This window comes from Haliotis asinina, chromosome 2, assembly GCF_037392515.1.
Source record: "Haliotis asinina isolate JCU_RB_2024 chromosome 2, JCU_Hal_asi_v2, whole genome shotgun sequence".
Classification (NCBI taxonomy): Eukaryota; Metazoa; Mollusca; class Gastropoda; order Lepetellida; family Haliotidae; genus Haliotis; species Haliotis asinina.
In genome coordinates, this window is record NC_090281.1 from 26835738 (window position 1) to 27124095 (window position 288358).

General features: G+C 39.6%; 15 protein-coding genes across 19 annotated transcripts in view; 5 read left to right on the forward strand and 10 right to left on the reverse strand.

Annotated features, from left to right (window-relative positions):
- Positions 1–1447: 1447 nt before the first annotated feature.
- Positions 1448–34263, reverse strand: LOC137273494 (uncharacterized). The gene is made up of 9 exons (XM_067806207.1): positions 34215–34263; positions 32981–33140; positions 11973–12155; positions 11040–11152; positions 10289–10492; positions 8945–9092; positions 8476–8557; positions 2126–7753; positions 1448–2076 (listed from the first exon to the last, which is right to left on the reverse strand). The coding sequence occupies exons 1-8, from the start codon at positions 34242–34244 to the stop codon at positions 6136–6138; spliced, it is 2538 nt and encodes an 845-aa protein (XP_067662308.1). The 5' UTR covers positions 34245–34263; the 3' UTR covers positions 1448–2076; positions 2126–6135.
- Positions 34264–37890: 3627 nt separating this feature from the next.
- On the forward strand, positions 37891–97635 carry LOC137273505 (neural proliferation differentiation and control protein 1-like). The gene is made up of 7 exons (XM_067806223.1): positions 37891–38110; positions 64151–64195; positions 65250–65468; positions 68367–68433; positions 91556–91720; positions 95024–95123; positions 96137–97635. Exons 1-7 carry the CDS (start codon positions 38023–38025, stop codon positions 96227–96229), a joined length of 777 nt encoding a protein of 258 aa, XP_067662324.1. The 5' UTR covers positions 37891–38022; the 3' UTR covers positions 96230–97635.
- Positions 97636–108154: 10519 nt separating this feature from the next.
- On the reverse strand, positions 108155–111786 carry LOC137273495 (SNARE-associated protein Snapin-like). Its single transcript, XM_067806209.1, has 4 exons — positions 111621–111786; positions 110855–110901; positions 109741–109859; positions 108155–109138 (listed from the first exon to the last, which is right to left on the reverse strand). The coding sequence occupies exons 1-4, from the start codon at positions 111761–111763 to the stop codon at positions 109046–109048; spliced, it is 402 nt and encodes a 133-aa protein (XP_067662310.1). The 5' UTR covers positions 111764–111786; the 3' UTR covers positions 108155–109045.
- Positions 111787–114150: 2364 nt separating this feature from the next.
- On the reverse strand, positions 114151–155328 carry LOC137273496 (large proline-rich protein BAG6-like). Of its 3 annotated transcripts, none has more exons than XM_067806212.1 (24): positions 155194–155328; positions 151466–151545; positions 142691–142732; positions 140258–140333; positions 139650–139834; positions 139135–139206; positions 138130–138267; positions 136468–136805; positions 136141–136267; positions 134190–134372; positions 131647–131802; positions 130740–131118; positions 129951–130271; positions 129256–129389; positions 128153–128222; positions 127547–127812; positions 126244–126502; positions 125762–125985; positions 124422–124524; positions 122418–122548; positions 121499–121726; positions 119892–120089; positions 119217–119324; positions 114151–118404 (listed from the first exon to the last, which is right to left on the reverse strand). In XM_067806212.1, the coding sequence occupies exons 2-24, from the start codon at positions 151526–151528 to the stop codon at positions 118135–118137; spliced, it is 4071 nt and encodes a 1356-aa protein (XP_067662313.1). In that variant the 5' UTR covers positions 151529–151545; positions 155194–155328; the 3' UTR covers positions 114151–118134. The 3 variants fall into 3 exon arrangements, with proteins under 3 accessions (XP_067662313.1, XP_067662311.1, XP_067662312.1); XM_067806210.1 differs by having other exon boundaries at positions 121484–121726; positions 155194–155254; XM_067806211.1 differs by lacking the exon at positions 155194–155328 and adding an exon at positions 154672–154677 and having other exon boundaries at positions 121484–121726.
- Positions 155329–155350: 22 nt separating this feature from the next.
- On the forward strand, positions 155351–162005 carry LOC137273498 (endothelial differentiation-related factor 1-like). The gene is made up of 5 exons (XM_067806215.1): positions 155351–155693; positions 157770–157821; positions 158706–158866; positions 159428–159521; positions 161589–162005. Exons 1-5 carry the CDS (start codon positions 155622–155624, stop codon positions 161645–161647), a joined length of 438 nt encoding a protein of 145 aa, XP_067662316.1. The 5' UTR covers positions 155351–155621; the 3' UTR covers positions 161648–162005.
- A 1998-nt stretch (positions 162006–164003) lies between these two features.
- On the reverse strand, positions 164004–173540 carry LOC137273497 (proteasome subunit beta type-1-like). Its single transcript, XM_067806214.1, has 7 exons — positions 173193–173540; positions 172688–172923; positions 169954–170055; positions 167583–167664; positions 166645–166774; positions 165114–165220; positions 164004–164818 (listed from the first exon to the last, which is right to left on the reverse strand). The coding sequence occupies exons 2-7, from the start codon at positions 172843–172845 to the stop codon at positions 164639–164641; spliced, it is 759 nt and encodes a 252-aa protein (XP_067662315.1). The 5' UTR covers positions 172846–172923; positions 173193–173540; the 3' UTR covers positions 164004–164638.
- Positions 173541–175125: 1585 nt separating this feature from the next.
- LOC137272413 (uncharacterized) lies at positions 175126–202559 on the reverse strand. Of its 2 annotated transcripts, none has more exons than XM_067804794.1 (3): positions 202430–202559; positions 176889–176986; positions 175126–175908 (listed from the first exon to the last, which is right to left on the reverse strand). In XM_067804794.1, exons 1-3 carry the CDS (start codon positions 202450–202452, stop codon positions 175160–175162), a joined length of 870 nt encoding a protein of 289 aa, XP_067660895.1. In that variant the 5' UTR covers positions 202453–202559; the 3' UTR covers positions 175126–175159. The 2 variants fall into 2 exon arrangements, with proteins under 2 accessions (XP_067660895.1, XP_067660896.1); XM_067804795.1 differs by lacking the exon at positions 202430–202559 and adding an exon at positions 194630–194701.
- Positions 202560–203040: 481 nt separating this feature from the next.
- Positions 203041–207316, reverse strand: LOC137272412 (uncharacterized). The gene is made up of 3 exons (XM_067804793.1): positions 207192–207316; positions 206184–206281; positions 203041–205092 (listed from the first exon to the last, which is right to left on the reverse strand). Exons 1-3 carry the CDS (start codon positions 207209–207211, stop codon positions 204332–204334), a joined length of 879 nt encoding a protein of 292 aa, XP_067660894.1. The 5' UTR covers positions 207212–207316; the 3' UTR covers positions 203041–204331.
- A 2468-nt stretch (positions 207317–209784) lies between these two features.
- On the reverse strand, positions 209785–215018 carry LOC137272411 (uncharacterized). 2 transcript variants are annotated; one of them, XM_067804791.1, is made up of 4 exons: positions 214890–215018; positions 213735–213832; positions 212366–212790; positions 209785–211711 (listed from the first exon to the last, which is right to left on the reverse strand). In XM_067804791.1, the coding sequence occupies exons 1-4, from the start codon at positions 214907–214909 to the stop codon at positions 211703–211705; spliced, it is 552 nt and encodes a 183-aa protein (XP_067660892.1). In that variant the 5' UTR covers positions 214910–215018; the 3' UTR covers positions 209785–211702. The 2 variants fall into 2 exon arrangements, with proteins under 2 accessions (XP_067660892.1, XP_067660891.1); XM_067804790.1 differs by lacking the exon at positions 209785–211711 and having other exon boundaries at positions 211728–212790.
- A 5355-nt stretch (positions 215019–220373) lies between these two features.
- On the reverse strand, positions 220374–224315 carry LOC137273506 (proteasome subunit beta type-1-like). The gene is made up of 6 exons (XM_067806224.1): positions 224145–224315; positions 223664–223771; positions 222679–222760; positions 222286–222415; positions 221636–221742; positions 220374–220695 (listed from the first exon to the last, which is right to left on the reverse strand). Exons 1-6 carry the CDS (start codon positions 224252–224254, stop codon positions 220510–220512), a joined length of 723 nt encoding a protein of 240 aa, XP_067662325.1. The 5' UTR covers positions 224255–224315; the 3' UTR covers positions 220374–220509.
- Positions 224194–229467, forward strand: LOC137273508 (U6 snRNA-associated Sm-like protein LSm2). Its single transcript, XM_067806226.1, has 4 exons — positions 224194–224528; positions 226004–226071; positions 226631–226721; positions 228741–229467. Exons 1-4 carry the CDS (start codon positions 224526–224528, stop codon positions 228867–228869), a joined length of 291 nt encoding a protein of 96 aa, XP_067662327.1. The 5' UTR covers positions 224194–224525; the 3' UTR covers positions 228870–229467.
- Positions 229468–235032: 5565 nt separating this feature from the next.
- On the forward strand, positions 235033–243905 carry LOC137272414 (myogenesis-regulating glycosidase-like). The gene is made up of 2 exons (XM_067804796.1): positions 235033–236878; positions 239265–243905. Exons 1-2 carry the CDS (start codon positions 235081–235083, stop codon positions 239531–239533), a joined length of 2067 nt encoding a protein of 688 aa, XP_067660897.1. The 5' UTR covers positions 235033–235080; the 3' UTR covers positions 239534–243905.
- A 1040-nt stretch (positions 243906–244945) lies between these two features.
- On the forward strand, positions 244946–251786 carry LOC137272415 (uncharacterized). Its single transcript, XM_067804797.1, has 5 exons — positions 244946–245033; positions 248228–248275; positions 250104–250186; positions 250626–250697; positions 251502–251786. Exons 1-5 carry the CDS (start codon positions 244964–244966, stop codon positions 251619–251621), a joined length of 393 nt encoding a protein of 130 aa, XP_067660898.1. The 5' UTR covers positions 244946–244963; the 3' UTR covers positions 251622–251786.
- An 8587-nt stretch (positions 251787–260373) lies between these two features.
- Positions 260374–273906, reverse strand: LOC137271687 (uncharacterized). Its single transcript, XM_067804110.1, has 12 exons — positions 273840–273906; positions 273111–273292; positions 272421–272573; positions 272110–272265; positions 271490–271590; positions 270283–270370; positions 264876–265094; positions 264728–264752; positions 264097–264314; positions 263169–263420; positions 260914–261005; positions 260374–260650 (listed from the first exon to the last, which is right to left on the reverse strand). Exons 1-12 carry the CDS (start codon positions 273904–273906, stop codon positions 260374–260376), a joined length of 1830 nt encoding a protein of 609 aa, XP_067660211.1.
- A 9309-nt stretch (positions 273907–283215) lies between these two features.
- Positions 283216–288358, reverse strand: part of LOC137271688 (probable glutamate receptor) — a 12302-nt gene continuing 7159 nt past the window's right edge. Inside the window, exons 8-10 of the mRNA XM_067804111.1 lie at positions 287022–287239; positions 285295–285557; positions 283216–283438 (exon numbers count right to left, since the gene is read on the reverse strand). Of these exons, the coding sequence (XP_067660212.1) occupies positions 283216–283438; positions 285295–285557; positions 287022–287239 (704 nt within the window). The remainder of the gene's footprint in view (positions 283439–285294; positions 285558–287021; positions 287240–288358) is intronic.

Consider the following 288358-nt stretch of genomic DNA (forward strand, 5'->3'; position numbering starts at 1 on the left):
AAACTGTTCCGTGACCATGCAACAATGCCGCAAGAAGATTATTCTCTCCAACTTGACCATGCCCGTGTGTAACAAGTTCTCTCCCTTTTGGGTTAGATGGATTCAGGGTGATATGTTCACCTTCAAGTTAGGCTATGGTGACACAATCGGGAAAGAAACTCTAGCAGAATTCAAGTTTCCAGAGACACCACCATTGAAATATTTTATAATTATGAACAGTGGCACGGCCGCGCTCAGGTTTTCATCTTCTAAAAGAGTCAAGCGATTCTAGTTCGGTAGGGTACTGGTTACTGTGTTCATTTGTAACATCGATGTCTGGTTTTATTCCCCCAGTCTGAGGGTTGGTGGGGTAGCCTAGTGGATAGAACGTTCGCCCGTCATGCCATACGCAAGTGTTCGATAACCCACATGGGTACAACGTTTCTGATGTCTCCCTGCCGGCGTAAAACCAACCTCACCCATCTTGTTATCTGTTTTTACATGAATGTTTAGTGATGTCTGTATATCACATAACTGATACACATATGAACCCTCATAGAAAACAAATTTCCTTCGGGACAATAAAATCTTATCTCGTCTTTCTTATGTTATGGTTGCACTGTGCTACTGTTGCACATGTACAATGCACTGTGGTATACACGGTTGAAGTGTATCACTGTTTATAGGGACTACACCATAGAAATCGCTGTTCTGCATTATATTTTAATGTTGCTACGATATACTGAGGTAATATGGTTGTACCGTTACAGTTTACATACAACATACTCTAATATATACTACGGTATCGGGGCTTGTGCTATATTAATGTTCCCGTTGAATATACCATGGTACTCGTATAAGGTTTAAAACTGCATTCGGCTCCTGACCAAAATCTCTTCACCTATCACTTTATACCTGACCCGTGATGGACTGATCGTCAGTAACACGCTGGGATGGCAACAGGTGAGAGTGATTTCAGCTGAAATTCAACTGGGGCTCTGGAGGCCGCAAAACCCCAGCAGGGTCCAGGATCGATTGATTTGCATTTAAATCTGCGGAAAATAGCAATCCCTGAAACGGCAACAAACTGGATAGGATGCTCAGCATCGCTGACTTGGGTGACACGTCATTGTAACCCAATTGCGTCGATGTATGCTCATGCTGTTGATCAGGGGATTATCTTCAATAACCCATGCTTGTCATAAAAAGCGACTTAATGGGTTCAGATGGTCAGGCTCGCTGACTTTTTTTACTCATGTCACTGTATCCCAAATGCATAGATCGATGCAAATGCTGTTGATCACTGGGCTGACTGGTCCAGACTCGATCATTAACAGATCGCCACCATATAATTGGGATTTTGTTAAGCAATGCCTTAAACAACACACAAACCCAACCCTTCATATCTAACACACTTATTCAGGACACTCCCTGAATATGAATTGTCCTACCACAATAACAAGTTGTCTTCAGAAAAAAAGAGAACTTTATTGATATCCCTCATAACAGCTGGTTGACAATGTTGCTCACAAGAAAGACAAAGTTCTTCTCGTGCTCAGCATTGCTACACAGAGAATCATGTCACCAGATGATTGGCGTTCATCACCAGATGGGTTGGGGCACAAGACAACAGCATGCAGGATAAACCCTTGGTGTAACTCATGTCAGTCATTCCATTACAAAATGGCAGTTGTCTATACCATACAAGCATCATATCTGTTCACATCATAATCAGACCCATGAAGGTTCGGGGTAGAATAGGCCTTCAGCAACCCATGTTTGCCATAAAAGGCGACTATGCTTGTCGTAAGAGGCGACTGACAGATCGGGTGGTCAGGCTTGCTGACTTGGTTGACACATTATTAGTTTATTACCCATTTGCACAGATCGATGTTCATGCTGTTGATCACTGGATTGGCTGGTCTAGCCTCGATTATTTACAGAACTCTGTCATATAGCTGGAATATTGCTAAACTACTGCTAAAACTAAGCCCACTCGCAGTTAATATTATTATTACTGACTAATGGTTAACTTCTTTGAGTGGCATTACTAAAGTCTGGAACTACAATGCAGTCTAAGGTAGACTTTCTGAATACCTTCTGTATTTCAAGCATTATTTCCATTACAGTTTCAGAAAAAGAAAACCTTCTGTATTTCAAGCATTATTTCCATTACAGTTTCAGAAAAAGAAACAAAATCTGTTTTCAAACATCTCACTCTTGAATTAAGGAAGTTGTTATCCATAGACTCTGTAAACATTAAATTGATGGTTGTCTTATACAAAACAAACTTCATATTTGTTGATATTCAAAATAAAAATGTAATGACACAATTGTTAAAACATAACATGATATTCATCCCCTGATAACTCACAGGCTTATAAACATCATGAAAATAGTAACAACAAACATTTAAATTACAGGTTTGACTCTCATGTGAGATATAGATTCCATTCACGTCCATGTCACGGAGCTTCACACAGACGCCTGTCCACACAGTCTAAATTACAGATGTTGGGGTTCTTGAGGTGATCAGATGCCAGCTTTTTAAAACAACATGGCTTAATCTGTTTAACCAGTTTGATTTGGAACACTGTGATGCTCAACAAAATGGGTCCTTAGCAGGTGTACCTCTTTGGGTGTAGATGAATTGGAGATCAGAAACTATGGGCAGTACAAATATATAGTGTATGAAATTGGTACTAGGTCTATTCATCTTTAAGACACACATACACTCTAGGCTGCTTTGAATTACAATGTCTCAAACTAGTGTGGCACCCTTGCTCTGAAACAGCCGCTGACATGTAGTTAGTGAGTGAGTGAGAGTGTTTAGTTTTACTCCACTTTAAGCAATATTCCAGCAATATCACGGCAGGGAACAGCAGAAATGGACTTCACACATTGTGCCAATGTGGGGAATAAAACCTGGGTTTTGGTGTGATGAGTGAATGCTTTCAATTACTAGGTTACACCAAGGTTCCTGCTGAAATGGAAGATTCACAGAATGGTTGTGAAGAAGGGAGTAAATGATAGTTTCTATATCAGTGTTAATACAACATACATATACAATACACAAAAATATAACCTATGTACAATTGTGGCAAGATTGTAACAGATATAGAACTATGGTACAAAATAAACACAATAAAATCAACAAATACAACTTTCCAACATATTCATCTCCTTTTATAAATTTAAATTCATAAAATACACATATTGCTATTCCCCTGATTACATGCACTCCCATCTGTAGTTACAACATAATGCTTGGCTCACTTCAAGTTTGCATGGCATGACATGATATGCCACTGAAAGGTAAAGATTTCAAGTCTTGTACACTAACTTCCTCCAACTGTGTATAATAGCTACTTCCTCATCTTAGGAATCACAACTTCTTCATGCCTACTAAACTTGGAATGCCATTTCTTAAACCTCGTATTTTCCTGCGGGATATAAAAGAATGCTGTTAAAATATTCCCCTACACATGAAACTGATGCCTTTTGTACTGGGAAATGACCATTGTGCTCAGGTTTTTCCCTACTTTTTCATTCGTTATGACTGGAGTTTGATGTGTGGAATTAGGATCTGGCTCTGATTTCTCAAAAAGCAAATTCAAGTTTGAATGTTCACTTAAATTAGATTTTTTCACAAATTTGAGAAATATTTCCCAATTTATATTGACCTTAAACTAAGAAGACAGTTGGAGTATGGTAGATAGCTTTGCAACTCAGTTAGCCACTCACTTGTTTCAAATAGTCAAACTCAGTTTGAAACTTGAGTAAAAATTTACATTTCTTTCGCAAAATCAGGTCCTGATGATCAGACTCAGAGATGTCCACATCCCTGGACTGACCTCCAGTCAGTCTGGTACCATGGTAGCTGAAGCCTCAAAAAAAAGGTATTCTGGATGCTATGAAAAGTTTACCTGGAATGGTTATGCCATGTTTTGAAATATATTCACATATTTGCATCAGGTCAAACCCTGTACTATCCACAAGTTTGTTGAAACATTTTAAATAATTCTTCCTGAACATGACTACATCCGTTTCATGGTGACTGACTTATAATACTGTTCCACTGCTTTGAGAAACTTCCATGAATGTATTATCATTCAATTCATCATCCTTGTATCAAATAATTAGTGTATCAATCCAAAACCAGATTGACCATGTATTATCCAACTGAGATCTAGAAAGCTACATTTTTCTGCATATTCTGAAGTCAAGGAACTTATGAAAATAATTCACTTGCAAAAAATAATCCTAAAGCTTTATTTTCTGTGATAAAATATTTTCTACTTAAAATTACCTGAGTAATCACTGCATGCACATAATTCATGCAGTTAAAGGGAAGTAACTCTGAAATGAAGAACCTGCTGTCCACCATGACATGAAATCCACTTCTTCTTATTTTCAAATGTTCTGTATTTTGATCTGTTTCATATAAATGGTTAAAAATATAATGGAATTTGTCTTAAATAGATTCTAAAGGCAACAACTGGGTTTTTTTTAAAAGGTTAATGTCATCAATGTTTCACTAAAAGTAATTGTTAAATTGGGATCATGGAATCTTGTGAAAGTATCATTTTCCATATGTGGTTATTAACAGAACGTCCAACTAAATAATCAAACCTATTCAAACAGCAGATGTTTCTGTGGTAAAATAATTGCACCAAAACACATTTTTTCAACACCTGGAACACAAGTAGTATAAAAGCAAGAAAGGTCTGTAACATTGACAATGCATAAGGTGTACCATTTTAAAGTTTTTTAAATGCAGAAATTAAAAGATGATGTACTCAATGTAAAGATTCATAAACAATTCTGTATTGATTGAAAATGGTTACATTTACAAAGTTTGTGAAAGTTATCCTTGATAAATATTCAGACTAGCATTACTTTTTCAACTTATGTATCTATGTTGTGACCGTATCAACACTGTCTGCAGATCGGCCAATCAGAAACTGGCAACAGAAGATCTGTTGAAAGGTCAGTATTGTCTTTGCCATACATCTGATTGGTTTAGGGACATTTACAAGTATGTAATTTGCATGCACGTTCAGATTTGTGAATAGACTTACAACAATTTCATTACCACACGTATCCTCTACTACAATCTGATATCTAGAGTTGAAAATCAACTCCTGTGTACTGTGGAAATGTCCTGTCAGAAAACTCTTTCTATTCTAGTCTAGATGTCTGAACACAAGCAACAACATCTCAACCACAACAACACAAGGCTGCCTTGAAGACTGGTCACCATGGAAGACATTTGATGCTGAGGGCACATCTCAAAAGAACCAACACCATTTTCAAAAATAAATGCACAAGAACTTTTGAGATGGTCCCTGAAGGCCTGAGCAGTATTCACACAACCATGATGAGGATCATAGAGTACACATGCACTCTAAACGTAGAAATAACAATCACATTTATATTATGCTGACCAAGCAATATTGGCAAGTAAGTGTTCAGGAGGCACCCAAACTCATACATACTTCTTTGCAAATTCTGTATAATGAACATTCAGACTCTGATAGAATAATAGGAAAATAATGTCATATTAAACATTCACACATGAAAAAGACCTCTAATGACATCATCTGCATTTAAATAACAAAAGTTTTGCGAAAATTATTCAACAACCGTGCCACATAAACAATTGCTGGCTGAAAGCATTGAACAATTGCTTCATTTATAATCATGACTCCTCTAACGTCTCAAAAGCCTCACTAGTGAGAACCACAAAATGTTACTGAATATTCTTAGACAAAAACTTAATATCTACTGACACAGTTAAATACAATGTTGGCGAAATTACATAGTTATTTAAAAACATCTCATGAATGTAGCATGTATAACATGCATTACACTTGAGATCCTAAATTAGAAAGCCTTTCAATAAAATAAATGTAAATACAGATTAGCCAGATTGATTAGAAAACCTTTCATTGTGATTATGAAAATATACAATAAAAAAGTTGCATAAAAAATATTGTGCCATATTGTGTACAAAATTGTCAGCAGATTTGTCCAATACTGAAATTGTCACAAAAATGTACAAACATAAAAATACAGAAATATAAACATTTAGCACAGATCATAATTATTACGTGGTTTGTATAGATCGGTCTGAATATGAAATCGTTGTCATGGTTATGCACTTGATTGACTGCCATGTCTGAAAACTGGGTTAAGTTGGTGAACTGGCACATATGCCATGTTTTGATTTCTCCTGGAAGAAGGTGACACAGTCTGCATGAAGGGACCATTGTCACTATGGCGATGCTGGGGATTCTGGGATGTTGGTCTCTCCGTCTGCTCTGAAGGAGGAACATAAGTTGGTTTTCTGCGACAAAACTCACGCTGGGGTAATTTCTCTGAAGTACTGTCTTTATTCGCTTCATTTTCAAAAGTTTTCACTTTCCTAAACGACCTTGTCCTGTCTGTCACCTTAATATTTTTTACCGAGGCTTCAAAAGACTTGGCACTCTCTTGACGATTTAGCACTGGTTTACCAGTATTTTCAAAACTATTTCCTCGAACATGTTTGGTGTTATTGCGTTCTGGAGTTGTACTCCGACTATGCACAGGTGTTGCGTTGCGTGAGCGATGAATGTTTTCATGACTAAAATGTCGTCTGATTGCACCTGGAAGAAGATCAACCAATGAACGACTTTTACTACGAGACTGTCTTTCAAGTTTGGGTGAATTATGACTAGATGATGGTTTATAACCATTTGACTTCATATAGTGGTACACCTCTTTGCTGGCCACGTTCAGAAAATTTGGATTGGACACAGACTTGCGAAGAGTCTCATGGTTGCCCTTTCCCATTAATCTTCGAATTCGACGAACACTTGGGCTTGGACTCCGGTCAACCAGAGCCCCTGGTCGAAGGACATTGTAATAGTCGACAGACTTGCTGCGGTCCCTCGCGTCCCAGTCTGCACTGTTGCGAAATGCCTGCAATCTGGTGAATGGCATTGGTGGTTTGTCATGATTCATGTTTTCATCGACCTCATTGCCTGTGTTTTCATTGTCCGACCCATCATTGTAATAGAGCTGCATCTTCATGTGATCACTGAGGTCTTCACAGCTAGCCGATGCTTGCTTCATGTCTTTTACCTCTTGGGTTGTCATTTTGGAGTCGACGTTATCATTGTCGTACTGTGACTGGTCGAACCCAGACACCGGAGATGAGTGATAACTATCGCCTGCCACTGCAGACAGATAGTATGAACGGCTGCTGGTATATGAGGAGTCTTTGAAACTGGAATCAGAATTCCGGTAACTGGTTTCAGATCCAGCTGTACTCAGTCCACTGACCCTGGGACTAATCTCGGATCTGAAACTGGTTTCCACATTCAGCGAGTCATTAGCCACCGGGCTCAAATAATCAGAACCCATTAACCTTGGGCTTGAGAAGTTCACCACATCATTGAATGAAGGTGGAGGATCCCATTCTTGGATTCCAGGGGACTTCGGGGAAAGGGGATTTGAGCTGAACGATTTTGAAGGACTGGGGGACGTCATACCCATATATCCGTCTGAATGTGTGTTGGAGTTGGTGACCCTCGGTCTGGGAACAGGTCGTCCCAGAGCTCCGTTTGTGTGAGGGATCTTCACGGGTCTGGGTGGAGGGGCCGGGGGGCGCCCTGTCAGTCGAGGTTCTCCAGAGACAGCAGATGTCAGAGCATCTTGTCTTATCTGTGAGCTCAACGGTGGAGACTGTTTCGATGTTGAGCCTGTTGACTGACGTGAAGCTAGGGACCTTCAACAAACAGAGGAAAGTATTGGAAATATGCTGTCAAATGTGCATTTTAAGCTAAACAAGACACAAATGTGATACAGCTTGGGAAAAATGTGAATTGTGACATGAGTTGAAATCACTTGGACATACTGATGACAGTCATGGTCTCTTCATAAGAGTGAGAATGGTTTTACCCAGCTTTTAGCATTATTCCAGTTATAGAAATAGGCTTCACACATTGTACCCATGTGGGATCCAATCCTGGATCTTCAGCATGACAGTTGAACACTTGAACCACTAGGCTACCCCACCATCCCACCAGTAGTAGGAACAAAACCAGATTAACATATTAGCTTCATCACGACTGGTTTATCAGCATACTACAACTAAACATTTTTGTTCTCTATCTGTTAGCAGGAAGCTGCTCCTTGTAAAAGATCCCAGTGGGTGTACTGTCTGTGCAGTTATCTCCCTTAGTCAACACTCACTATGATGGTCAGTGTGATACTATCATAAATGAGGGAAACAATTCCTGATGCAAAATTTTCATGTAGATTGAAAAAGTCATTTTATGTACTGTTTTCCAACACCTTGAATTCACCTGATTTTCATATCAGCTTGAATTTATGAGACGTTCCACCATTTATTATTTACCTTACCTTGAATTTACCTGACAATTTCTGTCACCTTTGACTACTGAATTTCTGACAAAAAACTGACAAGTGAAATGAGTAAGAACTTACGATAATGAAATACTGGAGTCTTGAGCACGGTGAGAGATGCCACCATTCATGATAGGGTTGTTGTTGGGCTCAATCCTCAGTCCTGGATTGAGAGAGGGAATATGTAATGAAACACTAACAATACATTTGCCCGGTAGTAATGGCAGCATTATTTTTTGTGTGTTTCTCTTTGTCCGACCAATCCTAATTTCATTGATGATCACACACCCCTTCAAACCCCCAACTCCCCTCCCCTAAACACAACAATTTTTTGTTTTTTTCATTCAAACAACACTGGCTTGAACTTTTTGGCAACTTTCAATCGCTTGGTATTGGTAATTATCCAAACCTTTTTGAAGAATGAATTTGGAGTTCCACTCAAGACTAACCATAAGTCTTTCATATGTAATGGTTAAAAGAGTACAAAAAATGTGAGTTTATTCGTTCTTTAACATAACCTGGAGGCAAGATAAAAAGTGATATTCCCTACCTGTCATGGTATAATTCCAGTTATCCTGCAGTATCAGTGGGATGCCTGGGGTGGTTAGCTTGCAGGACTTGATTGTCGTCAGTGTATGCATACGATCAAACTCCTGTAAGTAGTCCTCTATTTCCTGATCAGTGCCTCGCCTGGTTATCTGAATACGAACAAAATAGTTCTGTTAGTAAACACTGAACACTCTGAATGTTATTCAAATGTGATGTGACTAACATGAATGAGGTCTGCGTTATGGAACAGGAGTTGAGTTTTGGTCATTTTCATCGATGAAGAGTTCATGCAGTACTTTCTTGGCAAAATTGTATTCATACCCAGGACAATGATAAGTAAAGTAAGCAAGTAAATGGAGAGTGTTGTTTAATCCTGGTTTGGTACTATTCAAGTTATGGTGGCCTGTAGATAATCAAATCAGTTCAAATCAAACCAGTGGTGGATGTCATGAGCACCATTCCACACAGATTTGGAACCTAACCAGGTGGTCTAAACAAGTGCTCTGACAATATATCGTGTAGTTGTGGAGACCTATTACAGATCATGCCAGCTATTCTCAAAATGTTCGTAGCCCTACGAAATTGTTAAACCCATTCTCAACATATTGGCTACGATCAAAGTTAAGAATTCTTAGAGTTACGAACATTACGAACGTTTCGAGAATAAGGGCTCAGGTCTCTGTGGGTTTCCAAGTCAAAGAGTCAACAATAACTGCAGAAAAACTAAGGATAATTGAACAGGTCATCAAACATACATTGCAATGTGCATGTGTGGTTCATGTACTAACCCTGACTAATGTCTGCTTTATACTGCTAGAATCCTGAAATACCATGATTAAATATAATCATAATATCATATATAATTCTACAAACATCCCCACTCAGATATGGCATAACATTTTAACAACCACCCAGTCTGTGTTATAGCTCCTCAATACCATTCACCAGGCAGGGTAACTCCAAATCTTTTCATAGGGATCAGTTGGTACCAAAATCTACCTATTGGGTGGTCACAGCCAAGTATGACAGAATTCCCTCATTTCAGAACTTTCATGTAAAAACAAATCTCCCTCTTTTGAGGCGTTTCATGTAAAAAGCGGATCTAACTCATTTGAGGTGTTTCAAGTAAAATGGATCTCCCCTATTCAATGTGTTTCATGTAAAAAAATGGACCTCCCTCATTTGAGGTCTTTCATGTTAAAAATGGAACCCCATCATTTGAAGTGTTTCACACGAAAAAAGGATCTCCCTCATTTGAGGTGCCTGATGTAAAAAAACCCTCCTCATTTGAGACATTTCACGTAAAATGGTTAGAAGTTAGAGTGGCTACAAGACAGTTCCTGACCTTTGACCTATCAAGCGTCTCCATAATGTATCTGTCAAGGAGATCATACATGCTGCTGTCATCCCCTGGTTGAGTCTGGAACAGATAGATTCCCTCCCCCATGGGAGCAACACGCCCTGCCTCCAGGGTGAGGAGGCCCCGTCCAGACGACTCGTAACATCGGATGCTCTTGATTGGCCACTGTGCTATGATACATCGCGATTGCTGAAAGGACGAAAGCGATGATACAAATCCTGCTTCTATGATTTTGTGCTCTACCAATAAATTTGATGTAATTAGTGTCTAGTGTGAGGTATCAATTCACTTACACAATAGATGCGCTTGGCACAATAAATATATTTTCATCCTACACTCTATGCATATAAACCACATTATTTTGCATATTATGCAATTCCAGCACATAATAAATATGCATGAATAACACCTGGTATTATGTGTATTGCCAGAGTATATATATTGTATCCCACTAGACTAATACTTCGTGTCTGATCATATATAATTTTTATAGAAACAAACAATTCCTTTTAAACTGAACAGGAGCCCAAGTGGGATGGGAGATTCAGAAGCCAGACCTGAGTAAATCTACACATGCTTTATTTCGGCATTTACCTTTTTCAGAAAGGGCTGGGCAGAAGGGCACGTTTCAGGGACTGTGAGACAGACTAGTAGATATCATGCTTCGCTCCTGTACTGCCAGGGTATATATCATATATCCTTCCTGTACCATAAGTATATATATCTTGTATCTCACCTTTAATGCCAGTGTCATGCCCCAGGGCGAGGCATGTAAGATGCAGGTTGTGCTGACCGCTCCCATCCGGCGCATCGCCTCTGAGTTTTCTGGCTGGACCATGATCATATTGTCTGGAAAAAACATGGAGCAACTCATTAACTGCTCCCTAGCGAGTAGTACACAAGCAAAGCTTAACAACACATAGAATGCTTATTCAGATGAAGCTCAAATCATTTTCATGTTCGTTTTTACATTCTAAACTTTTTTCAATGACTTATCCATTCGTCCTTCATACAGGAAATGCTCTGATTCTTTAAGTATATTCATCATTATCAGTTTGCATCAATACTGCTATACTGTAAAAACTAAACTAGCAACTGTTTTGAGCCACAACAAAGATGGTCAAAGGTTTATTAAATGGTTTCCTGAACTATTGGGCATTGATTGAGCCTTGTGGATAAAACATTGGCTCATCATAATGAAGACCAGTCTTCTAATCCCCATAACATATGTAGTATATCTCTGGTGTCCCCCACAGTGATATTGCTGGAACATTGATAAAAACAACATAATGCTAAAACTGACTCACTCACTCACCCTTAACTACTGAATTTTTCGTTCCCACTGTGGGAATTTTTTAACAGGCCCACTCTCAAACTCAAGGAAAGAAAGACTTTTGACAACAAAACTCCACTATGTCCTCTTTGTTGACCAATAAATGTAGGAGTGGCCACACATTAACTCTTGTCTCTACAATATCCCCCACAAAAATCAATCAACTGAACAAAACATTCCCCACTGATAGTGTTCACCACCACAGGAAGAACTTGTGTATTTTCGCATACAAGTGGCTCTTCATGAGACTGTAATTTCTTGAACATTTCATTTCAATACCTCACTTTACTTTTTATGCCCCAACACTTTTCGAATTTCCCAATTTTCCACCCATACCTTTGATGTTTTCCAGCAGGCGAGCTTGTATCTGGAGAATGAAGACAAACATGTCCATGGCTTTCTGTTCCTCTGCCGACAAACACACTTGATTTTCTGGTGTTGTCAATTCAAACACAAAAGCTCGGTTTTTGGTATTCGGAAGTTTCTCTATCCTGAACGAAGGATGCAGCCATATCCGTCCTGAAATAGTGATGGAGACACACATGTTAAATAAATGCTGCAGTTTCAGATGCCTTGAATAATCTACATCTTATACCATGCTTTATTTCATTTCATGTCAGATGGATACAATGCATGAAGACCATTTCTTGCTGAAAGAGGTGTAAAATCAAAACTCACTCCCTCTATGAAATTAGTCTCTGAATATACATGTATATCAATTTGACTGTAACAAATATACCAGTTTATACCTTAAAGGAACCCTAGGGAGATGAGAGATTCACGAACCTCAGGAAATCTAGACTTGCTTTATTTAGGGCTTTAGCATTGCAGGGAAGGCTAGGCAGTAGGGAAAAATAATGTGGTTCAGAGTCTGTGAGATTTCTAAATGATACTCCATGAATCAGCTTGGGCTGCTTGAAAATAAAGCATTTTTGCCTGAATATTATTCTTGACTTTCATGTCAATTAATTTTAGAAGAATCATTTGTTCATGACATTATGTTTAAGCAAAACATCATTCATCACTTGAAGTTACATGAAATGGTACCGGTAGATAAGAATAACCTTGTCAAGCGAAGCATATTCAAGCTCAGAATTGGAAGAAAAGCATGAACATCAATGGGGCCTTGTTATAAACTGAATATTTATACTTTACACTTTATATATCAACACCACCACCATCATCGTTATCGTCATTATCATCAACACCACCACCGTCGTCATCATCGTCATCGTCATCAACATCCATATCCACCACTCTTCTACCACGATCCCCAGAACCATGCCATATGATCAATGTGACTACTGAGCAGTACCAACCTCCTCACACCCTGTCCTTACACCCTGTCCTCACACCCTGTCCACACACCCTGTCCACTCCACAATTTCCCCTTCCCCCTACACACTTCTAGTTCCCTCTAATGACCTTACTTGTAAACATTATAATCAATATCTAGACCCTCTACTGTTCTGACACTATATCCAAAACCATACCATATCTCACCTCAGACTCCCCACAAGTACCCCCTTCATAGTCTGTTATACAGACCCTGAAGATAAAAGACTGTATACAACTTACTGTACTAGTCAGCTCTAAAGCCACATTCTCAAAGGAATGTATGCTTTACAATAAGAACTGCCATGACCACATTCATTCATTCATTCATTCATTCCCTCCCTCTATGCATATGCCCTTACACCATTCTTCCTCACACCCCCAACACACTCACACCTCCACCCCCCAAAAACTCTTCACCCTCAATTGCTCCCTTCCCTCTCATCTCCCATGATTCATACCCTGCAGTGTAAACAAATTACTAGACATGAAAGTAATTGTTCAGCAAAAGAAAAAAACATAACACAAAACAGGTGCTTGTCTCCATCAGGCTGTTGATGAGCCCCTCCCTGCTGTTACCTGCCTCCCTCTGGCTGTGCATTCCTAGCATAGCCCCACGTACCTACCTACGCAGCCAGGAACACATATACCAGTATATACACTAAGTATGTGCACCAGTTTCACAGCAGTTCATGTACTCTTTATTAGTGGCTCAGAATACATTATACATTCTCCGAATTTGTTGGATCTACTACCCATGGTCAGCCATTACCAGGTGTTATGGAAATTACTTGCTCCTATGTAAAATGCATTCTCAGTCACGGCCGTAAAATATTGTTAAGCTCCCAGCAGGAAATTTGGATATCGTCATTTGTGATTTTTCTCCTTAAACCTGCCCTTTTTGTGACGCTGTCTCACTGGGGATCCTTTTTGATTCAATTTTAGTTTAGTTTCTATCACAGCTGCATTATAAACATGATTTTAACACTTTATGTATTAATGTATATCTAATGAATAACAGGTATTATAATTTTAAACATTAAAGCATTTCTGAAAGCAAAACTCATGCATATTTAGTGCCCATGATATTTCTATGCAAGATATATCTATTTACGTAGACTAAGCAATATAGTAAATCAGGATAACACGTTATTTCAAAATCATCACACAAATCTGTTCACCACAAGTATGATTCTCATTTTAAACAATTAAACTGCAGATCATTCTGTGGTATGTGATAAGCTACCCAGGCAACATTCTTGCTTGCTTAAAATAAAAACAAAAAATTGACCACACCCAGTGACACTGCTTTTGTTTCCTGATTAACTGGGCGAGGCTTGTGCTGCATTGTTTGGTCAACAGTGTCACTGATAATAAGGTAAACTGTCTGTGAAATTATTGTTCTTGACATATTTATTTTATCAACGTCATGTGTACTACACCTAATTTTACAGTCTTAAACAGCAAAATAATTACTCATGAACTTGAAGTTTTGTAGATGTAAATATCCTAACTTAAACAGTTCCAGAACTTTAAACTTTAAAAATAAACCATCAAAATACAATCTACAAAAGTCAACCACTTCATTATGTCATCATCATCATCATCATCATCGTCGTCATCATCATCGTCATCATCATCATCATCATCATCATCATCACCATCATCATCATCATCATCATAGCTACCACTACAGTCATATCACAATCACAGTCAAATCGTAATTTTGTCATGTCCATTGATGATTTATCTTTCTTTATATAGTAAGTGATAACAGAAATACTCCAAACTAAGTATGTCCTCTAAATGTAGATATCATGGATATCTCCGTTACTTGGAAACGATTGTTCTGTGTGGCCCACTAGAGTTTCCCACAACTGGAGAGGTATTGTCCTTCAAAGGGAATACCATTCAAGGTCGTTTGAGGCAGGAAAAAGAAACAAGCAGCAAAACCAGTTTAATTTGATCCTGTACAAACTCCATATGTCATACAACATTGTGTGCCTCAATACTGGGTCAGGATTATTCTTATTCACACAATTATGTTATTCTTTCATTGCATGGCTAAAACGTATTCATTTCAGTTGAGCAGTATCTCAAAACATTCAGGATTTCAAAACATTAAAATCTGTTGCCAGTGTCATGTGTCTTACACCTTGTTGCAACAAGTCAAGGCTTGTCAACTTTAGTTTACATTGTGCAATTCAATGTCAATAAACCCTCTATGTAACACCACTGTAAAATCAGACTGCCAGTCTTTTTTTCTCAATAACAGAGCTGGTATTGAGGACATCAAGCCACAAACCTCTTTCTTCTGTTTCATTTGTCTATGGTCCTGCAGAAAAGTTTTATGCTTCACTCCTCAGATCACATTCAAATCTAGTCTGTCGTACAGACCCTGAAGAATATATATCCAAGAAAGCCCACTTAAGTCTCGAAAATGTTGCAGTTCTAGATTTCCATAGCTTCAGGACGAAAATGAAGAAAGTCTCAGGGCTCCATTTCATTACATTAATTTTTTTTCACTATGAACGTTTTTTCAGTAAAATATGTTCATTTCAGAGACTAGCAGTTAGGCTAATTCAAATCCAGTATCTTGAGTTGTACATAGTAAAATTCATATCATACTGACGTGGAAAGACCAACTTAACAGATCCACAACAAACTTAACAGATCCACAACAGACCAACCAAACAGTACCACAGCAGACCAATTTACAGTTCCAAAGCAGGTGAACTTGAAAAGAATTTTGAAACATTTTCAACTGTCAACCTACTTGGAAAATACAGATGGGAGATTCCTAAGTGAGTATTTGAACATTCAGAATTTCCTCTGTCAACTGCAATAAACATACTAATACATGTTTAATTTAATTAACTGCAAACAGCACAAAATATTCCGTAATGGGAACAATAGCAGTAAATGTAAAAAGCACAAAATATTCCTTAATGGGAACAATAGCAGTAAATGTAAAAAGCACAAAATATTCCATAATAGGAACAATAACAGTAAATGTAAAAAGCACAAAATATTCCTTAATGGGAACAATAACAGTAAATGTAAATACCTGAGTGCATAACTATTAGCATTTTGTTGAATTTTATTTTGTATTCAGAACAATGACCTCTCATGAATCCCAATAACAGTGATCAATCTTCTAATGTCTGATGTGATGTTTGACACTTTACTTAGTTCTCCCCATATGATAACACCTGGCATATTGCTGAGATAGACAATTATCATATAATCACTCAATTCAAACAAGACATGTCACAACAAGGCACTCAAGAATGGACTTCATACATTGTAGCAAAGCAAGGATTGACCTCGACTCACAAACACAGCCGTTGCAGGGATTCCAATCCTTAGTTTTAAGGGTCCATGTAGACATTTTAACTGTCCTGTGAAGTAACAATTTAAAGAAATGTATGTTTGATAATATCTTTTGAGCCTGGAATGAATCATTGACCTTGTGGACTGATGGGTGAAATGATGGGTGTAACTGTTCTGAAAGAAACCAGCAAAAACTTAGTTACAGATGTATTGTGGGTACAGCAAGTAATACTCTGTCTGGGTACAGCGAGTAATACTGTCTGGGTACAGTGAGTAATACTCTGTCTGGGTACAGTGAGTAATTGTCTGGGTACAGCGAGTAATACTCTGTCTGGGTACAGCGAGTAATACTCTGTCTGGGTACAGTGAGTAATACTCTGTCTCCCTGGATATAGTGAATCCTCTTGCTGCATCCATTCTCTAACAGGGTCCATACAGAATTTCATCACCAAAATTTAAGGCTTTTTCAAGGCATTTCTAGGCAAAATTAAGGCCAATATGACAAGCAATCATAAAAGTAAACCTAACAAATGTAATAAAAAAATCACAAAATCTCAACACAGGTTTAATCTCAATCTCACAATTAAAACGGCATAATGCAAAACTTTACCTATACAGACACCAAGGCTTAAGACCAGTAGACCTCACTAAGTCTGTAGCCATCCAAACACCATGAACACCAATGAAAGAATATATCAGGAAAGTATTTCCATACCTTGAAACCAAACTTGTAAAACAATTGTAAGCAATTTATTTTACAAGCACCCACACCCACACTTTAGATGTTACTTTTCAGGCACAATCTTCATGTCATCAAACTTTAGCATAAAATTCTAGGCTTTTTCAAGGCTTTTAAGTATTTTTCCAGGATTTAAAGGCAAAAATAGATTTTCCAGGCTTTTTGAGACTTAGTGCCCAAATTCCAGGCTTTTTCAAGAATTATGAACCCAGTCTACATTTGTACTGGATAAAATGTATATAAAACAACATCAATGCAAGGGACTGAACCCAGGGATTCTGTGAGCGAGACAAGTAAACACTTTACAATGTAAACTAGCCTAATCTTTGATAACTGATAATAATGCTAATTTTTATCTCAGTCAAGCCCTACATTACATCATTAGCCTGAAATCTGTGTCCAATGACCAGCAACGAAAAGTTAACATGATATCCGTGATACAACATGTAGATGTTGCGATCATGATTTCTTGGCAACAATGTATACTATGTGCACCCCCTCACAAGGAAATGACAAATGCTCTTCACCCACTCCTCTCAAAAACATGCCAATAATATGTCACGAGAACTGGTCAGTTATGTGCTGGCTGCTGTAGATAACATGTTGTAGATAACATGCTAGCAGGCGACACAGAAGTTTTAAAGCCTCCATGTCAAATTTAATGTTAATGCCAGACTAACAGAATTCAAGTCTTACGAGTAATATTTGTTATTTCCAAGATGTGTTGAAAAATTATGTCAATACATGTTCATAATACCAAGTAAAAACATGGTTTATTTGCTGTAGAAAATTTATTTCTAAATTATTACACGGATAAACCATTATAATTCAAGAAATGTGTATTTCATGCTTGAAATATGTTGTTTAATATCATCCACTACGCAAAAAACACTCAGAGACAGACTGAGTATAAAATGTGAAAGACTGCAATAGTATATCGTTACTGCTAAGTAAGAAAATGTAGTCTGTTATGTACTTTCATTATGAAAATAAATTTTGTAGGATTAACATTGAACCCAGTCCTTTTAACTCCAATCAGACCCGTGAAAGTCCCGGGGTAGAATAGGCCTTCAGCAACCCATGATTGCCATAACAGGCAACTATGCTTGTCATAAGAGGCGACTAACGGGATCGGGTGGTCAGACTCGCTGACCTGGTTGACACATGTCATCGGTTCCCAATTGTGCAGATCAATGCTCATGTTGTTGATCACTGGATTGTCTGGTCAAGACTCGATTATTTACAGACCTCTGCCATATAGCTGGAATACTGCTGAGTGCGGTGTAAAACTAAACTCACTCACTAACTTTAACTCCAATCACAGTTGCCTGACCCAATCCATGATAGATTTCCTAATTCTGGACCACTGAGCATGACATCATTCAGTTAGTCATCTCAATCCATAAATAATAAATCATAACAGTTAAGTTCCTGCTGTCTGACCCTTGTTGCTGTCGAACAAGGTGAAAACCTGCTCTATGGATTTCCTGCTCAAACTCTCTAGTGTTGGAAGGTTAGGTTTCACATAACAACCCTGACCCAGAAATAACTGAACCTGAACAACACCAGTCTACAGTTCCTTGGCAAATCTACATTTCCACAGTTACAAAACTTCTTTCCAGTGTTCCATAATACATTTCCATATAACAATATTTCAGTTCTGAGAATTACCGGGAACGATCTTCACATAGCTCTCCGACCACCTCAGATTAAACAGGAAAAAATAAGTTCATTTTCAAATCAGTCAAGCAATGGGTTGCTGTTGATGGACTTCATATGCTAAAATTCCTATTGCTAGGAAAGAAATGCTTTCATTACACTAAATATTCACTAAGGAAAGCTGTTTTGTGACTTTGCTTTATTCAGTCTAAAATTCCACTCTGAAACTGATTTAAGTGGCTGGGAGAGTGCCCTCGGTCCCCAACTCTCGTGTCTAGAAACAGCACACATCTAGACATCTTGTCACAACAACCAACAGCAAACTCTCAAACTAACCCACCTCACATAAGTAAGTAAATCTGAAGGACCAACACACCCTCAATGCAACGCCAACCGGCTAATTGCAAGGAGTCAAGTCGGTTGTTTATGTACTTCAAGATAGTGAAAGGTCACTGCTGAGGGGTAGATACAGCTTTTATTCACCCATGAATGCATACATGATAAGACATGAACAATGATGAAGGGAAAACAATATTTATAGACCAAGGTATAAAAAGCTGTTTCTGCATGACTTGTTGTGGTCATTCTAGCGGAACCAGGCTGCAAGAAATATCATCAACACTACTCTGCTATCGACACTGGTCTACTGTTGACACCAAGTCCGCTGTCAACACTGCTTGTGGACTTGTTTCTAGTCATCGTAAGTGCGTGCTGACTGACTTGGTTGACTGCATTTCAATACCCCTGCACACTCTAAAGAATGTTGAAGAGATCTTGACAGTTCTAGCTGTCTAATGCAACAGTGTAAGGTATTTTGGGGTGAGAATGCTTGTTGAAAATCCTACTGGAGGAGAACACAGAAGATTAAAGCAGACAGGAGGGGAGAGGCAAGGGGAAGAAAAGGGAATGGTACCTGTAGCATGACCCCACCTTTTATGTTAATGGATTACATACATGTGTGTGTGTGTGTATAGTTATCATGAATATGGGTTAGAACTGGTCTTGAGGAACCCATGCTTGTCGTAAGAGGTGACTAATGGGTGTCCAGATTTGCGACATCATCAATGTATGCTATATATATAATGAGAGATATTTTTTTGTTGGCTGAACAGGTTTACTGGCAACTGAGTGCCTCACTCTAAGGGTGTGGGTTCAAATCCCTGGTGGTACTCAACCCAACAAAGTACTAGAATCTGTACTTGACTGAGATTGTGTGACCCCAAAACAACATGCTACATCTGACCAGATTCTCAGTGATGTATTCATACCCTCGGGTAACATTAGATTGGTGTGACATCACAGGGAATGTTCCAGCCACAACTGTTGCAGTTGACCCAGTGCAATGTAACACAATGCCCCAACAAAGGTAATTACCTGTTTTAGATCTGGTGAACACATCAACATGCTTCATAATCACCGACACAGACCACATTACCTCCGCTCAACGCGCATGCTGATCATTCACATTAAGTTATTATACCTTGCTCCAATTAAACTGCTCTACACAAATACCAGTGTACTCAAGCTGGCTCCGTCTGATGGACATCTTGAAGAAAAACCAGAAGCATGTCATGTATATTTGAGCCGTATCCTGAACCAGCATTGTTTACTCGCTGACACCCACCTTAAATCAAATCACTGGCAATCAATTCATCCACACTCACTAATTCAATCATCCCCACCATCCACATCCATAAACATCCACATGTTCACAGACTTTGTCTCTTACTCACGAAAAGACGCATCCAAGTACTCATCCAGACAAAGCCACTACTCCACTGACTCAATTACTCAGCCAAGCCCAGACATGTGTCTACATTCACCAAACTTTCAGACAGATCCACCTACAGGCATTTCCTAAAATCACGAACCCTCAAATACACCCACCTACACATATTCCCTCAACCCACCCTCAGACGAGACCACCTGCAGATAATCCCTAAACTCACCAACCCTCAAACACACCCACCTACAGACATTCCTTACTCATCAACCCTCAGGCGCACCCACCTACAGACGTTCCTTAAACTCACCAACCCTCAAACACACCCACCTACAGACATTGCCTAAACTCACAAACCTTCAGACACACCCACCTACAGACGTTCCTTAAACTCACCAACCCTCAAACACACCCACCTACAGACATTCCTTAGATTCACCAACCCTCAAACACCCACCTACAGACGTTCCTTAAACTCACCAACCCTCGAACACACCCACCTACAGACATTCCTTAGATTCACCAACCTTCAAACACACCCACCTACAGACATTCCTTAAACTCACCAACCCTCAAACACACCCACCTACCCAACAGACATTTCCTAAACTCACCCACCCTCAGACACTCACCTACAGACATTCCTTAAACTCACCCTCAGACACACCCACCAACAGGCATTCAATAAAAACCCAACAACAGACCTATACCTTCAGAAACACATCCTGGGACATGTCTCCACAGACTACCCAATGTTAACTTACCCACTCATCCACCCACAGATATGCCAAGTCGCCTCCACACCAATCCACTTCTCTCATCCCATGGTGTCATTCACACACGGACCTACTTCAACACCAGCATGGGATTTAAGCATGTCACACCATATACCTTTCAAATCATAAATCAGAGCTCAAAAGCCATGTAGCTTCCAGCAGCTTTTCCTCAATGGAGCAGTGGGGTAACCTTGTTGTTGAAGCGTTTGCTCAACACACCAGAGGCCCGGGTTTGATTCCCCATTTGGGTACAATGTGTGAAGCCCATTTCTGGTGTCACACACTCATGAACAAAAAGTAACTTAAAAAACATTTCCAGACCAAACTATCTATAGAGATCCGGGTTTAGAACTGGTCCTCAGCATAGAGGTGACCAGCAAGATCGGATGACATGGTTGGCTGTCAGCGTATTCTAGCTGAATAGATAGATAATCGTGCTGGGTTGTCTGGCCCAGAATCAATTATTTGCAGACTGCTACCATATAGTTGCAGCAGTGGCGAGTGTGGAGTTAACCAACAAAAACATAAAGAAGTACAGATAATGATTGCTAAGAAGGCCCCCCACCCCTTGAACAACCTACACGTTTAGCCAACACCTTTAGCATTCAACAAAACGACTTGGGCAATCACCCCTAACATTTACCCCTGGGTGGCTGTAATGAAGTAACTGCCTGTGACACATCAAGTGGATTCCACTGACAAGCCTGGGGAATGCTATTTCAAGATGAGACAGATAATAAACAGTTGTCTGACCACTAGCACACTGAGACAGATGCACTGTGTTTAATCTTTGCCTCAAGGACATTTTGTGAGGCCCTAGTTCATGTTTTCAACATTCAGGAACAATTTTTCGGTTTAATTGAGCAAAATGTTTACTTGTCTCTACCTGCCATAACAACCAGTCACTGTCGTTCAAAATTTGACTCTTAATACAAGTAAAACCATCAGATTTCATTTAACTCGCAGAGTGTAAAGAGTCAGCTTTATAACATGAAATCCATTGCCTACCAACAACCATTCTCATTTGATAACTCGCCTGCTGTTAACTAATCACATTTGCCTTATTTCAGCACTCGAAACTGCTCACTATGTGGAAATAACTTAATTAGATTGTAAAAGATCCAATATAAATAGTGATAAAGGTGATCAAAAATCTAAATTAAGGTGTCGAATTACATTTTCAATAAACCAAATCGAATATACTTGCAACCCTATACAAGACACATTGCAATGATTTTGTCATTCGGCTGATCAATTTCCAAAAATTATAGTTCTTTTACAAACACAACCATTTCATAATTCCAATTATCCTTACAAAACCTGTATTTTTTTGCAAATTTGAAACCTCTTGCAAACGCACTATCACAAGGATGAAATCTACATTTGAAACCACTAAGCTGAAAACAGGTAATGTATCTCTTAATCCTCCAGTCATTCTGCATCTCAAGCATCACAGCTCTACAGTCACTTGACAGATAATGACTGCTCCCTGTGCTGTAGCTGACAAAGTTTTACATAGCTGAGATGCTAAAAGGGAGGCCCATGTACGTCTTTGTCAATAAACTAGACAAACGTTAAATTGCCAACACACTTAGTCTGGAGTTCAACATCAGTCACGTTCCCTGCACTCACAATGTAGCAATTTGTCCCCGTATTTCTAAACCCTGTGTCAGGGAGTACATAGCTATTATGGCAGTGGAGTTTTCAATAACCTTTGATCACTAACCATGAAGTTAACTTGACGTTTCTGCATGTAGTTCATTGTTTAATTCTGACAGGACAATGATTAATCGTCCTGCTGTTTATAGGAGTTTGGATTGTGTGGTGTGCTAAGAGTCTAACACCGATTGTTCTATAGATATGGGTTAAGTGAGCCATTACTATGGAAACGATGGTCCAGTCACAAAAACACAAGGTTGTTCATTGGATGGTATTATGTTTATGAGGGCCAATGAAAAAACCACCCTGAAGCACTATGTATAAAGACAGTAAACACAGTAAGATAGGAATTATGGACATTCATCACATTTGCAAAATGATCCATGTGTTTCATCAGTTTCCAGGGGTGATGGAGTAACTTTGTGGTTAAAGCATGAGCTCATCTCACCATAGACCAGGGTTCGATTCCCCCAAATGGGCACAATGTGTGAAGCCCATTTCTGATGTCATATGGTGTCGACATACTGCTAAAAGCAGAGTAAACATCACTCACTCACTCACTCACTCACAAGTTCCCATACCATCAGAACTGATAAACAACCATTTGAACTTTGATCAAACATTTTTACACCTGATGACATTATATATCTATACATATTATCAGTTTACTTCACTGAAATCGAAACAACCTTGGAGTTGTTGTTTATTTGTTTTACACTGACAAACCCAAGTCATAATCACTGAATTTTCTAATTGACAAAATTATTAATAATATAATGCTACCAAGTTCCACCTACGTAATAAAGACAAAAGAGCTGTTTGACAAGTGTGTAATCGATCAAAGGTTACAAAGACAAATTACACTATTAACCATCTCCGGCACTTGACCCAGATACCCCCACACACAGTGACTGGGAACGATGTCACGCTTCACACAATGACGAGGCATGCTATACTCCACACCTTACATTATTTTTCAATAGGGACATCTCAATATCCTCCATGCTCACATAATCTTTCAAAAGGATGGGTGGCAGCAACACCTTCAGACTCCTTGCCACAGACCAACTCAATCCCTACCCCACAACTAACTCTCTCACCTGGCACCCTCCCCTAACTCTACCTGCAGTCTGGGGGTCTTTGTTCATGTGGTATTGTAAACACGCCTTTCATTCATTGAAAAGAAATTTCAAATATGCATTTATTCATGGCACGCCATGCAAACATCCATACAATGCTGACGAAGGAAACCTGTTGACTGACCAGCATTTTCCATCTCTCCTATAGATAACTACTTTGTAATTTTATCATTTGCATAACATACACAAACTATTAAAAAAGAATTATTACTTTTTCCCTTTAGCATGCCTATCACTATCAATGTGTGTCATATTGACATGTCCTACATATTACCCTGTTGTGTTAGATGGGCGCAAAGTATTTGTTATGATTCAAATCACCCTCCCACAGACTAAGCATGCATAAATTCCAGCATTCCTCGCCAAACATGCTTAACGTCCAGTCACAACCTACGCGGTCTGCTTTGAGAGCAGAAGGCCATTGTTAAAAAACATAATCAAGATCCCTTCATATCAAATGATGTTTGTTTGCATGTTGTTTAATGCCACATCCAGAAGTATTCCAGTCTCAGGCAAATTCCATTCGTCCACATGTCTGAACCAAAAGACATCTAAAGTCGGTGTAGGCCAATGCTAAGTCTTACCAACACTAAGTCTCAGAAGATATGCTATAAACTATGAACAAAAGGAGCCTCAGTTTGCTGAACATGAGGAAAATCAAGACATGCTTCCTTCAGGCCCTTTGCATTGAGAAAGTACTTGATAGCAGGGAAAATAATGAGTTGAAGGGCTTCTTGGAGTCAGAAGATTGTGCCTAATAGGCATCCAGACTATGGCATTTTATCTGAGGAAAGTAGCCCCATGAAACCAACATAAAGTCAGTCTAGCACATGCTTGTATGCAGGCACACATGTGTATGGTACACCTTGCTATTAAAGTACAATCATATTGAAGATGTCAGACCCAATTTCACCTCTCCTCACCTCACCTCAATGAGCCAAGAGCAATTTGTTTGCATTCGTAAGTGTGAGGCCTTGAATACCACATTGCTAAAGTTATTATGATATTATTCAAAACTGGATTTTTCTAAATTTTGTAAATCCTCTGGAGCTTGGAATGATGGAGTTCAAACTGGAAATTTTTACTGACATTTGCCACCAAGGCAACAGATCAGCACCAGGTCAGGTCAATCCTTCACTAAAGTTTCAACACTTCACTACAGCTCACAGATTCAAAGCATTTCAGATCAATACATTCTCATAATGGTTTCTCAAGCTCTCCCCTTTCATCATAAAAGAATTTCCTATTAGTTCACAACACCAAACAGTCCTCCAACATCACCCAAGTCCACCATGACAAAGCACAATGTCCACCCAGCCGTCCAATATTAAAGTCCTAAATCAAGCAAGTCTACATTTCACCAGCTTCATAATCTTCCATCTCAATGGGCTTCCTTTACAGTTTGACAGGAATTTTTTCTATCAAAATATCATACATTCAGAGATTAAGAGTTAGTCTACCACCTTACCTCCACCATATACAGGGCTCAAGGTCAAGTAACAGGAAGATCTGTTCAGAATTATATAATGGATGCTAAATCTGTGTGTCAGCACTTAAGAGCATTTACCATTCAAGCATACGAAACATGCACTTCCTGTGAATTATCAAATTGAGTTGCACCTGATCATCTCTGTATCCTACTTTGAGAGGAATTAGAAGTTAGAACAGTGAGGAAGGATGACAATAAAACAACTTCTTTATCACAGTGAGAGTGATGGTCTGATGTAGCTTTGAATGAGTGATTTTGGATTTACACTGCTTTTTTTCCAGCAACATCACGGCAGGGGACACAAGAAATGGGCTTCACATTGTACCCATGTGGGACATCAAACCCCAGTCTTCGGCCTAACGAGCGAACGCTTTAACCACTAAGCTACCCAACTGCTCACCCAACACTGAAACACCATTCTCACTGAAATAAAAAAGTTGTTTGTCCATATTTTAACATGGCATCCGTCGTCATCTCTGTACCTACCAACAGACTAAAGACTTTAATTATGAACTGTCACATTGGCATTATTAATGAATAAAAATGTTGTTGGCCGTAATAAATCATCCAAAACTATTGATAATTAATGACAAAATAAATCATGAGCAATTAAGTGATAAACATTCAAATCAAAAGTTTTGAAATATTGACATAAAACCTGTAAATTTTACTCATAATCAAAATCTTAATATACTTTATAACCAGATTTGAAAAACAATACTGTATATTTATGTCTATTCTACGAAGTCAGACATTAAGTAAATCTTCGATATAGGGATTACTCGTGAGGCGTCTGCTCACAATATTTTTAAAACAAACATTTGACAAAGAGTGAGTATCTTTGGGAGTGAGGAGGTCCAAGTGTTGCAGATTCTACAAATATTTACATGAATACAAATCTGCATACAATGCCAGCAGAGCAGAGGTTAGTATCTGGGGTTAAACACTCTCACGGGCCAATCACGATATCAGGGCTCTTTTTATCACCTCCCTAATTAACCCTTTATGGCCCGGTCTTCTGATTTAGGCACCTTTTTACATAATATTCAGTTGTTCATGTCACCAAATATTTGATGCTTCAAAGAACTCTCTTTTACCTTATAGTTCATGTGTACATAAAAAAAGATTTATTAAGAACATCAAAAGGATTTTTTACTCATGCTTTGTCACGTCTGCTTAACACAGAAGGAAATAGCCTGAGGGTATACAGGTTTTTTCATATTTGTCACTTGGCAAAATTCCTGAGAATATGAATAGTGCCAGTAAACCAAGAATCATAATTAAGGCAAAATGTGGGATCGAAACACAGGGCCAAAACGGAACTGGGGATTCATCTATATTTCAAAGTCATGCATTATACAATTGGTGTTCGGAAAGTTACAGAAAAAAGTCACAGATCAAAAGTCAAAATTCTGGCAAGGAAAAAATGGTCACAATAACTGTTTATTACATGTTTAATAAGTTGAATTATGATTATAAATTGCTGGATCAATCACAAATTCAATCATAAATCACAGTTCCTCATGGAGAATCAATCAAAATTCTTCGCTAAATGGAAGGTTCCACCCTTGGCTACAAACATGGCTACACATATACCACGTTTCTTCCTTCTTCTGCCAGTTTGGGAAGGAAACAAATTACATTCGCTTAATTTAATTACTGTTTCAGCAATAAGACATTTCACGATCCACTAGTACATGTATATATTATTAGTATATATATTATTTTACTGAGACTTTACATCTATTACCATTTTTCCTGTGACCTTCTTTCCTACATTCATATTATTTGGGGTCCCAAGTCCAGTGTGCAAAATAGCCACTGGTCCACTAGGCTGTGGCTAGTGAACACCCACTTGGGCCAGTCAATTAAAATCTCCGTAGTCACTGGCCCAACTGGTTAGTGACTTTCCATGGGGACATTTTGTAAATATATCACTTTCTCCGACTTGCTAAGTTATAATGCACTTTTAAATCATGCACAATTATGGCCTGATATAAATGTTCATCACAGTAGCAGCTCAGTGATGAAAAGCTTGTTATGCCAACAATATCTGTTCCATTTTTGTAATCTTTTGTTTAGTTCCTTCATACAAATGTCAGAATAGTGAATTCTTTGTGGGTTAGGAAGACTGATTGACCATCACAATTTGGAAACGCTTTGGCACATAACCCATCTCAAATAGTGACAGCTGTGCCGGGAAAAACACAAAAATGTCTATGATGCCAGGTGCCTCTTTTCAGACATATCAATACGCCAAATTCAGGGCAGTCATGAGCTCACTGAAATATACTATATGGTTGGTACATATTTTGCTAGTAAACATCTAAAACACTGAATTGTTTTTTTTTGTGAAAATGTTTTAACATAATTTGTGAATTACTCATTTTCTTTATTGATGATTTCTAATTTAATAAACGGTTTGTACAAACTGATTAAAGAGCTGGGAAATTAGGTAAACAAATGACAGCATAAGATGTTATATTCTAAAAACATGACCTGGTTTGAAAAATTCAGACAAGATCTAATAATCGACTATCCTACATCAGAATAAATAAGGTTAAAAACCACTGTCCACCAACTATGAAGGCATTTAACCCATGCTTTACACCTCATTCTAAAGGGCAGGCATTCTCATTCTGGAATCTATTGTTAATGTTTGATTGTCTTCATCCTCGTTCAGCACTGCTATACATTTAGGCAATCTGGAATCAGTGGCAATACTTTGAATCGTTGAACTGTTCATACATGGTCAAGTGCCATTGTGCTTAAATGCATGTAGGGACCGTATCATGATACATTTTAACATTTCTCTTCCTAACAATACAGGAATGTTCTCATATACTCACCAAAATCCTATTCTGAGAATTGTAGTGATATGAAACATAAGCTTTGACATTTTAAATATATACTCAAAAGTAGATAATGTTTTAAGATAAAAGTCCATTCCACTGAAAGTTATGACATGTCCCCCAACATGGTCACTTCCAGGAACAACTGATTTGTCAATGTCAGCAATCATGTGATCCTACTTCTGAGAAAAAGACAAAGCCCTGTTGACTCAACTTATTTCACATTCATATGACAGCATCTTATCACGAGTCATATCTCATACACAAACATTTCTAAATGACTTTTCCCTAGGAGCTTTCTGATAATGTATTCTAAACGTTTTTCAAGTCATATCATGTTAACATGCTTGTAGCGTGTGTCATTGTGTTAAGACACTGAGTAAACAAATATTTCAGCTAATGTCCAGTTCTTGTATACACAGACCAATAATATAGTTGGTATCTAAAACTATCGAATTTCACACATGAACCAACTCTTAACTCAAAGTATAAATCATAAATCACATTTCAATTTCTTAAATCATGCCTAACAAAGAACTTTCATTTTCTCTGCAACGATGTCATGAATGTTTTATAGATACCATTCCCAAAAAGTGGGGATATTGTATTTAAATGATTGATAAATTGCAAATGATGACGCCAAAGTGGAAACAGATGTTGAGGAGACATTATAGGAAAATGTGACAATTTATTCCATTACCTTAGCGCTGTTTCATCTGTACGGATATATATATTACATTTTCTCATATGTGCTGGCATTGGCTGTTGTTATGCTCGCAAAATGGAATATTCTCTAAATTTTTTTATGATATATTTCCAGTTCAAAGCAGTCACATGCAACCAAATAAACAAACATACCTAAAACACAGTAATCACTTATTCCTGATATATACAATGCATTGCTGATCAAAAAACAAGTAAACAACATTAAAAGAGTATAATTGCAAATCGAGAGTGCCATATTTTGATCTTGGGTTTACTTCCTACAAAATGAAGCAGCCCAGCCACATCACAGAGCCCAGTCAGAGTCAGTGGTTGTGCATTCAAGGGTGACGAATCCTTTTTATTGGCCACTGGTTCATTTGCCGAAAAGCTTAGTCGGCTCTTTGTTTATGGCTTATAAGCCTGACAGGTGTTAATTTCAAATTGCATGAGGTCAATGATTGAAGTTGTGCATTGCATATTGTCATTAGCAGGCAGGCAAGCAGATACATAGGTGTCAATAAACTAGATATTGATCACTTATCGCAATCAACATGTTTTTTCATGGAACGAGTAGAATATTTACTTGTTTGTGTACCCAACCAAGATTATACTACTGCTCACGACCTCATACTCTGGGCAGACATACTGTTTCAATCTCCGAGAACCTATTCCCTGTGCATGCATTATGCACACAGCGCAGCACAGCTGTTGAAACCACTTTTTCCCCCAGCGCTGGGGAAAATTAATGAATCATTACAACTCTGACTTCATTTGCTTTTTTTCATTGCGTTTTTTTTCTTCTCAACTTTATATGTTGAATTTTGATGTTCTGAGGATTATAGACATTTATAGGCATTTTTGATGATTTGTACCGAAAGGTACCAGAATCTGCAAAGCTGTGTTTTACGTTGCTTGTGACCGTTAACAATATTCAAGCTAATATCATAAGTTAGCCTGTAAACAATTGAATTTGGACCCAGAATCCTTTAACTGATATGACAAACAATGAACACAGGTTTCTCCAAAGGGGTCTCCTTTAACCTGGAATTGCCGAAAGTGATCATGATGAAAATGTCCATACATCATCCTGTTACTATCCAAGGACCTTTTTACATACTGCAATCGGAAATTTCATTAAATGTTTCATAGCAACAGGCTTCTTATTACTTTCTGAAAACAGTCCTGTTAATAAATCATAATAATCCTGTATAAATAAGACACAGAAATTTGATATCCCATTTCAGAGTTGATCCTATTGTTTATTTTATGGATTCCACTGGTCACTACTCATAATGTCATCCTTTTCTTTAAGGTATAAAATCTTTGAAAAATGTCCAAAAGAGATAACTTTCTTCTAAATTTAGATATGGTTTGTTCTTTTCTAATCAGAAAATACCAGGGTGACTGATCAGAAAACACCAGGGTGAATAACATCACGGAAGTTAAATCTTGCAAAAAACAACCAATTAGAGCTTGGTAACAAAATAAAAGAGACCTGTGAAGACGCACCCATGAAAATGACAAACGTCATGACAACCTCTGTGATGAGGTCAAATGGTAGTTAATACATTTAGTAAACAAACAACAATAAATCTCTTCATACTGTTGACAGGTGCACTCACTAAGACAGAGAGAGGATAGGAAGGGAGTACATGCTTCAAGGATACTGGTCTGTTTTCTGAATGAGTTGACTTATAGTCTGTTTCACACACGGTCCCTAATCTGGATTATTTTCCCTTCTGTCTAGACGTTTCTGCAACACTAAAGAACTAAATGACACAAGACAAGATTTTCATCATCTTCTGAACCTCTAACTCCATTGGGGCTCCTTTCCCATTTAAAAGGATTTTTTTTATTCTATAAAATGTCATACAATTCAGAGAACAAGCATTAGTCCAGCAATGCAGAAGTGACCAGAATTTCAGTAATCTTATTATTCCTATAGGATATTTATATAGCGCACATATCCTCGCAACTAGTTCATGTTTCCTCTTTAAGCACTGGTATTTGTATTGTACGTTTATATGCTTGTGTACAATTATATAATTCATATACATGGAACACAAAGCTACTCCTTTATACACAGTTGCCATAAAAGGCGACTATGCTTGTCGTAAGAGGCGACTAACGGGATCGGGTGGTCAGGCTCGCTGACTTGATTGACACATGTCATCGGTTCCCAATTGCGCAGATCGATGCTCATGTTGTTGATCACTGGATTGTCTGGTCCAGACTCGATTATTTACAGACCTCCGCCATATAGCTGTAATATTGCTGAGTGCGGCGTAAAACTAAACTCACTCACTTATACACAGATTATTTGCACAATGGGCTCATTCAAACATTTCTGGAGAAATAAATAAGAATTTCATCCAACTAAAATTCAGGTTAGCAAATCTGGCAGTCTTTACACATGCTGTGGTTGAATGCTTATTGTCATTCCTATCAGAGGAAGACAGCAGTTTCAAATGGTGACATGATTGGGGCATGTCTTGCCAGTCACAAATACACACGAAAGCTTCGCTGATCTGTCTTAACAACTGTTTTTACTTTTAGTATCCACAGCTATATAACCACCAGTCAGTTAAGTCTGGGGAGGTGGGGTGGCTCCATGGTTTAAATTTTGTTCGTCATGCCACGGACACCAGTTTGATTTCCTACATGGGAAACACTGCGTGAAGCCCATCTCTAGTCTTCCTCACTATGAAATTAGTGTAATATTGCTATAAGGAGAGTAAAACCACAGACTCTCAGCTAAGCAATTTAATCATAATCACAAAATCACTTTTCAGTTCTGTAACAATCCTTGTTAACAACTTTTTTGCTTCAGCATATAATGGCTCATCACTGCTTCATAAGAGGACATAGATGTGTGGCAACTTTGGTGAAAATGAAGAGTATAGGCACCAGATGCTAATTTGTCTCACAGTTCATGAACCATATCATTACCCCTTCTACCAGCCTTATTGTAATGTGATAGCCCTAGATGAAGTAAGTGTAGGTTCAACCAATGAAGGTCTGGGGTAGAAAACGTCTTCAGCAACCCAAGCTTGCCAACAACTGTGACTATGCTTGTAGTAAGAGACGAGTAACAGGATCCGGTGGTCGGGCTTGGTTGTCTTGGTTTGACACATGTCATCGGTTCCAAATTGCGCAGCTCAATGCTCATGCTGTTGATCACTGTATCGTCTGGTCCAGACTTGATTATTTACAGACTGCCGCCATATAGCTGGAATCCTGCTGAATGTGGCATAAAACTAACCTCCCTCACTCCACTGGTTCAGGTATGCAACTACCACCTCGCGAGGACTCCTTTTCAATTTCAATGGAGCTACTTGTTTCTATTGAAATGATGTATACTCAGGAACTATTGATTTGATTAACATGAAACTTCCAGGACAAGTCCATTCTCTTCCCACAGAGGTTACTTGTCATATCTTCCTATGAACCTCTGTTCTAATACGGCCATATTTTGCAGTCCTCATAAAATCCCCTAGCTGCAAAAAATGGCAGCAGATTTATCTCCCTTTTTTTCTGTCCAATCAGAACACGTATTACATTGACCTAGATTCAACTTGACAAATGCAAGCAATGTGGAGAAACAAATACGACATGACTCAGTTCTGTCTAGAAGAAACATTTGAGTATCGCTCTCTGGAAGAGGTTCTTGTTTTCCCGGTGCATCCGGAAATTACCGAGATCTTGTGAACGATCACTTTTGAAACAAGGTCGCTGATTGCACAACTAAATCTGATTGCCTCCAATCACGAGTCTTGAACACTCGCACCATGAAAGGGTCGTATTAGAACAGAGGTTAGGTAGGAAGATATGACAAGTAACCTCTATGGGACGAGAATGGGACAAGTCATGTCAATTTACAATTTGAATCTACTGTGTGGAGATGATCATGGTCACCATGGACAACTAAACCTTACCTTTGGGGGTTGTGCTGGATGTCTTTGGTTTCTTGTTAAAATAATCCAAAGCAGGTTTTTCTCCAACTCTCTTAACTTGGAAATATTTTTGTTTCCATTTTGATTTACCCAACAAATGTAACTTTCCATTTTTGGGTTCACTTAACTTGTACAGGTAATCCTGGAAGAAGAGAATTTAAAGTTGAATATATTTAGTTCCAGAATATTCAAGTTGTTTCAAGGAAATTTCTGAACACATGCTGAATCTTTAATATACCATCCCAGCCTGTTTTTTAATAAATATCATAAACTGACCGATCTGACCGATATGAAGAAACATAAGAAACATGAATGTTGAACAATCATTTGCAATGAGGACTCTTTAACTTGTGACCAAATACAAAGGAAACACTTAAATAGATCATACATTGGACATGATTCCATGGTGTTTGAATGTTTCACCAAACAATTTTTTATTGTGATCATTCAATTAACTGCCAAAAATACACAATATCTATTTCCACTACCTGAAAATTTCTTCTGAGTAAAGGGACAATAAACGCAATTTCTTTACTCACAGAACAATTAGATAAATTAATTGTTACTCCTATATTCACCTAACATACACAGAATATAACGTCTCAGTTATGAATTATTCTATAACAAATACAAGCCATGATAAATAAAATTTCAAACATGAGAACAAATAAGAGCAAAGAAAGTATTTAACAAAAACTGACATTGACGTTAGTAACTATATATAGGTATTCAGAGAAAGTGTATTAGAAACCTCAAAACATATGTATGTTGGTGGGTGAGAGGTGAGGGGTTACGGGTTGGGTGATTCAGTTGTGATGAAGTTGGCAGCAGATCAGAGGATGACCAATCGCTCGACGAGCTCTTGCGGTTAAGTCATCGCTACAAACATTCCTACTACGACTAAACCCGCTAGAGTGATTTTATTATCCCTTTCAAACCCCGAAAAATTCCATTCTTAATACTGATTTTAAACAGATACTGAAAGTGACATGTCATAAACTCGTATCACAGAAAGTAAACAACGTCGCTTCAGGCAACGGCTTGCCCCCCGTCCAGTGAAGACAGGCTGAATCAAAAGTCATCCTAACTTCTCCTTATTAAAAAATCACGCGATCCAAGATAATAAACATATTTGTCGTAATGTAACAAACTGACACGTCCAAGATAACTGGATTTAGACTACTGTCAAAGAAACTGTAAAGATAATCACACTGACCTCAAATATCACCTCTTCGTTAGAATCCATGCTCAGTTGTGTTGTTTCCGGATATGTGACGTCAACAGGTGCCTGATACTATATCCGTTATGGGTACTCTCAGTCCCGAACAGTTCTCTACCGAACAAAACAGAGGCAAAACCCACATGTTGTTTGCTCTTTAAAATTTCATTCCCACATCGTGATAATTACTTTTGATAATATGTATGCTTAATAAATCATACAAATAAAAAATATAAATACAAATTCATAAAGTCTTGTGAAGGAATTAAATGAAATTAATTAAACACATTAATATAAACACATTTTGAAATTAATATTACTAATATTTTTATCTAAAACAGCAGATGCAATTAACAAAATCACGCTTCCACGGGCTTTCTCGGGCTGTCCATAAACAAATTTATGACTTATGGAGCTCCTAAAGGTCAGCGTTAATTGTTGATTGATGACCAATGAAGTCAGTGAGGCGTGGATATACGTCATGGGGGAACAGTACATACCGCTAGGCGATGGTTTACTGGTGAATGTTTGACCTAGGTGTCACGATGTTACGTAAGGTAACCAGCATCATTCCCGGAGGTCCAACGCTCCATGATCAAAGCCAACAGGCCCTTCCGTTAGCCTGCAGCCTGCATATGGCATATGCTGTAATTATCCGATTTTCTTTGAGAAACTGACAGGTGCACTTGTGATACTGCTGTGCGAATTAGCGCTTCACTTCTCCCGTCATGCGAACGTTATGCCGTCCCTCAGTCCTTGAGCCGCATTTTCCTTTCCGGGCAAACCTTTCTGTTATACAAAAGTCTACCCATGAAGGTCCCAGTGTAGAATAGGCCTTCAGCAACTCATGCTTGCCATAGAAGGCGATTATGCTTGTCGTAAGAGGCGACTAACGGGATCGGGTGGCTCGCTGACTTGGTTGACACATGTCATCGGTTCCCAATTGCGCAGATCGATGCTCGTGTTGTTGATCACTGGATTGTCTGGTCAAGACTCGATTATTTACAGACCTCTACCAAATAGCTGGAATATTGCTGAGTACGGCGTAAAACCCAACTCACTCACTTATGCAAAAGTTCCTATGGAACATGCCTCGATCTTCCTCAGCTTCTGGGGTAGCCTAGTGGTTAAAAGTGTTCGCTCGTCCTTACATGAGTCCATTCGGGAAATCGATACAGACCTGGTAATTTCACGCCCCGTGTTTCAGTCTTAGAAAAAAATGGATGGAATCACTGAATAAGTTTCATTTCTATTATCCATCAAAACAGTATATCTCAACAGTACTAAATAGGCTATCGCAGCCAGCAACATGCTGGTCATATGTCAATAAAGATAGTTCAAGAGTAAAATTACAACTCTTCATGTTTCATATTTATTATGTCATCTCACTATAAAGTGGTGTGAATGGGCAGCTGTGAGAGGAGATACATGGTGGCCATGTTTAAGAAATCATAGATTTCCACAAACTAGGAGCCATGACAATGCGTGAATTCTATTTCTGGTGACCCGGCATGTGATATTGCTGGAATACTGTTAAAAGAGGCGTAAAACACACCTCACTCACTCACATCCTACCTTCTGGATCCCTTCGTCTTATTGGAGGTGAATTACTTTCAGTTTAGAGATATCATCATCGTCATCATCATCATCATCATCTGTTGCAGTGGTAGTAGTAGTAGTAGTAGTAGTAGTAGTAGTAGTAGTAGTAGTAGTAGTAGTAGTAGTAGTAGTAGTAGTAGTAGTAGTAGTATCCTAACATTGCTCACGCCTACAATGATAATATTATCTGAAACTGGTCCCAAATTTTGATTATCGCGTTTTAAACGTGAGGTTGTGTATACTTACCGTTCAACATGTACTGTACAATGACAACAATGAAGCACGTCGAGATGTTACTTATATACTAAATCTTCCCATTTCACCGGGTATCTTTTTCATTTGAGATGAAAATATTTGTTTCTTTCAAAATTATGTAGTTTCAAAGACTCTGCTGTTGTCTTGGGCATCAATACTTGGAAGTTTGTTCACCACAATACTGGGAAGTATTCGAGTCACACATCATTTTGCCTACGCTCTAGCATCTATGCGTGTTATGCTGGAATATACGTGGGAGGAAAATACAGGCTTCATCTGTATATAATCGATATTAGTAAAGAGACAAATCTCTATCGCCTGGCAACAGGTATATATCTACATGTACATGCATTGCCATATGTCTTCAGGGAGATAGCTTGTCCATGTATCATCACCTGTGTGAATAAAATTACCTTAAACAAGTTTCCTAGTCTGTGTTTTTCATATACAGTCAATAGGGATAAAGTATTCTAGTCGGAATCACCCAAGAGAATAGAAAGGATATTTTTCTATTCACTACTCAGTGAACATCCGGGTTAGAATCTTCAGGAAGCAATGGTTTTCACAACAACAGCTAACAGGATCCGGTTGACAGGCCCGTTGACATAGTTGATGCAATGGCGCAGATTGATGCCGACTGTGTCCGAGTAATAAATAATAAAGACATTTTTCAGTCAATTTAGACTAATGACGAAAATACGTCGATGTTTTATAGGCGTTTTACACATTCACTGTGACATGTGTAAGGGATCGGGTGGTCGGGGTAGCTGACTTTGTAGACCTCGGGGTGACACAGTCGCCTCCACGAACACTTTAGGCGGAATTAATTACTGTCCAGCCGATATAGATAGCACAATAGGTGGGGGAATTAGGCATGCGAAAATTCTTCACGTATTCAAAATAACATTCATGCGGTATTGTTTATTTTGAAAAATGTATTTTGTGCTCAAACTGTGTGTGTACGGGGCATTGCCGGGAAATGGCATGTGAAAACTGCACGTCTAACCGCTAGATAATCTCGATCAGTTTCCGGATATCCCACGTTGAAGAAAATAACTTCTTTCAGATCGTCCTATTCAATCAAAGTAATATTTCCAAGTTGCTCAAAAATTTAACACTTCGATGAAATATTTCTTAATCCTAATCCTTAAAGTTTGAGTGTTTCCTGCAATTTCTTTGTTTCTTTCTTTCTTTATTTATTTATTTATTTAGTTAGTTAGTTAGTTAGTTAGTTAGTTAGTTAGTTAGTTAGTTAGTTAGTTAGTTAGTTAGTTAGTTATTAAAAACAATGCATTGATAGTTACAAATTTGTTCATCGGGAGTTGTTTATTTGTATATACAGAAGTAGTTTATAGTGGCCTTTTTATATGCATATTTATCTGTAAATGGTCCCAATGGGTGCAGCTGGGTTTATCCAGCGGATAACATATTTATTTTTTACAAGTTTAATATCAGTATGACTATTCTTTGTCAGTTAATAACTTTCAAGGATAATAGTAATTTTAAAGATGTCCAATACGCAACGGATGCTGAGGTTTACCGTTCAGAACGCTATTACGTCAATTCGGTTTACTTATCAGTTTAACTTATTTTGTTCTAAAACAATAGTATTGAGTGGTTCAGAATACACTTGATCGTTAAATCAAACCTACTACAGAGAAACAGTAGCCACAATATCAATCTGACAATTTCTCAAACGTTGTATTCAATGATCAGCGCGCATAATGATCGTTGAGCAGAAATATACGAGCTATTTTGCTGAATTCGACTGAAGCTTCCTAAAATTGTTCGAAGCATTCAAATAGTCGTCACGAATATGTTATAGTATTATCCATGATGACGTCAAACCTCGATTGCTACGAGATCCCGCGAGGATGGTTTGTGTCAGTATGGCAGCCAAAATGATGTAGGTTGGAGTACTTTGGTCGAGGAAAGAGTGGAAGGCTTTACCATGTGGCGGCAGGTTTTTGTCATCTGTCTGCTGATCACCTTGTCTGATATCTCAAGAGGAGTTCAGGCAAGCTTAGAACGTGAGCCATGTAAGTATATGTTTATTAGACCTCGCCTTCTGTTGAACATAACATAAGGTAGCCTCTAGATTTGTTTTGACAGTTCTGACATCGCGAGAAGACCACTGTTAGTCGAGTGCTGCCGTAATATATGCACTAGTTTATGTTATCCCCCAGACTTACATCTTTTGTTTTTTATTAATACTAGTCATCAAAGAAGAAACTGATAAATGCAACTGGTCAAAGACTATCCCGAAATAGGTGCACCAAACGGCTCCTGTCTGCCTCAGTCCAATCACCTGCCAGAGCTGTTACTAAGAAAACCGACCGATAGTTGTTTTGTGTTTACGTTGTCTCTGCTAACATTCCAAGTTTCTAAAGGTTATATACATCCAACTAATTCCTGATCTATCCAAAGTCGCTTACTAAATATGCAGATGGGTCAAGATAAGACTGTGAGTTGATTATTGAATGATATAAAAGTTCCAAAAAAAATGGCTGCCAGGCGTAAACTTATTCAGATGTACACTTATCACATCATATTTTCAGAAACAATGTCAGAAATATTGTAATATATTTTTGTACATATGTTTATATACTTCAAGAATGTTGAGATACCATGGGCATATTTATTGTTTCCCAATTGACATGTTGGATATTAAATGACTAAACACATTGAAATTGTGAAATATTATTCCTTTGCAATATGAATTCATTGATATATGTGAAGAACTGTGTGATTTCCCCAATTTTGTGAAAAGATTTGACATAGTATTGTGAAATATTATTACTACTTAATTGATTTATGATGACAAATGAGATTCATATGCTTAGTTGTTTAACATAAGCCAAAGCCATTATGATTGTTATTTAACACATAGGGTTGTTTTGGAAGCCACAAACTCACCTGTTCACAGTACTGTGCATTTGCAGATATAACCTTTTATTTTTATGTGGTATAAACGTCAATGAAAATAAATACCAGAGCATTATTTTCTGCAATAACTTGTGTACAGTCAGGTTCTATAAGTGACTTTAGCCCAAAATAATTATGATGGTATTTTGTATTGGTAATGCCATATTGATGGCAAAGTATTAGTTACATAAATATGTATGCCCTCAACATGCATTATATGAACAATGATACATATATAATGATAATCATATCATCTATTTTCATGATGTTAGACGATTATGGAATTGCTTACTTACTTAGATAGCATACGGCAACGGTTTTGTCTTACTTCCACCATGACCATGTCAAATGTATTCCTCAGCATCTTGATATTATCCCCAGTATCTAGGAAGTATAACTAATATATTACAAAGTTGCAATGATAGTATGGTGAGATACCTTTCATGTAGTTTTGCACGAGTTTCTATGGTAGTATTAAAAACTCTAAATGAGAATTTCTGAACAAATACAAATAACAGACTTGAATTTTTGTAGTCTCTGCTTATCTAGACTTAATCCTTGAAGGATAGAATTACTATACATCCATGGGCTTAATCTTCAGCACAGCCTTGGAGCAAGGCTGCTCATGTTCGATTTTCATTTATCTGCTGAGCATCTAAAAGGTGCATTTGTGTCAGTGCACAATTATTTTGAGTTGTTTATTTTCAAACATGCAGTATAGATTTTGGAAACATAATAAAAAAGCAACAGTTTGTGCCATTACTCCTATCAACATACACATCCATATTCAGTATATGTATTAGTGTACCATTTCCTTGTGGATCTTATATACTCATCAAATGTGGACATTGCATATACATGAACCCAGCTGCTGTGAATGATTCATTAAACAACTTCATGAGTTGAAAAACGGGGCAAGAGCTACCGATATCAGAAACAGTAAGGAAGATGTTATCCATATAATATAATGTGTGTACTTCCACCTTCTTATGCATGCATACTTTCCAGTAGATAAATTAAGTAAACTACAGTATAACAAACATTCTTTTAACATTGTATAAGTGGCAGAGTGTTTTGGGGGTTCTGGGCACATGCTATACATGTTAGTTGAAAAGCGGTTATAACTAAATGAGATTGGTGTTCACTTTAAACTGATTATGACCATAATTTTTCCTGCATGTAGATTAGTGTTTAGTCTCTGAATATGTATTATTTTTATAGAAACAAACAATTCCTTTTAAAGTAAAAAAGGAGATTGGGGAGTCATCCATTCATAACTTAAGCAAAATGATATCAAAAGCATGGATCCTTGTTCTAACCTTCAGTGTTGTTAGTTGAATACAGTGAAATAATGAGCAAAAAGATTTTTCTTGGTTACATCTTCTTCTTTTATTCTGGACCACAACATTTCGAGGCTTGTTCTGGCCCCATCATCAGGTAAAATAAGAAGATATAACCCAGAAAAATCTCTGTGTTCATCATATGGCATCTTCTAAAATGCCAATCAAACATTTACAGTGAAATAGATCTAAAGAAGCAAATGTCAATGACGCTGGGATCCACAATTCCAGTGAACACTGATCGTAGTTTGATCTGCATTGTTATCATGGTTATGATGCACCGTGCCCTGTGGGCAGTCTGCAGCATGAACTATTGTTGATAACCACCTGGTAACCAGCAAACAGCCAGATGCAGGCTAATCCCGTGTGGACAAGACCTACTGGACAGCACTGTCACAGCAGTGGGGCATCAGAAGACCTGCTGACCAGGCTTAAGTCTTTTTGTGAAAGATGGAAGTGATTAGTATTGTTGAGACAGGGTACTGTTAGAGAAATAAGAGGTGCTTGTCATTTGATAGTATATTATGTTGGTTAACCCGGGGAACCCACAATCATTTGATAGAAGTGTTACGATCCCTTACCATTTGCTATTTCTTTCCAAAAGCTGATTTGATATTGATTATTCTTATGGTTATGTTAGAAGGACTTAGTATCTGTAATAAGTTAGCATCGTTAACTATAGGCCAGAATGTAACCAGTATTCCTTGAGGGATGATGCAGCTGAGTGTAGAGGTGGCCTAGCTTTTGGGTGAGTGAGTAAGTGAGTTTGTTATACGCCATACTCAGCAATATTCCAGCTGTATGGCATCCTAGCCGTTGAAGCATTTGCTTATCAAAATGGAAGACCTGAGTTATATCCTCAAACAGAAACAATTAGACTAACATTTAGGTTCTGAATGTATCTAATTTTGGTTGTGACTTATAAACCCATTTAAACTGAAAAGGAGCCCCAGTCAGACGGGAAATTCAAACCTCAGGGAATCTAAACTTGCCTACATTTGGGGCTTTAGCATTGTAGGGAGTGCTAGGCTGTAGGGAAAATAAAATCATTTAGGGACTGAGGCCGACTAAGATTAGTAAGAAGCAGTGTGTGGGCCTATTTCTTGTATCCCTGACGTGATATTAAGCTAAAAGTGGCATAAACATACTCCTTCCCTCACCCAGACTAATGTCATTCTAAAAATCATTCTGAAAAGCTAAAAATCATCCTTAATGTTAATGCATATAGATCTCTGAAAAATGTTGATTTAACTGTATGTTTTCTAGTTTGCCATGTTGTTTGAAAGGTCAACAACACATATATTTGTTCATGGCAAGTTTATATTTTGGTATGATCAGACTGTTTCTTGTGGTGCTTGGTTTGATGCTGTTATGATTATGTTGTTGGTTGTGTGAACAAGCACCTGTTGTTGAGATCTCAGATAAGTTGTGCGTCAGTCATTATCGAGGGCAAGCACCTGCTCTGCTGGTGATTGTCCTCCACCTGGGGCTTAGTATTGTCACTTGTAATAATAGATATTTTCTTTTGCTAATATTCTAATACTAATAATAACAATAGTCAGTCGAACCCTCTTTGTTGCATTTCTATCTCAGTCTGTAAATCATTATTAAAAAAAATTCAATGCTGTTTGAAAATTCAGAAAGTTTGTGGTTCATTGATGTGATCCAGATACTGTATTCAAATCTTGAGTTCGATTGAATATTGCCACACTAAGCATTAAGGGATCTTTTTCTAAAATAGCCCTCTCTTCAGCGAAACACAAGTCCTCTAACAAAGCCATCACTTATGTGTGTGGAGAGTCAAGTATTAGGAATTATTTCGATCCAAATTGGAACTTTTCATGGACATTTGCTACAACCTTAAGACAAAATGTCAGTCTCAAATTATTCCTGAATGAACCCCTCACCCTTGTGTTTTCTGCACTTAATGTTCATAACTATCTTAAAACATTTGTCTGCCTCTTGAAACTCACAGTTTGTTTACTTCTTTGAACTTTGAAAGTTTCTAAATAACAAAAGTGTGAACCTGTTCTTGTTGCCACTGGTAACAACATGTCACGACATGGTTGTCAAGTAGCTGGTGGTGACGTATAGTGTTAAGAGGATGGTTGTCACACACGTGTGGCAATTCAGACTACCAACAAATCACTGAGTGTGAGTGAGTGAGTGAATTTACTTTCAAGCCTCTTCAGCAATATTCCAGCACTATCGCAGTAGGGAAACGAGAAATGGACTTCACACATAGTACCCATGTGGGAAATCAAACCCATTTGTTCTGCTTGACAAGCTAACACTTTAACTGCTAGGCTAGCCCAGCGCCACAAAACACTGAAATGGAGTGAATTAGTGTTATCGGATATTAATGATGTAATGAGCTCTGTTCTTCAATTTGATGTTTCTCAGCAGGTGGAAAATCAGGCTGGTCAAGTGCAATTATATATTCAAATACCCTTGAGCAAGGGGAAAACTTTGATATTTCAACCCTGTGGTCTTGACATTTTGTTAATTACTCGGGTCACTGTTACCCTTGGTAATTGAAATGCATCTTGATTTGGGAAAATGTTTTTCAAACAACAAAAACACCTTTGATACATTTGGTGAGTGAAAGTGACATTTCGATAAATGTCAGCTAGACTGATCGGTACAAGGAGTTACAATTACATGCTGAGGTATCATTGTGTTGGTTTTGTTATCAACAGTCGTACTTGTCTCTCATACACACCCTGAAACAATTATATGCAGCTTGGCCTTATGGCACTTTTATTAATTCTCCATCTTTGTCATGGCAGCGACACCAGAAATGACCACGTCCCCATGTGGGGAATCAAACCCACGTCTTTGACATGATGAGTGAATGCTTTAACCACTAGGCTACCACACCACCTCTCAGGGATTGAGGCAGTGTTTGTAATTCTTTAATTTGCCAGTTGGCCATCACGGCCTGATGCCATCCTCAGACTTAAAAATCTACAAGCCCTGAATGAAATCTACAGACAAAGCAATAAAAACATAATAGACTTCACGATACACAGATTCACACTATTCTACAAAATCAATTAGTTAAGCTTATGGTGCAGAGCAGAGTTTTTATTTGTTAGAGACTGGTGTTCAGCAAGGCACTGAAATACCAGGAAGTGAAACTGTAGGTTACCATAACATGATAGATGGTTCATGAACATTAATAAAGAAAAAAATATGGGAAAGATTCTAGTTGAAAAATGTAATCACAGATAATTTACAGAAGGCCACAATGGCCCGCAAATATTTGAAAGTGCTGTCCTGATGGAATAACAACTGGCGCTGGATCTCGGGGCTGGTGATTATTTGGAATGCTGGTCTGAGAACAGTTTAGACCTGCTAAGCTGGGACTTGTATTGCATTAAGGGAAGGAAGGTATCACCAGGCTCAGGTGCTGAGAGATAGACGTTGGAAAGACAGGAATTATATTACTTAGGTCTTAAACAGGCCCACTGAGATGTTGCTGGAATGTTGCTAAAATTGGTGCAGAATTAAACTCACTCACTCAAACGGAGGCATATGGGCAGTTAATGGAATAATATCCCAATAAACAGCTTGTTAGGTCAACAGTAACTCGTCATGTCATCTCTAACAAAAAATGGTGCAAGCATGTAAATCACCACAAATCAAAATGCCTATTGATCATACAGACCCTGAAACAAATATATTTAAGGAAGCTAGTCGAGAATATCTGCACATCTAGATTTACCACAGTTTCAGGTCTACAAACTGACAGAAATTTGACAAAAATTATTTGTAACAGAATTGAGCAATATCCAAGCATTTGTCATTAAGGAAATACTGTGTGTTGTCTTTATAGTGTTTATCTCTTCCAGTTCCTGCAACACTGAAAACAAATCCTCTCTTGTGTTGTCTTCTCCCTCTCCCAACCCATCACTTTGACCTGAGTTTTACTTATATTTGATTGCTCTGTCCTCAAGTGTTTAAAAGAGTGCTTCAGTGTTCAAAGAAACAATGCTTCTTGTGGGATACGTGTTGGACAAAGAATCATTTACGGATGAAGAAAACTGTCTTGTTATTGTCTACATATAGTTCAACCAAACAGTGATTGATTACCATTAGAGCATGATGTAAATAAGTTGTGTGTTTTATCGATTTAATTGAGGACATGTTACACATTCATTATTATGTTTATTGAGGGTTTTATGGAATGAACTGGTTTTGGTGATTCATGAGGACATGAAGAAGTTGTTGGGAACAGTATCCAATAACATTACAGGAAAACTTGAAGCAGAAGGAAAAATGAAAACCAAGCATGATCTGTCATTAATCATGTTCGTTGATAATCACATGAGTGAGTCAGTTTGATGATTAATTAGTTTTTGTAGAGATTCCTGAAAGGACACATAGAAAGTTTATAAGGTTTGAAAATTGTGAAATCTTGAAGAGATTCCAGAAAATGTTGCCAGTTTTTTAAATACTTTTATGTTAAAATAGTTGCCAAAACTTATGTAAATGTTTTCAGGTTTTTTTTTTTTTTTTAAAAAAAATAGTTCCAACATGAAAACATTCCATAAAGAATGTTAATCTTACTATTGGGTGGTTAGGCTCGCTGACTTGGTTGACACATGCCATCGGTTCCCCATTGCGCAGATCGATGCTCAAGTTGTTGATCACTGGATTGTCTGGTCCAGACCACCGCCATATAGCTGAAATATTGCTGAGAGCGGTGTAAAACTAAACTCACTCACTAATCTTACTAGTTTTGAAATGATTTAAAATTAAAAACATTGCAAACAGTAAATGAGGGATAGAAATGCAGATGGTTGTTTAGTGTTGTGATGTTAACATATGGCAATGTCTGACTGTCAGAAATTTGTCACCCAACAACATAAACTTCATAATATTTTGCCTTGCAATGTCCAGTGATATTTATAAATTATTTTATTACCCATTTTCTCAACAGTCATGACCAACTGACTGTACTCCTATAATCTGTCCTATCTACAAACAGCAATAACACCCTGGCACTGGACTTGGTAACCTGATTCTTAGGGCAGGGCATTATAGAAGTACCCCATGGGAGATATAGGTTATTGCCTGCATCAATCAATATATTCTCTCCAGGTGTGGGATAAAGTGCTATGTGGGACTGTAGGTTAAGTAGATGCTGTTTTGCAGGCTAACACATAAACAACATTAGGAGAGGTGATCGCATAGTCAAGTTAGAGGAATTCAGCCCCAAAGTTAAGATGATTAATATTCTGTGTGATTTTGAAACCACTCAGTGTTGAGTTTGGTTCCCTGGTGATTTAATCATGCTGTATTGAATTTGGAAACAAATGTCCATCTTGACATGTTAGTTCTTAAATTTTTGAGGTTAACTATAAAGTTATTTTGAAAACTCAGGCTCTTATCTTCATGATGTGAACTTTTAAAGCCTTCCAAGGGAACTTTATCTTGAATTCATCTTAGATTATGTACAGTCTGTATTACTTTGGATTGTAAACATGTTGGTGATTGACTTGTTCATGTTGGCCATGACAGACAGAAAGTCCATACATATATCTCATCTGATAATCAGATATTTTCTATTAGTAAATGTGTAATTATAAAGACGAAGTTAATTCTATAGTCTGTTTCCCGTGAAAACTTACTGATGAATTTCACTTTTAACAAAAAAGTAATTTGAATAAAGTGAAATTAAGAGTGCGAATCCTCATTAGTTTACCTTGCCAATTGCACATTTAAATCTCATAATTTTATTCCACTTAAGATATAGTGATCATAGTTTCAAAGGGCTGTTACTAGTTTATATATTACAAGGGGGTAAGCCCAGTAGTTACCTTAAACCAACTCATTCTCAGTATTCCATTTAATGTGCATACCCCCTTGTACTGGAAACCAGTAATAGCGATTTGAAACTATGATCGTTTGTTAAACAACTTTTATCCAAAGTTTAAAAAATTCTGAAATTTAAATGTGCAATCGGCAAGATGCAATTACGAAGATTTGAACTCTTAAATTTCGCTTTGTTTGATTTACATTTTTAGTTAAAGTGAAATTCACTGGCATGTTTTCAAGGCAAACAGACTATAGTATTCAAGTATTCTTGACATCAGCCTAAAAAATATTCTTTCATGTGGAAACATCATTTTCTTATTGGCAAGTTTATTATGAATCAACTGGATGCACAACTATCCTAATTGTTTCAGCAAAAACTAAAGTAATTATTTGAAGGATTAGGATTGATTAACTACCATGCTGAATTATGACATTTACTAATGACATGTACAAATACTGATGACGTCCAGGAGTTAGAAACCAAGCATTTATCGATCAAGTGGAACCCTACTGAATAAATGTTCTGTAAACAGAAAAGTGATATATTCACCAGTAAAATTTAGAATGGTTTGCCCAGCAATGTTGTGGAATATGCTCGAAAAAAAAAAAAGGCAATTGATGATGAATATTTTTTGGGATATTTTGTCTGGAGACAGCTGAGAACATAATTTTACACACCAAACAATGCGTAAAAATTGTTTGTGATCCCAACTGTTACTACTGCAGTATATAACAAGTCTGAAAAAAATATAATGCTTTAAAAAATTAGGACAAGGAATTTACAGTTTTTGTAATTCTTGATGTCATTTCTGTACTAGCAAGGGATGCTTATTTGGTTTCTTAACTTGTTGCCCGAGTTTGTTTCTATCAAAATGACCGAGTCTGCCATTTGTTATGGATTTTGGTAGCCCTTCCAAATCTTGGGTTCAGGTCTGATCATTGATCAACTACAGCTCAAAGTGGGTGTTGCTTTTACTCATTCACTCACTCATTCAAAATACAACTTTTCAGTTAAACACTGATCATGTACTTAATTATTCCATAAAGATGTTGCCTGATCTTGTGGCCTCATCTGTTAAGTGCGCAGAACAATATATCATGAGGAGGATCAAAGGAATTATGGCTGAAATTGGTAATGTTCTACATCGATTCCCTAAGCTAAGTAATTGCTTCCTGTCCTTTTGGGACTGGAGCTTAGAGACATCAGTCCAGTACTGTGTCAATCTTCACTTCACTTGACAGAATATAGTCAGGTTTCACAGTCTTGGACTTACAGCATGGTCAAGTAGTGAGTGAGTGCGTGCATGACCATTAGCCAATGTCAAGGATAGAAATGAGTGAGTGCATGACCATTAGCCCATGTCAAGTAGTGGAGTGAGTGAGTGAGAGTGCATGACCATTAGCCCATGGCAAGATTAGAAATGAAAGAGTGCATGACCATTAGCCCATGTCAAGTAGTGGAGTGAGTGAGTGAATGCATGACCATTAGCCCATGTCAAGTAGTGGAGTGAGTGAGTGAGTGCAACACCATTAGCCCATGTCAAGTACACTAGGTGCTTCTCCCACAAAGCAAAAAAGAAAGAATGAAAGTATTTGTTAAGTCCATATTGCCTCAGTTCTGAAAAATGCATTGTTCCATGTTCCATTAAAGAGTTTTCTTTTTAGTGGACATGAATATGTTCAAATACAATAACTATATTTCTTTGACTAAATAAATGTTGGTCAGGGTACATCTTTTTATATCTGAAAGGGTATATCCCACTTTATGCTCCTGTATTACCTTGTGTAACCACTGACTAGTTCCATAGCCCAAAGGAAAAAGATTTCCCAAACACTCCATTGCATACTTACAACTGAGACAAGATAATTTCTATAATTGACCAAGAAGAGTCAAATTTACTTGTATCTTGTTTGGCTAATAGGGTGAAATACCAGCTGCAGAACCATATATTAATTCCAAGAGATCGATCGGCATACATGAACCATTCCATTTGTACTGGGGCATCTGTGGTACTTGTCATTAGTGTCACAAAATGTATGACAGATTTTGTCTCGTTAGTTTACTATTTTAGGCTGGTAGAGACTGGGAGGGAAAATCGATGTTTGATCATGATAGAAAGCCACTCCGTCAATGCGTCATTTCAGCCGATCACATTGAAGCAGCTCCTTGATCCATAATTGATCCAGTACAGGTAGTTGTTAGGTGATGATGCTAGATAACAGAAAGCTATGAGTGTGATCTAAACCATATCACAGTGTACCTGTTCCAGTGTCATACAGGGATTTTTCCTTGAAAGTTTACATACACATTGGTTTTGAAACCTGTGGGAGCTTGTCATACTGTTGATAAATTAACATTTACATTAATTAATGGTCCTTTGGTTGAAGTATCTCAGTTAACTCATGAACTTTGGATCATCCTGGGTTTCTGTAAAGGATCATCTATTCTTTAATGGAATAATGTATGAATTTGATGTTGTAGTATGGACTGTTTCAGCTTGGGCAGTGGTGATAGCTCATCACACCAAAGACCTGTGTTTGATTTTTCCAAATGGGTGCTATGTGTGACGTCCATTTTGGGTGTCCTTGGCCATGATAATGCTGGAATACTGGAATAATGCTAAATCCTGTGGTGTAAAAGCTCCAGGTCAGGTTTTGGACTGAAGGCTTTGAATGTTTCTGTAAGAATCAAAGCATTTTCTATAATGTGTTCATTGGTCATCAACTCCTCTATCAAACCAACCTTAAAATATAAAATCCAACAGAACTTCTGTGATTGTTAGAGTAAACCAATGCTATGTCCTCAAATATGCAAATAGCTACCAATCAGTTCTCACTAGATTCTGTCATTATCATGCTCTTTAAGTAGGCGGTCTGTCAGAGTACATACAGAAACTGATTACAGTTTACATGGCATTTAATGCAGCTTGATTTGACTAACCAGCGTTTCATCAGGACTCCATTGATTTGCCGCCCTATTTATATGAATTATAAGATTGATAACCTTGGTAGTAAGTGATACAGCATCACAACTACCACTGGATGCAATTCTTTTGGAAAGCAAGAATCTGTTTTGTCACTGCCTTACTATTCATTCAAAGTGTGGCGCTACCATGGCACATAAACCATTATTCGCACTTTGCTTGCATTTGTGTTGGAAGAGTTGTGTTGATTTTTCTTCAAATGGATCACCCTAAGCCTACAACAACTAGATTGATTTCAGGCGACCCAATTAAATAGCCATAGTAACGGAGCGTTGTCAGCGAAACAGGGTCGGCATTGACGTCATGTAGTCCTCTTTGGAAGGACTAGGTTTCGGCCGCGACAGTTTGGTCAATGAATCAATGCTTGAGCAGGAGACACAGGTTTTTGTTGTGTACACAGCGTAAGCTGCTTGAAGCTGTTTGGGTGTGGAACAAGCACAGTATACTTTCATTGGGGCTTCCTCCTGAAATGAATTGGTGAAAACCAGTTTTTCTTTCCTCTTGATTCCTCCTTTTGTGGTGTTGAAGGAATGTAAAGAACTGAATGCCTCTTGCAATGAAACCTTCCAATACCCTAAAGCAATGACAAAATGGAAGCTGAATGTAGTGATGAGTGTTTTTCATGGAGGGATGCCTAGGCCATTGATAAAGAATTGAATATTGAATTGATTCAACGGTGATCGAGATATGAAGAGCTTCCAGTGTTTGTCGTAGGGTTGTAGTGATTCTGAAGTTGCTGCTATTTCTGTTTCGTTATTATCTGCGACTGTGACGAAAAAGGGAAACTGACAGGTTGTCAATGCATATTATGATTTTGACAAGACAGAAGGGATAGTTAGGCTTCTTATGGGAACAGATTCTTGATGTGGCAAGAAATAAAGAGCATGATTTTCATCTTGTTTTGGACATTAATAACACAGAAAAACTAAGCAGCACACTAATGCTAACCAGACACATGCTGAGACAAAACATAATAGCATTGATACAAGAATCTTATTCCATGGATTAAACAGATCAATATTTCTATAACAGACAGACCATTTGATAATCTCGCCAAGGGCTCTGAGATTTTTCCTGAAAAAATAATCTCTTCCTGAAAAATACCAGGAAAATATTGTCAAACAGAAGCAGCCAAGTAATTGTGGAATAGCTGGATAAAGAACATTGCTGTGGCGCCCCCTGGGAGATTCCAGTAATTGATGGTTGGACGATAACTGCAGTCATGCAACACCCACTCACTTGGCTCTGCATTGCATTTCTATATAAGTGTCTACTGCTGGGAGCAATTTTTCTCTGCTGTAATCCATCTGAAAGTGTACCATGATTGTTGGTCCTCATGATAGTTGTTGCCTGGAAATCATGACCTGGATCTTGTGATGCAAAGCCATCTTAGAGCTACGAAGGTCATGTAAATGTGTTATTAACTGTTAATGTGTGGGAGTTACAATCACCTTAAATGTTATGGACGAGATCCCTTATCACTCTCATAACTCACGAGCCAAATATTTTGCAATTTTGCAAATAAATTCAAAAGCATATCATCTTTCTAAATTCATTTGAATTGTATGCCAATGTACAAAAAAATCATTCACAATGGCCACGTTTTTGGGCACAGGAACAAATGTGGTTGTAATTGCCTTATGCTTTCTGTGATGAACATGAAATCATAATGGTTATGAACTGGTATGATGTTTGAATGGGAAGACCCGTGCAGTCAATCATTTTATTCTACATTGACAATGCCTTAAACTCTCCTTATGCAAGACGAGTACATGGATGGCAACTTCTACATTGTATAATACGACATACATCCGATGGCTTCTTGCCCTTTTATCACCTTATATATTTTCCAACTTCTAAATCTCAACTCTCCTTATCATTTGCTGTGAACCCTTGTTGCAACTGTTTGTTAAACTTGAACATTTACGTACATGGACCTCAGGCCTTTCTGTTGAATACTGAATAAAATGGTTGGTAGGTTGGTTCAATTGAGACACACAACTTATATTATCGGAGGCTGCTGACGTGGAAACAGAAGCTAAGAAACATAATTTCAACCTGATCTTTGAATATTAATTCTAATTAGGAAAGCTGGCATTAGTGCTTAACAGGTTGAGACAGTAATTTAGTTTAAACTGGTGAAAGGATCCATTAATGAAACCCCTCTAAGAATGGAACAGAGGTGGTGACACTACAGCAGAGATATATGTGACTGAAAGTAGGTTTACAGAGTGCTACTAATTCCCTACCTGTTGCCCTGCTGTAAAGGAATGTATATATTCATAGATAAGCTGCAATACAAGAAGACCAATATCAATGGAAATGTTCCTGATGCATTATAAGCCTATCTGTGGCAGTATGAAACATGAAGGTATGTCTTTGAGCATCATGTGTTATTCAGATAAATGGGCAAAATAATATCTGTCCAATTAAGGTACTTTATGGTAAATGGTGTGTTGCAGCATTCTGGCATCCATAATCATGCCTGATGTAGGGTAGTTGTTAAACACACTTACTCAGACAGTTAGCGTACATTAGATACACACATTGTAGAAGCCTGATCCGTGTATTTGTGACAACAATATTGGATCCTGAGGACCACTTGTAAATGACCAGTAATGAAAAATGACTGGACATGTCCACTCAATGGCTTTGAGAGAGAGGGAGTGAGTTTAGTTTTTATGCCACTCTCAACAATATTCATGATATTAGAGCAATATCAAGGAGACACCAGAAATGGGCTTCACACACTGTAGAATTGAACATGTGTCTTCTGTGTGAGAAACAAATGCTTTACCCACAAGGTTACCCCACCACCCTTCACTGGGAGAGTTCAGTACTTACTTTCACTGTTCCATGAAACTGATCTGCTTAGTAACAGAGTAACCATCTATTTGAGTTATGCCATACTGACCCATCCCCAGCTGTCTGCATCCTCTGTACTTTATCTGCAGATGCTGTGTAATAAAAAATACTGTCTTTGTATCTCAACCTGGTTTGGTGAAGGATGTGTGAAAAAACCCACTGACCTTCCATCAGGGAAGCCAAGTCAAACTCTCATACATGTATGCAGTCAGATTTTCATAAATGGGAAGTATGCGCCTGGAGGAATGAATGATTCTGTGTGGAGTTGACGCTGAGGATCAAGTGTTGATGACTTCCACTATCTTCTCTGCATCACCATGGCTTCTAATGCATATAACAAAATGTGTGATCAATAGGTTTGATCACCTTACTACTGTAATAATAACCTTCAGACTGGATACCTAAATGACATCAGATCGATAGGTCTTTGTCATGATCCAGCTCTGCAGCAATGGCAGTCTATGGTCATGTAGCTATATTAGGTGGAAATTACGTCAAGGATAACGACAGAACAAGAACAGTACTGTTTATAGCTTTGTTGTGTACATGTGGTGTCTTGGTGGAGTTTTCCAGCAAAACACAAACAACAGTAGTCTGTTGTCATGAAGCTATTTTTGATAGAAATGACAATGACAACAGCAAAACAAGGACAGTACAGTTGCGGCTTTGTCCTGAACGTTTGGTGTCTTTTGAGAGTTTTCCAGCCAACAACAAGAGTCTGGTCATGAAACTTTTGGAAAGCAGTGACATCAAGGATGGTGGCACACGCACGCACACGTCTTGATGTCTTGGTAGTTTTCCAGCAACAAAGGAAGCTGGAACAGTTACTAATCTTTAGCTATATAGCCTTTTTTCGTTGGAGATGACGTCCTTGTCAAGGATGATGGCAATGCAAGAACATTACTGTTGCAGGACAGAACATAACGGAAATGGACAGTTAGCCTCATCTAGCCTTGAACAGTGTTGTATGCAGATGATGCCTTGTAGAGGCTGCCAGGCTACATAATACAGAATGTATAGACTTTATGTTGTTGTACACTGGTAACACGTCCTGTGACCCTGTCTGTGAACATTGTGAACATGTGGCATGCGGGATGGTCTTGTCTTTCTCAGAAGGTTCAAAACAGCCATTAAAGACTGATCATCATTAAATATTTAAAGGATATGTCAGCCTTGTTTGGCCATATTGCTGGAATATTGCTGAGTGCAGTGTAAAACTAAACTCACTCATTCACCTTTGCTTGGTTGGTTTTGATTAATTCTTTAGTCAGTCAGTCCGTTAGTAGATTTTTCAATGAATGAGTTCAGTTTTATGCCTAAATCACCAATATTCCAGCTATGTCTCAACTGTCTGGAAATAATCAAGTCTGGACCAGATAATCCAGTGATCAACAGCATGAAGATCGATCTGCACAATAGGGAACCGACGACATATGTAAACCATGTCAGCGAGCCTGACCACCTGATTCCATTAGTTGCCTCTTACAACAAGTATAGTTGCCTTTTATGGCAAGCTTGGGTTTGCTGAAGGCCTATTTCTACCCCAGACCTTCATGGGTCAGATTTTTAAGCTCTGATGACTTGCAAAAATCAAAAATCAATATCATTGAACACAATGCCAAAGCTCTATATACCATACTACACCAATAATGGTCACAAATATGTCATTATGAAACAGCTTTTAGACATTGGATCTTTTACATAAGATGAGTTGATGCGTTAATTTGCCCGACTTGGATGCAACCCAGTTTTATCTGATCCAACTACACTTGTGCATGTGGCTTAGATTTAGTGAAATCTCCCAGACTGAGCTCTGTCAGTGCAGGGGGCGGTGGGGTTGCCTAGTAGTAAAGCGTTCGCCAACGATGCCGAAGCCTCGGGTTCGATTCGCCACATGGGTTCAATGTGTGAAGCCCATTTGCTGGTGTCCCCACCATGATATTGCTGGAATATTGCTAAAAGCGGCATAAAACTAAAACTCACTCACTTTGTTGGTGCATGACGCAGATCTTGCAGCAGACAAAGAACAGACCCCCATTGTTATTGCTAGGACAACCAATCCTGAGGTCTGTTATTTTGTAGGCTTTATTAATCTTCTTGAATAGTTTTAATGAATATTTTTCAGAACACTATTGGTATCAATGTTGCCAACAGACAAGGACGTGAGTGTCTGTTCTGTATCAACTCTTTAGGGCAATGTCCCGATGGGTTTATCTCACCCATCAAAACACAGCTTAAGATCTATTTTTGGTGAATCTAGAACATCTAGAAGTTCATCTGACCTGATGTCAGAGAATGGGTAAGATAAATTAAAAATCAATAAGTCTTTGGAAATGTTATCATGCTGACAAATTAGCTTGTGAATTCAGCTTGGTGTGAGGGAAGAACTTGCTGTGTTTGCTTGATTATTGGAGCCTTCGGGCCTTAGTTTGAAAATGAAATATATAGACTACAAGGTAGACACTGATAGCTTTTTCTCTATGTCTGTAATGTTTCATTAACAAGTGACTTGCTGGAACTAGATATTGATCCACTTGTTGGTTGTGTTTTGCAAGCTTTTGTTTTCAAGGATGAAAGAATCTGAAAAAAAAATGTTTATATTGGGATTGAGGGACCTCTCTACAGATGCGTTGTCTCTGAAAATGTATGATTATGATTTGAACATGTGACTCCATTTAAATTGAAAAGGAGACACCGGGAATAGACTGTAGAGTGAGTAGGAAAAATCTAGACTTATTTTTGTTTTTTGTTTTTTGTTTTACAGAAAGGGCTGGTGGAAGAGAAAATAATGTAACAATAGAGTATATGCTGCTGTGGCACATGTGCATTATATTTTAAACATTCTTGCGTCATCAAGGACAGTGGGGTAGCCTAGTGGTTAGAGCGTTCATTCGTCACAACAAAGACACAAGTTGTATTCTTTATATGGATACAATTTCTGATGTCCAATTATTTTGTCCTCTGCCATGATATTGCTGGAATATTGCTTAAAATGATGTAAACCTCACCTTCTCAAGGATCACCAAGTGGGTCATTGAAAAACAATGGTTGAAATTATGAGCAGACCATGAAAGTATTATGGCACACAATGAAATGTCATTGGTACACATTCTATCTGTCTGTCTCTTTCTCTGTTGTGTGTGCTCGTGCATATGTCTTTCTCTCTATGTTCTTGAGAGGCATGTAGAAGTTAGTATTCAGAAATAAGACAAAATGTTGTGGATGTCAACTTCTTTATTGTGTACACTGCATTGTCTTTTGGGCTATTCCTTGCCCTAGCTCATTTTTTATATGACTGTTGACTTTGACAGGTACAAATTTAGAAAGTCCGGTAATTTCAAAGGCGAAACCCTCTCCATGTCTTCTTGTTTCTTAGGGTAAAAGGTCTCATGCACATTGAAAAACGTCATCACTTGACTGGTTAAATTTACAAATGGCCAATGTTTGAACTGCTAGCTCATCATTATGTCAGGGCTGTAAAAAATGCCAGTGCAAACACTGCTAAATGCGTTGTCCTTATGCACCTGCATTACAATATTCAAGTGCAAGTGCCTGTGTTGATTTTAGGAGACAATAGAGTTATTTGGAGCCTTTCACAATTCCTGTCATGATCAGGGTTCTCACTAATTCTGATCATTAAATTGTCAGCAGCGTGTACATCTTGATACCTGTATGGTTGCCAAGTGTACTCCATCATTAAACTGACACATACGCCACACATGCAACTGTGAGCCACTGTAGAGTTCCTGTGTGATGACTGTAGACAAACATTACCCACCCAAAGCTGTCAACCAAATATTTACAAAATCGTTCTTGTGAGTGGAAAAGTTTTGCCTTGATGGGCTGTTGCCATGTAATAATTATTCAGTACAGTTTGTGGCAAATTATTCCTGTCTTCCCGTGTTTGGGTAAGACAACTACAGCTATCCGTGCAGGCTATACATTGTAGTCTGTTTCAACAATAATGTTTGGAAAACTGAAAAAAACTTGTCTTCAGCTGGTATTATGTTTGCTGCATTTGATTGTTGTGAGTGGGTGAGTGCCATGTTTAGGAAATAAAGTTCGCTGTACCCCATTGTGTTTTGGAATACAGTATATTTTTGCCCTGAACTATCATAATTAAGCACGAGAACGGCAATAGGAGTGCTATAATGAACATTATCATTTTCATCATTGGTGTCGCCAGCCACAGGTGCATCAGTAACCACAAAGCCATCTTTCTGGAAACAGTTCCGGATACATGATCCTGTCACTTGACGCCCTACTCTGTGGACCATCTCAGTGGCTGTCAGGATGGTGATTTCATGCTGTTGTTTGTCATCAAATGCTGTCAGCATGCCTTTCATTACTTGGCATTGGTAGAGCTGTTTTAAGTTAGCAATGATTCCCTGGTCCATAGGCTGAATCTTTGATGTCATGTTCGGGGACAGAAACACAAGTTCAACTTTCGTAAGTTTTGACACAGGTGGATGCGCCGGACAGTTGTCAACGAATAGAACAATTTTTCTTCTTTGTTAGACTTATCCAACTCGCGGACCCATTCACTGAAAATGTGTCTTTTCGGATTTGCCAATCACTAGCAATTTCAGCTTTTCCATTCCTGTCATATTGGCTGCAACTAACAAAGTTATCCGCTCTCTAGACTCCTTGCCACCACTACATTTCTCTGATTTTAAGTGAAGGGTTCTTTGTGGCGTTAACTTAAAGAAAAGTCATGTTTCGTCAGCATTGAAGTTGTCTCTTGGTTCGTAATTTTTTAGGTAACCAGGCAGCTGGGTAGTTAACCGATCACTGACGAGGTCAGAGTTTACTGATGAACTTTCACCGTGTGATGATTTAGCAACGATACCTTGACGCTGCTTAAATCTGTTAATCCAAGCCATGTTACAGGAGAAATCTGAATGACCTAACTTTTCACCAAGTTCTTCAGCTTTTGCCTGGAGCGTGGGTCCACTCAGTGGTATGTTCTCACTTCTGACAGCTTGGAACTACTTGTATAGTGCATCTTCAACAACTTGATGGCTGGGTTGAAGTCAGTGGACACGGTCACATTAATGATGGAATCACGATTCTTTATTATCGTACCAAGTGTTGACTTTGGAACAGTTGGTTAATTACTGGTAACTGAGACTCCTGGGTTCGCCATACACTGATTTCAAAGTGAGCACCGCTAATTGTCAAACTATGAGACGTTTTAGTCGTCTGAAAGCATAGACATAATGTTTCCTCCAGTGATGTTAGCTGATCAACTGCAAACCAAGAAATGGGATGCAAAGGAGCTAAGTTTACTGTAGCAGGCTGTACTAGGTGATGACAACTCACATGAACCATGACGTCAGTTTCATTGTGATATAATGCAAAAAGTGTTCAATTACGAAGGGCCACACTAGAATGGCGCAGTGACACCAAGTCATTGTGACCCAATGGAAAAAGAGCATGTCATCATCAACGCCTTGATCTTTCAGCAAAGCACCTTAGAACATTAGTTCTTTACTGCCAGAACAAGGACTGTACACAGTAATATATCTTCTGTTGTTATTTGTTTCTATATTACCAGAATAGGGACTATACAGGGTAAGGTAAAAGCTAAAGTAGATGCCAAATTCTGCAATCAACATCTTTATATTTGTATGAGTGGGGTCCATCAATGTACAAAGAAACCTTACTCCAGTCTTAAATCTATGTTATCATATGACAGTTTCAATCACCGTAGCGCTAAGATCACTTAGTACAATGACACCCAGGTCAGTGAATCATCAAGTCTGGGCCAGACAAATCAGTGATTGATATTGTGAGCATCGATCTTCAAGACTAAGATGCATTGATATGTATCACTCAGTGCACAGGTCTGACAGTGCATTAAATGTTTAAATAGTCCAACTGGCAGACATCACTACATGCATAGTTCTAACACGGAATAGCTGTGGGAGATACCTAAATGAAACCTGTCACATTCTGATGATGGATGAGATGTCAGTGTTTCCTAGTTACAGTATTTGACATATTAAAAATTGATTAAAGTTAGTAATCCGGTAAATTAAGCAGTTGTAATATGAGGATAATTAACAGTATGGCATGATATTATATGTTGATGATATGATGAATTATTTCACATGCTGCAGACATGAAAGTATTGACATATCACTTGGTGACTGAATAATGATAACAGAGTTAAAACATTTTGTTATTGATAAAAAGTTAAACATAGAAAAATGGGTATTATAAACATAGGAAAATGAGTACATAAAGATTAATACAGTGTGTCTGCCAGATACCAATATCTTACAAATTCCAGAACTATTTAAGGCTTTTTTTGTACTTGGTGTATAGATTTGCCAACCTAAAAAGGGAAAAAACTGGGAAAAAATTGTTTTATATTTTGCAGAAGACAACCACACTAATCATCAGATCTCATAACACTATGATACACTCAAGTGGGCAGATAACATCTCCATATTTCCTTCCTTTTTTTCTCTCTCCCTAATAACCTAATTTATTTATATGATCTGTAAATCAAATAATTATTTAAAAAAGCCAAGGTTTGAAAAAAAAGCAAACAAGTATTTCATTCCGAGTCAACGAACTTTCTATCTATTGCTGATATGTCAGTGGTACATTAATACATCACACAATTTTCACTTCTGACATCACTTTGTCTTTTCCTAAGTAGTCCTAGTCACTTCCAGACAAGTGTTTCCATCATACTGTCGATTATCAATTCAAAGATGAGATCTTGAACAGCCTAGGACTGCGTAACATATATCCCATGTTTATCAACACATTTAAGAATTTATTAACCTGACATAGTTTCACCACAGTATTACATATGATTGAATTACAGTCACAAAATGGCTCCATGGAGTAGCCAGAACTGTGAAGATCGGGATCAGAATTGGTCTTCAGAAACCTATGCTTGTCACAAATGGCAACTATCACGATTGGGAGGTCAGGCTAGCTGACCTTTTTAGCACATATCGAATCCCAATGAGATCAGTGCTCATGCTGTTGTTTGCTGGATTGTCTAGTCCAGTCTGTAGCTTCGATATTTTGTGGCGTCAAACAATAATCGATCAACAAAATCATTTTCTCATACAAATATTGGCTAAAAACCAAAGTAAAAGAACCAGTATCAAACATGTGAGATCAAGGTCCATGTCTGTGATTGGCTACTCCATGGTTAGTTGGTTTGTTTCAAAAGCAGAACACAGCGATATTCCAGCTATATGGCGGCAGTCTGTGAATAATCATGAGCATCTATGTACGCAGTTGATAAGAATGAGTCAGTGTAGTTTTACGCCACTTTTTGCCATATTCCAGCAATATCATGGCAGGGTACACCAGAAATGGGCTTCACATATTGTACCAATGTGGGGAATCGAAACAGGTCTGTGGCATGACAAGTAAACGCTTTAACCACTGATAAGAGAATGAAGCACTGGCATGTACCATGTCATATAATCAAATAGACAATCCTTTTGAGTCGTGAAGTATCTTTTTCGTCTTATTACGTTTTCATCACGCTGTACCATGAAAACATTGTTACATCAGTCTGGTCACGCAGAGTACTGATGAAAATCTGTTTATGACATTATCCATGGTTTCTATAAAGAACAGTGTGATTAAATGAGTTTCATGACCTCTGTTGTTTGGGTTTGTCCTTGATAATGAGACTGTCACTGTTTCAGGTAAACATGTTGCTAAGCATGCTAACATGCAACATTGATGAGAGAAGTTAAGTAATCTGCCTCCATCTCTCGGTTACATGTGACTAAATCATAGCTTATTTCGCTGTTCCGTGCTGAACAACATTTGGATACTCTGGCCCTGAAGTTTGGATGGCTTTCTGCCAGCTGTGATCCCACAAGTGTTGCCCAGAGATATACACATCAAGAATTTGCTGAATATATAATTCGACAAACCCTGATATCATTATTATGATTAAACAAGACGTTAAAGCAGGTTAGATCTCACTCACTCAATCTCTCTCTCCCTCAGTCTGTTTTTCTCTCTTTTTCTCTCACTCACTCACTGATTCCAAGGTGTGGCTGTCATTATTGATTTTTGATAATTATACATATTTCACAGAGGCCAGATCAGATTAGATTCATTTTGATATTTGTTCTGTTACTGTGTATACAGGTGACCTATGACTTTTAACAGGACCAATAGTCTGATGCTAATTCAAATCAGATTAGATTCATTATTGTCATAAGTAACCTCTGTTGTTGTCTATGGACATGAATTATGAATTATATACTGTCATAGATTACCAATAGAGGAAGAGGCTAAATGTCAAGTTTTGCATCAGTTATATTTGTATTAAAAATCACAGAACTTTTAAGCTCAGAAATCTGTTGAGGAATTATTTATGAAGCCCAAAACAGTCAATCCTGAAGAAGTCCACCGTCCTTAACAATTCATGCCAGACTGTAGTTACCACAGTTTTTCCAACATCCATCCATCCATCCATCCATTGATCCAGCATCGATCAGTCCATCCAACATCTGTCTAATCAACATCCATCAATCCATTAAACATTCACCCATCTAAGATCCATCAATGCATCCGTCTGTCCATCCAACCATTTCTTCATCCATCCATCCACCCCTTCAACACCCATCCATCATCCCTTCATCCATTGATCCATCCATTGATCCATCCATCCATCCATCCATCCATCCACCCATCCATCCTTGTCACATACTCATTGTCACAAGCTATTTCGACCATCCTGCTATGAGTCTTCTGTCACGAAGTTCACTACGGTGCTCTGTGGACTATTTTCGTTCAGAATATGCTGGTCATCTTGACCATCTAGAGCAACACATCATTAGCTTATCGGCCATTAGAGTGACTTATAAGCTTTTAAGGAAGAGTCATCCAATGGTGGTGTATACAGTGTAGACTCTAATGGAAGCAACTATTGGGAGCATAATTCCTCCAAGGTTTCCTTGGCCAGTTAATGGCTGGGTTGCCCTACTGTTCAACATGGAGGTTAACAAGCCATGAGAGAATCAATACAGTTCTGCCTGATATGAATTACATACGAGAATTACCAAACATCAATTTGCGACTTTCACCACCTGTCAGAGGACCATGTCTGGTGGAATTTAACTTAATATAATGAGTTCAGGGAATATTATATAAAAAGCATGGAGTAACACAGAAACATTAGAAATTGTGTTTTAGACTGACATATGGGCAATCTGACCCAAGACATTTTGGCACAGACTGGAAAATGTTCCATAGTTGGAGGCTCAGACTAGGATAAACATTTGGAATAAAACTGATGAGAAACGCCCCATATGCAGACTGAAGAGATAAGATGCTACAAGGGGCATTATCATTTCCTTATGATGTGGACCTGTGAGCATCTCCAGTAACCCATGCTTGTCTTGAGAGTCGACTAACATGATCGGTTGTTCAGGCTGTCTGACTTGGTTGGCACATGTCATCGGTTCCTAACTGCAAAGATTGATGCTCAATCTGTTAATCACTGGACTGTCTGGTGCAGACTCTTTTTTATAGAAAACCACCATCGAGCTGGAAAATCAATAAATCACTCCTTGTGATAGAAATTACGTGGAGTAAAAACAGTACTTTTTAATTAGTTGAAGGCCAGGGGGGAGGGAAGGGTGTTTAAAGTTTAATTTTACTGAATTTACTTAAACTCTGTATCCAATGGAACATGGGCCTATGGTGTGGGACTGGTTCATGTTAGTAGGAATGTGCAGTGTTAATGCTGTAAGGTATAATACATTACACTTTCCCATCAATATGCTTTGCAACATCTGTTTTCTGTTCCGGTAAATTGGTTAAATACATACAGATATTCCATCATGAAATAAATTCTACAAAGAATTTCATTCTTAAGTGATGTTGATTGATGAAATGCAGAATTGATTTTTCTGTCACATTGTTGTATTTAACTACAAAATGGTTGTATCTGACCATGCTTGTTATGTTGACATTAATTTGTCCAAATGATGTAGAAAACAGGATCTACATGCACCATTACTGCAATCGCTGCAACTATGCCCCAGTATGTTGCAATACATATCACAATAGAGGTGTGTAACAGTACATGGCTGTGTTCCAACATTTCCTGTTCAGCATGCTCTAGAATGACATGTCATGACATGACATGTTCTGATATGACATGTTCCAGAATCTTGGAACATGGAACATTTTGATGACATGTTTTAGCTTGGCATGGTCTGGAATGAAATGTACCAGCATGACATTCAAGCACACCATGTCTTGGCATGATCAGAACCAGTGCTTTTTCACAGATGTTAATTACCACTGAGGCTCAAGACCCGTGAAGATTCAGGTTAGAATTGATCTTCAGCAACCCATACTTGTAAGAAGCTACTGATGGGATCAGGTAGTCAGACTCCAACTGCATACATCGATGGTCATGCAGTTGATTGTCTGGTCCAGACATATACAGACTGCCACATAACTGGAATGTTGCTGAGTGCAGTGTTTTAAACAACAAACAAGAACTCACTGAGGCATACCGTCTCCTGGAATGAAATATTCTAGGGTTAAAGTGTTTGCCTGTCACACAGAAGGCCTGGGTTTGATTCCCCACATACGTATAATGTAGAACCCATTATTGGGTTTCCGTGCATAATATTGCATGAATATTGCTGAAAGCGGCGTAAAACTAAAATCACTCTTTTTAGTATACAGTGGCCAAACAGAATTAGCGTGGGTTCGATTCCCCTGGGGGGTATAATGTGAAGTCAATTTCTGGTGTTTTTCGCTGTGCTATTGCTTGGATATTGCTAAAAGCGAAATAAAGTTAAACTTACTTGCTTGAGTATGCAGTAGTGGTGTTCCAGTTAATTTAAATAATAGAAGATTGGTCACAGTGACCAAACGACCTAGCAATCAATCACATTTTCTCACAATCGAACACAAACGATTTTGGAACTACTGTTTTAGTGTTTGAAACACTTGACGGTGGAACATATCTTCCACATTATCAAGGCCTGAAAACATGTTTATTTCTTAGAAAATTCACTTCACAAACTGAAATGTCAGAACTGAATATTTCTTGAAGTCTCCAGGAAGTTTATGTTCATGATATATTAGCCAAAGTGGATAGGAAAATCTAAAACCCTAACCTAACCAATTTTTTTCAGTGATTGTTCATTGGCAATGAAGCAATCATCAAATGTGAGATTTCAGCCAGTTCCAAAGACTGGTAAAGAGTGTCCTGATAAGACATGTTCCAGCATGATCATTTCAGGAAGTATACATTCTTCCTAGATGTATGTTACACACTGCGAGGCTGGACACAGTGAGCCGACTTCAGTCAGGAATCTTAAACTGAAACAATGCCGATGTCATGATTGACACACTATCACAACCACAGTCATAACGCTGGGTCCAGTATTGATTATTGACCACTCTAATCAACTTCTGAGAGTGTAGATGTATAATAGTGTTGTTGAAGCCGTGCTGCCCGACTTAATCTCCAGCAGGGAAGCTATTCAGCATGGGTTGTTAATGGCTATCTGGAAATGGGGTTTAAGAGAGATGAATACCAGCATGTGTTCTTGTAGTGCCACAATACATATATTGCTATTGCGGGTTTTGAGTTGATCGATCACCTTTTAGTATTTTTACAAGCTGATCAAAGGCAATTTTAGAGGCAGTGTGTGTTTATGTGTATATGTGTGCGCTTTATGTGTATATGTATGTGTGCGCACACATGCATGCAAGAGAGAAAGAGCTTGCCCAACGACAGTGTTAACCACTTTCCATCATACTTCCCTGGTGTGTTGCTCATAATATTGACCATTGTTTTTCATTTGCTCACTAGATGATGCTATATTATAACAAGTCAAAGCAAACGTAAAGTTGTTTGAATCTTGGAATCACGATTTGAAAATTATTTCACCTTATTCCTTCTCTCCTTTACTTGACTCTGCATTGATTCACTTCATGTTAAGCCCATTTCTGGTGTCACCTGCCATGATGTTGCCAGGATATTGCTAGAAGCAACATTAAACCCAAATTGCTCACTGGAATACTCTCTAAGATCTAAGGTTTCAATGTATGTATATTATTTCATATTAAAATAATTCCTTATTCTGTTTTATCTGCATATGTCATTTTTACTTTGCAGTTCAATTCGAAGATGTTATCAACAACGCACAGGGAAGAAATTTAGGTAAGTTAATAAATTTTCTATATATAGCCTCATTTTAGTAAAGATAATGATTAAATGAGATGGCAAAGTATATTAAAGTTTTAAAGGATTCATGTTAAAAAAACATAATTGTTGGAGCCATTGATTGAATAAACATCGGTAAATCAATCAGTTTTGCTTGTGTCAGCAATTATTATTGAGTTGTGGAAATTAATTGATGTTCATGAAAAATGAAACATCAAATTAAGCTTTGGAAGGAATGCTTCTTATTGTAATGTTTCTTAGATTAAGACATACAGAACTCGTGCTACTCAGAAAACAACATACTTGTGGGCGTGTCTCATCAGGATGTATCCTTGATCATCTCTATTGTGGTTTTAATCATCGCCTGTTTCATTTGCACGATGTTACGATTGTGTCTTATTGCCTACATGAGTTTTGTGGTCTGGTTTACTATTACATTTTGTTAGTTTTCAGATTGTCTATCTGCACGTTTTGATTAATAGCTAGTGTCCATATCCAGAGAGTGTTCATAACATTATAACCTGTTTTTACTCTGTAGTTTATCATAGGTTTACAAATGTCTTAGCCCTACAAATGCTTTGTCTATCAACACATTTTTACTTTCATGTCAATTTTCTGTTTTGGGTTGTTTCCCTTGGAAAACAACAAACTATTGAACAACACTAATGTCATGTCTGTGGTCTGTTTTACCACTGTGGTTCTTTGATACCTCACTAGTGTCGAAGAATGTCAATCTATGGTCCATCAGACCCCTCTTCTTTAGAACAACAGTAATGTCAGTTATTGTCAGTAAATAGGCCTTCAGCAACCCGTGCTTGCCATAAAAGGCATCGCTGCTTGTCATAACAGGATACTACCAGGATCAGGTGGTCAGGCTCGCTGACTTGGTTGACATGTCATCGTTTCCCAATTGCGCAGATCGATGCGCATGCTGTTGATCACTTGATTGTCTGGTCCAGACTTGATTATTTACAGACAGCTGCCATATAGCTGGAATATTGATGAGTGCGGCGTAAAACTAAACTCACTCACTCACTCTTCTTTCTTGCAGGAAATGCAAATGAACATATAAAGGATGACGTTCCTAGTCAGGCAAAAGACGTGAAGCCTCCTATGGCATCAGGCACAGATCCCAAAGCTCCAGAAACGCCAGCCACAAATGTCACAACGCATGCTCCACACGGCACCCCACAGCCTGTTGTTGGCTCAAAGCACAAAAATATCAGTCCTCATCCTTCCATGTTTGCTGGAACTGATATTCTCTTTTTAGGTGAGTTGACTGCGGATGTAATTCAGTGATGTCAGTGTCTACGTTCTCAGGTATAAACCTGTTTTATGTTGATCAAAGAGAAATATAGTTTGAGTTTTTTTTGCTCATCCACATGTTGAACACTAGTATAATCCACATCTCAGATGAAAACTTATTTTATGTTCAAATGGGGTAAAACGGACGTATCGTTTAGGCTTTCTGCACATGTCAAACAATAATATAATCTCAAATCTCAGAAATAAGCCTGTTTCATGTTGATCGGGGGTTAAAGGGAGATATCATTTGGGTTTTTTGTCAAACAATAATATAATCTCAAATCTCAGAAATAAGCCTGTTTCATGTTGATCGGGGGTTAAAGGGAGATATCATTTGGGTTTTTTTGTCAAACAATAATATAATCTCAAATCTCAGAAATAAACCTGTTTCATGTTGATCGGGGGTTAAAGGGAGATATCATTTGGGTTTTTTGTCAAACAATAATATAATCTCAAATCTCAGAAATAAGCCTGTTTCATGTTGATCGGGGGTTAAAGGGAGATATCATTTGGGTTTTTTTGTCAAACAATAATATAATCTCAAATCTCAGAAATAAACCTGTTTCATGTTGATCGGGGGTTAAAGGGAGATATCATTTGGGTTTTTTGTCAAACAATAATATAATCTCAAATCTCAGAAATAAACCTGTTTCATGTTGATCGGGGGTTAAAGGGAGATATCATTTGGGTTTTTTGTCAAACAATAATATAATCTCAAATCTCAGAAATAAGCCTGTTTCATGTTGATCGGGGGTTAAAGGGAGATATCATTTGGGTTTTTTTGTCAAACAATAATATAATCTCAAATCTCAGAAATAAACCTGTTTCATGTTGATCGGGGGTTAAAGGGAGATATCATTTGGGTTTTTTGTCAAACAATAATATAATCTCAAATCTCAGAAATAAACCTGTTTCATGTTGATCGGGGGTTAAAGGGAGATATCATTTGGGTTTTTTGTCAAACAATAATATAATCTCAAATCTCAGAAATAAGCCTGTTTCATGTTGATCGGGGGTTAAAGGGAGATATCATTTGGGTTTTTTTGTCAAACAATAATATAATCTCAAATCTCAGAAATAAACCTGTTTCATGTTGATCGGGGGTTAAAGGGAGATATCATTTGGGTTTTTTGTCAAACAATAATATAATCTCAAATCTCAGAAATAAACCTGTTTCATGTTGATCGGGGGTTAAAGGGAGATATCATTTGGGTTTTTTGTCAAACAATAATATAATCTCAAATCTCAGAAATAAACCTGTTTCATGTTGATCGGGGGTTAAAGGGAGATATCATTTGGGTTTTTTGTCAAACAATAATATAATCTCAAATCTCAGAAATAAACCTGTTTCATGTTGATCGGGGGTTAAAGGGAGATATCATTTGGGTTTTTTGTCAAACAATAATATAATCTCAAATCTCAGAAATAAGCCTGTTTCATGTTGATTGGGGGTTAAAGGGAGATATCATTTGGGTTTTTTTGTCAAACAATAATATAATCTCAAATCTCAGAAATAAGCCTGTTTCATGTTGATCGGGGGTTAAAGGGAGATATCATTTGGGTTTTTTGTCAAACAATAATATAATCTCAAATCTCAGAAATAAGCCTGTTTCATGTTGATCGGGGGTTAAAGGGAGATATCATTTGGGTTTTTTGTCAAACAATAATATCAGAATATGAAACTCTTACAATACCCAGCAAGCTGTAACTAGCCCAGCTATAAATGTAGGAAACAGATATAAGATGTGAAAATAGCTTTATTACTGAATCAATGTGCGATTGTTACATACTATCAGAAAAGAACAACACTGTTCATTGGCTGAAAGCATTTTCTAGACCAATCACATTTAGTTAAGATAAATGGGTAGGCTGATCTGTGAAAGTTATGGTTTGATTCATCATGAACTAAGCACACATTGTCTAGCAACCACATTTGTAAAATATTTTCAAAATATTTCCCATAGTCAATGACATGGTCAAATGTATACCCTTGGAAAGTATATTGGCGCAGAGGGCCAGCTGTAAAATAAAGTTGTGAGCCAGCCATGTAATTAGCAAGCAGCGGGCTGCCAGGCAGATGCTGTTTCATACACTGATAATATAATCCAAATCTCCAAAATAAACTTGTTTTATGAATTGTTTGTTAAAATGTCAGACAACAGTATCGTCACAACTTCTTATTGGTTTTAAAGAAGCATGCACTTAGCTGGCCTAGGGGTTATAAGAAAGTTTTGGATGGTGGATTTTGTCTCTGCTGGGATACTGTGGCATAAAACCCAACTCACTCACTCACTCTGGTCAGAATCTCAAGGACTCAGCTTTACTTCTAAATGGAACTGAAAATGACTGATACTATAGTGTTATGGATAATATGTTGAATCAAAACTCTGAGGGCTAGCAAAATAAGGTCTTTACAATTCCTTCAAATAGTCTAAAATATCAAATTTCTTAGGTGGCAAACATTTATAGCAAGAACCTTTTCATTGTATGATAAATATCTACTAATTTGTTCTGTCCATTGTCTGAACTTACTGGAATCATTGCTCTGAGACTTGAATACCTCTTTAAAGCTAACTGTAACAGTGAAAGGACATACATACAGTGTCTGAAGCCTGTTTACAAGGCTTATATAAGGATTAGTTTGCATGTATTATATAAGCAGTAGATATCAACCATATCTCTTAGATGTCAACCCATTGTATAACCATGTATCGCCATATATTCAGTCAAGGGAGGTAAGCTTCATGTTGAACACAGGGAACAAAGCATAACTGTCAACAGCGTTCACTATGTGAACTAGTTACTTTGTGAAGTGAAACCTTTGCAATATTCTGTGTTTTGATCAGCCATTTTGTGGTTTCAGTGATCGTAGCTGCGTGCAGCGTTGCGGGCTTGATAGGCATCATAATGGCAGGGGTGTGCTGGTACAAGTAAGTTCTTCACTTTATTCTTAATTAGACTATAATTACACTGTAATTACATGAATAATTCATTATGTTGTATGATACATGGAGGTGAGGACATGGGCAGGCTCTGGGTCATCCTCGACGACATACAGAGATGCGATGATGGATTCAAACAGGCACACTTTGTTCTCAGCATGTTTTTCAAGGATTTTTAACCAAGCGTCTTTTGCAGACACATTGGAGACTGATGGCATGATATTGTTAAACTTTTTAAGTGTTTTAGTATTCATTGTTGTTAGATATTGGACATTTTTTTAGTTTACACTAGAATTTTTGTTTCACTTGCTGCTGACTTTATGGCTGAATATCAGCTGTTGTGCTGGGCTGGAGAAGACTTGGTTTGGATAAGTCCTGGTTATTGAATTGTAGCCATCTCCAGAAGATGTCGTGGGCTGATAAGCTTCAGATCAGCCACAGTTGTGATATGATCTTTTACTTAATTGATTAGTTACTGTTTGAAATTCTTCATGAAAGTGTCTCTTGTCACTGAGTTATACTGGTGAGCATTGATACATCACAGAACAATTCCCTTCTGTTCACGCCAACAGTTTATCTTTCAACATGTCTCAACACAATTAATGGAGAGAATGTTGGATAATAATGCCTTGTGGTTGGTGGAGATTAAAGATTTGACAGGTCTTGAGGTTTGAATATTGTAGAACAGGAGTGATACTTTGCTGTACTTGTACATTGTGAATTCTCAATTAGAGTATAATGCATTTATTTTTCTGTCAGTAGAAAATTACACTCTTGCAAACAGCGTTTACAATTTGTGTTTCAAAGTAACAGGACTTTGGGTCCTGTAAGTTTTAGATGTCTGTCTGACCCCCTGAAAATTCACAGGACCCATAGAATAAAGTTAAACAAACATTTCAGATGTAACATTTCTCAAGATTGGCATTGAAATTATTAACATTATGTAATGACAAACATTATAAACATAAATTTATAAACAGTGAACAAGTGTCACATGCCACAAATAAGAACTTCAGACAAAGTTATTGTAATTTATTCAGTCTGACACTGGGGCAAGCAAGTTAGGGACTTCTGTCTGACCATTGGCAAATCTGCCAGATTTGTCAGAGTGTCAGACACTATTCGTGAACACTGCTTGCAAAGAAGAATTACATTTTGCTTGTGATGATATTGTTTTACGATGTTACAAAATGTCAAAATGTGTTGCATAAACCTTTGAAGTTACTACTAAACATTATGACACACCTACCACTAGCTTTTCCTTTCCCAGCTCTGAAATATATTTGTAAGAAATTTGCTTGTGATAGGACCTAAACATGCATATTGTGCTCTGTATCTTTAGACATGTATTGTAATTAATATTTTGTATGTTGATCTAGCTGTATTGTTTCATCTGGCGCTATCCTCCAAGACCCCAATAGATGTCTAATGTTCTATGTACAATGTGGGTGGGAGAGTTTGCCAGATAGTGACTTGGCTTCCCGCTTGAAGCAAAATTCCGACTATTATAAGATCAAAAGCAGAAATGTCAGCCATTATCCTTGTTACAGATAGTTACTATATGTAGTTTATAATAACGCCATTGAATTTGTCCTCCCCCAAAGTATGATTTTACTTTTTTTTTCACAACTTCTTCACAATGAGCAATATATTGCATGTTGTGAGAGCAGGTACATGATGTACTGATTACAGTACAGGAAATATCTTTCCAAGAGACAGAGCTGATCCATTATACTGTAATGTGAGGTCTGAGTGGTTGCTATTAGCAGAGATCATGTAATAGGTCTGTTAAAAGTTCTCTGTTATTAGTTACCACTGTAGTATATCATGCTTATATCTCCATCAATCTTTGTGAGGGATAGATGCATTAATACTTTCATTTACTCCAAAATTGCTTCCAGAATCAAAATATCACATTGTTTTTGAAGATTTTGTGTGATTGAAGCCATGCTCAGCTTTATTTCAGTTATATCAATAAATAATTGAGTCTGGACCAGACAATGCAGTTACTGACCTCATGAGCATCAATCAAAAATATTGGAATACAATGATTATCCTGATTCACCTCTTACAACCAGATTGCTGAAGACCAATTCTGACCCAAATTCTCAGAAAATGTATTGTTACAATGAGTTTGATGAATATGGGAAGCAGAGACCATAATTTTCTGAATGTCTAACAAATTGTCAGAGCAAAAACATGCATTTTGATACAGTTTGCATTACTCCTCTTCTAATTAATCTACTCCACATTTCCAAATGATTGACACAAAAGTCAGGGTTGATATCACTTCAAAAACCATGTTTTCTATGTTAAAATATCTATCCTGAAATCTGACTTGTGACTGAAATGAGAACTATTTGCACCATGTTTTTCAGTTTTACTTTTGCAGTCCTGTACAATCTGATATTCACCAAATACTATGTTCTCATATCTCACAGAAAATGAGTGCTTCAGACCTCAAATAATGAATATTGATCTGGCTTTTTTCATTCGTATAGGATAGAGAATGTTTTCCTGAATCTGTGGCAAAGGAGCATTGATTCTTGAAGAAGTCATCCTGTATATCAATATAGTCTTTGAGATTCAAGGTGATGGCGACGTGGGTTTCAGCTGTTGCATCGTTCACTATTTGCTCCCAGAGGCAAAAGGTTGGGTAGTCAAGTGGTTCAAGTGTTTGTTTCTGGTTCCTGGTTCAATCCTCATGATTTGCCACATGGCTAGTATATCAATATGAATGGTGTAACAGTAATGGAAGGCCTGGGATAGTGGTTCCAGTGTTGCTTGACACCCTTGGGTTTGATTCCCTTATTGACCAGGGTCTGATTATGGATTTGAACAGTGTTGAAAAATGATTGAATAACTGGAGCAAAACTTCTGATTTTAACACACAATTGTTTATGATAAGAGTGCTCTTTCACTGGTGTCTGGGAAGGTCCCTTCATAGCTACCTTGATAAATTTCATCAATCATGGGTTTCGTAGGATTATCCCGATTTTGAAATGAACATTAGTCACAATGGTAAGGACTGTTTCGTAACTATTCTGGCGATGGGGTCTCTTAGTGGTTAGTGCGTTTGCTCATCACTGCCAAGGACTCAGGTTCATTCCCCTCATGGGTATAGTGCATGAAGCCCATTTCTGGTATTCTCTACCATGATATTGCTGCAGTTTTCATAAAAGTGGCATAAAACTGAACTCTCTCACTTGTGACTTTTCTTGGCTTCTTCATCTGGGGAATGATTCGCCATGATATTCCTGATACTCATTTCAGGATTGTATTTACCCATAAAGATTCTCACAGGTCAACCAGTCTGACAGCTAGTTCAAGGAGTGTAGATTGGTCCAGCTGGTCTTGTCACCACCAAGGGAGACCTGTAATTCTATAAATGGGTATCAAGCAGGCTGCTCTCTCTGGTATTGCTGTAAAGTTGATTGCTTGAAGTGATAAGATTTTATGACACCTTAGTTCTGGCAGCATCCTAATGAATTTAAACTTAGATTTGTACTATCTTGAAAAGAGAGGCTCTCTTACACTTCCAGTCAATGCATATGCTCATCTTTCACATTTTTAAGGCATGATGCAGAACTATAGATGTTGTACTGCATACAACATGAAGCGTAGTTCTGAGGGTGTCTTTCCAGTTTGACAGTACATAGTGATCAAGAAATGTATTAGTCTGAAGCAGACGCATAGATATTTTACAGCATATGCAACAGAAACAAGGTGAATCTATCCACTTTGACAAGTCACCAGTGACTGAGAAGTAGATATATTAATGGTGAACAGCAATTGAAATGGTATCTGTTTTGCTGGAGGTAACGAATGATAAGGTTCTTAATCTATTTAAATCTGATCTTTAAGAACAAGTTTCAAACAATCCTGGCGCATCAGTGAAGATCACTAGGTCATTGCTAACATTTGAAACTGAATATCAGTCCGGTCATGTTGCCATTGCGTTGAAACAAAATCAGCAAATAAGAGTGTGTGAGGTGTTGATCCAATGACTAAGTTTTTGTTTTACAGTGAATGTGGTTGGCTGACTTAGACGTATGCTCCAGAAACTCATAAAACAAACAGATACAATTTGCAATGATAATATATGAAAATGGACAGCTGTTTGTCCAGGAACAGTGCTTGAGGCAATGTGGGCACTATTGATCAGTTTCGGAAACAGTGTGGTTACGGAGGGAAAGATCCACCTGACTGCCTGACTGAGGTAGAATTCATCAGCAGATTCCTCATTAAGAGATCTACTGGTTTTTTATCAATACTTTTGAAATATTCATTTAAATGCAATATTTTTTACACATTTATCAATCAGTTCTGGTAGGCTTCCTTCTGGATTGTGTCACTTTTGACATATTTGCTTCAGGTCGTTATTTGACATGCAGTATTTGTTGTCATACCCTATATTCCTGTCCTTGTTATGGTTGCCTCTAAATAAATGATGGTTGATGTCATAAACATCATTCTAGTGTTGGTAGTGCTATGACACACAATTTAGCAAATCAGTAAATCTGACATACAATCCCTCAGTCACCTTTCACAACAAGTCTTTGTATCCCAGTCGCTTATGCTTATGATCACTGGACTGTCTGGCCCAGACTAATTTATTTATAGACTTGCCACATTTTAGCTGGAGACAAACAAACAAACAAACAAACAAACAATACTGCCAGTTTTAACTCAGATATTCATACGGACAGGTAAAAGGAATAGGCTTGCTTCTGTAAGTATAAATGCACCTACTTTATTCTTTTAAAAATAGATTGATTGCATTGATAGGGATCAGTGTCAACTGGAGAGGCAGTAGGTCCATATGGGACTCATTTTGCTAATCGATTTCTTGTGTGATCAGTGATTCAATGAGGCCTGCAGGCAATCCTGCAATCAGAATATGTATGACAGTTATCCAAGGAGTGATTTATGTCCCTCTGCTATCTGTGATATAACACTTATCATCCCACAAAAAAACATGATATAACACTTGTCACCTCGGTAAAAAGATGAGATATAGCACCTATTATCCTTATAATACAAGGGTAAATATGTAATGCCTGTTAACATGGTACATAAGGATACAGTATACACCACCTTTTATCTTGATACAAGGGTCCAAGTAAAACACTTGTTATCCTGGTATTTAAGGATGCAATGTAACACCTGTATTACTAGTAGGAGGATGGGATATAAAAACTATTGTGGTAACACTAAAGGCAAGGAGAATATTTTTTCACACTAAGTATTTTTATTGCCATTGTGAATTCTCATTTGAAGTTGTAACACAATTAGAGTTAAGTCTGAAAATGTTTTAGATTGATATTCAGTGTGACAGTAATTATATCAGCGGAACATAGTAATTGTATCAGTGGAACTGGTTTTGAACTTGGTTGTAAATGCTGTTGGCATTTGGGGTTTTTTTCTTTTTCTCCTTTTGTTTTTATTCCCTTCATGGATGCAATATGTAAAGCCCATTTCTGGTGTCCCGCAGTGGTATTGCTGGAATATTAATAATAATAATAATAATAATAAGAGTGCTTGTAAAGAGCACAACTCCACATGCTAGGCACATTCAAGGCCAAAAACTCATTTTGTAGAAGTTTGTAGAAGCCTGCAGGTGTTTTAAATCAGTGTATCATACACTCAACTTCTTGCAGTGCAAATGTTCCATCTTTGTTGCACTCTGGTTCTCGTGAGGATTGCACTGTCACTGTGTAAAGGATGAACTTTACATGAAGCACGGAATGTGTGTACAATTACACGTGATATTTCCAACCTGCAGAAGGGTCTCCTTCCACGACCAGACATTCTCAAGAAGTTGAAGGAGTTTGTCCTAGTTTAGGGTCATCCATCTTTCCATCCAGTCAACGAACTCTTGTGTCTTTGAGGTGGAAACTGGGCATTAATCTGTAGCCATGAAACCATGGCTCCTCAGGTGTCTTAAGTGTATGTGTGACAGAGCAGTTCCTGCTGTTCTTTATGTCGTGATGAAGGTCAAGTGGTCAGTGGTCAGTATACTGTCAGTGAATAACTTAGTTCCGACAGACTACACCAGTTGTTGAATTTACTGATTTTCAGCAATTCTGTTTTTGAGAATTGTCCCCAGCAACCTGTTTGTTCGTGTTAGGGGCGACTTGAAATATTTACCAGATCGAATGTTGATCGAATGGTCAGACTTACTGTCTTGGCAGATTGGATGTCATTATATCCTATTTGCATAGATCTTTGCTTGTAATATCAGTCACTATATTGTCAGGTCCAGATATCATTATTTAATGACTTATGAATCGCAGTCAGTGGCATGAGCATTGACACAAACTTAATGTGGGGGATGAAATATCTGGATGGACGATAACCTTCCTTGTTCTACTTAGAACCCAAACTTAACCGTCTCTCTAACAAGTACAAGTACAAGAGCTGATGTACCACACTATCATTTGTGGTGTTACATGTTTACACTTCAGTTCCTTCAATAGTACAAGAAAATAATTTCACCTGAATAGCTCCTTGTCATTAGAATGGTGTGACCTGCAGTACATGTCTCTTTAATATGAAAGCATGAATGGATTCACAGAGGTTGTACATACCCTTTATTTATTCCTCTCCAATTCACTAGCTGTCGCAATTGATTTGACAGATCCTGCCAGGTGGAAACTTGTCAAATTCTTGTAGTGCAATTTGATGTTTTTGCCTCACTGATCGCAAGATGGTGGGTCTCTGAAGACTGTACCCTATGTGACTGAAGTGTACTTTCTTACTGCTTGTGTCCACTTTGGGATATGTGTGGGAGAATGTTTTCGCTTTTTAGACGGAATGAAAACACCTTGAAAACGAAAGTGTCAGGGTGAGTGTGTTCAGTCAAATGTCAGGTTGTGTTACAGAGTGACATTTGTTTAGACACATTGGATTGGGGTACATTGCTGTGAGAGATGGTTGTGTGGGAAACTCTATGTTCTCCATTGATTCTGTATCTGTGATGTAATTGTCAAACAATTTGTGTTGTTATATCTTGATCCAACTATTCTCCAGCAGTCTAATAATTGGGAGTACATAACCACTGGTTATACAATATGCTGACGTGCACATACAAATATTTAAAACGGACACTGAAAATACAGTATTGCCATCCAAGGATGATAAGTTAATGTTCATTGTACCCAGTTCTTGTATGCTTGTCATAGGAGGCGACTTACTTGATCAGGTGGTCAGGCTAGCTGACTTGGTTCTAACATATTCTCATTTCCCAATTGGGCAGATAGATGCTCAGGCTGTTGATCACAGGATTGTCTGGTCAAGACTTGATTATTTCCTATGGTTTTTCAACTTTTGTCACCACTGCAAATGTCTGTACAAATATCTTCTACAGTTCCAGCAAACCTTTATTCTGTTCTTAATTCTGTGTACACTGTGTCCCTGTTGTTGCCGGTTGACAAACCGTATTGCAACACTTAATTCTGACTGACACTGTCACTTACATCAGCCCCCCAAAACTGCATACCACTGCATGCCTCTGCCCCAAGTTACCTTTCTTTTTTCAGTCATGTCACTTACCACAGACCACATGATCTCAATGTAACTATAAATAGGGCATTTGACCGCAACACAGACCACCACCATATAGCTGGAATATTGCTGAGTGCAGTGTAAAACTTGACACACACACAATTCTTGATGAAAATATGCATGTGACATCTTTTAAAGTTATTTCAAATCTTACTGTAGAGGGCACTATCCATTTTGTTATTTCTCAAAAGTTATAAAACACATTTCCTGTAAGACAATAGAATTTTTTATTATTGATCCTCTAATTTTAAAGGTTTTGTTGAACCCTAAATGGGTCATTGAGACTATGAACGAGGTTTATGAAACTGTTCATATTTGTGTCTCTCTTTTATAAAACAGTAAGTAATTGCCATGTTTTATGCCTTATCGATGTGTAATGATCTGGGTCAGAACTGGTCTTCAGTAGCCCATGCTAGTCGTAAGAGGCAACTATCAGTATTGAGTGTCATTGTATCCCAGTTGTGTAGATTGATGTTCATGTTGTCTAGTCCAGTCTCAGTTATTTACAGACTGCCACCATATAGCAGGAATGTTTTTGATGACTGAATTGTCTGGTCCAGTTTTGATTATATGCAGACAGCCACCATATAGCATGAATATTTTTGAGTTTGGCTTAACCAACAATCAATAATCAATGATGTCAGGGTATCTTCTTCAATGGCCAATAGCCTCCATCTTCTTGAAAACATGAAAACATGACAAAACAATCTCAGATTTCACTCCTCCACAAAGCCTTCATGGAAAATGCAAACATGCAGTTGACACATCGTGACTGGAATGGCCTCAGTTTTGTTCACTTATTGAACGTCAGAGTTTGGTATGTGCAACTGAGACATTATCGTGATGGCTGGAGTGTTTCCTAAGCTGAACACTGCGTGAAGTCACAGTGCTTATTAATGGTCATGATGGATAATGCATACAGTCATGCTGGGGCTGTTGATGCTTGCTGTGTTACTGACACCCACTTACGTTGTGCATTCTGTACAAGGTCTTTCAGGGTTCATTGTACATTCTGTACAAGGTCTTTCAGGGTACATTGTACATTCTGTACAAGGTCTTTCAGGGTACATTGTACATTCTGTACAAGGTCTTTCAGGGTACATTGTACATTCTGTACAAGGTCTTGCTAGGAACATTGTACATTCCATGCAAGGATTGGACATTGTACATTTTGTACTCTGACTTGCTAGGAACATTGTATAATCTGCACATGGTGACCCATGAAAATCAGGGTAGAATAGGTCTTCAGCAGCCCATGCTTGCTATGAAAGGCGACTAAGCGTGTTGTAAGAGGCAACTGGTGGGGTCAGGCTCGCTGACTTGGTTGACACATGTCATTGGTTACCAGTTGCACAGATCAATGCTATTGATCACTGGATTGACTATTCCACACTCTGTTATTTAGAAGCAGCGACCATATAGCTGGTATATTACTGAGTGCAGCGTAAAACTAAATTCACTCATTCACTGTGCAAAATCTTGCTAGGAACACTTTCATTTCAGATCAGTGTGTAGGCAGCAGATGTTTATTATCAGTGTAGAGACACAAGATCTAAATCCACCACTTTTTTAGTCACAGCAAATCATTTCCATTTCTTGATTAAATGTTTCGAATGTTTTTGTTCTCTGTGTCTCTTGTTACCAGACTTTTGATAAATATACAGAAAGGTATCAGAAACAGGTGAATTTTGAAGCTCATACTAGTCCTCCAATCTGTGGAAATGCCAGTTGTCACTGTCGTCATATACTGTGAAGCAATGGTATCCAGTTCCCGCCTTTATTAACTGCCACATCTTCTGTTACTGGCTATTGTTCTATCTCAGTATAAATTAGCAGTACAATTAGGTTAATTTGGTATATGTCTGCTGAGTTCTCATACGCTGCCACATGCATCATTTCAGTATCTTGTGTTGTAAAACATCAAGAAAAGTGTGTGTATTTAATTAACACATTGTCACCATAGTTTGGAGACTGAGGGGTAGCGTAGTAGTTAGGTGTTCGCTCGTCATGCCGAAGACCCAGGCTCAGTTCCCCACATAAGTGTAATGTGTGCAGCCCATTTCTTGAGTTTCCTGTCCTGATATTCCTGGAATATTGCTGAAAGTTGTGTAAAGGTATATTCACTCACTCTAGATATCAGCTGTTTTGGTAAGTGAATATGGAACATCTGTCACAGATTTTGAGTTCCACCTTGAAATGTTCTTTTACATGCTGGTGATGGTATAGGTTCAAGAGCTAGTTCAGCCAGAAGTAGGGTCTATTTCCCTGGTGTGATATTCCTGAAATATTACTCAAAGCACCATAAAACAAAAACTCATTCATTCACTCATGTATCCAAAAGTTGCCAAGTGTACCAAAATAGCTAATTGTCTTTAGCCCTAGATTTTTAATGGTACTGCAAGTCAGGTGGTATGAGGTTATCTCCCCTTCATCAAGGAGCTTGTCCTGAAATCCTGAGTCTGATAGCACAAAGATTTATTTGAGGTATTTTTGTTGATTATATTTTGGATGTGAAAGCTATTACATGAGGCAAATATTTACCAGATTCAGGGTTTGCACAGGACAGGTCAATCAGCATTCTGTAGAATTGGGGTTTTTTTATGGTAGTTTTAGGACCAGGGGTAAACAGCATATGAAGGGGGTAGGCAGATATAATTTCCAGTCATGAACTCTGCCAATCGCTTTGCAGTTATTCACTTGGATGAATGGCCCCAGCATCAGGACGGGAAGGAATGATGCCTCCCCTGACAGTGTGGAATAATTGATTAACATTCACTTTCACAGTCGGTCAAATGTTATTTGCTCTGGATGCTAATGGGAAAAAGTATTACTTTGAGATATGCCAGTTAATTGCCACCGCAGAGAATGTATGGAAATTCATTCATATGCTGCTATTCTGTTATTCTTATGGCATTTTATTCCAACAGATCAAACAATTTTATTATTTTAGTTTGTTATTAGCATTGAGGTTAGTTCATATTGGCTGTCCTACCATCAAGATTCTTAGTTTGTGGAATAGCCCAACAAGAAATTGTCTCCCATGGCTTAAGGCAGCAATAAATGTCTGTCAGTTCCACTGCTGTTTTGGTATTAATTTCATTGATTGTTTCTCATGGGTCTTATGACAGATTCCTGGAAGTGTGAGTATTGTCAAGTTGACATGTTCAGTGGCTCTAGTCGTTTCAAGCTCTGGCAGATCTGCCAACTTGTGGTTGGATTGTGTGCGGGGGTGGAGGCATCTATTGTGGTTGGAACTCAGGCTGAATATTGACTAGAAATAAGATTAACTTGTGTGAGTGTTTGAACTGCATGATTAGATGTGTATTCCTGAATCTTCATACTTGTGCTTCAGTGTTGTTAGTCCCACTCAAAGTATTATATATAATTGTAATGGTCATGAAGTTTCTTTTGCTAATGTTAGAATTGCAGTACACTGCAACACTTAATTACTTTACAAGATTAATTGATGCCAGTTTTAATAACATGGAAATATATGTGCTGATATATGTTTTCAGGAAATGAGAAATACATGTGTCAACAGATGGCAGCTTTAAGGAGATGGCAGTATATGTGCAAATAGATTACAGTTTTAAGTAGATGAAAGTGTATGTGTTAAATATATGTTTTAAGGAAATGAGAATGCACATGCTTATAGATCACAGGAGATGGAGAGTATGTGCCAGCAGATGGTAATTTTAAGGAGATGGAGTGTATGCGCTACTAGATCACAGTTTTAAGGAGATGGTAGTATATATGCTTATAGATCCCACCTTTAAGGTAATGGTAGTGTATGTGCTAATTGTTCCCAGTTTGTTTTTCTTTTTATTGCTAATGAATCAAATCCATGAATATGTCGGCTGGACCTTGAGATCACTTCATGATAATGGTACTTCCTTTCCAGTAACTCATGATTGAATTTGTCATGCTTCCACAAACACAACATGGCAGCTCACAGAAATATTGATTGGGTCCAAAGCATTCCATCAATCAGAGCTGAGGGCTTGAGGAATTGCCTGAGCATCCAGTACTGAAATATGCTGTACTGTTGACCTGTTGTGGTAAATCTCATAACACTTGATGCAGGTATACAGGTGTTGATGAAGCTGGTTAGTGGTTGGTGGCAGTGAGAAGATAACTGAACGGTAACTGATCACCTACTGATGCTGTTAGCTAGTATGATGGTGTCGTGTGTCTGGGATGTATTAGCTGTAGACAAACCATAATCAAATCAGCGTGTGTGGTGATCATCGGGTCTTATGAGGTAGCTCTTGAGACGGTGTTGTTCAAGGGTGATAACCACAGGCTTAATGAAGATGGCATTATTGAAGCTATATCACTATAGGCTGTATGCAGACGGTGTTGTTCAAGGGTGATAACCACAGGCTTAATGAAGATGGCATTATTGAAGCTATATCACTATAGGCTTATGTAGATGGTGTTGTTCAAGGGTGATAACCACAGGCTTAATGAAGATGGGCATTATTGAAGCTATATCACTATAGGCTGTATATAGACGGTGTTGTTCAAGGGTGATAACCACAGGCTGAATGAAGATGGGCATTACTGAAGCTATATCACTATAGGCTGTATATAGATGGTGTTGTTCAAGGGTGATAACTACAGGCATGCTGAATGAAGATGGGCATTACTGAAGCTATATCACTATAGGCTGTATATAGATGGTGTTGTTCAAGGGTGATAACTACAGTCATGCTGAATGAAGATGGGCGTTATTGTAGGTATATCAGTACATGCTGTATGTAGACGATGTTGTTCAAGGGTGATAGCAACAGGCTGAACATAGATGTGTTATTGAAGGTATATCGCTTCATGTTTACAGCTTGTGTAATGTTTCTACATCTCACTCTTGTACATGCATTCTGAATATCACATGTCATATTTGGGATAATGCTTTCTTAGTAAAGTACATATTCTAACACATTTGTTGGGTTGAGTCCCATCTGAGTTTCAAAAATGGACACTCAGAGTCAGGCAACTAATCGCTAGCACACAACAGATGTTTGTTTCTGGAACAATACTGGCCTGCCCAAACTTGATGATTTGGAAATGTTACGTTTGCTCTTCACTTGACCCAAACTGGGCTCTGTGCATCACTTTTCATATGGTTTCATGCAATATTACGAGACTAAACAGTCTTTTATGATTCTTTGAGTTAGGGCTGGAGGCTAAAGTCACAGGGTTGACTGTTCACGTTATAAGTAGATTAACATTTACAAGCAAGACATGCAGTTCCTAGAGGGATTGATGATTTAGTGAGGTTTAATTGTTGATGAACAATGACAATTGAGTTCATTAAGCTCAGATGACTGCATGTCAGCCCACTGCTAATTAAGAACTGACTGATCTTTTGTGATAATTAGCCCCAGACACTAATTAGTGGCACTATGAATGTTTGAAAAAAATGTTTGACATATTCATGGGATTTGGGAAACAGAAGGATTAACTTACACAGACATTTCTGACAGATTGGCATCTGAGTAACACAGAGTAGATCTGTGTTAAGATGATAAATATATTTATGTTTTGAGACTTTTTCTGTAGGAACTGACAAGAATAGATTGGTAATACTTCTGCCCGTATCCCTCCGTAATTCAAACAAAAAAGTATTTCTTTGTGTGGCATTTGTATAAGTTGGATATGTCTTTCAGTATGTACAGATACAATGAAGAAACATGTTAGAACTATTCCTTATCAGATGAGAAATATATATTCCGGGGATACATGATTTGGTAGGAATGAAGTTTAAAGGGAGATACGGGCGGAAGCCTTTCCAAAACATGTATATTTAGAATTATTTTTTGCAAAGACTGCAAATGTTTATGTTTTGAAATATTTTCAGTAGAAACTAACATGAACAGATCCATGTTGTTACGATTGAATGTGTAATAGAGGGTATACTACAAATTCACACACATTATTAAATGGATTACACAACAATATAACCAGTGACAGAAAATGTATTAATTTTCAGTTAAGTAATCCCAGCATAACATATGCTAATACTGTCCTAATAGTATGCAGGTAGACAATACTGATTTACAGGTGTAACATATGTAGAGGGCATTCTCATAGCGATAGTCTTAGGCACAGCAATGATGGCATTGGCAGTTTGTAAGTGATAGTCACCTCCTCTCCAGGTCTTTCCACGTCTGTTCACATCAGGATTTCACTGTGTACAATTTTCCATATTTGTCACAGTGATGCAGCCCCAAGGGGGTAGAAGAAATATGTAACTTTTGAACATCCACATCATGGACTAAACAATCAGGCTAAAGTCAAGTGAACAAGCTACTTCTCCACTAGACCAGAATAACACTTGCTTCTGAAACTGATTTGAGTTTATAATGCATTGCTTCACACTTCCAATTAATGAACAAAAGCAACCCCCAGAATCCATCAAATCCCAAGCTGCACAATCAGTTATATAAGAATTTGTTTCATTTAAGTGAATGCCCCATACTTCAAACTAAATCTAATTTCAGCAAGTATGCTCATCAACAAATAAGAGTGTACAGTGTATTTCTAAACATGTGTCATCATCACCTGTAACAATGTTTAGAATTATTTTCGGCAAAGACCACAAATGTTTAATTGTTCTGAAATATTTATGTAAAAACCTGCAAAAACAAATATATGTTTTAAAATATTTTGAGAAGAGATCATCTACTTTAGTAGTCTCTGAATATGAGTATTTCAAGGCTAGGTATATTGTTTGTATTGATTGCCCTATGCCTGCATATTTCCTAATAGAAATACAGCCATCTCTAAACTACCTGATCTTAATATCAATGCTGTCATCACCTTAAAAATAAATTTTGCATGTTTGAGAAGACCCCCAATTGTTTCTAATGGCTTTGAAAGCTTACATCATGTATGGGGTAATGTGTTGTGTGTGAGAACAAGTTGGCCCTAATTGCCTCAGGGGGGGTGAAAGCCTTGAAATACAATGACCATGGTCAAGAGGGTCAGTTTGACCAGTACAAAGAAACATGATGCACAGAAAGGGTTTTTTAACCGGATTATTTTATTACAGGTGAGAGCAACATGTGTGAAGACCTATTACTTTTTTCAAGATTTAATGAAATTCCTCATTAGACTTGTAGGAAAGAGTTATGCCGGTACCCTTGTCTTTTTACATAGTAAATTTGATCCTTCCCCAGTGTAATATTCCAACACTGAAAAAGGGTCATTAATTGTTCATTATTCCTGTTCTAGTTAATTGAATATATAGTATTCCCAGAAATTATTGAGAATCATGTTGCATCATGTAACTCATTACGTTTATTAACTTCTGGCGTTTTACTTACATAAACATGTTAAAATATCATCCTTTTACAGTCTCAGTCTTGTTTTAGTACTTTGTTAGACCTCCTCGCTCAGCAATGCATGCCTGAATATGCCTAGGCACACTACCCATCAAAGTTTGTAGGTAATCGTGTGACAGGGTATCCCAATATTGGACCACCTCGGCCTTCATATCTTCAATATTTCTCAGTCCCTTTTGGTTTATTCTGTCCTTCATGACTCCCCACACATTCTCAATTGGGTTTAGGTCTGGGCTGTAACTGGGCCAGTCTAAAACTTGAACATTTTCGCCCGGCAACCACTGTTTTGTGTAGCGCGCAGTGTGTTTTGGGTCATTATCATGCTGGAAAATCCAATCATCTTCATACAATGTTTGTGCTGTCGGAAGAAGGTGACCATTTAGAATGTCAACGTATCTTTCTTTTGTCAAGTTTCCCGTGAAAACACACAATGGCGTCACTCCGCGACCCGATATGCCACCCCACATGTGAAACTTCGGGCTATGTTTTGGTCGCTGGTAGATAGGTTTGACAGTATCTTTGGTCCAAATTTTCACACAATTAGGGAAAAGCCAAACAGAACTTTCATCCGAAAAGAAAACATTATCCCAATCTTGATTTTCGTGAGCCGACACCAGTTTAAACGTTTTTCCTTTTGTGCATCTTTCATCAACGGCGAGGGAATTCCACGTTTTTTCACCCAATTAAGTCTCTGTAATTCCTGCCAAACTGTTTCATTGCATACCTGAGGACTTCCTCTGCTAATCATTTCATTTCTGATGTTCTCAACACTTTTCAATTTTCCCCTACTCACAATCTGCCCAAGTCTTCGGCGATCCACAACACTGAATTTCCTAGGCCGACCTGCCCCTGCTTTGTGCTCTATCCCGGTTCCTGTTTGAATATTCTTCAAAGTTCTGTATACTGTAGACAGAGGAATACCATGTCTACAAGCTAACACTTTAGCATCAGCCTCACCCCTTTCAAAATCATCTAGAATGAGCTTTCTTTTCTCTCTTGCTGTAAATTCTGCCATGTCAACACAGGAAGGCGTCTGCTCAGACAAGGGAGATAACTCTTGACGTAATGAGCTGCCTTCTAAGCCTTCAAGAGTTGTCTCCCTTATTTAGTATGCTTAGTGCATAGTGAAAGCCCTTTTTCCAATCTTAGCATCATTAGAAAAAAAACCCAAAGATTTTCTCAATAATTTCTGGGAACACTGTATGTTCAGAGTGAGGTATGCTTGTCAGTTGGTAATTTTGATTTTTGATGGGGGTGGGAGTACAGGCAGAACTCTAACCGACTTGTAAAATTTTAAGATTACTCTTACATAGCTAAGCACAGATTTTAGTACTCTTTGGGGGTTTTAGTTCCATTTTGGATTCAAACCCACTCTCTGAGATCAAGACACCTAATTGTTAGCATTTCGAAGTTATTAATCAACCCCGCTGTTACAACACAGTTTCCAGAATAATGGAAGTGAGACAACTGGTAGTCGGAGTAGATCACATACCTTGTATGTCCTCTTGACAGATACAGTTGTTGCATCCAGGATCTGTTTAATTGGCATTTTAGAAATTGATGGATAAGAAAGGACAAAGCGTCACACACACAGCACTAGCAATGGCACTAATTTTACCTCGCACTTAAATGTCATTTTCTGATTGGCTGAGCGCTCATGCTTACAAGTGAGTAACAGTTTTTGTTACCTGCAATGAATATCGAATTGTGAGAATTCATTTGGTACTTTGTGTTAGTACTTCTTTGTGATTATCTCGAATAATTGAGTCAAGTGATGTTAGGACAGTACCAAAGTTTAGTGAATGTAAATCAATGGAAGAGAGATAACTTGAAAAGAAATGTTCTTGTCACTGTTATTTGGAGGTGTTTGGTAAGATAAAGTTGCGTTATTCACTGATCCCTTGGGGCTCATGGGTTGATCTACCCTCTAGAGCTCAGGGAACATTTAAACAAACATAAAGAATACATCAACATATGCTGACCGAGGGACTAGTGAACAACTGGCAATGATAGTGATTTGTGAATAATCTTGTCAGGACACAATAGTCCTCATTTGATTGACAAGAGGAGTGTCAGTCTGTGCCATTGGATTACAATGACAGTGGGCCTAATTAGCAAATCATGTTTGTTGACTTTTGACTAGCATGTATTGCTGGAGGTTATTTCTAACGGGGGTCTTCACTGGTAGCCTTATCTGATATAGCCATATTGCATTCATACAATCACACGAAAATAAATTTCGGCGCAGTGATCGAACTGCTGTGTCCTGATGATAAAATCGTGGACTGATTCAAGAATTTTCTATGTTTGACAGTGGACAAGTTCCTTGTTTCCATTCATAATGGTATCCAGTTTGTAACTAGTACTGTAAAAATACATATTTAGTCTTGTCAGAGTACAGTTACTGTAAGTAAAAGAATAATTAACAATGTTTTATGGAACCAATCTACACAGCATGGACTATTCCAAATACTATGCAGCTGATTCTGATTGACAGATATCACAAGTTTCTTCCTACTTTGAGATAAGAATGTGACATAATAGAGACAATCTGTATCCTTTGGGAAATCTTGCCATACAATCTGGGCTTTCTATTAGACATTCCAGAACTCTGTCAAAATATTTAAAAACAAAGTCTCGGATGGAAGTTGCTATTTTGAAACAGGAAGCTCATGTCAGCTGTCAGCTAATATTTCATTCTTTTCATCCCTTTGCTGGTTAATGAAGTTTCTTGCTTGTTTTTTGTTTTTGGGGTTCATTTTTGTTGTTGTTGTTTTGTGGGTTTTTTTTTTTTAACATGGCTAGAAACAGTGTAAGAATATATTCACTCTTTGAATAGCAGCTGCGAGTACAGAGATTTTTAATCATTAGGGTATCTGGAATATTGGAAACAGGTCATGCAACATAACCCAGTCACTGACCCGAGAATCTTGTTATCCCCTGCAGTGTGCTTTTTATTTTAAAAAATTACAGTGCGCTCTGTCTGTGCACCTGTGCACCTGTGCACATTCTTTTTTCCCAGAGCATCCCAGAGCAACTTAAAAACTGTTCATTATTTCTTTACTAAACTTGGCACATAGATAGATCTGGTGGTGTGCTGGGGCCTTTTGGTAGTTTTAGATTTCTGTGTACAATATTTTTTTTGTGTTTCCATAGCAACAGACTTTGACTGAAATTGGTGGTAGTGCTCTTTTCCAGAGCAGAACTGTAAAACTTATTTATTCACTAAACTTTAATGCACACAGATAGGTGTTGTGGTATACTGGTGTCTTTTGGTAGTTTTATAATTCTGAATAAAATATTTTCTGTCTTTCCATGACCACAAGTTTGGCTTTCACTGAATTTGGTGATAATGCTCGTTTCCAGAACGGAACTTGAAAATCTTTCAATACTTTCTTTCTACTTTGCCATATACACAGCAGAACATCTGACATAATCATAACTAGTAGAATATTCATGATGAGAATTTTACCATTCCTGGGGATATTGATGATTATCCTCTTCTTGTTACATCAGTCTTATGACCCAGGTAATGCTTGATTAGGATATAGTTGACTAGGTTCTCATATAACCATAGGAGACAGATAAACATAACAATTCTCTCTTACGTTCATGTTGCTGTTAAGCCTGTTACTTCATTCTGTAGCAAAGGCTTGTTAGAGCAGATCACCTACCCCCAAGACTGAATCCAGTTCATAGACCACAGAGTTTAGGTCTCAGTCATGCCATTCAGCTCCATTCAATTGAAAGTAACCCATTTTGATGGTCAGTGAAAAGCCTGGGAGCCCTCTGTACATTGTGTTAGTGATGCTACGGTCCAGTAACAGGGACACTAGGATGGGGTGGGAGGCCATCAAACACTGGTTCTCTCAAAGGTTTGCCTTTTCCTTTCCTGTTTTCTAAATACTTTTCACCTAGTCATTCCTTCCGCTTAGGATATAGTTGGTGTCTTAACATGGAATTAAGACAGTTATAACTGAGTTAGTTGGTGAGCTGTGGTAGAAGAATACCTGACAATCTGTAATGGTGTCATGGATGTTCTGTTGAGATGGAGTACAACTATTCCTGAGAACACTTTTATATTAAGCTGCTTTCTGTTGACTTGTTAGAGTTTAAGTTCCTGCTTTACGTGACACATGTTCAGCAAAGGTCTTTGTGGTGCTAAAACAGGTTCAGGAGGGAAGGATTGTGTCTTTTCTGCAGGGAATGTTGTCTTTTTTCAAATGACAATGGCTTTGTGTTCTCTCTCATTTGCTTTCACAAGAACAAGGAGACATGAAACTATTGGGAGAACATCTGCATTGATGTTTGAAACACTCTTCAGTGCGGAAAGAAGTTACTTTTGTTACCTGCCTGGATATGCTGAATGGCATTACTCTACATACCCAGGTGTGTGCATATCAATGTACTGTCATATCCAGGTGTTGGCATAGCAGGTACTGGCATATCCAGGTAAATCTAGCTACTGGTATTCACTCAGCCAGGTTCTAGCATACCCCTGTACTGGGCAGGCAAGTGGAGGATGTCACTAGGGACAATTTTGTCTTTGTGATTTGTGAAAATATTGCCTTGAGGCATAGGGAACAGCATGTACATGAAGTGGGTGTTGCTGGGATCACTAGTTGAACTGGTACTGTAGGAACACCCCAGTGTTTTTGTCTCTTTTTTTTTCTTTTTTTTTTTTTTGCCATCATTATTGTAGGCATCTGATCGTTGTGTCAGTTGTTTTACGGTGGTTTATTGCTTCATTAAAGCGCTTACTCATCATGCCGAAGACCAAGGTTCGATTCCCCGCATGGTTACAAAGTGGGACGCCTATTTCTGGTGTCCCCTGCCATGATATTGCTGGAATATTGCTAAATGTGGAGTAAAAATAGACTCCTTCATTAGAAGAACACCACAGGTCATTGCCAATATACTGCAGATACTCAATGACGTATAGATCTCAAAATCATTATGGCACTTGTGAGTTATGGATTTCTTGTATTCGTTTGATTTTTTATTTTTATTCTTTAGGAAATGAACACAGTATGAAACTAACACCCTTAGCTCCTGCTTCCATACGTAACAGTGATTGTAACATGTATCACCATATGATATACATGCTGTATAATCAAATACTCTCTAACCAGTACATTTCTTAATTACATGACCCTTTGACTTTATATTTTGACCAAGAGCTTTTGATTGATTCCTGCTACTTGTAAAAGCAACAGAGATACAATTCATAACTCCATCTTTTGATCTGCAGAAAAAATGGCAAATGATATTATAGGCTATATTTTAGTTAAAGCTGAAAAGGTTATTCATTACTGGTGGGATCATATATCAGGGCTCCAGATAAGAACCATATCAGCGCATGTTGGGATAAAATATATGCACTACAACAATGGTGTACGGTCTTAGAATCATTTATGGACGTCTTTATCTGAAAAAGTTTTTCTTTATTGTATATTGGCCTGTTTACACAAAAGTAGCAATGTTGTGGTGCATACATGAAATGAAACATGAGATTACTTACACACCATTAAATTCCAATCAGTGCTCTAACTTTACCCAGTACTCTTACATTGAAAAAATAAGGCATACATGCTCCTCATGGTGAAAAACTATCTGGAGCCCTGGTATATACCATTCAAAAGAAGTAGGGGATATTCCATGTTGCAAGGATACCATTAGCCAATGCCATTCCATGTTAGAAAAAGTGGTGTATGTGAAAACAGTGACATATATGTCCATACAGATGAAACATTTCCAAATGAATGTAATAAATTGTCACATTTTCCTTTAATTTCTCTTCATCATCTGTTTCCTCCCTAGCTTCACCATTTGGATTTTATCAGTCTTGTATATCCAATGTCCCCAACTTTTTCGGAATGGTATATATACCATTTAGTTTGGATCGGCATAGTCCTTCACAGCCTGCCAGTGAAGTAAATAATGTTCTAAGATGTCTAATGACCTACACTAATCACAGACAGTTTGTAAGGCCGCTGTTGCAGTTTTAGAATGGTGATGAGGATGGGGGATTTTATGTGTGCTTCAGGTGGAGTAAGTTTCACACATTTGAAAAAAATGATAATTTGGAGAATGTCCGTATGCTTCACATCATAATGCATATTTTGCACATGGGCCGCAGGCCATTTAAATCAGATATGGAGTTGTTTTATACAGTGTTCATAAATATCTTCGTTCCCTCTAACAAATCCTGCAGATTCACTGATGGTGCGAAGTCTACAACCCACCAGCACCTTATATGAAAGCAGTATAGCATAATGGGGCCTATGATATAAGTGCATTTAAGCTGCTTAAATAGAATAAGGGGGCCTGTAAAGAAAGAAATTTTATGTTTGTTAATAAATTCAATCCCAATTACATGGACCACTAAGTCTGAAATGTGTGTGTTATTTTATTTTATGCATCCTGTAAAATGTTTTGTGGGTCAGACAGACTTACTCTGTTACTTTGAAACACCATTTGCGAATGCTGTGCACATATACCCTAGCTGCCCATATGATCTGTCCAATATTTTAAGTAGTTACCCCTGAGAAGGTGATTGTTGTCACCAAATTAGTACACATGCTGTTGTTTTAGTCATGTGTTGTTTCAAGAATCAGTACACTGCTACAATAGCGTTTCTCTCTGAAGACAGACATGTGTTGACAGCACTCTCAAGATCAAACTCCTGTTAATGTTTGAGTCCCCTGTCAGTATGTATTGTTATCTGCCATCCATGTGAGTGTTGCCCTATCTTCTTATTAACTCCTTCATAGCTTATGAGCATAAATAGTGGGTCGAAGATAATTCCCTAGTTCCTGGTTTTTGGTGCAATATGAGATTTATCACCCAGTGAGTACAGCCATCAGTGTTGCTGCAGCAGAATGTTTTTGCCATTTTATACTATCTTTGGAGCTGATAACTCCTTGTACAACAGTGTGATAAGTTTTCCATGTCCATCTCATGGATCAGCACATAAACCTCTTGCACATGAACCTGAAAAAAGTTATGTTCTTGATCTGAAAGTGTAGCAGTCATGGTTTGGGCAGGCTTTATGAAGGTCTTCCGATGTTTTGCAGTAATTGCAAGGTTTGGTTGGTTGTATTGTTCATGGCTTCATTACAATATCTTTTGTTATATCACAATTAATGTTGCCTCCACTGTACTATGTAGACCTTTTTGCAGATGTTTGCATAAGAGAAGGGGCAGTTGGTTAGCCTTGTGATTTAAGCATTCACTTGTCAGGCTTAGGGCCTGGGTTTGATTCCCCACATGAATACAATGTTTGAAGCCCATTTCCAGTGTCCTCTACCATATTTTTCCTGGAATACAGCTAAAATTGCCATAAAGCACAACTCATGCACTCACTCGAGGTAGAGCGAGGTCACATTACTTTAGTCATGATTGACCCGTGAAGGTCCCAGGGTAGAATAGGACTTCTGCAACCCATGCTTGCCATAAAAGGCGACTATGCTTGTCGTAAGAGGCGACTAACAGAATCAGCTGGTCTGGCTTGCTGACTTGGTTGCCACATGTCATTGGTTCCCATTCGTGCAGGTCGATGCTCATGCTGTTGATCACTGGATTGTCCAATCCAGACTCGATTATTTACAGACCGCTGCCATATAGCTGGAATATTGCTGAGTGCGGCGTAAAACAAAACTTGCTCACTCATACACCGTAGTCATAAGCAATGTGCTCTGAGTGTAAGGGGTTGTATTGGATTGGTTGGTAGAGATGTATGACTGGGTTAGGTTTTCGAGTTATTGTATTCATGATCAGTGTCTCTTGCCGGTCTTGAGGAATCTCACAGGACTGAATGCTCAGGATATATGTCAAGTACTGTGGTGGCATGGGATGTTCATTATTAAATGATAATGATGTCTGTCACTGGGTTGTAGGATTCAGACTCTCAGGACCCTGTTGTGTAAGTGTTGCATGGCATGGTGTCGTCCGATAGATTACCTTGCCATGTCAGTTTGATTACAGAGGTTAACCTCGTGGGTCATGTGGACAAAGTGTCTAAATTTGGATCCATGGTTCGAATCCATGTTTTCCAGGGGAATGGCTGCTACTCAAGTATAGCAGAAAATTTGCTGGCTACATTATCAAACAGGCCAAGATATATTAAGAGCCTGCCATGTGATTCTGAAACATGATGTAATTCCATCAGTGATAATTTATCTTGAATAATGTTGCAGACTGAATCGGAGTGCGAAGGCTGCCAGTGATGCGGAATATCCTGCATACGGTGTGACGGGTCCCAACAAGGAGCGTCTGCCTTCACCTGGGGACCGCAAGCTGGCCCAGAGTGCACAGATGTATCACTACCAGCATCAGAAGCAGCAAATGATCGCCATGGAGAAGTGAGTACATTTTCATCCTTTGCCGACCTAATATTTGGGTCAGACCTGATTGCCATTGTACAAAGCGAACTCCCATACCTTAACTGAACCTTAAGATAGTTTTAGCACTAATGTTATTTTTACAGTGACACCCAGGTCCTTAGTGTCCCGTGCTGTTTGTTATAGCTGACTAATTAGTCCAGTTAGTTTGATGTTGTTGGAGTCAAGTATTTGGCTGAAAACAGGTACTTTGTGTCCAGTGTTTGTGTTGAAGGACCTGTTACATGAAAACAGGTCCCAAGTAACAGGTACTGAGTATCAAGTCCAAAGTATCTCAAAATGGTTACAGAGGTGTGTTGGGGTAGACTAGAGGTTACGTGTAAATGTTGCACCCCTGACTCAAATATAGGCCATTGTCCACTGGACTGATGTAACCATCAGATGTGTTAAGTGGATAAGGTGCTTTGGACTGTTCAAACCAGATTATAAACCAGTCTATATATTTTGTTAAGTCAGAGTTGTTTATGATATAACTGTCCCAGTCATGGGCATGTTAAATAATGCAAGGACTGCAAGGGCTGTTACATGAACAAGGTGGAAACCGAGCAGGTGGTTCATTATAACATAAGCCTATAATGAATTGCTGACTTAGGCTGGGGAATTTCAATTTTGCATGTGGGCATCTGTTAACAGTATTAAAGCGAGTAGACTCAGATGACCATTGATGAAGTACCAGAATCTGTACTTTACTGAAAAAGTGTAATCTCAAATATAACATATGTTACTCAGGAATACCATAGTCAACATATAAAATGACTCTCCATTATGACAATATACTTATCGGTTAGACTAGCAACATGCAACATCTCCATTTACTGGTTTGGTGGTGTAACCTAGTAGTTCAATGGTCTAGATTCAACTCCCCATGTGGTAAAGTGTGTGAAGCCCATTTGTGGTCTTCCCTGCCAGTAATATCGTTAAAAGGGGTGTAATATTTATTAATAAACTCAATCTCAACAAACCTTCAGCAATCAGTCTGCATCTTTTAGTTGTCTTTTGCTCTTTTACAATGGTTATTACTTTCTTTCTGGACTGAGTCAGTTTGTGTTTCATTATCATCTGTCTTAGCAGAGCAGCATGTAATTTATATGAAGACTCAGGCATAGAATTGTCTGGGATTTTGGTTTCATTTTGTACATTTATTAGATCAATGTTTATCTTTATTAGAAGACCCCCCATCAACCCCAGTTAAATTTTCAGTGATTTTGTGCTTGCTGTTCTCATGTCTGAGGCTGCGCATAAAGAAGCAGTTCTTGGCCACAGAAACTAATGGTCAGTGTCACAAGAAAAAGCTTACATAGGAGGGGGAGTTGTATTCAGTTTTGTCAATGAGCCTGATTGGTTCTCACATTTTTAACACTGTTTGTTGGGAGTATTCAACCGTGAATTTGTAGTGGGTTTTCATTTTGCAGAATTCATTTGGAAGATGCAAATGTATGTCATTTCCATTAGAAATAGTAATGGGATATAACATGATCAGAATGCAGTGAGAAGACATCAGTAACAGGGACTGCTAAGTGATGTTTCACAAATAGATTCATTGGGGTAAATAATTCATGTTAACAGCTGCCAGAAGTGGAAAGAAGAACTACATTAACAGATAATATCCATTAGTGGCATGTTGTTCAAGGCCTGTTGTAGGGTCACTTCTAAGTCTGTATGTCATTATTTATTTAGGTAATAAAACCATGTCCATATCGATGATTATATATTTGTATGTGTTTTGAATGGTAGATAAACCTATAAGCGACAACATGTAATATAAAATGAGAAAATAACCGAATATGTTAGCACAGTAAAAGACACATTCAACCTTACTGTAAAACACACATTTGTCATGCAACTTCACTGTAGCCATGGTAACACGTAGGTTGGCCATATTCATTGTGTCACTCATAGGTTGGCCTTATGCAACTTAACTGTATCTCCCAGATAACAAGGCTTCAAGTAATGTGCCTGCAAATGTGCCTCTTGGCTCTGATGATGTAATATACTGACCTTGTTTCTATGCCCTGTGGTGTAGATCCAGATTGCAGTGGGAATAGTGGATACCTTTGATGTGAGAGTGTCAGCTTGATCAACAGTATATTATTTCACACTGTTAGTCATGTGTTATCTGCTTTACATATCTTATGTCCCAGGTTTCAGATCTTACATAATCATGTGTTAATTAACTGGACTAACAGTGCATGGGTTTATCTTGTGAACAATGTTGGTACATTTGTTTTCATTAACAGCATGGTTGGTTTTGTTTGTCATCAAATTTACTTTTCAAAAACCACTACAAGCTCATTCCAAGTATTGAATTTATTATGATTGAATTTATCTTAACAGAAAAATATGTTCCTAAGATACTACTCATCCTTTAAATATGAAATTTGCAAATGCATTTTGCCGATTTTGAAAAAAAATGCAAAGCTACATGTTTTTCTTTTTGTAGGGGATTATGAACTTTCAATTTAGATAGGAAGTGTAAAAGTAAACAAACATTTCAAGGACAGACATCCTATGAACACATCACCATTTCCCTCTATTACCACCCCTTAACACAGGGCATGATATGCACGTGTACAAGGACGTGTGCATGGACTCCCATTCTTGATTTTGACGTTTTTTCAAGAAGGTCGAGAAATCACTTAGAACATTAATTTTGACACTCATCTTCCATCACACATTTGTTAGTAAAATGAAAATCATATAAATGCAAATTACATGCCATACACCAATCATCTTTCAAAAGCAACTACATTCTAAATAGCTATGGTTGTAAGGAAGTGCAAATGATGATGCACTCTCAAAACATTCAATAATATCATATCAACATTGATTGACTCCGATAAATCTCCTAAATATTTTTGATCGGAAGAGAAAACAACTGAAGATTCCTTACTTTTTTTTTAGAAGTATGTTTTGCGCATTAACAAACATAAGAGGAAAATTTGTTAAGTGACGCTAACCAATTGCTCACGATGATTGATTGGTTGTAATGAATGAATCAGTTTTAGAGATTTTAACCAATTCCCAGCAGGAATATATCTGAGAGCACTGTAAATATGAAAATTGTTGTCAGGTGGTCTTTATGTTCCAGTTTGTTGTTCATGATGTTAATCACTTGTTTGATACTGATCGATGATGAGAACCATGAATGAATGTTTACACTGCATTTTTGAATTGCATATTAACAAGATGTTTTCATATGTACATTTTTGTTGCTGCGTTTCACTATTTTGTTGTGTGTCTTATCACGTGTATCCTTCTCTTCAGAGCCAATGGTGAAATGAAGCATGATGCTTCAGATGAGGAGTCAGAGGAGGAGAATGAGGAGGGGGATTACACAGTGTATGAGTGCCCTGGACTCGCGCCGGTAGGTATCACTTAAAATTTGTACCATAAATCTTCAAGTAGATGTACTGTACTGCCCAACAAGGAAATGACTGCCATGAGTCAAAATCATCAAAATGAGCATGTTCTACATTCAGTGGTGAAGTCATACATATTGCATACATATTGCACTTTCCGTATCCGTAAAGCAAGAATGTTCTAACAAAATGGAACACTGCTTTGAATAGATGCGTGACAGATGTTCTGAAATATCGCCATAGGATTTTTAGTAATAACTTATCAGCACATGGTCAGCACAGTTTTAGATGGTAACAACTAAATCCTAAATAGTGAGTGATCCAGGAAGATGGATTTAATGGACTTTTTAACAGGGATGGTCATTTTCTGCAAATCCATGGAAATCCGCAGACTTATAGACAAATCAGTTGATCTTGGCGCGTCCTGTGGCACCCAGACCCCCAACTGATTTTCACCTGAAATCACTTTCACCTTTCGCCATCCCTGCTTCAAGCCTAATGCTTTACAGTCCATTTGGCTCAAAAGCAAACCCAAATACTCGAAACCTAATAAACGTAAAGTACTCAATGAAAATCTGATCACAATCAAAACATCAGACCAACTCTGTTGACTGTCCCTTTCTTATCACTCTCCCCCACCCCCACCCCTCATAACCAATAGTGAACTGTGTCAATATTTTAATGATTGTTTGTTAAATAACTTTCTTAATTTTAGGTCATAAATTCTGCAAAAGCCTATGATGTTTTGATTAGGATCACCGTTTCATTGAGTAGTATATGTTTCTTAGGCTTTAAGTTTGTTTGCAATTCAAAGGTCTGCTTTTGAGTCAAACTGACTGTACATCAAAACTGTGTATCTCCTATGTATGCCCCTTTCCTGTCAACCAGGAATATGGACATGGTGCTGACAAACCTAGAAACGTAATTACATTTGACATGAAGATTTTTAACTATTATGGACATTTCAAATAAGAAGGAATAGTTTTGTGATGTTGACTTTGGCTATTCTTTCATTCAGACAGGGGAGATGGAAGTTAAGAACCCCTTGTTCAGCGACGAGACGCCGGTCACGCCCAGTGCTGGTGACGCAGAAAAGGATGGGGAAAACTAGACCACTTTGTCTTAGCAAGTGCACTTTTGTCATGGCAACCATGATGTTACCCTTGTGATGTCATCTTCTGCCAAGTCAACTGCTCAACAGCAAGAGTAAAGTCTTCATGTTTTACCAACAGATTTGTGATGCCATCAAAACAGAAATCTTTCCACAGGCTCCATTTTTCTGAATTCTGATGTGTACTACAACATACGCAACCTGATCTTAGGAAGGTGCAATGTTTTCATTTGAACACTGGAGGACTGATTCAGCATTTAGTAATGGTTGCCATGACAACACTGCTTGATAATCTTTGTGCTGTCCTGAATATAGTTTTGTCCCTTCTTCCTGTACTATCAGATCGGATGTGATAATCCTTCTAGCATTATCAGTGCTACATGTCTCATTACCTTCTATCAACATCAGTTTTGCATGGAAATACAAGAAATAATGAAATCTTTCTGAATTAGTGTGTTGTGGCTGAGGTAATAAATTGGTATAAAACATGGTGTTAAAATTGTGTTCCCCTTGTACACAGCTGCAAGATTCTGTACATGTATATTGTGTTTGGTTGTGATCTGTCCATCTTGTTTAGTAATTAACTGCTAAGTATAGTGTTTGTGGGATCTGGGATGATGTCGCCCTATGGGTTGTAGGCTCAGCATCGTATAACTTGGACATGGGTTGGTACTTCTTCTCTGCATAGCAAATCTGCATATCTCTGGCATGAAACAAAAACGTGGAGAGAAAGAGAAAGAAAAAATAATGGTTCCGACATCGAATTATGTTCATATGCTTTTGGGGGGGGAATTCTGGTACCGAAAACCTTCTGTATACCCAATTTTTTTTTGCCCAAATTTACTATGCAGAAAAGTTCGATTTGGTTTAATACAATCAAAACTAGACTTGTAACATATTGGCACCAGCTTGGGTTGAGGGATATTCAGTCGACAGAGGGAAACCATGGCCAGAGTTTTCGTCAACCTAACCTCCTACACTGGCTTTGAATTTCAGTTACATTTGAAAAACGTAAATACAACTATCACAGAAAAGGTGATTCTTTAAAATAGAATTTTAAGGACCTAGTTCTATATGTAATGGTTGTGAAATGGTGATGAAAGAAAGCGTCGATCCTTAACTGATTTTGAGGAGTGTAGATGCAGGATGTTAAGTTGATCATCACACTGTGGCTGTACTTCCTAGTCAAGTCTTTCCTAGTCATGTACAGCAAGCTCTGGTCTGTGGCCTTCCCTCAATATACCATGGTTCTTGTAATAGTAATGGCTGCTCTTACCTATATCTGGCATCGTTTGTCATACACTACAATCATTGTTGCTGCATTGTCAATAAGTGTATCTTTTTCTCTTCGTACTGAGTTGTTCACAGATATTCATGTCAACTTCAATGCAAAAATAGAAATAAAATGACAACATATTCACATGGCAACTGTGAATATCCGACCGATAATGACATTCCATTGTTAAGCATTTTAAATCATTGACATATTTTTAGTGGAAAATTATTGAAACTATTAGGCCATTTCAGTATGTTAATATGTGATTTTATCCATAAATATATTTTTTCAATGAAATATAATTCTGGTTTTTCTATCCAGAGTGTCATTTACATGACATTTTTGCTGACTCAGCTCTTTTATTTATTTCCTCTTTTATCGTTTTAGTTTTATTGCAATATCTTTTCTTTTTACTCAACATCTGTGCAACATTCCATATATACAGTCTGAAATACTGTCAGAACTTTTTCAAGCTGACTAGATAGAATCTCTGGTTCATTTTACGAATTCTTTGTTAAGTATTGTGCTTGGGAATTATTTATATTTTTCTAAAACTTTCCCATTTTAATACCTGAATAACTTCAAAAAAAAAATAACGCTCACATTAGCCATTGAGAAAGACATGGCTGTGACCCATGCTTTATTGTAAAAATCCTTTTTTCCACTCTATCAAAAGGTGATGGTCATTTTGTCTGCCTTTCCCCCTGGGTGAAGAGGAAAGTTAATTAATATCATGTGTTAAATTGTTAAAAAAAAAAGCCTTAATTCCTAAATTCTTGTTTCTGTAGACATCTTTTCCAAAGCAGTGCAATAAACTGAAATCGTTGATCAGGTAGTTGATTGCTCTTAACATTGATCTCTGATATTTCGTCAGTACATGATTGTGGAGATGAGGTTTATTTATTGGTTGTCATAGTTACCGTTGTGGCGCATGTGTCACAGCAACATTGTGTTAGTAGTCTGTATAAAGCTTTGTTTCATATTGCCATCACAAGAAACTGTATATTTGGGTCTGCAGATGAATACAAACTGTTAATCTGTTCCGTTAAGCATACCCATATGGAATGACTTGTTTGGAAATCTCAACTTTTGTTTTAAAAAATGGTGCCGTGTAATGTAACAGATTAATTATTATTTCTGTTGTAATGGCACTTTTAGATGATTCACATAATCTCTAATTGTCACCATTTTTGGTCATTCCATCCTGGTAAAGAGACAATTTGCTGTGTTAGCAACATTCACAATACTGATAGTCCTGCAGATCAGTGAAGGTCACAAAGTCCTTGTGGGTATTTACAGCAAAATGCTTAAGGATGAAGCAAGCTAGTAACTTGGGTTGTTTTGCTGATGGATACACCGCAATCCTGTACATTTGTTGAAGTTATAAAGTGTAAAGTGTGTGATTTTAGGCTTGTGAAAGCCGTGATAGAGAAAGACTCCCAGGAGGGAGTGGGCCTGTTAAAATGTTGATGGTCACCACTGTTTCTTTGCATTTCTCTCTTCTTTGTCAGCAATATGGAATAAAACTTGTTGAGAAAAAATGTGTTTTTGTTTGATATGAGGGGATTTGATAATAATGAGAATATGTATAACATTCATTTTCCGGGCAAGATATCCTACTCAAAGTGCGTAATCTCAATATTATGATCCCAGATAACCCCAGCTGCATCTAAGCACTAGAAGGTTAATAGTCTCACATTTTATTTCACCTAGTACCCATTTTCTGCATGAACAGAGGCAATTCTGAACAAACAGACTTGCCTAAGGTGAGACCACATGTATGAAACGTGGTTTGTTGTGCAGCAGAACTGAAGTCTGTGGCATCACAGGATGTTGTAATAGAATGTCTCAACCAGGATGGCCTTCATGATATTTTTGTTCTCATCACTTTTCACTCAACCCAGTGACTGATATTATGAGCAAGGATCCACACCATATTGACACACAAACAAGTAAATCACAGAACAAGGGAACCCAATCCAAGTAGTGACCATTATTCGTGCCTATTTTAGTCCGGTGTCACCCATCTACCACGATTGTCACTGCAAAGAAAACCCGAAATGTAAGGAGCTGGGAAAAAAGTAACAAAAGATCACCATCTGGCACCCTGCTGTGATCATTTGCTGAAATTTCCAAAGTCTTTTTTAGTTTTTACATGTTAGTACAAGATCAAAGTGGATCCCTACGTTGCTTTCAAGATGTCTGCAGTTTGTGCAGTAGTCTAAAAAACTACTGAGATTCCATGCTGCAGTTTCGCATTGACACCTTATCCAGATACAGTTTTCTGATTCAGAGCTGACTAGTTCTAGCTTTATACCCTAATACCAAGAAGTAAGTTCTTTTAATGTCTTTTGGTTTGATGATGCTGAGGCAGATGCTTTGTCAACTACGCACTGTGAACAGATATTGGCAGATGATGTTAATAATACTCAGAATTTCAGAGGTCATAACAAGACCACAATAACCTGAATGATCCAGTGACCATTGGGTCAGCCTTAATGCATGCAATGTCATGAAGTCGACAACCATCAGGTTTAGCGTTTACGCATACATTGTCATACAAGTCCACAACCATTGGATCAGCATTACAACACACATTGTCATACCAGTCCACAACCATTGGGTCAGCATTAGGACATACATTGTCATACAAGTCAACAACCACTGGGTCGGCATTAACACATACATTGTTATACAAGTCCACAACCATTGGGTCAGCATTAACACATACATCGTTATACAAGTCAACAACCACTGGGTCAGCATTAGGACATACATCGTTATACAAGTCAACAACCATTGGGTCAGCATTAACACATACATCGTTATACAAGTCCACAACCATTGGGTCAGCATTAACACATATATTGATTGTCATACAAGTCCACAACCATTGGGTCAGCATTAACACATACATCGTCATACAAGTCAACAACCATTGGGTCAGCATTAGGCCATACATTGTCATACAAGTCAACAACCATTGGGTCAGCATTAACACATACATCGTCATACAAGTCAACAACCATTGGGTCATCATTAACACATACATCGTTATACAAGTCAACAACCATTGGGTCAGCATTAACACATACATCGTCATACAAGTCAACAACCATTGGGTCCACAGTCAACAACCATTGGGTCCATGGGTTTGCAGTTGCACATAAATGTGACATGAAGTGAAACAAAATACATAGTATTCATTCTCAGTCAACTACACTTAAGTGAGTATGCTTGAGTAGACGCAATTTGATTTTGTTAATGCAGACAGAATTTATAATTATTGGTAACTTCCAGCTTACTTGTGGGGTTGGCTGTGATTAGGACCCCATTGGCAACTTATCTACGAAACGTACCATTTCGGTGCTAATTTTAAGGATCAAGTTAGAGAGTTGGCTTATCTATGAGATCGGCTTATATACACTAATATGCAGTGTTTGCAATATAACCACCAATTTTGGGATCAGAATAGCTCCACATTCATATATAGCTCTACTATTCGATGTATGTCCCAACAGCTACATACCCATAACCAAGGCCAAAATTAACTCATACTTACACCCATCTTACACACTTGGTCAAAATTAACTCATACTTACACTCATCTTACACACGTGGTCAAAATTAACTCATACTTACACCCATCTTACACACTTGGCCATAATTAACTCATACTTACACCCATCTTACACACTTGGTCAAAATTAACTCATACTTACACCCATCTTACACACTTGGTCAAAATTAACTCATACTTACACCCATCTTACACGCTTGGTCAAAATTAACTCATACTTACACCCATCTTACACGCTTGGTCAAAATTAACTCATACTTACACCCATCTTACACACTTGGCCAAAATTAACTCATACTTACACCCATCTTACACACTTGGTCAAAATTAACTCATACTTACACCCATCTTACACACTTGGCCAAAATTAACTCATACTTACACCCATCTTACACACTTGGTCAAAATTAACTCATACTTACACCCATTTTACACACTTGGCCAAAATTAACTCATACTTACACCCATCTTACACGCTTGGTCAAAATTAACTCATACTTACACCCATCTTACACACTTGGCCATAATTAACTCATACTTACACCCATCTTACACACTTGGCCATAATTAACTCATACTTACACCCATCTTACACACTTGGTCAAAATTAACTCATACTTACACCCATCTTACACACTTGGCCAAAATTAACTCATACTTACACCCATCTTACACACTTGGCCAAAATTAACCCACTTTTACACCCATCTTACACACTTGCCATCAAGCGGACAACAAACATAGTGCCTCCATAACCATAAGTCTCTCTCCCTCTGTGAAAGGCATCTGCAATGGCAGAGTTATCACAACAGTTCACAAGTCCGTCCCAAACTACTGAGATGTCTGTAAGTCAGCGAATACATTTAAGCAGTGTCCATCAGCAGTCACATAGAATTTCACCATAGTAATTGACTAAATTAAGTTAGTGGCATTTCACAGGGCTAGAGCTGTTCAGTTGAACCCAGTGACGTACTTAACACTTGTCATTGATCTGCAGACTGTGTTCAATCTTCCACTTTCACCCTAGTGCTCCAACTTACCAATCACTTGATGTCTGAAGTTCTGAACACAGTGGCACTGACTCAGTATTATGCTAGGTGCTAACTGCATCATCTACACTTACAAGGTAGCACCTAGACTTGCACAAGTCATAGAAAAAACGTACATTCTTAACAAAGACATAAAGAACAGACCGGCGTTCATAGACTCTCCACTTATGTAGACTTGCCTCCTCAAAGTGAGTGAGTGAGTGAGTGAGTGAGTGAGTGAGTGAGTGAGTGAGTGAGTGAGTGAGTGAGGATTTACCCCGCTTTTTTCAATATTCCGGCAATGTCACAGCGAGGACACCAGAAATGGGCTTCACACTTTGTACCCATATGGGGAATCGAACATAGTTCTTTGGAATGCTGAACGAAAGCTTTAAACATTACACCACTGCCCCGAATTACTGTGTATCCATGGGCATAGCATTCAATGACCTGTAAAGGTCCCGGGTTAAAATAGGCCTTTAGCAACCCATGCTTGCTATAAAAGGCTACTAAGCTTGTCGTAAGAGGTAGGTGATCGGGTGGTCAGGCTCGCTGACTTGGTTGAAGTGTGATGTACAGACTGTCGTCATATAGCTGGAATATTGCCCAGTGTGGAAAAAATAATCAACCACTCACTCACTTAGTCTTCAGTACATCCTTGGAGCAATGCGAGGTAGCACAAGACATAGCCCCCACTTAACACCAGATACTAGGGATGTTACGATACATTGACATACTCGGTTCATCGAACCGTAGCCCTTCATGAATGCAATTCGTTATTCGTGGTCACTAGAACCGAATATGAATTATTATTTACACTTGTTTATTTGAGCAAGTGGTACTTGAGCCCTTATTAAAGTAAGATATGCAAGAATGGAATATGTACTAGCACTGCAGTAGTGCACGTCATGTTAGTTTGCAATGGCTGAGCATGGTACTGTGGACTACCACTACTGTGTATGACTATTAGTGTATTACATACCAAACTTTAGCGTCATGTCAGGTCACTAGTTAGTACTACGACAACTCAACAGTCAACATGGGGGTTCCGTATTGTGCATCAATTTCTTAACTACAATACTGTATTAGTGGGAATAGTGGGAATAGTGGGAATAATTATTCGTATCTGTTACCCAATATCCGTGATAGATATCATATTCACCACAAAGTGTATTCCTTGCAGCCCTACCAGATACACTGTACGTGTTACACTTGTAAAGAGCATCACATAAGCAACGTCATTATCAAGTGTCACACAGACAGTATCAAGTGTCACACAGACAGTAAGGGATAAAGTGATAGAAAATGTTTCATTTTCAACTTCCAAGAGTACAGTTCAGTTACGATAGTTTGTGTTCAGGTGTGTGTGTTGGGTAGCGTTTTTCATCACCATCTTGCAGAAAAACATCCAGTGAGTCATAAATGTGTGCCTAATGAATAATCATGTCTTCAATACACTGTATATCGCTGTATCTGAGTCGATTTCTTCTACCGATCATTAGTTTAGAAAGGGTCTGGCCTTATGCATGCGGTAGAAGACCTCATATTTCTTTAACATTAATACATTAATTGGTGTCCAGCAGCTTCTGGTGTTTGACGAAAAGGCTCTCTCTCTATATATACGGCTGCTGGACACCAATATATATATATATATATATATATATATATATATATATATATATATATATAGAGAGAGAGAGAGAGAGAGAGAGAGAGATTTAACATTTCCTAAGGAATGGAATAAATTGCCACATTCTCCCTTAATTTCTCTTCATCACACACACACACACACACACACACACACACACACACACACACACACACACACACACACATATATATGTGTGTGTATATATATATATATATATGTATGTATGTGTGTGTATATATATATATATATATATATATATATATATATATATATAGAGAGAGAGAGAGAGAGAGAGAGAGAGAGAGAGAGACACACACACACAGAGATGAAACATTTAACATTTCCTAAGGAATGGAATAAATTGCCACATTCTCCCTTAATTTCTCTCCATCATCTGTTTCCTCCTTGGCTTCATTATCTGCATTTTATCAATCTTGTAAATCCAATATCCCCTACTTCTTTTGCATGGTATAAGTGTTCCAAGTACCTTTTATGACATTAATGTAATGTGTCTACAAATCAGATGAATGTCAGACCGAATTGATAATCTCTAAAGTTCATCTGAAGCTGAACGACAAGCACTTTTAGTCCAAACTGACAGTGTCTAATATGATAATAACAACAACAATAATAAGGGCATTTTTACAGCACTGGCTTCCACCACAAAAGGGCGATCCTCAAATCACAGACAAGTCACAATTCATGTGTACAAGAAAACACAAGGATTTACGAATCATAGCATTAAAAGTGGTATGTTTTGAGTCTGTTTTGAAAATGTGACTGAGAAAGTATGGTTTCAGATCAAGAGGCAGAGAGTTCCAAAGGGTGGTACCTGGACATAGGACGTGCCAAATTTGAGTTTTCCATATAGTCATATAATTTGGTATATAAACTTGTGAACGAATGGCAAATTCACACATTTTTAAAATTGAAGTTAAAATGAGTGTTCCTAAACTGTTAAACATGCCATCATACTGTTTGACACTCATTGGTACACATTCGTGTTTGACTGCCAGCATACCAAAGTGACCCTTAAATAATGTTCTTGGGTATACATCAATACAACTGCATTCATGTAGGATTTCATGTATGTAACTGCAGATGACAGATTCACAGTCTACTACACTCAGCTGAACATGTGATGCCTCATGCATCTGCAGTCAGCCCAGTCAGTATCAGAGAATCATTTCAACATAGATGTATCTGGGACTGGATGTGTCTCACTTAACATGACTGGTTTCATTGGAACACACATGGTTTACTGTGAGCAATACATGAAATCAGTGACGCTGACAGTTATCTTGCTAGAATTGGTACATATTTCAGACAGGTTTGTTTTGTTTCGTTTGTTGTTTAATGTACTTGGCAATATTTCATAAGTCTCTAAATAATCAAGTCTGGATTGGAGGAATCAAGTGATTGTCATCAATCTATGCAACTGGGAAACAACATGCATCAACCAAATTGGCAAGTTTGCTACCTGATCCTGTTAGTTGCCTCTTAAGACAAGCATGAATTGCTAAAGACCAATTCTAACCTGGGTTTAGATTTTCGAAGCTCTCTTGGCATTAGTATGTATGTTAATGGTAAGGTATGGCACTTACGACTATCTTTGTGCTAAGAGAGTTTTGAAAATATGGGCCATGGATCTTCATAGGCCCATTCCTGATAGGAATAACCATATAACAGTAAAATCTCTATTATCCCGGATCAGGGCCCTCTTCCATGGATCAATCACTGCATCTGGTCAGTGCAACTGTTTTAAAGTTGACCTCTTGGCAAAAAAACGGTGCGACACAACGTGATCCTCAATCCTGTCTCCCCCCTGTCGGGAATCTTTGATCAGAACATGTCCCCAATACTTAACGCTTGTTTTCCCTACATGGATCCATAGTCACAACAGGTCTAGCAGCCCCACGTTCATGTAGTGACCCTTAATCAGAACAGATCCAGAGTACCTCTTGCGTGTCTTCCTGGCCTATATGGATCCAAGGTTACTATAGGTCTAGCAAACCCATGTTCATGTATGACTGTTACTGAGAATAGATCCAGAGTACCTCTTGCATTTCTCCCTGTATGGATCCAGGGACACATTAGGTCTAGTAAACCCATGTTCATCTACCTATATTGATCTTTTATCAGAACAGATCAAGAGCACCTCTTGCGTGTCTTCCCATATGGATTCAGGTCCAAAACTATCTGTCACTAGCCTGCATGTGTCATCACGTGTGATGTGCTCGTGGACAACCAGTACTGTCTGGCCCCTGAGTCATGATCAGTTATTGACACACTGCTATGAAATACCTGGTATATTGCTGACTGTAGCATAAACAACAAGCACACCAACGAACCTCACTTGCCCGAGCAGGTCACGCCTGTTGCAAGAAAACAGACAAATGTTCCCGTACCGAGTCTGGTTCTTCATGAGTGAGTGAGTTTAGTTTCAGGTTGTTCTCAGCAATATTTCAGCTGTATGGCACCGGCCTGTAAATAATAGTCTAGACCAGACAATCCAGTGATCAAAAGACTGAGCATCAATCTGCGCAACTGGGAACCAATGACATGTGTCAACCAAGTCAGGGATCCTGTTAGTCGCCTCTTACAAGAAGCTTTGTCGCCTTTCATGGCCAGCATGGGTTGCTGCAGGTCTATTCTATTCGTGTGTCAGCAATGAAGACATTATGACGGAGTTTAGTTTTATGTTGCACTCAGCATCATTCCAGTGTATATAATTGAGTTTTGACCACAGAATCCGTCGAGCAACAGCATGAGCTTAGATCAAGGTATTATGAATACGATGACATGTGTCAACCAAGTCAGTGAGCCTGACCACCCAATCCTACCAGGTGCCTCTAACGACGGGCATGAGTTACTGAAGATCATTTCTAACCTAAATCCTTATGGGGAGAAGATATGAGAGAAGGAAAGACTAATGTTTACGTATGATTAACATCTGTATTGTAAACTAGCAAGGTTCCTTATACCGTTTTCAAGTATGCCAAAAAGCTATTGTTAAACAGAGAAGTTGGTCGTCCATAGCAACTTGTAATTCCTGTTACTTGTAACCTCTAAAATGCCTAACTGTTCATTATGAGAGATGAGTCTTCTTTAACAACATAATTAATGAATATTATTGCTGAAATTCCTACTTCTGTGCACAAGAATGTTTACAGAAGAAAGGTGGATTTGACCAAGAAATGACAAACCTTACAAGCTTGACCGGCAATCACCAGAAAACAACTACTATCACTATTATTTTATTATTTCATTTTACTTCTTTTATATTATTCATCTTTAGCCCCTATCACAGTGTGAATACTTTCTTTTAATTTTAAAATTGTGGATTGACAGGTCTGAGCAGATTATGTACACAGATAACACAAGTATATGACCTATTTCTAATGTTCACCTACAAAGGGTATCTTGTAGATGAACTTCATTTTTTCTGTCATGACTGGACAATTAATTGACAAAACGTGCCAATGGGATAAACCTGATTACATCAGACTCCGACAATTGAGTGAGTTTAGTTTCACACCACTTTCAGCAATATTCCAGCAATATCATGACAGGGCCAGAAATGGGCTTCGATTCCCATATGGGGAATCAAGCCTTGGTCTTCAATGTGACTAGTGAATGCTTTAACCACATGGCTACCCCAGTGCCCCCAAAAATTTGAAATCAACAGAGCAAGTTATGATGTCATAATGATGCTCTGATGTTGCCAGTGAAAATTAACAGTCGCTTACAGATGAATTCTGCTTGATGTTGTAACTGAATGAGTTAAGTTTTATGCCTTTTAGCACTATTCAAGCAATATTACACCAAGGAACACCAGATATACCCATGTAGGGAATAGAATCGGGGTCTTTGGCATGATGACCAAACACTCTAACCACTCGGCTACCCTACCACCTGGGAAGTTGTGACTGAAAGTACATAGTCTGATCCTGATATAATACAGGGAGCATCACATCATCATCCTTTAGCAAAGGCATATCATTTGTTTCAGAATTTCTGCTGTTAAAATTCCTAAGTTAAAAATGTACCTGTCTTGAAAAAGAAACGAGTTCTGTTTCACTTTGTTTCTATCTGTGCCTTCTTTGTCACATACTGTTTGTTTGTTATTTAGCGCCACACTCCACAATATTCCAGTTAAATGGTTGCAGTCAGTAAACAATCAAGTCAGGAACAGACAATCCAGTGATAAACAGCACAAGCATCGATCTACCCAACTGGGATAGGAAACCATGAGTCAACCAAGTCTTACCACCCAATACTGTTAGTCACTTCTTACGACAACTGAAGATCAAACTAACCCGGATCTTCATGGAAAGGAAAGAGAGGTTACATATATATAGTCTGCTATCACAAACAAAACAATAACTGCTGAGAATTTCATCCATTTATTTTTACACAATTTATACAAATGCTGAGTGATATTTATTTTCATAAACATATATACATTTTACACCTTCAAATCAGTTGGTAAACTGACTCATCTGCAATTTATTCAGCATATCATGATATGCCTATCTGTCAGATGTTAAATGAAGGACAAGACTTACACAAGTTACCACTTAGTTTAACTTGCATAATTGACCCTTCGGCATGTGCTATGCAGGGGAACATACAGAATCGCCAACACAAAATATGGAATGCATTGTGGAATTGGATTCCACTGTTCTTCTTGATCTTGCAAAGTGTCTTGTATTTCTTCATAGAGCCAGAGTTTGGAATGGGAAACAAAGACAAAGGGAGGCACATATGCATGACCAGGATCAAACACTTTACACTTCCTGTAACAGTTAGGACCATAATAACATTTAGAATTTTCTTTTCAGTAGTTGAAGGAATTATCACTCCTAAACTTTAACAGACTTAAACCAGTCATTAATGAACCTGATTTGATGCCAAATACTTAACACTGAATTAACTATTATGTTTTAAAATGAACCTACAAAAGTTGTCCAGAAACCACTTTGTGGTAATAAAGTCACAAGAGCTAGAAGCTGCAGAATTGTTTAATACTGCACACTGAACACATGAAGATAAAACATATATTTCACTATTCATAAATAATAACAATATCAGTGTCATTCAACACTTCATGCAAAAATATCCATCATAAATTATGTGTTTCTAACAGCTCTCATGATTTTATTCCCTCAACAGAAATGCAATAATCACATTGGAATTGACATGGCTGGGGCCATTACACAAACTGGAGCTGTGCATTGTTCATAAATTATCAAACATCGCTTTGCCACAACAAGATATTTCAGTTTGGTGGCACAGGAGTAACCGGATCAAGCATGGACTTTCTCCGAGCTGTTTCCTTGGAAACATTGTTGTGTAACTTGTTGAGTCTCTCCTGGAAACAGAAAATATAATATGAGACTAAGCAGGATCTGTATGAAGTAAGTCAGAGGATAGAGTTACCTGCCCCTAAAGGCGACTGCAATACAAGGACAGCAAAGTCATGGAAAAGTCCATGAGTATTTAAAATAAAAAATTCCATTAATAATAGAAAAATATCTCTCTGACCAATTTTCTGATGAGGTAAACGTATTTCCAGTGAAATGTTTTGTTTCTGTTAAGACAGAAGGCAATCATGTCATTCCTTGTCTAAATGGGATTGAACATGCCTCAAACCCCACAACAAATTTACATGGCCAATTCTAAGATTATCCCAACAATATCCCAGCTGTATGAAGTCAGTCTGTAAATAATTGTGTCTGAACAGACAATCCAGTAGTCAACAGCATGAACACAGATCTAGGCAACTGGGATATGATGACATGTATCAGTGAGTCACCCAATCCCATTAGTCGCCTCTTACAAGAAGCAAGGGTTACTGAGGACCAAGTCTAACCCCGACCTTCACATGTCTAACCTTCCGTAATGTGATTATAAATCCCCAAACCATCTGAAACCTCAAAACTGAACACACAATAAATAATAAATTGCTTGTACCTGGACATTTTGCAGGATGTTGTTGACAAGTGTCACTCTGCGCCGAGAGGTGTTCAGTTTCTTCACATAGGGTTCAAGGTCAACTGGATTCTGCTCACATTCTGTTATCTTCCTAAGTTCTTTGAAACACAAACATCACAAGGATAACCAGTATCGTGATAAGATACATAAAACATCATATGAACAAAACATGCATGAAGTGTGTCATATTTGCATCAGAAATGCACTGAGAGGAATGTATCCATGTCACCAGTCTAATAAGCTACATATAAACAGAAGCATATGACAAATAACCTACGCAATACATACACGACACAAACTTGAAAAAGCCCTGGATATTCAGAGATATGGTAACAATAAACTTTCAGAGTAGCATGTTTGTTTGATTGTTATTTAACAAATAACACTACAAAGTTTCAGCTATACAATGGCAGTCTGTAAATAATCAAGTCTGGAACAGACAAACCAGTGATTGATATCAAAAGCACAGATATTCACGTTTGGGACATGATGACACGTGTCAACCAAGAAAGCGAGCATGGCCACCTGATCCCATTAGTTGCCTCTTATGATAATCATTTTTGCCCCTTATGACAATCATTGTCACCTCTTATGACAATTATTGTCGCCTCTTACGACAAGCATGGGTTCTGAAGATCAATTTTAGCGCAGATCTTCAAGGGTTACTGTGTACCATCATTATGATCACGGGCCTTCAGTCTTTTGGGATAAGCTGACAACTAGTTACCCCAACTAAGCCTAGCTCTTGGACCCCTTCCCAATACTGCCAATATAGATGCCTTTTAACAATTCTGAAGGTAATGCCCCCTTTTTAAGATCCACAGACTTAGTTGCAAGTTATGGTTATCAAAATAATTCAGTATAATCTGACATATATCTGAACATTCTATGTTGATAAAGTTTAATATAACCCAAGATTAAAAGCATGGTAAATAATCATGGTCCTATGGTAGAGAGCTGGCTTGTTAGATCATCTTGTAAGCCCTCAAGACAGTTGACAACATGAAATCGATCCCATGTGTGGAGCTAACTGTAGTCAAAAGTAAAGATCAGTAGTCCAGTATTGGAGCAGTCATCCAGTTCCCATACTGACCTTCTGCAAGACAGTCTATCTGTTGCCTCAGTTCCACTTGACCATCTCTGCAACACACATACATGTAGTAGTTCCATCACATCCCTGACACATCACTGTATGTACAGTATAGGTAAATGAGCACTTAATCTATTACAACACCAATGGTCCTATGATAGAGTGTTGGCTAAATAGACAAAGTTACAACCGGTGTGTTTGATCCATGTGGTGCAGGGATTGGGAAAGGCAGGGGTCATTGGCCATTTTGCACATTAGAATGAAAAATGGCCAATTACAAATTTGAAGTTTACTATTGATACAATGACTCATTCTAAATACAGAAAATGGCTAATAATCCTGAAAAAGGTCCATTGTCAAAGTTCTCTTTCCCAATCCCTGGTGGTGTTAACAGAATTTGAGAAATGTGTGCAGGGTAAACTGCATTACTCTCACAATATGACTAAGTAAGTCCCTTTGTCATGTTTAGTACACCACGTATAACTCAAAATGGAGATTCCTACTGTCTGCACATGACCCCTATCTCGTTACTGACGTTAGGATGGGACGGTCTGTCAGGCGGCCAGCCATTATCATAATAAGTCGATCTGAAGATACTGTTTTCAAATACTGACCACATAGTTAATGTACAACATTTTTTTAATTGTTAAATTTCAATTCAGTTCACAACAGCCCTTTCTTCAGCTCTCTCGTCCACTGTGTCAGTGATGAGAGTGGGAGGGGCAAACGTCAATCATTATACCGTGTATATCTCAGTGCCTGCACTTACCTGACACATGACACCCTCTCATCAATCTCCTCAACTGCAGGTTTCAGAAGATCAACCAGTCCGTTTGCGATAGCGTCCCGCGTCCGTGTATCTAATGGTTTGTCACTCGATGGTGAAGTAATAGGGGACTGAACTTCCGCCATTGTGATGTTGTATAAGGGGACGTAACTCTAATTCATTACTTTGTTTCAGGAATTTCTAGACTCCCATTCCTTCAATAAGATTTTACATGTTCAAATCATAAAACTGGCTATCATTTTGAATACTGTACGTGTTATGGCAGTTTTGGTTCAAAGTGCTGGAGCAAGTAATAAACACACGATTTATATGTGCTTCCAAAAAGAAATGAAAAAAAAACTGTTATGACAAGTTTATGAATGTTGAAAAATGTCTACGGCATATCAGGATTGTGTTTTTGTTGCTTAACACTTGTCTAACAATACCCCAGTCCTCAGCATATAAACTTCACTCAAAATCAGACCTATCAGATCACATCAAAGGCAAGGCCAACCACAGTATCCAGTGGGACACAACCCAAACCATCCTCAAAAACTTAAGACCAAGAGGCCATCTACATGAACTAAAGCCATCAATCACTGATATCCCCTGCTTATGTATACTCTTTTGTATCTACACTTTTATCACAGCACATGTGTTGTTATTGTGTCTGACTTCCTAATTCCATCAATTAACCATGACCGACACTGTTACATACCCCCACATAATACCAACTCATTAAAGATCCTCATCAATGATAATCCCCAGCTTATGTGCATACCCTCATCACTGAGTCCTGTCAATAACTGAGTGTAGATGTCACAATCCAGTGGTTGATATCATATGTATCAATCCACATCACAGGGGCAGAATGACATACAACAAACCACCCAAGCATTAAGTGCCATCCGGTATAGGTTAGTGGGATTCATTTTAAACCAAGACACCTTATCTCAGGCTGGTAGTAGTAAACGGATTGTTCAGTGTTAGTCACAAATTGTTGTTTTGAACAGAGCTAGCTTATCACTTGACATCTTTGTGTTTGGTGCATATTTGATCAGAGGTCAGGACACTATACTCTCATGTATCCTTTACTGACAATGTTTCAGTGAATAGCAATATAATGCTGAGTCAACTCAGCCATTAACTGGTCTAAGATTGTAATGTTAGAGTGTGTATGGAAACTTTTGAGTGTGATTTTGTATTCATGATTGACTTGTGCATATTTGTAAATTTGGTCTTGCTGTGACTGAAACAATGCTGATACTATGTAAAATCTTGACTCGCTGACTCATTCACCTGTCAGTAATCATCGTGTAATCAATCATCATTATCATATAGGAATTTATACAGTGCTGTAGTCCATCCCATGTGCATGCTAAAAGTGCTTTGGTTTTTCTCCTCAATCGTAATAGATGTCAAAATCAACAGCACATCACATTTTCGATCTCAACTCCCTGGGGACCATACAACTCCTGCAGATACTGGGTGCACCAAGTTTGGTACCTTACAAGGTACCCATTAATATCTGGGTGGACTTTGACAGTCACAGTACTTAGTGCAAGTTTAATGCATGTTGCTGCACCTGCAACTCTGTGTTTGCATGCATTCACGTGGTCACCATCTGGTCAGTTACCAACGGATTCACGGGTTCTTTTAAGTACAAGGTTTTACATCCAGTTGACACTCTGGATCTCTTTTGGTGTGAGCAACATCACAAGAATGGGGGACATCAAGGTTCTCCTGGTCCTACTAAAACTCTGCAGTCCCATCAGTGACATAACAAGGGCCATCTGTCCGCAGGTTTTATCACATTTATGTGAGGATTCTGGTGTTAAGCCTTTTCATGCGACAACTTGATCAGTGCACGTTCCCCATGTTTGACCACTTCCAAACATCACTTACCCCTGCTCATTTACCTGACTTGTTGCCACACAGCAATTTTCTCAACTGAAGCATTTTGTGGCTAAAATCTCAATGACAGTGATTGTAACAGAAGATATTACTCACATGATTCCTAGTGAGTCTTAGAACTGATCTGTCAATAACATGCTGATATTTTTACATACCTATTGACACTTGCAGCTTACTCATTATTCACCTGACGGATGCAAGCTGTGGTGATGAAATGTTATTCAGATGATAAATTAAATGAGTGGGTTTATTTTTATGCCACTTTTAGCAATGTTCCAACAATATCATGACCCCAGATATGGGCTTCACACATTGGTTTCAAATAAAGGTATATTGGTTCCATTTACATGACACTGGTCTGTAAATAATCAAACCTGGACCAGACAATCCAGTGATCAAAAGCATGATCATCAATCTACCCAACTGGGATAGGATGATGTGTCAACCAAGTCAGTGAGTCTGACCCCCTGCTTATGAAAATGCATCATTTATCATGTTAAAATCTACACAGTATTGAAGATGAACTATTCCATGGTGGTACAATCTAGTAGACACAGTGATTATGTCCATACAATCCACATTCGAAGGCAGAATGAGACAACAGAAAATGCATGCGTCACATATTTACAAGAAATTTATTCCTTTTTTTGTTGTTTCAATTTAAACACAGACATACATAGCACTACATTCACAAGACAGCGTCTTTATTTTATACAAACCTATCTGCTATTGCTGGTGAATAACAGTCATCATCATAATAATAATTAAATAAAGAAAATGTGCAGGCTTTATAGCACAGACACCAAACAACCATGCATTCAAATAACCGGTACATTTGATGGGTTGTTTCCCCTTGCCAATGCCATCAAAATTTTCATCAATTAGTTGAGATTAATAAATACTTCTCTCCTGAATCACAATGACTAACTGCATTTAACCTCTTAAACTAAATCAAATAAGAAATGTACATTAATGTAGATACTATTAATGAATAACAAGTGTCATGACAATCTTTATTTGTGCCTAGGCTTGTAGTATACCACTGAAAACACAAACAATTAAGGACTGACAGATTCATTCTTCTTCTTTATGTGACTATGGCTAATCTGGTGTCATGATGAATTGGCTATAGTGACATGGAAAACATCTTGTTCTTTAACTTCTTGTGAGTATAATTTGGATTACAAGAACTTAAATGCAATTTTCACTTGAGAACAATACAGACATCATGGCAGACCCTTCTTTTACTTGTGGACACTTCCAAGGCGCGTCAGGATATCTACTGCAATACTGAATGTAGGTATCAAGACATTCCTTATGTATGTAAGAACACAAATGCACAACTTTGACTGTACTTGCAGCACAAACTGAAAGAATTTCCCAGTAAGTACTTGAAAAAGCTACGCGTAACACAGATTTGTTCATCTTTACCAAAAGCAGCTATTCCTATCAACATGAGCTTGATCACAGTTTTAGTATAGCAACATTCCAACAATACTGGAGGAGAGGACACTGGAAATGAGGTTCATACATTGTACCCAAGTTGGGAACTGAACAAGTTTTCTGTGTGACAAGTAAACACTTTAACCAGTATGCTACTTCAACGCCCTTAAGAGCATTTCAGATAGATCTTACCATGTTTTCTAATTAGTTGTGGTTTGAGCATGTGTATTGTACTGACAGACCAAGGATCATAATCTGGGATTTGAGGATTTGAACCCCTGACCACCTGACCCTCACAACTAAGGGACATAACACTACACAGCCAAATGCAACTTGAAATGGTGGCCTACTTGAAAACCCACTATTTGCTGTGACTGCCATACATGTTTTAGTGTTGCATTGAAGGTGCCTTTCACTTTGATAAGAAGTGTGGATAATCACACGACATGGAGTCACTTTGATCTGTATACTTATGATGAGCCACTTGAAAAGGCATTCCTTTGAGATGACATACATGAGGAACAGATTTCCTCTGTCAAGTTAGTGAGACATTAAGATCACTTCTGAACCAAATCTTTGATGGTAAATGATCTAGAGTACCAACAATATCAGTGTATGAAACGCCTTAGAAAAGTCAGGAAGCCAACAGGGCTGATAACTAAAAATTGTTGCCGGGCCTGTTAACATATGAAAAATAGGAAAATGAGATATGGTGTTAAAATAAAGTAATTGATGAATTATTTGTAGTGACATAAACTTAAAAAGGTGCCAAAACAGATTTAATCAAATCATAACTTGGTGGTCACTGTTGATTGTTTAGTGTCACTACTATCAGAATCAGAAAGCTAAATAGAATGACATTATTCATAGCCTGAAAGCATTCCCTAGACCAGTCACACTTACTGAAAGGAACAACACTGTTCATTGGCTGAAAGCATTCCCTAGACCAGTCACACTTAATGTTAGATAAATGGGTAGGCTGATCTGTGGTCGTTATGGTGTGATTGATCATGAACTGTACAGACATCATCAAGCTACCACAGTTTTCAAAATATGTCCCATAGTAAATGACATGGTCAAATACATACCCTTGAAAAATGTATTGGCGCACAGGGCAGGCTATAAAAAAACAGTTGTAAGCCCGCCATGAAACTAGCAAGCAGCGGGCTCCCAGGCTGACGCTATTTCATACACTGACAATATGAAGAAGTTCCATCAAGACTCAGGGCAATAGATCATGATGTACGTCTTTGTTCCTTCATTTTTAAAAATTGCAATTGAAATCAGCGTTTGAAATACATGTGAATTTCAAAGAAATTTTAGATACCACAAAAAACAACACACCAAAAAGACAAACCTCACATACAACAATGTTTATTTCTCAAGCTAAGGATGTTTAGAATGAATATCTGCTCCACACGCACATGTAGAGTAATCATGCTCATATCAACCTAGATTGGATTATCTCCTTTTGTACAATTCGTCTATGTGTCATTTTGATTTTGTTTCCCAGAAAAACTATTACTGAACATCTCATCTTTTGACAGCAACAGTGTTGTGGTAACCAGCAATTACTGCTAGGCCAGTCAAACCAAACTGGTGGTTGGTAGTATGATCAGTTGAGAGACATAATGATCAGACAAGTCATATATTGCAATGGCTGACTACTGAATTAGAAAAATGCCCCCAAAAGCCCACCAGGATGATTTATGCCAATGGAAATATCAATTACAATCGAATCAAGGCGACCAGATGCAAGTAAATTATATGGATATCAACATTTTTCAATTGTATCATTTCTGAGAGTGCGACTGGTCATCCAAGGCTAAAACCTGAAAGATGACACAACTAAAGACATTGGGATTGTGTCTTGAAGACCATTTTCTACAATGCAAGTCTCAATAACATCAATAAATTATCTCTTGATACTATCATGATGTAATGAGAGGAAGAGGACTAGCACAGTCTTGTACTAGTACAACATTTACTCAAGATACAGTTATTTATCTTCCAATAATTGATCATAAATAGATATTCAAAAGACGTCTCTGCTAAATGTCAGAGATATTTGTTGAGTACATTGGACAAAGAGCATTGATGTACTTGCTGATATATGTTAATACATGTCCAGTGGCTATATAGCACTAGATGTGGTCATACAGGGAACAATTGTCATATGCCAAGGGTCATATGTGTCCATATGCTCTGTGATTAGATAGCATATGAAGTACCTTGTGATCATGTAGCATAAAAGTACGTCCTGACACCATACAGCATATCAATACACCGTGTATTCATCAGCAAACCAGGGTATGTCCACAGTTAAAGAGATCAGACACACTATACAAATGAGTTTATTCATCAGATACTTTCATCACCCACCCACTTATCAGTCACAGATTACGTGACATATTAAACCAGATACCGGTAATTAGGTAACTATAATAACACTCTGATAACTGGCATCCATTTTTCTGTCTCTGTTGTCATGGCTGTAAGTATGTAGAATTATGTCCGCAGGATCTGCAGGTGTCAACAGTCATTTCAGTATTTCCATCAGAAATGACCACCGCTATTTTGGATAAACTGCTAGTTGTAAAGTACAATTTCTAAGGATCAGACTTGTTCAAACTAAGCATATGCTTTGCTGATAAAACAGCCAAAATTTAAGAGATCTTATTTTACATAATTCAACCTATATCCACTCAAGACCATTCAGAAACCAAGGGTTAAAACTTTAGTTGTTATTGTTGTGAAAACAGCATGTGAGAAGTAAAATTAAATAAAAATACCCTTTTCTTCAATAAGCCTTTTCCAAAATGTGAACTGCCATGTTATTCTGTTTGGAAGCGTGAACAACCCTTTACTCGTAAGTACATTCTACCCAAATCATGACAGAAACAACCAAAGCCATTTTCCTTGTTCAACCACAAGTCTCCTTCCTCTAGACAAATTGTTGTATCGAAGATCAATGGCATCCACTTTCCATCTCTCTAAACATAAAATAATATAAGAGAATATTGTCCCTTTGGAAACTGAATAAAACTGGGAGCATCTGTGTTCTGAATAAAACACCCGCTTTAAAAGCTGAAGATACGAGTATGTACACGATGTACAACACACTGCGTGCTTAAGCAGCACATCCACATACGCACACAACTTAGCTACCGTCACCATGTTTAAAGAACTCTTTTGAACTGGGAAACTTATCCGAGTTGTAATCGGAATCATTTTGAAGTCTTTGTGTTAAAACTCTCTTGACTTCTTCTTCCAATGCAAGTTGCAGCTCACTCTCTTCTGACGCCTCACTGGAAAGGTTTTCCTGGCTGCTGATTGGCTGGACACCGGCTGCAGTTGCTGCTCGTATGATTGAGTCGGGGATGTATTCAGCCATGTTGTTCCAGTTGCTGCCTCTCTCCAAAGCCATCATCTGGTGGAGAAATGTGAGCGAGAATCGCATTTACCTCCTTTTGAAGATATTTCATTTAACGGCAAGTCAGCGTAAAGTGGGCAGCTAGTTTGTGCATAAATGCCATCCTCACCAGAATAATTTGTGGAAATTACCTTTTAAAGCAGAAAAATGTGTGGACAGCGGAAAACCCAGTTTCATGTGGAATATCTGCAGAATTTGCCATTATTCTGCCTTGGAAGTTACTTATTTGGAAAGATGAATCAAGATTGACTATCAAACGAAACAATGTTCTGTAGAATTTGAAGTGTCATCCTGGTCACACTCGTACGAATACTATTTCAGATGATCTTTCTAAAGCTAAAATACATCTTGCAAGAATAAGAAACAAATCCCAAAACCCCGGACTGCTGTCTTACCTTGAATGTCACAAAGCTGTAAAACATTCACAGCTTTTTGTTTAAGAATTATTGTTTGAAATTCTTGATAATTTTGAAGTTTGAAATATAGGATGCAGAATTTACATAAATATGCAAGGAATTCTTAACAATTCATTGCGGAATCCAAGAGGGACTGTTACATGAATACCCCTCTAAGAAACACTGGACCGACAGAGCCAGCCAGTGCTAATTTAATTCCCTTAATACTGAGCCCTAGGCCCGAAAACAGCAAGTGCTATTTTTGAAAGATCATTTGGATGCCTGGAATCGAACCACTGATCAACTGCTCTTCTTGCAGATGTTGTATCCACTTGACCACCAGGGCATCCTATCTGTCAAGACAATGACAAAATAAGGTGGACCACTGTTTTAGGTGATCACCAACAAACTTACCCTTCTTCGCTTTGCAGGCAACCCTTGCATATAGATATCACTGAGTGGGCGTGGTGCTCCATTCTCCCGTTGTCGGTTAATATCACGGTTGATGATTGGGACCCAATCCTGGAAAGAATGTAATTCAAGAAGTGAAATGATGTTAATTTGACATAAAATGCTTGGTAGAGAATTGTAAGAGAATGGTTGTTGGGTAAACAAGGGGGGAACCATGGAGCATGCGGAGGTCTTCAGCAAATCATGAGTGAGGTATGCACAGCCATATTGTAGGACAGAGTAATTCAATAAAAGTTTACCAATTTTCTTGGTATGTATGTACATGTATGTAAGGCGGGCAATCGCCCACTGCATGCCTCATGTGTTTGCAATGAGCATAACAATGGTGCTAACAAATGATCTTAGGTGTCTGGCACAGTCAAGGGAAACAACTCTGCATAGCAAAACGTGTAATCCCTGTCCCCTAACATGCTGGTGTATACTATGGTGTATTTAAGATGCTGTTTTCTCTAAATGAAGCCTTCTTTATCAATGTCAACTTAAAAATACAATTCCCATGGGACAAACAAATTGCTTTTAACAATAAAATGCAATGGTTCCTCACATCATAATCATACACTTGTGGTTTTAATCACGAAATCATACAATAGATATCCTGTGTATAACACGGATACTTACAGCTGGTAAGACAGCCTGCCATGAATCGTCCTCGTCTGTGGGTGGAGATGTGGGAGATGCACTGTGTGACGGCGATGCCCCATCTGATCCTGCTCCATTTATGAAGGACCGCTTACCACGCTCAAATGTTGCTGACACCGGGGTAGAGCTGGGGCGGGGCTTCCTGCTAACTGTTGGTTTGGGGGGTATTGCTGGCTTCTGGAACGGCAACACCACACAGCTGTTGACTAGCTCCAGTGGAACCTTTGGAATAGTTTTCGTTTTGGATGTTGTTGCTTGACTGAACAACATTACAGCATCATTATGGAAGCAGTTGACTAATGGTTGACATAAAACTAGTGATTGATATTTTGAGTACAATGCTGTTGTGGTACAATAACATGCATTGGACCAGATCACCACCTGACCACAAGCTCCACTATGTTGACTCCTACCAAACATAAAAGATTACTAGCATCTAATTGAAACTTAAAACCAAGGAAATTTTCAAATTGAGGGTCATCAATAGCCCCAAGTTTGGGAGGAAGAGTGGGATTAAGCTTCTTTTGACAATATTCCAGGTAAATCTAACTCGTATGCAAAATAAGTTGCAGATATGATGAATAAAAGACTTCAAATATAATCCAAGCCACAAATGGTAAAAATGTTTCATAATGTTGATACGATGGCTTGGATTACAACTATCCAGTTCGAACCCCCCTCCCCCCCCCCCCAAAAAAAAAAGAGAGGGACAAGACACTAGACAGTCTAATAAGCAATATACAAACAGAAGCATATGACAAATAAGCTATGCAACAGATACAGGACACAAATTTGAAAACACCCTGGATATTCTGAGATGTGGTAATCATAAACTTTCAGAGTACCATGTTTATTTGTTTGCTTGCTATTTAATGCATCACTCAGCAATGTTTCAGCTATAAAATGGAGGTCTGTAAATAATCGAACCTTGAACAAACCAATGATTGATATCATAAGCACAGGGCTTCGCAATTGGGACATGACATGAGTCAACCAAGTCAGCAAGGCTGACCACCTGATCCCGTTAGTCGCTTCTTACAACAAGCATAGTCGCCTTTATGGCAAGCATGGGTTGCTGAAGGCCTATTCTACCCCAGAAAGGTCTGAGAATGAGATTAGACGGAGTAAGACATAAACACTACACTTATGCAATAGGCAAAAACATAGGTAAGTAAATTTGTTAGCCCTGTAGAAAATGGGTACCTGGTGGGACTAGTTATGTGACCATTAACATTCTGCCATCACAACTTGAGTAATAATGTGCAGTACTTGCATGTGTTTAGAGCATACCTGTGTGTTGTGGAGCTCAGTGCTATACAAGTAGCCTTTTAATAAACATTGCTCTAAATATGTTCTCCTTACACTCATCAGTGAATGGGAATCCAGCAGGATGTGATGGTAAAGTAACTGTAAACCTGGCTGTTTGAGAATGAAAATTATTGGCATTGATCCATATGGTATCAATGTAAATGCAGATTTGTTATGGTAAACACCCATTAAAGTAGAGACAAATTAATTTGCTACTTACTATACTACTACTACTATAATTTGATTGAATAAACTTCACATACTTTTCCTCGTACTACCTGTGATGGAGCAGCACTTGCCCCCTCGGCTGCTGTTTCCGTATCCATTGGTGACTCGCTACGCTCTTTGGCTGAAGGTTTGTGTGGGGCTGCAGTCCGCCGGACGAGGTACTGCTGAACATCAGATCGCGACACTCGGATGTCTTCACTGAAGTTGTGGAGCTGCTGTGACGTCATGGTAACCATCCATTGCTGGATGAGGGGATTCATACCAGCTGTCAAGTTCCGCTGAAAAAAAAAAAAATACCCAATCCAAAATAACATTATGACAGAGTGAAATTTTAGTCACTTCTTTTACAAAATTCCTGGGCCCCGTTTCTTGAAGCAACTGTAGAGCTAAGGTGATCATATTCTGATACATAGACTACGATCACTGTGGCTCTAATATCATGCCCTGGAAGCCAATGCCTACCCCTGCCAAATGCAACAGTATATGATGATTTGGTACAAGTCATTCGAGACATTGCTTACATCTAACGTCTGCTGTTGTACAAGCTTCTTCCATTTGCAAAGCTAAAAAATAATACCAATAGCTGATTTTTATAATATCCTCCTGAAAGACAAACTTTTGCTTCTGGGCACACAGCCTAATCTGCACTATCTTGGTAATGCAAAGGCATGTAAGGAAACACAACAATACTCCCACAATCTGGACACCATGAACCATCAATGGAAGATACAAGTTGAACTTGTCATAAGCACTAACTGGGACCATTTGGCAACCTGTACTTGAAGACAGTCAATTGGTTTAGTTTTACACCATTTTTAACTATATTCCAACAATATCACTTAAAGGGAAACAAGAAATGGGCTTCACACATTGTACCCATAAGGGGAATTGAAGCCAGGTGTTCTGCAGGATAAGGGAATGCCTTAACCACCTTTTTGCTAGCCCACTGCTGCAGTTAGATGTGATTACCAGTCTCGTGTGCAGCATCCTCTCCAAGCCAGGAGCACCATCTACCAGAGAGTCGGAGGTCAGGACCACAAACTCCTCCAGCATCCTCCGTACACGGGCATGCAGATTGGGTCCAAAGTCGGCATCATTAACTGCAAGTAACACAGACACAAAGAGTGAGTGAGTGAGTGAGAGTGAATGAGTGAGCGAGGGAGCGAGCAAGCGTGCATGCGTAAGCATTGTTTTATGCAGCAGTATGTAGCTTTGTTTTATCAGGTTGGAATTTGTTTGGAGCACATGCAGTGAGTGAGTGAGTGAGTGAGTGAGTGAGTGAGTGAGTTTTTACTCAGTAGTATTGTAGTTCTGTTAAGCCAAATTGGAATTTATATAGTTAGTTATTAGTTGGGCCTCACACAGGTGGCTGATAGAATAGTGACTGAATCATGACGTGCAGTGTCAGTATCACTCATTGATTAATTTGGTCACTTAGATCATTGTTTAACACCACAACTTATGGTGGCAGGGAAACTAAAATAAAGATGAAATCTTATCACACTTGCACACACCACTATTTATTTTCATGACACCTTGGAAATATAAGTTCAGTATTGTGACACTTGTTTATACACCTGTATCAGTTTATTATTGTGGCATCTGTGAATGCATCACTGTGAATGCATCACTGTGAATCATCACGACTTAATTTTCATGACATCAATGAATAACTGTGCATTTCTATTAACACCTATACCACATTTTATAGTATTTTACTTGCAGAAAATGCATATATGTACACCAAGGAAGATCTCTATGAAAAAAGAACTATGTACTATATAATGTAATCGTAACTGTTTCTGATTTTGACACTCATATGTTATATAGCACTGTGTACTGTCATGACATCTGTGTAGTCACTGCTGTTTGTGACATGTGTATATCCTGTGAGGTGAGGTGAGGTGAGGTGAGGTGAGGTGAGGTGAGGTGAGGTGAGGTGAGGTGAGGTGAGGTGAGGTGAGGTGGGGCTTGACATTGTATTTGAAAATATTTCACTCATATGAGAGCCAAGATTACTAGCTCACCAAGACACCATGTTGCTTTTAAGAATGAATACCCCATTCAGACACATTATGCTGACTCAAAGCCAGGCAAGGATGAACAAGTTTCATGTTTTTGGCACTTGTTGGGACTGAAGAAATAATCCAGTTTAGACAATGTGCCAGACTGTAGAGCTGGTGATAAATGTACAAGCCACAGACGGGACTGAGATCATATGCCTGTGTTGACACCTTGCCGGATTGGACAGATGCCGATTTGGACAGCTTCCACTGTACATTTCTTATGGCAACACTTATGTATGTATCTGTTGAGACTCGAGCCAGACCTTGGAGGTGTCGAGCAGGAAGGATACAGTTTCTATACGGTGCAGCTTAAGCCGGGAACCCACCTGAGGATAACCGGTCTGATTTACACCATCAGTAGGATGCCTTGTTGACAGACACATACACTTTACATATACACTGACAGTGAGAGGAGTTTTGGAACTCCAGCATTAGATCTTGTCACCTATGTTTGTTTGTTATTTAATGTTGCATTAAACAATATTCAAGCGATATGGCTGGACTAGAAAATCAACCGATCAACAACACGAGCACTGATCTACGCAATTGCGACACGATGACATTTGTCAAGCAAGTCAGCTAGTCTAACCCTCTCTGTTTGTTGCCTCTTATGCTGTCACCTTTGTCATGCAGGTGGACTATATGAGATAAAATTGCTACATAACATTCACTGAATTCTGAGAAGGTGTTCGCCATCACTTGGAGAAGAGAAACTGTGGAGAGTGAAATGCGTTTACAGCGAAGTATTCTAGTTACATCGGGGAGTAACTGAGATGAAGCAGGCAAAAAGAACTAATGGCATCAAAGTCTGAATATCAGACCTCAAAAAGTCAGACCTCCATAAAACTGTACATCAATAACCATGACAACGGTTAGTAGCGATTTTCATTCTGCCACTGACACTCACCTGGGGAGTCCATCACCTGCCTGCATATCTTCACCAGGTTCTGACGGAACAGATCCCTCAGAGACTGCTTCAGGTCTATTCCTTCCTTCACAGTCACCACAGCCTGCAGTCAATAAAACATACAGGGCTCGATTTAAACATTTAAAACTTGCACTGGTGCACCCTGAAATTGCTAAATGCAACCTTTGACACATATCAACTTGTACTCAGTGCATGTTATTATTTTGTGTTTAAACAACACAGACTTTAACTGGAAACCAGAATTATGAGGAACTGACTTGGAGCAGTGAATCTGATTATGGTAGGAACTGTGACTGAGCTTTAGAAAGTAAGATAACTACAGCTTTCTTTTGTCATAATATGGTTTTAGACTGTCTTTACCAAAACTGCCTTAGCGACAGATGCAAAATGTTTTAATTTGGTGCAACAAGGTGATTGTCTTTGGTTGCACTGGGTACAAGTATTGAAGTAGGTTTCATCTCCTGAAATTGACGCCTGACATAACATCTAGCCATGAAAGCAAATAACTGAGGTTGATTTCAATGCTGTATTTTACTGAAAGTGAGAGAACAAGATTTCACTTTGAAATAAAATATTGACAAAAGAACATGACAGTTACACGGCCAATGAATAACGGCCAGTATTTCAATTACAGCAGCTTTGTTACAGGCAATTTTTCACATTACCCCAGTTATGCAACAGATTGTAAGTTTTATCACCACAGTGATAAAACAGTATTTCTGATTACATGGTTACATTCATGGTTACCTCCATTACTACCATTACAGTCAGTATTTCCATCACATTGCCATGGTTACAGTTACATCACTATAGTTACAGACAGTATTTCCATCACATTGCCATGGTTAGTTACATCACTATAGTTACAGACTGTATTTCCATCACATTGCCATGGTTACAGTTACATCACTACAGTTACAGACTGTATTTCAGTCACTTCACTATAGTTACAACGAAGTACATAGTTACATCACCCCAGTACAGAACAGTATGTGGTTGATCACCACAGTGACAGTATGTGGTTGATCACCACAGTGACAGTATGTGGTTGATCACCACAGTGACAGTATGTGGTTGATCACTACGTGGTTGATCACCACAGTGACAGTATGTGGTTGATCACTACAGTGACAGTATGTGGTTGATCACTACAGTGACAGTATGTGGTTGATTACCACAGTGACAGTATGTGGTTGATTACCACAGTGACAGTATGTGGTTGACCACTACAGTGACAGTATATAGTTGATCACTACAGTGACAAGTGTTCAGCTATTTACCACAGTGTCAGTATTTATCTAAACTCCTCCTGTACGTACCACGGCCTCCTCGATCTCACTGTCCATGTCCTGCATAATATGTTCCACGCCCTCTTGCAGGTTGGCCTCATTGTACTCAGCTCCCCGTAACACCCTCCTCGTGATGAACTCTCGCAATGGTGTGCGGAGCCGGTTCAGGGGCTCTGGGTGGCCAAAGAAGATTTGGAACAAATCCGAGAAAGTGATGTGTCGTGAGAGACATTGGAATATCTCATTGATAAACCCTGCAACAACAATAAATTATATAGTGAGAAAGATGCTTTTTTTTGTACTTCAAGCAACATCACAGATATAACGGCCTTACCAAAGTATCCTTGAGAGGATCAAACTTGCACCTTTGACATTACACACAAACACTGAAGTCACCCCAGCTGATAGTTGGGATATCAATATTCTCAGAATATATACCCTGCCCAGGAATTCCTGGACACCAATTTGAGATCTTGGGACATACTTTGTCCTCAGGAAGACAGCTAACTGACCTTCACCACTGCCACTGGTGTAGGAGTCGCCCAGCGTGGACAGGAAGTCGTGAACTGTATCCTGCTCCTCCTGGCCTGTGGCAGCTCGACTCATGTATGACCCAATGCCCGACACCAGGCGTGTAAATGCATCGTCTGACATGACACCTGGGGCCTGGGCAGGGGCAGGGGCAGGGGCAGGGGCAGGGGCAGGGGCAGGGGCAGGTTGACCTTGAGTTGTGGGCTGACTAGCTGACTGCTGCTGCTGACTCTGTGGATTCTGAAAGAGGGAATGGAGGGGTCACAAATGGAGAAACCTTTCCATTTCGAGTCAATGACACAGACTGAATTTGTATCTTTAGCAGAGCAGACCTAGAATGGGGCGTCAACATCATCAACAGTGTTGTGAATCGAAACCATGTTATCTAAAATTTTCTACCACTTGGTCATAATATGTTTATTAACAAAACTGATATAATACTAAACCAATAAATCCCTTTGTGAGGGTCCATTTTCACACAAAACTATCCAAACACCATGTTTTTCAATCTAACCACATACCTATCACAATCAGAAGCTAAATAACCATTTCTGTTAAAATTCTGTAAAACACAGATGGCAAATCTATGAAACACATTATCAGTTTGCAGTGTGCTGGTTATTGCTAACAACATGCATATCGATAATTGGAGCTCAGCAGTCAGTCATTGTAGTCAGTCAGTCAGGACAAATGTGGGCAGTAACAGTACACATTATACAAATGGAACAGGCACCAATTAATACTAAGAACAAGATGACTGAGGATACTTCCTGTTGAGACACACACAAGTATAAGAATGAAGATTTTATGAATATCATAACTGTCGGCTTCCTATCAGTGCTTTTTTATACTGGCTTCCAGCTTTCATTAATTCATTCCACTTGTTACTTTGTTATTGTTTACCTGTACTTATAAATATAGCCCCCAACCCCATTTTCATTCACCTGATGAAGGAGTAAGCATTAACTCCGAAACGTTGTGTTCCCATAATAAGAAGTTGATATCCATAAAATCTTCATTCTCATGTATTTCAATTCTAAATGCCCTTTACACACAAGTATGTTGGTAACATTACAGTTTTAGAGGTCAGGTAATGTATGTGTTGTCTATGTTTTCATTACAATAAAACCACAACAATAAGAGACGTACCTTCTAAAATTCATTTCATGTTTGATTTTTATGAATATCAATCAGTCTCCTTACTGCATCACTGATGCAGACAGGATCGACTGATTGACTAATTACTTGATAATGTGCTCCAGCACAAGAACTCATGGTACTTACTGCTGACTGCAGCATGTCTCGAAGCACCTGCATGATCGGTGGCACTGGTGCACTCCCTGGATTGTCACTAGGGTGCACTGGTGCACGGGGTCCCAGCATTGGACCAAAAGTTCCCTGCAGCAGGGAGGCAAAGGGATTGGCAGGTATGGGGCCAGGTTGGGAGAAGGTCGTGTGGGTAGTAGCTCGGCTTGAGGCAGCCCCATGGGCAGGGTGTGTTGAGGTGGGACCCCCAGGGGCGACTGAAGCTGGGGCTGACCGTGGGGGACCTGGAACAATCAGGAAACATCATTTCAGCAAAACATATGACATCAAGATTATACATATCCAGTATTAACATCACAATAATAACATCAGAGTTGTGAATACCAAGTCTAGACCAGACAATCCAGTGATTGATATTGTGAGAATCAATCAAACTGGGTGTCCTCACATGTTATCAGCCAAGGCAACAAGCCTGGGCACCTGACTGATCTAGTTTAATCTGCATCAAAAAAGACAATGAGCATAACCATTTCCCATTAGCTGCATTTCATGACAAGCATGGGTTACAGGAAACCAACTCTAGTCCTCATCTTCATGAGTCAAGCAGGAAGGATGATAACTTACCATGAGGAACATTTCCTAGAAGTCCATTCATTAAGTTGGACACCATATCAGATAATGCATTCTCTGGGCCCTGAAACAAAGAACATTTGAGTGACTAAGTATGTTTTTATGCCGCCTTTAGCAATATTCCAGCAATATCACCATGGGGAACACTAGAAATGGGTTCACACCCATGTGGGGAATCAAACACGGGTTTTCAGCACAACATGAATGCCTTAACCACTAGGCTACCCAAGGAATATTAGAAGAGACATATTGCTCTGAAAACTTCTCAGTGTTTGTCATGCTGAACTAAACGTATGTCATGACTGACTGCAATAGAAAAGTTACAGGGAAGACAAACCTGGAATTATAATGAGAACAACTATGAGATTCAAACACACAATCACAGAACTCTAGCAAATGGTGTCGTCCAATGTGACAAACCATCTTCTGCAATTCATTGGTTTTTATGGACCCTAATTATGTTTCAAAACTGTAGGTAGGTTTTTCAAATTTATGTTTTCAACACAAATAAATACCAGTGATACCCATCATAAGGTTTCTTTTCACCACTTTGAAAGAAAACATCAACATAATGCTTCTAAGAAAGTCAAAGGCAAACAATTTTGCCTCCATAACTTTTTTCAGGAGGGGCCAGCATATGTCAACATCATTTGTTTATTTGTTGTGAAACACCACATAGCAATGAAAACCAATGGTCAATACTGTCAGTACTGCGGCTTTCAAACTACACTGGACCCATCTCCAACAACCAAGAACTGGTTCTGTTTGTTGTTGATTAAAATGCCACACTGGCAACACTCCAGGTATATGGCTGAAGTGTGTAAATAATGTAAGTCTTGACCATGCAATTCAGTGATAAACAGCATGAGCATTGATCTACGCAACTGGGACACAATGACATGTGCCAACCAAGTCCGATAATCTGACCACCCAATCCTGTTTGTCGCCTCTTAAGACAAGTATTGGGTGCTGAAGAAGTCAATCCTAACCTGCTCTTCATGGTTTGACAAGTATCTGATGTTGAGGACTCCTTCTAACCTCGAATATCCACTAGGGCTGTCTACATTGAACACAGTTCTACACTTGCTGTAGCTCACCTGGCTTGTCTGTGTTGCCATGTTGCGGGTTCTCTGGGCCAGGAAATGGTGGGAGTTACAGGGAAGGTATGGGTCGACCGGCCTGGGGACACTGTCCAGCATCATGGGAGGGATGAGGCGTGGACCAGGCACGCCTGCAAGTAAAAATTATTTTAAGCTGACTATCCTTTCTCATTACTAAACACAAGCGCATGAGGTCAGATCCACACGTAAGGGATCATGAAACAAAGTGGTGTCTTCACCTGACAAATATGCATTTCTACCATCACAATTGCGAACCTAAAACCTGTTTCTATATAAATATGTATATGAATATTTGATTCGAAATATTGTTACAACTCTAGCAGGAAGTTTTACTGGGCAAAAAAAATGCTAACAAGAAGACACAGTCATCAATATCCCCCGCATTAATTCCAATTTCAGTCGAAGTTAAAATTGCTGCCATGGAAATGCCAAAAATATTTTATTCAGAATTCCAAAACTACCTAAAGGCACCAGTACACCACTAGATCAATCTATGTGTCATATTTGGGGAAGAAATATGGAATGGTTTTAGAGCTCTGCTCCAAAAAAGATAAATGTGCATGGATGCACGGACAAGGTGCATTTTAATACCCCTGCAAAACTCGTTGTGGTGGATAAAAAGTACCCCGGGAGGGCCTCTTCTGCAAAAGAATATAGAAAGATGTTCCTACCTGTTGTTGTTGTGGTTGATGCTGCAGCTGAAGCCTGTGCAGTTGATGATGTTCCTGCTGAAGTAGCTGAAGCAGATCCAGACGGTGAAGAAGTAGGCAACGTGGATGCATTTGAAGCTGCAGAACTAGCAGTTGTCGTTGCTGTGGATGACTGTGATGTTGATGATGCGGGAGCTGCTGGGTTGGGAGCCGTTGTTGTTGCAGACATAGCAGCGGGGTTGAGGACGCGAGTGATGTTGATGCCTCCAGGCATCTGTCCACCAAGACTGGACATAGGGACTGGCACTACATTAATCTGCACTGGTTGGCCTTGACGGTGACCTGGGGAGTGAGTGATTGTTTATATTACACAGGTGTATGGTAGTCAAAGGCTCTGAGGTTTACTTTATCACCAGACAATCCAGTGATCAACAGAATAAGCATACCTACACAATGATGTGTCAACCAAGTCAGGGAGACTGACTACCCGAACCTGGTAATTGCCTCTTACCACAAGCATGGCTTACTAAAGATCAATTCTAAGCTGGATCTTCACCATTAAGTTTTTTCTCCTCAAGGCATGTTACAGGTTACAGTACAGTGGAAGCTGTCTGAAAAGGCACTAGTTGGGACTGAAGAAATAATCCAGTTTAGACAATGTGCCAGATTATGGAGGTGATGATAGGTGTACAAGCCATGGGTGGGATTGAGATTATGTGCTGGTGTTGACAACTTCCCGGATTGGACAGATGTCGGTTTTGGCAGCTTCCACTGTATACATAAAATACTTCACAGTAACAGGTTACCCACCATGTTGATGCAGCACAGATGAGATGATGTTCTGCATCATATCTGGAGGTAGCCCAGGAATGTTCATCCCAGTCAGGCCAGGGATTGGAGGGGGTGGGGCAGAGGGCATGGCACCACCTGATGTTGTCGTGGATGTTGTTGTTGCACTACTAGAGGAGCTTGAGGAGTTTGAGGAGCTGGTAGAGGTGGTCCCTGTGGTCCCATTAGCTCTTTGTCTGTCTCCATTACTGCTGTTATCATTGCCAATGATCTGAGTCGAGATGCTGTTGACGGTGACAGAGTCAGGCCCCACCTCCACGTAAACGTATGGGTTGTTGGCTGTGGCGGACAGGAAGCCTGGGGGTAGGGGCCCAATGGACCCAGTTGACCCAGGGGGCACCTGCAGGAGACAATGCCATAATACAATCACTATAATACATATTTTTGGCTAGTTGCTAAATGGACGATACATGGCAGTAACCAGCAAAAACCTTGACAATAGACTAATATTATCACACTGCTTTTCACACCATCATACGAGGACACCAGAAATGGGCTTCACACACTGCTGTACCAGTGTAAGGAATTAAACCACCCTTGGTGCGACAAGTGAATGCTTTAGCCAGTTAGATACAACTGTGCACACTCCCGTCAAGAGAAATGACCAATGCACTACAACACTGGCTTCCAACAAGACACACTCAAACGGCTTAACAAGTTTTACCACATGATTCATGAGGTTGCCTTGTGTGGACCTATTTCTATTTGGAATTCTGGTTCTTTTAAAATTAGGACATTTATCTATATGCATCTTTTTGTATCATTAAGGCAGTTACATCCAAAAGTCTTCAATTTTAATAATCATTATTGTCACCTAATCCTGAAGACTACTCTACCAACATATGGTAAAAACGAAAAAACAACTTACATTGGGTTGTGATGTTGTTGTTGGTGATGTTGCTGTTGCAGATGTTGCTCCTGTTGGAGTTGTAGCACCGTTCTGTGGCACTGATGCCTCTGGTCGAGGCTGTGTTGTTGTCACTGTTCGTCTCACGAGGCGTGGAGAACCCACACTGAACTGGGCCTACATGGTGAAAGATAGGTCAATCAAGCCCATATAGAAGAATATGTATTACACCAAATGGACTAAAACTTTACTTATTTGTTTTGTTGTCTTATAACTCAGCACTCAGCAATAATCCAACTATATGCTGAGAGTTTATTGACATTCAAGTCTGGAACAGACATTCCAGTGATCAATAGCATAAGCATCAATCTACGCACTTGGGGTAAATTGATATGTGTCAGTCAAGCTGACCACCACTTACAACATGCCTGGTTACTGAGGAACAGTTCTAAGCCAGACCTTCATGTGTGGTGGTGCTCAGATGGGGAATACCTACCCTGACCGGAATACCCTGATGGGGAATACCTACCCTGACTGGAATACCCTGATGGGGAATACCTACCCTGACCGGAATACCCTGATGGGGAATACCTACCCTGACTGGAATACCCTGATGAGGAATACCTACCCTGACTGGAGAATACCTACCCTGACCGGAATACCCTGATGGGGAATACCTACCCTGACTGGAATACCCTGATGGGGAATACCTACCCTGACTGGAATACCCTGATGGGGAATACCTACCCTGACTGGAATACCCTGATGGGGAATACCTATCCTGACCGGAATACCCTGATGGGGAATACCTACCCTGACTGGAATACCCTGATGGGGAATACCTACCCTGACTGGAGAATACCTACCCTGACTGGAATACCCTGATGGGGAATACCTACCCTGACTGGAATACCCTGATGGGGAATACCTACCCTGACCGGAATATCCTGATGGGGAATACCTACCCTGACTGGAATACCCTGATGGGGAATACCTACCCTGACTGGAGAATACCTACCCTGACTGGAATACCCTGATGGGGAATACCTACCCTGACTGGAGAATACCTACCCTGACTGGAATACCCTGATGGGGAATACCTACCCTGACTGGAATACCCTGATGGGGAATACCTACCCTGTCCGGAATACCCTGATGGGGAATACCTTCCCTGACTGGAATACCCTGATGGGGAATACCTACCCTGACTGGAATACCCTGATGGGGAATACCTACCCTGACTGGAATACCCTGATGGGGAATACCTACCCTGACTGGAATACCCTGATGGGGAATACCTACCCTGACCGGAATACCCTGATGGGGAATACCTACCCTGACTGGAATACCCTGATGGGGAATACCTACCCTGACTGGAGAATACCTACCCTGACTGGAATACCCTGATGGGGAATACCTACCCTGACTGGAATACCCTGATGGGGAATACCTACCCTGACTGGAGAATACCTACCCTGACTGGAATACCCTGATGGGGAATACCTACCCTGACTGGAGAATACCTACCCTGACTGGAATACCCTGATGGGGAATACCTACCCTGACTGGAATACCCTGATGGGGAATACCTACCCTGTCCGGAATACCCTGATGGGGAATACCTTCCCTGACTGGAATACCCTGATGGGGAATACCTACCCTGACTGGAATACCCTGATGGGGAATACCTACCCTGACTGGAATACCCTGATGGGGAATACCTACCCTGACTGGAATACCCTGATGGGGAATACCTACCCTGACCGGAATACCCTGATGGGGAATACCTACCCTGACTGGAATACCCTGATGGGGAATACCTACCCTGACTGGAGAATACCTACCCTGACTGGAATACCCTGATGGGGAATACCTACCCTGACTGGAATACCCTGATGGGGAATACCTACCCTGACCGGAATATCCTGATGGGGAATACCTACCCTGACTGGAATACCCTGATGGGGAATACCTACCCTGACTGGAGAATACCTACCCTGACTGGAATACCCTGATGGGGAATACCTACCCTGACTGGAGAATACCTACCCTGACTGGAATACCCTGATGGGGAATACCTACCCTGACTGGAATACCCTGATGGGGAATACCTACCCTGACCGGAATACCCTGATGGGGAATACCTTCCCTGACTGGAATACCCTGATGGGGAATACCTACCCTGACTGGAATACCCTGATGGGGAATACCTACCCTGACTGGAATACCCTGATGGGGAATACCTACCCTGACTGGAATACCCTGATGGGGAATACCTACCCTGACCGGAATACCCTGATGGGGAATACCTACCCTGACTGGAGAATACCTACCCTGACTGGAATACCCTGATGGGGAATACCTACCCTGACTGGAATACCCTGATGGGGAATACCTACCCTGACCGGAATACCCTGATGGGGAATACCTTCCCTGACTGGAATACCCTGATGGGGAATACCTACCCTGACTGGAATACCCTGATGGGGAATACCTACCCTGACTGGAATACCCTGATGGGGAATACCTACCCTGACTGGAATACCCTGATGGGGAATACCTACCCTGACTGGAATACCCTGATGGGGAATTCCTGGCATCAGAGGTTGAGTGGGCGCTGTGTACATGCGTCGAGGAGGAGGTGTTGCCATGTCAACCATCAGGTCACTTAGGTTGTGATAGGTGTGGCTGATAGCATGAAGAGCTTCTGACACCAAGTTGTACATTCGCTGAGGCTCCTGTACTTGCTGAAACATACATGGTACAAGACAATTAAACACTGAGGCAGGGACCAGTTTATATATTTGGAACTTGCACTGGTGCAAACTTGCGTACATACCAACTTCAAGTTGATGCTTGTTATTATGTTGATGTTCAAAGAATAAACAGTTCAACTGGGAAGCTATATGTTGAGAAAATGGTTTGACTATTGACTACATGGACAGTGATTAAATGAATGCTACAATTCATGTCATGATGCTTTATGATGCAAGATAAAATGATCTCATCAGACTTAGAATAATTTTGTTATGATGATGTTCAAAATGATCAACACTAAAACTCAAGTATTATATATAATTTCATAATGAGCAACAGGAGCAATCTGTTTTGTTTGGTACAACAAGGTTTTAAAGACCAGCTGACCTTAGTGTTTAAGCAGTGTGCGAAATAGCAACTGGCCCCTGTCAGGTAAAAAAACAGTCAGACCAGTAAATCTCCATTGTCACTGGCCTGACTGGTTAGTGAATTTTCATGGGGTCATTTTGTAAATACGTCACTTGTTCTGACTTGTTAAGTTATAATACACTTTTATATCATGCAAGAGCATTGCCTGATAAAACTGTTCATCATGTCAGCAACGTAATGATGAAACCTGTGTCATGCCAACAACATATTTTTCTCACCCATTTTTCTAATCTTTTGCATTGTTTCTAAATTTTACATTCAAATTTCGGACTAATGAATTATTTTGTGGGCTTATAACTTTAGAGCATAGCTAGCCTGTATGGATAGCAAAAATTGGAAACTATTTTGCACACTGTCTAAGGTAAGCACTATTTTGCGCACTAAGGTAAGCACTATTTTGCGCACTGTCTAAGGTAAGCACTATTTTGCACACTGTCTAAGGTAAGCACTATTTTGCACACTGTCTAAGGTAAGCACTATTTTGCACACTGTCAAAGGTAAGCACTATTTTGCACACTGTCTAAGGTAAGCACTATTTTGCACACTGTCAAAGGTAAGCACTATTTTGCACACAGTCTAAGGTAAGCACTATTTTGCACACTGTCTAAGGTAAGCACTATTTTGCACACTGTCTAAGGTAAGCAACTCCACACTGAAGTTTCAGCATGATGTGTATGTGCATGCCTATAACATGCCCCATGATCTTCATGAAGATCAAGGATGTGATATATGTACATGCTCATCCATTAACAAGTATGGAAGCAAATATAGATCCCACAAAACAACAAAAGTACAGACAACAGCAGTCCATGACATCATAGCACCACCAGACATGACATCTATTCATATCCTTCACTTCTAATAAAATCGCTGACTACCATATTTGTTCAGGTTATGTGCAGTTCATTCTCATAACCATTTTACTAACTAATCAAACTTCTAATTAAGAGTAAGCGTAGCAGTGGCAACTAAAACTTGAAGCTAGCACCAATTAAAACTGAGATAAGGACGTCCTTTCCATCAAATAGACAGTTTTTACACCAACACTCCATACTGAATTTCTTGTCAACTTGATCAGGGGACTGGCCATCATATTGATATTACCTTAACTCAACACTGAAGCTGGTTTGTAAAATACATTCTGATTGGTATGTTATAAAAATCGGTAGAGTAGTCACTGAAATGGGAAAACGGTAATCAAAATGCAGGCAATATCACACTGCAAGAACCACATGAAAGGATCCATGGATTAGAGGGCTTGACAAATGGATTAGTAGGGCTACTGAAGTGCAAGCCATGAGACAAACATGAAGAAATATCACAACTTACATCATTCTGTAGTTCCATGTCTTCAGCCATAATGTCGCGCAGTCGAGCTACGTGGGGCTGGAGTCGGCCATGCAGCTCCATCACATCCCCCAGCAACTCCGACATCGATGTCAACCTGGGAGCTTCACTGAAAAGACAAATCTCTACAGTAATGTTTCTTTTTTCGTACACTCAGAAATATTCCAGCTACATGACGATGGCCTGTAATTCCAGTGAATAACATCAAGTGCATCTTTGTATGCAATTGGGATTTATCAAAGTTCATCATAAACATACAGGATGTGTGGCATTTTAGATGAACAGAGAATCATCTGAGTCTAAACTTACGTATCTCTCCTCTGCTGCCCACTGGCTTGATTAGATGAACTTTCAGCAGCAGGAGTTTCTCCCCTGGCTTCTGATTGGCTTTCAGCTGCTGGTGTATCTTCCCTGGCTTGTGATTGGCTGCTTGTTGCTGCATCATCTCTGACTTGTGATTGGCTGTTGGCTGCAGGTCTCTTTTCCTTTGCTTCAGATTGACCGTTTGCATCAACTGAAGCTCCACTGGGAGAAGATGTGTCCATATCAGATTCTTCGTTGGAATCACTGGCTGTTTGTGGTTGCTCACGATTTTGATTTTCATCTTGGCCTTCCATGTTCTCAGCTTGTTGTTCACTAGGGGGAGCCTGTAATCAATTTAAGGGTTTGTACAGTTGACGTGGATTTACCAAAACTAGGCAGTAATTGCCCAGTCAGTTGCTGCTGTCGCTAAACGTCAATTTGTTTTGGGAGTGAAATAAAAACAAATATTGGACTATATACCACCCTAAAAACCCTAAAGTCTTTTCTGTCAGACATTTTCAGCATTCTGCTGCAATGTTATAGAACTCTCTAAGCCCACATCTTAGATGCGATCCTACATTTACTGTCTTTCATCAATTGCAATGTGTACTGCCTTCAAGGGAAGAAATTAGTATCATGCCCATCACTAGTTCTTGTTATCAGTCACAAAATGCAGATCAATAATAGGAGCTGGGTAACGATCAATTGTTTATAAATATCCCAAGCCCTTTGATAATTGATCGATTGCCCAATAAATATAAACCAAAACTCGTCCTCTTCTTTAATCTGATTGGTTAAAAAAACATGAATGAATGGTATACAATTTACCCAAATTGCAATTATATCATCAACATGTACAAATATCATACAAATATCACACACAATTGCATTTGTGCATCATAAGCAGGAGAGACATCATTCAAATCATATTGTGGCGTAAATCTGAAATGATGTCAAAAATGAGCAGTTTCAGATGCTATCATGGGAACCACATGAAACAGCCAGCTGATGACACTTCACTACTTCACTATCCAGTCATGATGTCCAGGGGTTCAAATTTTTTTAAATGCAACCTGCCACTGGGCAAGTGACTTCAAGAAAGTAACTTGTCCTGACTACTTTTCCATTTGCCCTGATTTTTATGACACAATGTTTAATGTTAATGTTTACTATTTGTCGAAGAGTGATAAATTTTAAAGGACGATAGCTCTATAATTATTTTTATTGCGAAATGTAATAGCTACATAATGTGTGGATGTGAAATGTAATCCAAGTTTATTTGCAGTTTGAAACCATAAGTGGAAATTATCTAGCAGTCCACGTACAAGAAAGATACCATTATTTGATTGCCCGAAATGAAAATTCGCTTGTCCCAAGCGTCGGGTGATGGGATTTTTTAACCTCTGATGTCAATGAGGGCAGACAGTAAAACTCATGTGGGCCTTTTGCTTTACTGTTGTGGTCACAAGGTAAATAAGAATTCCTGAAGCACTGGAATATTTCATTTAAAACCTCTGGCTAACTTTGGTTCTAAATGAATTCCCCTGCTTAAAATACTCCCCAGAAAACACCAGAAAATTGTCTGACACATGATCTCCTAATTTGACCAAACATACAAGTGCCACCCACCACCACCATCATCATTATCATGACTAAGTTTCCACTCACCTCTAATTTGTTGACAGCTTCTCTAGCGATGTCAAGCATCTGTCTCGCCTGGGTCATCCTCAACTGGGCCCCATTAGCAAGGGCAGAGGCTGGTACTTGTCCAAGGTTAATGTGAACATCGAGGGAAGAGCCATCAGTCTGAAACCAACACATTTTGTGTAATATCAACTAAAGATGTGTCACAATGGAAGTGGAAGGAGAGTATAGAAAATGTTTTTAGTGCTCCAGAAAGGAACACTACCACCAAATTCAGTTGAAGCCATACTTGTTGGCATAGAAGCAGAAAAGCATTTTATTCTGAAATCCAAAAGTACAAACAGGTACCAGTACACCACCAGATCTATCTTTGTGCAAAGCTGGGTGATGAAATAGTGAAGAGTCTTTTTAAGTTTGGCTTTGGAAAAGAGCAGTACCACCAATTTCAAATGAAGTCAACCTTGTTGCCATGGAAACATGAAAAATATTTTTTTCAGAATTCAAAAGGCACCAGTACATCCCAAGACCTATCTATGTGCCAAGTTTGGTGAAGAGATGGTGAACGGTTTTAAAGTTCTGGTGCAGAAAAGATGAAAGTGCACGGATGGACTGAATACCCCCCTCCTCCCCAACCCCCCAAAAAAACGTGCTGCGGGGGATAATTAGCACTGTTCTTGAGTGAACCACTCACTGTTCCATGAGCATGGGAGCATGGTTTTTACGCCACTATTAGCAATATTCCAGCATTATCATGGCACCAGAGAGAGGGCCTCACACATCACTATTCCCAGACGCCTGGCAAACAATGATGCAAGAATCGTAGGGGTAGACAGTCAAAGGGTGCTTGGTACCTGCTCTTGATCTCCTCCAGACTCCCTTATTAGTTATATTCCAGGAGCAATTTTTTTTTCATTTTTTTTTTCAGGACCTGGGTAGTGAAAATTATTGTGGGTAACTTGGGTAATCCAAGTCCTACCACAAAGATCTTCATCGATAGTTAATTGTAAGTCACATAAACATCCAACTCACAGATGCTCTAGTTGACACACGAGCATTTCTCCAGTTGTCTCCCATCCCAGCAATGGCTTGTTGAACTATGTTCTGTAAAACAAACAAGGTGTTCAATACAGCATGTACTCTTCAAGAGATTTCCAATCTTCACTAAGTGAGTGATCAGTTGATTTGGGTTAATTGGTGAAAATGAGCACAAATCTAAACCCTATAACTACTGTACTAATCCCCAATTACAGGATTCTTGCATGCCCAAGGGAAGCAACTCTGCTCAACAAACTCCAGGAACATAAGACTACTGGTTCAACTACACCAGCAAATTATGAAAGATTTCTGACACAGCATATTCATGCAAAAGGCAAAGTAACTACTTGAACTATGTAAAAGCCGAAGTCAAATGCAGCAAGCTGATCTAAATCCATATGTATACTCATTATGAAATCAAATGTTTATAATAGACATTCAACTTCATCAACTAAGATTAGACAGAGTCTACAAGTTACTAACAAAAGCATTGCTGAAAACTGTTATACCTGAACCTGATTGGGGTCAAGGACCTCGGAGGGCAAGGTGAATGACCCCACAAGTACACTGGTCCCTCCTGGCCCTGTTCCCCCTGCAGTGGCCCCTGTTGTTGTGGAGCTTGACGTGCTTGTGGCGGTTGTTCGTGCTGAAGGGGGAGCTCGCTGGACCACATGGATCACCTTGCCATGAACGTCTGACAATTTGAAAAAATGTTGATTACTCCAAGTTGATTTGATTTCTATTCTTGTGACAGTATGGGCAAAGACACTGGTCTCATTCTGACACCATTACTAGTTATGCATTTCATTTGTGAAGATTCGGGTTTGAATTGGTCTTCAACAACCTATGCTTGTTGTATGAGGCGACTAATGGGTGACCAGGCTTGATGACTTTATTGGCACATATCATCGTATAAAACAAACAAAAGGGTGACTGTAAGGCAACAGGATGACTGAATGTTGTTTTACACTGACGGTAATAAAGATTCCAAATTAAGTACACTACGTAGGTCCTATTTTGATCCAGTATTTCCGAATATAAGGAAATATCAGTTCCACAATTTCTGTGATGATTGCTAAAATGATTTGTTAGATAGTACATTGAGGCAAATTCTCACCGTAGTCTTTGAGCATCTTGTCATCTTGCATAACTTTCCCATGGAAGATCAGCCTCTGAGTGTCTGCAGGAATGTTCTGAAGAGATGACGAGCACTGAATATTTGTACTTTTTGATGTATCCATGGTATATAACAGCAGCATCTGAATGCTGAAGTCCAGGTCGGACAATCATGTCCAATGTGCATGCAGGGATTTACCAGAGTCATGTATTTGAGGGTCTATGGGACTCATACCCATAATTTTCAGGGGTCCTGACTACAACATGGGGGTTCAAGACACTTAAAGAACAAATAAACTCAATTTTTTGGTACTGTTTTTACCACTGCATATGAAAGACATCTGGTTAGTCATAAACAGAAAAACATTTTTTAAAAAAACAAAAAAACTTGTAGTTAATTAATACCAAGTGCTTAAAAGTTGCTAAAAAGCCGTCTGCTTCTCTCTCGCTGGCAAACAAACACGGACAGGTTACGTAACTCTGTCACCAGAAACCCGAAGTGACGTCATAGAATGAACGATTTTCAGTTAGTTGTATAGAAAATGTGTAGGAAGCTCATCATTTCCCTGATTTCTTGACGTCACCAAAGACATGCCGAATTGTTGTCTTGCCGTCAATTGCTCCTTGCGGATGGGTGATGGTGTCACTATGCACAGATTTCCACCGGACAATGTAGTTTGTGCTTGAAAGTTAAATTGGTTGTTTGTGTGTGCGAAGCGAGCGTTGTGGAATGCCTGTGGTATACACTAAATTGGATGGTTTGCGCTTCCAAGATAAAAAATGGAGTTCAAGTTTCATCGAGTTTATAAAATAAAGACTGCTTACTTCACACTGCTGACAAAAAGGATTTGCATGAATATAACACTTTCTTACTTGGAAGCGAGGTTGTGATCGAAGTGACAATATTATCGTAAGTAATATTATATCGACCCTTGCCTCGCTTCCAAGAGTGAAATTGTTATGTTATAAGCAATGTTATGTTGTAATTCGTGTTAAGATCGAAATGAGCAGTTTTAATGACTGGGTTTCATTTATAACGACGTCAATGAGTGATTTATGCATTTGAAATCCCCTAGAGTATATGTGATCTTTAAACATTATTATTGATAATAGGCTATAACACTTTTGCAATTCAGTTGCTGTTATTGTATTGTGTGTCCCGATCGTTACATTCTTGCAGTAATTAAATGGCAAATAATATGATAAACAGGCTAGTAGCAAGTATTTGGACTTTTTCTGCCTCCTTGTGGACTTGCTAATCAGTTTTGTTTAGTTCATCATGTCCATTGTCAATTTTTATGCGTATAGGATGCAGGTATTCAGATTATGTAAATCCCTGTGCATGGTATTTTATATTAAATTCATTAATTCTATCTCTGAATAAATACATTTATCATTAAGTTGTCAATAATCAAGGCTTTCCATTTGTAACAATTTCTTGAGGTTATATGAAATTTTTCAGTGCAATATTTATTGTTTCTGGAATATACAGAAAGAAATGCACCATACAGAAAACTGGGATGATGAAAATCTCAACACTGAATCTAATTAAGAAATACAGTTCGTTCTACCACCATGTATAGTGTAATAAAGCACATTTTCGCCTTTAACGATAATAGTTCAGGGAAAAAGTGTGCTTTATTACACTATACATGGTGGTAGAGCGAACTGCATTTCTTTTCTAAGATGCCATATTCAATAACTTCTAAGAATAATTTCGATTAATCTATGGCAGAAAACAAACGACGGTCTCTGTGACCTAAATCAAGAATCCTCACACAGGGCTAACAGACGCGCTGTTCTTTTGACGTACCAGCCCCCTACGTTAAGACAAAGGTTACTAGAAAAACAAATGATGAACAGTTTGGTAATGGTTTATGTTCGGGTATCTTCTCTAGATCATTTTAATTACATCTGTGATTCTCTTAAACCATATAATTCAATATGACCGCCTCATTTCTACTACCAACGAAAGTTTAGATCAGTACATTCAGAGGAAGCTGACAAGTCAAGCGACATTCCACGATTGCATTGTGGGAATGTAAACACTGCCAACATTACCGTGTCTCTGTAAGATTTTGAGTCGAACTATGAGACATTTTATCCGTCAGAAAACATAAACGTAATGTTTTCGCAGTGTTGTTGACTTTGTGGTGCAACTGCAAACCAAGAAACGGGATGCGACGAAGCAGTTTACTGTGGAAGGCTGTATGAGGCAATGGTAACTGACATCCATCGTGACGTCTGTTACATTGTGACATAACGCAAAAAAGTTCGATTACGAGGAGGCAGATTGGAATGGCGCAGTGATGTCAACACATTATGACGTAAAGCAAAAAGTGCACATTATCGTCTGATAAAGTATTGTCGGCGCCTTTGATCTTTCGCCGAAGCTTCTTAGAAACTCCAATCTAAACTGAATAACTGTACTTACAATTGAATTTGCGATCCTTTCTTTGAATTCTCTTACTGTAATCTGAAATGCAAGCAGAATGAGGCATGATCGCATGTGAGCACACATGGCTACAGAAACAGTATCAAAGAGGCCAGTTCACATCACATGGGTCAAAAGGTAGGTTGAACCTGGTCTGCATGGTCCAGTCATGGTCTCATCATAAGCCTTCCCCTAAACCTAACCATAACCCTTAGGGTTAACTAACATGCTTTCAAAGATGGCGGAAGGAATCCGGTTTTCTGTAGTTTTACCTCACATTCATCCATAAATATCTTCAGGGTGTTATTGATTGCTACAGCTGGTTATCATTACATATTGTCATATCAATAATCGCTTCTATCCGATCGATAGATAATGATCATTTGTATTGACATTTCATTGTCAAATACCATCTTCAGCCAACTAACTTCCGGGTTGTTAATTGTTAACGCTTTCAAATTACAGACACTTGCAGTGTCATTGGATCATCAAGAAAAACAGTGTTGTGTTGTTGAAGGGTGAACAAAGACATTTTCTTAAAGGTCACATGCAACGTAAAACACAACGTTGCAGATTCTGGTACCTATCGGTATGCACTTACTGAAACAAATCATAAAAAATGCCAATTCAACCTATAAAGTTGAAAAAAAACGTGATGAAAAAACCCCCCGCAAAATCGGAGTTCAAATGTTTCACTAAATTCCCCCAGCAATGGGGGGAAAACTGGTTTCAACAACTGTGCTGCGCTGCGTCCATAACGCATGCGCAGTGAATAGGTTCACGAAGCTTGAAACAGTATGCATGCCCAGTGTCTGAGGTCGTGAGCAGTAGTCTAATCTTGGTTATGTACACAAACAAGTAAATAATCTACTCGTTACGTAAAACAACTTGTTGATTGTAGTAAGCAGTCTCTGTCACAGAGAAAGCTCAGTGTCTGGTTTATTCACATCTATATGTCTGTCTGCCTGTCTGTTAAAGACAACATGCAATACACAGCTTCAATCATTGACCAAGTGCAATTTGAACTTAACACCTATCAGACTATACGACATAAAGAAAATAAGTTGATTTATGACTCGTGCACCCGAGTCCCGTGTCTGCCACATTATGTAATTGGGCACATGTGATACACATGACATGTTTTTATGTCTGTGGGTTGCAAACAAACTACATTCATTTTTTTCAGATGACTGGATCAGACGGAAACTGTTGCAAACTCTTGTCAGTTTCAAGTCCTGCTTTGTACTTGGACGAATGACAGATTCCAGTCACGCAGTAGTTTACCATCTCTACTGACATGATTTTTTATTGGATCGAGCGCAAATTCAGAGGACATGTATTTTCCAAACCCAACATCTCTATATACATTCTTCATGGATAACAACTTCTTTTAGTGTATATGATTTTGTTTGACAACAGTATATGAATCCATACTGAAACGATGCATCAAGTACACAAAAAGAAGTTGTTGTCCATAAGGAATCTTACTTTCTTGTGACTGGCTATACTTCTAAAATGCCTATCAAACAGATCATCTTTCTGTACACACAATGAACCCTCAGCATATCAGCAAATGAAACAGCCAGTTGGAAGCCGTCATTACACTTGAGTGCATATCCACCCGCTATGACTGGGTTTGGTCTTCTGAGGACTTCGTTTCAGGGGAAGTAAGCCCAAGTACAAAATATTGCACTTTTGATTCGCGATTGTACGCTTATAATTTTGTATATTTGTTTTTTTAAAAGCAGCAATGTATATCATATGTCATGAATAAGTGATAAATGTGTTTAAATCATGTTTGATTTTTTGGTTGCATGTGACCTTTAATGTTGAAATAGAAAAATCTATTCTGTGAAATACTGTAATTAAGTATTGTATCAGCATGTTCTACAGGATTCATGACACCGAAACAACTCAATATTTCAGCTGCCATAGTCACCTTAGTCACCAGGTTTGATCTAAGTAAAGGCTAGTGACAGGCAGATATATGATGTCATGGTACCTTACTAAGCAATGTTTCAGCTATTAATGTCACACTTGGCTCTATTCCAGCATTGTGACAGCCGAAAGTAAACAATAGGGTCTTGATTAAACAATCCAGTGATTCAAAATTTCCATCAGGAATCAACATTATCAAGATCTCAAGATGCACAGCCAATGAATTGTCCAGGTCTGACCATTCCATCCATAAATCATATCTTAGGACCAGTTTCATATGTGACATTATACAATAACACATTAATCATAACATTTACCCAATGGAACTGTCCTCGCATCAGACAAATCATACCCAAGTAAACAGCTGATTCAAATGAGATTAGAAATTTATATAAACCTGTAGAGGTTATGAATTCTTTGAAGAATGTCCTCCTTGGGGTACATATATAGCATTAAAATGTCCATTTAAAAATGCCTACGACAGTTGTAACAATATTGAATAAATATTTTACAAAACAAAAAACTCGTTTTTGTCTTGTGAGACCACCCCTACAGGGCCCCCACCCGGGCCCCTTAACAGCCAAGAGCAGGTAACTCTCGCCGTGTACCTCATACCTCACTTTTCATGCTGAGATTGTCAGACAGAATGTGGGGAGGCGGGTGGCCGTACCCCAAGGAGGACATTCTTCAAAGAATTCATAACCTCTACAGGTTTGTATAATTCTTTTTCAGAAGAAGTCCTCCTTGGGGTACATATATAGCATAAGACAGACTCCCAACGAACGTGAGTCGGGAAGCGGCATTCTGTCTGCTGATGTGTACCCTACACACACTCTCATACACTGCCGAAGCTGCGAGAGATAGAGAAATACACTTACCCAATCACAAAGCCGCTGATGTCAATCAGGCGGGGGCGTGGCAACATAGGGCCGAAAGAGCCAATCGACAATAACCCAGCAAAGGTGATGGACATATGACCACACCTCATGCCATTCACTGTAAATATTCCCCCAAACCAGCGAAGTAGTGCCGGGAATAACAGTGCAAGGGTAAATATGAGCGTATGTCGACGCTAATAGTGAAAAACCGTCTATAGGTAGTTTCTCTTTGTGTTTTTTTTTTTTTTAATATATATAAAAACACCACCACCAGGGGATATCCGTCACCAATATAACAAGAAATGTTTCATGAAAACCCACCACCAGGAACATTTCATGATAAACAAAGTCGAGATCTCAGACGCTCATTCAGCTAGGGGAATCACGACTCTGCCCACTGGTGAGAACTGTATGGCCAAACCGAGCACGTTCCCGTGAATGTTTGTCCAGTTGGTAGTGACGGATAAACGTGCTCGGTCGGCTCCAAATAGCCGCAGAGCAGATCTCCTCAATGGGCAGAGCCGCGGCATAAGCCTGTGACGTAGCCACTGCCCTAACAGAATGAGCCTTTAACCCATTAGGGATAGGTAACCCTTTATGAGTATATGCCATACAAATGGCAGAGACAAGCCACCTAGATATGGTTTGCTTGTTCGCCGGCAGACCAGCTCTTCCCCCGCCATAACAACAAAACAACTGGTTATCTTTTCGGATATCAGCAGTTCGTTTGATATAAGCCCTAAGGGTCTTACGGACATCTAAGACGTGAGCACGTCGAAGAGAGGTACCGGGCGAGGGAGGCTGCATGAGCTTAGGGAGCTCGATAGGCGCTGTAACATGAAAAGCGCCTGCAATCTTAGGACGGTAAGAATCCGGCAGTCTAATACTGACCCTGTCTTTGTGAAAGACGGTCAAAGCAGGATCCGCTGACATTGCATGAATGTCACCTACCCGCCTGCCAGACGTTACCGCCACAAGAAAGGCAGCCCTCCACGTTAACAGCTGGAGAGAAAGAGACCATAGCTCGTGAAAAAGAGGACCGGACAACCAGTCAAGAACGACTGACAAGTCCCACGGGGGACTAATCCGCCGGACAGTCGGACGGATCCTATCCACACCCGCTAAAAAACGCTGAACAAGAGGGTGCTGCCCCAAGAGAGCACCGTCAACAGGAATATGGAATGCCGAAATGGCCGTGGAATAGCCCCGGATAGTAGAGGCGGCTAGTAACCGGGACTGCAAAAATTCCAGTACTTCAACTAGAGTTGAAGAAAAGGGATCAAGAATCCCCCTGTTGACACACCAGCGCGCATAACAGGCCCATCTATCCTCATATTGAACGTTTGTAGAATCCCTCCGCGAAGCCAGAATTGTGTCTGCAACTGGTGCAGAAATTCCGCTCGCTTGGAGGCGATTCCTGACAGTGGCCAGGCCACCCACTGAATCCTGGGATTCGGATGCGGCGCTCCGTTCTGGGATAGTAAGTCCGGTCGAAAGGGTAAAAGGACAGGAGGCAATGCCAGAAACCTCATCATTACCGGAAACCAGCTTTGAGATGACCAAAGAGGAGCAAGAAGCACTAACAGTCGAGCTGGTTGGGTGGCAAGCTGCGAGAGGACCCTGGGAATCAGCGGCAGAGGTGGGAACGCCCACAATACCCTGTCCGTCCAATCGAGCTGGAAAGCGTCCTGAGCGATGGCTCTCGGATCCGGTATCCGAGAACAAAACACCGGAATCTGGTTCGTCCCCCCAGAGGCAAACAGATCCACCTGGAACGATCCGAACAACCGGGAGATAATCCCGAATACCTCCCGATGCAACATCCACTCGTGAGGAGCTAGGACACGTCGAGAGAGCGCGTCTGCTCGAACATTGTCCACCCCGGGGAGATACACGGGACACACCCGAACATTGAACCGGTCGCACCACTGTAGAAAGTGCCACGCCTCCTCTAGGAGGGACGGAGAAACCGTACCGCCCTGTTTCAGGATATAGGTCATTGCCGTCTGGTTGTCCATCTCTAGACATACCACACAGCCTCGAACCGTGTCCCGAAAGTGTTGGAACACTAGCCGGACAGCTCTCAATTCGAGCACATTGATGTGCAGGCACGTTTCGTGCCGTAACCATAGGCCCGAAACTGAATGGGCGCCCAGCACGCCACCCCACCCTGTGAGGGAAGCGTCCGTCTGAATTGAAAGGGTTGGTGAGGGAGCGTCCAGGGGTAACCCCCTGGATAGATTCCCTACCACTGTCCACCACCGTAAATGAGGAAGGAGCCACTCCGGAGTGAGGAGAATCATCTCGTAACTCCTGCCGTGGGACCACATTCGCGCCAAGGCGTACTGAATGGGTCGCATCCTCAACTGCGCCCTCCAAACAACGTCCACCGTCGCTGCCATGTTGCCTAGCAACTGGAGCCAAACCCGAGCCGAAGCCGAGGGGGACTCGAGGAATTGCATAACAACTCTCTGAACTTTGGAGATCCGATCCGGTGACAGGGAGACTATGCCTCTCGCTGTGTCGAACCGTGCGCCTAAGAAGATCAGATAATGTGTAGGAACTAGGTCTGACTTCTTGAGATTGATAATCCAGCCCAACCTGGTGAGAATACACATTATGGCGAATGTTGCGTCTCGACTCAAGTGAGCGGCAAGTGCTCGTATAAGCCAATCGTCCAGGTACGGGTGACAACACTTGCCCTGTGACCTGGCCACTTGCGCTGGGATTAACATAAGCTTGGTGAATACCCTCGGAGCCGTAGCGATGCCGAAGGGAAGCACCCGAAACTGATAGCATACCCCGTCGAAGGAGAACCGCAGGTACTTCCTGAACTCGGGATGCATTGGAACATGCAGGTACGCATCCTTGAGGTCGATGGACGTAAGCCAGTCGCCTCTTTCTACAGATGAGATCACTGACCGTAGTGTCTCCATCTTGAATGACGGTACCTGCAGCAGTGTTCAGCCGTTTGAGATTGAGAATCGGTCTGAACCCTCCGTCCTTTTTGGTGACCAGGAAATAAGTGGAGTAAAATCCCTCTTGTTCCTGGCCCCCTGGAACCACCTCGATGGCCGCCTTGTCCAGTAAAGACTGAACCTCGGCGCGGAGAACCTCGGCTTTCTCCGGAACTACCGGCACAGGAGTGCGCCGAATTCCGGAAAAGGGAGGTGGGTCTCTCTTCCAAAGTGGTAAGTGGCCGTCCCTGAGTGTGGATAGGACCCAGGGGTTGGAGGTTACCTTTTCCCAATCCGACAGGAAGTGGGAAAGGCGGCCACCCACAGGAAGGTTTGGCAGAAGGCAATGAATGCCTGACGTCGGCAGTGCTCCGACTGCTTGATTCGGGTTCACTTGCAAGGGCTCCGGAGGATGACTTACTGGGAAGCCGGGGCCGACTTCCCTTTCCTCGGAAAAGGATGCTGGGGCGCCGCAGCCTTGCCCTTGCCCCTACCCTTACCCTTCCGCGCCTGCAAGGGCTGTGCCCACTTAGCAGAGTCCTTGGCCGGAGCCGAAGGATAAGCGTAGGAAAGCACCGGGGGACGCGCACGAGAAGTGTGAGGCTGTTCTAACAAGGGTTTAGACTCCTTGAATGTAGACACAGCCTCCGCGGCCTCCCGGACTACTGATGCCGCTCCCGGGAAGAGAGTAGATCCCATCCGGAATGGCAGTGAAAGTAGCGCTTGTTGAGTGGCCGGCGAATACCGTGCCACGGACAGCCACAGTCTACGGAGGCCCATAACTGCAGACATCATCTGACACGCCGAGGACCTGATCGAGTCCCGCGCCAGATGTGACTGCACCTCCGTAAGCAGTTCAGCGAGCGGAGGGGAAACACACTCCTCCTCAACACCGCCGCCGTCAACAAGCCGACGCTGCAATACCGAAGTATATGCGGCGTGTATTGTGACTTTAAGGCATTGAGCTGCATTTTGGTACTGCTCCTCAAACGACCTATAAGCCGATTTGAGGGCAGTAACGTTAGAGGTGAACGGAGGCAGGTGGCGTCCTTGCTTAGCCGAAGCTAAGGAGCTGCCAGAGGAACCTCCCAGGGCGACCGATGCATAGATACAGTCGTCGACCACTGGAGGGTTATACAAGTCAAGATCACCCATAAGGTAACGTCGGTCTAGCTCTGGCAAATCGAAGCGTGACCGCGCTCCCATTAAAAGAGGGTTAATCACTTCTGACAATATAGAAGGGAGGATGCGCAACCGAGAATCCACCACCTTGGCTGGGGCAAAAGCCTCACCCGGCAGTCGGAATTCCTCGGGGTCAGGTGTCGCCGAAGCAACCACGACCTGCGGCAGGACAGAAGCAATACGCTCCCGTACCTGCCTCAGCGAGGCGCCGAGCGAAAACGAAAACTCACTCGGCCCACCCCGGTCCTCCCCCTCCTCCATTATCTCCTCGGCGCGATCTCCCATGAGTGACACCTCAGATCTGTCATCTAAGGATAGCTCCGGGGGATCGGTCGAGGGAACATCCGAAAGAGAGAGAGGCCCGAGCAGAGCCGAGCGGCCTGACGCCATAGACCCGACGCCCGAGACTGAGTCTGGGTGGCGGATCGCCGGCAACGCTCCCAACATAGGCATGGTCCCATGACCAACACTGGCAACCTCGGAGTGGCTGGCAACCGACTCTAAAGTCGGTTCCTGCGCACCCCTAATGGAAGTCCCCACACCGGCGCCAGAGGCGTGGCTGGGGAGTCCCATGGAAGCCGAAGCCGGATACACACCCGACTCCGGACGAACGCCGATCTCCTGACGGAGACCGGACATCGCATCCGAAATCAGGGTATGCACCGACGCCATTTGCTGCTGTAACAAAGACGAAAGTAAATCAAATGTTAACGGTTGCGAGGGTTCAGTGGGAGGTGCTGCGGAGGTAGAAGCCACCGCTGGAGGTGGAACCGAAGTACCCTTCGCTGGTTTTGCCGTATCCCCCCCGAGACTGAAGCCGAAGACGCCTTCTTAATATCTTTTTTGGCTTTTTTTGAAGGCGGCTCCTGAGCCCAAATATCCCCCCCCCCGCCTGGATCAAAGATCTATAAAAGATCAAGTCTGCATGACGGGATTTTTGAGCCCTGGGGGAAAAGTCCTGACATACGGCGCATCCTTGCTCGTCGTGAGCTTCCTCCGCCAACCAACGCAGGCACAGAATATGCTTATCCCTCGGGGGGAGTTTTGCGTTACAAGTAGCACACCCCTTGAACTGGAAAAAACCGAACCGTGCTATGATTAATAGCAAGGCCCGTTAATCCAACAAACACATGAGTATTTAACAGAAACAATAATACGCACTGGCGATATTTAACCGTTAAATAATAAGAAAGCTATTTATGAAAACATACAATAGCATATAAGGATTTCTTTACCATGGAAAAGAAAGGTAAAAAACCATACAAATATCCGGTTTGTATTTAAAACCACCTAAAAGAATAGGCAGAAGAAATAACCACCAGGTACGTGCCGCCCGCCATCTTGTCAGCCACATGGCTGAAGACCACGGTAGCCACGGAAAGTTACAACATTTCATGAATGAAAAAGAGTGAAATATGCATTCCTAATACCGCCCGTGCGTTAAAAAGGAACCATACATACGGTTTTCGTAGCTTTCTCACTCATTTCTCTTCAATTCGTAGGTTCTCTAAGTATGAGAGCTTGCTGATGGACGACTGTCCTCAATGACGACAGCATGAAAAGTGAGGTATGAGGTACATGGCGAGAGTTACCTGCTCTTGGCTGTTAAGGGGCCCGGGTGGGGGCCCTGTAGGGGTGGTCTCACAAGACAAAAACGAGTTTTTTGTTTTGTAAAATATTTATTCAATATTGTTACAACTGTCATAGGCATTTTTAAATGGACATTTTAATGCTATATATGTACCCCAAGGAGGACTTCTTCTGAAAAAGAACTTCTGTGTTGAGCAAAAAAAGTCAGTTTACAATTGGCCCCAACTTACAGTTTCTGGCAGACTGTAATTCCTATTCTGCCCATCCAGGGTTTTCACAGTAACATCCATCATCTTGGTATCTGAGTTGCCTGAAAATCAGGAAGAAAAATAACTAATCAATGATCTCATAATCAACCATGTGTGTTTTATTGCATGCATCAGTTAGCTCACAGGCAAACTGTAGCGCAAATGGGGTTGTGAAGCATGGAGAGTATGACAAGTCTTCTTATATGTGAGCAAAGCGAGCAAAGGTTGGCAACGTACTTTCCTCGCTTCGGATCGAAAAATATTTTTCATGTCAAAATAAAATATCACCACCAAAAGTACACTTCCATTTCCTCACTTGGCTGTACTCTCACATTTCTTACCCCATGTTTACTAATTACTCACGTGAAATATGTTTTATTCAACATTTTAAGAGTCGCTCGTGGTATTCAGATCCTTTTTCGCCTCCATTACCCCTACCAGCTTCCGGTTGAATGGAGTGACGAAACAAGAATAAGCAGAAATAGAAAGACTTACCATATTGTCTAATTTTATCATGAACCTGTTGAGGTTTATTTGTCTTATCTGTCGTCACTATTGGTAGAATATTCGTAACATTTATTCTACATAACTGCAAGTATTCCATGTAAAATAATACCCTCCTGTTCCTTCACTCTGTTGAATTGGAAGCTGGAAGGGGGAAAGGAGGCGAAGAACAGTCTGATTCACCACGAGTTGCGCTTAAAATGTTGAATAAAACATATTTCATGTGAGTAATTGCTCAAAATGGGGTTGGTAATGTGAAAGCACAACTCAGTGAGGAAATGGGTGTATACTTTTGATGGTGGTGATATTTTATTTTCACATGAAAAATATTTTTCGAACTGAAGCTTCGCTCGCATGTGAGAGGACTGGTCATATTCTCTATGATGCGCAACCCATTTGTGCTACAGTTTGCCTGTGGTTAGCTTTATGCAGGGCATACATCAGTGCTGATTATCACTCACAAACGGCAGATAGATAAATGAAGCTCTGTAGTCAGTCAGTAATTGATTGTAATCGCAAACCTCACCACATAGCTCAAGACGACTCCTTAGAGTTTCATAAATAGAGGTTGGTGAATCAGACGTGGACAAACTGTATGGACGAACAAATTCTTTATTCAGGTGATGCGACATTTGGATATCTGTATTTGTATATGAATTTCATATAGTTGTGTTGATAATTGTGTCACTGATGTGTGAATAGGAAGGTTAAGGGAATGAATGAAATCTGTGTTCTTGCCACAGAAATGTCTAATAGTCATTACAAAACTGCCAGAAAGTTTGATTTTGATCTAAAGTACCGTGGTAGAATATAGTTTGCTGGCAGAAATAATTATTTCAATCTGAAAATACAGCTCAAATCTGTTGTGGCTAATAATCTTTACCTAATGTGACGAACTGTGCTTTCTGATGAAACATCTTTTCATCACTGTATCGGGATAGGAAATAAGCAAGAAAGTCAAATAGCCTGAAGTGATAACATTTAGCAGTAAATAAGAAAAATATTTAACATCATGCCTTTAACCTAATACAATGGTTCCATGCAAGTGCTGCTTTTGATGGCTGATTTACTATACGGCTTATACAGGAAACATGTTGACTGCCACCATTTGTGTACTTATATTATCAATGGTATCCTGGCAGTAACAAAGAATGCCAGGAGACATTTGTTTCTTGTGCCTATTTCATCAACAAAAACCTGTTTTAAAATACCTCTGATGTACCTGTGAGATAAATTGCAAAGGCAAATTCAGTCAGAATTGAAACTACGAGGACACTAGTGATAGGCAGTCAATGTGTTAAAGGGACAATAGGGAAGGAATACCTTCTCCACATATTTGGTTCTGCTCACACTATTCCGCACGATTACAGTGCTCTAGTCACTATACTGCTGGTGTAAGTATATTGTGTTTGTGTACCTTTCTCTTTTTCATAAACAGAAACAGATTTTCTGAAATAAGAACAGAAGTATCTAATCCAAACCTTTTGGTGAACTTTTAATGTATATTTGCATAAATACAGTTGAACCACATTTAATCGGACTCCGCATATCCAGAAACAATGCCTTCAGGACAATTTTCATTTGAAACTAAACTCAAGTTTAGTAATTGTACTTGCTTAACAGGACCCCGCGCTTCCGGACCCGGGTGGTGAATTATAAAAACCATTCCCATAGATTTCCAATGAAAAATTATCCTGTTATTTGGATGAAAAGATCCGTGCACAAGTGTAAGTGTATGAGTCACGTTAAAAATGTTTACTGCACGACCAACTGTATTCTTTCTGAATCTATCAGAAAGCATTTAATGTGCACTGATTAATAAACCATCAAAACACTAGGGTCGCGTGCCACTAAGATTGCCCATTAGGATTTGGCGGGTGTGAGAACATCTCATCAGAAACGAAGACAAATGTTACACAGGATTATGGCTAACTACACTGTAATTGCACTATATACAACACTTATATACTGCCCCCTACTATCTGTCATGTTGCAGGTTGAAAATAGTTGATCTGAGTTACGTGATCCTACCCGGAAGTTTATTTTCTGCTAACCGCATAAATAAAAGAATATGCAATTGGCAAAATAGTGACTTTCTGTCATGGATTTACGTTTTTTATCTAACTTACCACCTGAAGCTTCACACGCTACATGATTACGTCTGAGACAACTTGACAACATGTAACCTGTGTTCCGCCTTCCATGTATTATCGGTAGACTTATATGCTATGATGATTCACTGTTATTAGTATTGACTATACATTTATTAATACACATACATGAAACAATTTTCATGTTTTGCTTGTTTGATCCAGTTAACTGGATGTCTCTCTATCCGAACAATTTTTGAGTGAAACTAAAACGTCTAGATAAATGGGGTTCAACTGAATATAGATATGCTACTACAGATATGACATAGAGGTGCATAACAATACAACTCTAGACATTCATATTTTGCATTTTGTCCATAAGAAAATCCAGCTTTCCCTCCAATTGTCTCTGATAACAAACCCAGCTGTAAATCAGGAAAACTGAGAATCTGGGAGTCTGTGTTGGTAAGACGGCTGCTTGTTTCCCACCCCACGATTTCATAAGGGAATATTTTTTTTGAGTGGAATTTTCAGAAGTTTGATATGATTTTTCATTTCGTTTAGATACAAGTAAAGAAACATTTAAAAACTTACCCTCATCAGATGAAGAATATATTCTCAGATGATAGGATTTGACTAGATTGGAACTTAAGGGGGGAAACAGAAGAAGTTTACAGACGTGTTGGCCAGGAAAATAGTGTTAATAAAGGTGTAGTAGACTAATACCCTCCTCTTACACTCATCAACGTTCTCATTTCGATGTTGGGACACATGACTCAGCACTGAACTGGTGATCAGAAAGAACTGAGTGCCAAACGTGAACATTCATTCTGCGCTAGTAGAACTCAAGTATATAAACACGTGAAACTGTCCCAATAAATAGATCAACATGTAATGAATATGGGACGTTGTACTGATTTAAATAACAAGCATGCATCGTTGAACACCCATCTGTGTTCCTTCTTTAAAATTAACTTTGCTGGCCTACCCAAGTTAAGTTCACAGGTCACAATTTGAAAGCTAGTAACTCAGATGATGTGTCTCAGTTTCCTTGGAACCATCACCTAACAAGGTCTATGGAAATAGTTATTTATCAAAGAACATAGTGAATATTACCTAACACCCCCAAATCATGAATTTCTCCGTAGTTTCTCTTTCTGAAATGTGCAGCCGTGAAACCAAGAAATATATAAACTCTCCACGACGCGTTGCTGGGATGGCTACGTCTACGTCTTTCGAGAACAACACTGTGTGGATACACGGAATTCGCCTCATATCCGGTTGCACTGTTACCGTAATATTGTTAGCGAAGATTTGTAAATAAGTTTTGTAGTGAATGTGGCCTTTAATACCATAGCTTGAGTAGTTTGAATGATAGTCAGCAATACAGTAATATTCTATTTAAAGAACAAATAACTTTCATCACATCCAGCAACTTCCGGCAGATATTGCATCCAATCCGCCATATTGCGACACAGGGCAACAGAGCTCCCTCAAACTTTACCTATAAACCTAGGTTATTTTCAAATTATATTTTATTCAAAATGGCCACAGCGTGTGACTTTGAAATCGTAACTATTGGGAAGAAGCATAAGGGAGGACAGCGTTCCAAGGAGGTAAGCGAAGACGAAGACTGTATCCATAAAAAATAACATTATTATGTAGGTCTTGTTTACGTTGATCAGTTTTGTTGTGTGTTTCAAACTTGCTTGACAGTGTTGCGGTCAAGTGTAGAGGTTAAGACTTAGTTAACATCCATTTTTTAGTTGATAAAGTCAAAAGTAAGTGTTCAATGGAAGTCAGAAGCCTGTGTTTCTCATTCTCTATATGTATTTCGATTACATGGTTAGTCAAATTACGCAAACACTGTTTTGACAATACAATATGGACCAGGGGTCCAGTGTCTGGGTGTTTTTTTTAAAAAAAAGGAAAGAGTTCCGCACGTACCCTCCTCGTTTTACATCCTGCCTTTCCTCACCCCCCCTTGTAACATTTCAACACTGAAATAAATTCATTGTTTTCTTTGGTTGTTTTTTATTTATACCTGTTCTTGTTCATTGAATGTTCAAGTTTTCAGAATGGAATGAATACTTTTGATTGTACAGCCTGTTTGCTTTAAAATCGTATATCAATGAAATGCCAAACACATCGTCTCAAATAGTGTAGGTAAAAATTCTGCAGGTAACTGCTTGTAATGTATTGTTATGATTATTTGATAGGGTTAGAGCTTTGGTTTTAGGTTTAGCATTATGTTAGGTTTAGGGTTAGGGTAGGCTTTCTGTGACAAAACATGTACTTTTAGTCTTAGGCATGGAATGACGAAAGAAGTGGGAGTTACGGGCAGATGTCTTTCCCTTCAGAACATCAGATAGAAGGTCGGGCTTCTTGACCAGATAGGCTATGGTGTGATGACACTGTCATGGTAAGGATGTCATCGAATCAGCTATGTAGTACTATGTCAGCAGAGGTACCATTTTTGGTAGCATAGCAGCATACTAAGAGTTATTTCTTTCATGCATGATATGACCCCTACAATAGACACCAGTGTGCAGTGGTTTTGCTGGAGACAAATATGTTTTGGGTATTTTCATGATTTTAGGTTATCTTGTTTGAACATTCTTCTTTACTGTATTTACTTTCACCATATTAAAAAAATCCGCTTGGGGCATTTAAAATGAAAATCAGTCAGAAAATGAAATGATTTGTTAAACTTATGTGAGTATAGTGATAATAAAATTTTCACAGTTCATTCCACCATTCTATCTTACTATTATAATTTTGAATTCTTTTGGTGAAAACCTTCGGATCAGATGTTAAAAACCTCTTGCTATGACCCCCAAATTACTGAGCTCTTGCTGAGCCTCTTAATTCAGAGATCTTATACAGATGGCCAGCCCTTAATAGATTGATGTTATCTACGTTTTGATGAGTGTAAGTCTCACATGTGAATGCCACGTGGTCTTGACTCCTCACTGAGCTAGGATGCAGAACATATATTCAGATGTGCCTCTTTTTTCTCAAGCTCATTACACAGAATCAAGAAAGATTTCTGGTTTGGAGTGTCTCATGACAAACTTTACACTAAACCTTAGATCCCACATGAACATGCAGAGGAATGAAAACAGAAATTGTTTGTATTCATATTCATTATCATGATTGCAACATGTTGTGCAATCAACAGAGTTTTCAGGATCACTTTCTGATGACCTTTTTTGACTCTCTGCGAGTGACTTAGAAATACTACTGACACTGGCCTTCAAGTCATTCTGTTTAACATGTTTAAGAAGTGCACAGTCATGATGACACTTAAACATATAAAAGCAGAGTTTGGTAACAACTATTCCGATAAAAGTTTGTGAATGGCATGTTGAAATGTTTTTGTTAAAAACAGTGGTGTTTAGTTAATTCTTATTCCTACAGGTGAATCATACAGAGTGAATATGCACACTCTCACACAGAGACACACCAGGGAGGGCTGTTGATTGAGATGATGCTGATTGGGAGTAATCATGGGATATAGTTTACGATGATAACAGTTTCATAGTGACAAAAGAAAATCAAAACTAAGAATCTCAAGCACTTGGCGTATGAATGACAATGGCTGACTGGTGTTTTCTTATTTATGTACATGTAGTTGATGTCAATTGCTTTGGCTTTCATGATCCATCTACTCACTTTTTTACTGTTTTCAGGCTGTCAATGCTGCCATGAGAACAGGAGCGGATGTGTCGACAGAGAAAAAATGTAAGATGCCTTGTACACATAATCTTTGTTTGCTGTTTAATGCTGAACTCAACACTATTCCAGCTATCTGGACCAGACAATTCAGAATGAGCAATTACCTGCTATTGGATTTCAGTGCTTAAGCCATATTCAGCTGTATGACAGGGTTGTAATGAGCCTTGACTGGACAATCTAGTAATAGGCAGGGGGCTTTGGGGTAGCCTTATGGTTAAAGCATCTGCTCGTCACCCAAAGATCCAGGGTTGATTACCCATTGCCCATTTGTGGTGTGCTTCTCTGTGATGTTGCTGGAATATTGCTGAAACAAGTGAAAGTGGTGTAAAACCACATTCACGCACTCAGTGATCGACAGCCTGAGCATCAATCTACAAAACTGGGATATGATGACAGGCATAAACCAAGTCGGCAAGAATGACCACTCAGTCCCACTACTTGTTCTTTTCGTTGGGTTGCTGAAGACTAGTACTAACCCTAGTTGCTACGAGTTGCCCCATGATAGGGGTGAGAGTCTTGTAAAGCTCAGAACTGAACTGAAAAGAATGTAAAACTACTAACGTTAATTTCCCACATCATAAAGTTATCACACCAGTGTTCTGTTTACAGCTGTTGGATGTTGTTGACAGCATCTGAGTCTTGTGATGTAAGGTCAGAATGACATTAATCATGCTTGAAACAATCGCTGAGACAGCTGTTTGTTTCCTTCTCAGGTAATTGGTACTTACATTAGCAAATATTTACCACTGTGTAGGGGCAGTTCATTCTGGATTTACCTTCCCACACATATTTTTGAAGTTTCAATTATGAATAAAAAATATTACCAAACAAGTTTTTCGTATGATTGACGTAACATGATAAATGCCTATGCATTGAAATATTTGTTGCAGATGCTGCAGGGTCTAACAAGCAGAGCTGTGCTAACAAGAACACAGCCAAGCTGGATCGTGAGACGGACGAGCTTCACCATGAACACGTCTCTCTTGATGTTGCCAAGCTCATACAACTCTCACGCCAGAATAAGGGTTTCACCCAAAAAGAACTCGCTACTGTAAGTTTTTATTCTGTAATATCAGTTATTGGAAACTGATCAATAGGAGATCCTTTATGTTTCCTTGTCATGCCATAGGTCCGATTTGGATTCCCAGAATGGCTGTGGTGATATTGGAGAAAGTCTGTGCTCACACATACTGTCAACTGGTTGGACTGGGTGACGACCATTGTTCAAAATAACTGCTTACCAACCAACAAGATGCCAGGGACTTAATCTGAGATAATGAAATAGTGAAAATTACTTTATTGAGTGATATAAAAAATTATTTTGTGATCTTTCCGTGGTTATTTACAATTTTTGGAAATTCATAAATTTTACAATTATGGCATAGCAGACTTCATCAGGGACCAGAAGGCTCTGTTGTCATGGACATATATCTTATTGATATTGCTGTGTTAGAATGTCATAGGGTTCAATAGTGGCCTCTCATCTGCTTACTGCATCTTATAGTGATGACGGACAGCCAATACTCCAAGCCAAATTTAAAAACAATATTTTTAAGCCAGTCGTTCACCTACTTTTGCAGTGTGAGATTGTTTTGTTTCATTCATGTTTCAGAAAATAAATGAGAAACCTCAAGTGATCAATGAATATGAATCTGGGAAGGCAATTCCGAATCAACAAGTCCTCGGAAAACTTGAGAGAGCACTGGGTAAGAAAATGAAAATCTGCTTTGTTATCTTCAGTTTGCAAATGACAAGTATCCTGGGATGAAATCTGTCAATGGCTGATTGATACCAGTTTATATTTCTCATTTTCTGATAATGATAACAGTGTAGCTGTAATGTTGCAACTCATCTTTATTTATTGTGGGACAATGGGATAGTCTAGTGGGTAAAGCGTTTCTTGTCATCCCATTACCCCAGCTTCAAATGCCACATGGTTCAATGTGTGAAGCCCTTTTCTGGTGTCCCCTGCTGTGATATTGTTGGAATATTGCTAAAACTAAAAGTGGTGTGAAACGTCACATGTCCACTCTATTGTCTCTGAATGATGAAAGGAAGATTTTTTTCTACAGTTTGTTAAGTAGGTCAGGTTGCGTATAATCTTTGCTTTGGAATGAGTGACTTTGACTTTATGCCACTTTATGTCATATTCCAGCTATATCATGTCTGGGAACACCAGAAATGGACTTAGCATATTGTACCTATGTGGTACATCCGTGTATTTGGCATGGCAAGCAAATGCATTAACCACAAGGCTATCCCACTGCTCCCTTTATTTGGGAACAGAAATATATACTGATAGATTTAAGCCTCATTTACATCTAACAATCATCAAATGCTGACAGTGTTTACATGGAAAGGGGTCCCTTGATAAAAACATTGCATGCTCAAGTGCATTTGTGAATCCATGGCAGATGTGATATATTGCAGTTTAAAGGAGATAAAACACAAAAACACCAGGATATCCTGAACACTAAAGAAGGAAACCCAGCATGCACACAAGTCAGCATCTTTTTCCTGCTGTATAAGTTCAAGCATTTTCTTATGACACTGAAGACCTGGGATTGATTCCCCACATGGGAACAATGTGTTAAGCCCATTTCTGGTGTACACTAACTTTGTTGTTTGCTGTAATTGTCCCCTGCTGCAACTCCGAATGGAGGACTATGTATTCAGCTTCATCTGTCTGTTGTCTGTCCGTACATCCCGATTCTTGTTAATGCAGTATCTCATGAACTGTTGTACCCAGTTTTCAAATTTGGTGACTGCCTACATTGGGATGTTATGCAGACACCGGTTGATTTAGGTGACCTTGACCTTATTTTCAAGGTCACCACACTATTTGACTACTTTTCATACTCTTGTTAGAGCAATATCTCCTGAACTGTTATACCCAGTGTCTTCAAATTCCTACATTGGGGGATTATGCAGACACATTTGGTCACCTTTACCTTATTTTTAAGGTCAGCATGATTCTTGTTAACACAGTATTTCATGAAGTGTTGTACCCAATGTCATCAAATTTGGTGACAACCTACATCGGGCATTACACAGACACACATTTGGTCACCTTTACCTTATTTTTAAGGTCAGCATGATTCTTGTTAACACAGTATTTCATGAACTGTTGTACCCAATGTCTTCATATTTGGTTACTTCCTACATTTGGGATTTATGCAGAGATACCAGTTGATCTGGGTGGCCTTGACTTTATCTTCAGGGTCACCGTGACTGTGACCACTTTTCAAAATCTGGTTAATGTGATATCTCATGCACTGTTTTACCCAATGTCTTCAAGGTCAAATTTGGTGACAGCCTACATTGGGGGATTCCACAGACAACAGTTTGTCTGATCTTATTTTCTTTGTCCCTTTCTCAAACTTATGTTGACATGATATCTCTTAAAACATTGCAACCAATGTCTTCAGTTTTGTCATTTCATGCATCTTGTGTGTGGCCAAAAAGTAACGTGGATATGTTATAAATGTTTTTTTCTTCTTCAGTGATGGGTGACATTGCCCTATCAGTGGCAAACACTTGTTAAAATGTGGCATAAAACAACACTCACTCACCTGAGTAAATTCTTTACTAGAGAAGGGAAAAACTCTGCTCACTCAAACATGTGTTTACATGCTGTATCAATAGCAGTCGTGAAACCAGTGCCTGTTTTTGTTTGCATTTGTGAAAGTAATTGAATATATTTTAGGTATAAACTTTGTCATATATGTTTCATATATGTTTACAAGGATGAAATATTGCTGTATATTTTCCAGGTGTGAAACTTCGTGGAAAGGACAAAGGGAAGCCTTTTGGTGCTGGCCCCAAAAAGTGAAAGTCTTCCAGTTCCAGTTTCATACTTTTTCAGCAGCTTCTGCAGCTCTATCTTCTACCAACTGTATATAGTATTGTTATTTTTATCGATAAACAGAAGAAATCGAACACAAATTGGATAAAGGCTATGTAAACTACAAATACGTGACGTTCCATACTGTTCATCAGAGTTGTGTCTTATGTGATTCATTGTTATGGATACCTGGGTGAAGGTTGCCCTTTCACGACGATCAATGTGTCAAGAAAATGAAAAGACTCATGTATTTCAGAAGGATCTTTGCTTCGGTTGGGTTGAAGTTGACCTGTTTTGCATTGTCCCAAATACCTGGAGTAAAATGTTCATGTCATTTCGTATTAAACAGAACTTTTGTTGTTTTTATGTTGATCAACTGACTGGTTGATTCTAGCCAGTCCACATGTGTACTCAGTAGTGTGTATTGTTGAGACCTAGGTTAGAACAGGTCCCCAACAGGGGTGACTAAACTGACCACATGTGTACTCGGTAGTGTGTATTGTTGAGACCTAGGTTAGAACAGGTCCCCAACAGGGGTGACTAAACTGACCACATGTGTACTCAGTAGTGTGTATTGATGAGACCTAGGTTAGAACAGGTCCCCAACAGGGGTGACTAAACTGACCACATGTGTACTTGGTAGTGTGTATTGTTGAGACCTAGGTTAGAACAGGTCCCCAACAGGGGTGACTAAACTGACCACATGTGTACTCGGTAGTGTGTATTGTTGAGACCTAGGTTAGAACAGGTCCCCAACAGGGGTGACTAAACTGACCACATGTGTACTCGCTAGTGTGTATTGTTGAGACCTAGGTTAGAACAGGTCCCCAACAGGGGTGACTAAACTGACCACATGTGTACTCGCTAGTGTGTATTGTTGAGACCTAGGTTAGAACAGGTCCCCAACAGGGGTGACTAAACTGATCAAGTTATCTGCATGTCATAAACTTGTACTTGGAAACTCTCCCACTCTGTTGTCTTGTTCAGATTGGATTGGGTGGTGGGATAGCCTTGTGGTTAAAGTGTTCACTTGGCATAGTCAAGATCCAGTTCAAATACCCACGTGTAAAATCTTTGAAGCCTATTACGGATGTTTCCCCATCATAATATTGCAGGGATATTGCTAAAAGTGGAGTAAAACTCTCACTCACCAGATTGGATGGTCACAGGGCCACTGCTATGCTGTTACAATATCATTCTGAAGCAAATACACATGGGATTGACTCTCCACAATGTGATTCTCCACATCCCATTTCTGGTGTACACCAGCCATTTTGTTGCTGTAATTTTGTTAAAATGCAGTGTAAAACTCTAATGGTGTCTCTAGGGAGTTTAGCAGTTCAAGTTTGAATCAGAGAAGCTCACAGAGTTAAGGTCAGAATCTTAAAACCTTTGTACAAATTCAGAAATGATTATCTGACTAATCATTGTATGTAAATTAATGTCATCCAAGTAATTTTTGTTGCTATGGAGCGGACGCGATTTGGCATGACAAATGTCACCATATCCCATTTACGTTGCTTGATGCTTATGATACTGATCACTGAATTATCCCGTCTGTCCAGGTAATGGAATTTTGCTGGTAGGAGTATTAAACAACGAACATCATCCTCTTTCTGCACCTTTAGCACCTCAACTTGAAGACAGAAAAATGCAGGTTTCTTCCATTATGGGGTGGAGTAGCCCTGTGGGTAAAGCGTTTGGTTGCCACATCACATGTTTGAAGCCTATTTGTGGTGTCCCTGCTGCTTTACTGCTGAAATTTAGCTAAAAACATGGGTCAAGGGTCTATGTCCGTGAATAGGGTACTGGTATCAAACATTGCCCTCTTCTGTATGGAATTTACACTAATAACCCAGATATTGTGTTGGAGATATAAAGTGTGGCCTCATTTGACCATGCCAATGTCTAAACCAGTTCCAGGTTTAGCCTGAACAGTATCCCTTGGTATGTCAGCACACATAAACATGTGAACGGACGATTTTGTCCAGCGTTTGGCTCCCCACATGATGACAATGTGTGGAGCCAATGCAGTGATATTAGTGGAATATTACTAACAGTGGCTGCCATAAAGAAGGTTAGGAGTGGTTTTCAGCAACCCATGTTTGATGTAGAAGGCGACTAATGGAACGGGTGGTAAGACTCGCTGGATACGTATTGTCGAATCCTAATTGCGTAAATTGATGGCCATGTTCGTGATATCTTGGATTGTCTGGTCCAGACTTGATTATTTTACAGAACGCTGCCACATAGGTGGAATATTGCTGAGTACAAACAACAAACCAATCCTACACGCGGAGTAAAACGACACTCACTAACTCACCTCTCATCAAATACCAAACAGCAGGGTTTATAGTATTTTAATATCAAATCAACAATATATTGCTACAGTATACAACAATAAATTTCTTCATCATCTAATGAAGACTGTTGCCACAGTTCATCTTACCAAGACAATAGTCTCCAGATGACCTGGGTCAACATAGCTGGGGATGGGGCGTAATGTCGGTTGTGTGCTACCCCAGTATGTCACGGTCCCGATTTCAAACATCAAAGAAGAATACTTTTTTCTTAAGATATACTTTATGTCTCTCTAGTACAACACAACCATCCACTGAACTTTCAAAAAGTTACCCCCATTGGTTTCACATAAGAATTCTGTTTCGGGTTCTGTCATTTTATCTGACAAAAGCAAAACAGAGGTCCATGGCAAAAGCACGAGATATTTAATCTATGCTATTTAACATTTACTGAGGACCAGATTTGTCACTGCGAATCAAAGGTGTGGTCCTTTATCAGACGCTGACTTGTATGAATGACGTTTAGATTGGCGGAACTGAACTGGACTAAGCCTTTCTGGAGGTGGCTCCAACGTTCTTTCAAAACTGCGGCCACAGCTGTAGTAAATACGTATAAAAATAATATATGGGTAAATAAAACTATGATGCTATAAATATGGAATAGTGAGATGTTCCATCCTTATTCTCTGACCCGCCTGAACTCCTCTACAGTTCCGGTCTTGGTGATGGTGTAAATAGCGACCGCGTGGCCTCGAAATATTCTCTGCTCTTCTGCGTCTCTGAAGACGGAAGTCACAAGGTCAGCTGCCTCGTTTTCGTCAAGGGACACATGGATTGAACGCTGGTTCTTTAAATCGATCTGGAAATATTTGAATTTTTATTTTACATTTACATGTATATGAATACATAGAATTAGATATAGTTTCTCAGGTAAGACAGACACAAAACACAACATATTGCCTGATTAAACTTTAAAACATGGACGCTTTAAACATATTTCAGACGTAAAATGTCATTTTGATAATTTTTCACCATTAATTCAATAACATTACGGCGTTCTATTTATTAGAATTGTGTCAGTTTGAAAGAGTTGCAATTCGATGTACAAGGGGCGATAATGCCCAAGCAATAACTTTAAACAAATAACTGCTTACCTTTCTGGCTAACAGTCTGTACATGTTCAGGGAGGATGACCCCCCTGCGGCAAAAGCCTCTCTCTTGAAGCCCCCCAGCTGATCGAATACGTACAGACAGCCTCCGTCTAAACACAGGTGAAAATGCTTCATGAGCATTATGACAAGAGGAGAGACGTCTTAAACTACAGTACGTCCTGGGTAGTATAAGGAAAGTCACAGGTAGAGTAGAGTATCGAGTTGGTGAGTGAGGTTAATTTTACGCCGTACTCAGCAATGTTCCAGCTGTACTGCGTCGGTCTGTCAAAAATCGAGTCTGGACTACACAATCCAGTGATCAACAACATAAGCATCGATCTGCTTAATTGGAAACCGATGACAGGCGTCTGGACTACACAATCCAGTGATCAACAACATGAGCATCGATCTGTATAATTGGGAACCGATGACAGGCGTCTAGACTACACAGTCCAGTGATCAACAACATGAGCATCGATCTGCATAATTCGCAACCGATGACATGTGTCTGGACTACACAGTGCAGCATGAGCCTGACCACCCGATCCTGTAAGTCGCTTTTTACATCAAGCATGGGTTAATCAGATCTAATCCGGACCTTCACATGAATAGTAGAGTATCGGGTTATACTGGAGATATGGTGCGTGGGCCTGTGCGTAGAGCTCAGGTCACAAATCAGTTGAAGCTAAGCAATTTGAGCTGGGAGAGTTATTGGATGCATGACCGAGTTTGGCAACTCGACTCCTGAGTTTCTAGTCCTGCCCCACAACGAAATACATGTGATACATTTGGTCTCACCTTAGGCAAGTACGTTTCTCCAAAACGTCTCTGTTCATCCAGCAGAAAATGGGTACACAGAGAGATAAGAGACTATAACCTTCAAGCGCCAAACAGGCAGATAGATCATCCGGGGTAATACTGATTTACTGTTTGTGCGCGCTTTGAGCGTGCCCTTTGCAGTGTGAAGTATTGCGCCGAAGTACCCTCATTATCATATCATTTTTAAAAATTATTATCATTGCAATCTTGGAAAAACCCAGTAACTTTGTTTGACAGCAATATTAAACCTCATTTAAAATGCAAACAACAGAACCCTTTCTGATTGAAACCTGATACACCCTTTCTGATACACCCTGAGTGTATTTATGATAACAGGAATGAGAAAATTTTGAGAAAATATATCCTCTGACCTACAACATATCTTTTGACGCTTAAACCTAATGTTTAGCAGTTTATAAGTCTCCTGTGAAGCCTACACGCCCCTCCAAAGTTTATAGGTATTCTACGAAGTTTAAACGTATGTTGAAAGTTGAACCATACCCGGCAAAGCATACATCTATGTTGCGAAATTTTTCTTTGTTATGCGTTATTGTTTTCAACGTATGTTATGAAGTTTATAAGTGTTTCGGAAGCTAAGAGTTGTTCGTAAAGTGTCAACGTAAGCTGCGAAGTTTCAGAGTAACGTTGGACGCGATTTCGCTGCGTTTGCGCGTCCTTGACCCTGCCTTCCAAGTTGTGTATTGGCGACACGCACCGTGTGGGTCTACTCCTGCTAGGATGTTGCACTTGAAGTACGTGTAAATTCGCCGGTTGTACAACAAGGCCTTGATGAGACCCGCAGTCCCCAGACACGACATCTGCTTCTTCAGGGTCGCCTCACACTCCTACAACATCGTTAACAAGCGTTTATGAACATTGTCATGCTACCACATCAACAAGTTTAGATCACGTGACATAATGAACACCAGCGTCCTTATTCTCGAAACGTTAGCAGCCCTAAGCTTATCTTTGATCGTAGTCAGTGTGTTAAGAATAGGCTTATTAAGAAGTTCGCAGGGGTCCGAACGTTTCGAGGATAGCTAAAGAGGGCGTAAATAATGATCACGTGACACCAGCAACGTCATAGACATGAATGCTCGTTCCAGTTCATTAACACTGCAGTTTACTGCAAAAGCCTGTTTTCAAGTAACAAACATTCCATCATGAAAATTAGTCAAGAAAACAACAAGACAGGCTTGTTTACAGTTCGCACTATTCCAGCTCGGGACTATCCCAACTCGTGGCCTTGTGGACAGTGCGAGAGGGTGGATGGTTGACCCTTCGTCATACCACAGGACGTTGTTAGATTAGGTACTTGTTGTTTCCCTGCCTGCCGGCATTGTGGGATTACGTATTCAGTTGGTTGTTTTCTTTGTTGTTTAACGCCACAGTCGGCAATATTTCAACTATGTCGGTGGTATGCAAATAACCGAGTCTGGACCAGACAATCCATTGATCAACAGCCCGAGAGTTAAAAGTGTCGCTGGTCATCCGAAGGCCCGGGTTCGACTCCCTAATGGGAACACATATGTGAAGCACATTTCCCGCCGCAATATTGAAATCTTGCTAGAAAGCGGCGTAAAACCCAACTTACTCAGATCCTGTGGTAACACTCACTGCACGTTTCTACAGTTACTGATTTTAGCTACCTACCTCCATCTTCTCCTTAAGATCTTTATGGAAGCTGAGGACGTCATTGTGGAAGCCGTGAGAAGCTAGGATTGTATTATCGTTTCTGCAAATAGAATACATGGATTTGGATTGAGCAGATGCACTCATTAACAAACTTTGTTTTGAAATTTTACGACATCATTTATGCTATATAAAATTTACATTATCAGGGCTCGACAAACTTGAGAGTGCGGTTCATTCCCCACCTCGCTAAAATATGTGGAACACTTCTGGTGTCCTTCATCGCTTTATGATCCGAATACTGTAGCGGTACATATTCAGATTCACAAGTGATATGATTAATGACAGCTGTGGGTCCTTCAGTCTGGTTTTATGGATAGACTGCACTTTATGGACAGGCTGCACTTACTATAAGGTGCAAACGCATGCTATAAATGGAACAGTTCAGTCAGTCAGTTAGCATCATCTGCCAAATACGACAAACAAGGATGGCCGCGGATGTTGATGCAGCTGGTAAATATAGATAGAAAAGTAACTATCAATCAGATATTGCGTCTGTCACCTTTATATCCAAGGAAATATAAACCCCATTCTATTATGGTAAGCGAGAAACGTGATAATTCGCACATTTTGTTGGGCTGCAAGGATTCACGCACCCCTCGATTCGATTCGATTTTCGTCATTGGAACCTCGATTCGATCATTTTCGATTCTCTTCTTCGTTTCATCTAACTCTCAGATCCCGCTTTTTATCAGAGTGAAATCTAATGTCAGCTTGGCGATGTCTACTAATAATTCTCATTGGATATAATTAGCGTGGGGTCAACCAGTCACGTTTCGCCATATTTCAGCGCTCGATAATTGTCGACTTGGGGGTCAAAATTACTTTCTGGTTGTGGGGAAATAATAGGTATTCAAATATAGAATCGAAATAGTGATAAGGATTATCGGAAATCGAAACTGAAGTGTCAAATAAATTTTCGATGAATCAACCTAATCGTTGCAGCCCTATCATTTTGGGTGACAGACGCGGTAAGCATGAAACTCCCGGTCTCTGTTCTCCGTGTGGAATTATAATTGGCTGTTACCCATAACGGGTGTCCGAACAATCAAACTGTCACTGAACACCATTTTGGACACGTGGCCTTGAACGAGGGGAGTGAAATACAGCCCTTGAGACGGTAGAATAGATGTCCCAGACAATAAAGGTCCCTGTCCGTCCACACTTAAACTTCGACAGAGTTATTGACCCATTGATTTATGTATATACAGGTGTTCTGTACATACTGTGGATATTACAACCCTGCAGCCAATAACTAACGCCCACGCAGATCTCCTTCTTGTGAACTTGAAGGTAGTTTATTCGTTTAACGCCGTACTCATCAATATCCAGTCGTATATACTAGTATACAATCCAGTGGTTGACATCATGAACAGCGACCTAGGCAATGGGAATCCGATGACATGTTCAACCAGTCAACTCATTTCCGTTAGTCGCCACTTACAAGTGAAGATCTGACTAGGGTCTTGGGGTTGTCGTGGGGTCGTACAGTGTTTCACAAGTCATCTGGTTCACTGATTACACCTGTTATGTCTTCTTTGCACTTATTCAGTGTATTTTTGTAACGTACAATGTGATTGACTGCCAACGTTTCTGGCGGTCGAGCCTCGTTTTAGGATTTCCACGATTTCCGTTTGTCTGGGCATGCTGTATGACATATCACTCTGCACGATGTGTTTGCAAGGGTAAGAAGGAGAGTTGCAACATACAATTGATTAGATGTATCAAATAATACTGATTAATATTAATTGAATATGTTTGTCTCAAAAGCTTGGTTATTGTACCAAGTTATTTAAGACGCAATAAGACGGAATCCAGTCAGCAGGAAACCAAACTGTAATCAATGTTTCGACTTGAAAATATGATTTTCGCTGCACCTCCCTCATATCCATGAATCAAGGTTACGCGAGAGTATATTTCAGTGAAAATGAGTGAGTGAGTGAGTTTTAGTTTTACGCCGCTTTTAGCAATATTCCAGCAATATCACGGCGGGGGACACCAGAAAATGGGCTTCACACATTGTACCCATGTGGGGAATCGAACGCGGGTCTTCGGCGTAACGAGCGAACGCTTTAACCACTAGGCTACCCCACCGCCCCAGTGAAAATGAGTATGACAAACTATGGTCATACTGAACTACGTTAAGGGTTCGATGTCACCGTACTTCGATATAACCGTATTTTACAGTATATCATATCGATAGCAAAGTGATGGACTCTGAGACAGTCAGATCAGTTCTTTCTTTCCCTATATCTCGTCTCGAATGTCTGCCAAAATTGTTCATGCGGCGTTAAAAATATTCTCTCGCTCTTTTGTATCAAAGTAAACGTACAGTTTGTAAGTGACGTCACGTGGTGGAAGCGCTTGACCTTCACTGTGGCCGATCCCGCATGCAATCACCGTGTAGCTTTCGCCGGCAATGGCAAGCACGTACCTGTAAGGGAGAACAAGTCATTTATAAAAAGATGGATCGAAAAATAATATTTTACAGAATAATTATCATATTGCTCATTCAGTATTCTACAACTACAGTTACTCTAATAGGTGTTATATCGCATATCTGCGTATATCCCTATGCGTATATGGCATCTGTAAGAATAACAGTTTGGACCAGAAGATCCAGTGATCTACAGCATGAAACATCAGCCTATGCAGTTGGGATACGATGACAAATCCAGCCTGACAACCTGATCTCTAATGACAAGCATGGGTTACTGAAGACCAATTCTAACCCGGATCTTTAGAGGGGAGACAAGCATGGGCCACTGAAGACCAATTCTAACCCGGATCTTTAGAGGGGAGACAAGCATGGCCCACTGAAGACCAATTCTAACCCGGATCTTTAGAGGGGAGACAAGCATGGCCCACTGAAGACCAATTCTAACCCGGATCTTTAGAGGGGAGACAAGCATGGCCCACTGAAGACCAATTCTAACCCGGATCTTTAGAGGGGAGACAAGCATGGGCCACTGAAGACCAATTCTAACCCGGATCTTTAGAGGGGAGACAAGCATGGGCCACGGAAGACCACTTCTAATCCGGATCTTTAGAGGGGAGACAAGCATGGGCCACTGAAGACCAATTCTAACCCGGATAGTCAAGGGCCCAATGTTTATGTACGTAACAAGTTACGTTCCTATATTGCTGAACATGGTATGTACAGTGCACGCACAATCACGTCGCCTCCTAATTAGGAAAATAACATAACCGTTCTCGAGTTGAAGGACAGCCCAAAGTTAAGCAGGTTGCACATAAAAGTATTTAGACATTCATTTACTCTATAAAATTAAAATATGTTTAAAGTTGTCTATTTTTAGATACTTTCATATCGAACTTTTCAGTGGCAGTGAGTACTATTGAAAGACAGGAAAATTTGATCGCCATTCTGTTTCGGTGAGTGAGTCAATTTTCAACCAATATCGAGACATCAGAAAGAGTCTTCATACATCGTATTCCCATCTAGGGAAACGAACCCGGGTCCTCGGTGTGACGCGCGAACGCTGTAACCACGGGGCTACTCCACCGCCCCCTTTTCTGCATTTCAGAGAGTAGTATACACTGTTATCAAGACAGTACAATGTAAATGTAAAATGTAACCTATTTGAGAACTGAATCGAGAATACACTTATTGACATATTGCAGAAGCAGGGTAGTCCAGCGTTAATGCGTTCGCAGGTTCGTATTCCCGAAAAAGTCCAATGGAAAGTTCTTATACTCAGCGCGATATGTTGGAATACTGCTGCATGAACGTAACATTCCACAAGCACTCAGTATAATGTCTAGGGAAACAGAAAATACGGAGTCATCTATTAGCAATATGAGACACTCCACTCATGCATGCAAAAGTAAACGCTATGAACATTTCTGATCTCTCTGGGCCAGCCGATTTCTCCGAGGCGGAGTCACGTGACCTGATTGATTGCGTACATTTCCGGTGACCGTGTTACGGCGGATATGATCGGTGTTAAGTTTCAAGTAAATGTTGCAGTCGATAATCACATTGTGGATGCAGGTGATAAATATTGGTCCGTTTGTCCATGTCGGTTTATACTTTGTACTGACTCATTGAATAACGTTCACGTGAGTGGGTAGTATTTGCACGAGCAACAGTTTAGCAATAGAGATATATTTGATGACGGTCTTGGGTAAAGATATGGCCGATCGTTACCGTTTCACACTGGTTGGTCGTTTTTAAGTTTGGTTTGTTGTTATGAATTTCCACAGAGTCTAGTTTCACGTAGCTTGGAAAGTGTGATTTGTAGAACAGTCTTACAGTTCCCGAGCCAGGTTATTTGTCCATTTCGCAAAACCCAGTTTCTAAACATCTAAGCTCGCAGGTGCTCTTTGTCACTACTACTACTACTACTACTACTACTACTACTACTACTACTACTACTACTACTACTACTACTACTACTACTACTACTACTAGCAGCAGTAGTAATAGTAGGGTGTAGTTATCTGGGGCAGTAGGGTAGCGTATAGTGGTTAAAGCGTTCGCTCTTCACGTTCGATTCCCCACCTGGATACAATGTGTGAAGCCAATTTTAAGTGTGATGTTGCTGAAATATTGCAAAAAGCGGCGTAAAGCTAAACTCGAGTCGCTCTGTACCGTATGAGCTAGTGCTGTAACTCTCTACTGCTGCCATGACTCATTTTTACTGCTAGCTTGTTTCTGCTGTTGCTACAAGTCATTTCCTCTGCTATAATTATTTTCTGTTGCTGCTATAACTCGTTTCTGTTGCTGCTATAATTAATTTCTTCTGCTGCAAAAACTATAGTTAGTAGTAGTAGTAGTAGTAGCAGTAGTAGCAGTAGCAGTAGCAGTAGCAGCATTAGTAGTAGTAGTAGTAGTAGTAGTAGTAGTAGTAGTAGTAGTAGTAGTAGTAGTAGTAGTAGTAGTAGTAGTAGTAGTAGTTAGTGTTACTGTTGCTAATGAAAATACGATCCAAACACTAATAGTTAATCCCCTTGTCTAGCAGCTTACAGTGACAGTCCAACATCCAGACAATCATGGTAACACATCACAATAATCGATAACAAATCAGCGCTAATCAATAACCTACCCTCTGTATTTCGGAAATCGCTTTCCACGCGGGTCCTCCTCCATGTCGCTGGCCCGGATCCCGACTCTTGGAGGTTGAACCCTTCCAAGTTTCTCGATAATAATTCTGTCGACAAATTTCCTATCTTCATCCGTTTTACCTCGTTCAGCAACCTCCATGCCTCCTCCTCTCTTCTTTCAGTACCAGCGTAAGGAGAATTTCCCCAGCGTCTCTGAGGGGTCCCATGGGCGTGTTATCTTTAAGGGCAACCCAGTTTACAACGTTATAAAATTGACCGCGACATAAGTTTACGATTTGTAGGTAAACAACACACGAGATGAGACACGCCCCAATCTAGTTGTCATATATTTAAGCCAATATTTGTTTACATTTTGACCTCGCCTTATGGACACACTCGAAATGTTAATGTGTGGCTCTGTGTACCAATATCTACCCATATATCCAAGCTACTCAGAGAACATAGTTGTATTATCTTTAGATATAGAGGCATAGACGTGCAACCTACCTGGTGAAAAGCGATGCGAATTTGTGCACACCTGTACATATAACAGGTATTCTCGTGCAGGTTCCCTCAGGTGATATGAGGTCTGTCTCCCCGAGGGTCTTAACATATGACTAACGATGTTTGTGTCCTATCAGATGATCGGGCTTGCCTTGAAGGACACGGTGCTGTAAGCTGTCATTGCCGCATCATGTAACCATGGCAACAAAATCGATACATCATCTGTACTGGAGGATATAGACCGGTTAATACTCAATGTTCCTACTGAAGAAGGCACTTTAGAGAAATCACCCGTTTATCGATGACAGGTGACTGTGACTGAAAGGCAAATCAACCAGAAACAAACACGACAGGGAAATTTGGTAGTTTACAGTATGCACCTGAGGGAAGTGTAACGTTACGAGGTTTTAGATAGTGATGGGAACTGTCTGTTGTCAGTTTGGTCGTTTCTTATGAACGCAGTCAACACAAACTGAACTTTTGTCATTGTGATAAATGCTTTTCGTATGTAACACCAATCTATGGGACAGAACATTCAAGACTCAAAGCTAATGCATTGTGTATGTTCGTTTGGCGGAAAACCGGCTGCGACAACTCTGACGAGAGCGCACTGTATTGCGTGTCAGTATGAAATAAAGGGGTTTGTTCGTATATATCTCCTTGGGTATTTCGGGACGACGGGGTAGCCTAGTGGGTAAAGCGTTCGCTCGTCACATCGAAGATCCGGGTCGAATCCACAGGGGTACAATGTTTGAAGCCCAGTCCGGTATCCCCCACCTTCACATTGTTCAAAGCGGCGTAAAACGAAAGTCACTCACTCACTTGGGTATTTTAATAAAATATTTTAACTGGAGATATCTATAGACTCAGTCGGTCACATCGATTTCTGGTTCAGTTTTCTATAACAGTGTCTTGAATAAAGCTACCCACCTCAAAAGATCTCTGGCAATCTAGATCCGCGTGGTGCGGGTTCGGATCCGATTTGTAAGGGAGTTTAGTTTAAATCCGCACTCAGCAATATTCCAGATATATGGCGTCGGGCTCTAAATGATCGAGTCTAGACCAGACAATCCACTGATCAACGACATGAACATCGACTTAGGCAATTGGGATACGCTGACATGTGGCAACCGAGAACTTCACTAGTGAAGACCAGTTCTAACCCTGATCAAATATTTCACCAAAACGTCACACTCAAGCGACCTTGATCGAGGTTTCAGCACGTGCACGACTCTGACTCACAAACAAAATACATTAACCTTTTGATACGGGTGCTAGGACATAAGCGTTTATTTTATGACGCTTCATTCGACTTTGTGAAAATACTGACTTGACCAGTCTAGAAACAGATTCTAAATACATATTTTATTCGCATTGTTACTTTAATCGAAGCCATAATGGCTGATAATGTCTGGGGTATATTCATTGGTGTGGCTTGTATATTTCAGACATGTACATTGCTGGAACATTGCTTGCTGCGTTCTGAATCAGCTGGTCACCCAGTATGGCTGAGATGCTCCCGGGTCGACCTCTGTCAACTACGTCAGCCAGTCATGACATGGCACAAACAACGTCGTTAGAATAGTTAACCACAACCGAGAATTGTTCTGCTTTGACCTCACGAAATGGACGATCAGATTCAATGTCTCTTCCGCTGGAATATTCTACACTGAACTATAAAACATACACAACGCAGTGATTACATATCAAAAAGCCATACTAAATTCTAAATCACCGAGAGCTTCTAATACGCTTGGCCTTGATGTTTTGAGGTTCTTGAGAGGCATTTACAAGTTGGCATTCAAGTAGAAGACAAAATGGTACAGACGTCAACTTCTTCTTTACTGCATACACAAAGTTTCTGGGCTGTTCTTTAGCCCTTCGCCATCCACCTGACGAAGGATTCAAGGAATAGCCCAGAAACGTTGTGTGAACAAAACCGAAGAAGGTGACATCCATAACATTTCGTTTTATACATGCTTGGCCTTGTATAGCTCCAGCACGCACTGGAATACACAGTCCCCATTTCTCAACATATCTACACACAGAGTGTCAGGTTCCTTTTCGTGTTCCCATATCTCAAGTTCAAGGTCATCGCCATAGTTACATTCCTTACGGTACCACATGAAAGCAGATTTGAGTAATAACGGTCGACTGGGTTGGCCCGACTTGGGATTGCGTTCCTCCCTTTGAACTAAACCATCACAACAGTATTTCAAATAATTTGAAAAATTAAGATGAAAGTTTGCGTCCGTATCGCTGTAAGGTACTTCCCCTACTAACAACTTGCTTACGCGTGACTGGTCACATGGCTTCTCCAGGGGATGGAACCTCATTGGCTGGTCTCCTTCCCACAGGTGCCCGTATGTATCCTTCCACTGTTGGGGAATCTTAATCGGCTTTCGAGTAGTGGTATCCACTAGGATTATCTGACTTTTTACCAGTGCCAACATAATTTCACCTGCCCTCATCGCCGTTTCCATGACGTAGCTGCTGCTCCCGACGTTGCTCACGTGGGTGTCGAGACACAGAGGTGCCTTGGCGACAGTCTCATCGTACAGTTTATCCATGAAGTCCACTTGTGAAGTGGCCATAAATGACCGATATTTCTTGCAAAGTTCTTGCAAGCCGAGTATTGAGTCTCCGCCGTCAACTGGACGTAGAAGACAGGTTTGTGTTGAGTCCATTAGATTCAGGACGCTCCAAGGTTTCGGGAAGGCTGCCAACAGAGTAAATGAGTTAGTATGATTTTATGCCGGTTATAGAAACATTAACGCAATACCAGAAATGCACTCCACACGTACTCACGTGAAATAGGATTAACCTTAATATTTTTACACTTGTTATGGTAGAATGAAAGTACGTTTGTATGTGTGTGTGCGCGCATATGTACGCTTTATGCAGACAGGTAAGGGGTTCATTTACAAGTGAGTGAGTGAGTTTAGTTTTACGCCACACTCTATACGCAGTATTTCAGCTATATGGCAGACTGTAATAATCGAGTCTGGACCAGACAATCCAGTGACCAACAACATGAGCATCGATCTGCGCAAATGGGAACCGATGACATGTGCCAACCAAGTCAGCGACCCTGACCACCCGATCCCGTTAGTTGCCTCTTACGACAAGTATAGTCGCCTTTTATGGCAAGCATGGGTTGCTGAAGGCCTATTCTACCCCGGGACCTTCACGGGTGGTTCATTTACAAGCGTCATTACAACTTCATGAACGTGCACTGAGGGAGTATTGCTAACAAGTATTTCTGGAACAACTTATTAAACAGCTACTGGGCACGTGAGTTAGCATACACCGATCTTAGTTTTCCACCAATAACGGGGTAAATGGGTGGCACGTAATACCTATGTGGGGTTTGTATGGTTCTTGCTTAATGTTGCACTCAGCAATGTTCCAGCTATATGGAGGCCCCTAGCTTTGGTACCGAACACGGGGCCTCGGTGTGACGAGCGAACGCTTTAACCACTATGCTACCCCACCAATTCAGTCTAACCAACGAACGAACTTTGCGTTTATCAAAACAGTGTGAAACTATAGTATATACTTGTGGTTTGTGGTCACTCGATATTTGACCAGAGTTGACCACGGTATATACCGCCGCGCTCAGTATCCTATATTTAGCACACTTTCCCTTCTTTTGTATACACTCATACATTCGTTCCATACTCAAACATACCGACTCACATTGCGCGTCAAAGGCACTGTAAGGTAACCCAGGAACGATAACTCGTCCTGAGTTTGGCGCCCGTAGTATCCTCTCATATCCGAGCTGTTTAATAATTCTGAAATATAGAGGATATTTGGCTCAAATACTGTGCGACAAGCATGGCAATATCAAGTTTGGTTACTCGATCAGATAAACGTATGGATAAACAAGCAACAATTATTATGGGTCCAGCCCCAAATTTAAACAACTTCGAGAAAACTTGAAAACTCATTTCTTATGAATGATAAATGACATTGAACATAGGAGTGACAGAGACATACTTTGTATGTCTGTACATTGTAACTACTTTGCGCCAGTTATTTTTTAATTATTGTAAATAACCATTAATTCTCTATATTTACTTCAGCATCTAGCAGGCGCTGAAACATGCAATGTAAACATATGTTTTAATATATTACTTTATTTTCAGCCTACCACAGCGGCTGGACTGAAATAGTTACTAATTCATGTATTTTACACAAGCAGTCCAGTCCAGTCCAGTCCAGTCTAGCTGATCACTTAGTTTTAATACCCAAATCAATAGTGTTTACTCAACCATGACAACACGTTACGACTGGTCCATTCAAACCTGCATGCTTTTTCTACGCATGAACATCTCGCACACTGACGCGTCATATCACACGAATGACAGTTGAACGTGTAAGCATAGCCGTCAACTAATTTCTCATCTGGGTAGTAAACTAACTATCTTATATAATCTTTATGCATATCTAATGCAGCAATAACACAATGCGTAATTTTAAACACATAACATTTATTAAATAATAAATGCCGCCAGGGTAGCAAGCGTTTGTGGGTAAACGCAAAGTTCCTAATTTAATGTGTATCATATATTCTCTTTTAAACATAAGTAACGTTAAATAACTACATTGCGAGGCAAGTATTGTTATCATATTTTTGCACAAATAATGGCAAAGTATCTCAATCTAAGGTTTTATAGTGTAAAAATATATCTTTCCATGCTTATTATCATGTCCGTATGGACAGTTTTGATCACAATCTGTCTTATTTCCTGTATGGGGGCATTGTGGGCGAGGTGGCGTCAGGTTAGTGATCCAGCGAGGTTGAGGTTTCGGGACCGAGCCCACCTGTGACCGGGTGTAAAAAAAACCCCTTGGAGTCAGCTTTGTGTGTAGACTCTTTCAGTGTTGTCACAACCCCTAGTGTACAGTGCACAACCCTGTACTCCCACTTAACAACCCACTTAAAAGAACCCACGAATCCGTTGGTATATGACCAGATGGTGGCCACATGAACACGTGCATACACCTAGTTGCGGGTACAGCAACGTGCAGTAAACTTGGACAAAGTGCTGTGACTGTGTGTGCCAGTCCACCCAGCTGTCGACTGGGTACCTCGTTAGGATGAGAGAGGCACAATAAACTCGGTGCGCTTAGTGGCAGCATGAGTTGTATACTCCCAAAGGAGTTGAGATTAAAATACGATGAGCTGTTGAGATTGACATCCAGTGATCGAGGGAAAAATACCAATGCCTTGAGCATGCACTAGTTGCATGGATATGTGCGCTATATAAATATCCCATCTATCTATTCATTGTTTTATCGTCTGCTATGGAGGAGATGCATGAACACGGGTCTCTGTGCCATACATAGGGTACGTAATGTGCCGTACTGCACTGTTTATATCATGTATATATATCATTCTAACTAGTGAATCGTCGTCTCGTTGTGTTAACCTTATAAGGTAAATGTGTTATATGCGGCCATTACTGGTTATCATTTATTGTATTGTCATGTCGTGAGTTATCGCCCCTGATATTAGCAAAGTTAGGTCTCTGTTATCGTTATGTTTCTGTAATGTTTTATGCACAGATAATGTTGGGGCGCTCATGCATCCAAGCTGTACTAACATGTATAATATTAATATACTAAATAATTGTAAATAGATGTAAATGTACGTTCTGCAACATGCTGAACATTGTTATTATATTGTTGCTATAATTGTTTCTGGGTTTATCGTGGAGCTCTGACAACCTGCATCCACTTGATAATAAACTGAACTTACACCCAGCTTTCACTTTGCGTGTCGTCATTGGTACCCAGCTACATGGAGATCAAAGATTTGATAAAATGAGTACATTTCATGTCACGAAACAAATAATGCAAATACACGCTGCGTTTGTGTACATCCCCGCAACTGCTCGAGTTTCCGAAGGGAAGTAACTCTCACCGATGGACACATCATCATTGGTAAGGATTAACGGTGTGCTTACTACCCGTTAGTTGATCCCGGGGAATATTGGATGTCGAGGGAGTTAGCCTTCAAAACGAGAACAGCACATTCAGTTGAAGCAGAGATGGAACTGCCTTCTACCTGAACATGACTCGTTTTAAAGGATCCTGGCTTTTGCCGACAAAGGTGTCTAACAACAATGGGTTTCTTATGATAACTACGTGTTTACAATTTGGAGAGACTAATCAATGTTGCAAACTAGTTTGGGCACTCGTAGTCCGGCCTTACTTAACATTGCGTTTTATCCAGTCTGATTCTCACCACACTTCGTTGCGGGACGATAGTTCTGAATTATTGTGGTCTGCCGCAAATTGTTTGAGGTTACATAAAGTGATGGTTGACTTAGCTTCTCGACAAGAGTAGTGAGACTGCCTGCGTGACAGGTTTCGAAAGTAGCGTCACTGGCCTATGAAGTAATACATTACATAAGCTTTCCGGCTTTGGCTGATGCTGAGCGTATTTGCTGTTACAGGCCGGTGATTTTCTAGCTGTATTTACAAAAGCGGCATTTTATAGTAAAAGATTGACGATTGAAATAATGTGAAATTTTTTGAAATATTTAACCAAAAAGGAGCAATTTTAACACGTTGACAATACCCCTGGGCGCCGTGGAGCTTTTGTCCTCAAAAGCGAAGACAGTTATGCATGGCAAATAACATAGATGCATGTCAATTTATAATCATACATGGAAAAGAAAAATGACATAAAAATATAATACAATACAAATGAGCTTGCATGGGCAGATGGACATTTGAACGAACGGTAAAGAATTGAGGAAAGTACTGTACGATAATCTGGATAAACTGCACATCAACCGAAATTTTACAAACGTGGTCACATGACAGAAGTGGGGTCGACAATGCTGATATAGCTGTAGCGTGATAGGAGAATATAGGCGGTAAAAGGTTCTCTAAATAGGCGTTGGAGTTTTCTTGCGGCAAAGAAGGATGTGCGAAAGGAGTTTGGGACAGTAAACGAGCGGTGAGTAAGCTTGTTTGTAAGGGTGAAATTGGGTCACTCGACGGTAAGGGCAGGAGAGAAAAGACCTGAGATTCAGAGATTATCAACATGAGATGGAGGACAGATATTCCAGTAGGAAGGACACAGAGTGAGATGCATGATAGGCACAATGAGGCATTGAGAACCAGTAGGGACCTCAAGCAGAAGATAGTTTCGGTTAGAAGACTGTAGTTTGAGAACCAAAAGAATGAGGAGAGTAATGAGAAGAATAGTGATAAAGCCTAGCAGTATTGAAACATGATAGTCGACTAGATCCGAAATAACAAATGTAGGAGAAGATGTTGTGGTAGAGTATTGCTTGTCATAATTGAGAGAAGGTAACTGAAGTACTTTAGTAGGAATTGTATGGTGCATCAGAACAAATGCAGCTGATAAGGTTCTAAGTTTGAAAAACATCCAAGCGGTGAATATCATAGCAAAAGCAGATAGACTAGTGCTGATAATGGCGATAATGGCAGATGTATCTGGCCAAGATTGCTGGAGGTCTAATTGCCATCAAGAAGTGGTTCAGCTAAATTTTGAAAGATTTGCTGGTCTTTCTTTGCATTAGTGACCATACGTTTTAGACTTAAGTGGGCTTTGTTGTCTTGGGCAATTACGTTGCTAAATTGATGGGAATATAAATGAAATGCTGGGACTTTAATTTCAATTTGTTTCTTAAACTTTGTATCACCTGCAATGGTAGAGAGAACAGTGGAATCGAAGAAGTGTTGGAGGAGAGCCAGATTGACTGGGTGGAAGTGTGAAAGCTGAGTTTTTTGCTGACAAGAATCAAAGGATGCAGGACGAAGTAGTTCTTCAGTAGATAGCAAGGTATAGTGAGAATGCAGAAGGAACATCCTTTAATCATGCGTTTTTGACCAGGACAGGTAAGTGAAAGAATCGGATTTTGATACACAAGCACATGAGATGAATCATTAGAAATGAGTTGAGCTGGTTGAGGTTGAAGGATACAGCAAAAGTCACATAGGGTTTTAATGTCTGATCGCGTATCTCGGTACAAGGCAAAGATACAGGATGGAATGGTCATAGGAGTAAGAGTGATTCTACGAGGGCAAAGCAGAACAGAAGCTCCAGAGCAAGAAGACAGACCGGAATTCTGGAGAGTGGCATAGTGCTGGTTGTCAGAGGTCAGAGCAAGATATTTTGGAGTGTGAAGCAGTTGAGTAGAATGAGACGATGTTTCATTGATAGGAATAGGAAGAGCGAGAATTTCAAACATTTGGAGAGGGCGTTGGAATGAAGAAAGTGGAAATTTGACAGCAACGTAGATATGAGATTTAGTTCTAGAATAGAGAATGTCTGCCTGAGAATAATAATAGGTTGGGTTGGTTTGAAGAAGAGCAAATTGAGAGTATTTCTTGGAAAGCAGACGAGAGATATGATGAAGAGTTTATTGAAGAACGTGTGGCGAAATGAGAAGAAGAGAAAGCCTACTCTGTACTAAATGTAAAATGCCAGATTTTAGTTGGTCTGCCTCATGTTCTATGGCAGACGCTTCCTGGATAGGTCAGGATAGAGGTTAGAGTAATAAAGTTTTCATGGAGGATTTCGAGTTCATTTTGAAGAGATTTGGCCATTTCAGTGATAGCTTTGTGATTATTTTCAATGGCCTGACGTGAATTACGGAACCTATTGTCAACCAATTTCACAAAAGAAGAGAGATGTTCGGTATGATGCTTTAATGTATTGGCCACACTGATGTTGTGCTTCTTTAGGGCATTGATATGCTGTGCCAAAACATTAAGGTCCTCAGTCGTTGGTGTGCCGAAAAGTGTTTTGGAAAAGGAGCCTACAAAATTAAAGATACCACGTTTAGGTCTCGATTTTACAGACAGTTTAGACAGTGGAATAATGTCGGAAATTTGGGCATTGGTTTCATTGACATAGAAGATACATTTGGCTTTAATCAGATTGAGATGAGTTTGAATTTGTCTGAGGACAGAACAAGTTGCATTGCCCGAATTGCATATGGTAAGATGGGGAAGGACTGGAACATTAGGCAATTTGATTTCAACATATGTCATATTTGGGATTTCACTTTCTTAGTAATAGTTTGATTTTGAGTAGTAGTTTGATTTCATATGTGTGGACCCAATGTTCAGTTGCAAAATAGGCTGGAGTGGTAGGCATGAAGATAATTCCATAATTAAGTAGCTGCATGGGACCTTTGCCAAGAAGAAGAAGAAGAAGTGACAAGAACAGCAACAGCGTGGCAATGATCATACTGCGCCAGGAGTGACCTATGAGAGAAGAAAGCAGAGGAGTCTCAGGATGATGACCTGGAGATGAATCATGTTGTGGCCAACAACTGATATTCAGGAGTTCGCACAGAGCATCAACCAGTTTAGATGTAAACTGACGGCCTCTGTCAGTGAGCAGAGTGCGAGGTGCACCAGTCTCCTCAGTGTCAGGGAGGGAAGTCTGTGGAGAGTACTGAGTACAAGATAGCGCATCAGCATTGGCATTAGACTTTCCTGACCTATGCTCTATGTCAAAGTCATATTCCTGGAGCAAGAGTGTCCATCGACCAAGACGCCCTGTTTCAGCCCTCATATTTTTGAGCCAGGTTAGAGCTTTATGGTCAGTGTATATCTTGAATTTGGTACCAGCAAGGTAAACCCTGTATGCTCTGATACCTTCAAGGATGGCCAAGCATTCAAACTGCGTAACTCCCCAGTTTTTCTCAGCATTGTGTAGCGACCAACCACTGTTCGAGGCCTTAAAAATTTGGTTTACAGCCTCAACTTTTGCCATGTCGACTGATATGCCATCTTTATTGAAAATGTGGCCTAAATGTGTAACTTGTTTTGCAGCAAATCTAAATTTACTGGGTTTAGAGTTAAACCTGCTTCTTTGAGTTTTTGAAACACACATTTCAGATGATTGAGATGTTCTTTAAAAGTTTGGGAAAAGACGATGATATCATTGACATAAATCAAAACATACTTCCAGTTCATTTCTTGGAGAGCTTGTGAAATAGTTCTTTGAAATGCAGCAGGAGAATTTTTTTAAGCCAAACGGAAGACGATTCCATTCAAAAATAACGTCAGGTGTGATAAAATGCTGATGTATGTTTCGTAGATTCATGCAGTGGAATCTGCCAAAATCCACTTGCACAATCTAAGACTGAAAAGATTTTTGCCTTTTTGTTACCATCTGCATCAGTAACATCTTCAAAACGTGCTAAAGGAAAGAAGATAAGTCGAGTGACAGGGTTGAGGCGTCGGTAATAAGAAGTATCTTTCTTCTTGACCATTACAACTGGGGAATGCCATTCTGAAGTACTTGGTTGAATAATCTTAGTCTCTAACATTTCTTGAATTTGGCGGGAACATTCTTTCCTAAGTTCTCGGTTTTGTCTACAGAAGGGCAATCTAACAGGCCTAGCATCACCAGTGTCTATTACATGCTGGTGCAATGATGTCTTTCCTAATTGCAACCAGTTCTGAGCGAAAGCATCATGATTTGCTCTGAGGAATGTCAACAGTTGTTGTTTCTCATGAGGGGTAAGGTCTGATTCACTCAGATCAAACTCAAGCCCTAAAGGTGGGTTGTGACGGGATGAAGGGTGATTGACTGTGGTGGGATGGTTGATTAGGAGCATTTAAGTTATTGACCTAAGTGGGCATGGGTGGGTGGGGTATGGGGTGGTCAGGGAGAGTATAAATATTTTGTGTATTCACCTCTGCTGCAAGGGCAAGCACTTGTGTGTCCCTAAGCTTAATATTGTGATCTGTCGCATTTAAGATGCGCATGGAAACAGTTTTATCCGCTTAGCACTAAACATCTGGCACCTTGAAGATTTAGTTTGGATAGGCTAGGAGAGGGTTCAAGGTGGAGAATTTCACCTTGACGTGTTCTAGAGATCTTAACAGGAATATCAGCTTGACAGTTGGAGGGGATGGTTACATATTTCTTTGCTCTGACATGACCTGCAACAGTGAGAAGACCCTCACGAATATGAAGACATTTGTTGGGAAGATCTATAATGACTCTGTTTTTGTCCAGAAAGTCAAGACCAAGAATAAGAGCATGGTGGATGTGTTTAAAGACATAGAAAGAGTGAGAGAGAAGAAGATTGCCTATATTTATGTCTAGAGAAATGACGCCTAGCACTGGGTGTTTTTCCCCACCTACACCAACTTCAATGAGAGAGCAAGGCTGATAATGAACTGAACTATAACCAGCCTTACTGAGAAAGCGCTCACTGACACAGCTGATAGAGGCACATGTATCAACGAGTACTGTTGTTCTCGTTTGTTTCACCTTAACATGTATTGTGTTTTTTGTTAGAGGGGCCACAAGTGAAACAAAAGGCGCGAAACCTTATTGTTTATTGCTACACCATTTTGCCTGTCGACATACACTTACATGGTGAGCTTTAAAACCACAAAATGTGCAGATTGTATTTGCATGCGGGCATCGAGATCGTGAAGGACAGTACTTACCACAACCACTGCAGGGTTGACGATAGTACGATTGTTGAGCTTGTTGTCTTTCTGGGTACGGATACCATCCCTGGTATGGCTGTTGTCGTGTCGGTTGTGGTGGCATCTGCTGTGGCATCTGCTGTGGCATCTGCTGTGGCATCTGCTGTGGCATCTGTGGTGGTGTCTGAGGTGGTAGCAGTGGAGGTGGCAGTGGTGCAGACATTCCTTGGTATGGCAGAGGGGGCATCATGTTTGGCTGGTGATGTGGCTATTGCTGGCGATGATGTGGGTGCTGTTGTGGGTTGCGGTGTCGTGCAGGCTCAGTAGGAGGGGTGCTGGCAGTCTGGACCTCCTTGGTGGTCTTAAGCAGATATCTTACCATATCTGCCAGCTCTGTCACGTTGACGGCAACAGGACTTTCCCCACTTTGAGATGACTGGGCCACCTGAGCATAGCGTTGAACCTCCTCAAGTGTGTTTGGCTCCTTAATGTGAACCCACTGCTTCAAGGAGGCCGAGAGTCCATTGACGGCAAGAGCCACTATGACCGGTTCTGGTAGGGCACAGCTTGCTGTTGAGGACTGTACTTTGGTAAGGTAGTCCTCAGTTGTCTCCCCTGGCTGTTGCATGAGCTTCAGCAGACCAAGGTCAAATGAGTCCCTTGTGAACCATCAAATTATACCTTGATGAAGGCATCCTTTAGGTCCGTCAAGGAGTTTTGTACCGGGGCTGTGAGACCCTGGTGCCACACTTTTGCTGATCCCTCCATGTAGAATGAAAGGAGAAGACATGCCCGTTCATCCTGGATGTTGTGTAGTGTGGCATAATTTGTAAAGCCCTGCGACCAGGTGATAGCCGATTCTGTTCCATTAAAACGATGGAGGGAGATGTTCATGATGGCAGGTTGAGCGGGGAAAGGAGGAAATGCTGCAGGTGAAGATGCTGGTGTTGATTCTAGTGTTGATTCAGGGGTTGTTGATGTTGATGGTGGTGTTGATGGTGTTGCCAATGGTTCAGGCACTGATGATGTTGAGGTGGATGCTGGAGATGGTGTTGTTGTCTCAGGAATAGCTGGTAGATTTGATGCTGGCTGTTTCCAAAGTTTCTGTTTGTAGTTTTGAGGGCTAGCACCGAATACCCGGATTCTCCACCAGATTAACGGTGTGCTTACTGCCCGTTAGTTGATCACGGGGAATATTGGATGTCGAGGGAGTTAGCCTTCAAAACGAGAACGGCACATTCAGTTGAAGAGGAGATGGAACTGCCTTCTACCTGAACGTGCCTCGTTTTAAAGGATCCTGGCTTTTGCCGACAAAGGTGTCTAACAACAATGGGAAACTATTGCTTTCTTTTGAAGATAACTACGTGTTTACAATTTGGAGAGACTAATCAATGTTGCAAACTAGTTTGGGCACTCGTAGTCCGACCCTTACTTAACATTGCGTTTTATCCAGTGCGATTCTCACCACATTTCGTTGCGGGACGACAGTTCTGAAATATTGTGGTCTGCCGCAAATTGTTTGAGCTTACATAATGTGATGGTTGACTTAGCTTAACAAGAGCTGTTGTGAGACTGCCTGCGTGACAGGTTTCGAAAGTAGCGTCACTGGCCTATGAAGTAATACATTACATAAGCTTTCCGGCTTTGGCTGATGCTGAGCGTATATGCTGTTACAGGCCGGTGATTTTCTAGCTGTATTTACAAAAGCGGCACTTTATAGTAAAAGATTGACGATTGAAATAATGTGAAATTTTTTTAAATATTTAACCAAAATGGAGTAATTTTAACACGTTGACAGGATCAACGGGATTGTACTCAAAGGGGTATGCATATTCCATGACACATGACACAGAGCTAGTAGGGTTGATCTAAGTTAACGCTCATCAAATACCGCACGTGCATTTGTGTCGCTGTTCCAAGTACTCCGCTTACCCTTGTAATACAAACGAATAATAGCGATCAACTGGCAAGGTGAATTTAGGAGGTTTCGCAATCTTAATTTCTCTTTGTTTGCTTTACTTTTTTGATTAAAGTGAAAAACATCAGTACGTTTTCACTGCAACAAACTAAATGTTATCTTAGCCTGATATCTCTATGCCCCAGCCCGATCACAATGCCCGTCTGTGACATCCATCCTGGTTTTCCTTTAGAAACGACCCCACCAACCTGTTCCATTATAGTGATTGTGCGACTCCATGGTAGCTACGTCCTTAATAGTCTCATTTTTTAAAATTATAATCATTATTAAAGTTATCGAGTTTTACGGTTCAGTCCAATGAGACAAACTTAATGAGTATACTAATTAGCTGAGTGAGTGAGTGAGTTTAGGTTTACAGTTTTTTAGTTTTTTAGTTTTAGCAATATTCCAGCAATATCACGGCGGGGGACACCAGAAAATGGGCTTCACACATTGTACCCATGTAGGGAATCGAACCTGGGTCTTCGGCATGACAAGCGAACGCTTTAACCACTAGGCTACCCCACCGCCCCCGAGTCCGAGGATAAGTACAACCCTTAGGTGATACTTCTAAATCAGAGAGTGCCCCATTTGGAATTTCAAAAATACCAAAAGGCACCAGTATATCAAAAGATCTTTTTATGTGCCAAGTTTGGTGAAAAAACAGGGAACGGTATTGAAGTTCTGCCCCTGAAAAGGCAAATGTGCATGGAAACGGGGGACACCAGAAAATGGGCTTCACACATTGTACCCATGTAGGGAATCGAACCTGGGTCTTCGGCGTGACAAGCGAACGCTTTAACCACTAGGCTACCCCACCGCCCCCGAGTCCGAGGATAAGTACAACCCTTAGGTGATACTTCTAAATCAGAGAGTGCCCCATTTGGAATTTCAAAAATACCAAAAGGCACCAGTATATCAAAAGATCTTTTTATGTGCCAAGTTTGGTGAAAAAACAGGGAACGGTATTGAAGTTCTGCCCCTGAAAAGGCAAATGTGCATGGAAACGGGGGACACCAGAAAATGGGCTTCACACATTGTACCCATGTAGGGAATCGAACCTGGGTCTTCGGCATGACAAGCGAACGCTTTAACCACTAGGCTACCCCACCGCCCCCGAGTCCGAGGATAAGTACAACCCTTAGGTGATACTTCTAAATCAGAGAGTGCCCCATTTGGAATTTCAAAAATACCAAAAGGCACCAGTATATCAAAAGATCTTTTTATGTGCCAAGTTTGGTGAAAAAACAGGGAACGGTATTGAAGTTCTGCCCCTGAAAAGGCAAATGTGCATGGAAACGGGGGACACCAGAAAATGGGCTTCACACATTGTACCCATGTAGGGAATCGAACCTGGGTCTTCGGCGTGACAAGCGAACGCTTTAACCACTAGGCTACCCCACCGCCCCCGAGTCCGAGGATAAGTACAACCCTTAGGTGATACTTCTAAATCAGAGAGTGCCCCATTTGGAATTTCAAAAATACCAAAAGGCACCAGTATATCAAAAGATCTTTTTATGTGCCAAGTTTGGTGAAAAAACAGGGAACGGTATTGAAGTTCTGCCCCTGAAAAGGCAAATGTGCATGGAAACGGGGGACACCAGAAAATGGGCTTCACACATTGTACCCATGTAGGGAATCGAACCTGGGTCTTCGGCATGACAAGCGAACGCTTTAACCACTAGGCTACCCCACCGCCCCCGAGTCCGAGGATAAGTACAACCCTTAGGTGATACTTCTAAATCAGAGAGTGCCCCATTTGGAATTTCAAAAATACCAAAAGGCACCAGTATATCAAAAGATCTTTTTATGTGCCAAGTTTGGTGAAAAAACAGGGAACGGTATTGAAGTTCTGCCCCTGAAAAGGCAAATGTGCATGGAAACGGGGGACACCAGAAAATGGGCTTCACACATTGTACCCATGTAGGGAATCGAACCTGGGTCTTCGGCGTGACAAGCGAACGCTTTAACCACTAGGCTACCCCACCGCCCCCGAGTCCGAGGATAAGTACAACCCTTAGGTGATACTTCTAAATCAGAGAGTGCCCCATTTGGAATTTCAAAAATACCAAAAGGCACCAGTATATCAAAAGATCTTTTTATGTGCCAAGTTTGGTGAAAAAACAGGGAACGGTATTGAAGTTCTGCCCCTGAAAAGGCAAATGTGCATGGAAACGGGGGACACCAGAAAATGGGCTTCACACATTGTACCCATGTAGGGAATCGAACCTGGGTCTTCGGCATGACAAGCGAACGCTTTAACCACTAGGCTACCCCACCGCCCCCGAGTCCGAGGATAAGTACAACCCTTAGGTGATACTTCTAAATCAGAGAGTGCCCCATTTGGAATTTCAAAAATACCAAAAGGCACCAGTATATCAAAAGATCTTTTTATGTGCCAAGTTTGGTGAAAAAACAGGGAACGGTATTGAAGTTCTGCCCCTGAAAAGGCAAATGTGCATGGAAACGGGGGACACCAGAAAATGGGCTTCACACATTGTACCCATGTAGGGAATCGAACCTGGGTCTTCGGCATGACAAGCGAACGCTTTAACCACTAGGCTACCCCACCGCCCCCGAGTCCGAGGATAAGTACAACCCTTAGGTGATACTTCTAAATCAGAGAGTGCCCCATTTGGAATTTCAAAAATACCAAAAGGCACCAGTATATCAAAAGATCTTTTTATGTGCCAAGTTTGGTGAAAAAACAGGGAACGGTATTGAAGTTCTGCCCCTGAAAAGGCAAATGTGCATGGAAACGGGGGACACCAGAAAATGGGCTTCACACATTGTACCCATGTAGGGAATCGAACCTGGGTCTTCGGCATGACAAGCGAACGCTTTAACCACTAGGCTACCCCACCGCCCCCGAGTCCGAGGATAAGTACAACCCTTAGGTGATACTTCTAAATCAGAGAGTGCCCCATTTGGAATTTCAAAAATACCAAAAGGCACCAGTATATCAAAAGATCTTTTTATGTGCCAAGTTTGGTGAAAAAACAGGGAACGGTATTGAAGTTCTGCCCCTGAAAAGGCAAATGTGCATGGAAACGGGGGACACCAGAAAATGGGCTTCACACATTGTACCCATGTAGGGAATCGAACCTGGGTCTTCGGCGTGACAAGCGAACGCTTTAACCACTAGGCTACCCCACCGCCCCCGAGTCCGAGGATAAGTACAACCCTTAGGTGATACTTCTAAATCAGAGAGTGCCCCATTTGGAATTTCAAAAATACCAAAAGGCACCAGTATATCAAAAGATCTTTTTATGTGCCAAGTTTGGTGAAAAAACAGGGAACGGTATTGAAGTTCTGCCCCTGAAAAGGCAAATGTGCATGGAAACGGGGGACACCAGAAAATGGGCTTCACACATTGTACCCATGTAGGGAATCGAACCTGGGTCTTCGGCATGACAAGCGAACGCTTTAACCACTAGGCTACCCCACCGCCCCCGAGTCCGAGGATAAGTACAACCCTTAGGTGATACTTCTAAATCAGAGAGTGCCCCATTTGGAATTTCAAAAATACCAAAAGGCACCAGTATATCAAAAGATCTTTTTATGTGCCAAGTTTGGTGAAAAAACAGGGAACGGTATTGAAGTTCTGCCCCTGAAAAGGCAAATGTGCATGGAAACAGGGGACACCAGAAAATGGGCTTCACACATTGTACCCATGTAGGGAATCGAACCTGGGTCTTCGGCATGACAAGCGAACGCTTTAACCACTAGGCTACCCCACCGCCCCCGAGTCCGAGGATAAGTACAACCCTTAGGTGATACTTCTAAATCAGAGAGTGCCCCATTTGGAATTTCAAAAATACCAAAAGGCACCAGTATATCAAAAGATCTTTTTATGTGCCAAGTTTGGTGAAAAAACAGGGAACGGTATTGAAGTTCTGCCCCTGAAAAGGCAAATGTGCATGGAAATGGGGGACACCAGAAAATGGGCTTCACACATTGTACCCATGTAGGGAATCGAACCTGGGTCTTCGGCATGACAAGCGAACGCTTTAACCACTAGGCTACCCCACCGCCCCCGAGTCCGAGGATAAGTACAACCCTTAGGTGATACTTCTAAATCAGAGAGTGCCCCATTTGGAATTTCAAAAATACCAAAAGGCACCAGTATATCAAAAGATCTTTTTATGTGCCAAGTTTGGTGAAAAAACAGGGAACGGTATTGAAGTTCTGCCCTTGAAAAGGCAAATGTGCATGGAAACGGGGGACACCAGAAAATGGGCTTCACACATTGTACCCATGTAGGGAATCGAACCTGGGTCTTCGGCATGACAAGCGAACGCTTTAACCACTAGGCTACCCCACCGCCCCCGAGTCCGAGGATAAGTACAACCCTTAGGTGATACTTCTAAATCAGAGAGTGCCCCATTTGTATAAACAAATCAATGAGACTATTCTTCATCTTATGCTTTATCCATTCTACGTTATAACATCTGAACTAAAATATCATTTATACAAGAGATACACTTATTACTATCTGCTGATCTCAGGCATTAAGTAAGAAATGATACCGACCGAACAATCGCCGAACTAGTTATAAAACATTACTGAGAGAAATAGGATTAAGTTCCCTTGCTGAACGCCGATACTGTCACCGGTTGAGTTTATTTTACAAAATGAAAAACGGTATGAAACCCTCATACCTATCACTCTTAGTACCTTTTTTTGGTGCAGAAAGGACACTCTATAATTTGCAGGACTCGGCCAACCTCAGAGCAGAAGGCTCAAGGTCAGTCAGTCACGGCCGGTCATTGATTCCTTCTGTTGTTCAAGACTGGAATAATTTAAGTGACACAATTACAAACGCATGAACTGTAAATCACTTTAATCTTCTTATGAACCAGGATAGACCTCTTACACAAGACCTAAAATGGTAAGCAAACTATGGCACATAGTAGACTAAGATTAGAATGTAATAACCTAAAGGCAGATATGCACAGAAGATTCTTAAATGATGTCCATCACTACTTATTCGTCTGTCAAATATACCAACACATACTCAAAAATAAATATTCTTCACTCATAACATAAGCATTATAGATATCCTACATGGGAGAGGTACATCTAAACAAGACTCTAGACAAATTATTGACTCTGTTGCTCAACATATTACAGCAACAAGAGGACAAAGTCATCAATATCCCCCCGCAGTGGCAAAATACTCGTCATGAATGTGTCTACTAGTTATGATGATGTCAAATGTTTTGGCAAAGTGGACGGGGAGTACTGAAAACATTTTATCCCAAATTCTAAAACTACCAAAAGGCACCAGTACACCGCCAGACCAATCTATGTGCCAAATTTGCTGAAGAAATATTGAAAGGTTTTACAGATCACATCTGAAAATAGCACTACCACCAAATTCAGTGAGCCAAACGTGTTGCCATGGAAACACAGAAACATATTTTATTCAGAATTTCAAAAATACCAAAAGGCACCAGTATATCAAAAGATCTTTTTATGTGCCAAGTTTGGTGAAAAAACAGGGAACGGTATTGAAGTTCTGCCCCTGAAAAGGCAAATGTGCATGGAAACACGGACGCACGGACGGAGTGCATTTTAATACCCCAGTTTTAGAAATATTAAATGAACATTTTCAATGATACTTAAACATTCAAAGCCCCATATTTCAGGTCCATATGGTAAGATTTGAATAGCATCACAATAGCATCAAATAACTTCAGCTGGCAGGCGATAGATGAGTTTTGGATAAAATATAGTTCATAGCTTAGAGGATCTTCTCGCATAATGATCTTTCTGATGTGAAGGTACATTTTTGTTACTAAATGATACCAAGGTATTTATATTCATCAACATTCTTAAGGTAATTATTGGAGGAGATTACAAGTATATGAATGTATTCCTTTCTCCATACATTATCGAAGGCTTTATCGAAATCTATGAAAGCACAAAATAACTTCCTTTTTGAAGGATGAATAATGCTAAAAGAGTTAAAATATGGCCAGAGGTAGTATAACCCTTTCTAATCCTTATATTGTCTTTTTTATCTGGGGACATGCCATTATTTTTAAGGGTACAGCTTCATTAAGCCTTACGCAACCAACCATAAATTGTGTAGACTTAAAGGTCACATGCAACGTAAAACACAACTTTGCAGATTCTGGTACCTTTCGGTATGCACTTACCGGAACAAATCATTAAAAAATGCCAATTCAACCTATAAAGTTGAAAAAAAACGCGATGAAAAAAAAGCCCGCGAAATCGGAGTTCAAACGTTTCACTAAATTCCCCCCAGCGCTGGGGGGAAAACCGGTTTCAACAGCTGTGCTGCGCTGCGTCCATAACGCACGCGCAGTGAATAGGTTCGCGGAGCTTGAAACAGTATGCATGCGCAGCGTCGGAGGTCGTGGGCTGTAGTCTAATCTTGGTGGTGTACACAAACAAGTAAATAATCTACTCGTTACGTAAAACAACTTGTTGACTGTGGTAAGCAGTCTCTGTCACAGAGAAAGCTCAGTGTCTGGTTTATTCACACCTATATGTATGTCTGCCTGTCTGCTAAAGACAACATGCAATACACAGCTTCAATCATTGACCACGTGGATTTTGAACATAACACCTATCAGGCTATACGACAAAAAGAAAATAAGTTGATTTATGACTCGTGTAACCGAGTCCCGTGTCTGCCACATTATGTAATTAGGCACTACACATAACATGTTTTTAAGTCTGTGAGTTGCAAACAAACTACATTCATTTTTTTTCGGATGACTGGATCTGACGGAAACTAGTGCAAACTCTTGTCAGTTTCAAGTCATGCTTTGTACTTGGACGAGATTCCAGCCACGCAGTAGTTTACCATCTCTACTGACATGATTTTTATTGGATCGAGGGCAAGTTCAGAGAACATGTATTTTCTAAACCCAACATCCCTATATACATTCTTCATGGATAACGACTTCTTTTCGTGTATATGATTTTGTTTGACAACAGTATATGAATCCATACTGAAACGACGCATCAAGTACACAAAAAGAAGTTGTTATCCATAAAGAATCTTACCTCCTTGTGACTGGCTATACTTCTAAAATGCCCATCAAACAGATCATCTTTCTGTACACACAATGAACCCTCAGCATATCAGCAAATGAAACAGCCAATCGGAAGCCGTCGTTACACTTGAGTGCATATCCACCCGCTATGACGGGGTTCGGTCTCCCGAGGGCTTCGTTTCGGGGGAAGTAAGCCCAAGTACAAAATATTGCACTTTTGAATCGCGATTGTACGCTTATAATTGTGTTTATTTGTTTTTTTAAAGCAGCAATGTATATTATATGTCATGAATAAGTGATAAATGTGTTTTAATTATGTTTGATTTTTTGGTTGCATGTGACATTTAAGTGGTCTCACTTTTGGGAGGTCTGTCTTATGGGAAGATACCGTTTTTACGTGTGCTATCGTTTAGAACGAAGATAAAGCTAATTTCAAAATGAGCATTTAAACGTGCCAGTTGTATTACGATATCATAGCATAAAGCATCATTTGAATAAAGCGGCGGTCTGTTTTAAATAATCCTCAATTCTGGTGTACCCTCCTACATGCTATGGAAAAACTGCCATTAAGGTGTGAAAGTTCTTTTATATAAATTGCTCTAAGACACGAGATAAAACATAAAGGCAATATACGATATGTATATATGTTATATGTTCGGCCATTCTTCATACAAAACATATCCATATTTCCCATTATTAAGTGGGTCGTTTCTTTTAATTATCCACCCTGCGTTGACGCTTACAGTGGAAGCTTATTTTTATCACTGGATTGTCTGGTCCAGATTTGTTTGTTTACCTGCCGACGCATGACATAAGAAAAAAACCGAAATAAAAAACCCAAATCAAACAGACCTTCAAAGGAAACATTACGGTAGAGCAATGGCCGCCTCACCGCTTTGGACAGGCTACGTTGTTGATAACGCTAGACAGAGTATGATATGTAGGTGAAGTCTGATGTATATACATCGATATGTGCAGTTTGTTGCTGCATGCAAAACGATTACCTTGAAAATCCTGTTGTCATCTTTGAGGAGTAAAACCGAGGGACTGAGGAGTTACTTGCAGTAGCGGCTCCGCGTTTGTGGGCCAAAGGGTACAGGTCACGTGCATGTCGTTCAACTTTTGTCCCCTAACGTCTATTAATGTAAACTGCACGAAGACTTTCGGTTTGTCTCGTAAGATCACGTATAGTGGAGTCACACTGAATTACTCTGAATTACCTTCTGTCTAACGTCCCTGCAATGCTGAAGTAAAAAAATAATCGACGCGGAGAGCTATCTACTTGCTGCCTTGAACAGCCAGGTTCGGGTTCAAATAAGATTTGCAGTTCACAAAAATATTACACTTACACGCGAGTGAAAGAAATAGAGGTAACGGTTCCACCAAGTGCATGATTCGGACACGGAAGCAAAAATATATTATTGTTTTTCATATATTCAAGCCATATGACGGCGGAGGATATCAGAAGTTGGCCTCACGCCTGTACATATGTCCTCACATGGCGAATTGAACTCGGGTTTTGGACGTGGCAAGCTTACGCTCTGACCACTTGCCTACGAAATTGGGGCAAGAGAATTGATGATGAGACGGAAGCTAAAACATATTATTATTTCTTTTTAGACTGTGGCTGGGATTAGGGCGTTGATTTTATGAGGCTTCAATATGGTTTCGTTATAAAATACAAACTAAACAATATAAGACAAAGTCATCAATATCCCCTGCAATGGTAAAATACGATTCATGTATATGTCAACTAGTTCTGACTATGTCAAATGTTCCATTGTTCTTCACATTAATCTCACGAAAGCATACATATGTGAACTATTCATGTACTGGTAAGCTGTGCTCTGATTGATCAGTCTCAAAGGTTACCTGACGCGATCTCCCATAAGGTTTTATTAGACTCAATGGTGAAGTGTAACGAATAACACTGAGACTAAGTTTACGCAGACTGACTAAAAAGCTTGTTTCGATGAACAACAAAATTGCCTGAGTGCTTCCATGGTTTGATGTACCTCAGTAATGTTGGTGAAGAAATAGGATAGTACTGTTAATTCATATTATTCGCAGTCTAAGTAAACTTAGTCTCAGTCCTTTTCGTTACACTCCACTACTACTGAGCCTAACAAAACCTTATGGGAGGTCGCGTCAGGTAATCTTTGAGACTGACCAATCAGAACACAGCTTACCAACTCACGAAAGTGGACATTCGCACATACCTTTTGAACTTTTTACCTCGAAAAGGTTCGTACCTGAACGATTCCGAATGCTATTTACCTTACGCTCGCTTCCGGGTGATGCACATGGCTTACGTACAACGTAAAACATGACAACGGTGAGTAAACATTCGCTGAAAATGGTGTTTTTGGCAATATTCAAGGATGTCATTTTGCGGAAATACTAGCTAATGGTAACCATGTCAACAGAAACCCCAAAGCGTATATATTGCACGTCAAATAAGTGTGGTATATGCGGATTTTTGTTTGTGGAGAGATCGGTGTCAGTGACCTGAATATTTTGAAAGTTTCTCCGATCACTAAATAGTAGCCGTTGCCTGATTGGTTAAATCTATTTAACCGTCTCGCGTTTGATTGGATGGTCATTGGTCGCTCAAAGGTTACCTGACGCGACCTTCTACTAGGTTTTGTTAGGCTCAGTGGTGGAGTGTAACGAAATACAATGTGACTAAGTTTACTTAGACTGTGTTATTAGGTTCTTGAGTACCTACAATGAGGAATTAGAGTATAGAAATATTTTAAGAATCTGCTCCAGAAAGGGGCACTGGCACCACTTTCAGACAAAGTATAACCCAAATCCTCCAAAAGACACCAGCTCACCACCAGACCTATCTATGTGGCATGTTTAGCGAAGAAACATTGAACGGTCTTAAAGTTCTGCTCCGGAAAAGACGAATTTGCACGGACGAATGGTTTCCAAAATATTTCATTAATATCTGTTCTAGGGATGGGACGGATACTCCTGTACTCGAATCCGGATCGGGTACACCTGGAATCGAGTCCTATTTCAAGGAATCGAATACCTATTCAAGGAAACGGAGAGAGACCTCTGTAATGACAAGGGATGTAACTGGAACCAAGAACAAAACTGGACGACACACTGGCTAAGTTGAGTGTTTGGGCTTATTTTCAAGAGAACCAAATGCCGACTCTGAGGTATCATGCTATGTAGTGCACTAAAATACACTTTAAAACATAAACCTGTTTGTTACATTGTGTTCGTTGGTTATTAAGTTTAGTTCATCAAAAGGTTTAAACTCTCTGGCACTGAACAATTACATTCTACATGAACAGTGAGTTCCAAAACATTCACAATATGATTATTAACAGCGATTCTATTCCACCAAGCTACAATAATTCACAGAGAGCTTCTAACATGCTAGCTTGTATAGCTCCAGCACACACTGGAATACACTGTCCCCATTTCTCAACCTTTCTCACAGTTGGCGTGTTTGTAAAATCCCCAAAACGGCTCGATCTTCCGAAGGGAAGTAACTCTCATTGATGGATGCATCATCATTGGTAAGGATCAACGGGATTATCTGCCTTAGACCATGCCCAAAAACAAAGTCATTGCTAAATCTCCCACTGCAACATAGATAGGTTTACACATCTACTGACACAAACAAGACAACATGACAAAGACAAAACTGACACTTTCACACATTCAGAATTTATAAGACTGTAAAAGTAGCAATAACTTCACATCCTTTTCGATTTTACCTACAAACTCTCGGAAGTAGAAATTACTACTCGGAAGTAGAAAATAAAATGTTTTTCGATTGCCACCCTCTATCCCTCAACATGACTAATATATAGCCCCCATTTGCCGATATAAGCAACATCGGCCTAACTGAGCATTCAGTGGGATACGTAAGAGGGTGTACATAAAATCATGTTTACTCGTAAAATCAGGCAAAAATTGAGACTACAAATGCGAATTGCTGATGAAAACAAATCAGACTACACATGGCGGTTAGCTCGCTCAGCCACGTACATGTACGTGCACGTGCTGCCTATGGACGTAAGGGGTCATCTCAAAGATATTTAATGCTTTTTTCGCTTGAATGGAGCAGGTCTCTTTTGATTATAGAGTTTGCGGTGAAAATGGAACGACCAATTCCACTTTAAACAATAAATGTAGATCGAATAAATTGACAATAAGATTGCAAATCCTCATATCCTTATCTCGCCAGTTGAACTACATTATTAATCTCAGACTTTTGTTGAACGTACGATAAAAGTTAACAAACGATCATGGTTTCAAATCGCTTTATTTGTTTGTACTCAAAGGGGTATGCATATTACATGACACACCGAGAGCAAGTAGGGTTGGTCTAAGTTAACGCTCATCACGTACCGCACGTGCATTTGTGTCACTGTACCAAGTACTGCGCTTACCAAGGGTAATACAAACGGATAACAGCGATTATCTGGCAGGGTGAATTGATGAGGTTTCGCAATCTTAATTTCTCCTTGGCTTACATTTTTGCTTAAAGTGAAATTCATCGGTAGCTTTTCACTGCAAACAAACAATATCTTATCTCAGCCTGATATCTCTATGCCTCGGCCCGACTCCAAACGCCCGTCTGCGACATCCATCCTGGTTTTGCTTTTGAAACGACCCCACCAACCTGTTCTATTTATAGTGATTGTGCGACTCCATGGTAGCTACGTCCTTAATAGTCTCATTATTAAAGTTACCAGTTTTTACGCTTAACTCCCACAAGTCAAACTTCATGATTACACTAATTAGCTGACCCGTGGATTAAGTTCCCTTGCCGAACGCCGATACTGTCACCGGTGAAGTTCATTTTACAAAATGAAAAGCGGTATGAAACCCTCATATCTATCGCTGTTAGTATACCTTCTGTTGCAGAAAGGACACATTATAATTTGCCGGACTCGGCCAGCCACCCACGGCACTTACAAATAAATATATGTAGACTAAGATTAGAATGTAGTAACCTAAAGGCAGATATGCACTGAAGATTCTTAGTTGAAAACCCTTCATGCCAATGTGGCCATCCAACCGATGATGTCCATCACTACTTACTCGTGTGTCCAATATACCAACAAATACTCAAATATAAATATTTCTTTACTCATAACATAAGTATCATAGATATCCTACATGGGGGAGGTGCATCCTAACAAGACTCTAGACAAATTATTATGTTGCTCATCATTACAAAAAGGCACCAGTACACCACCAGATCTATCTACGAGGGGATGTCAATAGGTTTTGAGCCTTGAGCCTTTTTCATACCCAGGTGTCACAGCCTATGGTACGACATTGAACCTTGGGGTGTAGCTGATGTGATATATAAGTTTTGTATATATCCCACTCTCAGAAGTTATTGAACAGCTTACATTGACAGAAAGAGACCCCTTCACGGCAGTGAAAATGAATAAAATTGAGTATAGAGCAGTAATTAAGTTTTTAGTTCTTAAAGGAAACTCGGCGAAGAACATTGAAGAAAGGCTTTCAGCAGTTTATGGGAAGTCTTCCCCTTCATCTGCTACCATCAAACGATGGGTCAATAAATTTAAGCACGGTAGAGAGAGTCTTGAAGAGGACCCCCGTCCAGGTCGCCCAACAACAAGCACTAGTGAGGTAAACATTGACAGAGTGCATAGACTTGTGCTGGAAAATCGTCGAATCACACTCCACGAGTTAGAGGAGACCACAGGCATTTCACACGGATCCATCGAGACAATTCTTCATGAACATCTCGTCATGTCTAAGGTCTGCGCAAGGTGGGTGCCAAGAATAGTTACAGATGAAATGAAGCAAACAAGGGTCACCATAAGCAACTCCATGCTAACCAGATACAACAAGAATCCAGAAGATTTTCACTTTAGGCTGGTAACCTGTGATGAAACCTGGATCCACCACTATGATCCTGAGAGCAAACAAGAATCCATGGAATGGAAACATGCCACTTCTCCCAGGACCAAAAAGTTCAAAGCCTACAGATCAGTGCAGAAGGTAATGGCGACAGTCTTCTGGGATACCAAAGGCGTCATCCACATAGATTACTTACCAAAAGGAAGAACAATGAATGGCGAATATTACGCTAACTTGTTGAGGCAAGTGCGACAGTCAGTCAAGGAGAAGCGTCGGGGCAAGATCAGACGTTGTATTCTTCTACTTCAAGATAATGCTCCAGTACACACCTGGAGCCGCTGCTGTCGTGTTGCAGCCGCTGCTGTCCAGGAATGCGGGTACGAAATCTTGCCGCATCGCCCCCACTCTCCAGACCTGGCACCAAGTGATTACCATCTGTTCCCAAATCTCAAGAAACACTTGCGTGGTCGTAGATTTCAGGATGATAATGAGCTCATTGCTGCTACTGAGGTTTGGTTTGAGGACCAAAATGGCGCCTTCTACAGAGATGGCATCAGCGCCTGGCAGAAAAGATGGAACAAGTGTCTTGACTCACAAGGGGACTATGTTGAAAAATAAATGTGGTTCATATCAATATTTTGTGTTTTTTATGCAAGGCTCAAAACTTATTGACATCCCCTCGTATGTGCCAAGTTTGGTGAAAAAACAGTGAACGGTTTTAAAGTTCTGCCCCCGAAAATACAAATGTGCACAGACACACGGAAACACGGACGAACGAACGTCGTGCATTTTAATTTTCATTTCTGGTCGGCACGCTTCTTACCAAGTTTATTGTTTTACTGTTCCCTTTTGCGATGGTTAAATTTTAAAACAGAATAAGAAGATACCTAAGTTGTGCACATTTAAACTTGTAACGCTTCAGTTGATTCCGCACATCTAATATCCACTATCTTCTCGCATTTAAAATTGATCTCCCATGCTCTATAACTCAAGTTTATGTTTGTTGCGTATATCTGTCTTATTACATTGTAACATGTAGTGTACACTCATTGCATATCCTGCACCATGTGGAAAGGTACTGACATAAGCCTCCGGCTTGTTTACCGATCCACTACATGTCGTTACTATATTCTAAGCACTTGCTCCACTGAATAATAAATATCGTCTAATACAAACGATGCCATATATTTGATAGTTTTGAGGATTTTATTGAAGTCAATTTGGTCCCAAAGCATAACATTTCGGTATCAATATCAGTACGAACTAGTTTCCTTCCAATCTCCGCATACAACATGTAATGACGAATACTTTTTTTACGGGAGACAATTTTCTTAAGACATTCAATGAACATTGTCAATGATACTTAAACTTTCAAAGCCCCATATTTCAGGTCCATATGGTAAGATCTGAATCACAATAGCATCAAATAACTTAGCTGGCAGGCGATAGATGAGATTTCGATAAAATATAATTCATAGCTTTGAGGACCTTCTCGCACAATGATCTTGGTGATGTGAAGGTACATTTCTCACTAAATGATACCCAGGTATTTATATTCATCAACATTCTTACGGTAATTATTAGAGATTACAAATTTATGACTGTATTCCTTTCTCCATACATTATCGAAGGCCTTTTCGAAATCTATGAAAACACAAAATAACCTTCTTTGAAAAAACATCCTTTTTAAAAGATGAATAATGCTAAAAGAGTTAAATTACGGTCATAGGTCGCATAACCCTTTCTAATCCTAATATTGTCTGGGTACATGCCATTAAGGGTACAGTTTACCTAAGCTTTATGCAACCAACCATAAATTGTGTTGATTTAAGCGGTCTGTCTTTTGGGAGGTCTGTCTTATGGGAAGATACGGTTGTTACGTCTGCTATCGTTTAGAACGAAGATAAGTCTAATTTCAAAGTGAGCATTTAAAAAGTGGCATTTGTATTACAATATCATCGTACACTAATTTGCATAAAACGACGGTCTGTTCTAAATAATCCGCAATTCTGGTGTACCCTGTTAAATGGTATTAGAAGACTTCCGCCCCTATCCCTCCTTAAATTTCATTCTAGAAAAAAACACATCACATGAATATATATTCCTTAAATGATAAGGATGAGTTTTAACAACTCATATTTCTTTTATTGTATCTGAAGATCCTGAAATACATATCCAACTTATCCAACATATCCAAAAAATGCCACTCATAGATACATTTCCTTGTCTTTAAAATCGAGGTGGGGGATAAATGGGGAAGTCTTACCCACGATATTGCTGGAATATTGCGTAACACCGCACTCATACACGGGCTTCTAACGCTAAAAACTGCCATTAAGGTGTGAAAGTTGTTTTTTTAAAAAAAGTGCTCTAAGACCCCGTTAGTGACAGCACATACCGCGTTACAAGCCCCTAGCTGTGCTTACACACATCATCTCTTAGACCAGCACAACATATTTTGCCAAATCAGGAATACCCGCAGAAAGCCGTGTACATTCAACCAACTAGCTTCATCGTCAGGCTAATAGTACGCTCCACACAAAACACGAGATAAAGGCAATATACGACATGTATATATGTTATGTTAAGCCATCCTACATACAAAACATATCCATATTTCCCATTATTAAGCGGGTTGTTTCTTTTAATTATCCACCCTTCGTTACCACTTCCAATGGAAGCTTATTTTTATCACTGAATTGTCTGGTCCAGATTTGTTTGTTTACCTGCCGACGCATGACATAAGAAAAAATCGAAATAAAAAAACCTCAAAACATGACGCACCTTCATTAGAAACATCACGGTAGAGCAATGGCCGCCTCGCCGCTTTGGACAGGCTTCGCTGTTGATAACGCTAGACAGAGTATGATATGTAGGTGAAATCTGATGTATATACATCGATATGTGCAGTTTGTTGCAGCATGCAAGACGATTACCTTGAAAATCCTGTTGTCATCATTGAGGAGTAAAACCGAGGGACTGAGGAGTTACTTCCAGTAGCGGTTCCGCCTTTGTGGGCCAAAGGTTAAAGGTCACGTGCATGTCGTTTAACTTTTGTCCCCTAACATCTATTAATGTAAACTGCACAAAGACTTTCGGTTTGTCTCGTAAGATCACGTATAGTGGAGTCACACTGAATTACTCTGAATTACCTTCTGTCTAACCTCCCTGCAATGCTGAAGTAAAAAATAATAATCGACGCGGAGAGTTAACTACTTCCTGCCTTGAACCGCCAGGTTCGGGTTCAAATACGATTTGTAATTAACAAAAATATGGCACTTACATGAGAGTGAAAGAAATAGAGGTAACGGTTCCACCAAGTGCATTATTCGGACACGGAAGCAAAAATATATTATTGTTTTTTTTATATATATTCAAGCCATTTGACGGCGGAGGATATCAGAAGTTGGCTTCACGCGTATATAGATCTATATGTCTTCACATGGCGAATCCAACTCGGTTATTGAACGTGGCAAGCGGAAGCTCTGACCACTTGCCTACGAAATCGGGGCCAGAGAGTTGATGGTGAGATGGAAGCTAAAACATGTTATTATTTCTTTTTAGACTGTGGTTGGGACTAGGGCGTTGATTTTATGACACTTCACTGGTTTCGTTATAAAACATAAACTGAACAATATAAGACAAAGTCGTCAATATCCCCTGCAATGGTAAAATACGATTCATGTATATGTCAACTAGTTCTGACTATGTCAAATGTTCCATTGTTCTTCACATTAATCTCACCAAAGCATATATATGTAAACTATGTACTAAAATGCTTGTTTCGATCAACAACAAAATTGCCAGAGTGCTTCCATTGTTTGATGTACCTCATTAATGCTGGTGAAGAAATAGGATAGCATTGTTAATTCGTGTTATTAGGTTCTTGAGTACTCACAATGAGGTATTACATTATTGAAAGATTTAAAAAAGCTGCTCCGGAGAGGGTGCACTAGCACCAATTTCGGACAAAGTATAACCCAAATCCTCCGAAAGGCACCAGCTCACCACCAGACCTATCTATGTGGCATGTTTAGCGAAGAAACATCGAACGGTCTTAAAGTTCTGCTCCGGAAAAAACGAATTTGCACGGTTGGACGGGTTCCAGAATATTTCATTAATATCTGTTCTTGGGATGGGACGGATACTCGGGTGCTCGAATCCGTATCGGTTACACCTGGAATCGAGTTCCCGGAAAGGGAGAGACCTCTGTAATGACAAGGGCATGTATCTGGAACCTAGAACAAACTGGACGACACACTGGCTAAGTTGAGTGTTTGGGCTTATTTTCAAGAGAACCAAATGCCGACTCTGTGGTACCATGCTATGTATTGCACTATTATACACTGTAAAGCATAAACCTGTTAATTACATTGTGGAACTGTTTCGTTGCTTAATGATTTAGTTCCTCAAAAGGTTTAAACTGTCTGACGCTATTACATTTTACATGTACAGTTACAAAACATTCACAACACAGTTATTAACAGTGATTCCATTCCACCAATACTAATTCACAGAGAGCTTCTAACATGTTTGGCCTTGTGTAGCTCCAGAATACACTGGATATACATGGTAACTGGTAAAGATTTCAGTTACTTTTGCCAAGCTTTCAATTGTGTGATTGTTCAGAGTAAAATCCATGAAACATTGATCGCTAAATAGTCAGTGAAGTTCATGTTTGTATCTATTAATAAGCTGTAATGTTCTGTTTTGATCTGACGAACTGGCCGTTCAGATCCAAACTCTCTGACGCTGGTATATTTTACATGTACAATGAATTACAAAACATTCAAAACACACTTATTAACAATAATTCCACTCCATCAAGCTTTACTAAATCACAGAGAGCTTCTAACATCCTTGGCCTTGTATACCTCCAGAATACACTGGAATACACTGTCCCCATTTCTCAACATATCTACACACAAACTGTCAGGTTCTTTTTCGTGTTCCCATATCTCAAGTTCAAGACCATCGCCATAGTTACATTCTTTTCGGTACCACATGGAAGCTGATTTGAGTAATAACGGTCGAATGGGTAAACCCGAGTTGGACTGACGTTTTCCCCTTTGAACTAAACCATCGCAACAGTACTTCAAATAATTTGAAAAACTGAGATGGTGGTTTGCGTCTGTATCGCTGTAAGGTACATCTTGTACCGACACCTTGCTTACACGTGATTGGTCGGATGGCCTCTCAAGAGCGTGAAACCTCACTGGCTGGCCTCCATCACACAGATGCCCGTATGTATTCTTCCACTGTTGGGGAATCTTAATCGGCTTTCGAGAGGTACTGTCCACCAAGACTATCTGACTTCTATATCGTGCCAACGGAATTTCGTCGGCCTTCATCTCCGTTTCCATGACGTAGCTGCTGCTCCCGACGTTGCTGATGCGACTGTCTAGGCACAAAGGGGCTTTGACTACAGACCCATCGTACAGTTTATCACGGAAGTCTATTTGTGCAGTGATGTTAAATGACAGATATTTCTTGCTGAGTTCTTGCAAGCCGAGTAATGAGTCCTCGCCGTCAGTTGCCTCTACCAGACAGATCTGTGTGGAGTCCATTAGATTCATGACGCTCCAAGGCTTCGGGAAAGCTGTCGACAGAGTGAGTAAGTGAGTTAATATGATTTTATGCTTCTTATGGAAATATTCAAGCAATATGACGGCGGAGGATACAAAAATAGGTCTTATACACGTAGCGTATACACGTACTCAAATAGTGAATCATTTCAATCGAACTCGGGTTTTGGGCGTGGCAAACGAATGCTCTAACCACTGGACTCAACTTGAGGGTTGATTGTAAAATGGGAAATGTTCCATACACCAAAATATTTCTAACCAATTCACTAGCTAATGCGTAAGATGGATATACTTGGACGCAGCTTTTAGTAATATCATGGCCTTGGAGATCAGAAATGGGCGTCATGATTCGTACTCATGTTGGAAATTGAACCCAGATCTTTGGCTTGACGAGCGAACGCTTTAATCGCTTGGCTACCTCACTTCCCAAAGAACAATTTTCGATTGCCAATTGAACGTTCTGATATAGTAGGACTGCGTAATATAACCGGTTTACCGGTATTTACCAGTTCAAACATGCAAACGATATATATTGCTATACGATGATCGAAAGAACGGTATTTTTACATGCATTCGTAACATTCGAATTCTTCGAATATTTCCATTTTTCACACCGGAAAGCATGCTCTTCTTATCATAACAAGTGATGACCAGTGATCTCTGATAAGTTCTGACCAGGTCAAGTTGCCGTCTAAAATCTCAACTTTTTTAAAAGGTGGAGAAACTAGTTGAAACTAGTTACCACTGTGTTAATGTTAAATGTTCCTTTCCTTCTTTTATTTGCGCCACTTCTTTTTTACATCATTACTCTGTGAGTATTATTATTTTCTATTAAAACTTAATCAAACATAGTATAACTTTATAAGTATCTGTGAAACAACACCCCTATGATGTAGTATGTTGATGTTTGAGGTTACTCGATGTTTGACCAGAGTGACTGGTTTTGCATTCATTAGCATCACGGCATATCAGTTTGGAGTGTGAAGGTTGTCACGGTTCATTCTCACATTTCGTTACGATGCCAGTACATAAGCTAACGATATCCGTCATTAAGCACATTCTTCATATGGTCGTTCCAGTCCACACGACAAACATAATGACTCACATTGCGCGTCAAAGGCGCTGTAAGGCAAGCCAGGAACGATAACTCGTCCTGAGTTTGGTGCCAGTAGTATTCTCTCATATCCCAGCTGTTTAACAATTCTGAAATACGAAGGATATTTAGGTCACATCTTGTATAACAAACATAGCAATATCAACTTTGGTTACTGGAAATAAACGTCATTTGAAAAAAATAGTTAAATGTTAGCAATCGCTTTCATGCAACTATCATAATATGTGACTTGGCTAAATAAATAATTATAAAAAAATAAATAAATAAATAAATAAATAAATAAATAAATAAATAAATAAATAAATAGAAAACTCTTTTCCTAGGAATGATACATTACACTGTACACTGAATACAGAATCACAGATTTGATAGAATATGCCAACAGTTCATACTACGAAAGAAATTACTTAAATTCGCTTACTCCACTGCAGCCTTAACCAGGTTGGTGTGGCCATGTGACATATATACCTGTAATCAGTGTAGAGTAACATTCTTAGGACATGTCTTTTCTATTTTTTCTTCCATTTTTTAACATAATGCTTGTCGCATGGTAGTAATGGTAATAATATTTAGCTATTTTTGTCAGATAACATTTGTTGGACCAGCGGGGCTGTGGGGTAGTCTAGTGGGCTTAATGCATGAACTCGTCACGCCGAACACCCGGGTTCGATTCCCCACACGGGTACAATTAATGTGTGAAGCCCATTTCTAGTGTTCTCCGCCGTGTTATTGCTCAAACCGTCGTAAAACCATACTCACTCACTCTTAACAGGTTGCTCATTATACCCGTAATCCCCATGTCTTGCACAAGAGAAGAAAAATCAGAACAAATCCATATCGCACCTTCAATGGAAACATTACGGTAGAGCAATGGCCGCCTCAACACCTTAAAAGTCTGCACTACGTGTTTTATCACGCTAGTCGTAACATGATAAAAGTGAAATCTAATGTGAATACACAGACACGTAAATAGTGTGTTGTAGCATGCATGATACTTACCTTGAAAATCCCGTTGTCATCGTTAAGGAGTGACAATGCAACAATGAGCAATCGCCTGGACAGCGATCGGATTCGCCTATCTGGGGTTGAAGTTCATGTCCAGGGCCCACTTACACAGCGCTAAGATCGCCTTGTGGAGGTCAACACGGGTTGCTTTGTATGAGCTGGTTCCCAAATCCCTTCACGCGCTCTAACTTGCGTTTATTGAGATATGCGAGATGGGGCCCAGTTAACGCTTTGCTCCCCACTCGCTCGTTGCTGGAAACTGCCCGACGACAATCTATTCTCGAAGTTTGGTCGTCAAACTTCATGGCGCATGGCTCCAGCACTTTATAGTACATGTATAATATTAAATCAGTTGTCCATGATGTCATAAAGGGTGTTCCTCGCGCCATCTGAACAACGAGGTGTTAAAATACGACAAAGTAAAATGCCAGAAGGTGTTCGGAACAAACCATATCTATTCACTTGGTGCAGGCAATCCAAACTCAGTAATAATGTTTCTCTCTATGATATTGGCAAATAGTACCTGAAAGTTTTCTTTGTAGTTTTTGCACAACTGTAATATTCCTTTTCAACTACATGGCTTTTCTTAAGTAAATATATGTCAGCACTCATTCAGTTGTCTTCATTATGTAATCATGGTAATGTTTCGTGCTTCTGTTTCAATTGATGAAGCTATGGTACCAGAATATTTTAATAACCATGTAATACCCATGATAGGTGTTCACGTACCAGAAATGTAATGATCTGGGGTAGAATAGGCCTTCAGCAACCCATGTTTGCTCCAGAAGGCGACTTTGTTTGTCGTAGAAGGCGACAAATGGGATCGGGTGGTCAGGCTCGTTGACTTGGTTGACATCGATGCTCATGTTGTTGGTCATTGGAGTGTCTGGTCAAGACTCGGTTATTTACAGACCGCCGCCATATAGCTGAATATTGCGTAGTGCACTCATTATCATGTACCTAGATGTCAGTTTATGCTTTCTACCACAGCTTGTGTCATAACACAACATTCAGCTATGGCCATTATTCACATGTCGTTGAATGAATCTTTTTATTCAGGTTGGATGTATTTTGCGTACTCACATTCTTTTCTATTAGGGAAATATTACTTGGTCTGTAGGAGAGTGAGCAATACAATCCATGGATGGGCAACAGAAATGACCTTTACTTATGGATCCTAAATCAAACCATGGTTTTGGTTTGATGAGAAAACCCGTTAGCCACTATATTTATTATAAGTTATTAAAACTCTCTGGATCTTAGAAAAGTGGCATCTGACCGGTTCATGAGGTCCAATGTCTAGCACAGAATTACAAACTTGTCCCCTTAGACCCTGGTGCAGGCCAGACATTCAACACTTCACCCCATAATACATTCCGCTCAGTGAAATCGTGCAGTGCTGTTAAGTACTGTCGTAAATAGGACAAATATCAACTATTTTGGCTGTTACTCTGTATCCCTAAAACGCACAATACATTCCAGTATCTGTAATGGGCCGTTCCTTAGCCTCATTAAAATTTTCTAAACCGTTAAATATTTTAGCCACTGCAAGAGGTAAGATCTCATTATAATGCCAGTGACTCGTCCTTGTCTGAAGTGAACTTAATTACATTTCCATAACAATTTCAATACGAGACATCAATCGGAGAACAGATCTTAACATAACAAATATATACATTCATACAACATGTGTCTACATGTCTACATGTGGTGAGTATGTATCCAAACGTTTTAGTTTGGGACGTAAGAATCTGCCAGCCCCTGCTGCCCTGTCCGAGGCTGGTTTTCAGGGCCTGGCGACAGCTGTGATATACTACAGTTACTAACATTTATTAACTAATTGTATTTTCTGGGGTCTTATATGGTTCTGACCTGATCAACAACGTTAAGTGTCCGACAAAGAGTTTAAGATACACGTGTGAAACGAAAGTGCGCGAGAAAGTGGCGGAGAGCTTTAAGATACTGAAGCAGCAAGACAGTTAGCTAAGATACATAGCGTTCACTACATGAACGCTGTTCATGTAGTGAACGCTATGTATCTTAGCTACAAGACAGTAAGCAGTAAGTCTTCAGGTTTCTAAGAGAGCGTTATAGGATTGTGTGTTGTGGGCTCAGAGGACATACAGTTTTTCAACTTATCTAGTCATGGTAATGATCCTAAGCTGTAAGACCGATTCTTGGTTGGTGGGCTTGTCCAAGAATCTGAATCTCCCAGTAAGATCTCAGTCAACAGAACTGATGTTCTAGCAGATGAGTCCCTTGATCATCAGTTATCAATGATAAAGCAATGATAAAGAAGAACTGTCAAGAAAGTATCAGTATTTCTTGGATATAATAAATTCATCCAAGAGATTAGCAGGAGGACACTGCCATATGTCTCTTCCATTCAAAGATTTCAACATCAACTTACCAAAGAGAGTGTGGTTCAAAGAGAGCCTTATGGGATTGTATGTTACAGGCTCGGCCTTAGGAAAGGTTATTCAGATTAGTGCAGAAATGAGCCATGTGGATTTTATCGAAGTCCAAAGCGACTGACTTGGAACTGACCGTGGCTTTATGGAAATTAGAAGGCGATGATACTGTATTACAAAGGACACATTTTAATTGCCTGTTTTGAAAATAGATTTCATCATAAACGATAACTGACGTCAAAAATACTAACTCTCACACTGAAACGGTTAAGGATGTAGTTGTCATGGAGTTTCACTATCACTATAAAAAGAAACAGGTAGGAGGGGTCGTCTCAAAAGCAAAACCAGGTCGGGTGAATCAGACAATGGTTGGGGTCGGGCTGGGGGATAGAGATATCAGCTAACGTAGATAACCCCATAAAGGAATTTAAGTTCAGAAGTACACGACATGTCATAACATATATAACAGTATCCAGTCATGTCAATCTTCAGGTGGTCATGCCACCTGTATATTCAGAGACATTTAATATGATGCTTTAGTATGGGTATCAGGTACCATACTCTTTTACATGACACCTTAACGTCAAATTCATGAAAGAAAGACATGTAAGATGTTAATCAATAGATAAGACATATTCAACACACATAAAAAAGCACAAAATATCTTTGAGATGGCCCCATGTTCCAGTAGGCAGCGCAAGCATTTCATGCTTCGTGAGTCGACGTTCCTTCGTCATACCTGGCTGACCGGCCTAATGGCCATCTATGGTCTCATCTACTGTTTTCACCAGCGATATTAAGTTATTGCCCGATATTACGGGTACACCTGCTTTTCTGGATATCCTCTCACGCTTCCTACTGATTGTCTTTGTTAGACAGAAGAGGGTTATTTCGACATATCCTATTTGCAGTTGTGTAAATTTGAGGGATACAGAACATAAACCTAAAGTGTGCTTCTCACCATATAACAGGTCGTCTCTTTTTCCCCAGAATAACCGCATTTGAGGTTCTTGTTTTGAAGGGATAGGTTTCACTTTTCCTAACTGTAAATGGACATCAACATCCAAATGATACATGAGTGTTTGAAAACAATTGACAAGTATCGTTCAAGATTGAACTCACAATACAAAGAGTTTCTGAAGCGGGATTGGAGCCGCGCGATTCACTCATCTCTGGGCAGACGCTCTACCACACGGCCATCGCGTCGACGATAGCAGTGGGGTTAAATTATTTACTTATAATTACTGACATTAAATTGATTTTACGCACGCTTCAGTTACTGTTATGTAGCTTCATTAAATAATCATCTACATTGCAATTACCCATCATTGACGGTATATATGTTAGAGACTCGGCTTTGGTAGACAATGTCAAACCATTGGGGTCGGGAAATCCAAAAAGATTTTCCTATTTCCGACAGTAATTAACTCCATATTCACACAGCTGTGTAGTTCCACTCGTACCAAGACATTAAGATTGGGTTTTGCCAAAATGCTGCTTTAAACTTGACTTGTTGATTTTGGTGGAGAGTCCAGATTAATGATCATTTTCTTGTGATATTAACCATTTTTCGAACCGAAGCAAGGCAAGCCAATATTTGCCTGCATATATAAACACTGGTCAATCGCCATAATGGTTGATAATGCCTTGGATACATTCATTGATATGATGTGTGTGTGTATATATATATATATATATATGCTGACTGCATTCTGAATCATATTGTCACCCAGTATTCTTGAGATACTACTAGTGGGACGTCAGTCAGCTACGTCAGCTAGTCGTGACATGACAGCAACGGCGCCGGTGCAGTGCTAAATCATACCAGCAGTATGTTGTCTGTATGAAATTTGTTTGTTTGTTTGTTGTTTAACGCTGCATTAAGCAATATTTCAGTTATATGGCGGCGGCCTGTAAATAATCAAATCTGGACAATCTAGATAATCTAACTATTAACAGAATGGGAATCGCTCTACGCAATTGGGATACGATGACGTGTGTCAATCGAGTCAACGAACCTGACCGCCGATCTCGTTAGTGGGCTCTTAACGGACAGTGTGGCTTTCGAAAGACTAATTCTAACCCGGATCTTCACTAGTCTGCCTGAAAAAAAAAAGAATTTTTTTGATCTGGTGTTCTAGAACATTTAACATGGTGACTGGCAAAGATTTCAGTTACTTTTGCCAAGCTTTCAATTGTGTGATTGTTCAGGAGTAAAATCCATGAAATATTGATCGCTAAATAGCCAGTGAAGTTCATGTTTGTATCTATTAATAAGCTGAAATGTTCTGTTTTGATCTGACGAACTGGCCGTTCTGATCCAAACTCTCTGACGCTGGTATATTTTACATGTACAATGAATTACAAAACATTCAAAACACACTTATTAACAATAATTCCACTCCATCAAGCTTTACTAAATCACAGAGAGCTTCTAACATCCTTGGCCTTGTATACCTCCAGAATACACTGGAATACACTGTCCCCATTTCTCAACATATCTACACACAAACTGTCAGGTTCTTTTTCGTGTTCCCATATCTCAAGTTCAAGATCATCGGCATAGTTACATTCTTTTCGGTACCACATGGAAGCTGATTTGAGTAATAACGGTCGAATGGGTAAACCCGAGTTGGACTGACGTTTTCCCCTTTGAACTAAACCATCACAACAGTACTTCAAATAATTAGAAAAATTAAGATGGTGGTTTGCGTCCGTATCGCTGTAAGGTACTTCCCGTACCGACACCTTGCTTACACGTGATTGGTCGGATGGCCTCTCAAGAGCGTGGAACCTCACTGGCTGGCCTCCATCACACAGATGCCCGTATGTATTCTTCCACTGTTGGGGAATCTTAATCGGCTTTCGAGAGGTACTGTCCACCAAGACTATCTGACTTCTATATCGTGCCAACGGAATTTCGTCGGCCTTCATCTCCGTTTCCATGACGTAGCTGCTGCTCCCGACGTTGCTGATGCGACTGTCTAGGCACAAAGGGGCTTTGACTACAGACTCATCGTACAGTTTATCATGAAAGTCCACTTTTGCAGTGATGATAAATCCCAGATATTTTCTGAAGAGTTCTTGAAAGCCGAGTAAAGAGTTCTCGCCGTCAGTTGCCTCTACGAGACAGGTCTGTGTGGAGTCCATTAGATTCATGACACTCCAAGGCTTCGGGAAGGCTGTCAACAGAGTGTGTAAGTGAGCTAGTATGATGTTATGCTACTTATAGAAATATTCAAGCAATATGACGGCGGGGGATACAAAAATTGCCTTTACAGGTATACACGTCCTCGTATGTGGTGAATTGTACTCGGGTTCAGGTCGTGACAAGCGAACGCTCTAACCATTTGGCTACACCAATGGGGGGGGGGGGGGGGGGGGGGTTATGGCAAAACAGGGAATGCTCCATCCCCCGAAATATTTTGATCTATGTGGCTTTTCCCCTAGCCTTGGGGCGAGGATTTGATCCACAAACCCGGCACACAATGTATCAAACTCACAACCTCACAGATTTGTACTAGTCGGGAGTAATGCTAGTTCACGATTTGATGGATACACGTGAAGCTCATTTCTGGAATATTGCAACAAACATGGTAAAATCTCACGATAAAACTCACAAACCATGTGTCAGGATAACACTGATGCCCCCACACCATACTCAGGCATTGTACTCTAACATAACCGGCCAGTCCTTCTTTCATCCCTTAATAACGAGCACCAGGCACGTTAACTTGAGGTGTGACGCTGTCGGGGATCGAAGTCCAGCTTCATCCTACATGGCCAATCGCTAGCTAATGCGTAAGATGGATGTACTTTGAGGCAACTTTTTGAAATATCATGGCCTTGGTGATCAGAAATGGCCATAATTATTTGTGCTCATGTGGGGATTCGAGCTCGGATCTTTGGTGTGACGAGAAAACGCCTTGACCACCTGGCTACTTCACGTCCCAATGACCAACTGGCCATTGCCAATGGAATTTACTGTTATAGTATGTACTTGATGTTTTGTCACGCCATCTTCTCACATTTTATTATGATTTCAGTACATAAGTCAACGACATCCGACATTAAACTCATTTGTCATAAGGTCGCTCCAGTCCATACGGCAAACGTACTGACTCACATTGCGCGTCAAAAGCACTGTAGGGCAAGCCTGGAACGATAACTCGTCCTGAGTTTGGTGCCAGTAGTATTCTCTCATATCCCAGTTGTTTAGCAATTCTGAAATACAAAGGATCTTTAGATCACACCTTTGTATAACAAGCATGGCAATATCAACTTTAGTTACTCGATCAGATAAATGAATGGAAGTTGACAAAAAAGCTGTATGTTATCAAGCCCTTTCATGCAACAACTGTTATATGTGGCTTGGCTAAAATAACTTGAAAAAAAATTAAAACTCTTTTTCCTGAGGATTACACGGAATACAGTAATCACAGATTCCATGGAAGATGCAAACAGTTCATACCACGAAAGAAATAACATGACCGCTGTGGTGCTAGCCTGGGTTTGAATTGCAATCTAACTCGAAAACTAATAAACATAAAATACTCAATGAAAAGCTGATTATAATTAAGAGATCATATCAACTCTGTGAGGCTTTTGCAATAAAAATATCATAAAAATATTGATACACTTCACTGATTGTTTCGAGGTAGGAGTGCTGAGAAAGGGACATCCAGGTGTCCCTCGTAACAAACAGTGAACTGTGTCAATATTTTTATGATGGATTGTTAAACAACTTAAATATTTTTAGGATGAAATAATCTGCAAAAACCTCAGAGAGTTGGTATGATGTTTTAATTATGATCAGCGTTTCACTGAGCATTTTATGTTTATTGTTATTAGTTTTCGAGTTAGATTGCAATTCATCCGCCCGCTTTTGAGTCAAACGCATTAGATACTACTTGCTCTACTACGAGCTGGAAATATAATGAATCAATTACTCTACTGAGGTCAAAATGTTACACCGAAGTTAATCTTCTACTGAGGTCAAAATGTTACACCGAAGTTAATCTTCTACTGAGGTCAAAATGTTACACCGAAGATAATCTATGAAGCGGGCCGATTCTTTAATCCCCACTACCGCGGCATGACACAAGAAAAAACAAATACAAATCGAACCGTCAATAGAAACATTACGGTATGTCACTGGCCGCCTCACTGCCTTGAACAGTCTACGTGTTCTAATAACTTCTATCACACTTGTCGTCACATATGATGAAAGAGTGAATACATAGACATGTAAGTAGTGTGTTGCAGCATGCATGATACTTACCTTGAAAATCCTGTTGTCATCTTTGAGGAGGGAAACTGCGGCAATGAGCAACGACTTCTGCGTTCTGGTCAGGTTATCGGGGACAAAGGTTGAAGCTGGATCTACTGTGCAGTTCGCTTTGCATGAACTGGTTCCCGGCTCCCTATACGTGCGCAGGTATACGTTGATACTGCGATATGCTAGACAGGGCCCAGTTTACGCTTTGCTTTCGTTCCCACTCGTCCTCTTCTGCATTCTCTTCCCACAGAGGATACTCCTGTCATATCTTCCAACGTAGATGTGACATGGCAGAAGTAACCTCTGTGGGAAGAGAATGCCTCTTCTGTAAACTGCCCGAAAACATTCGACTCTCAATGTTCATTTGTCAGCATATGCCACATGGCGTCAGCACTTTGTCATATAATATTTCATCAGCTGTCCGTGATGTCACAAACCCGTGAAGGTCCAGGGTAGAATAGACCTTCGCAACCTATGATTGCCTTAAAAGGCGACTATGCTTGTCGTAAAAGGCGACTAACGGGATAGGGTGGTCAGACTTGCTGACTTGGTTGGAATATGTCATCGGTTCCCAATTGCGCAGATCGATGCTCATGTTGTTGATCACTGGATTGTCTGGTCCAGACTCGATTATGTTCAGACCGCTGCCATATAGCTGTAATATTGCTGACTGCAGCGTAAAACTAAACTCACTCAATCATGATGTCACAAAGTGGGTGTTTTGCGGGATCTGAACACAACTTGTCGCGAGGACGTTTAGGTTGTAATTGGTTAACCTGTTATGTATTAACATCGAAACTCTCTAGTGTGTTAATGCTGCTTCAGTTACAAGAGAAATTTCAGCAAGCATTTACGAAGATCGCTGCTGATCGCATAACTGAGCATTTTAATCTGTTGTACAACCTCTCCAAGCCGAAATCTCTAAACTAAAAGGCGAGGTCGAACCCCTCAAAGCAGAGATTGTACTGCTTAGAAAAGAAGTTGGGCAGAATACGGATGAGTTAGAACAGTATAGCAGAAGAAATTCGGAGAGAATTGCAGGCGTAACTGAAAGGGAGAGAGAAATACAGACGAACTGGTAACAGAAGTGCTGAAAACTGTGCACCCGGACATCCGTATCTCAGGAGTCACAGAATCGGCAAGATCACCTGGATAATATGCGACTGTACTAAATATATTATCCACTCAATTGTATATATCCTGTAAGTAGACACATTGTAAATATGTATATGCGAAACTGTTAATGTCTCATGTTCCTTGTTCTATGTGTCATTGGCTGTTGGATAGTGTTTTGTATTGTTATGAATCCCTTGATACTTAGATTCCTCCTCTCTAACTCTATCTCTATCATACTGTACAAGCTTCTTTCTTCTGCCTTTATCAGATCCTTTCTTCAACTATTATCAGCTATCTGTGAAAGTGTACTTATCCGTATTCGTTCTATCTACCCGAAATATGTTGTGATCACACTCAAGTTTAACATTTGTTCTCGACAACACGAAATAACATTGCAATGTTTGTTTAATCACATAATGTCATATTTTCATCTAATTTTATCTGAGTATATATTATTCTCCCTGTACTTACATGGGTAATGATATTATGCAACACCGTGTGGTGATTGGAGTCTTTAATTGTGTAAACTTTAGCATACAGGTTAGATTCAAGAGCGTCCTTTATGCGCATCGTTCGCTGGATAATGTGACGCTCCTTGTACGTGAACTGAGGTTAATGTTTGAGATCTTCTGTAACGAATGGAAAGCATGCACGATGTTTCCTACTGTCTGTTGTCTTCAGTCACAAACTGGTAATGTTAACGTAATCTTTGTGTTACTATTGTTATTATTATTGGTGGGGACGTGCAACCCAACCCAGGGCCACTGACCCATGACAACACTGTCGGTGACCATTCAGTGTCTATTTTCCATCTAAATACTAGAAGCGTACGTAACAAGCTTTCTTATTTGAGTGAATTCTTATCAGATCACAACGTTGTTTGTTTCACGGAAACGCACTTGGACGACAGTATTAAAACTGAAACGCTAATCTGGGAAACTTTCCACGAGCCAGTACGCAAAGACAGATATATGTTTGGGGTGGTTTATTAGTTTATGTTAATATAAGTCTGTTTTTTAAGAGAACTCCAGAACTTGAAAATATTTCCGATGAAACAATTTGGATAGAGATATATTTACCACAAAATTCGCTGCTACTATGTACAGTATACAGTATTGCTTGATCCTGTAATTGTCAGTGAAGACATTGACGTTGTTGACAGTGGTGTAGTTGAGTTTGATAACAACATAAGTGATCACAGAGGAACGTATGTGAACATAAGAACACAGTTATGTAACAGCATATCCTATAAGCGAGAAATCTGGTGTTACAATAAGGGTAATTATGAAATGCTGAATTGTCTTATAGAAAATACAGAATAGAAGGACTTATATAATGGATGCTCAAATGTTAATGACGCTTGTTCACTGTTTTATAACAAATTTACCCAACATGTCAAATCATGCATTCCTTCAAAAATAGTAACTATTCGTCCAAATGACAAACCATGGTATGACTCTAATTTGAGGAGGGAATCCCGAAAAGAGACCGATTACGGAGAAAGGCCAAGAAAACAAAAAAGAGAGCGATAAAAAAGCTTATAAACACCAGAGAAATAGAGTAAACAACATGAAATGCTATTAAAAGAAAAAAGAAAACTTTTATTCCAATATTAATGGCCTACTATTGGAATTATACTCTGAAAATAAATCTTCATATTGGAAATTATTACGTTATATTGTTAAAAACTCGGGCTCTACTTCGCATATTCCCCCTCTCAAGCAGAATATTGATGATGAATTTCCAAAGCTATTTTCTGATCTGGAAAAAGCTGAAAAGCTTAATACATATCAATATGTCGTTTGAATGATAAAGATGTACCATTACCACATTTTCCATCAAGGACCGATATGCAGTTAGAGAAAATAGTAATTTCTGAGAAGGAAATATCTGATGTTATAAAAAGTTTACAGCTAAATAAAGCTTCAGGGCCTGATAGAATAAGTCATAAATTATTAAAGAACACAGTTGATTCCCTATCTAAACCCCTGTGTCTACTGTTTTACCTATCATTGCAATATAGTGTGTATCCAAACAAATGGAAAAGTGCATATGTCATGCCACTGTATAAGAAAGGTGATCACTCTATTGTTTCCAATTATGGACCTATTTCTCTTATAAGTTGTATAGGAAAACTGTTTGAAAGATTGGTATATAAACGTTTACTTGTATAACTATTTTCATGTTAACAAACTTTTATACAAGTATCAATCAGGCTTTCAAGCGGGTCACTCAACTGTCCATCAATTAATTGAACTTTACCATCATATTTGTACATGCCTCGACAGCACAGAAAAATATTGTATGATATTTTGCGATGTATCCAAAGCTTTTGATCGTGTGTGGCCCAAAGGACTCGTTCGTAAATTAGAGATGTATGGTATCAGAGGACAGCTTTTACAATGGATATCGAGTTATATAAGTGATCGCAGTCAACATGTCTTCGCAAAAGGAGCTATAACCAAGCCCAGGTATTTAACAGCTGGTGTCCCACAGGGATCAGTATTGGGACCCCTCTTATTCGTGGTCTATATTAACGATATTGCTGATCAATTAAATTGTGCAACAAGACTTTTTGCTGACGATACCTCGCTTGGGAAATCATCGAAAAGTACTGAAGAAATTGAAACTTCTCTCAATGCCAATTTAAACATATTATATAACTGGAGCAAAAACTGGTTAGTCTCATATAATCCTGGAAAACCCGAGGCAGTGTTGTTTTCCATGATTGATGAAACTGAACAATTGAAATCAGTTTTTGACGGGAAATCAATTTGGTAAACAATCATAAACATCTCGGAGTAACATCTGAGGCAAACGGCAATGGCCTTGTCACACTAATCAAATTATCAAGTCGTGCTCAAAAATGATATCATCGATGCGGAAACTGAAATACTTACTAATCAGAAATACAAACGACACATCTATAAGATATTTATCAGACCACACTTTGAATATGCTTGTGAATTGTGGGATGGTTGCACTGTACAACAGAATGAAAACTTAGAGCAACTTCCGTTAGACGCTGCCAGAATAGTAACGGGGCTACCTAGGAATGGTACCAGAGTATTTATACTAATACCCATGATAGGTTAGCATATACCTGTTACGATCTGGGGTAGAATTGGTTTTGACCCAAAGGCGACTGTGCTTGTCGTAAGAGGTACTGGGGCTTGTATTGCTGAAAATAAAACATCCTGGGTCCAACAAGCCTACACTGATATCCATATACATAAAAAGAAGGATCCTTCCGCAATATAGCTGGAATATTGCTGAATGCGCGGCCAAACTCATTTTCATATACCTACATCGCTGTTTATGCTTTCACCCATAGATTGCATCAGAACACAACATTCAGTTAGCCATTATTCACATCTCGTTGAATGTATCTTTACATTCAAGTTGAATGTATTGTGCATATTAACGTTCTCGGGGAAATATAAATTGGTTGGGGTGGGTGGTGTGAGTGACCAATAACATACATGGATGGGCATTAGAAATGGATGGGGTATTGAAAAATAGTTTTTGTTTTGGTTTGAGGAAAACCCTTTTAGATACTATATTTATTAGTTATTAAACGCTCTGGGTCTTTGAAAAGTGACATCTGATTGACTCAGCATTGTGCCCTTGGACTAGGGTGCAGGCCAGACATTCAACTCTTGACTCCGTAATTCTAGTGACTGAAATCAATCAGTGTTGTTAAAGACTAACGGCTGATTCCTTAGCCTCATCAAAATGTTCTGAACTGTTAAATGTTTAGCCACAGCAAGAACTAAGACCTGATTATCATGCGAGTGACTCTTCCTTGTCTGAACTTAATTACATTTCCATTACAAGTTCAAAATGAGACCGCAATCTGAGGACAGGTATTACATAACAAATACATTTATTCAAACAAGGTATGTTCCTTTATTATCCACATTATAGCATAGTAATATTTCAACAGTTATTTCAAATAAGTCTCCTTTGTTAGTGGATAGTAACAAGAAAAAAAATGTTTGCACAACTTTTGCAGAACCATTTTTCTAGGTCATTTACCTCCTTACCTCGTATGAACATAAGTAAATCTACCTCCCTACCTCGTATGAACATAAGTAAAGCGTACCTGTCTGGGCATTAACTAAAAATTCACACATCTGTGTGGTTCTGCTTGTGCCAACACATTGACTGTTTTTGCTAGAACGCTGCTTAAACTTGACATATTCATGTTGGTGGAGAGTCTTGAGTAATGTTCATCATAGAGGATAACCACTTGTTATTTAGCTGACTGAAAAATTGTAGAGGTGAGCTTGGACCTTTTGATGTTTGTGTGACGAGCAATACTTTCACAACTTTGTTGCCCAATAATGGAATAATGATCTGACAAAATAAATGTTATGATTTTTAATCATAGTTTCATGGTATTTACAGTAATGTAGAAGCACATCACATGTACACGAAATGGAACAGCACTTGATATTTCTGTCTACATGTTGTAGTGATGATAATTGAAAATGATCTAGATTGTTTAGTCTCTCCGCAGTGGGAATCTTTCCACCCTCACACCATCCTTGGTAATGATGTTGATGATGATGCCGTCACCCGTGTAGATGTCCCTCTCAGCTGCTGAGATGAAGACATCCTTAACAAGAGCTATACACTTCTCTTGGGACAGGGGAACCTCGGTTACACCCTCCTGGTTCTTGAAGCCGATCTGAAATTAAAACATTTTATAAACCAATTTAATACTTTCAGGGTGTCAACAATGTTTCAATCTGCAACTTAAGCCTTTAGTCTGATTATCGAGTCTAATGACATTTCTGTTTAGTCCAGCAAATTCATCCAAAACTGGTCCATATACATGCACAAATGTTCAGATCATATTCCAACACTGTCTGCAGTAGCAACTGAATCTTTGTTCCCGACTTCACAAAAGGGGAGGTAACTCCATGTTTCCAACTCAAATGAGCCCAACAGTCTAAGTAAACTTAGTCTCAGTGTATTTTGTTACACTCCACCACTGAGTCTAACAAAACCTAGTAGAAGATTGCGTCAGGTACCCTTTGAGCAACCAATGACCATCCAGTCAAACACGAGATGGATAAATAGATTTAACCAATTAGACAACGGTTACTATATAGGGATCAGAGGGACTTTCAAAATATTCAGGTCACTGACACAGATCTCTCCACAAACAAAAATGTGCATATAACACAGTTATTTGAACTGCAGTATATATGCTTTGGGGTTTCTGTTGACATGGTTACCATAAGCTAATATTTCCACAAGATAACATCCTTGAATATTGCCGAAAACACTATTTACAGCGACTGTTTACTATCCGTTGTCATGGTTGTACGTACGCCATGTGCATCACCCGGAAGCGAGCGTACGCTAAACAGCATTCGGAATCGTTCGGGTACATACCTTTTCGAGATAAAAAGTTCAAAAAGTATGTGCGAATGTGCACTTTCACGATTGGTAAGCTGTGTTCTGATTGGTCAATCTCAAAGGTTACCTGACACGACCTCCCATAAGATTTTGTTAGACTCAGTAGTGGAGTGTAACCAAAAGTACTGAGGATAAGTTTAGTTAGACGGATGAATGACATAAAGTAACAACAAAATATACTTCCTTGTGAATGTGAGACTGACCTGGTTGTCCAGAAGAGGTTGCAGCATGGCACTGGCTGACCCCCCAGCTCTGTATGATTCTCTTTCATAAGAGCCCACGGGGTCAAAACTGTAGACACACCCTTTACCTGTAACACAAGAATCACCTTTACCTCAGAATGCACATGTAAACTTTCCCTATTGGACATATTCTCTAAATTTACTGTCAGAAGACAAAATTTGCCTTTAGCTTCAATCATTTTCTTGTCCGGATGCAGGAGTCATAACGAACACTGTCTGGGTTAATTGCCAGCTTATTTGACACATACTTACATTTTCACATATGCTTTGTTCATCAATTTCCATTAAATAAAAGCCAAAATTAATATGATTTTTCTGCAGGCTGTAAGAGACAAGACAGCCTTGTTAAAGCTGATTCACATAACATGTATGCTTTGTAAAATAGTAACATTAAAGAATCTGACATTCTTTTACTTCTTTTGAAAAATAAACAATGTAAACAAAGCATTTGATCAGTTGGCAATAATAAATGGCTACTAGTGACTTTTTCTTTCATTTCTCAGTTTTTACTCATATTTTTGCTTTTGGATTGGAATGAGTAAAATTGAATAAAATCGTTTACTTTTGCAAGGCAAGATTCTACTTTTCAGTGTTTGATCAACTCGCTTTACCTTCATCATCAAGCCCTCCAATTATGTTGTAAACATAGTATGGAAAGAACCGTCTGTAGTACAACATCGTGGACAGCATGGCTGCAATAGCAGAAGTTGTCATCTTCTTGTGGTGATCATGGTCATAGATCTGAAGATGGCAAAAGATGTAGGGTGAAGACTGGTTTTAACACACTGTCAAAGATTAATATACTTACATACAACATAAGCATTAACATGCAAAATGTGAATGTATCTGGTCCACCAGAACTGCAAATTTTTAAACTTGTGAACAGCTTAACATACCTATTCAGAGATTCATTGAAGTGAAAGGGTTCAGATCATCCCCAGTAATGTTTTAGATACACACACAATTAACATCACAATAGCACCACATACATCAAGTTAACTTACCTTTAATCTGGCCTTCAGTACTTTAGTAAGTGTCAAAACATCACCATGGAAACCACAGGCACCCAAAACAGTGCTTTCAGTCCTGCAAAATGTGTTACATATCACCAATTACTGATGTATTCAAGTGAACACTTAGCTCTTTTTAAAGAACACTTTTGTGCAACTCATTTTTCAGTTTCGTGTTGGTTTTCAAGAAGCTCATTTCATATTCTTTAAACTTAAACTGTGCAAAATCTGTCAATAGTCTAAAATAAAACATTGTATCATTTCCTGTCGTTCACACATATCTACACTTGAAATAATAGAAATTTAGCATAGATTTCTTTGACCGAGCAGGGATAAAAAAAATCCCATCACCCATCGTGCGAGATAACTCAGTTTTTATTTCGGGCACTCAAATAATGGTATCTTACTTGTCCATGGCTAATAGATAATTTCCACACACAGTCTCAAAATGCTAACAAACTTGGATTTCATTTCATATCTTCTCAAAATGTAGGTAAAAATATTTGCAATGATAATAAAGTAGGATTATTTTGCTCAGCTACATTTATCACAATTTTGATAAATAGTCCAGTACCCACTAACATCAAATACCATGTTGATGTATTCTTTCATAACTGTCTTGATTATATCATTGAAATTAGGGCATGTAGAAAATTATTCAGGACAAGTAATTTGCCTGATGGCAAGTGGCTTTTAAAAAGATTTTGTACCCCTGGGTTGAGTGAAAGTTGTTGAATGATGTGGTTACATCAGGGCAGACTGTAAATATGAAGCCTTGGCTAGACAAACCGGTGATTTCACAAAGCATCAACAAATGGCTAAACTTTAAAAAGATATAACATTTAACTTCATCCCTACCACAAGACATCATTCCAAAGTTTACGAAGTCTGAGTCATGCGACACCCCTCGTTGTAGCCTGAATAGTTGCCATCTGAAAAAATATGACACCTAAAAATTCAGGTCCAACAATACACTTACATCTGATAGGTCTTGGGCATGTCTCTGGAGTGAATAGAGAATCCTTCACTTAGCCTAGTATCAGATGCTACCACAGAAAAATCCTCTCCTGCTATTGCCAGAACAGTGCTGAAAGATGATAAAACATGAGTTTGTCACAACAGTTTTGTAAATGAAACTGAAATAACTGTAGTTGTTTTATGACACATGCATAGATTATTATTGGGCGAATTAAAAGTGCTATGAGAGAGACACATGAGGAAGATGAGTATTGTTAAATTGGAATACAAACCTACGAACAGTAATCATAACATTTTCCGTTCTACATTTATGTGGATATTCAACTAAAGGTAAGAGTTAATATGCTTCAATATACTTTAGATTTGAGAATACTGTCAAAATATTCTTGGCCAACATGTTTAGATTTTCCATCATCATTCAATAGTGTTCAAGACACGATACTCGATAGTAGACTAAGTTTAAGGTACCAGTCCCTGCTTACCCGCCATTAAACGTGTATGGATTGAAGTGAGCCTGTTTTGGATTCCCATACTGATACATTTCTCCTCCTTCAGGATAACCCTGGACGATCGGAGGATCCATGCTCAACATCTTCGAGCCTTGGGTATGACTTAGCTCTTCTGTTTGGGAAAATGGCAGACGAAATCTCGTCTCAGTTGTCACGTGACCTAACCATATTTATTTGTTATAAATGTCTTTAAGCACGTCTTTTGCCATTAGTGACTGGCATAAAACATAGAAAGGGAGGAATGACGGCATGGTTTATCTTAACACTTCATAATTGGATTTTGTGGGGTGGTGCGTTGTTCGTTTACTGACAAATCTCGCCCTTACGAGACTCCGGAGAAGCGGCATATTCAGCATGGTAATTTGATTTCGTGATAGATTGTCATATATGCAACCGTCCCGAGATATTTTCATCACATTAAATACTACGCTTTAGTGTATCACTACAAACTGTGGTTGCCAGTTATATATTCAGACCCAATTAAATCAACATCTTGCTGTATCAGAGTTGGCGTTGTTTTTGTAGCAGGTGCATGTAAGTTCGTTACTCAATCATAAACGTGACGATATCATCATTCCTTGTAGACTGGATTGAATTGGTTTTTGTTTGATCGTAGTGACAACGTTTTCGACACGGTTGTGTCCCATATGATCTTGGGCTGTTGGTCTTGTGATCAGTGTGGCAGACATATTATTAAAGTTTGGCAAGAAGGGTCGTAAAATCATTGAGTGGTGGGGTCCATTGATTTATCCGAGAAGTGAGTTAACACATTTTCAGAATGTTCACTAATTTACTAGACTGCACGGCGCCCGACTGCACTTTTCGTTTTGGGTAGCATTCCTTTTCAACAGCTAGGATCCGCTAGTTGTGTTCCATTGACCTAGTGATCATGGTTAATGCAGAAAAGGGTCGTTGTCGGCATCGGTACAACAGATGTGTACTCCGGCAGTTTATGTATACAGTAAGGCACTCTAGCCAAATTTGACTTACAGCTACACACCCATAGGTCCATTCTACATTATGATGGGAACTGGCATACTATTGTATGACATACATTTGGTTGTGCTATATTAGGTACGTTATATATTTGGTTTTGTTTAGGGTACATTTCTGTATACATGTAGTGGCCACAAAATTTCTGAGTCCGCTGCTGGGCTTTGAACGACGGACCATCTGATTCGAAGTTGGTTACCTTGTCCATGTGACCAAAGAGCTTAACCCTTGTCTGCAAGCTGACAAGGTAAGGATGTCATCTGTGGAATGACTCCTCCATGCCCTGCTACATCCACATCTGTAGTACCTGTGACATTTAAACCCTTCAGCCCATAATTGATCTCATTTGTCAAGAAATTCACCTGTCATGTTTAATTACTAAAACCAGCAACACTATTCACTTTGCAAATCCAGAGACCATATATGTACTGTGGGTGAAATTGAGGCACACCCAAAATCGGTAGTAGATCAATTAACTTAATGTGATAGGGTCATCCCAATGCATAATCACTTTTGAGTCAGTAATGTATCTTTCAACCATTCACAAATGAAGCGAGACCCCCCATACAGGTTCACAAGCTGATGGTAAACTGGTAGGTTGGTTTTGTTTGAATGGCTCAGATAACCAGTGTTATAGATAGGTAAGCACAGGCAAACATTTCATTCAATCGGTGCCTGACTTGCAACAAATGTGATGAAAACTGTCAGCCATCTGTTAGTTCATGTTAACTTGTCACTGTAACTTTTCAGCGGCAGATGGGAGATAACACTTCAGTGAGGGCTTCATTGTTCATCATGTTTTTGTCAGTGAAATTAATCTGACAATTTTGTCATTCCAGCTCTTCTATTCCTTTTTCAAGTCCCTTGTTGGGAAAGATGTGGTGGTAGAGCTGAAGAATGATTTGAGGTAGGTAAATTTGTTTTGATGCCATTAGGGTAGCCTTGTTTAACCATTTGCTTGACATGCTAAAGATACAAATCTGATTCCCCACAAGTGTAAAATGTGTGAAGCAGCATTATCTTTTCTTTTCTGAAACATTCAACCTAGCATCATCCACTGAATGCTTGTTAAGTTGTGTCTCTCCCTCAACATGAACTGTATGAAACTAGTCCATAGTTTGTCATTTTAGTAGTTTATCATGAGTGGTTCTGTATTGAGTTTGACTGTTCTCAATTTTGTCTGTTTAAAGACTAGATGACACCATCAGTTGAAAGTGTTTATCAAGTTTATATTTTGTGTCAAATTCTATTCAATATGTCAGTTTCACTATAAAGAAAAATAGCATTAAGAACTGGTTCGTAAGAACAATACACTAAAGCTACAAGTCAGTGAGCACAGCATCTATTGCACTTTTACCTGTCCTCATTACAATTTCGTAGTCTCAGGACAAAGGAAAATTACTCTAGTATGTTTTCATTCCCTTGTGCATGCTGATAAGGACTGTAAGGTTACGTTTCTATTTCAGTATTTGTGGCACGCTACATTCTGTGGACCAGTTTCTCAACATCAAGTTGACAGATATCAGCATTACGGACCCTGATAAATACCCTCACATGGTGAGCTCCATGTACTGAGCAAGATGACATCCAGTGTTAATACTTCATACTTCCTCATCTGCCTCCCACACAACTTGGAGCCCTTGGATTTGGAAGGAAACATTTTATTTTTTTCTCTCCCTTCCATCATAATCTAAAAACTTCCTCCTCAGTTAAATATTCATACAGGATAGTACTAATATTCAAAAATATATCATGCTGTAACTGATAAGTAGCTGCTATTTTAAACATGGATCAACACCTACTGTAGGATAGTGCTAATATTTAGAAATTTATCATGCTGTAACTGATAAGTAGCTGCTATTTTGAACATGTATCAACACCTACTGTAGGATAGTGCTAATATTTAGAAATATATCATGCTGTAACTGATAAGTAGCTGCTATTTTGAACATGGATCAACACCTACTGTAGGATAGCGCTAATATTTAGAAATATATCATGCTGTAACTGATAAGTAGCTGCTATTTTGAACATGGATCAACACCTACTGTAGGATAGTGCTAATATTTAGAAATATATCATGCTGTAACTGATAAGTAGCTGCTATTTTGAACATGTATCAACACCTACTGTAGGATAGTGCTAATATTTAGAAATATATCATGCTGTAACTGATAAGTAGCTGCTATTTTGAACATGGATCAACACCTACTGTAGGATAGTGCTAATATTTAGAAATATATCATGCTGTAACTGATAAGTAGCTGCTATTTTGAACATGGATCAACACCTACTGTAGGATAGTGCTAATATTTAGAAATATATCATGCTGTAACTGATAAGTAGCTGCTATTTTGAACATGGATCAACACCTACTGTAGGATAGTGCTAATATTTAGAAATATATCATGCTGTAACTGATAAGTAGCTGCTATTTTGAACATGGATCAACACCTACTGTAGGATAGTGCTAATATTTAGAAATATATCATGCTGTAACAGATAAGAGGCTGCTATTTTGAACATGGATCAACACCTACTGTTCATTCATTTAAGAGATTTAAACATGTTGAATAATTGTTAAGTTAAAGTTTATGAGGGAGAAAGATTCTCAGCAAGGTTGATGACTTTGCCAAACTTGTGGTACAAATGGTGAATGGGTCCATAGTGTTCAGCATAATAGATAAGATAGTATCAGTATAAGTAAGCATACGTTCAGTATTATTTGTTACACCTCTCATACTGAGTCTAACATACCCTCGTTACAGTTTGCATCAGCTAACCTTTTCAATTGACCAATCAGAACACAGCAGACCAAATCATGAAAGTTGACATTTTCACATACCTTTTGAACTTTTACCCCAAAAAAGTTTGTACCTGAACGATTCTGAATGCTATTTTCTGTACAGTTGCAGGTGACTGTGCTTGTCATAAGAAGCGACTAACGTGATCGGGTGGTCAGGCTTGCTGACTTGGCTGACACATGTTATTGGTTCCCAATAGCGCAGATCTATGCTCATGTTGTTGATCACTGGATTGTCTTGTCCAGACTCGATTATTTACAGACCGCCGCCATGTAGCTGTAATATTGCTGAGTGTGGCATAAAACTAAACTCACTCACTCACTCACTGTACAGTCGCTTTCTAGTGATGCACAAGGAGCACACCACAACAGTGAGTAAACAGTCACTGAACATAGCATTTTTGTCAATATTCAAGGATGTCAGCTTGCCGAATATTAGCTAATGGTAACCATGTCATCACTAAGCCTTAAGTGTATATACTGCAGGTCAAATGTTTCTGCGGGTTTGGGGTTTTTGAGCGATCAGTGTCAGTGACTGTCCAGCTAACCCTAAACAGTAGCTGTTATCTGATTGAATAAATTTGTTCTGCCATCTGGCATTTGATTAGATGGTCATAGGTGGCTGAAAGGTTAGCTGACGTGACCTTCTGGGGTTTGGTAGACTCAGTACAGCAGTGTACTGAAGAATACTGAACCGTTGTTTTGCTAGACTGGAGATAACATATGCTGTATAATTGTGAGTGTGATTGTGACTTGCTCTTCTTACCTTTCAGTTGTCTGTAAAGACATGCTTCATTCGAGGATCTGTTGTGCGATATGTTCAACTGCCTGCGGACGAGTGTGACACTCAGCTCCTGCAGGATGCAGCTCGCAAAGAGGCAGCTCAGAACAAACAGCGATGATACTCGGCTCATTGGACAGTTTGAGACATTGAGAGATTGTGAATGTGTGTGTGTGAGAATGTATTAACATCAACAGAAACATGGAACATCCATCATCCAGCAGGCCATTGTCAGTACTTCATGGATTTGGGTACAATCTATATCTCACCTGAGAATACAAACTGTCCACTGACATTGACACTCTGAGTGTCAGCTTTGTTATCTCGTAGGTAAAGGAGTGACATAGTGTATATAATCTGTGAAGTACTGATCATGTCAACAGATTAGAGAATTGTTGCCAACAGAGGACGGACAGGCTTTAGTGACACCTTGGACTTAGAATGGCAACATGAGGTTTATGAATTATCAGTTCCTGATTGTACAGGAATCTTTTTCCAGATTATGAAAATAAGAAGGATCAGGCTTTTAATTTGGGATTATTCATTTGCATCACTGCATAAATTCATGGGAGTATCACACTGGATTGTTATGTAATAATTTAACATTATTAAGAGAACTTATTGATGTTTGGTTCATGAAAATTGATGGTACAATCTGAAAATGTTATTTTCAGTTTTATGATACAAATATTTTTTTGTAAATAAAACATTGAAATTTGTGTTTCTTTTAATCATTTCTTGACTATGTGATTGTGGTTAAGTAATAGCCTGTCACCACACATACAGTTTAGCATGTTCACATTGTTCACCAATCCTTAATGGATCCATCATTTTCGGTTCTGGAGACCACCACTTTTCTTCACAGACTAACAAGGACGCAATTAAAGTAAATACAGAGATTTTGTTTGTCACAGTGTGTTCAATGTGATCACACAGTCTGAGTTTTGATTTGGGTACAGCAAAGGAGTATTAGGTCGTGGGTAGTCCTTCATATGCAAATACAAAAACCAAACACTTGGATGAGCTCTTTCGGGTAGACTTGTTTCTGGGTCAGGCTGAAGAACCCATAGTTATGATTAGTACCCAGACCAACATTCCCTGCAAAGTTTATTCAAAAGTGATAGGGCCGGTATGTTAGTATAGGCTAGCGGTTAAAGTAGTCACTCATCACAGAATACATGGTTCAGTTCCCTGCATGGGTACATAGTGTGAAGCCCATTTCTGGTGTCGTTTGCCATGATATTGCTGAAATATTGCTCACTCAGTGATAAAGGCACTTCTGAAATGACATTGCATATGATCCTGGTACCTGTTGTTTTAGAAATATGCCAGTAAATTATGTCAAAATCTTCAAAGATGATACAACAGTTTAAAGCATGAAAAAATAACGTTGTTTAATCTATTAATTAAATGATCACATTCCCAGGTTCTGAGATGGGTACCTAGGTCCAACTCATTACCAACCTGTCCTGGGTATCTGGGTTCCCCCTGGATGACCTGCCTGGTACTGTTATACATTCAGATGGGTACTCAGGTCTAACTCATTACCAACCGGTCCCGGGTATCTGGGTTCTCCCTCCCAGGCCTGCCTGGTACTATGATAGATTCAGATGGGTACCAGGTCTAACTCATTGCCATCCTGGGTATCTCGGTTCTCCTACCCAGGCCTACCTGGTACTATTATACAATCAGATGGGTACCCAAGTCTAACTCATTAGGATCCCATTCCTGGAATTTGGGTTCCCCCTCCCAGGCCTACCTGGAACTATTATGCATTCAGATGGGGCATCCAATCCCGGTTATCTGGGTTCCCCCTCCCAGGCCTGCCTGGTACTATTTTGTAGCAAGAAAAATCACATGCTGGGTATTCAGCATTCCATACCACACAGGTATTCAGTTGTGGAATCTTAACCAGAAGAACTTGAAAGCAGGATTGCCATGGTAATTAATGCTTGGGGTCTGAAAGTCGGTAAGCTCCCTTTCAGCTTTTAGTTTTGTTTCATGCCCAGAAAAAAGGTAAAGAATCAAATCAAACGTCACTGAATTGAAACTGCAAATTCAACCATGTTACCATTCATTTTTATTCATAAACGCAAAAGTTCTACCAAGCCATCACTTTCATTAACAATAACAACTACGCAACAAAAGAGTATACAGAGCAGCATTGTGTGTTCCACTGGAGGGGTTTGAACTTCCCTCCTGTCTCCTCCACACACACACACACCTCTTTTTTAAAAATGATTCAAGAAAGACCGACCCGTGAAGGTTCGGGATAGAATAGGCCTTCAGCAACCCATGCTTGCCATGAAAGGCGACTAACGGGATCGGGTGGTCAGACTTGCTGACTTGGTTGACAATTTGGTTCCCAATTGCGCAGATCGATGCTCATGTTGTTGATCACTGGATTGTCTGGTCCAGACTCGATTATTTACAGACATATTGCTGAGTGAGCAATAAAACTAAAGTCACGGCGAGAAAAAAAGAAAAAAAAGTCAAATTGACAAAACACAAGTAACTTTATCAAATGTGCTGTTTTCAAAGATTTTCGTTAAACTTCGAAGATTTTTGTACAGACACCAAACATTCCATTGTAAGATCAATCAACACTGCCTTGGTGTAATAATTAATGGGAACATGCATGCCAGAAATGTTGCCTTTTATGAGAAAATGATCATGAATGGACTTAAAGCATTTGCTTCTTTACAAAAGGTCATGGTAAGGATACATTATTTGCGTTTGAGAGGATGACGCCAAAATGTTTTGGTGGGGTTTCTATGCATTTAGCTGTTGCTCGCGAACAATACTCGTACGAAGCTACTATAGTGTCATCTCGTAGTAAAGATTTTAGAGTGAAAAGATCACTTGAAGAGTTGTCAGTTATTTTTTAATGAAACACTTTAGTTAAACTCCTCACTTACGTTTATAAATTTCTTTATAGATACTTAAGCGGAATAATTAGTTTAATGCCAGTGTTCATAGTATTTCCCTTACGGCAATTTTATTGCATATTTCCTTTCAAAGGGCTAAATGTTTACCCTGATTCTGAATGTATAAGTACATTCAATGATAATGTATAATAACTGAAAATTTCACTCAGTGGTTATATCTAATTACTGACATTTTCAGTAATTAGACATAATCACAGAAATGAACCAGGGAAATTATACTTGTTTACTGACAGCGTATTTTTGAGTTTTCAAATAAGATTAGAGATCAGTTTGTCTTAGTGTGAAAAAGAAGTAAACTGAAACAAGTTTTGTCACAACATATCAGTGTACTTCATTGGTGGATCATGGTTTATCAAGATCACCTAAGTTTTGTTGCGTCCGATGACGCCCAAGCGTGCTTCAGAAGTCGCCTATCAACTTACCTATATTTGCTACTCGGTGTCTTAATTATGTGTACTCCAAAGTCATAGTGGTTCTGAATGCAGAGCCCAAGTTGTTAGCCAACTGAATCTGTATGTATAGGAGAAAACACGCCTCCGACGTTTTGGTAGACAATGTAAACGAAAAGTAAAACCTGTCCCTCCAAAAGAAAACTCTCAAATGCGGTTATTCTGACCTAATGGATTGTGTGAAGCACACTTTAGGTTTATACATGGCCTTCACTGGTGATCGTGCATGAGAAGCTGCGACATCCCAAAAGCCAAGGTTCTGGATATCCTTCGAGGATTGCAGGCTACTGATCTACTTTCTGCCATTGAATCTCCTCTTCCAGCGCTGATGTGTCTCATCAGACGACTTGTCACTCGACACTGATGTCCCCTCCACTTCCGGTAAGATCGCATATCAGCAGAACATAATAGCATCATGGAGAACAGAGAAAAAACCCCAGAGACGCACAAGAAGAGCAGGCCTAGCGCATGGTGAAGTGTAGCAAACGTGTTTTTACCTGTAACTATCAGAGACAATGTAACTGTTCCTACCCCTTATGTCCACAGAGGACGAGGCGATCCCCGAATGTCTGTGGTGGATCAAACAATCTCTCTATACGTCAGGCAGTTCAACTTGAGTCAGTTTGTGGTGGGCAAGGATTTGTGAGTTGTATGTGTGCTAGGTCCAAACAGTGTCAAACCCATAGGGACCTGTAACAGTGAAAAACGCAATCAAGGTAGGTCTGCAATCAAGGGTCGTAGCATTATAAATAAAAGGGCTGCTGCAAATGTTTCAAAACAAAACTGGAGTGTAATTTCAGATGTTACCGAAGGTAACCATGTCAAACAGACATTCCTAAATGTTCATATTTACGAGTATGATGTAATACGAAATGGCAAGGGCCGAATGTTAAATGGAAAATGTTTCCCTGACCAAAATGATCTATGTATCGTTATGGAGTCTCTTTGCGCAAATGACTCAGCCTGTGATCATCAAAGATTCCTAATATGTAATTGAATGCTATTTACGTTCTTATGTTTTATTCTAAAATTAAGATTAAACCTAAAGAATACGGCTCTTCTTGGTTACATTACTATTTCGTGTAAGAGTTCATTGTACAAGATACACACGAGGTGTAAACAAGAATACTTTTCCCGGGTTCATTTTAGTGGTTATTTCTAATTTCTAATGTACTGAAAAGTTAGTATACTAAATTAGACGTAACCACTGACAACCTGGAAATCTTTATTCCCGTACTTTAAAGGCCACATGCCTACAGTTCATTACAATATAATGTAATAGAATACAGTGTATACATGCAACCGTGTACAACCTTTCACGCATATGTAAATATAAATGCGCGCACCCCCCCCCCCCCCAACACACACAGACACAGACACACAGACAGACAGACACGCACACACACTAAAACACACACACACACACACACACACTAACACACAGACACACACAGACACACATAGAGAGACACACACACATGCGCGGTCATGTTTTCAACAGGTGAAAATAATATACCAATGAAATCGGTTGTATATAGATATACATACACACACGTATATAGCTATATCTGTATCTGTAAACAGACATTTATACATTCACTTATAATAACAAATAACAAGGTAACACAGTTAAATTAGAGTATCTCATACATTTATCTTGTTTCTATAGACATGATTAAATATGCATCGCTAAATCTTGCAAAATTTTACTTTTTGAATTCAAGAGCAGTGAGTAGAATTTGGTTACATCTGGGTATGTATAATAATATGACTGCAGGTATTGTTCTCCAAGTTGTACGCTGGGCACACAAGCATAAAATTCAAGTTACAAACTTTACAAATTCTTTGGTCACTGTTAATGTTTACGTAACGTTCAGTTTCAATGAGAATGGCATGAGAGAGAACATCTACAGCGTGAAAGAGCTGTCCGAAACTTTGTATATACTAGTAAATATCTTTTAACCTTTGTGTTAGTGATAAAACAAAGTCTGATTTTGAATATATCCATTCTGGTCATGCCATATCTGCCCATAACCACTATTGAAAAGTAACTCACTACACCTGTGACCCAATTTCTTTTTCCTTTATTATCATAGGGCAACAGCATATTATAACATTTTTAGGACGTCAGTATGAATTAGGCATATCAAGAAGTCTTAACTAGATTTTAATAACCTTAATATTTGAATATACAAAAAGTGGAGATCGACCACACTCGACATATACCACCAGGTTACATGTACTTATTTTCACACTAAGAGCTTTTTACAAGCATACAAGTGATATTTTCTAACACTTCAAACTGTCGCAAGCCCCACACGCCTGAACCGTATTTATAACAGAATTGGGAGTTACCACTGAGGGAACCTGGCATTAGACATATGCACTGAAATTTTCAGTGATTATACTTTTTCCTGTATATGTATTTATAATATATAGATTACGTGCTGATTAAATTCTTGGGAGAATAGAAAACATGTTCTGAGATCTGTTGATTTGCCGTAACTTCAGCACGCTGCGATTACCCCTCGTCGGTCTGTAAGGTCACGTGATCAAAGTACCCACGTGACGCGCACAGGCTCAAGGCAGTGTTACAGCAACAAGAACTCTGCACGGAAAATTAATGAGGCTATAATAGAGGTTGAAAAAGTTACGCATTCTCTGGTTCGCGCGATACTTCAAAATAGTTTTAATAGTCTCAGTTCTTTCAGAATGTTGAATGGGACTGTGTTTCCAAAATGTATTTTTAAAGAGTTTAATCCTTTTACACCGTAAACAATGTGCCTGTGAAATTTGGACAAAAATATCACACCCTTCATGTACCCCACGGACTGAAGGGGGCAATCCCAAGATATAAATAGACACTAGAAATTCTGGTTCCGGTTCCGGCTGGGAAGCCGATTCGTGTCCTTACATCAGAAACGTGTGTTTGAAAATGGCAATTCCAAAAAGAAAAATGGGAAGATTACTTAAAATAGGTGTTGTAGTTGTAATATTGGCGTTGGTACTTTTAATATGCCGTTCTCTCATAAGGAAAAAGCCAGTGCTCGATATAGATCTGAATCTGTTTGACTTTCGGCACAAGTTAGGCCATGTTTATTTTGACTACAGTCAGAGAAGCATCACTTTCTCGGCAGACAACAATGATGATTCTTATCTAACAGTGACGTTTCCTCAACAACTACAAAGTGCTCCCGACTTGACGTGTGAATCGAAAGATTCGAACAGCCTGTGCTTAAAATGGATGCATAGAGGAAAGTTGGAGATTAAAGAATCTCTCTCTCAAAATGCACGGTGTTATAATATTGTTTGGACGCCCAAGAACAATGGTTTTGTGCCCCTGGATTGTTTCCCTTTAACAGACGCCCACTGGTATGGAGGAAGTGCACATTATACACACGACTGGCCAGTAGAACAACTGAATGTGCCACTACAACCTTACATATCATCACCGCTCCTCGTTGCCAAGGAAACAGGCAAAGAAGTGTTTGGTCCCGTTCTTGAACGGTACTGGTTCAGTTCAAAAGGAGTAGGGATCTATGTTGATAATTCTGTTCCTCTACATGTGAGCATCAATGAAAACAACGATAACAAGATGTGCTTTAAAGCATCATATATCTCTAACCATTACCAGAATCCTGAAAATCTGCCGCCAGTTTTGCGGTATTTTGTATGTAAAGCTGATAATGCTAAGGAAATCCATGAACATATGTACAAGAAATGTTTTAAAGTTCCAACTCGCATACCAGATGAAAAGAGGATGCAAAATCCGACATGGACATCTGCGAAATTTAGAGATCAAAATAAACAATTAACTGTTTTAACTTACACAAATGAAATCAACATAAATAAATTTCCCAAAGGTTTCTTTGAAGTTTATGGCAAATATTTCAGAGCATATGGAGATTATAATTTTGATGATAAAAAGTTTCCAAATGCTCATCAAATGATAGGAGAACTGAAGTCATCTGGTTTTGATGTTGGAACCTGGGTCACTCCTTATATGGATCTTAAGTCACTTCATGCAGAAACTGGGAAGAAAAATGGATATTTTGTTCATGATGCCGATTCAGATGTATTGCCAGCAAGCATTTCTTGGAATGGCAATATTTCACTGTTTGTAGACTTCACAAATCAGCAAGCTTTTAAGTGGTTCCATGATATACTGGAAAACATACAGAAGGATTACAGAAATACCGCTTTTACATTTGATGGAGGCGAGTCTTCCTTCTTTGATCAAAGTCAATCAATGAAGAATTTTATTCACAATCCTTGTGAGTACAGCACCAAATATGTGGAGCTTGCTGCCAGCCTGGGAGACAAGGGGACAGTGAAAGTGGGGTACCAGTCTCAGCAGTACGCCATGTTTGTGGAGATCCCTGACCGACGGTCAAGCTGGGACTATAAAGGTGGACTCAAATCAATCATCCCGACAGTTCTCACATATGGTCTCCTTGGTTACCCTTTCATCAACCCAGGTCCTATTGGTGGAAGGGGAAGTTTCTCTCAGAAGTCATTCAAGAATGAAACTTTTGAATCTAAAATACTCCCTGAGTCTGAGCTGTATGTGCGATGGATGTTGCTTTCAACTTATTTACCCATAATGCAATTCTCTTATGCTCCGTGGGAATATAACAATGAAACAACATTATTAGCTCTTCAACTGGTGCAGTATCATCGAGACAGAGTCTTTCCGCTGCTAAAGGCTGCTGCTAAAGAAGCAGAAGTAACAGGTGACACACATTTCCATTTTTTGATAATGTTTTTTCATATATACTGAACATCATTGAAAACGCACCACCTGTAAATTTTGAAATAAGGCAATAGAATCTTTTGGAAATGGAAAATTAATGGTGGGAATTTTGATAATAACACACTAGATCGTAAATAACGCTCTACAGTAAAAAACGGATCGTTCGAACACATCATCGAACACATCACATGAAAACAACAAAATTCATGCACATCACACACGAAGGGCACAAAGTGCATGCAGAAAACATGCTGTTCAGGGGTATAAATGACCTTCGGCACAAAACCGTTCTCATTTTCGCAGTACTTTCGTAAGTAAAGTTTTTTCGCCATGCCAAGATTGTCACCAGAGGAACGAGAACAGGCCTTGGGTATGTTGCAGGTCGGCGCTTCAAGCAGAAACATTGCACGACGATTTGGGTGTCATCATTCGACCATTCTGAGGCTTGCTAACAGATACCAACAAACAGGAACCAGCAGGGACCGGCAACGCCCAGGTCAGGCACGTGTTACCACCCCTCGTCAAGATCGAGACATTGTATGGCGCCATATTCGGGATCGAACCTTGCCCGCTGCCAGAACCGCCAACGCTGTCCAGGGTCGACGTGGTTTGATCAGCGCTTCCACCGTCCGACGCCGTCTCCATGCGGCAGGGTTACGTTGTCGACGCCCTTACGTTGGACCCATCCTGACTGACATCCATCGCCGTGAACGCCGACACTGGGCTGAACAGCATCGTGTGTGGTTGTTACGACGTTGGCATGGTGTGGTGTTCTCCGACGAGTCGCGTTTTCACTTGCGAAATGCTGACGGGCGTCTACGGGTATGGCGTCGACGGGGTGAACGTTATCATCAGGATTGTGTTGTGCAAACCGATCGGTGGGGTGGAAGCAGCATTATGGTGTGGGGAGGGATAAGTTATCACCACAGAACCGCTCTGATTGTTTGTCGTGGCAGAGTGAATGCTGTTTACTACCGTGACAACATTCTTCAGAACAACGTCTTTCCCTTCTTTCACCAGCATCAAGATCTGCACACATTTCAACATGACAATGCACGAGCCCACACTGCACGTGTTTCGATACAGTATCTGGCTAACAACAACATTCCTCTACTTCATTGGCCTGCATTGTCACCAGATTTGTCACCCATCGAACACTTGTGGGATTACATCGGCCAACGCCTCGCACGTCGTCCGCAGATCAACAACCTTGGGGAACTCGACAATGCCTTGCAGCAAGAGTGGAATGCAGTGCCTCAGGACTTTATTCAGAGACTTATCCGTTCAATGAGGAGACGTTGCACAGCTTGTGTTGCTGCTAACGGGGGTCATACACGCTACTGACTTTCCATTTTGACCCCATCTTTATTTCATTGTCAGCTGCATTAAATCTTCACTGTTTTGCTTGATTGTTTTTTGCTTCTTTTCTTTATCAAACATTGGTCTACACAAATATGTAAAATTTACATAGATTGCTCACTTCTGCTCATAGAAATCCACAATTTTACGGGTGGTGCGTTTTCAATGATGTTCAGTATATTAGAAGGTACATGGGTGTTAATGTCAGAGGCACTGCTGTGCAGAGTTGTGTCCCTTGGTATATGCCAGCAGTCTATGGTTGGGAGTTTGACCCTTGGTTTGTCTAGAGTATGTTTTATAGGTTGTGTAGGTGGTAGTATCAAAAACATGCATCACTTAAGGTTTTCCTTCCACATTAAACTAACTTACAGAAATATATTTGCAATAGTGTTCAATGCAATGTCAGGTCCATTCATTTATGAATAAGGGACAGGTTAGTTACTGTTTTGTTTTATTCAGTTTTATCCTGAAATGACTTACACCTGAAGCTAAGAAAGTAGAATATTTACAATTCACTGTGCTCAGTATTTTCAGTAAGTAGTTTTGTTACTTCACTGACCATGTTGACTTACTGCTGTTGTTTAGTTTATGACAAAAAGCATTTTTTCTGAAGAGAACACTCACACTGACAATGTTAACAATATTTTACAATTACAGGTTGCAAGTATTTTTTTCTTTGAATTTGTAAATTACTGTGTATAATTTTTTATGTGCAGCAAAGTGGCTAGTTGATAAGCAAAGTAAGTAATGAAGTTGGTGTGGTTTTAGAGTGCTGTGTTAAAGCTGATTATTTTAAGTCATGGATGTGCATTGTAGTATGCACCAAACGTGCATATTAAGTCTAGATATTTGAAAAAGGGTGTGTTTTCTCTGACTTCTTTTCAGTAGTATGCATACAAATCAGTAGGTTATCCCTTTAGAATTTATTTTAAGTAGTCAGTCAGAAAGTTAACAGAAATGTGGTATTGTTGAAATGAATTATTTTGTGCAATATCTTTTCTTTTCAGGTATGCCAATTATTCGGCCAGTCTGGTGGGTGGCACCAGAGGACATTGTTGCTCAGAGAGTCGACTGTGAGTTCTTGGTAGGGGACAGTCTACTTGTGGCGCCAGTACTTGAGAAGGGGGACAGAGAGCGACAGGTGTACCTCCCATCAGGCAGTCGGTGGAAGGACAATCTGAGACAAAAACATTATGATGGCGGACAGTGGCTGGAGAACTATCGTGTAGAGCTGACTGAAATTGCAACCTTTGAGCGAGAAAAGACTCCAGTCTGATGTTGTTTCAAAGGAGAAAGGACCATTGGTGTGTTAAGTGAATGAACTAGGTGTGGAAGTTGTTTTGCACCTGAAGGTTGGAGAGTGGCAGACACTGATTTGGTGTGTTGGCTGGTATGAACAATACTTTTCTAGTGATTCAGAAGCTATATTAATGACTAAGCAACTGTGTGATATGTAAGGAGTGAATAAGTGTTGTTTTATGGAGTTTTCAGCAATATTCTAACTATATCAGGGCTGGTGACACCAGAAATGGGCTTGTATGAATGTTCAAACTCAAACTTCATTTTCATTTTTGCATTATGAATTAATACAGCAACCACTAAGCTGCAGCAAACTATTTATAGAAATCTGAATTTTTTGCATTTGAAATTTCAGATTCAACTTATTTACTTACTCAGTATTTTATCATATTTTTGTGATAGTTTTCTGATGAGCCAGTTTGGTTACTATGGTTAAAATTTTTACCTGCTTTCAAGTTTTTTGACAAAAAAATATTTATTGGCGATATTCTGTATATATATATGCTTGACTAGTCAGTGAAGTTGGATGGAGTGGCAGCTAGTTACATGGATTGAACAGTGTTTCATTTACAGCACAGCAGGCCTGATTATATATCGATAGTCTGTCAATAACTCTGTCTGTATCTGTCGCCACTATATCTGTACCTAGTGTATATATCTGTTCAGTCTGAGAAGCTGAGCATATAAACTTTATACAATAGCAGTATGTTCTACTAACAGTCAGAATGTTTTGGCTTGTAGACTCAAAAGTAGGTTGGTTGGTTTGTTTTTGAATGCTGCGCTCAGCAATATTCCAGGTATATTGTTGTGGTCTGGACCAAACGAGACCAGACAATTCAGTAATTAACAGCTTGAACATCAATCTGCACATACACACTTTGGATATGATGATGTGTGTCAGCCAAATCAGCCAGCCTGACCGCCCGATCCTGTTATTTGTCTCTTAGGAAAAGCATGGGATACTGAAGATAGATTATAACCTGGAGCTTCACAATTCTGTAGTCTCAAAAGGTTTATTCTGTGGGAGTTGTACTCTAGGATGTACTTCTCTATACAGATCCTGGTTAGAATTGGTCTTTAATTCATAAGAGACTATCGGGATTGGGTGATCAGGCCTGCTGTCTTAATTTAGAAGTATAATTATCATGTCTTGAGTTTTGGTGTCCAAACTTTCTCTACAGTATCATTTCAAAGCTGTTGTTAGAATGTTTTGAGGAAGATATTTGGACATTTTAGGCCAAGCTCTGTCAAACTTAGGTGACTGCAGTATTGTGTACCTCCCTCTGTGGAATGCTTAGTTAGTGCATGGTTTTACAGTACCAGCAATGTGGGTTTGGAATCTGTCACTGTATGGATGATGACTGGTAAGGTGTTGATGTTGAGAGTGAGTGAGAGACGTTTTACGCTGCTTTTAACAATATTCCAGCAATATCACAGCAGAAATGGACTTGACACATTGTACTCTTGTAAGGGAATGAACCTGGATCGTCAGCATTATGAGTGATAAATGGATGAAGATGGCCCCTGAACGACCTAGACAGTTATAACTGCCTTTATGCAAGAGAGCTGTATGCATGCATGTGTGTGAGTGAGTGAAATTTGATAAGGATATGGTCATTATGCAAAGAATCTGCCAAAAGATTAAACTTTGAAAAATGTTTATCAAAGTTATATATTGTATATCTTAGATATATGTTTTTTTTAATAACATTGCCAAAAGATATAAAATAATAATCTTTGGTAGTAACTTCAGCAATACAGCATTTAAATCATGTTAATGTTGATTTTGTTTTGTTTTGGTCTAAATTAGGTTTGTCATATATGTGAAGCACAGAAATATGTTGTTTGGTACTAGGGCTGGTTAAAATATTTGATAAATGTAAAACATGTCTCTGCTCACCAGTCATTTGAAGTAAGTTGATTTCTTTCAGACGTGTTTGGCACTTTTGGTCAATGTTTATTATGTCTCTGATATTTATTGATAATCAATCAATGTTTAGTAATCAATCTCTATGATCTACAACGATGCCAAGGTCTTGTTGATGCTCGACTCTTATGGTTTAAATATCTTTGCCAACAGCATTGGCCTTGTTTTATCAGCATTGACTTGTGACTGTCAGCATTAACTTGTGACTGTGAAATTCCTCCCATGTGCTTCCCATGGCAATTTATGATATCTGATACTGATGTGTGTAACACATTTCTATTCTCTGTGTCTTCCAGTTGTCAGGTTGATACGTGTGATTATTTACTTAAAGGGAAACTGATCCAGAAAGATTGTTTCTTGCCAACAATTTAATGCCAGGTGATCAGTCCCTGCTCCCTCGACTGTGACGGCCATGAGGATTGGGCAGTGTCCAACTTGGCAGAATTTCTCTATCCTAAACACGTTTCTGTACTGGTTATTTTCTAAATGGATGCAACAGAACAGTCTTTGAAGTAAGCTGTTTTTCAGCAGCCTTTCGTGTAATTCACACAATTTATGGAACTATACATCATGTGTGTTTAGCATGTTTCTATACCACCAGCTGTCAAGTCAGTGAGTTTTATGACAGACTCAGTGGATGCGACATTACCGTTTTTGAAGTAGCTGCTTTAGCTGAAATGGCATCCTTTCATGTAACTCATCCATAAACAGCTAAAGTACTGTCGCTAAGAAAATAAAAACTGTTCTTAGCCTGTTATTCTGTATCCCTAAAATTTACACAATTGCAAAATAGCACATGTGGAAATAACCTGTCGATCTAACTGGGTGTTCGGTGGGTTGCCTAATAGGATATCCACAATAGCATGTTTACTCATAAAATTGGTCAAAATACAAATAGCTACTAAAACAATAGATTAGACTGTAGATGGCAATTAGGGCCCTCAGCCACTGAAACTGTAGTTAGGCGCAACAGATATTTCATGCTTTCACATGATATTAACTACATAAGATGTGTATATAAATGTGACAAGCCACCCACCTGTCCAGTTTTGTCTTTTTCCAACAGCATTTTAGGCATTTACTCATACTCATCATGCTCATATAGACCTCATTAATGACTGTTAGAAGTGGAAAGTTATTGGTTAGTTGGGGTGTATGGTAATATATCATCATTTTGCATGCTTACACTATGTGTATTATATCACACCCCTGGTAGCCTGGTTTAGCAGGCTTTCGTTGCTATGCATTTACAGATAAGTTTGAGTCCCTTAGATCCCGGTGTATGTGTATTTCTAAAAAACAATTTCTGGCTCCCATAGCATGCGACACTAGAAAAAACACTAAGAACTTAATGACACACCCATCCATATATGACCCCCCAATATCATACCCCTCATCCACCCTCACAATCACCCATTATTGTTCTGATCTCTGTACATGTTATATATCAGGGTATGTACACTGTACAGAGTGTGTATGATGATCTCTACAAATGCTTTGATCTATATGTTGTATGTTGTTGACAAGTGCACATGTAACCTCTATACAACGAAACCTTGTCATCACCCAGTTATCTCCCTTGCTTTTATTTGCGTGGTCTGTTTCTTTGGTAAAGAATAATAACAGGTAAACATGATATTGTCTACATATATGTACAAACATGTGATATTTGTGTTTTGTCAGAATATGCCAGAAAAAGAAAAATCATTCACAAAATAATGTTACATTCATCTTAATAAAATTGTATTGTAATTTTAGCAATAGACCTCCACATAAAGGATACTATGGATGTATAGATGACTTTCTGTACAATTTGTTTGCAAATTACCTGCTTGTAGGGTAGGATGCGTCAATGTTCGTAACTGTATGTTATTGAAAAATATTATATAACATAAACTGTTGAGCAGCAGTGTTGATATCCAGACACTGAGCCTTGTTTTATGTTCAAGACAAAATATGAATTTCATGAATCATTCACTCTTTTGATTCAGAAATCTGTTACCATTCATGACTATCATCAGGGTATGAAACTCCCAAAATCTTCAGCCAGAGTCCAGGGCTGGTTATAATTTCTTCATACACATGTCTAAACTTTAACCTGACCATTGGGCAGGTGAGTTTGAGAATCTGGCAGCCCATGTTGAAAATAACCAATCCCAGATGTTTGGGCAGGCAGGTATTTCACACACTGCCATCATATTTGCTGGTTTTGTATATTTTTTGTTTGGAGTTCCCAAACTTTTGGTTTCTCATGTGGACGATTATCATGATTATTGTATATTTGGCTCACAAATCAGTATATGAGTTTTATATGGCATTGCAGTTACGTGTATATTCTTGGTTTTGCTGACTATCGAACAATTCTATGTTTTATCCTATCATTCCATGAATAAAGAGATGTTATATTACTTATAATTTGGAACCTGTCTCTTTGTCCTGTCATGTCTTCATATGTAAAGTTGGGTAGGCTAGCATGATGAAATAGGAACTAGTATGCCACTGAATCCCCACAGGGAGACAAACATGATGTTCTGGGGACCTAGTCTGCCCCAGAATCCCCACAGGGAGACAAACATGATGTTCTGGGGACCTAGTCTGCCCCAGAATCCCCACAGGGAGACAAACATGATGTTCTGGGACCTAGTCTGCCATGGAATCACAATGGAGAAACAAGCCTGATGTTCTGGAGACCAAACAAGCCTGATGCTCTGGAGACCAAACAGGCCTGATGCTCTGGAGACCATACAAGCCTGATGTTCTGGAGACCAAACAAGCCTGATGTTCTGGAGACCAAACAAGCCTGATGCTCTGGAGACCATACAAGCCTGATGTTCTGGAGACCAAACAAGCCTGATGTTCTGGAGACCTAGTCCATAGAATCACAGCAGGGAGACATTCAGACAAGCGTGGGGTACTGAGGCCTGCTCCGGCTTAGAATTTCCACAGGGAGGCAAGCATTGGAAACTGGGACTCTAGTCTGATATGGAATTCCCACTGGCACAGGGAGACAACCAGGGGGAACGCATATACGTGTAACATGACAGGGAAATCTGGAGAACATTTGAGGGTAAACATACAAACAGTCAAGAGGCACTGAAATTCCGCCAGAACCAATAACCACCCGACCCAGTAAGTCACAAATTACTTTGTGCAAAACCTGCCTGAATTCTCAAAGGGTATACATGTATACATACAGAAATAGACTCGTGTTTCATAATGAGGGCATACATTATAACGGATTTTGTTAGAAGCGACTTCTGACTACATCGTCTGAACTAATGTTACCACAGTTGCCAAAACAATAATACAGCATTCATTAAAAAGAAACGAACAGCAATAAAAGGCATGCCCTTTTTTCTATATATGTCACACGCGATGAACTGATTATTTTAAGCCTCATGGCGGATCTATATGCAGAACCAGAGGTCTGATTTGGTGGCTGAGTTCAGAAATAACAGATAACAATGTGAGCTGGCGGACATGTGTCCTGGTCTCACAACCTGTCACCCACATAATATGGAGGCTCTTCACATACTGTGTCTCATCATAGGTGAGATTCCTCATCTTATATTTAAATTATTTATAAAATGAGCGGAAAAGAGAGTACACATCTGGTGTTTTTGATTAATTGAAAACTCCTTTGATTTTGACTGGCAACGACGCAGCTGGACACGATGTCTATTTTGTTTTGGCACCGTATTAGCTATGTCTGTGACTTATAAATCGTTTAAAGAGCCTTTTCAAAATATTCCGGATTTTTTCATTACCAGTTCTCCATTCCTCAAAGCGACCATAGCGCTACGACTGTTGCAAGTTTGTGTTAACGTATGGGAGTTACGATCACATTAGCGCTACGATCGTTTTGTGGAACGGGACCCAGGTGTGCACTATGTTTGTACAGTTTATACTAAATGAAATTTTGATAATCGGGTTGTGTATGTAATTTCTGTTGATGGAGGTAGCAGACTACCAATTTTATTGCTGAACTGTCACATGACCAGTTCTAGGTAGCCAACTGGTGTAATGTGTGCCTGACAATGTTAGACACTGCGGTCGCATCTGTTCGAATTCCATATCATAGTGCGGGGTTTGCGTAATAATTCTGATGAACATCCACAATCTGTCTTACATTCTACCCACGTATTACCCACCGTGACTTCAATGACTGTAACTGCTCAAAATGACTGCCATAGTCTGACTGAAATAATCGACAGCTCAAAGTGACCGCCACTGTTACATATAACTGAAATACTTCTAGAGTGGACTGACCTACCGTGATATAACTGAAATACTGCTCCAATGGACAGACCTACTGTGATATCACTGAAATACTGCTCCTAGTGGACTGGCCTATTTTGATATAAGTGGAATTCTTCTCCAGAGGACTGACCTACCGTGATATAAGTCAAATACTGTTCCAATGGACTGACCTACCGTGATATAACTGAAATACTGCTCCAATGGACTGACCTACTGTGATATAACTGAAATACTGCTCCTAGTGGACTGAAATATAAGTCAAATACTGCTCCAGTGGACTACCGTGATATAAGTCAAATACTGCTCCAGTGGACTACCGTGTTATAAGTCAAATACTGCTCCAGTGGACTACCGTGATATAAGTCAAATACTGCTCCAGTGGGCTGACCTACCGTGATCTAAGTCAAATACTGCTCCAGAGGACTGACCTACCGTGATATAAGTCAAATACTGCTCCAGTGGGCTGACCTGCCATGCTATAAGTGAAATTCCGTTCCAGTGGACTGACCTACCGAGATATAAGTGAAATACTGCTCCAATGGACTGACCTATCGTGATTTAAGTCAAATACTGCTCCCAATGGACTGACCTACTTTGATATAAGTCAAATACTGTTCCAGTGGACTGACCTACCCTGATATAAGTCAAATACTGTTCGAAGGGACTGACCTACCGTGATATAACTGAAAAACTGCTCCAGTGGACTGATATGTCAAATACTGCTCCAGTGGACTGACCTACCATGATATAAGTGAAATTCCGTTCCAATGAACCAGCCTACTGTGATATAACTGAAATACTGCTCCAACGGACGGACCTATCGTGATGTAAGTCATATACTGTTCGAATGGACTGACCTACCTTGATATAACTGAAATAGTGCTCCATTGGACTGACCTACCATGATATAAGCGAAATTCCGTTCCAATGGACCAACCTAATGCGATATAACTGAAATACTGCTCCAGTGGACTGACCTACCATGATATAAGTGAAAGTCTGTTCCAATGGACTCACCTACAGTGATATAACTGAAATACTGCCCCAATGGACTGACATACCATGATATAAGTCAAATACTGCTCCAGTGGACTGGCCTACTGTGATATAAGTGAAATTCTCTTCCAGTGGACTGACCTACCGTGATATAAGTAAAATAATGCTCCAATGAACTATGATATAACTGAAATACTGATGCAATGAACTGACCTAATGTGATATAACTGAAATACTGCTCCACAAGAACTGACCCACCCCGATATAACTGAAATATTGTTCCAATAAACTGACCCAGTGTGATATAACTGAAATACTGCTCTAATGAACTGACCTACCCTGATATAAGTGGAATTCTCCTCCAATAGACTGACTTACTGTCATATAACTGGAATAAAGCTCAGATTGAGTGGCCTGCCGAGACATAAGTGACATACTGCCCAAATTGATTGATTTACTGATATATCTGGACTGTAGCTCAAGCTGAATGACTTATTCTGATATAACTGGAATAGTACTCAAACTGACTTACCCTGATATGACTGGAATACTATTCAAATTAACCGACCTACCTTGATATAACCGGAATACCGCTCAACCTAACTGACTTACAGTGATATAAGTGGTATACTGCTCGAACTAACTGATTAACTTTGATATTCAGTATTCGGGATATGTCTCATAAGAATTCGGACCAGAGACGCATTGCTGATTGTGTGAACAGATTCACGTAAACCCAAATATTCCTGATGTCAATATCACCATAAAGATACATATGGAATGCGTGATGATATGCTAAGTCATGCCAAGGGTATTTCAGTTTTTTTTGGTATGAATTCGTGGTTTTGCTTTTCTTGTCACGCAACAAATTTGTCATATTGAGTGACCTGAAAAAGTCACTTACACAGTACAGATCTTCACGGTCCTACTATGGAATTGAAGCAGGTGGAAGTCTGACAGTTTAGTGAGTGTGAGCGAGTCCGTTTCACGTTGGTTTTAGCAGCATTCGGGCAGTATCACGGGGAGGGGATGGTGAGCGAGGGACACAAATGGGCTTCACATATTGTACCCATGTGGAGAATCGAACCCGGGTCATCGGTATGAGGCTTCCCTCAGCGTACCAACACTCTAGTGTTGTACAATATAGTAGGGTATAACATACATGTTTTTCAACATGACGTGTTACAGTGATATATACTATATGGTATTATCAGATAAAGAAAGGATTCCAACGTCATATACACAGTATGATGGCATGTTGGGACAGTTTACATACTGATGTCTTTTAGCGGCATTTAGAAGTTGTATATATGGCCAAGATCTTTTATGGATAATTTTTTAAATTCTTTGACACACAACGTTTCGGGGTCATTTCAGACACCTTCAACAGGTGAAGAGATACGTAAACAGACCAGGTTACATTGTGGTGACAATTTCAGTAGGAGAACAACTTTATTTGTTGGTGATTTATGCAATTATCTGTTCCAGCTGGATCTACATTTGTTGTCGCCCAGTTCCCGTTTCAACCACCAAATGGTACGTGAGTAATATCAAAAAATAATTAACAACTATAATAATGATGGTGATGTTGTGGGTAATTGTAGATTCAACTGATAAGAAGGGTATGCAGGAGACTGCAGTGTTGGGGAATCTCCATACTCTCCTGAGATTTCTTGATGGGTTCGATAAGACGTCGCTTCCTGGGAGAAGTTCCATTCCCTGTCTTGGCTGCGTGAATGGGGAGTTGACCCCGAGTTGATAATGAATCTAATCAGTCTAACTGTGCCAGAACCACCCAGCCTCTCTTTGCTGCATTTTATTTCAATCCGTAGGACGGTAATATCTACAACAGCAACAGCAATGAAACAAACATCAACATGATATAGTGCGGTAATAAGAAGTGCTGTATCACGTATGATTAAACACCAGGGAGGGGTGAAGTCCAAACGAAGGATATGTGGCAGGGACAATGTGTTTTGTCTGTTTTTTTTGGCTGAACATTGCATCCAGCATTATTCAAGTTATGTATGGCGGCGGTCTGTAAATTATCGTGTCTGAACCAGACAACCCAGTGATCACCAGCATGAGCATCGTTGTAGGCAATTGGGATACGATGATATGTGCAAAAATTGAAAGTTTGACCACTAAAATTCAAGACATGATAACAATACTTATCTAAATCAAGTCGACAAGCCTGACCATCCGATCCGGTTAGTCGCATGTTACGACAAGCATGGTTGCCGAAGACCATTACTAAACAGAATCTTCGCTGGTAGGTAAAATGTGTAGCTGACACGTAACATCACAGGGAGCAATATATACAAAACCAGTTAAGGGTAGATAACTTGTAATTACCATTAATGACATAGAGAGGTGTCCTTTGATGAAAGGAAAAGGCACCCTAAGCCATGATACCCCGGCCTCCACAGGACAAACGTTAGTTGACGTTAAGGTCAGCAAACATCTCTCTTGGTACGCACGAGTTCTGTCATCAATGAACTGTAGAGTAAACCTAAACTAGACAAAGAACTGACACCCACTGAGCACGTTGTCAACGAACATGGCGTCAACACCAGTCACGTCTTGCAGTCCGATGTCGCTGCAGTAGTGGTGGTCGTACTGCTGGTTGCCGTGCCCGGAGATAGTTCCTCCTCATTCGGTTCCTGACCCTCTGACCAACTACCAAGATACATGTGGCACGTCTCATTTGGTCACGGAGTTGTCTGTCAGTTACTCTCCGGTGTCGGAGTGCCATATGTGACAGGTATTGGTCTACTGTAGGAGTTGTTGATAGAGGTCTGCCGGAACGTGGTCGATTATTCAGCGTTCCAGTGACACAAAACTGTTGCAATAACCTTCCAATGACACTCTGATTCTTTGAGTGAAACTGTGATGAGTTTCATCGTCTTGAAGCCAAGCAAGAGCTCTTCCTCTGTCTGTCATGCACAGTTGACGTCTTGCCATTATTGAAGTGACAATAGGAATGGCACAATTGGATGTTTCATAGGTTAAATAAGCATGCACAACATTAATCCGACGAACAACACGTGCAAATGCTGTTGATGATGGATTCTCATCTTCTACAGGCACAGTTGTGGCGTGAAGCAACTTGATGTTGATGTTTTAAAACCCTACCACATGATGACTTTTGGCACCATGGTTGTCTTCAGGTGTATCCAGGTTCTGTAAAGGTTTTGAATAAACTACCATACACGGGATGTAAAATTCCACTCATATGTAAAACGCACAACCTTATCAATAACAATACACTATGATATCGCATGGTCCTTAACATTTTTAGTAGTAAATTTATATACGACAAAGGACAACGGAGGAAATAATCTACTGGTGTGTTGCGTTTCAGTACCCACCATGTCTTGTCTGACGTGCACCTACCTGAGCGACCCTGCTGATTGCAAACATTCCAAGAAGTGTTACCCCGGTGACGTGAGTGTTACTGTGTGGGGTACTGTTTCTTTCAAAACATAACATGGAAATAGTTTTGACATTGGTGGATTTTCTAATGAATTTAACTTTTTCAGCCTTCTTGCAGGGCCTTCTTTTATGGCTTTTAGTTAACACCATCACGTCGGTGGTCAAAATGTAGATAACACTTGGATTTGGCATTTAATACAAAGAAGAAATAAACGAACGAACGAATGAAAGGAAGGATGGATGGATGGTTGGGTGGATGAATGAATAAATGAATGAATGAATAATATGGTATGCTCACATGAATGATCTGAAAGAAATGTACTATTTAAGACAAAAGAGAACCATCTGATTCGTATATACGTTCAGTCATGTTGGAAAGTATTCTGAAATTCCTTTGTCAACATTGTGTCCACCACATGCCTGCCATCCGTGAAGAACCTGTCTGTTTCAGACCTGCTTTCTTGGAGAAGTAGAGGAGTCAGACAACGGGACCTACTACATCCAGTACTGTTACCCTGAACCGGTAAGTCCTAAAACATTTTCAGGATATATGTGCTGCTGGAAATATACCGTCAAATAGAAATTATATGTCTGTACTTCAGACCATTCAAAACAGGGAAATCGTTTGCCATAAAACAGAGTATTGTAATGTGTTTATAATATAAATGTGCGTGCGTGAGCGCCAACGTGTGTGTATGTGCATGTGCGCGTGCGTCTGTTTGTGTGTCTATATGTGTGTGTTTGTGTTTGTGTGTGTGTGTGTGTGTGTGTAGGGTTTCATATTTTGAATTGCTGAATCATCTTACATGTAACTAAAACCCTGCTTTATCAGTAACCATAGAGGCGTTGAGTCTGAACTGCCCACTGCATCACTCATGTAATTAGACGATCTGTCTCTATGTATTTGTTGCTGCTTAGCAGAAGTTTCATTAAGCTAGATGACAGCGTACAAGAAACTTTTGGAGAGGGCGTTCCTAAGTTGGATAACTTGTGCCCAATCCATTTCATTTCCGAATAAAATATATTTCAGACAACATTTCATCCTAGAAACTTAGCTCATGATGTTCTTAATATCCAGAATTCAGTATTTCTTGTAATGATAACTCAGTTTTACCCAGCCAGGCACCTGATTTGAATTGTTATAATATAACGAAAATTATTAAATGAGAAAGTACAAGCTCGCAAATACTTTTGTGTAATTGATATATAACACGTCATATATGTACGTATCCTCAAATCAGTTGTATATCATCTTGGTCTAAGACTTCATGTGGCTATGTTCATTTCAACCAATGGATGGGGTAACATCCCTTTTTTTCTACTGCAGGGATGTTTACAAATGAAGAATCTGGTCGAACAGGGAAACCGCGACCTGCGCGGTTACCACTTCAACTGGATCACTTGCTGCAACACCGACGATTGCAACAACGTCACACCCCAACCTTAGACGCTTGCGGTCAAGTGTTGTAGAGCGTGTTCAGCTTAGTTCGTTATGTGTCGCCATGTTCCGATTCAACTGATTTCGTACTAGACTTTTCAGATGTTCCAGTTTCAGCTGTTTTGTTTGAGATTAAAACTGACTTAGCAAATGTACAGTAATTTATCACAGAAAGGAGGACTGATGCGTTATTTTTTAAATTTCTCTTTATGGAGGAAACACTTTGGAAGGCTCAAAATGACCAAAATGCTTCTGCGCAAGAATCATGCGATTGTCTTTGACTCTGAAGCTGATAGTCACACCACGCATCAGTCGTTGTCTGGTACAGCCCCAGTAACCGAAAATATAAACACTTAATGCCTTCTCGGATGTGGTCAAATGTAACTCATGTGCTTCTGAGATTACACTTTCTTTCAGTAATGCACAAATTCTAGTTATTTTTGTGTGTTGAATCTAATACTCATTTTTCACTCTGACTGTGGGTTTGTATCAAGTGTATTGGAACTTGTGCTTTACGAAGAACAGGTAATCCCATGTTATTTATTACCATTTTGGGTGATTTGACATAGTCGAATTTACGAACGGAATGTCACAGAGATGCGTTTGTTGAAGATGGCCTTGGGTTCCTGGACATGAACTTAATCCTACTCAGTCTGAGGCTGCTCTACATGGATACTTTGGAAGTGACCCAACTGACAAGGGCATGCTTGTGGTTTTGTCTCGGAGGTCCATCCAAGAACAACAAAGAAAATGAAGTGGGCATATGGGAAAATGAAATTTTCACCACCAGGGACATATACAGGCTCGGACGTTTTCGTATCCGTCAAACCTGACCATGTCGTTTATGAAAAACCCTCAGTGAAATTCTGAGTATGACGGAATTTTGTGTCCCATTAACAGTGGAAAAACCCCTACGAACACACACACACACACACACACACACACACACACACACACACACACACACACACACACACAAACACACACACACACAGACAGAGAGAGAGAGAGAGAGAGAGTAAAATAAAAAATACTAAACGAAAATAAGAAAAATAAAAGAAATAAAACAAACAAAAACAACCCAAACAAGCAAACACACAAACCCCAAACATCGTAAACATGCATCCCAAGTACAGAGTTGTCTCTTTTTGTGGAATGTTGCTAACAGCGACATAAAACCATGCGCAGTCACGCTCTTTATCGCTATGTTGAATGCTCATCACTATATAGAATACAGAAACTTCTATTCACGTGGACTGTCAACATCGACCCGTAATATATTCTCGGGTATGTTGTGTAAACAATTACTTTTGATCATGTGCGTGATTTTGAGCTTGTGCTTAAATATCACGCAATACATCTCTGTAACTATGACACCGCCTTTGGAAATGTCGAGACGATGTCACTGACATAGATAGAAGCGTGCCAATATTTACGGAGGCAATGTATACTTTCAACTCGAATAGGAAGTATCGACACCACATGAACGCACCACCATTTCTCCTTATCACCACCTCTAAACACAACGCAGTAGCTACATGAGCGTGCATGGGGTGTTATTCTTGATTTTGACTATTTTCAGAAAGGTCGATAAATCATTGTAGACCATTCATTTTGACAGTCATCGTGCATCACACAGCACATTTCACGTCATACACCAAACATCTTTCATAAGGTCATAAGTGATGATGCGCTCTCAAAACATTCATAATCATATCAACATTGATAGACTCCGATATATCTCCCGATATTTTTCAGTCGCGGATGAAAAATTACTCTCCTTTTTTTGAAGAGCACAATGTATATATCTAAATAAACTTCAAACAAAAATAGCAAGAGGTTTGTAAAACTAGGGAGTAATGGTATGGTGATGACTGACGTTCCCCCACCACCCCCAACACACACACACACACACACACACACACACACACACACACACACACACACACACACACACACACACACACACACACACACACACACACACACACACACACACACACACACACACACACACACACACACACACACACACACACACACACACACACACACCCTGGGTGACTACGTGAACAATAAATGTATTATACTAGGACAGCATACCAAAGACTCGCAGAATAAGAGATGTAACTACAGTTCCACATATTCTAAAGACAGGAATGGTTTCAACATTTATTTATTCAATATTGGACTGAAGAAAACAGCGTTATTTAAAAGACAAAGCTGATCCACTTGGCGCTAGGACCTAGGGAAGTTTCATACGACATTTCGGATGGACCTGTTACTAACAATGAAATTATTGACACTAGGTATATCGTTGTGTTCACAACATGCTCCAAAAATACCCGACATTTGCATTGCGTAAACTGTGTTGCCTAGACTTCCCAAACGTATTTGATTCGTCCATACTATATCTGTGGTACGGATTTGTTATCTCAATACCGTCCAAGACGATAAAATCAACATATGGTAATGTTAATTATGTGCCAGAAGTAAACACATGCAATCAAACTAAAGGTGGCAGAGAGTGTTCCCTTTCTCGTTTCTTATGTTGGTTATTCATAAATGAAATTGTACACGTAATGCAGCACTAGCACAGTTACACGTGCTGATTTCATTTTTACTTACTTGCTGATGATTTGATACTTGTTTCAAAAACTAGAAGGGGAATTATAAACGGAGAAGGAGTTATCCATTTTAGACAAAACTAGTCTGTAGTCAATAGCCATATGGCTTATACTACCGGATACCCATTTTCTGCTGGATGAACAGAGCCAAGTAACATTGTAACAAGTAATTGTTGCAGATGATCTCTACATGGCAACGCAATGTACAAGGAACTTTGGCTGGAAATAAAAGAGTTAGTAAAATGAATTCCTTTGCAAAAACAGATTTGGCAAACTATGCACAAACAAACGTACAAACGTTTCATCATCAATATCGCTTAATGTGTGTATCACAGACAGCATGTATTCTCTCATTGTGATTGTAGCAAAAAAAAATGTTTTATTCATTTCTACGTAGGTCCACTGGCCGGTATGAAGAATTGGAAAGGAATGATCATTATAAACCAATATATACCTTAAACAAAAACTATGGGAACACCCTAAAATTTGGTAGACACATACAGACTTAACAGTGATGAGGTCATTTATACTGTAAAGTAAATGCAACTTTTGTGCATAATAAGCACCTTAAATGACCACTTGGAACATGCAGTGGAGCAGCTGATTCAATATTGGTTCATCTTGAGTTAAATGAAAATTTGTCCAAAAACAGCTAAAAACAAGGGTGCGAAGCACACCTGCACAATGATCATTTCACTCATACAAAATATCGATAGTTTATATATATATATATATATATATATATATATATATATATATATATATATATATATATATATATATATATATATATATATATATATATATGTATATATATATACACACACACGTGTGTGTGTGTATATATATATATACATATATATATATATATACATATACACACACATACATACATACATACATACATACATACATACATACATACATACATACATACATACATACATACATACATACATACATACATATATATATATATATATTTTAGGGTGTTCCCGTATTTGTTTCTGGTATATGTCCGAGCTATCGTTCCGCATCGTATTATTGAGATACATTTGTTTTGTTGACATTTCAATCAGTCTGTATACCTTACAACGCCTTATAATGTTACTGCACTTACGTTTGTTTGTTTCTTTTTTCTTATATCTGACATCAGACTTGGTTGAACAAATGCAACGAAGTCATCAGTTAACCAGGAAAACACATTTTCCTATATCCGAACAATATCATCAGCGAGTGTCTGTATAAACGGTGAAGTTATTGCAGTAATTATCCCTATATGGTTTTCGGATGCGTTTTGTACCAAACAACTTCTGCAAGCAGCATCATGACGCTGCAGACCACTCCAGCTGCCACAGCAAAGAAGATGCCCTGAACCTTGGAGAGGGACACACCTTTTGGGAAATCCTCTTGTGGACATTGTACCTGTGGAGCAGACTGAATCCATTGATGATAAGTGCGCTGCAGTATGCCACTGTCGCGGAGATGGTACATCCTGTCGGTGGCAAATAATACATAGGATTACATGTCAGGGTTACCAACACACTAAAACCTTTATGGCGCAATGTAAATCACTGTCAGACGAAAATAAGATATCGTGAGGTGAAAAAAGTGATTCTACTTGATTATCGTTCCATTGGGTGAGTTAAACGGTACAACTGGCTTCGTAAAACTTGTGATATTTACATGTGATACATCACCATGCTCGGACTTACGTCACTTTTGCTACATGGACCCAAGCTGGATGTACACCATCCTTGCAGCTGTCAGCAATCTAGCCAAAACATGTCTACTGCAGTTAAAACCATAGTAAGTTAAGTTAAGAATAGTGCATTGGGACTTATGTACCCTCTCAGGAAGACAATAATTTTACAATAATTCAACCCCCATTGATTGCCACTAGCAATAACTATCTAAGTTACTAATCTAAACTAGCAATCATTAAAATGCATCTATCTAAAGAACATATTAATCAGAATGCATCAATGAAATCAATTAAAAAAATATTAAATCAGTACAGTGGTAAAAGAACCTTAACCTCTCACACTGAAATATTTATCCCTTATGATGCAGAATTCAACACAGTTAAGCAAGATATGCTTGACCGTGGCTCTATCATGACAAGGGATACAGAACAGAGGATCTACACCTTTTGACACATGTTTGTGATTATATCTAGTAGGACCAATATGTCGTCAATATGTATGGCAATCGTCGCATGATGACCTCTTCTAATCTGGACTGACAACCGAAGTAGGTGTAACCAGTAGTTGTTTTTATTTCATCTAATTTATTGATATCAGTTTGGAAGTAGGTTTTAATGTTAGCTTTGCAATCAGAGTATGGGACAAGAAGTGGTGTCACAGATTTGTTGGGTGCTGCCGTAGCAGCAAAATCAGACACTGTCCAGAAATGACACTGTGGCTGGGTAACCCCCAAACACCATGTTGCATCATTATATAATTCAGTAATTCTTTATAAAAGTAGATGTTTGCAAGAAAGATTCATGAGTCGGTTTTTAACCAAGGCAAGTTCGTCTGACAGCTTGCAGACGACTTGTTAATGTAGGAATTGTATCCGACGATGTTTTAGCTGTGGACGCATACGTTTCCTCAATTTCTTAATGCAATCTTCTTGGCATAACAAAAACTAATGTTTGGGGTAAATGTTATATTATTGATCTCCATTTGCTGTTTCCAGACCGGACAGTCTTTGGAGAATGATGAGTGATTGCCTGCACAGTTGGTACCTTTCTTAATGTGACTGTCACAATCTTCTGTTGTATGTGTCTTCTCACCACAATGAGCACACACAACAGGCAATGTGCAAGTACTACCCACTGACCAAACGTCTGGCATTTGAAACACCTTAGGACTTACTATGTAGGCGTCGACATTAACATGACAATAAACTGCCTTTGGTGATCTGGGAGCAGTTGCAGGGGAAAAAGGAACGTGCTAATCTGAATGGTTCCTGTTTTTTTACGTGTTAAACGCTTAACGTATGTGAACCTATTCAACAAACTCTGACACGTCGGCAAACAATCGATCTCTATCCCTGATGATTCCTTTGCTGGTATTAAGTGCTCTATGAGGAGATACTAATACTGGAGGGACAACGAATGTTTCAGTAGTCATGACGTTAATCGCCCGTTCTCTTTTGCTGCACTCAACGAACAGTGAAGCTGAATATAAACGTTTGATATCTTTAACGTCACTGGCAATGCCTTGTATGCCTTTCTGTATTGCAGAAGGATTCAGCCTTAATCTTGTGTTATCTTGAGCATCAATCACGAAGAAAACGGGCCAGTAGTAAATACATGTGGACAGTCCTTGGTCGTTATCATTTGGATCAGTGTCAAGTCGACGTGTATTTAGTCAGGTGGGTTTCTTACAGCATGGTTATTGTTGAACTGAAATTATTGCAAAAATCAAATGATGTTACATGAACAAAGGGCGCCAAGACCAAAATTTAAACAAACCCAGATCAAATTTTGTGCAGTTACAGAAAGTCGGTGCATAGGGCCTGACCGATTGATAGAACCCATTCTACCACCCGTCTAGGTGAAGTTAGGTAGGGGTGCTGAAGAGCAATATGCCACCCCCACCCCTCCCATACCTACGTGTTTTCGAACTCCTGCTTATAAGGTGAAGACTTTGGGAGATGGAATGCTGTATAGGAATCTCCAAAGTTAGTGTGGAGTGCGTCCAATCTACAGTCAGCATTAGCTAAAGGCAGAACGATTGTGCCGGAGATAAAAGCATATTTCCCCTTGTGGACTCTTTGCAGGTGCTCCGTGAGGTTGTTGCTGAGGACGCCAGGGTCTGTTACAGATGCGTCCCTGACGCGTTGTACGACATCTCTAACATCGGATTGCTTGGTATTCTGAAATCATCGTTGTGTGGTGATATGTCTTTACTACAAATCTACATCTTTCATAATTCATACATGTATGTACCGTAACTAGTTGCCATAATGCTGAGAGTGGGTTTACAGAACAAACAAAACCATAACTCGAGCTGGATTGCAGAATGAAAACTGAACTGGTATCAATTTTAACTTCATGAAAGTGGATAAATGTACTATTGCCAGTACGTTGCCTTGAAAGAGTAAGAGAAATTGTAGCCCAAACTTTACCCCTGTTAAAATATTTTTCATTTATGGGAAGTAAACATACACAACTTCTAAGAAGATAAATTAATACATGAATAGGGTACATGTTCAAACTTTCAAATTTCTTACTGAACTAACAGCAAGAGAAATAATACCAAACTTAACATAAGTTGATAAATTGGTCTCGAACTCAAATTTTGTAGGTAGTTATGAGCTTAGAACAATCGCCACACTGCTTCCCTGACATAATAATTGTTATGCTTGAAAGAACGGTATCACTGCAACAGGTCGTGAAGCACAAAAGCCTTGTGAACGGATTGCATGAGGCACACGCATTTGTGGGGTATATGCGATCATCAGATCTCCGAGTGGAGTTGAGCGACCAGGCTTTGATTATCGCTAGAATCCACACGAGAACGGTTGGAATGGTACAGATAGATGTCACTCATGCACATGTTGCAGGGACCGTGGACTGTATACGTCTAACCATCTCGTAGGCTCATGGCCCGCTACAGGCAAACAGGGCGGACAGAAGGCAGGCCCAGAAGTGGAGGACCTCATGTCACCACTCCTCAAAGAACACCGCTGCTTACGTGTTCCTACCTGTGACGGCATCAGCCGCGACTGGACATGGATCAGTCGACGAACAGTGGTGTATGACAGACACTTAAACATCGACGTCGACGTATTCGATGGTCACATACAGTTTGCCAGTGGCACAACAGACAGTGGTAGAGAGGGATGTTCTCAGACGAAAGGAGGTTGCAGCTGTACAGAGTTAGTGTCTACAGATGCCTACAGATTGAGAACGCCTGCAACGTTGGTGAGCACCGGAAGTGAAACCATTTGGTGCTTGGTGAGGTGCCATGGATTGGGGCTACATGTGTGACGGTGTGAAGATAAATCTTATATGGTGGATGGTAATCTCACTGCTCATTAATGACATTTATCGAATTCTTCGTCCAGTTGTGCTATCTTCCCTACGTCTATGCGGTAACAGGACTGTGCTCCACCAGGATCACACTCGTTCTAATACAGCACGTATCGTCACTGGTTTGCTACTGAGTAACAATGTCAATGTACTTCCCTGGCCCTATAGGTCACCTGACATGTCACAACTGAACACTTGTGGGACCATTTGGATCGCTCAATTCGTGCTAGAGCTGTTGTTCTCGGACACCGACGTCTTTTTGTCTAAAAACTTTTAAGGGGAATGGCGAAAGATTCCTGGTATACGCCGTCTGACGTAGAGTTAGGGTTTGCACTGATGCCCTCCGTGGACATACCAGATATTGACAACGTGTGTTGTTCTGTTTACATCTGTGATCGAATACAGGGCTCTTCATTCCTTCTTAGACACAGTGACTCAAATGGCTTGTTATTGTTGCTACTCCAATAAAATGACTGAGTGCATGTTGCCAATACACCTGTCATTTAAATTCACGGTTCTTTTCACAATGGTAGATGTTGCTTTTGTAATACCAGTGATTTCGATCTGGTATCGTTTCGTTTGCCCGTTAGGTTAATTCCCTGATTTTGGCGAAGGAATGTGCAGTGTTAGTAGAGACAGGACACGCTATTTCGCTAAAAATATGTTGAAGAATATTTCTCTCTAGTTTATATTTCAATCCTTGAGAATCCTGTGAATATCAGGCTACAAGCTCCATAAGTAGAAACATACGTTTTAAGTGGTTAAAGTGTTTCTCCTGTTTGTTTCACCTCTGTTTCTTGAATTGTTATAAAATTATGTCAAGTTCCACTTCAAGAGATATTCATATGCTGCCATAGAAATGTTTTTCGGCAGTGAATGCTTGTATCTATAGTTACACATTATTAGTGAAAGATTATGGGTAAATGTTCTTTGAATATTTCGGCTGCTCTTATTGACTATGTACCTGTGTATTTTTTATACTTGCGTTTTCTTTTCTCCCTAAGTATATCGGCTGTAAAAATATCACATACAATTCTCTCCGTATGAATGCGTGTCAATGATGGATCTTCTCTTCTAACATTGACGTCTATCATATGCTGGATCCATCAGGTGAATGACCACTCGTGAGCCCAGCTTCTTCTATTCTCGCGGAGAAGTCACCTAATGGAGCGTATGGAAGGGCAATGGTGACAAACTTCACAAGGACAATTTGGGGACATCTACGAAGTTCCTGAGGCTGATCTTTGTTGTACGCACAGCTCTTTTCTTCCTCTGCGATTGATGACGCGTCACTGATTTCCGGCGAAGATACGGAGCTGGCACCTTTGTTGACACACAAAGCTGATGTGGACGGTCGCAAATTGCCCCTTGCGTGATGACATGATGTCATTACTGTCTAATTAGTTTCTCATTTTTACATGTAGATGAAGGTGTACGTTTAGATTTTTGCTTCTCTGCGCTGCTCCTCAAGATGTCGGTGTTATTCTTCTTCATGAGATTTCCAGTGACGGTCTTGTATGGTGGAACGAACTTTCTCCTGGATGTCTTCAGGACAACTCTTTTAATTTTCCTAGTTTCGAGAAAATCGCCGGTAAGAGAATAAATATCAGTTGACAACTGTGATTCTCACACTGTCGCGGGAGAAGTCTTCACACTGCCAATTGTATCACCGGTGCCAGCGGAAGTCGGAGGGACGATCGCAGACGATGTTGTTCCCAACAGCTGCAGTAGACGTAAGAGGAGTAGTGTCCGCATTTTCAGTCAAGACATCAGTGGGATAAATAATCGCTGGTGCTGTCTGTGCTTCATCTATTGACATCTTGATCAAACGGGAAGATTCCAGACTTGCGAAACGCGCTGGAGATGTTAGCTGGACATAGCGCTTTGATATACGGCTGCGATGACAAAGCGGAGACTTCATATCTGGTGATAGATACCCCGGAGTTGTTGTGCCAGACATTCCCTGTAATAATGATTTTTGAAATTACGAATACTCCAACATCAAGAGGTTGAATCACATGGCTTGTGTGTGAAGTGTAGAAGTTCAAAAAGGACGATGTTTCTTTTCCTTGTCCAGTCGGATGTGTCTCCTATAAAAAAACCAAACCAAAACAAAACAAGAAACACTAAGAAAAATAACAAAAACAACAACAAACCAAAACAAAACAAAAAAAAACAAAAAAAAAAACAACAAGAAAAACACATAAAAACCCACAAAAACAAAACAAAACAAAACAAAACAAATCACAAACAAACAAACAAACAAACAAACAAACAAAACAACAAAAACAATGCATAGGCGAGAAATCTGTTGCAAAATAAAGTATTCGTCCACGACGTCTGTCTGTACGGGAACAGTATTTTTTTCGGTCATGATTTCTAGCTCAGACTAAAATTCAGACGCCAAGCAACAGAAGATTGGTTGTCTCTTTCTTTCAATGGCGATGTTCCGAGTCGCAGAGGCAACACGTGACGTTGTAATCTGACCTTGAAACTCCTCAAAACGAATGACAGTTTCTGAAAGTAATCTGGATTTTTATTGCCAAACAATGAATACTCTTTGCTGCACAATTTCTGTAGCTTTGTGGCGATGCCTTTCTAATCCTTGAAAAAAATCTCATCAAAATCAACATTTTCAGGTAAAATCGATTAATCACCCAGGCAGATGTGTAAAATCATGTTATTGACACTTTTGGTACATATTTTGACGATTGTCTGAACACAGTAAGTAGACTTCTATAAATACAAATCGCCTATGCGTTTTTTTGATAGTATATGTGATTTTTGACCGTCATAAAGGATCAGTGTAGGGTTGGAGCATCGATCTCTTCCTTTATTCCAGCATGTTTGTTGAGATGATCCATCGCATAGGTCTCTAAAATGGATGCATTCGACCGACCAGTTTGCGACATCTTTCCGTTTGATCCAACTGGTGCACCCGTCAGGAGATCATCTGACCAACGTTTACCTGGGAAAAACGTAAAATAGAGGAACATAATTTCCTAGCGCGTTCTCTCCTGTTATGATGCTGACATATGTTGATCTAACTGATGTGATGGCTTGGTGGTTGAAATCTTTTCCATAGACAACCTTCCATGGATTGTGTTCTGTGCTCACACCAGTTTCGGCGATGTTAAAGATGCGCTCAGGCAAACTGTTGACGTTATGTCTCGTCAAGTTTAAAAGCATCATTTTCCAGGACGCCCTGGACATGTTCAGGGTCGTACCATGGATGTGCCTCGGGGTCAAAGCCACAGGCATGGCGGAAAGCAGCGAGCCATACAATCATGTCTTTTACAATATGTTGTCTGTGCCAAGGAAGGGCATCCGCTGACAAGGTGTTGGACAGTCTCTGTAAATTCATTGCAAAGACGACATTTTATATTGACATTTCCTTTAAGAATCACGTTCTGGCGATTGCGAGTGGGAAGTACCTGGCCCTGATCAGCAAAGAGGAAGCCCTCAGTTTCACATTTGAGGCCAGCCGATTTCATCCAGGTGTAAGAGTCGGTTGGATTGCTGTTCTGTTCTACACATTGCATGTACACACGATGTAATGGCTTCTCAGACAGCTTCTCCACAAAGGGCCGACTCGGTAAAGGACTCCACCTGGTTTACTCCCATCGCTGTCCAGCACACTACATCGCCATCAATCTCAAATTTCAGATTTTGTCCAGCAACCTCGGCACGCTTAAAATAGCTGTGGAATTCCTTGCTTTCATTGCGAGTCTTGACGTGCATCACCAGAGGATCAACGGATAAATAAATACGTGCAAAAATACACAATAAAACTCAATCATGAAGAGTCTCCTCATTAATCAAACGCCGACCTCCAGAATTGACTGGCATATATAAACCATTAAGACAGGAACGAGGGTGGTTTGCCCTGTTATCAGACATGATCCTCCTGGTCAGGCGGTCAAGACTCTGGATGTCTTGTTCTGCCCAATCAACTACCCCCAAGGAATAGGACAGGACTGGCACAGCAAAAGTATTGATGGCTTTAACCTTGTTTCGAGCACTTAGCTCTGAACTCCAGATTTTCTTTAAACCAGATTTATACTCGGCCCGAGGTTTATCTTGAATCTGGGCATTCTGGAGCTTGTTTCGAACTTGCATTCCAAGATATGTGTATGCCTGATCTTCCACAAGATGCTCAATAACTCCTTCACAAATTTATATCATGTATTGCTTTTATTAATTACTATTTAGATGACCTATCACATTAAAACTATTCAATTTTATTTAAACAACACATATCTTGGTGAAAAAAGATTATCAACAATGGTTGCGGCCTCTTCCATTATATGACCCTGAAATGTTTCCATACTATTTACAGCCCGCGAAAATGAAGTCATGTGGCGATCATGTGATTTCTATGTGTCAGTGAGTCGTAATGTAGCAGCCAATGTTTTGCTGGAGACCGAATACTTTTGTGTGTTTGTTTTTAACTACATTAAGATTTAACAACATTGTGACTGAGTAAATATCATTGACACCTGGCATATCACAAACAAGGTGATATGGATCTTTTCTTATAAACTCAACAATATTAGTGACATTGGAAGATTTTGTTCACTCGCAGCCTTGGGCCACTTCCTAGTTCCTGTCGGCATATTAAACAACCGCCAGGTGTCGCGTATGGGCGATCTCGGCAGAAAACGTGTTTACCGCGAGAACAGGAGACGGGCCTATACAGAAAATAAAAGAATTACAAACTAAAGTTTTACATTGCTTGATTTGAAATCACAAATGTAATCACAAGAAAAGAAAATTCTTCTGTTAAAAGAATGACATGGAAATTTTCACATACCCTTAAAAAGTTTTCTGTAATGGTTGATGGGTCATAGCCAATTGTGTAATCCTCTCTCACTGCCAACTCAGCCAGGTTAGAAAATGGAGGCTTTTCTATTTTCACAGCAAATATTGCCACAATCGTTCCACAGTAGACAGCAGAGATAATAGTTGCAAGCTTCCACCATCCAGCGATAAGGATCAGCTCCGGGACATGGGATGAATGTCTGTTTGACCCTGTAAACATTTTACAACACACTCATTCATGTACAAACTGGGAAAAAGGTTGATAAAGAAATTTATTAATAAATGACAAGAGATATTCGAATCTTCAGTTTTCCAAACTATTTCAACCTAGAACTACACAAACACCTACGGCCAGAATGAGCTTTTATGTAGCACATTAAGACACTTCAATGAGACATATGACTTCAAAACAGTTTTTTTTTCTGGCGATAGCTGAGTACAAAAGCCGAATGCTACGGTAACCACTTTCACAGCATTAAATATTTTGTTATCGAAATGTTTTGTTCTCGTTGCTTCTATTACTTTCTTGTTACTATAAGGTTCTTTCCTTAGATCCTGGGTAGATGGATGTGCGCGTGCGAGTGTGTGTGTGTTCACGGGCGATAGTATAATTAAATTCCTACCTTGTTTCAAACAGGCCCCATAAAGCTGAAATAAAATTGACATAACAAGCTCTGTCTTATTTCCGAATGGCGAGCATAGTTTTCCAGTTCCCATATTGCCGTTCACAATCATTTCTTTGGAAGTCAAATGCGACTCAGTAAACCTTACGAAGAACAGTAAGATAGAAGAAACAACCAGTGACACCCCAAGCAGCAAAAGGACATAAGATTGCAACGGCCGGAGAAAGACTAGCAGCTGGTCCTCATCAGGCTCTTCTTTCCGGTACAGTACAACGCGCTCGTTTTCAAACAATGGGGGCATGATGAAATCCGCAACAGAATTACGGTCGGCGTGGATGGTGATATGGTCAGCAGACAAATCAGCTTCCTGTTTGCCAGGATGAACACATGAAATGAAAAAGACATGATATGCATTAACACTGGGGAAAGAACTAAGTATTTTAGAAGCCCATTTAGAATTAACTGCTTTATCTCCTGAGCATGTTATAACAGATGAGGTCATGTCGTGACATATGTAAGTCTTCAAAACGGACATGGAACCCCTTCCCTTGTCAGTGTGCAAAAATGTAATAGAATCCTTACACAATCAGACGCCAGAGTGACTTTGTTTAGTGTTTATGCCGTCTTGAGCAATATTCCAGCAGTCGTGAATATCACAGATATCCAAGTGGATCAAGGAATGAAGTCATTCCCATAAGTTTGATACAAAGAATTCTGATGAACAGTGTTAAAGAACGATTTGATATTAAAGCAAACATGATTCTTCTGGCATTTCCCGAAAGATCTTGATGGAGCTAAGACATTTTAGAAAACGACTGACATTGTCTTAGATTAAGAGATTATGATATGCACGACAAATACTTTGCCCATCCTTTTCAAAGTGAATGTTCAAAGACTGTTCACTTTTCCCATAACAACAGAAATATTAATTGTTTTATTGTTTTATAATTCCTTTTTTTTGAAATAAAAGAGATGCCTTAGGTGAACAAATGTTACTTGTTATTTGTGTTCGTGAGCATACAAAATATGGGTGTTTTTGCGCTTTCACAGGTGTCACAGGTGTGCATGAATACCAGTGTATGAAGAACATCTGAAATAACTGCCCAAGTAGTACTGGTACCCCGAGAGCATTATTTATGGGCCCCAGCAGCCCCTAAGAATCATGATCCACGACCGGAGGGCATAGTTTCCATCCTTTTCAACATCCCCATTACCTTTACTATCGTGTTGATTTATTTTCCTTGAATAGTACTGAACCTGTAGGAGTAAGACATGATACCATCATATACTGTTGTCGAACAAAAAATCATATACACTAAAAGAAGTTGTTATCCATGAAGAATGTATATAGAGATGTTAGGTTTTCAAAATACATGTTCTCTGTATTTGCGCTCGATCCAATAAAAAATCATCTCAGTAGAGATGGTAAACTACTGTGTGGCTGGAATCTGTCATTCGCCCAAGTACAAAGCAGGACTTGAAACCCACCGGTTTGCAACCCACAGACATAAAAAACATGGCATGTGTATCACACCTGCCTAATTACATAATGTGGCAGAGACGGAACTCGGGTGCACGAGTCATAAATCAACTTATTTTCTTTATGTCTGATAGGTGTTAAGTTCAAATTGCACGTGGTCAATGATTGAAGCTGTGTACAGCATGTTGTCTTTAGCAGACAGGCAGGCAGACACATAGGGCTTTCTCTGAGACAGAGGCTGCTTACCACAATCAACAATTTGTGTTTACGTAACGAGTAGATTATTTACTTGTTTGTGTACACAACCAAGATTAGACTACTGCTCGCAATCTCAGACTCTGGGCATGCATACTGTTTCAGGTCCGCGAACCTATTCACTGCGCATGCGTTATGGACGCAGCGCAGCACAGCTGTTGAAACCAATTCCCCCCCTAGCGCTGTGGGAAATTTAGTGAAACGTTTGAACTCCGATTTCGCGGGCTTTTTTTCATCGCGTTTTTCAACTCTATAGGTTGAATTAGTATTTTTTTATGATTTATTTCGGTAAGTGCATACCGAAAGGTACCAGAATCTGCAAAGTTTTACGTTGCATGTGACCTTTAAGTATTTCTTGCTTGTGACATTGGACTAATTTGATGTTGATGTTTTTCTCAGAATTTTCCTTTGTTTTGCCAAACAGGGAGTGGTTCATGAGTTTGAATAAATTTTTCTCATCAAAGTCGCTAGTGGCTTGTTTTTGTAAGTCCACGTTGAAGCTTATATAAGGCTCCATCCAGGGACTTTGATTAAGCCTAAGAACCCCATGTATTATTTTAATTTTATTCCTAATGATAAGTAGAGATGCAGATTTCGACAGTGGATGATATATTTTGTCTTATCCATCAAGTTGCAAAGGAGTGTTTCTACTGTTGCCAGCTGATTTTTGCCTCCAGAACTCTTGCTGTTAGTGAATGCAAACTGCCTGCATTCACTATCAATAATTTGGGTGTTAACTGATAAGTGTTGTGAGCATCATGCAGTTTCACAGGACGCTCCAAGTCCACTTCGAATATGTACCCTCTCTCAGATTTGGGGGGGGGGGTAGCTATAATGTTCTCCTTTTCAATATTTTAGATTATTTGCTATCATCTAACTCAAATCACCTTGCTGGTAAGGCTGGCTCATTGCCCAGCTGTAAAGGTTATTTGCATTGAATGTGTTTCAATTGCTGTTTAGGGATCGAAAGCTTTCATTTACTTTTTGTTGGCCTTCGCATACCATTCGGCAACCAACGAAATTCCACCTCGCAGGCCCTTCTCCACAAACATTTGTATATCTGAAACTGTCAAAGGTTCCAACTTGTCTGTTGTTTTCTTTTGGCAGACTGGGGCTTGTTTAGTACCAAGCAGGGTTTAGTTTATATTGTCTCAAAGACATCTTCCTAAACATTTCGAAGACGTCAGAGAGTAGAAGCATGTCTTTTGTTAAATACATATGGTAAACGGCCAGATTTTCACAACCCAGTTTCTCCCACACTTTCTGAGCATTGCTGCAATCCTCCTGCGATATATTGGATTCAGTCAAATGTCTATGAAAGGGCATGATGGAGAGTAATTATATCTCATCAAATCTGAACCAATTGTCCATGTACTCACAAGGGTAGACATCGTTCCTCAGCCACAAAGGCGGGGCTGCTGCGTGGGTGCATTCATTCAAAGTCATCTCTGTCATTGGCCTTCACCAAACTTTAGAGCTAAGATAGGAGAAACTGGACACTGTCGATGAATCTCAGAACATCTAAGGAAATGTATTTTTCCATGTTGTTGGAGATACAGGTGATGTTGCCATTGATCGTTCAGATAGCCTACATGAGTATATGAACACTGTAACCTATGAGATAGTTGAACACCAGATGGATTTGTTGTGTTTCGGGATCTTTTCTAAGCTCAAAGTTGTGGAAGGTGCCTCTGTACTGACCCGTGATGTGATAATGATCTCTCACAGAATCCTTGGCATGTGTGACAATATATAGCTGATTGATGAGCAACACCATCCTCCGCAGTCATATGAATGGGGGCAGGGTTTTTCAATGCTTTCCTGATTTCTTCCACTTCGTTTTGTAAGTACGTGACAAATGTTTTGGCTTTATTGTAACCTCTCTAGATCACTTGCTCTTTTGTTTGTCCATGATTTGGTTTCCTGTGTTTTGTACCTGAAACTTGCTCTGTTGTGGCAGGCGTGTCGTGTTCCTTCTGTTCTACCTTGGCTTGAGCGTTGGCATAGATGATGTTGGGCACTGGCATTTGATGTTTATGATTGATAAATTTGGGAAAGTTTTTTCTTTGGGCATGTCGATTCTGATCACGGTCTGTCCCAACCCCCGGAAGTCCTCACTGTGCTCTTTCAACAAGTCTTCTTGACTGTAACTGTGCAGGCACCGCTTGCAGAAATGTTTTTGACCATCGTGGTTCTATTGGTCATGCAACAGCTTGCTCTGACTGCTCGCTGCAATGGGATAATTGCCTTCTTTATCGATTAGGAATAAATTGATCCTGTGCATGGTTTTATCCGTCACACAGCTGATTTGCTGCACAATGACTTTTCCATTGAATTCAAAGATGTTGATAGCCGACTTGTTTTTCTTTTCGATCATAGAGTCTCTGACAATAGTCGTGTTGCATGCCATATTGTTTTATTTGTCTAATTGGTTGTTTAATTCTTAACATGGATTGTAAAAAGATCATTTGTTTAATGTAAATCTTTCTGAGTCTCCTGTGCTTTTTAGCAAAATCTGAATCTCTTTTATTAATAGATTTATTCTTATTTTGTCAATATTTAATAAACCTCATGTGCTTTGCACAAGCAATGTTTAAGTTTGACACATATATAACAAACATGACATGACGCCTTCTCCATTGGACGTTTGTGACAATATTTAGTCATACTGCGCTTTTCACATTTGATGAGTTTACCCAGCAATACCCACTGACAATAATACGTTCCAAAAGCCCACATACACGTTTACACATAAGATACACTAATCTCTAAATGGAGGTCTAAATGCTCACATATATTTCATTCTCAGCCACACAGCAGTCTATAGAAAGTAGGCCAGGTCCAGAGATATAGAGCCAGACTATCGTTCCATAAATATTTATCTGAACCTTACCGACTGTGCTTTGTTTGGTTGCATGACAGACCTGTTCTCAGATAACTCCTGTATCTCTTTCCCCATATATGAGTATGTACCTAGGAAACCCCACCATGCCATCCAGAAGAGATATGTCTTCAGACCAGACCAGATCCTTGAAATCCGAGTGGTTCACACTGTGCTCCCAGCAAACAAGGTCGAAATGCACTTCAGTATCAAGTCCACAAGGCTCTATAAGGTATGCGACCTCTAATGCAACCGCATTACCTGTCAGTGAGATGATTCCAAATCCAGCATCGCCCTCCAGCATAGTCATATTGCCTTCCAACGCAGTAGTTCAGAATCTGATGTTGCCCTCCAGTATAAGTATGTTGCCTTCCACAGAACCGGCAACCTTCATGTCTGCTAATGAGACAGCTCAAAATACACCAATCTAGGACTTGTAAGACCATCTAGGGAAGATTGAGACCCATGCAGAGCAAACCACTACAATGTTTTGTCTAGAAGGTCATCCACAAAAACTGGAGGCACTGCAGACTGGCAGGCACACCGTCCTACAAGAAGGCACCAACGCCCAAATTTGGTGACCCCTTCTACATGGGCTAGAGAAAAGTGTGTTTTCGTATGTATGTTTGCATACTGTTTTGGTTCCATTGTGTTTGTCCTTATAGATTTAAGGCTGCTATAATGATGGTATCGTGTCTTAAGCCAGTGGGTTCAGTAGTATTCAAGAAACATATATCAATGTATGAAATAGTATAGGTAATAGGAACGTCAAAAGAGGATAATTTTTAAAGCCCGCTGGGAGCTGAATAACGCTTTCCGCTAATCTGTAACAGAACTACCATTCTCTTTACTACTACCAGTCAACCAACATATCACCAATTTTGAATTACGTATTTCGCATGTTCGCACACGGGATATTATTCGTCTGTGAGAACTTACCCTTCTCTGCAACATGCCAAAGATCCCTGTCCAAGAACCATTCTCGTTCTTGCCCAATAGATTTTCCTTTGCCGGGATGATCTTGTAACTGTTATATATCAATATTTAATAAACTGTTTAGAATAACTGGGTATGATGCTCATTTGACCTGTATAGAACTGTTTGATATAAAAAGATGTATTGTTGAGAATCGCTGTCAGTGGCATCGATCGAATAGTTTTCATATTGTTGATAAAACATATTCATGTTGCAAAATATCAGAAAGGGACTGATACTGCATATGTCAGTCAACTGAAATACCATGCCACTGTTTGACTAGAATACCCACTGATATTGCCTCCTGAATGAGTGAGTTAAACTTTACAGTTACTTTGGTAATATTTCAACCATGTCGTGACTGAATCGCGTTATAGATAAATAATTATTGTAAGTAAGTTCTATTTTTTAGAAGAAAACTGTAAACGAATGGTAACAAAAAACTATGATAGAAACGTAAAACTAGTAATTTAATCTAAAACATTTTAACTATACATAACAATAAAATATAAGAAAAGGGTATACACTGCCAACAACCGAAGGTAGATCGCCATACTAGTAACCATGGGGACTTACATTACTCTTTGCTACTTGCATAGACCCTCGGTTGATTTACACCATCCCCTCAACGGTTAGTATATTTTGACAATCCTGCCATAACATTAAAATAACGTGTACACTGCAGTTAAATTCACAGTAAGTTTAAATCGACTTGAATTGTTTTGGGACTTACGCATTCTCCCAGGAAGAGGAGTACCCGGGGAACTCGTAATAAACACATGTAAAAACTAGCTTCCAGCTTCACAGCAAGAAAACACAGTGGCATGACTTGAAATTTACTCCACACGTTCACCGAATGACCCTTAAAATACTAAAAGCGTGACTGCTGTGACATGCATAAATATATGCTGAATGGAAGTATTTGATATGGTATAAAGACCATGCTGGATAACGACCCACAAGCGTGAAGTGAAGACACCTTAGGCTGCCCAAATGTTGCTGGAGGGAGAGATGGCCATTGGGAAAGTTCAAGTAATCTTTTTTGTCATATGTGTATTTTCGTTGCTTTGCAGTTTCATGCACTAATCTAAAATGAAACAGACATTTTGAAATGCATTATCTTATTTTATATACGTTACATATAAAAACACATTAAGATGAATTACGTCACCTGAAGTTCAGATTTTCTGCCATCGTCTGCAATATATGGAGCGACAAGCTTGACACCTTTCGCTTGTTGACATTCTTGTAGCCGTAGGTCAATGGATGTGTCTGATTTTCAAAAGAAAACAGCAGGTAAGTTATCCTCCCAAGCGGGTCCATTTTACAATTCCACGAGCATCAAAAGCATATATTTATAGATAAATGTCCCCCTGATCCTGTGGAAAGAATGATGACACCTTTGTAGATTGGTATGATTCGGTATGTTGGTCAAGTAGGGTATGTTGAACTCAAACACATATAAGGCAATTATATAGTAACTGAAGAATTCTCCCTTAACCAGATAAAAGGGAGCACACCAGATGTTGACAGTTATTTAACATGCACAATCATTCACGTTCAAGTCGTGTTAAACACACTCAATTACAACAGTACTGTGCTCAAAACATGTGAATTGTTTGAGATCATGTTTTCCTACCTTGATGAAATAGGGCGTGATCAAGCGTTAGATATAGTAACAACAAATCCACAAGGTGTACATCGTCGTTAACCTAATGAAAACGTAAGTACACCTCAACTAAACAAGATACACTGACAGAAACCAGAACTGTAAGCGACTGAATGGAGAACCTTCATGATGACTGTCAGTTGCCGGCCATTGTATCCGAACCTAACATTGGGGAACACTTCTGTCACGGCTGCTACATCAGAGAGGTCTACCTCCACAAAACCCCTTCCCTTGGCTTGAAACATCAGTGTCCATATTCTCGGCAGTGTGGCACATCTCTGTTATCAGACAAAACATGTGTATGTGATTGAATTAAAATTAAAATTAAAATAACTTAATCGCTGGGCAAGGCGCGTGAAGGTGAAACTGGTATGAAATTTGTGTTCTTTTGATGGTCCTCTGGCATCGTCCAGTTGATGAAACATTAACCCACCTGCCTTAAAGGCAGTTCCAGCAACGCCACATTCTCCACCTGGATGTTACTGTCCAGAAGTACAGGTAAGTCATCCGATGTCCCCACAACCAGCACCCGGGACACGTGACACAAGTCGACCGAGGAGTTGGATCTTGTTCCACAGAATCGAGACTGGTCAATGGAAACCAGTTTTCAGTTTCAGACAATGGACACTGTTGACACAGATGAAGCGATTCTTCCACCAAGGAAACAAGGAAATAATAAATATTCACGATTTTCCACTTTCAATCTTAAACAGGCCGAAATATTTGCAGTCAAAGTCAAGCACATTGCTCATTTTGAAACATCATGCCGCTTAAGAATGTCTTACTAAAGAGTCATATCTTTTAAACATCATATTGAATTAATGCCTACAAGCTCATTGCTTTTGGTCTGCAGGCTTAAAATTGGCGAGAAAACCCAGTTTTCTATTTCATTCATTTCATAACAGTATTTAATATATGTTTTTTTCACTGAACGAGGTTAACGGGGAGTGTTCAAGGCGCATTTCCTTTGTACGTATATTGACTCTTTTGTGTGAATAACTTCTTGTATTTGTGTAAATGCGGGAATATAAAAAAGCGGTGTAAATGCTATTTTCAATCTACCAAAGCACGTACTGGTATAGTTTTACTAGAACGTGTCGTAATTGAATTGTGTTTGACGTACCATCTGACGTAATACTAAAATAGTGGTAGTGACGTCACACAGGAGCAGCAAGTTGAGATGGGACTGGAACACCTTCTCCACATCTCTCAGGATTGTCATCAGGTGTTCCTCTGTGGAGGAGTCGATCTGATAGTCCACAATTGAAATATCTGATGCCTCCAAAGAACCGCCAAAGTTTATATCTGAGACAAATTAAGTATGCAAAATATGTGGGGATTCCGACTATATCGACATGAGCATGTGTTTATGTATCACAACCAGGCATTAACACTTTGTGTGTCGAAAACGTTAGAATCTCGAGCCGATGTGGAACTGCATTGGATATGTTTGTCACTGATGTGTCATATTTTCATTGTGTCTTCCCTAACACGTAGCCCATGAAGCTCCAGGTTTCATTCTGTCTTCAGCAACCCATGCTAACAGGCGCTTAATAGTCATGGGAGGTCAGGCTTGCTTACGTGATTGACATATGTCATTGTATCAAAGTTGCAACGATCTATTTTCGTAATGCCACTCACTTGAATGTCTGGTCCAGATGGTGGTCGCATACCAGGAATATTGCTGAGTGAGGCGTTAAACAACATAACGAAAAAGCCTAAATGAAACAAGATACACACAAGGTATTAAACCCAAAACCCAGATACGCTCACTCGGTCTAATATTACACTGGTCGAATAGATATCAAGTGTATTTAGACACTGAAATATGCATTCACACGCAGTGACTCACCGAGCTCTTGCTGATGCAAGACAAGAATGGACTGCCAGTTGAGGGACATCAGAAGCTGCACCAGCATGGCGTTCCACTTACACTACCACTGACAGTACTGAGACTATGGTTAATGAAGTTCAGAATACGTTTTAAGTATGAGACAGATTGAGTACTAGATAAACTACACAACCAGTTAGATTCTATTGAATATCAACATCATAACACAACAGGCACAAAATACACACTTAACTTTGTTCGTTTTTGTGAGCTTTTAGTTAAAACTTGCTTGATTAGGTGAACTCATGAGTGTTCATCAGGAGAGTAAATAAAGGATTGCTGACAGAGACAGGCTTAATGGGCATTTCGATTATTTACATATTTTCTTGCAAATATGAAACTCCGTCAGAGATGTATTTACAAAACGCTCCAACCGTTTAAAGTTATTCAGGTTGCCTAGTTACATGTGATCGTGAAATGATAAATTTCTTCAATTCTCCGAACGGGAAATCACTTAAGATTTCATTTGTGATAAAAATCTCTTTTCAATGATGGTTAAAAGGGCACAAATGGTAGCTATTTTGTTTTGATTTTTCAGATTTCAGTATGTTAAATGAATCCACACGGTCTGCCCGTGGTCACAGAGTTGGATCGACTATGTCCCTGGTGTCGTTTTGGTTAGGATAGGCGTTCAGCAACAGGAAAGGCGACTAACAGGATCGAGTGGTCAGACTCGCTGACGTTGCTGACATATGTCATGGTATCCCAACTGTGTAGAACGGTGCTTATGATATTGATCACTGTCTGAACTAGTTACAAATCAAGTTGCTTTATAAGTTGAATTTGCATTTTTCATAACTTGTTTCTGTAAGTCCACACCGAAAGGTATTAGAATCTGCAAAGTTAGTATGTTGCGAGAAATATGAAAGGAAAAAGATTCTTAATGCGTTGTATAGTGAAGCCTTTAATATCCGATTACTTGTGGCATTAGTCATGAGATTGTTGTCTAACCTATCTGGTAAGGTCGAGGTACAGCTGGAATTTTGCTGGTATGTGGTTTTAAACAACAAACTAACATTCGACAAGGACCTGGGACAACGACACCCCAAATATCACTCGCAGCAAGCATTTACCATGTAGGCGTTGCATAATATTTAAATTATATGTGGTGTTATTAAACGCGCAGATTTTTAAGTATCCAAAACGTTAAGCAGTTAATGTACCTAAAGACGAAAATCCCACAAATGAAAATAAGTATTGGTCACATTTCTCGATACACTACCATCCGTATTGAATCTAGTTGACGTCGAATAAAAGGCAACGGACTATTTCTTCATATTGCGATCAATATTTTTTTGTTAGTTCTTTGACAAAACGAAACCTCTCAAGTATTATAAGTTACTCAAATCTCGTAGTTTTTGTTATAAACAAAAAGAACCTGAAGTCTGTCAATGCTAACAATTACGTTTGTTGAACTTTAGGACACTGGCAATGTTGAAAGACGTAGATGTTTGTGAAAATATACAAATGAGGTTTCAATTGATCAGTGTGCCATGTATGAGGTATCTGAACTCGTTTTTTTTGGGCTTATTGAAAGTAAATTCACAGGGAAAGGAGATCAAATAACCGTTCTTCACATAGATCATATTATTCCTTTATTTATTCAGGTCATACTTCAATTACAATACATGCCTGAGACCCTGTATGCTCCTAAAGGGGGCGTTGGGGTAGCCTAGTGGTTAAAGCGTTCGCTCGTCACGCCGAAGACCCGGGTTCGATTCCCCACATGGGTACAATGTGTGAAGCCCATTTTCTGGTGTCCCCCGCCGTGATATTGATGGAATATTGCTAAAAGCGGCGAAAACTAAAATCACTCACTATGCTCGTAAAGAGTATACCACATTGGCAGTCGCTATTTTTGAAATGATGCGCATTCTCTTCAGCAATGCCAAAATACTTCTTGATTTTAAGGCATAAACTGGACCTCACTCTTACTTATCATAAAACAGTTAAGAAACCTGCTGAACACGGGTACAAGAAACATTGTCTGACGCTATCACTGCTTCTCTTCCCGATAACAATGTATTCTCATTCATTCTCGTGTCCATCCACATTCATCTTGGATATATAAGAACAACAGAACTATGATTTGGACATTGGTCAAGTTAAAAACGGTTTGTTTGGTTGCCCAGGCTTGTCGCGTATTTAGACCAGTGGAAATCTCAAGCCAGACCCGTGTGCGAAATACGCATTATGTCGGAAAGCGCACGTAAAAGTGTCCAAATCACCATCATCATCAGCCAGCTTGCAATGGAGCCGGCAAACCCTTTCGGCATTCACAAATGGGTGAGTGAGTTTTACGCCGCACTCAGCAATATTCCAGCTATATGGCAGAGGTCTGTAAATAATCGAGCCTGGACCAGACAGTCCAGTGATCAACAGCATGAGCATCGATCTGCGCAATTGGGAACCGATGGCATGTGTTAACCAAGTCAGCGAGCCTGACCACCCGATCCCAGCAGTCGCCTCTTACGACAAGCATAGTGGCCTTTTATGGCAAGCATGGGTTGCTGAAGGCTTTTCTACTCCGGGACCTTCGCGGGTCTGACATTCACAAGAAATCTCTCCCAAAAGCGTATTCGTCGTACAACTGTGACTTTATCATGAGCAGATATCAGTTTCAACAGTATTGCAGCTGTGTGATGTTATTTGTAAGTAAATCAGGTCTGAACCAGACAATCCAGTGAGACATACGATGACAGAACATGTGTTTATGAATTACTATGAAATAGTGATGATACCAGGTGTTTGCAAAAGATGCCCCATCGGTGGCGCCCATCATAATAATAATAAGAGTACATATATGGCGCCTCATCCACATCACTAAGGGACATGCTCTAAGCACATACACTGAACATCATCATTATTACCCCAGATAACCCAAGGTTATAGTCACATGACTTTATCTCACCGGGTACCCATTTTCTGCTGGGTGGACAGAGGCAATTCTTGAACAAACTCACTTGCCTAAGGTGAGACCACATGTTTCACACGTGCTTCGTTGTGGGGCAGGACCTAGAAACTCTCAGGAGTCAAACTGCCAAACACGGCTACCCATCCAAGGACTGCCCGAACTCAACGGTGCTTAACTTCAACTGATTTTGTGACCTGAGAAATCACACACAGGACCACTCGCCACCACATGGACACATGCTATATCTAGTCATTTGTTCACCTGAAGTAATATGGGAACGTAAGGTATAAGTAAATTAATGCATCAGACATATTTTTTGCAGAGACAGAAACAAAGAAGCTCCCCCTCCCCCGCAAAAAACCCAAAAAAACCCAACGAAACAACAAAAAAACCCAACAAAACAACAACCCAAAATAAAAACACAAAAAAACACTCACCAACCCCCCACCACCCAAAAACAAACCAACAACAAAAAACAAACAAAAAATAAAAAAATAAATACAAATAAGAATGAAAACAAAAATAAAAAAATAGGAAGGTGTGTAGCGAGATGCATTTGACATCTAGCATTTTAGCAGTTAGAAGTCAGAAAAGGTGTATAAGGATGACAACGTTTTAATGCTTTTGATGCAGGTACTTTCCTTTTCAACCATTCGTACGTGAAATGGTACTAGAACCTTATCGAAACGTCTAGAATTAAAGAAGTTGTCATCCATGTATACCTGTTCTAAAAGTTGCAAAACTTGAAGGTGTAGGGAAATATGTCAGTTTGTGGTAACCATGCTATTTTTTTTATAGGGAACGCTTCAACTCCATTGGTCTTAAGGAACCACGACCAGGTCTAGCGCCGTATTATTCAAATGCCCACGTAGTGCAGATCTTGGGTAGGGGATAACACGGACTTGAAGTTGACCAGCCACCAATGATAACCTATGAGATCGGTCGTGGTAGTCATCTCTTAACGTCCGGAGTGATTTGATTCCCTTGCAATTCGCTGTCTCGGTAGAAGGCGACCATGGTACCTTGGCGATAGAGAAAATGAGGTGCATTTGGTATGAGCAAGAAAGTTGAGGAATAAGCGGGTGACATCATTGAGGGACCAGGATTATCGTAAAAAACCCTGTTCAAACAGTCCGTCGCCATGGATATCATACCAAGTCGTAGTATTTGACGGTGAACAGCATCATCAAAAGCTTCCATATGTTTATCGTGAGACGAGTAAAAGGTGTATTGAGAAACAACTATGCCCAATCAAGATCCTGGAGACGCTGGAGAAGTATAATCCATACCTCAGATTGGGTATTTTTATCGAATCACAGGATTGATCATGACGTGAAGAACAAGAATCTCTATTATAATAGTGTCAAAACGAGAAAGTATAGAATCATAAACATCGTATCACTCCTTTGGCTGGTATTTTAAAGGTCTGAAACAATCATTAATGACCCAACCCATTTTTATACCTGAGGTGTAAGCATTTACCTTCTCAAACCCTCTACTCACTATCAAGTACAAGACTAAACGAGCCCGAAAACTACGAATGTCCGAAAGAGGCCGTCGACACTGATATTCAATATGAATATAAATTGTTACTGCCTACCCACATGGCGACAGCAAACACATTTTCAGACGGTCATAAACGACATAAAGGACTATAACTCTATAAACACCCACTTTCAGTAAACTGTCATGTACGTACTTTAATACAACTTCACCATGGGTTGGAGCAGGGTTGTAACATATTCTTAAAAAAACACTGCCAAAGGGGCAATATTGCCGCAGACCATGTCCCGTATAAACTGTCGATCGAGTGTGTATATACTCCTCAGATCCTTAATACTACTCCACCTTGGATTGCAGGATTTTACCATTCTCTGTTTTGAATTATCTATACTCGCAAGCTGGAAATGTGTGTAGTATAGAATAAACAATGGTTTTACATTGGTTATGTTTAAAAGTGTTTGTACATATCTCATATGGGCTGTTTTATTGTCATGTATGTATTTACTCATAAGTACGTTTACATGACTTCACCGTGGATTGCAATTCTGTACCATACTCTGTAAACAAAGCCAAAGAGATAAAACATGTTTTATGTTGTTATTCATTCGTGATTTTTTAACAGTCAAAGCCTACAGGAACGACGCTCTAGCGCCATCTATTTTCAGTAGATAAAACATGCACAGATCATGCTGATTCTCATGCAGCACAAGAGCAGACTTCCGGGTAAGCGGAGTTACGCCGGCATGGCGAGTCTGAAGCTGGATACGATGGTCTGATGAAGAATATATCAAATAGCTGGAATTGCAACTGCCTCTTAACACTGTAAATATCACTGTATCTTATAAGTACGTTTGTTGCTTTTTTCACAATTCTTCCTGTTGACACACATGAGTGTGTTTGTCTTGATGTTTAATTCTGGCAGGTGCATAGACTGCTAATGGTGATAATAGTGTTATACTGTTATATTTGATCCAAATCTAATCTAAAGCACACAACGATTTTAGATAAGGGTACAATCAACTGATCCCCGGCTTCAACCCAGCTGGCTAACATAGCCACTTTGGACTTCGCTGTTTGATGAGCATGGCACAACATTGGGCCGCCCTCTGTGGGAGTAAGATGTTGATATGCATTACCGTACAATTGTTTCAATTTAGCATTTCTAGAGCGTGGGAACTTACTTTTATATTCATATTAAGTGACATACAATAGAAAGCAAGAGAAGAAGTTTTGTTCACTATAACATTGATCAGTTAACTAATTACTTGTACAAATTGACTAGTCTATTAAGAGATGTTTAGACTTCAGTATTCAGTGATTTAGTATTATCTGAATGTACATTTACATTTACACTTTGACAACACGGCTGAGCATTTTGTGACATTTATGAAGCTTTAGCAGTCAGAAAGAAAGAGAAGATGGGATGGTTAAGAACATAGATGGAAATGAGACATGTGTAAACTGTTTCATACATACAATATGGAATATATGCTATATTTAAAACTATAGACATAGAATATTTGCCTTTTTTGCCAACTCAAAAACTCTTCATGGTTCAAGTGCAGTTCATGGATATTAAGTGAGTGAGTGAGTTTGGTTTTACGCCGCTTTTAGCAATATTCCAGCAATATCACGGCGGGGGACACCAGAAAATGGGCCTCACACTGGATATTAAGTCTGTTGTATGGGGATAAAGTGAGACGTGAACGTCGACAGATTAAAGGTACAGAGCCGATCCGAAAATAAGATATTTAAACGGGAGAATAAACAGATTCCTGGATGAAACGTTGAAACAGATATTGAATTGAGACGGCCAAGGTAATACTGAATCAGAGGGTCCAAGTAATACTAAATCAGACGGCCCAGATTATACTGAATCTGAAGATTCTGGAAATACTGAACCAGCTGTGCAAGTAATATTAAATCAGCAGGTCCGGGTAATATTGAATCAGAAGGTCCGGGTAATATTGAATCAGAAGGTCCGGGTAATATTGAATCAGAAGGTCCGGGTAATATTGAATCAGAAGGTCCAGGTAATACTAAATCAGAGGGCCCAGGTACTGAATCAGAAGGAATAAGTAATATTAAATCGGAAGGTCCAGGTAGTACTGAATCAGAAGGTCCAGGTAACATTGAATAGAAAGGCTCGGGTAATATTGAAAAATGGAGGCCCAGGTAATACTGAATCAGAATGCGAAGGTAATACTGAAGGTCCAGGTAATATTGAATAAGGAGGTCCAGGTAATATTGAATAAGGAGGTCCAGATAACACTGAATCTGGAGGCGAAGGTAATATTAAATCAGGCTACCCAGGTAATACCGAATCAGAAGGTCAAGGCGATATTGAATCGGAAGGCTCCGGTAAGGTTGGATAAGGTAATGCTAAATTACGCAGACCAGGCAATAATAAAGCCGAATACTGAAATGAAAGAACAAGAGTCGCCTTCTGAGTTTGCCTTCTGGAAACTGATAATGGCAAACTTATATCAATCTCTACGTAGGTTTACAAAATGTGGTTACCTTGACATCTGCCTATCACTTGACGTACCAGTATTATTAGCTGATGTCCCGGGCAAAACCGTCTGCAATCCTACTGATTCCAATCGTCCAAGGAACATTAGTTACAAGCTACACTTTGGACGATGTTTGTTTTTATGTCTGCTATGATGACGCCACTCTGTCACTACTTCTCATCATTTCCATCGTAACGCTATACTTTTGCAAACAGAGAATAAAAACAGTCTCGGTTTCAGTTTGACACTTGAAAGCATCGTAATATCATCACCTCATAGTTACTGTCACACTATTGTAAAACCTTCATATTGTGATATCCCAATATCGCTTATGTACAATAATGATGCATCATGATATCATTGTACACTTGCATCGCATAATGTCTTTGGTCATGGTCATGGTCATGGTGTTTGTTTTATAGACATTTGATGCTGATACTGTTCTGTTGTATCATCTCCATATCGTGTCATGTATTTCAATGCCGTGTCGCACAATCGACAAATCGTGTCACCGCACTATAGTATCGCATATCGTAACTGTATCGTCTCATGTTATAACTATGTCGTATCGTGATGTTTGATGTGTAATGTTATCGCCAGGAGGTGTCGCGCTATCGATACCTCTAGTACTATCCATTTGTCGTTGTCTTTGGTAATATCGGTTGGATATTGTGGGGAGATATGACGATCGGGGACCACGGTATCCTCTTAAAACATGTTGTTCAAAACAAAGGCGTGCAAGAAAAAATTCAACACGAACACTATCGTTTATATCTTGCACCTGAATCCAGTGACGATCCGCGTTAGAATTGGTCTTCAGTAACTGAGGCTTGTCATAAGCACCAACAAGCAGGACAGGGTGGTCAGGCTCGATGACTTGACACACGTAATCGTATCCCAATTGCGTAGAGCGATGCGCTTGATGTTGATCACTGAATTGTCTGGTCCAGACGACATTATTAACAGACCGTCGTCATATTGCTAAATGCAGCTTTAAAAAGTTAAAAAAAATGTAAAATGAAATGTAAACACCAAAGGCGATTGCTCGACATGAAGACAACACTGACAGCTAAAAATGTGACACATAATCACATGATGGACCAATGGTTTAACAATTTGCAGAAGTACATGGCTACGTAAACGCCATGTTTTGAATTCATATTTTAATTTGATACAACTGCTTACAGCAAAGGGCGTTAAGCTGCCATGACGGAAATGTGACCATTAGTGCATGTATGTGCGTGCCTGGAAATGATTATAATTGATTAAGCTGTAGACAAATACAAAAGAAGGTGAAGTTACAATGCGCCCTACCGAACATCGTTGTCTCTTCGTTGATAATTGCGACATAATAACTTGTGAAATGTTTCCAAATAACTAACAGTCCATTAGTTCACGTCTAATTAGATGTCTAGGCTTTGTTCAGAGAAGAATGTGTTTGTATTAATGTTGTGATCATGATAAACACACGTTTCTGTCCTTAGTATTCTCGTAACGATTTATCGAACGTTATCTCAATAACGTCTCCATGGCAACCGTGATTGTTCACGAATATTTTGTGTGACCTTACTTTCTTCGTTTCAAACTCTCTCTATTGACCCATATTCTGATATTTTCGCTTCTTTTTCAGTGGCGGTGGGGGTAGGCTACTGGTTAAAGTGTTCGCCTGTCAAGCCGAGGACTCGGGTTCGATTACCCAAATGAGTGAAATGTGTGACAGCCATTTGTGTCTCTTTTTGTGATATTGGTGTAATATTGTGAATAGCGGCGTGAAATCATACTCACTCATCCATCCTCCATGGAATGCTCCATAAAAGACATCACTACACCGAATACACAAACGTCTCCTCTCTTTCTTCAACATCTGTACGTAATATTTTCGTGTTGTATGAACAATTTCTTTTGATCATGTATGTGATTTTGAGCTTGTGCCTCGATGACACATATACCTGTGACTATGATAAATCGAGTATAGCAGCCGTCACTGACACAGGCACGTACTGTAACGTACACGGGCATTTGCGGAGGTAATTCTAAAGCATCCTGTACATTTAAAGAAACTTCGAACAAAAATAATGATAATAAACACATTTGTAAAACTAGATATTCATAGTATAGTGATGACCGCCGGGCAATGAATTACGAGTATGGTTATACACCGCTTTTAGCAATATTCCTGCAACATCATGGAGGAGGAAAACAGAAATGGGGTTCGACGAAACGAGCAAACGCAATATTGAATCACGGACACTGTCGTGCTGGATGAACAGCCAAATAGCATTGTATTGAATTAATGTTGCAGATGATCTCCACATGGAAAGGCAATAATGACAACTTTCAAATACTATCTACGGTTAGTGTAGTGTGTGGAGTGAATCCACTACGAAATGTTGTGTTTATGTGATTGTCAAGGACACGAATGCAAATGCGTTTTGTACCAAACGACTTCTGCAAGCAGCATCAGGACGCTGCACATCACTCCAGCTGCCACAGCAAAGAAGATGCCCTGAACCTTGGAGAGGGACGCAACTTTTGGGAAATCCTCTTGTGGACATTGGACCTGTGGAGCAGACTGACTCCATTGATGACAAGTGCGCTGCAGTATGCCACTGTCGCGGAGATGGTACATCCTGTCGGTGATAAACAATGCATAGGATTACATGTCAGGGTTACCAACACACTAAAACTTTAATGACACAATATAAATGAGTTAGTGAGTGAATTTAGTTTTACGCCGTACTTAGCAATATTCCACTTATATGGCGGCAGCTTGAAAATAATCGCGTCTGGACCAGACAATCCGCTGATCAACAGCATGAGCATCGATCTGCGCAACTGGGATGACGTGTATCAACTACGTTAGCGAGCCCGACTACCGATCCCTTTAGTCGCTTCTTACGACAAGCATAGTCCGCCTTTTGTGGCGAGCATGGCTTGCTGAAGACCTATTCTACCCCGGATGCACAATGTCAAACACTGTCAGACGAAATTAAGATATTATCAGGTGAAAATAGTGATTCTTCTTGATTATCGTTTCATAGGGTCAGTTAAATGGCACAGCTGATTTCGTCCTATCTTGATGATTATATGTCCATTTATCCACACATACGAGGGGCTATCACAATGTTTTGAACCTAAAATACTTCTGATGTGTACATGATAAACAAATGTATGATATTGAGGAATGGCTTATCATTCACATAATCACACTCACATGTACCCCTATATAAACGGCAAAGATGGACCAACTTAATTACTGAGCAATCATAAAGGTTTTGGTTCTTTGAAGCACTTTGAAGTGCGATTGACATCATCTGCAACGATCAAGTGATGGGTGGGTGATGGTGATTCCAGTGCGTTAAATGAGGGTCTTGAAGATGACCCCTGCCCTGGTACGCCCACAACTAGCACCAGCCATTAAAAACATTGACCAGGTGCACCCCCAGATAATGAGCAGCCTTCGAATCTGCGTCCATGAATATCTCAAATGGATCACTTGTAACCATCCTGCATGAGGATATCGCCACAGGATTGCGCCAAGTGGGTCCCAAGAATGCTCACTAGCGAAATGAAGCTCACGATGGTCACAAAACCTAAACGATTCATAATCACAGTGACTCCCTTTCTTTTGAATGGGGAATATTATTGAGCCCCTCCCCCCAAAGAATAAAAGAGACAGTCAATCAAGGAGAAGCACCGTGGCAAACACAGGCGTGGAGTTCTTTGTCATTCGGTTAATGCTCCAGTGCATACCAAATTTGAAATCCTGCCTTACTCTTGCTATTCTCCAGACCTTACAGCAAGTGACTATAACTTATTCATAATCTGAAGAATCATCTCCGTGATAGGAAATTCGAGGATGATCATGAAATCAATAAAACTGTGGGGGCGTGGCCAGCAGGACTAAGACCCCTATTAACATAACATATAGGCCTAAATGTGTGACAATGAGTGAGTCAAAATTTAACGTCACATAGGCAATATTGCAGCCATATCGTGACGAGAACTGTTTATATCAATATTCACCCCAATAAATGTATTACATTAAAACCTGTCATCAAGGGACAGCAAAACTACTAGAATATCACAGCTCTTAATTTAAAACTAGTACGCTTTCATAACAAATATACCTCAAGACAACAGTACAATCTAAGAGCAGGCTATAGATCACTAGCAACTGAAGGTTGATCAAATGCCTGACAAACTAAATGTACCAAGTGCATCGATTTACAAGGTGATTATGTTGAGAAATAACGGGGGATTACATCGATGTTCTGCTTGTAAATATATTAGCCTCATATTTTTTATTGTCCCTCGTATATCAAACGCTTATAGAATAGAGTAAATATATGCTCAGAGTAAACATTATTATCTGATGCGTGACTATTCAAAAAACGTTCAACGAGAAAATTCGAAGAAATGGCAGGTTTATACAAATGAATGAATGCATATTCCTGTTATTTGTCAAAAATCAATTCAGACCTACGTGTTTTCGAAATCCTGTTTAAACGGCGAAAACTTTGGAAGATGGAATGCTGTGTAGGAATGACCAAAGTTGGTGTGGAGTGCCTCCAATTTGCAATCAGCATTAGCTAAAAGCAGAATGATTGCGCCCGAGACAAAAGCATATTTTCCCTTGTGGACTCTTTGCAGGTGCTCGGTGACGTTGACGCTGAGGACGCCAGGGTCTGTGGCAGATGCGTCCCTGACTCGTTGTACGACATCTCTAACATCGGACTGCTTGGTATTCTGAAAACCATGGTTGTGTGGTGACATGTCCTTCCTCCAAATCTAAATCTCCTGTCATTCATATGTGTGTATGTACCATAGGTCGGTCTACCATCTAACCCTATATTAGATAACCAGTCTATATCTACCAATGGTACGAATGAACACTAACCTATGGATCCACTTCACAAAGTGGATAAATGTACTAACATTAGTACGTAAACTTTGGTGTTAAACGTTTGGTGTTGGATAAACTGAAGCCTAATTTATACCCCAATTACAACTGTTACAACATGTTTCGTTTATGTCACATAAAATACTTCTAAGAAGACAAATCAAGATTTGGATAGGCAACATGTTCAAACTAAAAAATTGAAAACACGATTTCTATCTAAACTAACGGGAATGAGAAACGGTTTTGAGACTCAAATTTTGTAGGTAGTTATGAGTTTAAAATAATCATAATGGCACTCGTGCAGTGACCTTGGGCTGTACATGTCTAGCTCATCTTCAAGCAGAACCACAGCGGTCCTCATACAATACGTATTTCCATAGATGTCTTCAGGGAAACGTCATTGCCTTTCGTGTCACCTAACATTTCACCAAATGAACTTTTGTGGGACTATTTGGATCGTGGGATTCGTGCTAAAACCGACGTCTGCTTGTCGAAGACTTTCAGGTGGAATGTTGATCGATCCTTGCCCAAGGTATATCGTGTCTGACGTTGTCAGCACGTGGCAGAGTTAGGGCTTGCAGTGACATCCCCGGTGGGGATACTTGTAATGAACACGTGTGCTGTTCACTTTACGTCTGTGACCGAATATTCAATGCACCTGTTATTGTTATTACTCCAATGAAATGACTGTGTACATTTTGCCAATACACCTGAAATTTATATTTACTGTCCTTTTTCACAACAGCGGTTTATTGTTTTGTATTATTACCACTTTGATACCGTTTCTTTTCCCTGTTAGTTTAATTTCTTCATTTTGGCGATAGAAAGTTCAGTGTCAGTAGAGACAGAACACTTTATTTGGTTAAAGAAACATCTTGGTGGATATTTGCTTCTTGAAGAAAATGGCCACCTCACATTTCGTTCCTTGAGACTCTCGAGAATACCACGAAACGAGCTCCCACACCAGGAACATACGTTTTTAAATTGAAAGGTAATGTTTCATTCGTTTCATTCACGTTTATTCAGTGTATGCTTGTAAAATTATGCCACGTTACACTTCAGGAGATATTCATTTGTTGCCACGGAAATGCTTTCCGGCAATGAATGCCTGTATCAATAGTTAGAACGTTGTTAGTGAAAGGTTTTGGTTAAAGGTTCTTGGAATCTTTTCTTACTGACCATTTAACCGTGGTGTATGATTTGCAGAAAATAAAATAAACACACATAAACGTTTCTTTTGAAATCACGAATTCCATCACAAAAATGGTTAGTTCGTCTGTTGGAAGAATAACATGGACATTTGTATTTACCTGGAAAAGGTTTTCTGTGATGCTTGATGAATCATAGCCAATTGTGTAGTCCTCTCTGGCTGCCAACTCAGCCAGGTTAGAAAATGGAGGCTTTTCTAGCTTTACAGCAAATATTGCCACAATCGTTCCACAGTAGACAGCAGAGATAATAGTTGTAAATATCCACCATCCAGCGATAAGGATCAGCTCCGGGACATGGGATGAATGTCTGCTCGATCCTGTAAACATTATATATTACACTCAACCTTGTACAAACGGAGAAACAGGTTGATTCTTATCAATTATTCAAATTTTCATTGCCACATTTGTTTACCCTTTTTAAATACATTTTCTCGTTGCTTTGACTGTTTACTCGTAACTTCAAGTTTCTTTCAAAAACACGAAACTTGCAGTACTTTTTCCCTGCTTTCATTTTTTTCTCATTTCGAATATTTTTGTTTCATTTAAATTCATGTCTTTTCAATTTGTTTTCGGTTATTATTCCTTTCGTAATGTTGTAGTTTGTAAATATTCGACCAACATATCAACAATAATAAGCAGTGCAAGCAAACAGTGCTAGAAGTATGTATGTATGTATGTCAGTGCTAGATGTATGTATGTATGTATGTATGTATGTATGTATGTATGTATGTATGTATGTATGTATGTATGTATGTATGTATGTATGTATGTATGCATGCATGTTTCAATCTTTACTGCGTACTAAAGAGGCCAGAGGCCTCTAGTACAAATACATACATAATGGAGAATTACACAAATAAATGTATTTACATTACAGGGATAAAACTTTTGTTCTATACAACATTGCACAATGTTTACTAAATGCACTAGGTAATGTTTCTCCTCTATAGTTATTTGGGTTACTTGCATCACCATGTTTTTGAATTGAAACAATGATACGAGTCGCCCAACAGTGTGAGAAAGAGCCATTTCCAATAAAATATTAAATAATAGTTCTAGGTATGGAGCGATGAGGTCAGACGAGTGCTTCAAGAATTCTGATATCATGTCGTCAAATCCTGGTGATTTGTTTGGTTTAAGATTGTCAATACTTCCAAAAATCTCTACTCTAGTGATTGGTGGATCAAGTATAGCTGCCGTAATTCCTGAATATTGCCGGTTCTGGTAGGCCTGCTCTGTATTGTCCTGACAATTGTGTACACTAATTGTGATCTACTGTATAAACACCGGAAAAGAGTTACTTAAAATATGCCAACCAGTCATCTATCTGAATATTGTTTTGTCTTACTTGATGACTATTTAAACGGATAAGTTCAGGTCAGAAATGTTTGGAGTGAGATATGATATTTTATATTGTTGTTCGTTTTCCTCTAAAA

What these genes read in the sequence shown, in the direction of transcription:
- LOC137273497 (XM_067806214.1), bottom strand. Translation starts at nt 172,845, where the DNA reads ATGGAGGTTGCTGAACGAGGTAAAACGGATGAAGATAGGAAATTTGTC. An exon ending in AGCAGGAGTAGACCCACACG is followed by an intron (nt 165,221 to 166,644) that starts GTGCGTGTCGCC and finishes ACCTGTGTTTAG; the next exon opens with ACGGAGGCTGTCTGTACGTA. An exon ending in ACAGACTGTTAGCCAGAAAG is followed by an intron (nt 164,819 to 165,113) that starts GTAAGCAGTTAT and finishes AAATATTTCCAG; the next exon opens with ATCGATTTAAAGAACCAGCG.
- LOC137272411 (XM_067804790.1), bottom strand. Translation starts at nt 214,909, where the DNA reads ATGACAACAGGATTTTCAAG. An exon ending in ATGACAACAGGATTTTCAAG is followed by an intron (nt 213,833 to 214,889) that starts GTAAGTATCATG and finishes TTTGTATTTCAG; the next exon opens with AATTGCTAAACAACTGGGAT. An exon ending in CAGTGCTTTTGACGCGCAAT is followed by an intron (nt 212,791 to 213,734) that starts GTGAGTCAGTAC and finishes CTCTGTTGACAG; the next exon opens with CCTTCCCGAAGCCTTGGAGT.
- LOC137273496 (XM_067806210.1), bottom strand. Translation starts at nt 151,528, where the DNA reads ATGATGGATGTTACTGTGAAAACCCTGGATGGGCAGAATAGGAATTAC. An exon ending in TGGCAACACAGACAAGCCAG is followed by an intron (nt 128,223 to 129,255) that starts GTGAGCTACAGC and finishes TCTTTGTTTCAG; the next exon opens with GGCCCAGAGAATGCATTATC. An exon ending in GTGAGATCGAGGAGGCCGTG is followed by an intron (nt 124,525 to 125,761) that starts GTACGTACAGGA and finishes TATTGACTGCAG; the next exon opens with GCTGTGGTGACTGTGAAGGA.
- LOC137273494 (XM_067806207.1), bottom strand. Translation starts at nt 34,244, where the DNA reads ATGGATTCTAACGAAGAGGTGATATTTGAG. An exon ending in ATCCAGCACAACCCCCAAAG is followed by an intron (nt 12,156 to 32,980) that starts GTAAGGTTTAGT and finishes TCACTATTTCAG; the next exon opens with GACGGATATGGCTGCATCCT. An exon ending in GCATGACACTGGCATTAAAG is followed by an intron (nt 10,493 to 11,039) that starts GTGAGATACAAG and finishes TCGTCCTTTCAG; the next exon opens with CAATCGCGATGTATCATAGC.
- LOC137272412 (XM_067804793.1), bottom strand. Translation starts at nt 207,211, where the DNA reads ATGACAACGGGATTTTCAAG. An exon ending in ATGACAACGGGATTTTCAAG is followed by an intron (nt 206,282 to 207,191) that starts GTAAGTATCATG and finishes TTCGTATTTCAG; the next exon opens with AATTGTTAAACAGCTGGGAT. An exon ending in CAGCGCCTTTGACGCGCAAT is followed by an intron (nt 205,093 to 206,183) that starts GTGAGTCATTAT and finishes CTCTGTCGACAG; the next exon opens with CTTTCCCGAAGCCTTGGAGC.
- LOC137272413 (XM_067804794.1), bottom strand. Translation starts at nt 202,452, where the DNA reads ATGATGACAACAGGATTTTCAAG. An exon ending in ATGACAACAGGATTTTCAAG is followed by an intron (nt 176,987 to 202,429) that starts GTAATCGTCTTG and finishes TCTATATTTCAG; the next exon opens with AATTATTAAACAGCTCGGAT. An exon ending in CAGTGCCTTTGACGCGCAAT is followed by an intron (nt 175,909 to 176,888) that starts GTGAGTCGGTAT and finishes CTCTGTTGGCAG; the next exon opens with CCTTCCCGAAACCTTGGAGC.
- LOC137273506 (XM_067806224.1), bottom strand. Translation starts at nt 224,254, where the DNA reads ATGTTGAGCATGGATCCTCCGATCGTCCAGGGTTATCCTGAAGGAGGA. An exon ending in ATGCCCAAGACCTATCAGAT is followed by an intron (nt 222,761 to 223,663) that starts GTAAGTGTATTG and finishes CACATTTTGCAG; the next exon opens with GACTGAAAGCACTGTTTTGG. An exon ending in TACTGAAGGCCAGATTAAAG is followed by an intron (nt 222,416 to 222,678) that starts GTAAGTTAACTT and finishes TGCCATCTTCAG; the next exon opens with ATCTATGACCATGATCACCA.
- LOC137273508 (XM_067806226.1), top strand. An exon ending in GAGCTGAAGAATGATTTGAG is followed by an intron (nt 226,072 to 226,630) that starts GTAGGTAAATTT and finishes TTTCTATTTCAG; the next exon opens with TATTTGTGGCACGCTACATT. An exon ending in CTGATAAATACCCTCACATG is followed by an intron (nt 226,722 to 228,740) that starts GTGAGCTCCATG and finishes CTTACCTTTCAG; the next exon opens with TTGTCTGTAAAGACATGCTT.
- LOC137273498 (XM_067806215.1), top strand. Translation starts at nt 155,622, where the DNA reads ATGGCCACAGCGTGTGACTTTGAAATCGTAACTATTGGGAAGAAGCAT. An exon ending in GAGGACAGCGTTCCAAGGAG is followed by an intron (nt 155,694 to 157,769) that starts GTAAGCGAAGAC and finishes TACTGTTTTCAG; the next exon opens with GCTGTCAATGCTGCCATGAG. An exon ending in CCCAAAAAGAACTCGCTACT is followed by an intron (nt 158,867 to 159,427) that starts GTAAGTTTTTAT and finishes TTCATGTTTCAG; the next exon opens with AAAATAAATGAGAAACCTCA.
- LOC137273495 (XM_067806209.1), bottom strand. Translation starts at nt 111,763, where the DNA reads ATGGCGGAAGTTCAGTCCCCTATTACTTCACCATCGAGTGACAAACCA. An exon ending in GATAGACTGTCTTGCAGAAG is followed by an intron (nt 109,860 to 110,854) that starts GTCAGTATGGGA and finishes TGTGTTTCAAAG; the next exon opens with AACTTAGGAAGATAACAGAA. An exon ending in ACATCCTGCAAAATGTCCAG is followed by an intron (nt 109,139 to 109,740) that starts GTACAAGCAATT and finishes TTCTGTTTCCAG; the next exon opens with GAGAGACTCAACAAGTTACA.
- LOC137271687 (XM_067804110.1), bottom strand. Translation starts at nt 273,906, where the DNA reads ATGCTGGTGCAGCTTCTGATGTCCCTCAACTGGCAGTCCATTCTTGTC. An exon ending in TGGAACTGCCTTTAAGGCAG is followed by an intron (nt 272,266 to 272,420) that starts GTGGGTTAATGT and finishes GTCTGATAACAG; the next exon opens with AGATGTGCCACACTGCCGAG. An exon ending in AAGACTTCTCCCGCGACAGT is followed by an intron (nt 260,651 to 260,913) that starts GTGAGAATCACA and finishes TCATCACGCAAG; the next exon opens with GGGCAATTTGCGACCGTCCA.
- LOC137272414 (XM_067804796.1), top strand. Translation starts at nt 235,081, where the DNA reads ATGGCAATTCCAAAAAGAAAAATGGGAAGATTACTTAAAATAGGTGTT. An exon ending in TAAAGAAGCAGAAGTAACAG is followed by an intron (nt 236,879 to 239,264) that starts GTGACACACATT and finishes TTTTCTTTTCAG; the next exon opens with GTATGCCAATTATTCGGCCA.
- LOC137272415 (XM_067804797.1), top strand. Translation starts at nt 244,964, where the DNA reads ATGTGTCCTGGTCTCACAACCTGTCACCCACATAATATGGAGGCTCTT. An exon ending in CATACTGTGTCTCATCATAG is followed by an intron (nt 245,034 to 248,227) that starts GTGAGATTCCTC and finishes TATCTGTTCCAG; the next exon opens with CTGGATCTACATTTGTTGTC. An exon ending in AGAAGTGTTACCCCGGTGAC is followed by an intron (nt 250,187 to 250,625) that starts GTGAGTGTTACT and finishes TGTCTGTTTCAG; the next exon opens with ACCTGCTTTCTTGGAGAAGT.
- LOC137273505 (XM_067806223.1), top strand. Translation starts at nt 38,023, where the DNA reads ATGTGGCGGCAGGTTTTTGTCATCTGTCTGCTGATCACCTTGTCTGAT. An exon ending in CGCACAGGGAAGAAATTTAG is followed by an intron (nt 64,196 to 65,249) that starts GTAAGTTAATAA and finishes TCTTTCTTGCAG; the next exon opens with GAAATGCAAATGAACATATA. An exon ending in AGTGCCCTGGACTCGCGCCG is followed by an intron (nt 95,124 to 96,136) that starts GTAGGTATCACT and finishes TCTTTCATTCAG; the next exon opens with ACAGGGGAGATGGAAGTTAA.